The sequence below is a fragment of the Panulirus ornatus genome, chromosome 34 (assembly GCF_036320965.1).
Source record: "Panulirus ornatus isolate Po-2019 chromosome 34, ASM3632096v1, whole genome shotgun sequence".
Lineage (NCBI taxonomy): Eukaryota > Metazoa > Arthropoda > Malacostraca > Decapoda > Palinuridae > Panulirus > Panulirus ornatus.
Genome location: NC_092257.1, coordinates 9,025,165 through 9,313,522, shown reverse-complemented (window position 1 = coordinate 9,313,522; position 288,358 = coordinate 9,025,165). Strand labels below are relative to the sequence as shown.

The 288,358-nt window shown below is 41.2% G+C and overlaps 2 protein-coding genes across 2 annotated transcripts in view; one reads left to right on the top strand and one right to left on the bottom strand.

Annotated features, from left to right (window-relative positions):
* The window catches only part of LOC139759818 (uncharacterized), a 138,450-nt gene extending 2,089 nt beyond the window's left edge, over nt 1-136,361 (top strand). Inside the window, exons 2-9 of the mRNA XM_071682306.1 lie at nt 60,874-61,047; nt 65,620-65,696; nt 92,672-92,794; nt 114,061-114,214; nt 121,068-121,176; nt 127,706-127,862; nt 131,890-132,105; nt 135,403-136,361. Of these exons, the coding sequence (XP_071538407.1) occupies nt 60,874-61,047; nt 65,620-65,696; nt 92,672-92,794; nt 114,061-114,214; nt 121,068-121,176; nt 127,706-127,862; nt 131,890-132,105; nt 135,403-135,462 (1,070 nt within the window). The 3' untranslated portion in view covers nt 135,463-136,361. The remainder of the gene's footprint in view (nt 1-60,873; nt 61,048-65,619; nt 65,697-92,671; nt 92,795-114,060; nt 114,215-121,067; nt 121,177-127,705; nt 127,863-131,889; nt 132,106-135,402) is intronic.
* A 20,974-nt stretch (nt 136,362-157,335) lies between these two features.
* On the bottom strand, nt 157,336-270,030 carry LOC139759817 (uncharacterized). The gene is given in 5 exon segments (XM_071682305.1): nt 157,336-164,076; nt 191,753-191,844; nt 215,445-222,334; nt 222,337-226,276; nt 269,910-270,030. Coding segments are annotated over 4 exon segments (16,350 nt in total). The 5' UTR covers nt 226,258-226,276; nt 269,910-270,030; the 3' UTR covers nt 157,336-158,629.
* Nucleotides 270,031-288,358: the final 18,328 nt, after the last annotated feature.

The window sequence follows — 288,358 nt, the reverse complement described above, 5'->3', positions numbered from 1 at the left end:
AAAACTAATATAATGAACTTTTATGATAAAATTTGTGTGAAGGCCTCTTAATATGAAGGAACTACTGTACAAGACATATATCCAAACATATTTTATGAAATTATGACTATTCCTTGACATTAATTGTGTATTTAAGGATACTTTTGAAAAGACTATATGGTACCTTTGTATGTCTGTCACACTTTGAATACTTAGCAAATGAGGGCAAGACTTGAAAAAGGGAAATTTTGAGGGAAAAGACTCAATAGAAAATATTAGATAATGCATATGAAGCTGTAAAGCTTAACCTGTTGTGTTGGGTAAGATAGAATTATGCAAGTAACCTTTCAGATCTCTGAGTGACTGAGAACCTTGTGTCTAGTTATTTGAAATCAGAAAGTATGCGTTTTATAGAGTCGGCAGTCTTCAAATTGAAAACAACAACCAACAGATTCTTATGTCTCAGGTAACATGTTCAAATAATTTAATTCATATTTAGACGCAATTTCTACTAAGATTTAGGAATTTGATAACAACTGTTGCTTTTTATTTGCTGTCATTTGTTATTTTTGGTGGAGGATAATAAATTGAAATGGGACCCTTGGAAATGTAGTATGGGCTTTCAGACACAAGAGTTGGACATGCATCCTGGAAGGGCAACTAACAAGTTAAATGTGAAGCATAATCTTGAACAAAGTTTTCTTATTTGAAAGCAATTATGTCCTTTCAAGTAAATTATTAATAATTTCATTCATGAAAATCAGTTCTAATCACCAGACTAAGACAATCAGAGAAGACTAAAGGAATTTACTTGTGGCTCTTTGGATTTTTACATACCAATGTATTTTGTTATGTGTGAAAACGAATTTGTTAATTGTTTCATACTCCTATTAAGGAGTGTTTTAATTCTCTTTATTCTGAGAATTTTGTTTCTGCTACCTGTATAGTGTTGCAGACACTTAGGGATCTTTTGTCAGTCATCCATCTGTTTGTTGTAAGAGGTTGCACCCAGATGCAGGAAGATGAATTAGTAAACCTAACCTTTTTGACTCTGGTCAACCACATGGAACCATATATTTAATACATGTGTTTCCTATCATGTAAAAAATTGATTGGCATAAGACCCATATCTCTGGTTTTGATTTTGTTTGAGTTATACCCCTTATGTAAAGGTTCAATATGGAATTTAATGTAGCTCATAATTTAAAGAAAATTCCAACTTTGCCAATGGAGCTTGGTAAAGATGTTTTATGTTACCACCATAACAGTGGACATTTCGCTTTCCTCCTGTGCAAGATAAATGCCTCTCCTTGATATTTTCTTTACAATATTTCAGTCCAGGCAACACAAGTGTTTTATGGGATTTTTTTTTGAGAACCTCAACATAGTACTGTACTGGTAGTGTGCAGATGGCCTTTTTTTTCTTCAGTGAGAGATGAACATTGAACATTTTGTAAAGATGGGTAGATATGCATTAGGATCAAATTTTATTTTGCATTGCAGCAAATGACCCTATTACCTTATTAGATTGCTTAAATTCTATGGAATGTAATCATTTTGAATTTTAAGTTGTTGGTGTCCTTGTGCTTGCTTATGTGGCCCACATCAACATTAAAATTCAGTGTTTGTTTTGAAATGTTATTTGTTCAGAGCGAGTAAAGGTAGTGCAGATTTTCCCTTTTAGTAATGGTATAACAAGAAAATGATATTTTCATTTAGCAGCTTGTATATTTGCTCATATCTTTGGTGGTTTCCTGTTCATCAATTTTGTTTTATGATATAAGTAAGGAAGGCTATTTTTTATTTTTCGGCTAGGTTTAATTTTTTGGACCTAAACTAATTAGAATTCTGTCTGATAGTTTCTAATGCTATCCCTGGGGATAGGGGATTAAGAGTACTTCCCACGTATTCCCTGCGTGTCGTAGAAGGCGACTAAAAGGGGAGGGAGCGGGGGGCTGGAAATCCTCCCCTCTCGGTTTTTTTTTAATTTTCCAAAAGAAGGAACAGAGAATTGGGCCAGGTGAGGGTATTCCCTCAAAGGCCCAGTCCTCTGTTCTTAACGCTACCTCGCTAATGCGGGAAATGGCGAATAGTTTGAAAGAAAAGAAAGTTTCTAATGCTTAAGGAGGACCTGCTGGATATTACTTTGTACAGTTATGGTTTTGCAGATCATGATGTTAAGATAATCTGAAGAATAAAGAAGACCCAAAGAGATGGACAAGTTTTGCAGGAAGATAATATGCGGGAAAAAATGGAGTAGCTAATCTGGCTTTTGTTCTTGAAAGACAAATGCAGTCTTGCATGTGGGAAGAAATGATGGGGTATATGAAATTTAATGGAGATTATAGTGCTAGCAGAAACCGAAGAAAAAAAAGATTGTTACCCTGTGACCAGTAGTTCATATACCATATTAGGGAAAGTGAAGAGAACATACAAATATTTGAAAAAGGAAAAAATGTTAGAGCTTCAGAAGAATGTAATTCATCCTATAATTGAATATGCTGTACAGGCGGAGCTACACTTTGAAAGAAAAAGTATGAACCACATTGGGCAGATAGCGCTAAATGAAGAGTGCATCTGAGGACATAGAAGGACATTTAACCTTTTAAAGGGCTTTGAAGAATTTTTTTGCTCTCATTTCTTTCTCAGAGTATTTGTGGGCCAGCTCATGAAAATAAGTGGACTTGTATTTAAACTCTTCAAACCTAGGTTCAGAAATAAGAAAAGAATTTCACTGGGTCATAGTGATAATGATTTTGGGATGCACAGCAGGAATGGATACAATGTAAAGTTGCCTGCAACTAACATTATACTGGATACTTTGTAATGATTACTAGTAGTGATCACCCTCTCTTAAACATGAGGCATTCATATAAATATAACTTATTATAATATGTACAACCACACTATAAGATTTGAATGCTTCGAGTTGGGTAGCACAGTCATTGTATTTTATGAGAAATCACATAATTTTTGATATTGGTCATAATGAGTGTAACCACAAGAAAGTAGTTTTATTGCTTGACTTGAAATATATTTGTGGAAGTTTCATACCAAAAAATGAATGTAGATTTGATTTTTAAGAAAGAAAAATGAGGCTAGAGTTAAATCAGATTTGTTATTAGGATATGAATGAACATCTTTATGATTATTGTTCATTTATTTATAGGTACAACAGTGGCAGCTGACTTTTAGTGAAGGATAATGTCTTTTTGCCTAGTTGCAGAACGTTGGGCAGAAGTAGTCAGGAGGAACATTAGTAGAAGCCTCTGCAAACACTGCAGTTGAGTTGCCCTCTGTCAGTGGATTGTTAAGAGTGAGGCATGAAAGATAAGAAGTGGCACGAGTTCACCATTATGGAGGCTCTTTTGCTATGGCCACCCCTTTAAGGGAGTTCAGGGAGGGAACAAGCATCAGAGATATAGATAGATAGATAGATAGATAGATAAATTGTCTTCCTTTCCAAGCAAAATTTTCATTAGTGCAAATAAGCTTAGACACTTTCACAGCATATAACTTAGTGATGGGGTAACATTCTTCAGGATAAGAACTTATCTCAATTTCAGGTAATATTTATGTGACTGTGAGTCTGGCATGCAGATTTTATGTTGAAGAATGTTTTTCCAGTTGATTAAGTGCTGTGATAGTGTCCAAACATATACATACACAGTCTCAGGCTAAAGATCAAGTACAACAGTGCAGATGTAATGATGGTAAGTGATGAGGAGGTTCAAGGTTGCAAAGACTGAGTTGGGGGAAGTGATCCTGGCTTTGCTGGAGTTGTAGAGATAGAATTCACAAGTGAGAAGTTTGGCCTGATCTGGTTTGAATGGCATGTAGTTACAAGGAGAAACAGAGAAGATAAAGGAGTGGGTATTGGCCCATTGGACACCTAAATATCAGGAAATACTGATGGGTGGCTCATTCATATGGTACATAATGAGTGAAATTATGGTAGGAAAGAAGAATATAGTGGTGCTAATAGTTTGATGTATACCAAAAAACTAGTGACTCAGAAGGGAGAGAACACTCAGGATGAAGGAAACCATAAGACACTCCTCCTTGGAGATGGTAAAGTCTTGATAATTGGAGACCACATACAAGAAAGTAAACTAGGAATGTTTACACTCAAATGAAGTTCGAGCTTCATGGAGACACAATGTCATAGAATGTATGGAGGAGAATGTCATGCATCAGCATGTCGATGAGCATACAAGAATTAGGGAGCTGATACACCATCTCTGCTAGATCTTGTTCTTACACATACTGTAGTTACTTGGAAATGGACATAACAAATATGATATACCAGTTGGAGAAAAGTGCTTATGTAATGTTTGAGGTAAATTGTGATTAAGAGGACAAGAAGTGGATTAGAAGGTAGACAGAACTCAATAAGGAAACATTATGGCAACTGTGTGAAGCTGAATAAATTCTCTGAGAGCATAGATTGCTGTTGAAGGTTCTGTGAACTGTACAGTGAGGAAGTGAGAACATTGTATGTGAATAGAGGAGTAAGGGTGAAAAAGAGAGAGCCATGGTTCTTAAAAGAATACCAAAAAGTAGGAGAACTTAGAGATGTATTGTGGAGATATGGGTAATGCTGTAGCCAGCCATCATTTGAAGATAGACAAGAGCAAGAAATTAGTGCTGTCAGATAAGTAGGGATGAGTAGAGAAACTTTGTAAATATTATTATGGACAAGATAAAAGACTACTATCAAAAACTTCACAAAAATCATCAGGAGAAAGTTATACTTTAAAGAGCAGCTGTTCAAGCACAGGGATTCAGACAGAGGAGCTACTGAGGATGAAGAAACATTTAAGTAGTTGAATTGTCATTTTGAAAGTTTTTCACATTGATGAACACTGTTGCCCCAACACCAGTAAGTTAAGTTGGGGCAAAATCCTGAGAGATATTGAAGTTGATAGAAAAGACATAACCAGGGTGTTAAGCACATAAGGCTCTTAATCCTGTTGAAGTCACTCCATAAGTCCTGAAGGAATGTGCTTAGATATTTGCTGTGTACTCATAATGTTCAATTTGACAGTAGAGGAAGGCATAGCTCCAAAGGGGTGCATGAGGGCTAGTAATATACTTCTGGCTTCAAGAAAAGTGATCAAGGGGTGCATGAGGGCTAGTAATATACTTCTGGCTTCAAGAAAAGTGATCAAGACATTGCATTGCATTGAATTACAGACCAGTATCCCTAACAATTATTATCTGTAAAGCACTGAAACGATTATCTGAAAGCAAATGGATGACGACTTGCAAAGGAGAAACTACTTAACCAGGAGACAATGCAGATTTAGGGAAAGGAAACCATGTACTATGAATTTCTTAAACTTTAATGACAGATTGAGTTTCCATTTTACTCAAAGAGATGGATGGGTAAACTGTATATTTCTGGAGTTCCAGGTTAATCAAGAAGCTGGGTGGATTACCTTAGTGAAAGAGAGGAAAGGAGGCCAAGTATAGAAGCATTCTCAGAATGGTCAGGGGCCATAGTAGCATGTTGCAGGGCATGGTCTTAGGTCCATTGTTCTTGGTACATGTAAATGACTTGCCTGTTGGACAAGACTTACCTAAACCTGCCTTTCAGATGATGCTAAAGTCATGAGTCAAGTTTATAAAACATTGATGATTGCATTGGCTTATAGGGACACTAGACAGTCTCCAAAATTAGTGTGATAAATAATTGATGAAATTTAGGGAAGATGCACCACCGTGAAAGATCATGGCATGATTATTACCTGGTGGGCAATAAGCTCCAGGATTCTGTATATGAAAGAGGTGTAAAATTCAACATTGAACCTGTCAGCAGTTGTTTACATCAGAATTGTTAAGGAGGCAAACTTTCTACTGGCAAACCTTAGAATCACAGTTAAGTATAAGGATAATGGTTAACTCACAGCAATAGTATATTAAACCAAAACTGGATTGTACTTCATAAGTGTTTAGTGCATAAAAGATATAACTGACTAGAAAAGGGCAACCAAGATGGTACTTGAATTGAGAGAGCTGAGATACAGTGAGAGGATGAGGGTTACAGAGTTGCTCAACTTGTAGAAAAGATATGAGTGACCTTATCACAATTTTCAAGTTTCTAGATCAGTTAGATGATGATGACAATAAACAGTTCCTCTTGAGATGCAGGGACAGAGTAATCAGAGTTCACAGGAAGTTAGACAGAACTCATGTTGGAAAGTACATGAAGAAGTACTGTTTCAGTGTATTGTTGGTGGATGGGTGGAATTAAACTAAATGATGAGACTGTTAATCCCAGAAGTATACAGATGTGTAAAACCCTACTTAATGGTAAAGGAAGTTCAAGGGATGGGTCTCCATAAGTGTAGAACTGTACATATATGGTACAAGTAGGTATTTACACACACACACAAGCATGTACACATATATGGCAGTACTGTGAGGGGTAGGAAGACATGAAAGGGACAGATAACTGTGGCTCTACAAATGTGAACCAATAGCCTCAGATGATGTATGCCTGTCTAGACCTCCTTCAGCAGCATGCCTCTTTCCCAACAAAAACACACTTCTCCTCAGTCCTGCCTGGAGGGCAGCCTCAGACTGTTTCTGGTTACATTTGTTCACCATTGGGGGGTGATATCCTGATTATTCTATATCTGTCAGTGCAAGTCACTGGGAGGAACCCCAACCTTAGCCACTAAGGTGTATCTGTCCAATCCACAATGCCTACCTCCAAGATTAGAAAACACTACTTTGTCATATTTTGTGACAGTCTTCATTGGTATCACCACTATTACCCGTCACTCCCTTCCATAAAGGACTACTCAGTGCTCTGGAATTGCCATTCATGCACAAGCACTGAAAGCAAAGGCTTATCAAAAGCTCTGATGATCTAAAAAAGAAATTACTTTTTTCAACTGGTTTGCACAAACTAACCTTACTAAACAATTTATTTTTATCACCATTCATAAAAAAGATAAATCTGATAGACAAGAGAGAGTGCAATGGTGAGCAATCAAGATGCTTACTGAACAGAGAAACTAATCTGAGGGCCAACTTAATGACTTAAGCTCATTTAGCATAGAAAGAGAAGGTTAAAATTTGATTTGAGACAGGTTTTCAGGCCCATCAGAGGTTGTGATTAATCATTTGAAGAAGCAGTTTAAGGCTAGATTTATTTGATTTCGCTCATAGTAATGAATTCAGGCTTATGGGCAAATGTTTTACTGTATTTGAATGTGTCGAATCACTATTCAGTGGGATTAGTAATGTTATTTTATTTATTTATTTTGCTTTGTCGCTGGCTCCCGCGTTTACGAGGTAGCGCAAGGAAACAGATGAAAGAAATGGCCCAACCCACCCCCAGACACATGTATATACATACATGTCCCCACACGCAAATATACATACCCATGCATCTCAATGTACACATACACACTCAGACATATACATATATACACATGCGCACAATTCACACTGTCTGCCTTTATTCATTCCCATCACCACCTCGCCACACATGGAATAACATCCCCCTCCCCCCTCATGTGTGCAAGGTAGCACTAGGAAAAGACAACAAAGGCCCCATTCGTTCACACTCAGTCTCTAGCTGTCATGCAATGATACCCGAAACCACAGCTCCCTTTCCATTAGTAATGTATGGAATGATTTACCGGTTAGAGTGGTTGAAAGGAGTGCTATAAATCCAATTTAGATTTATCTTGATGGATATTTTTTCATCAGGTTCATGACTAACATTGTCTACACCTTGATTACATGTAAAGCTTATAAGCATTCATCATCTGTTTGCTTTTTTACTCCCTATCACATTAATCCCTGTTTTTGTACTTTTCTGCTTGCACAGATAGCCTTGAAAGGAGTCAGTGGTCACAGCAGTTATCAATCAGCTCTAAAGAACACAGCATGTATATAACCCATATCCACTTTCCTCCTTTTTATAACTACACAGCCCATAGACAAGACACAGCATGGACAAGATTCATGATACTTATACACCTCAAAATCCTGTGAACTGACACCACTTAGTTGCATGATACAGATCACACATAGTGAAATGTCATGTACTTACTACAGCTTAGCACCATATTTCCCCTACCCCTCCCTTGATAGTTGCACTCCCAGATACAGATCCTGACAAACACACCCAATATCTATGAGTGTGGCAATTTCAGTGCCTTTTATCCTGCATGGCTCAACACCCAAGATTCCTAAGATGACCTTCTCATTTACCAGCTGCATTCTTTCAACATGCCCTATACAGCCAGCCAACCAGATTTCCAGCCTACTCCCAGCAGTACATACAAGGACCACATGGTACATACAACACAAATTCTTCTCTGACCAATTACCCAATCTCAGAACACTTCACCTAACTCACCCCCCCCCCCCACACACACACACACACACACTCACTCACACACACACACACACACACACACACACACACACATAGCCCTTCCCTCCCATCAAAAAAGTAAAGCTTTAGCTTTCAGACAGTACATAGAATCCTAGTTCCAGAACTTCATTTTAGATGATTTTCCATCCATATGCCATACGCCATGAAATTTCAGCATTCATCACTAACCAAGCCTGCAAGACCCATATGTCATAAGGATATAGATAACTTTATAACCCAAAATACCTTGTACAAAGTTTCAGACCTTAAAGCAAAGAAAGTTCACAGAAATCCACTCAACATCAGTAGAAATTGAAGAATAAATCTAAACTGTAAACAGTGCCATCACCAACTTAGTCATTGAAAAGAAAACCAACTGATAATGATTCCTTGACTCCTTAACATCCCACTAAGTTATCCTATTCAACTCTCAAAACTCATGTTTTTGGAGTTCTGTAGAAAAGGTATTCAACCTTACGTTTTTAAAGATATCCACATAACAATGGAAAAAATTACTTCAGAAGTAATTTCCTCTACTTTCATTGTAACAACATGAAGAGATATGTAGATATTTCAGCACTAAGAAATGCAAGAGTAAGGCTATAGTGATTTGCCTCTACATATGTTTTATTGTTTACTTGCCCACACCAAAATATTGTTCACTGATTATTATTATCTTTTATCAAATAAAGTATTTTGTTTCTTGCTGGAATGCCATTCACTGATTGTTTTATCCTAACAGCAAACCTATAAAAGTTTGTGAAATTACTTTACAGCTGTACCAGTCAGATGCAGCTTTGTCAATGTCAGGTGGGCACAGGCAACACCACTACCAATTCTGCCATAGAACCATTTCCTGCCTTATCTTACTTAACTCTTGATGCTGAAAGAGTCAGTGTCCACAGAAATTCTCTCCAACACATCTAAAGACAGATCATCACTGTCACAACATTCAGGATAATTTCTCCATGGTCTTCTGAATCTAGCTAAAAGCCACTCAGTTTCCTAACTTGAAAACTCATGCATATACAAAGAAACTTAAACAGTGACAGACCACTTGGTCCTATTGAGACTGTTTGTGAATATGGAAGAAACATGATATTGTAGATCAGTGTAGTAAGAGCAGAAATACGTACATGATAAAGATTTTATTTTTATTTTATTTTGCTTTGTCGCTGTCTCCCGCGTTTGCGAGGTAGCACAAGGAAACAGACGAAAGAAATGGCCCAAACCCACCCCCATACACAATGTATATACATACACGTCCACACACGCAAATATACATACCTATACATCTCAATGTACACATATATATACACACACAGACACATACATATATACCCATGCACACAATTCACACTGTCTGCCTTTATTCATTCCCATCGCCACCTCGCCACACATGGAATACCATCCCCCTCTCCCCTCATGTGTGCGAGGTAGGACTAGGAAAAGACAACAAAGGCCCCATTCGTTCACACTCAGTCTCTAGCTGTCATGCAATAATGCCCGAAACCACAGCTCCCTTTCCACATCCAGGCCCCACACAACTTTCCATGGTTTAACCCAGACGCTTCACATGCCCTGATTCAATCCACTGACAGCATGTCAACCCCGGTATACCACATCGATCCAATTCACTCTATTCCTTGCCCTCCTTTCACCCTCCTGCATGTTCAGGCCCCGATCACACAAAATCTTTTTCACTCCAACTTTCCACCTCCAATTTGGTCTCCCACTTCTCCTCGTTCCCTCCACCTCCGACACATTTATCCTCTTGGTCAATCTTTCCTCACTCATTCTGTCCATGTGCCCAAACCTTTTCAAAACACCCTCTTCTGCTCTCTCAACCACACACTTTTTATTTCCACACATCTCTCTTACCCTTACATTACTTACTCGATCAAACCACCTCACACCACACATTGTCCTCAAACATCTCATTTCCAGCACATCCACCCTCCTGCGCACAACTCTATCCATAGCCCACGCCTCGCAACCATACAACATTGTTGGAACCACTATTCCTTCAAACATACCCATTTTTGCTTTCCGAGATAATGTTCTCGACTTCCACACATTCTTCAAGGCTCCCAGGATTTTTGCCCCCTCCCCCACCCTATGATTCACTTCCGCTTCCATGGTTCCATCCGCTGCCAGATCCACTCCCAGATATCTAAAACACTTTACTTTCTCCAGTTTTTCTCCATTCAAACTTACCTCCCAATTGACTTGACCCTCAACCCTACTGTACCTAATAACCTTGCTCTTATTCACATTTACTCTTAACTTTCTTCTTTCACACACTTTACCAAACTCAGTCACCAGCTTCTGCAGTTTCTCACATGAATCAGTCACCAGCGCTGTATCATCAGCGAACAACAACTGACTCACTTCCCAAGCTCTCTCATCCACAACAGACTTCATACTTGCCCCTCTTTCCAAAACTCTTGCATTCACCTCCCTAACAACCCCATCCATAAACAAATTAAACAACCATGGAGACATCACACACCCCTGCCACAAACCTACATTCACTGAAAACCAATCGCAATCGCTTTCCTCTCTTCCTACACGTACACATGCCTTACATCCTCGATAAAAACTTTTCACTCCTTCTAACAACTTGCCTCCCTCACCATATATTCTTAATACCTTCCACAGAGCATCTCTATCAACTCTATCATATGCCTTCTCCAGATCCATAAATGCTACATACAAATCCATTTGCTTTTCTAAGTATTTCTCACATACATTCTTCAAAGCAAACACCTTATCCACACATCCTCTACCACTTCTGAAACCACACTGCTCTTCCCCAATCTGATGCTCTGTACATGCCTTCACCCTCTCAATCAATACCCTCCCATATAATTTACCAGGAATACTCAACAAACTTATACCTCTGTAATTTGAGCACTCACTCTTATCCCCTTTGCCTTTGTACAGTGGCACTATGCACGCATTCCGCCAATCCTCAGGCACCTCACCATGAGTCATACATACATTAAATAACCTTACCAACCAGTCAACAATACAGTCACCCCCTTTTTTAATAAATTCCACTGCAATACCATCCAAACCTGCTGCCTTGCCGGCTTTCATCTTCCACAAAGCTTTTACTACCTCTTCTCTGTTTACCAAATCATTTTCCCTAACCCTCTCACTTTGCACACCACCTCGACCAAAACACCCTATATCTGCCACTCTATCATCAAACACATTCAACAAACCTTCAAAATACTCACTCCATCTCCTTCTCACATCACCACTACTTGTTATCACCTCCCCATTAGCGCCCTTCACTGAAGTTCCCATTTGCTCCCATGTCTTACGCACTTTATTTACCTCCTTCCAGAACATCTTTTTATTCTCCCTAAGATTTAATGATACTCTCTCACCCCAACTCTCATTTGCCCTTTTTTTCACCTCTTGCACCTTTCTCTTGACCTCCTGTCTCTTTCTTTTATACATCTCCCACTCAATTGCATTTTTTCCCAGCAAAAATCGTCCAAATGCCTCTCTCTTCTCTTTCACTAATAATCTTACTTCTTCATCCCACCACTCACTACCCTTTCTGATCAACCCACCTCCCACTCTTCTTATACCACAAGCATCTTTTGCGCAATCCATCACTGATTCCCTAAATACATCCCATTCCTCCCCCACTCCCCTTACTTCCATTGTTTTCCATTCTGTACTCAGTCCCTCCTTGTACTTCCTCACACAAGTCTCCCTCCCAAGCTCACTTACTCTCACCACCCTCTTCACCCCAACATTCACTCTTCTTTTCTGAAAACCCATACAAATCTTCACCTTAGCCTCCAGAAGATAATGATCAGACATCCCTCCCGTTGCACCTCTCAGCACATTAACATCCAAAAGTCTCTCTTTCGCACGCCTGTCAATTAACACGTAATCCCACAACTCTCTCTGGCCATCTCTCCTACTTACATACGTATATTTATGTATATATTGCTTTTTAAACCAGGTATTCCCAATCACCAGTCCTTTTTCAGCACATAAATCTACAAGCTCTTCACCATTTCCATTTACAACACTGAACACCCCATGTATACCAATTATTCCCTCAACTGCCACATTACTCACCTTTGCATTCAAATCACCCATCACTATAATCCGGTCTCGTGCATCAAAAACCACTAACACACTCATTCAGCTGCTCCCAAAACACTTGCCTCTCATGATCTTTCTTCTCATGCCCAGGTGCATATGCACCAATAATCACCCATCTCTCTCCATCAACTTTCAGTTTTACCCATATTAATCGAGAATTTACTTTCTTACATTCTATCACATACTACCACAACTCCCGTTTCAGGAGTACTGCTACTCCTTCCCTTGCTCTTGTCCTCTCGCTAACCCCTGACTTTACTCCCAAGACATTCCCAAACCACACTTCCCCTTTACCCTTGAGCTTCATTTCACTCAGAGCCAAAACATCCAGGTTCCTTTCCTCAAACATACTACCTATCTCTCCTTTTTTCACATCTTGGTTACATCCACATACATTTAGACACCCCAGTCTGAGCCTTCGAGGAGGATGAGCACTCCCCGCGTGACTCCTTCTTCTGTTTCCCAAATTTATGAAAGTTAAAAATACAAGGAGGGGAGGATTTCTGGCCCCCCGCTCCCGTCCCCTCTAGTCGCCTTTTATGACACGCGAGGAATGCGTGGGAAGTATTCTTTCACCTCTATCCCCAGGTATAATATATATATATATATATATATATATATATATATATATATATATATATATATATATATATTTTTTTTTTTTTGCTTTGTCGCTGTCTCCCGTGTTTGCGAGGTAGCGCAAGGAAACAGACGAAAGAAATGGCCCAACCCACCCCTATACACATGTATATACATATGTCCACACACGCAAATATACATACCTACACAGCTTTCCATGGTTTACCCCAGACGCTTCACATGCCCTGATTCAATCCACTGACAGCACGTCAACCCCGGTATACCACATCGATCCAATTCACTCTATTCCTTGCCCTCCTTTCATCCTGTTGCATGTTCAGGCCCCGATCACACAAAATCTTTTTCACTCCATCTTTCCACCTCCAATTTGGTCTCCCACTTCTCCTTGTTTCCTCCACCTCCGACACATATATCCTCTTGGTCAATCTTTCCTCACTCATTCTCTCCATGTGCCCAAACCATTTCAAAACACCCTCTTCTGCTCTCTCAACCACACTCTTTTTATTTCCACACATCTCTCTTACCCTTACGTTACTTACTCGATCAAACCACCTCACACCACACATTGTCCTCAAACATCTCATTTCCAGCACATCCATCCTCCTGCGCACAACTCTATCCATAGCCCACGCTTAGCAACCATACAGCATTGTTGGAACCACTATTCCTTCAAACATACCCATTTTTGCTTTCCGAGATAATGTTCTCGACTTCCACACATTCTTCAAGGCTCCCAGAATTTTCGCCCCCTCCCCCACCCTATGATTCACTTCCGCTTCCATGGTTCCATCCGCTGCCAGATCCACTCCCAGATATCTAAAACACTTTACTTCCTCCAGTTTTTCTCCATTCAAACTCACCTCCCAATTGACTTGACCCTCAACCCTACTGTACCTAATAACCTTGCTCTTATTCACATTTACTCTTAACTTTCTTCTTTCACACACTTTACCAAACTCAGTCACCAGCTTCAGTTTCTCACATGAATCAGCCACCAGCGCTGTATCATCAGTGAACAACAACTGACTCACTTCCCAAGCTCTCTCATCCCCAACAGACTTCATACTTGCCCCTCTTTCCAAAACTCTTGCATTCACCTCCCTAACAACCCCATCCATAAACAAATTAAACAACCATGGAGACATCACACACCCCTGCCGCAAACCTACATTCACTGAGAACCAATCACTTTCCTCTCTTCCTACACGTACACATGCCTTACATCCTCGATAAAAACTTTTCACTCCTTCTAACAACTTGCCTCCCACACCATATATTCTTAATACCTTCCACAGAGCATCTCTATCAACTCTATCATATGCCTTCTCCAGATCCATAAATGCTACATACAAATCCATTTGCTTTTCTAAGTATTTCTCACATACATTCTTCAAAGCAAACACCTGATCCACACATCCTCTAACATTTCTGAAACCACACTGCTCTTCCCCAATCTGGTGCTCTGTACATGCCTTCACCCTCTCAATCAATACCCTCCCATATGATTTACCAGGAATACTCAACAAACTTATACCTCTGTAATTTGAGCACTCACTCTTATCCCCTTTGCCTTTGTACAATGGCACTATGCACGCATTCCGCCAATCCTCAGGCACCTCACCATGAGTCATACATACATTAAATAACCTTACCAACCAGTCAATAATACAGTCACCCCTTTTTTAATAAATTCCACTGCAATACCATCCAAACCTGCTGCCTTGCCGGCTTTCATCTTCCACAAAGCTTTTACTACCTCTTCTCTGTTTACCAAATCATTTTCCCTAACCCTCTCACTTTGCACACCACCTCGACCAAAACACCCTATATCTGCCACTCTGTCATCAAACACATTCAACAAACCTTCAAAATACTCACTCCATCTCCTTCTCACATCACCACTACATGTTATCACCTCCCCATTTGCGCCCTTCACTGAAGTTCCCATTTGCTCCCTTGTCTTACGCACTTTATTTACCTCCTTCCCGAACATCTTTTTATTCTCCCTAAAATTTAATGATACTCTCTCACCCCAACCCTCATTTGCCCTCTTTTTCACCTCTTGCACCTTTCTCTTGACCTCTTGTCTCTTTCTTTTATACATCTCCCACTCAATTGCATTTTTTCCCTGCAAAAATCGTCCAAATGCCTTTCTCTTCTCTTTCACTAATAGTCTTACTTCTTCATCCCACCACTCACTACCCTTTCTAATCAACCCACCTCCCATTCTTCTCATGCCACAAGCATCTTTTGTGCAATCCATCACTGATTCCCTAAATACATCCCATTCCTCCCCCACTCCCCTTACTTCCATTGTTCTCACCTTTTTCCATTCTGTACTCAGTCTCTCCTGGTACTTCCTCACACAAGTCTCCTTCCCAAGCTCACTTACTCTCACCACCCTCTTCACCCCAACATTCACTCTTCTTTTCTGAAAACCCATACAAATCTTCACCTTAGCCTCCACAAGATAATGATCAGACATCCCTCCCGTTGCACCTCTCAGCACATTAACATCCAAAAGTCTCTCTCGCGCGCCTGTCAATTAACACGTAATCCAATAACGCTCTCTGGCCATCTCTCCTACTTACATACGTATACTTATGTATATCTCGCTTTTTAAACCAGGTATTCCCAATCACCAGTCCTTTTTCAGCACATAAATCTACAAGCTCTTCACCATTTCCATTTACAACACTGAACACCCCATGTATACCAATTATTCCCTCAACTGCCACATTACTCACCTTTGCATTCAAATCACCCATCACTATAACCCGGTCTCGTGCATCAAAACCACTAACGCACTCATTGAGCTGCTCCCAAAACACTTGCCTCTCATGATATTTTTTCTCATGCCCCGGTGCATATGCACCAATAATCACCCATCTCTCTCCATCAACTTTCAGTTTTACCCATATTAATCGAGAATTTACTTTCTTACATTCTATCACATACTCCCACAACTCCTGTTTCAGGAGTACTGCTACTCCTTGCCTTGCTCTTGTCCTCTCACTAACCCCTGACTTTACTCCCAAGACATTCCCAAACCACTCTTCCCCTTTACCCTTGAGCTTCGTTTCACTCAGAGCCAAAACATCCAGGTTCCTTTCCTCAAACATACTACCTATCTCTCCTTTTTTCACATCTTGGTTACATCCACACACATTTAGACACCCCAGTCTGAGCCTTCGAGGAGGATGAGCACTCCCCGCGTGACTCCTTCTTCTGTTTCCCATTTTAGAAAGTTAAAAAAAATACAAGGAGGGGAGGATTTCTGGCCCCCCCCCCTCCCGTCCCCTCTAGTCACCTTCTACGACACGCGAGGAATGCGTATATATATGCGTATGCGTATGTGTATATATATATATATATATATATATATATATATATATATATATATATATATACATATATATATATATATATATATATATATATATATATATTTTTTTTTTTTTTTTTTTTTTTGCTGCCTCCCGCGTTTGCGAGGTAGCGCAAGGAAACAGACGAAAGAAATGGCCCAACCCACCCCCATATACATGCCTTGAGTCAATCCACTGACAGCACGTCAACCCCGGTATACCACATCGCTCCAATTCACTCTATTCTTTGCCCTCCTTTCACCCTCCTGCATGTTCAGGCCCCGATCACACAAATCTTTTTCACTCCATCTTTCCACCTCCAATTTGGTCTCCCTCTTCTCGTTCCCTCCAGCTCCGACACATATATCCTCTTGGTCAATCTTTCCTCACTCATTCTCTCCATGTGTCCAAACCATTTCAAAACACCCTCTTCTGCTCTCTCAACCATGCTCTTTTTATTTCCACACATCTCTCTTACCCTTACGTTACTTACTCGATCAAACCACCTCACACCACACATTGTCCTCAAACATCTCATTTCCAGCACATCCATCCTCCTGCGCACAACTGTATCCATAGTCCACGCCTTGCAACCATACAACATTGTTGGAACCACTATTCCTTCAAACATACCCATTTTTGCTTTCCGAGATAATGTTCTCGACTTCCACACATTCTTCAAGGCTCCCAGAATTTTCGCCCCCTCCCCCACCCTATGATCCACTTCCGCTTCCATGGTTCCATCCGCTGCCAGATCCACTCCCAGATATCTAAAACACTTCACTTCCTCCAGTTTTTCTCCATTCAAACTCACCTCCCAATTGACTTGACCCTCAACCCTACTGTACCTAATAACCTTGCTCTTATTCACATTTACTCTTAACTTTCTTCTTTCACACACTTTACCAAACTCAGTCACCAGCTTCTTCAGTTTCTCACATGAATCAGCCACCAGCGCTGTATCATCAGTGAACAACAACTGACTCACTTCCCAAGCTCTCTCATCCCCAACAGACTTCATACTTGCCCCTCTTTCCAAAACTCTTGCATTCACCTCCCTAACAACCCCATCCATAAACAAATTAAACAACCATGGAGACATCACACACCCCTGCCGCAAACCTACATTCACTGAGAACCAATCACTTTCCTCTCTTCCTACACGTACACATGCCTTACATCCTCGATAAAAACTTTTCACTGCTTCTAACAACTTGCCTCCCACACCATATATTCTTAATACCTTCCACAGAGCATCTCTATCAACTCTATCATATGCCTTCTCCAGATCCATAAATGCTACATACAAATCCATTTGCTTTTCTAAGTATTTCTCACATACATTCTTCAAAGCAAACACCTGATCCACACATCCTCTAACATTTCTGAAACCACACTGCTCTTCCCCAATCTGGTGCTCTGTACATGCCTTCACCCTCTCAATCAATACCCTCCCATATGATTTACCAGGAATACTCAACAAACTTATACCTCTGTAATTTGAGCACTCACTCTTATCCCCTTTGCCTTTGTACAATGGCACTATGCACGCATTCCGCCAATCCTCAGGCACCTCACCATGAGTCATACATACATTAAATAACCTTACCAACCAGTCAATAATACAGTCACCCCTTTTTTAATAAATTCCACTGCAATACCATCCAAACCTGCTGCCTTGCCGGCTTTCATCTTCCACAAAGCTTTTACTACCTCTTCTCTGTTTACCAAATCATTTTCCCTAACCCTCTCACTTTGCACACCACCTCGACCAAAACACCCTATATCTGCCACTCTGTCATCAAACACATTCAACAAACCTTCAAAATACTCACTCCATCTCCTTCTCACATCACCACTACATGTTGTCACCTCCCCATTTGCGCCCTTCACTGAAGTTCCCATTTGCTCCCTTGTCTTACGCACTTTATTTACCTCCTTCCCGAACATCTTTTTATTCTCCCTAAAATTTAATGATACTCTCTCACCCCAACCCTCATTTGCCCTCTTTTTCACCTCTTGCACCTTTCTCTTGACCTCTTGTCTCTTTCTTTTATACATCTCCCACTCAATTGCATTTTTTCCCTGCAAAAATCGTCCAAATGCCTTTCTCTTCTCTTTCACTAATAGTCTTACTTCTTCATCCCACCACTCACTACCCTTTCTAATCAACCCACCTCCCATTCTTCTCATGCCACAAGCATCTTTTGTGCAATCCATCACTGATTCCCTAAATACATCCCATTCCTCCCCCACTCCCCTTACTTCCATTGTTCTCACCTTTTTCCATTCTGTACTCAGTCTCTCCTGGTACTTCCTCACACAAGTCTCCTTCCCAAGCTCACTTACTATCACCACCCTCTTCACCGCAACATTCACTCTTCTTTTCTGAAAACCCATACAAATCTTCACCTTAGCCTCCACAAGATAATGATCAGACATCCCTCCCGTTGCACCTCTCAGCACATTAACATCCAAAAGTCTCTCTCGCGCGCCTGTCAATTAACACGTAATCCAATAACGCTCTCTGGCCATCACTCCTACTTACATACGTATACTTATGTATATCTCGCTTTTTAAACCAGGTATTCCCAATCACCAGTCCTTTTTCAGCACATAAATCTACAAGCTCTTCACCATTTCCATTTACAACACTGAACACCCCATGTATACCAATTATTCCCTCAACTGCCACATTACTCATCTTTGCATTCAAATCACCCATCACTATAACCCGGTCTCGTGCATCAAAACCACTAACGCACTCATTGAGCTGCTCCCAAAACACTTGCCTGTCATGATATTTTTTCTCATGCCCCGGTGCATATGCACCAATAATCACCCATCTCTCTCCATCAACTTTCAGTTTTACCCATATTAATCGAGAATTTACTTTCTTACATTCTATCACATACTCCCACAACTCCTGTTTCAGGAGTACTGCTACTCCTTGCCTTGCTCTTGTCCTCTCACTAACCCCTGACTTTACTCCCAAGACATTCCCAAACCACTCTTCCCCTTTACCCTTGAGCTTCGTTTCACTCAGAGCCAAAACATCCAGGTTCCTTTCCTCAAACATACTACCTATCTCTCCTTTTTTCACATCTTGGTTACATCCACACACATTTAGACACCCCAGTCTGAGCCTTCGAGGAGGATGAGCACTCCCCGCGTGACTCCTTCTTCTGTTTCCCATTTTAGAAAGTTAAAAAAAATACAAGGAGGGGAGGATTTCTGGGCCCCCCCTCCCGTCCCCTCTAGTCACCTTCTACGACACGCGAGGAATGCGTATATATATGCGTATGCGTATGTATATATATATATATATATATATATATATATATATATATATATATATATATATATACATATAAATATATATATATATATATATATATATATATATATATATATATTTTTTTTTTTTTTTTTTTTTTGCTGCCTCCCGCGTTTGCGAGGTAGCGCAAGGAAACAGACGAAAGAAATGGCCCAACCCACCCCCATATACATGCCTTGAGTCAATCCACTGACAGCACGTCAACCCCGGTATACCACATCGCTCCAATTCACTCTATTCTTTGCCCTCCTTTCACCCTCCTGCATGTTCAGGCCCCGATCACACAAATCTTTTTCACTCCATCTTTCCACCTCCAATTTGGTCTCCCTCTTCTCGTTCCCTCCAGCTCCGACACATATATCCTCTTGGTCAATCTTTCCTCACTCATTCTCTCCATGTGTCCAAACCATTTCAAAACACCCTCTTCTGCTCTCTCAACCATGCTCTTTTTATTTCCACACATCTCTCTTACCCTTACGTTACTTACTCGATCAAACCACCTCACACCACATATTGTCCTCAAACATCTCATTTCCAGCACATCCATCCTCCTGCGCACAACTGTATCCATAGTCCACGCCTCGCAACCATACAACATTGTTGGAACCACTATTCCTTCAAACATACCCATTTTTGCTTTCCGAGATAATGTTCTCGACTTCCACACATTCTTCAAGGCTCCCAGAATTTTCGCCCCCTCCCACACCCTATGATCCACTACCGCTTCCATGGTTCCATCCGCTGCCAGATCCACTCCCAGATATCTAAAACACTTCACTTCCTCCAGTTTTTCTCCATTCAAACTCACCTCCCAATTGAATTGACCCTCAACCTTACTGTACCTAATAACCTTGCTCTTATTCACATTTACTCTTAACTTTCTTCTTTCACACACTTTACCAAACTCAGTCACCAGCTTCTGCAGTTTCTCACATGAATCAGCCACCAGCGCTGTATCATCAGCGAACAACAACTGACTCACTTCCCAAGCTCTCTCATCCCCAACAGACTTCATACTTGCCCCTCTTTCCAAAACTCTTGCATTCACCTTCCTAACAACCCCATCCATAAACAAATTAAACAACCATGGAGACATCACACACCCCTGCCGCAAACCTACATTCATATATATATATATATATATATATATATATATATATATATATATATATATATATATATATATATATATACACACCTGCACAGATACACACATACACACATATATATATATATATATATATATATATATATATATATATATATATATATATATATATATATATACATATGAAAAATGTAAGAAATAATTTAGAAAACTGAAACTTCTAATTTGAAATGAAATGAAAAATGAATGTCACATAATGGTTCAACCTCTGGCTATGGAAAAGGGAAATGTATAATTTATTTACACAAACGTCAATAGTAGTTTTCATCAATTTAACCACTGTATCATACATCCTGGTCCACTTCTCTTATCATGAAACAGGAATATTGGCTTATGATGTTTCTCAATTGTCGTCATTACACAAAGTACAACCATATCTTGGGTACATGAGGGTAGGTAGTTGGTCATCCGCCATAGTAAAGCCTTGACAGACCAAAAATTTATCTGGACCTCAACTTTTCCAGTACATGATAAAGATATATTTTATTTATTTATTTTGCTTTGTCGCTGTCTCCCGCATTTGCGAGGTAGCGCAAGGAAACAGATAAAGGAAATGACCCAACCCACTCCCATACACATGTATATACATACACGTCCACACACGCAAATATACATACCTATACATCTCAATGTACACATATATATACACACACAGACACATACATATATACCCATGCACACAATTCACACTGTCTGCCTTTATTCATCTCCATCGCCACCTCGCCACACATGGAATACCATCCCCCTCCCCCCTCATGTGTGCGAGGTAGTGCTAGGAAAAGACAACAAAGGCCCCATTCGTTCGCACTCAGTCTCTAGCTGTCATGCAATAATGCCCGAAACCACAGCTCCCTTTCCACATCCAGGCCCCACACAACTATCCATGGTTTACCCCAGACGCTTCACATGCGCTGATTCAATCCACTGACAGCACGTCAACCCCGGTATACCACATCGATCCAATTCACTCTATTCCTTGCCCTCCTTTCACCCTCCTGCATGTTCAGGCCCCGATCACTCAAAATCTTTTTCACTCCATCTTTCCACCTCCAATTTGGTCTCCCACTTCTCCTCGTTCCCTCCACCTCCGACACATATATCCTCTTGGTCAATCTTTCCTCACTCATTCTCTCCATGTGCCCAAACCATTTCAAAACACCCTCTTCTGCTCTCTCAACCACGCTCTTTTTATTTCCACACATCTCTCTTACCCTTACGTTACTTACTCGATCAAACCACCTCACACCACACATTGTCCTCAAACATCTCATTTCCAGCACATCCATCCTCCTGCGCACAACTCTATCCATAGCCCACGCCTCGCAACCATACAGCATTGTTGGAACCACTATTCCTTCAAACATATCCATTTTTGCTTTCCGAGATAATGTTCTCGACTTCCACACATTCTTCAGGGCTCCCAGGATTTTCGCCCCCTCCCCCACCCTATGATTCACTTCCACTTCCATGGTTCCATCCGCTGCCAGATCCACTCCCAGGTATCTAAAACACTTTACTTCCTCCAGTTTTTCTCCATTCAAACTTACCTCCCAATTGACTTGACCCTCAACCCTACTGTACCTAATAACCTTGCTCTTATTCACATTTACTCTTAACTTTCTTCTTTCATACAATTTACCAAACTTAGTCACCAGCTTCTGCAGTTTCTCACATGAATCAGCCACCAGCGCTGTATCATCAGCGAACAACAACTGACTCACTTCCCAAGCTCTCTCATCCACAACAGACTTCATTATAGACTTTTCAAGTTGCTGAGGTGGCACAAATAATTATTATCAGTTGTGGATTTGAAGCAAAATATATATTGTCTATTCTTAAACATATCTGTGGTACTACTTTCAACTGCTTTAATATGTAAATTATTCCATGTGGACTTCAGTGGTGTAGCAATTAGTGTTCCTGACCGTAATGCATTCACGGACCTCCCAGGGTCAAGCACATAGGTTCATATTCTGGTTGTGGCAGCTTGTAGACAGTCAACCTAGCTGTTCATCCACCCTTAGGGGTTGGCCAAAAAAATAGGTACTTGGCTCAGGCGAGTGGGCATGTGAAACAACCATGGAAAAGTTTGTTGGGCTTGGATGTGGATGGGCAGCCGTGGTTTGGGTGCATTATATGTGACAGGCAGAGACTGAGTTTAAAAGAATGTGGCCACTTTTCTCTGTTTTCCTGGTGTTACCTCGCTCAAGGAGGGGGTAGCAATGCTGTTTCCTGTGGGGTGGGGTAGTGCCAGGAATGGATGAAAGCAAGCGAGTATGACTATGTACATGTGTATATGTGTATAAATCTGTGTATGTGTATGTGTTGATATGTATATGTTTGTTTGTGTGCATATATGGGTGTTTATGAACATATACACGTGTATATGGGTGGATGGGACATTCTTCATCTGTTTCCTGGTGCTACCTCGCTGACACAGGAAACAGTGATTAAATATAATATATATATATATTTATTTATTTATTTTGCTTTGTCGCTGTCTCCTGCGTTAGCGAGGTAGCGCAAGGAAACAGTCGAAAGAATGGCCCAACCCACCCACATACACATGTATATACATACACGTCCACACATGCAAATATACATACCTATACATCTCAATGTATACATATATATACACACACAGACATATACATATATACACATGTACATAATTCATATTCTGCCTTTATTCATTCCCATTGCCACCTCGCCACACATGAAATAACAACCCCCTCCCCCCTCATGTGTGCGAGGTAGCGCTAGGAAAAGACAACAAAGGCCACATTCGATCACACTCAGTCTCTAGCTGTCATGTAATGATGCACCAAAACCACAGCTCCCTTTCCACATCCAGGCCCCACAGAACTTTCCATGGTTTACCCCAGACACCTCACGTGCCCTGGTTCAATCCATTGACAGCACGTTGACCCCAGTATACCACATCGTTCCAATTCACTCCATTCCTTGCACGCCTTTCACCCTCCTGCATGTTCTGGTCCCGATCACTCAAAATCTTTTTCACTCCATCTTTCCACCTCCAATTTGGTCTCCCACTCCTCCTTGTTCCCTCCACCTCTGACACATATATCCTCTTGGTCAATCTTTCCTCACTCATTCTCTCAATGTGCCCAGACCATTTCAAAACACCCTCTTCTGCTCTCTCAACCACACTCTTTTTATTACCACACATCTCTCTTACCCTATTATTACTTACTCGATCAAACCACCTCACATCACATATTGTCCTCAAACATCTCATTTCCAGCACATCCACCCTCCTCCGCACAACTCTATCGATAGCCCATGCTTCGCAACCATATGACATTGTTGGAACCACTATTCTTTCAAACATACACATTTTTGCTTTCCAAGATAACGTTCTCGACTTCCACACATTTTTCAATGCTCCCAGAACTTTTGCCCCCTCCCCCACCTTATGATTTACTTCTGCTTCCATGGCTCCATCCGCTGCCAGATCCACTCCCAGATATCTAAAACACTTCTTCCTCCAGTTTTTCTCCATTCAAATTCACCTCCCAGTTGACTTGTCCCTCAACCCTACTGTACCTAATAACCTTGCTCTTATTCACATTTACTCTCAGCTTTCTTCTTTCACACACTTTACCAAACTCAGTCACCAGTTTCTGCAGTTTCTCACCGAATCAGCCGCTGTGTCATCAGCGAACAACAGCTGACTCACTTCTCAAGCTCTCTCATCCACAACAGACTGCGTACTTGACTCTCTTTTCAAAACTCTTGCATTCACCTCCATAACAACCCCATCCATAAACAAAGTAAATAACCATGGAGACATCATGCACCCCTGCCACAAACCAACATTCACTGAGAACCAGTCAATTTCCTCTCTTGCTACACATACACATGCCTCACATCTTACTTCCCACACCATATATACTTGATACCTTCCACAGAGCATCCCTATCAACTCTATCATATGCCTTCTCCAGATCCATAAATGCTACATACAAATGCATTTGCTTTTCTAAGTATTTCTCACATACATTTTTTAAAACAAACACCTGGTCCACACATCCTCTCCCACTTCTGAAACCACACTGCTCTTCCCCAATCTGATGCTCTGTACATGCCTTCACCCTCTCAATCAATACCCTCCCATATAATTTCCCAGGAATACTCAACAAACTTATACCTCTTTAATTTGAACACTCACTCTTATCCCCGTTGCCTTTGTACAGTGGCACTATGCAAGCACTCTGCCAGTCCTCAGGCACCTCACCATCAGTCATACATACATTAAATAACCTTACCCACCAGTCAACAATACAGTCATCCCCTTTTTTAATAAATTCCACTGCAATATATATATTTAACTCCTTCCAAAACATCGTTTTATTCTCCCCAAAATTTAATGATACTCTCTCACCCCAACTCTCATTTGCCCTCTTTCTCGCCCTTGCACCTTTCTCTTGAACTCCTGCCTCTTTCTTTTATATATCTCCCAGTCATTTGCATTATTTCCCTGCAAACATTGTCCAAATGCCTCTCTCTTCTCTTTCACTAATAATCTTACTTCTTTATCCCACCACTCACTACTCTTTCTAGTCTGCCCACCTCCCATGCTTCTCATGCCACAAGCATCTTTTGCACAAGCCATCACTGCTTCCCTAAATATATCCCATTCCATCCCCAATCCCTTTGCGTCCTTTGTTCTCGCCTTCTTCCATTCTGTACTCAGTCTCTCCTGGTACTTCCTCACACAAGTCTCCTTCCCAAGCTCTCTCACTCTCACCACTCTTTTCACCCCAACATATTCTCTTCTTTTCTGAAAACCTCTACAAATCTTCACCTTTGCCTCCACAGGTTAATGATGAGACATCCCTCCAGTTGCACCTCTCAGCACATTAGCATCCAAAACTCTCTTTCACGCATCTATCAATTATCACGTAATCCAATAACGATCTCTGGCCATCTCTCCTACTTACATACGTATACTTATGTATATCTCTCTTTTTAAACCAGGTATTCCCAATCACCAGTCCTTTTTCAGCACATAAATCTACAAGCTCCTTACCATTACCATTTACAACACTGAACACCCCATGTACACCAATTATTCCCTCAACTGCCACATTACTTACCTTTGCATTCAAATCACCCATCACTATAACCCGGTCTCGTGCTTCAAAACTACTAACACACTCGCCCAGTTGCTCCTAAAACACTTGCCTCTCATGATCTTTCTTCTCATACCCAGGTGCATGTGCACCAATAATCACCCATCTCTCTCCATCCACTTTCAGTTTTACCCATATCAATCTACAGTTTACTTTCTTACACTCTATCACATACTCCCACCACTCCTGTTACAGGAGTAGTGCTACTCCTTCCCTTGCTCTTGTCCTCTCACTAACCCCTGACTTTACTCCCAAGACATTCCCAAACCACTCTTCCCCCTTACCTTTGAGCTTCGTTTCACTGAGAGCCAAAACATCCAGGTTCCTTTCCTCAAACATACTACATATCTCTCCTTTTTTCTCATCTTGGGGTGTCTAAATGTGTGTGGATGTTCCACACACATTTAGACACCCCAGTCTGAGCCTTCGAGGAGGATGATCACTCCCCGCATGACTCCTTCTTCTGTTTCCCCCTTTAGAAAGTTAAAATACAAGGAGAGGAGGGTTTCTAGTCCCACCCCCCCACTCCAGTCCCCTTTAGCTGCCTTCTACGACATGTGAGGAATGCATGGGAAGTATTCTTTCTCCCCAATCTGCAGGGATAAGGCACGGGAACAAATGGGAACATCAGTGAAGGGGGCTAATGGGGAGGAGATAACAAGTAGTGGTGATGTGAGGAGGAGATGGAGTGAGTATTTTGAAGGTTTGTTGAATGTGTTTGATGATAGAGTGGCAGATATAGGGTGTTTTGGTCAAGGTGGTGTGAAAAGTGAGAGGGTTAGGGAGAATGATTTGGTACACAGAGAAGAGGTAGTAAAAGCTTTGCGGAAGATGAAAGCTGGCAAGGCAGCGGGTTTGGATGGTATTGCAGTAGAATTCATTAAAAAAGGGTGACTGTATTGTTGACTGGTTGGTAAGGTTATTTAATGTATGTATGACTGATGGTGAGGTACCTGAGGGTTGGTGGAATGCTTGCATAGTGCCATTGTACAAAGGCAAAGGGGATAAGAGTGAGTGCTCAAATTACAGAGGTATAAGTTTGTTGAGTATTCCTGGGAAATTTAATGGGAGGGTATTGATTGATAGGGTGAAGGCATGTACATAGCATCAGATTGAGGAAGAGTAGAGTGGTTTCAGAAGTGGTAGAGGATGTGTGGATCAGGTGTTTGCTTTGAAAAATGTATGTGAGAAATACTTAGAAAAGCAAATGCATTTGTATGTAGCATTTATGGATCTGGAGAAGGCATATGGTAGAGTTGATAGAGATGCTCTCTGGAAGGTATTAAGAATATATGGTGTGGGAGGTAAATTGTTAGAAGGAGTGAAAAGTTTTTATCAAGGATGTAAGGCATGTGTATGTGTAGGAAGAGAGGAAAGTGATTGGTTCTCATTGAATGTTGGTTTGCGGCAGGGGTGCATGATGTCCCCATGGTTGTTTAATATGTTTATGGATGGGATGTCACAGAGGTGAATGCAAGAGTTTTGGAAAGAGGGGCAAATAAGCAGTCTGTTGTCGATGAGAGAGCTTGGGAAGTGAGTCAGTTGTTCACTGATGATTCAGCGCTGGTGGCTGATTCGGGAGAGAAACTGCAGAAACTGATGACTGAGTTTGGTAAAGTGCGTGAAAGATGAAAGCTGAGAGTAAAAGTGAATAAGAGCAAGGTTATTAGGTACAGTAGGGTTGAGGGACAAGTCAACTGGGAGGTAAGTTTGAATGGAGAAAAACTGGAGGAAGTGAAGTGTTTTAGATATCTGAGAGTGGATTTGGCAGCGGATGGAACCATGGAAGCGGAAGTGAATCATCGGGTGGGGGAGGGGGCGGAAGTGAATCATAGGGTGGGGGAGGGGGCGAAAGCTCTGGGAGTGTTGAAAAATGTATGGAAGTTGAGAACATTATCTTGGAAACATATGGGTATGTTTGAAGGAATAGTGGTGCCAACAATGTTATATGGTTGCGAGTCATGGGCTATAGATAGAGTTGTGCGGAGGAGGGTGGATGTGCTGGAATTTGAGATGTTTGAGGACAGTATGTGGTGTGAGGTTGTTTCATTGAGTAAGTAATGAAAGGGTAAGAGATATGTGTGGTAATAAAAAGATAATGGTTGAGAGAGCAGAAGAGTGTGTTTTGAAATGGTTTGGTCACTTGGAGAGAATGATTGAGGAAAGATAGCCCACGCCTCACAACCATATAACGTTCTTGACTTCCTCACATTCTTCAACGCTCCCAGAACTTTCGCCCACCTCCCCCACCCTATGATTCACTTCTGCTTCCATGGTTCCATCCGCTGCCAAATCCAGTTCCAGATATCTAAAATACTTCACTTCCTCCTGTTTTTCTCCATTCAAACTTACCTCCCAATTGACTTGTCCCTCGACCCTACTCTTCCTAATAACCTTGCTCTTATTCATATTTACTCTCAGCTTTCTTCTTTCACACACTTTACCAAACTCAGTCACCAGCTTCCACACTTTCTCACCCAAATCAGCCACCAGCACTGTATCATCAGCGAACAACAACTGACTCACTTCCCAAGCTCTCTCATCCACAACAGACTGCTTATTTGCCCCTCTTTCCAAAACTCTTGCATTCACCTCCCTTACAACCCCATCCATAAACAAATTAAACAACCATGGAGACATCATGCACCCCTGCCGCAAACCAGCATTCACTAAGAACCAATCATTTTCCTCTCTTCCTACATGTACATTTGCCTTACACCCTTGATAAAAACTTTTCACTGCTTCTAACAACTTACCTCCCACACCATATATTCTTAATACTTTCCACAGAGCATCTCTATCAACTCTATCATATGCCTTCTTCCGATTCATAAATGCTACATACAAATGCAATTGCTTTTCTAAGTATTTTTCACATGCATTCTTCAAAACAAACACCTGGTCCACATATCCTCTACCACTTCTGAAACCACACTGCTGTTCCCCAATCTGATGCTCTGTACATGCCTTCACCCTCAGTCAATACACTCCCACATAATTTCCCAGGAATACTCAACAAACTTATACCTCTGTAATTTGAGCACTTACTTTTATCCCCTTTTCCTTTGTACGATGCCACTATGCAAGCATTCTGCCAATCCTCAGGCATCTCACCATGTGTCATACATACATCAAATAATCTTACCAACCAGTCAACAATAGTCACCCCCTTTTATAATAAATTCCACTGCAATACCATCCAAACCCGCTGCCTTGCCAGCTTTCATCTTCCGCAAAGCTTTTACTGCCTCTTCTCTGTTTATCAAATCATTCTCCCTAGCCCTCTCACTTTGCACACCACCTCGACCAAAACACCATATATCTGCCACTCTACCATGAAACCCATTCAACAAACCTTCAAAATACTCACTCCATCTCCTTTTCACATCACCATTACTTGTTATCACCTCCCCATCAGCCCTCTTCACTGATGTTCTCATTTGTTCCCTAGTCTTATGCACTTTATTTACCTCCTTCCAAAACATCTTTTTATTCTCCCTAAAATATAAGGCTACTGTTTCACCTCAACTCTCATTTTCCCTCTTATATATATATATTTATTTATTTATTTATTTATTTATTACACTTTGTTGTTGTCTTCCGTGATAGTGAGGTAGCGCAAGGAAACAGACGAAAGAATGGGCCAACCCACCCATATAAGCATGTATATATATATACATGTCCACACACGCACATATACATACCTATACATCTCAACATATACATATATATACACACACAGACATATACATATATACACATGTACATAATTCATACTGTCTGCCCTTATTCATTCCTGTTGCCACCCCTCCACACAAGAAATAACAACCCCCTCCCCCCGCATATGTGTGAGGTAGCGCTTGAAAAAGAGAACAAAGGCCACATTCGTTCACATTCAGTCGCTAGCTGTCATGCATAATACATCGAAACCACAGCTCCCTTTCCACATCCAGGCCTCACAGAACTTTCCATAGTTTACCCCAGATGCTTCACATGCCCTGGTTCAATCCATTGACAGCACGTCCACCCCGGTATACCATATTGTTCCAATTTACTCTATTCCTTGCATGCCTTTCACCCTCCTGCATGTTCAGGTCCCGATCACTCAAAATCTTTTTCTTTCCATCTTTCCACGTCCAATTTGGTCTCCCACTTTTGCTCGTTCCCTCCACCTCTGACACATATATCCTCTTTATCAATTTTTCCTCACTCATTCTCTCCATGTGACCAAACCATTTTAAAACCCCTCTTCTGCTCTCTCAACCACACTCTTTTTATTACCACACATCTCTCTTACCCTTTCATTACTTACTCGACCAAACCACCTCACACCACATATTGTCCTCAAACATCTCATTTGCAGCACATCCATCCTCCTCCGCACAACTCTGTCCATAGCTCACGCCTCGCAACCATATAACATTGTTGGAACCACTATTCCTTCAAACATACCCATTTTTGAAGTTCTCGACTTCCACACATTCTTCAACGCTCCCAGAACTTTCCCCCCCTCCCCCACCATATGATTCACTTCTGCTTCCATGGTTCCATCCACTGCCAAATCCACTCCCAGATATCTAAAGCACTTAACTTCCTCCAGTTTTTCTCCATTCAAACTTACCTCCCAATTGACTTGTCCATTAACCCTACTGTACCTAATAACCTTGCTCTTATTCACGTTTACTCTCAGCTTTCTTCTTTCACACGTTTTACCAAACTCAGTCACCAGCTTCTGCAGTTTCTCACCCAAAGCAGCCACCAGTGCTGTATCATCAGCAAACAACAACTGACTCACTTCCCAAGTTCTCTCTTCCACAACAGACAGCATACTTGCCCCTCTTTCCAAAACTCATGCATTCACCTCCCTAACAGCCCCATATATAAACAAATTAAACAACCATGGAGACATCACGCACCCCTGCCGCAAACCAAAATTCAACAAGAACCAATCACTTTTCTCTCTTCCTACATGTATACATGCCTTACATCCTCGATAAAAAACTTTTCACTGCTTCTAACAACTTACCTCCCACACTATATATTCTTAATACCTTCCAAAGAGCATCTCTATCAGCTCTATCATATGCCTTCTCCAGATCCATAAATGCTACATACAAATGCATTTGCTTTTCTAAGTACTTCTCACATACATTCTTAAAAGCAAACACCTGATCCACACATCCTCTACCACTTCTGAAACCACACTGCTCTTCCCCAATCTGATGCTCTGTACATGCCTTCACCCTCTCAATCATTACCCTCCCATATAATTTTCCTAGGAATACTCAATAAACTTATACCTCTGTAATTTGAGCACTCACTTTTATCCCCTTTGCCTTTGTACAATGGCACTATGCAAGCATTCCGCCGATCCTCAGGCACCTCACCATGAGTCATACATATATTAATAATCTTACCAACTAGCCAACAATACAGTCACCCCCTTTTTTAATAAATTTCCACTGCAATACCATGCAAACCCGCTGCCTTGCTGGCTTTCATCTTCCTCAAAGCTTTTACTATCTCTTCTCTGTTTGCCAAATCATTCTCTCACTTTGCACACCACCTCGACCAAAACACCCTATATCTGCCACTCTATCATCAAACACATTCAACAAACCTTCAAATTACTCACTCCATCTCCTTCTCACATTGCCACTACTTGTTATCACCTCCCCATCAGCCCCCTTCACTGATGTTCCCATTTGTTCACTTTTCTTACGTACTTTATTTACCACCTTCCAAAACATCTTTTTATTATTCCTAGAATTTAATGATACTCTCTCCCCCCAACTCTCATTTGCCCTCTTTTTCACCTCTTGCACAATATATATATTGTTTTATTTATATATTTATTATACTTTGTCTCCATCTCCCCTGTTAGCGAGGTAGTGCAAGGAAACAGACGAAAGAATGGCCCAACCCACACACATACATATGTATATACATACACGTACACACACGCACATATACATACCTATACATTTCAACGTATATATATATATATATATATATATATATATATATATATATATATATATATATATATATATATATATATATATATATTCCTGGTAAATTATATGGGAGGGTATTGATTGAGAGGGTGAAGGCATGTACAGAGCATCAGATTGGGGAAGAGCAGTGTGGTTTCAGAAGTGGTAGAGGATGTGTGGATCAGGTGTTTGCTTTGAAGAATGTATGTGAGAAATACTTAGAAAAGCAAATGGATTTGTATGTAGCATTTATGGATCTGGAGAAGGCATATGATAGAGTTGATAGAGATGCTCTGTGTAAGGTATTAAGAATATATGGTGTGGGAGGCAAGTTGTTAGAAGCAGTGAAAAGTTTTTATCGAGGATGTAAGGCATGTGTACGTGTAGGAAGAGAGGAAAGTGATTGGTTCTCAGTGAATGTAGGTTTGCGGCAGGGGTGTGTGATGTCTCCATGGTTGTTTAATTTGTTTATGGATGGGGTTGTTAGGGAGGTGAATGCAAGAGTTTTGGAAAGAGGGCCAAGTAAGAAGTCTGTTGTGGATGAGAGAGCTTGGGAAGTGAGTCAGTTGTTGTTCACTGATGATACAGCGCTGGTGGCTGATTCATGTGAGAAACTGCAGAAGCTGGTGACTGAGTTTGGTAAAGTGTATGAAAGAAGAAAGTTAAGAGTAAATGTGAATAAGAGCAAGGTAATTAGGTACAGTAGGGTTGAGGGTCAAGTCAATTGGGAAGTAAGTTTGAATGGAGAAAAACTGGAGGAAGTAAAGTGTTTTAGATATCTGGGAGTGGATCTGGCAGCGGATGGAACCATGGAAGCGGAAGTGGATCATAGGGTGGGGGAGGGGGCGAAAATCCTGGGAGCCTTGAAGAATGTGTGGAAGTCGAGAGCATTATCTCGGAAAGCAAAAATGGGTATGTTTGAAGGAATAGTGGTTCCAACAGTGTTGTATGGTTGCGAGGCGTGGGCTATGGATAGAGTTGTGCGCAGTAGGATGGATGTGCTGGAAATGAGATGTTTGAGGACAATGTGTGGTGTGAGGTGGTTTGATTGAGTAAGTAATGTAAGGGTAAGAGAGATGTGTGGAAATAAAAAGAGCGTGGTTGAGAGAGCAGAAGAGGGTGTTTTGAAATGGTTTGGGCACATGGAGAGAATGAGTTGAGGAAAGATTGACCAAGAGGATATATGTGTCGGAGGTGGAGGGAATGAGGAGAAGTGGGAGACCATATTGGAGGTGTAAAGATGGAGTGAAAAAGATTTTGTGTGATCGGGGCCTGAACATGCAGGAGGGTGAAATGAGGGCAAGGAATAGAGTGAATTGGATCGATGTGGTATACCGGGGTTTATGTGCTGTCAGTGGATTGAATCGGGATGTGAAACGTCTGGGGTAAACCATGGAAAGCTGTGTAGGTATGTATATTTGCGTGTGTGGACGTATGTATATACATGGGTATGGGGGTGGGTTGGGCCATTTCTTTCGTCTGTTTCCTTGCGCTACCTCGCAAACGCGGGAGACAGCGACAAAGCAAAAAAAAAAAAATATATATATATATATATATATATATATATATATATATATATATATATATATATATATATATATATTATATATTTTTTTTTTATTATACTTTGTCGCTGTCTCCCGCGTTTGCGAGGTAGCGCAAGGAAACAGACGAAAGAAATGGCCCAACCCCCCCCCATACACATGTATATACATACGTCCACACACGCAAATATACATACCTACACAGCTTTCCATGGTTTACCCCAGACGCTTCACATGCCCTGATTCAATCCACTGACAGCACGTCAACCCCGGTATACCACATCGCTCCAATTCACTCTATTCCTTGCCCTCCTTTCACCCTCCTGCATGTTCAGGCCCCGATCACACAAAATCTTTTTCACTCCATCTTTCCACCTCCAATTTGGTCTCCCTCTTCTCCTCGTTCCCTCCACCTCCGACACATATATCCTCTTGGTCAATCTTTCCTCACTCATCCTCTCCATGTGCCCAAACCACTTCAAAACACCCTCTTCTGCTCTCTCAACCACGCTCTTTTTATTTCCACACATCTCTCTTACCCTTACGTTACTCACTCGATCAAACCACCTCACACCACACATTGTCCTCAAACATCTCATTTCCAGCACATCCATCCTCCTGCGCACAACTCTATCCATAGCCCACGCCTCGCAACCATACAACATTGTTGGAACCACTATTCCTTCAAACATATCCATTTTTGCTTTCCGAGATAATGTTCTCGACTTCCACACATTCTTCAAGGCCCCCAGGATTTTCGCCCCCTCCCCCATCCTATGATCCACTTCCGCTTCCATGGTTCCATCCGCTGCCAGATCCACTCCCAGATATCTAAAACACTTCACTTCCTCCAGTTTTTCTCCATTCAAACTCACCTCCCAATTGACTTGACCCTCAACCCTACTGTACCTAATAACCTTGCTCTTATTCACATTTACTCTTAACTTTCTTCTTCCACACACTTTTCCAAACTCAGTCACCAGCTTCTGCAGTTTCTCACATGAATCAGCCACCAGCGCTGTATCATCAGCGAACAACAACTGACTCACTTCCCAAGCTCTCTCATCCCCAACAGACTTCATACTTGCCCCTCTTTCCAAAACTCTTGCATTTACCTCCCTAACAACCCCATCCATAAACAAATTAAACAACCATGGAGACATCACACACCCCTGCCGCAAACCTACATTTACTGAGAACCAATCACTTTCCTCTCTTCCTACACGTACACATGCCTTACATCCTCGATAAAAACTTTTCACTGCTTCTGACAACTTTCCTCCCACACCATATATTCTTAATACCTTCCACAGAGCATCTCTATCAACTCTTATCATATGCCTTCTCCAGATCCATAAATGCTACATACAAATCCATTTGCTTTTCTAAGTATTTCTCACATACATTCTTCAAAGCAAACACCTGATCCACACATCCTCTACCACTTCTGAAACCACACTGTTCTTCCCCAATCTGATGCTCTGTACATGCCTTCACCCTCTCAATCAATACCCTCCCATATAATTTACCAGGAATACTCAACAAACTTATACCTCTGTAATTTGAGCACTCACTCTTATCCCCTTTGCCTTTGTACAATGGCACTATGCACGCATTCCGCCAATCCTCAGGCACCTCACCATGAGTCATACATACATTAAATAACCTTACCAACCAGTCAACAATACAGTCACCCCCTTTTTTAATAAATTCCACTGCAATACCATCCAAACCTGCTGCATTGCCGGCTTTCTTCTTCCGCAAAGCTTTTACTACCTCTTCTCTGTTTACCAAATCATTTTCCCTAACCCTCTCACTTTGCACACCACCTCGACCAAAACACCCTATATCTGCCACTCTATCATCAAACACATTCAACAAACCTTCAAAATACTCACTCCATCTCCTTCTCACATCACCACTACTTGTTATCACCTCCCCATTTGCGCCCTTCACTGAAGTTCCCATTTGCTCCCTTGTCTTACGCACTTTATTTACCTCCTTCCAGAACATCTTTTTATTCTCCCTAAAATTTAATGATACTCTCTCACCCCAACTCTCATTTGCCCTTTTTTTCACCTCTTGCACCTTTCTCTTGACCTCCTGTCTCTTTCTTTTATACATCTCCCACTCAATTGCATTTTTTCCCTGCAAAAATCGTCCAAATGCCTCTCTCTTCTCTTTCACTAATACTCTTACTTTTTCATCCCACCACTCACTACCCTTTCTAATCAACCCACCTCCCACTCTTCTCATGCCACAAGCATCTTTTGCGCAATCCATCACTGATTCCCTAAATACATCCCATTCCTCCCCCACTCCCCTTACTTCCATTGTTCTCACCTTTTTCCATTCTGTACTCAGTCTCTCCTGGTACTTCCTCACACAGGTCTCCTTCTCAAGCTCACTTACTCTCACCACCCTCTTCACCCCAACATTCACTCTTCTTTTCTGAAAACCCATACAAATCTTCACCTTAGCCTCCACAAGATAATGATCAGACATCCCTCCAGTTGCACCTCTCAGCACATTAACATCCAAAAGTCTCTCTTTCGCACGCCTGTCAATTAACACATAATCCAATAACGCTCTCTGGCCATCTCTCCTACCTACATAAGTATACTTATGTATATCTCGCTTTTTAAACCAGGTATTCCCAATCATCAGTCCTTTTTCAGCACATAAATCTACAAGCTCTTCACCATTTCCATTTACAACACTGAACACCCCATGTATACCAATTATTCCCTCAACTGCCACATTACTCACCTTTGCATTCAAATCACCCATCACTATGACCCGGTCTCGTGCATCAAAACCACTAACACACTCATTCAGCTGCTCCCAAAACACTTGCCTCTCTTGATCTTTCTTCTCATGCCCAGGTGCATATGCACCAATAATCACCCACCTCTCTCCATCAACTTTCAGTTTTACCCATATTAATCGAGAATTTACTTTCTTACATTCTATCACATACTCCCACAACTCCTGTTTCAGGAGTATTGCTACTCCTTCCCTTGCTCTTGTCCTCTCACTAACCCCTGACTTTACTCCCCAGACATTCCCAAACCACTCTTCCTCTTTACCCTTGAGCTTCGTTTCACTCAGAGCCAAAACATCCAGGTTCCTTTCCTCAAACATACTACCTATCTCTCCTTTTTTCACATCTTGGTTACATCCACACACATTTAGACACCCCACTCTGAGCCTTCGAGGAGGATGAGCACTCCCCGCGTGACTCCTTCTTCTGTTTCCCATTTTAGAAAGTTAATACAAGGAGGGGAGGATTTCTGGCCCCCCGCTCCCGTCCCCTCTAGTCGCTTTCTACGACACGCGAGGAATACGTGGGAAGTATTCTTTCACCCCTATCCCCAGGGATAATATACATATATATATACATATACACATACACACACATACACACACATACGCACATATACACACACACACACATACATATATATACATATGAGAAATGTAAGAAACAATTTAGAAAACTGAAACTTCTAGCTTGAAATGAATGAAAAAAAAGAATGTCACATAATGGTTCAACCTCTGGCTATGGAAAAAAGGAAATGTATAATTTATTTACACAAACGTCAATCAATAGCAGTTCTCATCAATTTAACCACTGTATCAATAAGCTTCAATGTCTAAGCTACATTTTTCTCCAATTTCACTATTTTCCTTCACATTTTCAATTGTGTCTGTACATGCCTTCACCCTCTCAATCAATACCCTCCCATATAATTTGCCAGGAATACTCAACAAACTTATACCTCTGTAATTTGAGCACTCACTCTTATCCCCTTTGCCTTTGTACAATGGCACTATGCACGCATTCCGCCAATCCTCAGGCACCTCACCATGAGTCATACATACATTAAATAACCTTACCAACCAGTCAGCAATACAGTCACCCCCTTTTTTAATAAATTCCACTGCAATACCATCCAAACCTGCTGCCTTGCTGGCTTTCATCTTCCGCAAAGCTTTTACTACCTCTTCTCTGTTTACCAACTCATTTTCCCTAACCCTCGCACTTTGCACACCACCTCGACCAAAACACCCTATATCTGCCACTCTATCATCAAACACATTCAACAAACCTTCAAAATACTCACTCCATCTCCTTCTCACATCACCACTACTTGTTATCACCTCCCCATTTGCGCCCTTCACTGAAGTTCCCATTTGCTCCCTTGTCTTACGCACTTTATTTACCTCCTTCCAGAACATCTTTTTATTCTCCCTAAAATTTAATGATACTCTCTCACCCCAACTCTCATTTGCCCTTTTTTTCACCTCTTGCACCTTTTCTCTTGACCTCCTGTCTCTTTCTTTTATACGTCTCCCACTCAATTTCATTTTTTCCCTACAAAAATCGTCCAAATGCCTCTCTCTTCTCTTTCACTAATAGTCTTACTTCTTCATCCCACCACTCACTACCCTTTCTAATCAACCCACCTCCCACTCTTCTCATGCCACAAGCATCTTTTGTGCAATCCATCACTGATTCCCTAAATACATCCCATTCCTCCCCCACTCCCCTTACTTCCATTGTTCTCACCTTTTTCCATTCTGTACTCAGTCTCTCCTGGTACTTCCTCACACAAGTCTCCTTCCCAAGCTCACTTACTCTCACCACCCTCTTCACCCCAACATTCACTCTTCTTTTCTGAAAACCCATACAAATCTTCACCTTAGCCTCCACAAGATAATGATCAGACATCCCTCCAGTTGCACCTCTCAGCACATTAACATCCAAAAGTCTCTCTTTCGCACGCCTGTCAATTAACACGTAATCCAATAATGCTCTCTGGCCATCTCTCCTACTTACATAAGTATACTTATGTGTACCTCGCTTTTTAAACCAGGTATTCCCAATCATCAGTCCTTTTTCAGCACATAAATCTACAAGCTCTTCACCATTTCCATTTGCAACAGTGTGGAAGAGCAGTGTGGTTTCAGAAGTGGTAGAGGATGTGTGGATCAGGTGTTTGCTTTGAAGAATGTATGTGAGAAATACTTAGAAAAGCAAATGGTTTTGTATGTAGCATTTATGGATCTGGAGAAGGCATATGATAGAGTTGATAGAGATGCTCTGTGGAAGGTATTAAGAATATATGGTGTGGGAGGCAAGTTGTTAGAAGCAGTGAAAAGTTTTTATCGAGGATGTAAGGCATGTGTACGTGTAGGAAGAGAGGAAAGTGATTGGTTCTCAGTGAATGTAGGTTTGCGGCAGGGGTGTGTGATGTCTCCATGGTTGTTTAATTTGTTTATGGATGGGGTTGTTAGGGAGGTGAATGCAAGAGTTTTGGAAAGAGGGGCAAGTATGAAGTCTGTTGGGGATGAGAGAGCTTGGGAAGTGAGTCAGTTGTTGTTCGCTGATGATACAGCGCTGGTGGCTGATTCATGTGAGAAACTGCAGAAGCTGGTGACTGAGTTTGGTAAAGTGTGTGAAAGAAGAAAGTTAAGAGTAAATGTGAATAAGAGCAAGGTTATTAGGTACAGTAGGGTTGAGGGTCAATTCAATTGGGAGGTGAGTTTGAATGGAGAAAAACTGGAGGAAGTGAAGTGTTTTAGATATCTGGGAGTGGATCTGGCAGCGGATGGAACCATGGAAGCGGAAGTGGATCATAGGGTGGGGGAGGGGGCGAAAATTCTGGGAGCCTTGAAGAATGTGTGGAAGTCGAGAACATTATCTCGGAAAGCAAAAATGGGTATGTTTGAAGGAATAGTGGTTCCAACAATGTTGTATGGTTGCGAGGCGTGGACTATGGATAGAGTTGTGCGCAGGAGGATGGATGTGCTGGAAAGGAGATGTTTGAGGACAATGTGTGGTGTGAGGTGGTTTGATCGAGTAAGTAACGTAAGGGTAAGAGAGATGTGTGGAAATAAAAAGAGCGTGGTTGAGAGAGCAGAAGAGGGTGTTTTGAAATGGTTTGGTCACATGGAGAGAATGAGTGAAGAAAGATTGACCAAGAGGATATATGTGTTGGAGGTGGAGGGAACGAGGAGAAGAGGGAGACCAAATTGGAGGTGGAAAGATGGAGTGAAAAAGATTTTGTGTGATCGGGGCCTGAACATGCAGGAGGGTGAAAGGAGGGCAAAGAATAGAGTGAATTGGATCGATGTGGTATACCGGGGTTGACGTGCTGTCAGTGGATTGAATCAAGGCATGTGTATGGGGGTGGGTTGGGCCATTTCTTTTGTCTGTTTCCTTGCGCTACCTCGCAAATGCGGGAGACAGCGACAAAGCAAAAAAAAATATATATATATATATATATATATATATATATATATATATATATATATATATATATATATATATATATATGTTCTGGAAGGAGGTAAATAAAGTGCGTAAGACAAGGGAGCAAATGGGAACTTCAGTGAAGGGCGCAAATGGGGAGGTGATAACAAGTAGTGGTGATGTGAGAAGGAGATGGAGTGAGTATTTTGAAGGTTTGTTGAATGTTTTTGATGATAGAGTGGCAGATATAGGGTGTTTTGGTCGAGGTGGTGTGCAAAGTGAGAGGGTTAGGGAAAATGATTTGGTAAACAGAGAAGAGGTAGTGAAAGCTTTGCGGAAGATGAAAGCCGGCAAGGCAGCAGGTTTGGATGGTATTGCAGTGGAATTTATTAAAAAAGGGGGTGACTGTATTGTTGACTGGTTGGTAAGGTTATTTAATGTATGTGTGACTCATGGTGAGGTGCCTGAGGATTGGCGGAATGCGTGCATAGTGCCATTGTATAAAGGGAAAGGGGATAAGAGTGAGTGCTCAAATTACAGAGGTATAAGTTTGTTGAGTATTCCTGGTAAATTATATGGGAGGGTATTGATTGAGAGGGTGAAGGCATGTACAGAGCATCAGATTGGGGAAGAGCAGTGTGGTTTCAGAAGTGGTAGAGGATGTGTGGATCAGGTGTTTGCTTTGAAGAATGCATGTGAGATATACTTAGAAAAGCAAATGGATTTGTATGTAGCATTTATGGATCTGGAGAAGGCATATGATAGAGTTGATAGAGATGCTCTGTGGAAGGTATTAAGAATATATGTGTGGGAGGAAAGTTGTTAGAAGCAGTGAAAAGTTTTTATCGAGGATGTAAGGCATGTGTACGTGTAGGAAGAGAGGAAAGTGATTGGTTCTCAGTGAATGTAGGTTTGCGGCAGGGGTGTGTGATGTCTCCATGGTTGTTTAATTTGTTTATGGATGTGGTTGTTAGGGAGATAAATGCAAGAGTTCTGGAAAGAGGGGCAAGTATGAAGTCTGTTGGGGATGAGAGAGCTTGGGAAGTGAGTCAGTTGTTGTTCACTGATGATACAGCGCTGGTGGCTGATTCATGTGAGCAACCGCAGAAGCTGGTGACTGAGTTTGGTAAAGTGTGTGGAAGAAGAAAGTTAAGAGTAAATGTGAATAAGAGCAAGGTTATTAGGTACAGTAGGGTTGAGGGTCAAGTCAATTGGGAGGTGAGTTTGAATGGAGAAAAACTGGAGGAAGTGAAGTGTTTTAGGTATCTGGGAGTGGATCTGGCAGCGGATGGAACCATGGAAGCGGAAGTGGATCATAGGGTGGGGGAGGGGGCGAAAATTCTGGGGGCCTTGAAGAATGTGTGGAAGTCGAGAACATTATCTCGGAAAGCAAAAATGGGTATGTTTGAAGGAATAGTGGTTCCAACAATGTTGTATGGTTGCGAGGCGTGGGCTATGGATAGAGTTGTGCGCAGGAGGATGGATGTGCTGGAAATGAGATGTTTGAGGACAATGTGTGGTGTGAGGTGGTTTGATCGAGTGAGTAACGTAAGGGTAAGAGAGATGTGTGGAAATAAAAAGAGCGTGGTTGAGAGAGCAGAAGAGGGTGTATTGAAGTGGTTTGGGCACATGGAGAGAATGAGTGAGGAAAGATTGACCAAGCGGATATATGTGTCGGAGGTGGAGGGAACGAGGAGAAGAGGGAGACCAAATTCGTGGTGGAAAGATGGAGTGAAAAAGATTTTGTGTGATCGGGGCCTGAACATGCAGGAGGGTGAAAGGAGGGCAAGGAATAGAGTGAATTGGAGCGATGTGGTATACCGGGGTTGACGTGCTGTCAGTGGATTGAATCAAGGCATGTGAAGCGTCTGGGGTAAACCATGGAAAGCTGTGTAGGTATGTATATTTGCGTGTGTGGACGTATGTATATACATGTGTATGGGGGGGGTTGGGCCATTTCTTTCGTCTGTTTCCTTGCGCTACCTCGCAAACGCGGGAGACAGCGACAAAGTATAATAAATATAAATATATATGTCTTCTCCAGATCCATAAATGCTACATACAAATCCATTTGCTTCTCTAAGTATTTCTCACATACATTCTTCAAAGCAAACACCTGATCCACACATCCTCTACCACTTCTGAAACCACACTGCTCTTCCCCAATCTGATGCTCTGTACATGCCTTCACCCTCTCAATCAATACCCTCCCATATAATTTACCAGGAACACTCAACAAACTTATACCTCTGTAATTTGAGCACTCACTCTTATCCCCTTTGCCTTAGTACAAAGGCACTATGCACGCATTCCGCCAATCTTCAGGCACCTCACCATGAGTCATACATACATTAAATAACCTTACCAACCAGTCAATAATACAGTCACCCCCTTTTTTAATAAATTCCACTGCAATACCATCCAAACCTGCTGCCTTGCCGGCTTTCATCTTCCGCAAAGCTTTTACTACCTCTTCTCTGTTTACCAAATCATTTTCCCTAACCCTCTCACTTTGCACACCACATCGACCAAAACACCCTATATCTGCCACTCTGTCATGATAGAGTTGATAGAGATGCTCTGTGGAAGGTATTAAGAATATATGGTGTGGGAGGCAAGTTGTTAGAAGCAGTGAAAAGTTTTTATCGAGGATGTAAGGCATGTGTACGTGTAGGAAGAGAGGAAAGTGAATGTAGGTTTACGGCAGGGGTGTGTGATGTCGCCACGGTTGTTTACTTTGTTTATGGATGGGGTTGTTAGGGAGGTGAATGTAAGAGTTTTGGAAAGAGGGGCAAGTATGAAGTCTGTTGGGGATAAGAGAGCTTGGGAAGTGAGTCAGTTATTGTTCGCTGATGATACAGCGCTGGTGGCTGATTCATGTGAGAAACTGCAGAAGCTGGTGACTGAGTTTGGTAAAGTGTGTGAAAGAAGAAAGTTAAGGGTAAATGTGAATAAGAGCAAGGTAATTAGGTACAGTAGGGTTGAGGGTCAAGTCAATTGGGAGGTAAGTTTGAATGGAGAAAAACTGTAGGAAGTAAAGTGTTTTAGATATCTGGGAGTGGATCTGGCAGCGGATGGAACCATGGAAGCGGAAATGGATCATAGGGTGGGGGAGGGGGCGAAAATCCTGGGAGCCTTGAAGAATGTGTGGAAGTCGAGAACATTATCTCGGAAAGCAAAAATGGGTATGTTTGAAGGAATAGTGGTTCCAACAGTGTTGTATGTTTGCGAGGCGTGGGCTATGGATAGAGTTGTGCGCAGGAGGATGGATGTGCTGGAAATGAGATGTTTGAGGACAATGTGTGGGGTGAGGTGGTTTGATCGAGTAAGTAATTTAAGGGTAAGAGAGATGTGTGGAAATAAAAAGAGCGTGGTTGAGAGAGCAGAAGAGGGTGTTTTGAAATTGTTTGGGCACATGGAAAGAATGAGTGAGGAAAGATTGACCAAGAGGATATATGTGTCGGAGGTGGAGGGAACGAGGAGAAGTGGGAGACCAAATTGGAGGTGGAAAGATGGAGTGAAAAAGATTTTGTGTGATCGAGGCCTGATCATGCAGGAGGGTGAAAGGAGGGCAAGGAATAGAGTGAATTGGATCGATGTGGTATACCGGGGTTGACGTGCTGTCAGTGGATTGAATCAGGGCATGTGAAGTGTCTGGGGTAAACCATGGAAAGCTGTGTAGGTATTGTATATTTGCGTGTGTGGATGTATGTATATACATGTGTATGGGGGGGGTTGGGCCATTTCTTTCGTCTGTTTCCTTGCGCTACCTCGCAAACGCGGGAGACAGCGACAAAGTATAATAAAAAAAAAAAATAATGTATAACTCATAATGACTGGCAAATGATCGTGATTATAAGAGTAGAAGACCTCATTGCAAATGTAAAGTGACTGATTTACAGATGAAAATGAAAGTTATAATGAAGATTGAAGGTGGGAAAAACTTTCTTCCATCTTCCATGAGCTTGGGCTAATTATCTCAACAGTGAACACAATTCTGAAGGACAGTGTCGTGCACCACAGATGGTGATACAAGCAAAGGCTCATTGTCCCTTTGAAGATGAAGGAAAGTACTGTAATTTTTTGCTAGCCATACATGGTTCAGTAGATTTAAGGCTTTGGTGGTTTCTATAATGTTAAAGTAAGTGGTAAGTCTCTGCGTCATCAGAGGAAGTAAAGTGTTTTAGATATCTGGGAGTGGATCTGGCAGCAGATGGAACTATGGAAGCAGAAGTGAATCATAGGGTGGGGGAGGGGGCAAAAATCCTGGGAGCCTTGAAGAATGTTTGGAAGTCGAGAACATTATCTCGGAAAGCAAAAATGAGTATGTTTGAAGGAATAGTGGTTCCAACAATGTTGCATGGTTGCGAGGCGTGGGCTATGGATAGAGTTGTGCGCAGGAGAGTGGATGTGCTGGAAATGAGATGTTTGAGGACAATGTGTGGTGTGAGGTGGTTTGATCGAGTAAGTAATGTAAGGGTAAGAGAGATGTGTGGAAATAAAAAGAGCGTGGTTGAGAGAGCAGAAGAGGGTGTTTTGAAATGGTTTGGGCACATGGAGAGAATGAGTGAGAAAAGATTGACCAAGAGGATATATGTGTCGGAGGTGGAGGGAACGAGGAGAAGTGGGAGACCAAATTGGAGGTGGAAAGATGGAGTGAAAAAGATTTTGAGTGATCGGGGCCTGAACATGCAGGAGGGTGAAAGGAGGGCAAGGAATAGAGTGAATTGGATCGATGTGGTATACCGGGGTTGACGTGCTGTCAGTGGATTGAATCAGGGCATGTGAAGCATCTGGGGTAAACCATGGAAAGTTGTGTGGGGCCTGGATGTGGAAAGGGAGCTGTGGTTTCAGGCATTATTGCATGACAGCTAGAGACTGAGTGTGAACGAATGGGGCCTTTGTTGTCTTTTCCTAGCGCTACCTCGCACACATGAGGGGGGAGGGGGATGGTATTCCATGTGTGGCGAGGTGGCGATGGGAATGAGTAAAGGCAGACAGTGTGAATTGTGTGTATGGGTATATATGTATGTGTCTGTGTGTGTATATATATGTGTACATTGAGATGTATAGGTATGTATATTTGTGTGTGGACGTGTATGTATATACATGTGTATGGGGGTGGGTTGGGCCATTTCTTTCGTCTGTTTCCTTGCGCTACCTCGCAAACGCGGGAGACAGTGACAAAGCAAAATAAATAAATAAATAAATGACTCACGGTGAGGTGCCTGAGGATTGGCGGAATGCGTGCATAGTGCCATTGTACAAAGGCAAAGGGGATAAGAGTGAGTGCTCAAATTACAGAGGTATAAGTTTGTTGAGTATTCCTGGTAAATTATATGGGAGGGTATTGATTGAGAGGGTGAAGGCATGTACAGAGCATCAGATTGGGGAAGAGCAGTGTGGTTTCAGAAGTGGTAGAGGATGTGTGGATCAGGTGTTTGCTTTGAAGAATGTATGTGAGAAATACTTAGAAAAGCAAATGGATTTGTATGTAGCATTTATGGATCTGGAGAAGGCATATGATAGAGTTGATAGAGATGCTCTGTGGAAGGTATTAAGAATATATGGTGTGGGAGGAAAGTTGTTAGAAGCAGTGAAAAGTTTTTATCGAGGATGTAAGGCATGTGTACGTGTAGGAAGAGAGGAAAGTGATTGGTTCTCAGTGAATGTAGGTTTGCGGCAGGGGTGTGTGATGTCTCCATGGTTGTTTAATTTGTTTATGGATGGGGTTGTTAGGGAGGTAAATGCAAGAGTTTTGGAAAGAGGGGCAAGTATGAAGTCTGTTGGGGATGAGAGAGCTTGGGAAGTGAGTCAGTTGTTGTTCGCTGATGATACAGCGCTGTTGGCTGATTCATGTGAGAAACTGCAGAAGCTGGTGACTGAGTTTGGTAAAGTGTGTGAAAGAAGAAAGTTAAGAGTAAATGTGAATAAGAGCAAGGTTATTAGGTACAGTAGGGTTGAGGGTCAAGTCAATTGGGAGGTGAGTTTGAATGGAGAAAAACTAGAGGAAGTGAAGTGTTTTAGGTATCTGGGAGTGGATCTGGCAGCGGATGGAACCATGGAAGCGGAAGTGGATCATAGGGTGGGGGAGGGGGCGAAAATTCTGGGAGCCTTGAAGAATGTGTGGAAGTCGAGAACATTATCTCGGAAAGTAAAAATGGGTATGTTTGAAGGAATAGTGGTTCCAACAATGTTGTATGGTTGCGAGGCGTGGGCTATGGACAGAGTTGTGCGCAGGAGGATGGATGTGCTGGAAATGAGATGTTTGAGGACGATGTGTGGTGTGAGGTGGTTTGATCGAGTAAGTAACGTAAGGGTAAGAGAGATGTGTGGAAATAAAAAGAGCGTGGTTGAGAGAGCAGAAGAGGGTGTTTTGAAATGGTTTGGTCACATGGAGAGAATGAGTGAGGAAATATTGACCAAGAGGATATATGTGTCGGAGGTGGAGGGAACGAGGAGAAGAGGGAGACCAAATTGGAGGTGGAAAGATGGAGTGAAAAAGATTTTGTGTGATCGGGGCCTGAATATGCAGGAGGGTGAAAGGAGGGCAAGGAATAGAGTGAATTGGAGCGATGTGGTATACCGGGGTTGATGTGCTGTCAGTGGATTGAATCAGGGCATGTGAAGCGTCTGGGGTAAACCATGGAAAGCTGTGTAGGTATGTATATTTGCGTGTGTGGACGTATGTATATACATGTGTATGGGGGTGGGTTGGGCCATTTCTTTCGTCTGTTTCCTTGCGCTACCTCGCAAACGCGGGAGATAGCGACAAAGTATAATAAAAAAAAAATAATGTATAACTCATAATGACTGGCAAATGATCGTGATTATAAGAGTAGAAGACCTCCTTGCAAATGTAAAGTGACTGATTTACAGATGAAAATGAAAGTTATAATGAAGATTGAAGGTGGGAAAAACTTTCTTCCATCTTCCATGAGCTTGGGCTAATTATCTCAACAGTGAACACAATTCTGAAGGACAGTGTCGTGCACCACAGATGGTGATACAAGCAAAGGCTCATTGTCCCTTTGAAGATGAAGGAAAGTACTGTAATTTTTTGCTAGCCATACATGGTTCAGTAGATTTAAGGCTTTGGTGGTTTCTATAATGTTAAAGTAAGTGGTAAGTCTCTGCGTCATCAGAGGAAGTAAAGTGTTTTAGATATCTGGGAGTGGATCTGGCAGCAGATGGAACTATGGAAGCAGAAGTGAATCATAGGGTGGGGGAGGGGGCAAAAATCCTGGGAGCCTTGAAGAATGTTTGGAAGTCGAGAACATTATCTCGGAAAGCAAAAATGAGTATGTTTGAAGGAATAGTGGTTCCAACAATGTTGCATGGTTGCGAGGCGTGGGCTATGGATAGAGTTGTGCGCAGGAGAGTGGATGTGCTGGAAATGAGATGTTTGAGGACAATGTGTGGTGTGAGGTGGTTTGATCGAGTAAGTAATGTAAGGGTAAGAGAGATGTGTGGAAATAAAAAGAGCGTGGTTGAGAGAGCAGAAGAGGGTGTTTTGAAATGGTTTGGGCACATGGAGAGAATGAGTGAGAAAAGATTGACCAAGAGGATATATGTGTCGGAGGTGGAGGGAACGAGGAGAAGTGGGAGACCAAATTGGAGGTGGAAAGATGGAGTGAAAAAGATTTTGTGTGATCGGGGCCTGAACATGCAGGAGGGTGAAAGGAGGGCAAGGAATAGAGTGAATTGGATCGATGTGGTATACCGGGGTTGACGTGCTGTCAGTGGATTGAATCAGGGCATGTGAAGCATCTGGGGTAAACCATGGAAAGTTGTGTGGGGCCTGGATGTGGAAAGGGAGCTGTGGTTTCAGGCATTATTGCATGACAGCTAGAGACTGAGTGTGAACGAATGGGGCCTTTGTTGTCTTTTCCTAGCGCTACCTCGCACACATGAGGGGGAAGGGGGATGGTATTCCATGTGTGGCGAGGTGGCGATGGGAATGAGTAAAGGCAGACAGTGTGAATTGTGTGTATGGGTATATATGTATGTGTCTGTGTGTGTATATATATGTGTACATTGAGATGTATAGGTATGTATATTTGTGTGTGGACGTGTATGTATATACATGTGTATGGGGGTGGGTTGGGCCATTTCTTTCGTCTGTTTCCTTGCGCTACCTCGCAAACGCGGGAGACAGCGACAAAGCAAAATAAATAAATAAATAAATGACTCACGGTGAGGTGCCTGAGGATTGGCGGAATGCGTGCATAGTGCCATTGTACAAAGGCAAAGGGGATAAGAGTGAGTGCTCAAATTACAGAGGTATAAGTTTGTTGAGTATTCCTGGTAAATTATATGGGAGGGTATTGATTGAGAGGGTGAAGGCATGTACAGAGCATCAGATTGGGGAAGAGCAGTGTGGTTTCAGAAGTGGTAGAGGATGTGTGGATCAGGTGTTTGCTTTGAAGAATGTATGTGAGAAATACTTAGAAAAGCAAATGGATTTGTATGTAGCATTTATGGATCTGGAGAAGGCATATGATAGAGTTGATAGAGATGCTCTGTGGAAGGTATTAAGAATATATGGTGTGGGAGGAAAGTTGTTAGAAGCAGTGAAAAGTTTTTATCGAGGATGTAAGGCATGTGTACGTGTAGGAAGAGAGGAAAGTGATTGGTTCTCAGTGAATGTAGGTTTGCGGCAGGGGTGTGTGATGTCTCCATGGTTGTTTAATTTGTTTATGGATGGGGTTGTTAGGGAGGTAAATGCAAGAGTTCTGGAAAGAGGGGCAAGTATGAAGTCTGTTGGGGATGAGAGAGCTTGGGAAGTGAGTCAGTTGTTGTTCGCTGATGATACAGCGCTGTTGGCTGATTCATGTGAGAAACTGCAGAAGCTGGTGACTGAGTTTGGTAAAGTGTGTGAAAGAAGAAAGTTAAGAGTAAATGTGAATAAGAGCAAGGTTATTAGGTACAGTAGGGTTGAGGGTCAAGTCAATTGGGAGGTGAGTTTGAATGGAGAAAAACTAGAGGAAGTGAAGTGTTTTAGGTATCTGGGAGTGGATCTGGCAGCGGATGGAACCATGGAAGCGGAAGTGGATCATAGGGTGGGGGAGGGGGCGAAAATTCTGGGAGCCTTGAAGAATGTGTGGAAGTCGAGAACATTATCTCGGAAAGTAAAAATGGGTATGTTTGAAGGAATAGTGGTTCCAACAATGTTGTATGGTTGCGAGGCGTGGGCTATGGATAGAGTTGTGCGCAGGAGGATGGATGTGCTGGAAATGAGATGTTTGAGGACGATGTGTGGTGTGAGGTGGTTTGATCGAGTAAGTAACGTAAGGGTAAGAGAGATGTGTGGAAATAAAAAGAGCGTGGTTGAGAGAGCAGAAGAGGGTGTTTTGAAATGGTTTGGTCACATGGAGAGAATGAGTGAGGAAATATTGACCAAGAGGATATATGTGTCGGAGGTGGAGGGAACGAGGAGAAGAGGGAGACCAAATTGGAGGTGGAAAGATGGAGTGAAAAAGATTTTGTGTGATCGGGGCCTGAATATGCAGGAGGGTGAAAGGAGGGCAAGGAATAGAGTGAATTGGAGCGATGTGGTATACCGGGGTTGATGTGCTGTCAGTGGATTGAATCAGGGCATGTGAAGCGTCTGGGGTAAACCATGGAAAGCTGTGTAGGTATGTATATTTGCGTGTGTGGACGTATGTATATACATGTGTATGGGGGTGGGTTGGGCCATTTCTTTCGTCTGTTTCCTTGCGCTACCTCGCAAACGCGGGAGACAGCGACAAAGTATAATAAAATAATATAAATATATATATATATATATATATATATATATATATATATATATATATATATATATATATATATATACATACACAGACATATACATATATACCTATGTAGATAATACATACTTGCTGTCTTTATTCATTCCCGTCGCCACCCTACCACACATGAAAAAATAACCCCCTCCCCCTCGCGTGTGCGCGAGGTAGCGCTAGGAAAAGACAAAAAAGGCTTCATTCATTCACACTCAGTCTCTAGCTGTCATGTATAATGCACCGAAACCACAGCTCCCTCTCCACATCCAGGCCCCACAAAACTTTCTATGGTTTACCCCAGATGCTTCACATGCCCTTGTTCAAAATCTTTTTCACTCCATCTTTTCACCTCCAATATATTTTCCCGCTACTCCTTGTTCCTTCCTCCTCTGATGCTTATATCCTCTTTGTCAATCTTTCCTCACTCTTTCTCAAACCATTTCAAAACACCCTCTTCTGCTCTCTCATCAACACTCTTTTCACTACCACACATCTCTCTTTCCCTTTCATTACTTATTCGATGAAACCACCTCACTCCACATATTGTCCTCAAACATATCATTTCCAACACATCCACCCTCCTCTGCACAATGCTATCTATAGCCCACACCTTGCAACCCTATAACATTGTTGGAACCACTATTCCTTCAAACATACCATTTTTGCTTTCCGAGATAATGTTCTCGCCTTCCACACATTTTTCAATGCTCCCAGAACTTTCCTCCCCTCTCCCACCCTGGGGCTCACTTCTGCTTCCATGGTTCCATCAGCTGCCAAATCCACTCCCAGATATTCCTCCAGTTTTTCTCCATTCAAACTTACCTCCCTGTTGACTTGTCCCTCAAACCTACTGTACATAATAACCTTGCTCTTATTCAAATTTACTCTCAGCTTTCTTCTTTCACTCACTTTACCAAACTCAGTCACAAGCTTATGCAGTTTCTCACCCAAATCAGCTACGAGCGCTGAATCATCAGCAAACAACAAATGACTCACTTCTCATCCACAACAGACTGCATACTTGCCCCTTTCTCCAAAACTCTTGCATTCACCTCCCTAGCAACCCCATCCATAAACAAATTAAACAACCATGGAGACATCATGCACCCCTTGCTGCAAAGCAACATTCACTTAGAACCAATCACTCTTCTCTCTTCCTGCTCGTACACATGCCTTACTTCCTCGATAAAAACTTTTCACTGCTTTTCATAACTCTCCTCCTACACCATATATTCTTAATACCTTCCATAGAGCATCTCTAACAACTCCAACACATGCCTTCTCTAGATCCATAAATGCTACATGCAAATCCATTTGCTTTTCTAAGTATTTTTCACATACATTGTTAAAGCAAACACCTGATCCACACATGCTCTGCCATTTCTGAAACCATACTGCTCTTCTTCAATCTGATGCTGTGTACATGCCTTCACCCTTTCAATCAATACCCTCCCTTATATTTTCCCAGGAATACTCAACAAACTTATACCTCTGTAATTTGAGCACTCACCTTTATCCCCTTGCCTTTGTACAATGGCACTATATATTCATTCTGCCAATCCTCAGGCACCTCACCATAAGTCATACATACAATAAATATGTTTTCATAATCGACTCCCAGATATCTAAAACACTTCACTTCCTCCAGTTTTTCTACATTCAAACTTACCTCTCATTTGACTTGTTCCTGAATCCTGCTGAACCTAATAACCTTGCTCTTATTCACATTTACTCTCAGCTTTCTTCTTGCACACACTTTATGAAACCCAGTCACCAACTTCTGCAGTTTCTTACCCAAGTCGTCCACCAGCGCTGTATCATTAGCGAACAACAACTGACTCACTTCCGAAGCCCTCTCATCCACAACAGACTGCATACTTGCCCCTCTTTCCAAAACTCTTGCATTCACCTCCGTAACAACCCCATCTATAAAGAAATTAAACAGCCATGGAGAAATCACACACCCCTGCCACAAACCGACATTCACTAACAACCAGTCACTTTCCTCTCTTCGTACTCGCATACATGCCTTACATCCTTGATAAAAACTATTCACTGCTTCTAGCAATTTACCTCCTACACCATATAATCTCAATACCTTCCTCAGAGCATCTCTATCAACTCTATCATATGCCTTCTCCAGATCCATAAATGCTACATACAAATCCATCTTTTTTTCTAAGTATTTTTCACATACATTCTTCAAAGCAAACACCTGATCCACACATCTTCTACCACTTCTGAAACCACACTGCTCTTTCCCAATCTGACGCTCTGTACATGCCTTCACCTTCCTAATCAATACCATCCCATATAATATCCCAGGAATACTCAACAAACTTATACCTCTGTAATTTGAACACTCACCTTTACCCCCTTTGCCTTTATACAGTGACACTATGCAAGCATTCTACCACTCCTCAGGCACTTCACCATGAGCCATACATACATTGAATATCCTCACCAACCAGTCAACAACACAGTCACCCCCTTTTTTAATAAATTCCACTGCAATACCATCCATACGTGTCGTCTTGTCGGCTTTAATCTTCCGTAAAGCTTTGACTACCTCTTCTTTGTTTACCAATTCATTCTCCATGACCCTCTCACTTTGCACACCACCACAACCAAAACACCCTATGTCTGCCACTCTGTCATGAAACACATTCAACAAACCTTCAATATATTCACTCCATCCCCTCACTTCGCCACTACTTGTAATTACCTCCACATTAGCCCCCTTCACTGATTTTCCCATTTGCTCCCTTGTCTTATGCACTTTATTTACCTCCTTCCAAAACATCTTTTTATCTTCCCTAGAATTTAACAATACTCTCTCACCCCAACTCTCATTTGCCCTCTTTTTCACCTGTTGTACCTTTCTCTTGACCTCCTTCCTCTTTCATTTATACATCCCCCATTTATTTGCACTATTTCCCCGCAGACATTGTCCAAATGCCTCTCTCTTCTCTTTCACTAGCAATCTTATTTCTTCATCCCACCACTCGCTACCCTTTCTAATCTACCTACCTCCCACCTTTCTCCTGCCACAAGCATCTTTTGCGCAAGCCATCACTGCTTCCCTAAATACATCCCATTTCTCCCACAGTCCCCCTATGTCATGTGCTCTCACCTTTTCCATTGTTCACTCAATCTCTCCTGGCACTTCCTCACACAAGTCTCCTTTCCAAGCTCACTTACTGTCACTACTATCTCTTCACCTCAACATTCTTCCTTCTTTTCTGAAAACCTCTACAAAATCTTCACCTTTGCCTCCACAAGATAATGATCAGACATCCTTCCAGTTGCAGCATATTAACATCCAGAAGTCTCTCTTTCATGCACCTATCAGTTAACATGTAATCCAATAACACTCTCTCGCCATCTCTCCTACTTATGTATGTATACTTATGTATATCTCTTTTTAAACCAGGTATTCCCAATCACCAGGCCTTTTTCAGCACACAAATCTACAAGCTTTTCACCATTTCCATTTACAACACTGAACACCCCATATACAGCAATCATTCCCTCAACTGCCACATTACTCACCTTTGCAGTGAAATCACCCATCACTATAACCCAGTCTTGTGTATCGAAGCTGCTAACACACTCACTCACCTGCTCCCAAAACACTTGCCTTTCATGATCATTCCTCTAATGACCAGGTGCATATGCATCAATAATCACCCATCTCTCTCCATCCACTTTCAGTTTTACACTCTGTCACATACTCCCAAAACTCCTTCTTGAGGAGTAGTGCTACTCCCTCCTTTGCTCTTGTCCTCTCGCCAACCTCTGACTTTAATCCCAAGACATTCCCAAACCAATCTTCATTTCACTCAGAGGCAAGACATCCAGGTTTTTTCCTCAAACTTACTGCCTATCTCTCCTTTTTTCTCATCTTGGCTACATCCACACACATTTAGACACCCCAATCTGAGCCTTCGAGGAGGATGAGCACTCATCGCATGACACCTTCTGTTTCCCCTTTTAGAAAATTAAGATACAATGAGGGGAGCGTTTCTAACCACCCCGTTCCCGTCACCTTTTATATAATTTTTGTTATCATTATTATACTTAGTTGCTGTCTTCTACGTTAGCGAGGTAGCACAAGGAAACAGATGGAAAAATGGCCCAACCCACCCAAAACGTCCTTATGCACACATATACATACCTGTACATTTCAATGCATTCCTCACGTATCGTAAAAGGCGACTAAAGGGTGCGGGAGTGGGGGGCTAGAAACCCTCCCCTCCTTGTATTTTAACTTTCTAAAAGGGGGAAACAGAAGGAGTCATGCTGGGAGTGCTCATCGTCCTCGAAGGCTCAGATTGGGGTGTCTAAATGTGTGTGGATGTAACCAAGATGAGAAAAATGGAGAGATAGGTAGTATGTTTGAGGAAAGGGACCTGGATGTTTTGGCTCTCAGTGAAACAAAGCTCAAGGGTAAAGGGGAAGAGTGGTTTGGGAATGTCTTGGGAGTAAAGTCAGGGGTTAGTGAGAGGACAAGAGCAAGGGAAGCAGTAGCACTACTCCTGAAACAGGAGTGGTGGGAGTATGTTTTAGAGTGTAAGAAAGTAAACTCTAGAGATCGATATGGTAAAACTGAAAGTAGATAGAGAGAGATGGGTGATTATTGGTGCATATGCACCTGGGCATGAGAAGAAAGATCATGAGAGGCAAGTGTTTTGGGAGCAGCTGAGTGCGTGTGTTAGTAGTTTTGATGCATGAGACCGGGTTAAAGTGATGGGTGATTCGAATGTAAATGTGAGTAATGTGGCAGTTGAGGGAATAATTGGTGTACATGGGGTGTTCAGTGTTGTAAATGGAAATGGTGAAGAGCTTGTAGATTTATGTGCTGAAAAAGGACTGGTGATTGGGAATACTTGGTTTGAAAATAGAGATATACATAAGTATACGTATGTAAATAGGAGAGATGTCCAGAGAGCATTATTGGATTACGTGTTAATTGATAGGCGCGCGAAAGAGAGACTTGTTGGATGTTAATGTGCTGGGAGGTGCAACTGGAGGGATGTCTGATCATTATCTTGTGGAGGTGAAGGTGAAGATTTGTAGATGTTTTCAGAAAAGAAGAGAGAATATAGGGTGAAGAGAGTGGTGAGAGTAAGTGAGCTTGGGAAGGAGACTTGTTTGAGGAAGTACTAGGAGAGACTGAGTACAGAATGGAAAAAGGTAAGAACAAAGGACGTAAGAGGAGTGGGGGAGGAATGGGATGTATTTATGGAAGCAGTGATGGCTTGCGCAAAAGATGCTTGTGGCATGAGAAGCGTGGGAGGTGGGCAGATTAGAACGGTTAGTGAGTGGTGGGATGAAGAAGTAAGATTATTAGTGAAAGTGAAGAGAGAGGCTTTTAGACGACTTTTGCAGGGAAATAATGGAAATGACTGGGAGAAGTATAAAAGAAAGAGGCAGGAGGTCAAGAGAAAGGTGCAAGAGGTGAAAAAGAGGGCAAATGAGAGTTGGGGTGAGAGAGTATGATTAAATTTTAGGGAGAATAAAAAGATGTTTTGGAAGGAGGTGAATAAAGTGCATAAGACAAGGGAACAATTGGAACATCAGTGAAGGGGTCAAGTGGGTAGGTGATAACAAGTAGTGGTGATGTGAGAAGGAGATGGAGTGAGTATTTGGAAGATTTGTTGAATGTGTTTGATGATAGAGTGGCAGATATAGGGTGTTTTGGTCGAGGTGGTGTGCAAAGTGAGAGGGTTAGGGAAAATGATTTGGTAAACAGAGAAGAGGTAGCAAAAGCTTTGTGGAAGATGAAAGCCGGCAAGGCAGCAGGTTTGACGGTATTGCAGTGGAATTTATTAAATAAGGGGTTGACTGTATTGTTGACTGTTTGGTAAGGTTATTTAATGTATGTATGACTCATGTAGAGGTGCCTGAGGATTGGGGGAATGATTGCATAGTGCCATTGTACAAAGGGAAAGGGGATAAAAGTGAATGCTCAAATTACAGAGGTATAAGTTTGATGAGTATTCCTGGGAAGTTATTTGGGAGGGTATCGATTGAGAGGGCGAAGACATGTACAGAGCATCAGATTGGGGAAGAGCAGTGTGGTTTCAGAAGTGGTAGAGGATGTGTAGATCAGGTGTTTGATTTGAAGAATGTATGTGAGAAATACTTAGAAAAACAAATGGATTTGTATGTAGCATTTATGGATCTGGAGAAGGCATATGATAGAGTTGATAGAGATGCTCTGTGGCAGTTATTAAGAATATATGGTGTGGGAGGCAAGTTGTTAGAAGCAGTGAAAAGTTTTTATCGAGGATGTAAGGCATGTGTACGTGTAGGAAGAGAGGAAAGTGATTGGTTCTCAGTGAATGTTGGTTTGCGGCAGGGGTGTGTGATGTCTCCATGGTTGTTTGATTTGTTTATGGATGGGGTTGTTAGGGAGGTGAATGCAAGAGTTTTGGAAAGAGGGGCAAGTATGCAGTCTGTTGTGGATGAGAGAGCTTGGGAAGTGAGTCAGTTGTTGTTCGCTGATGACAGTGCTGGTGGCTGATTCGGGTGAGAAACTGCAGAAGCTTGTGACTGAGTTTGGTAAAGTGTGTGAAAGAAGAAAACTGAGAGTAAGTGTGAATAAGAGCAAGGTTATTAGATACAGTAGGGTTGAGGGACAAGTTATTTGGGAGGTAAGTTTGAATGGAGAAAAACTGGAGGAAGTGAAGTGTTTTAGATATCTAGGAGTGGACTTGGCAGCATATGGAACCATGGAAGCGGAAGTGAATCATAGAGTAGGGAGGGGGCGAATGTTCTGGGAGCATTGAAAAATGTGTGGAAGTCGAGAATGTTATCTTGGAAAGTAAAAATGGGTATGTTTGAAGGAATAGTGGTTCCAATAATGTTATATGGTTGCGAGGCATGGGCTATGGATGGAGTTGTGCGGAGGAGGGTGGATGTGCTGGAAATGAGATGTTTGAGGACAATATGTGGTGTGATATAGTTTGATCAAGTAAGTAATGAAAGGGTAAGAGAGATGTGTGGTAATAAAAGGAGTGTGGCTGAGAGAGCAGAAGAGGGTGTTTTGAAATGGTTTGGTCACATGGAGAGAATGAGTGAGGAAAGATTGACAAAGAGGATATATGTGTCAGAGGTGGAGGAAACGAGGAGAAGTGGGAGACGAAATTGGAGGTGGAAAGATGGAGTGAAAAAGATTTTGAGTGATTGGGGCCTGAACATACAAGAGGGTGAAAGGCGTGCAAGGAATGGATTGAATTGGAACGATGTGGTACACCGGGGTGGACGTGCTGTCAATGGATTGAATCAGGGCATGTGAAGCATCTGGGGTAAACCATGGAAAGGTTTGTGGGGCCTGGATGTGGAAAGGGAGCTGTGGTTTCGATGTATTATACATGACAGCAAGAGACTGAGTATGAACGAATGTGGCCTTTGTTGTCTTTTCCTAGTGCAACCTCGCACAAGTGCTGGGGGAGGGGACTGTCATTTCATGTGTGGTGGGGTGGTGACGGGAATGAATGAGGGCAGACAGTATGAATTATGTACATGTGTATATATGTATATGTCTGAATGTGTATATTTGTATATGTATACATTGAGATGTATAGGTATGTATATGTGCGTGTGTGGACGTGTATGTATATCCCTGTGTATGTGGGTGGGTTGGGCCATTCTTTTGTCTGTTTCGTTGCGCTACCTCACTAACGCGGGAGACAGCGACAAAGTATAATAAAATGAATGAAAATACATACCTTTACCTGCACAGGCATATACATATATACACATTCCTGTTAGTCCATGGGGAAAATGAAACACGATAAGTTCCCAGGTGCACTTTCGTGTAATAATCACATCATCAGGGGAGACACAAGTGAGAAATATAACAGTCAGTTGATATAAAACAAAGAGATGTTGCAAGGACGCCATTAGGTAGACATTCTATGTCGCTTTGTCCCTTTGTTTTTTATCACCTGACTGTTATATTTCTCTCTTGTGTCTCCTCTGATGATGTGATTATTACATGAAAGTGCACTTGGGAACTTATCGTGTTTAATTTTCCCTCTGCACTCATAGGAATATACGTGATCATACGTAAAATTGTGATCCTGTTCAACATACATACACGTGTACATATTCATACTTGCTGCCTCCATCCATTCCCGTCGCCACCTCGCCACACATGAAACAGCACTGCTCTTCCCCGTGTGCGTGCGTGAGGTAGCGCTAGGAAAAGACAACAAAGCGCACATTCGTTCACACTCAGTCTCTAGCTGTCACTTGTAATGCACCAAAACCACAGCTCCCTTTCCACATCCGGGCCCCACATAACTTTCCATGGTTTACCCCAGATGCTTCACATGCTCTGGTTCAATCCATTGACAGTATGTCGACCCTGGTATACCACATCATTCCAATTCACTCTATTCCTTGCACGCCTCTCACCCTCCTATATGTTTAGGCTCTGATCGCTCAAAATCTTTTTTGTTCCATCCTTCCACCTCCAATTTGGTCTCCCACTTCTTCTCGTTCCCTCCACCTCTGATATCCTCTTTGTCAATCTTTCCTCAATCAAATTCTCCATGTGACCAAACCATTTCAGTACACCCTCTTCTGCTCTCTTAACCATACTCTTTTTATTACCCCACATCTCTTATCTTTTTATTACTTACTCGATCAAACCACCTCACACCACATATTGTCCTCAAATATTTCATTTCTAGCACATCCACTGTCTTCCACAGAACCCTAACTATAGCCCATGCCTCGCAGCCATATAACATTGTTGGAACCACTTTTCCTTCAAACGTACCCATTTTTGCTCCGAGATAACGCTCTCACCTTCCACACATTCTTCAATGCTCCCAGAGCCTTCGCCCCCTCCCCCACCCTGTGACTCACTTTCACTTCCATGTTTCCATCCCCTTCCAAGTCCACTCCCAGATATCTAAAAACACTTCACTTCCTCCCGTTTTTCTCCATTCAGACTTACCTCCCAATTGCTTTGTCCCTCAATCCTACTGAACCTGTAACCTTGCTCTTATTCACATTTACACTCAGCTTTCTTGTTTCACACACTTTACCAAACTCAGTCACCAACTTCTGCAGTTTCTCACCCGAATCAGCCACCAGTGCTGTATCATCAGCGAACAACAACTGACTCACTTCCCAAGCCCTCTCATCCACAACAGAGTGCATACTTGCCCCTCTATCAAAAACTCTTGCATTCACCTCCCTAACAACCCCATCCTTAAACAAATTAGATAACCATGGAGGCATCATATGCCCCTGCCACAAACTGACATTCACTGAGAACCAATCACTTTCCTATCTTCCTATTTGTACACATGCCTTACATCCTTGGTAAAAACTTTTCACTGCTTTTAGCAACCTACCTCCCACACCATGTACTCTTTATACCTTCCACAAAGCATCTCTATGAACTCTGTCATATGCCCTCTCCAGATCCATAAATGCTACCTACAAATCCATCTGTTTTTCTAAGTATTTCTTACATACATTATCCAAAGGAAACACTTGATCCACACATTCTCTACCACTTCTGATACCACACTGCTCTTCCCTAATCTGATGCTCTGTACATGCCTTTACCCTCTCAGTCAGTACCCTCCCATATAATTTCCCAGGAATACTCAACAAACTTTTCCCTTTGTATTTTGAACACTTACCTTTATCCCCTTTGCCTTTGTACAGTGGCACTATGCATGCATTCCGTCAATCGTCAGGCACTTCACCATGATCATACATACATTGAATATCCTTACCAACCAGCCAAGAACACAGTCACCCCCTCCTTTAATAAATTCCACTGCAGTACCTTCCAAACCTGCCACCTTGCCAGCTTTCATCTTCCACAAAGCTTTCACTAACTCTTCTCTGTCTGCCAAGCCATTTTCCCTGACCCTCTCACTTCGCACACCATCTCGACCAAAACACCCTTTATCTGCCACTCTGTCATCAGACACATTCATCAAACCTTCAAAATACTCACTTCATCTTCTCACTTCACCACAACTTGTTATTACCTCCGCATCACACCCCCCTTTACTGATGTTCCCATTTGTTTTCATTTCTTACGCAATTTATTTGCTTCCTTCCAAAACATCTTTTTATTCTCCTTAAAGTTTAATGGTACTCTCTCACCCCAGATCTCATTTGCCCTCTTTTTCACCTCTTGCACCTTTCTCTTGACCTCCTGCATCTTTCTTTTATACATCTCCCAGTCATTTCCAGTACTTCCTTGCAAAAATTGTCCAAACACCTCTGTCTTCTCTTTCACTACTACTTCCTGTGTCAGCGAGGTAGTACATCCCTCTCAACCTCAGTGGTTATGGCCTTATGCTTCTTATCACTGTTGATTCCAGGAGAACTTAAATGATACTTTGGTATCATGGTGCAAGGGGTAAAATTCATGTAATATACAGTATACTGTGGCACGTTGTGGCTATGGACTGTATCCATGCCATGGGTCCAAGCACTTCTTTCATGACTCTAGTAGTGCCACATCACCACGCTGGCAGCCAAATGATGATTGTGTTATTCAAAACTTAAGTCTATATAGATTAAAAAGAGGTGTAAATGGACCATGCGTGTTATTCTGAATATGGTAAAAATCAAATATTTATAACCTAGCTTTTGCCTATTACCCAATTTATTGACCAGCTAATGAAAAGGGATGAAAAGTAAGGTTGACTATGAACCACCTACCATGACCAGGGTTCAAACCTAAGTGTACTAGACCCCAGTAGGCTCAAAGATGCATCACGATCAGGAACAGTATACTGCTACACCATAGAGTTCCATAAATTAGATTAGTTTTGGCTTCACCTCTAGACGGCATTTAGTAACATTCCACATAGGACTCAAGATACTGATAAATTCATGGCATTTACCAGACTGCTGAATGATGGAATAGTTTGTGAATTCATCTCAGAAAGTCTTCTTAATGGGAATGAATTAGATTATGAGCTACGTGGGCATAGATATAAGTACAGTAAAATTAAAGATTGTCTTTAACCATATGAGACTGATGATTAGTTGAACAATTAAATTTTCGCATTTTTACTTGGAGTCCTGAGGTCATGGTGGAGATTATACAGAAATCTTTGAGTTGATGATTACATAAACCTATATTTTTTCTTTCCAGGATGTGGATTTATTGGGCGACATATTGTATGTGAACTAGTAGCCAAAAACATAACTTCAGGTGTTTGTGTTGTGGACAAAGTACCTCCTCAGATTGCCTGGCTTAATGAACAGCAGGCCAAAATCTTCAATGAAGATGTTGTAACATTCAGGAGTGCTAATCTTATCAATTCAGGTTAGTTTGTAAGGTTTGTTCATTGTACCAGCTAAGATGATTATTTTGCTGAGTACTGTTAACCAAACTCTTATTTCATATCAAATTTACACTTTAAGCAATTCTATATGGACACAGCTATCATAGGTTGGCTAACTCGAGTCAGGACTGAGGATGTAGCTTTTGTAGTATTAAACTGGATGCTTTAGTTTTAAACATAGAGCTTGTAAAAGCAAACCAGTGGTGTGCTGTGGTAACCATAAGTTGCCCAAGGGTATGATACCTTTACCCATATAAAAGAAATTACCCAAGTCATAATTTGCTGGCTATGGTGACATCTTGTGCTCTGTTGCTAAGGTTTTATGATATACTGACAGCTTGTGATGTAAAATTGTATTAAACATGCAACAGATTTAAAGATGATATACAGTAAGCCCTTGATTTAACGGACCAAGTGGGGGGGGGTTCCGTTAATGCCGAAAGTCCATTACATTGAGAATGTAACCTATGGGCCAATTTTTAACACAAAATACAATATACAGTATTGAAATATACAGTTAACACACTTTTTAACTCCTCTATGACTTCATGCCATTTTGAATTGTATGGATTGCGAAATTATTTGATAAGGTCACAATTTTCTGTATACAACCTTACTGCACGGTAGCTTGAAGCAGACCAAGACCAAAACAAAGTTAGTATACACCACACTCCCGAAAACAAGTGTGATATGAAATAAGCACGGTACAGCATTTGACATTTTTTGATTTTTTAATCTTCAAATTATTATTAATTATTGTATTATTAGTTGCCTGGTCCATTAAATCTGAAATCCATTATATTGGGTCTGTTAAATTGAGGATTCACTGTATAAAGTGTTGGAGAAATATAAACATGCCGATAGTGGACAATAGTAAAATTGGCCTTGAAAAAGCATGCAGGATGTCTGCAGTTTTACTGCATAAATTTGTCTTCCCCTCCCTGGGACCAGCTACATAGTAGGTTGATTTTAGTTCGATTTTGCATTGTTTCATAGTTGTTTGTGTTTTACAATCCTTTTAGAGTATTCTTGTAAAATTTGCCACCATGAGCCTTCAGACATGCTGGTTTATATTTTATCAAGCACAATGTACTGCCACCTCCCTATTTCCATCCTTGGTGAGTTTGTGACTATTTTTACATTGTATAGGAAGTAATTTTATGTTTTTAATAATTTTTCTGTTGTTTCATAGTTTTTTTACATAGTATAGAAAGTAATTTTATTCATTTTTCGTTTCATAGTTGTAAAGGTATTTCATATTTTCTAAATGTTATTTAAAAAATTTGGACTTTCATACATTTGTTTCCCCCATTTATACTGAAGGAGGGGTGGATTACCCATGGCTGCACAGATTTGTAGGCAGCTGAGGGAGTGTGGTTGCAGTTTTGATGCTGGGTATTAGTGATGGGTGATTTAATTGTGAAGGTGAGTGGTGTTACAATTGAGGGCATAACTGTGGGCATCGGGTATTCAGTTATGTAGATGGAAATGATGAACAGCTTGTAAGTTTTGTGCTGAAAAAGAAATGGTTATTGGGAATACCTGCTTTAAAAAGAGAGATAGAAACAAGTATACATATGCAAGTAGAAAAGATGGTTGCAGACATTATTAGATTACATATGAATTGACAGGTGTGCAAAAGAGACTTTTGGATGTGGGATGGCTGATCATTACCTTGTGGAGGCTAAGGTGAAGATTTGTGAAAATTTGTAGAAAAGAGGAAATATCATGGGTGAGTAGAGAGTGCTGAGAGTAAGTGAGCATGGAAAAGGGACTTGTTTCATGAAATACCAGGAGAGATTGAGTGTAGAATAGCAAAAGGTGAGAGTTAATGAAGCTAGGGGAGTGTTTGAGGAATGCATGTAGCATGTGTAAGGTCAGGGATGGGCTGGTTAAAAAGGGTGATTGTTCTTGAAAGAGAAAAAACATATTTGTGGAGTAATGCAGAGAAGGAGTGCAGGTGATTGGGAGATGTACAAGAGAAAGCAGCAGGGAGTCAAGAGGAAGGTGCATGGGTTGAAAAAGTGGACAACTGAGAGTTGGGGTGAACTTCAGGTGAAATAAAATGTTTTGGAAGGAGATTGATAATGTGCAAAGAACAAAGAGAACAAATGGGAATATTATTGAGGGGGGCAAATGGGAAAGTGGTAACAGATAGTCATGGAGTGAAGAGGAGATTTAGTCAGTATTGTGCTTGATGACAGGGCACATGGAGGGTGTTTGGGTCAGGGTGAAAAAATCATGGAGGGTGCTTTGGTGAAGAGAGAAGAGGTGGTGAAAGCCTTGTGTAAGATGAAATGTGGCTGGAGTGGATGGTATTACTGTTGGATTTCTTAAGAAAGGGAGTAACTTTGTTGTTGATTGGTTAGTTAGAAAGGCATATGATAGGGTTGATAGAGATGCCTTGTGGAAGGTCTTAAGCATATATGGTCCAGAAAAAAAAGCTTCTAGAACTAGTGAAAAGTTTTTATCATGGGTGTAAGGCATGTGTACAAGTAGGAAGAGAGGAGAGTGAGTGGTTCCAATTGAAGGTTAGTCTATGGCAAGATTGTGTGAAGTCACCCTGGCTGTTTATATGTCTTTGGATGGCATGGTGAGGGAGGTTAATGCAAGTCTTGGAGAGGGACATGGGAAATGAGTCAGTTGTTGTATGCTAACAACAGCACTGTTGGCAGATTTGAATGAGAAACTGCAGAAGTTGGTGTTTGAGTTTGGAAGTGTGTTTGAAAGTAGGAACTAGAGAGTAAATGTGAATAAATGTAAGCTTGTGAGGCTCAGTAGGGCAGAGGGACAGGTTAGTTAGGATATGAGTTTTAATAGAAGAAATTTGGAGGAAGTTTAATTTTTAGGTACCTGGATGTGGATATGGCAGCAAAGGGAACCACGGAAGCAGAAGTGATTCATAGGGCAGATGAGGGGGGTGAAGGTTCTGGGAGCATTGAAATTTGTGTGGAAATGGCACTATATTTACTAGGCTGAAATTGACATATTTGAGGGTATAGTAGTCCTAGCAATGTTGTATGGGTGTGATGCTAGGGCTTCAGGTTAGGATGTGCAGAGGGTGATGGATGCATTAGAAATTATGAGGTGGTTTAATCAAGTAAGTAATGGAAGGGAAAGAGAGAGAGTTGTGTTAATGAATAAGAGTGTGGTTGAGAGAGCTGCAGTGGGTGTGCTGAAATGTTTAGATTTGTGGACAAAATAAGTGATGAAAGATTGACAAAGGGGATATATGTATCTGAAGTGGAGGGGACACTTGGAAGGGGGAGTCTAGACTGGAAGTATAAGGACAGAGTGAAAAAGATTCTGAGTGATTGGGGCTTGAATGTATAGGAGGTTCAAAGGCATGCATAGGATAGAGTGAATTGGAATGATGTACAGGTGTCAGAGTGCTGTTAGTGAACTGAACCAGGGCATGTAAAGAGGCTGGGAAAGACTATGGAAAGGTTTGTGGGGCCTAGTTGTGTATAAGGTGCTGTGATTTCAGTACATTTCACATGACAGGTAGAGAATGGATGTGACCCATCGGGCTGTAAGCAATTTTCCATTATTACTCCCTGCCCTACCTTTCCCTCTCTTTTGAGAAATGTATCTCATTACTGATGGTAGGCATTTTTGGGGTGATATCAATGTCAGGGGAATTAGAAGGTGCTCAACTTGTGTGTCCTGTGTGGCTTATCCCATAGTCAGATTATGGTATCGTCACGGTGACTGTTGGTTGGAGGGAAGAGCTTCAGAGCAACTGCTGTGCAGTTAGTTTGTGAAAGGTGAGAAGCATAAACCTCACTAGAATGAGGGGGTTGGAGTTCATATTCCCTGGAGTTCAATAGATACATCTCAGCTTATGGGACACCAACCAGAGAGAGAGAGAGAGAGAGTTTTTTCATTCCTTTGAAAGTCTCTTTTCACGCAGTCTTCAAGGGGAAACCTTTCTGATAATAGAGGCATCAGTGAAAATGAAAAATTTTTGTTTCTTTAATGCCAAATATTCAGTATTTTTTTCAGTTGCTGAAGTGAATTATGAATTATGAATTGAAAAACTGTTGCATCTTTGTTCATCATAGAAGAGAAGTAGCTTTAGTACAGGGAAGAACATATCTGGAATGATTTAGGAGGAATCTTACAGCAAAGGGTACTGAGCATATTTTACATTAAGATGGCCAAGCAGAACTTATGGCGGATGACAGGCTGTGAATAGTTTAGCTGTAAGTACAAGTAGTAGACCATGAAAGAGATGTTGTTGTATTGATAAATGAGGATTGGAGATACTGTCTATCAGATGAGAGTGGAAGGGGCATTCTTGTTAATTGCGTGCAGTCATGGCATTTTATGTAAAAGTTAGGATGTGAATGGAGGTGTTCTCTTCCATTGCATATCAGCTTAATTTGTATAGTGAATGATAAAGAAGCACTGTAGTAGTGAGAAAATCTTTATATCAACACAGATGAAAACTTTTATACGTTTGATCCATTTAATGGAAATGGCTGTAGGGTAATAGATGATAGAATATACTGTATTTTCAGATTTATTTTTATTATTTTTCTCCCACACAGCCTCATGTTCAGCTGCATTTGGAGAGGAACAGTGGGATTGGGTCATTAATGCAGCAGGAGAGACAAAAACTGGACAGGTAATGTTTTGTTTGATAAAGATATTTTATGTGTATTAAGTATCTAAGGGAGTATGTATTTTTAAATGTGCATAGATATTGTCACTGGTTTACAATTTCATTTTAGCTCTGCAAACATCCTTTCATTATTGTTTTATGTTTTGTGTTTATCGTAAATGCTATGCTTTGTATTTCATGTTAATCATATTTTGTATTGTTAATGCTGTGCTTTGTATTTCATATTAATTATATTTTATATGATAATGGGTCTTTGGTAATACTCAAGGCAAAGGATGATGCTGAACTGTGTTGTAAAAGGTTAAGAAACTATTCTCTCTGGTTGAGAGGCATACTTTTCACTTGAATGATCCTCCAGTCTGCACACCCCAGTTATGTAGTTAATTGAAGTTTCTTTTGTAACTGGAACAAAACCAGTTACTTGCTTATAGTGGGTGGCAGCCCTCAAAAGTTCAGACACACTGTATAAATAGTGCTCTTTGCATTTTTGAATAGTGTAATGGATACTGTGAATCTTTCCCATCTTAACTAGTTACCTATTCCAGGCATATATTTAGTCAAGCTGAACAAATCCTCTTGACATGAATTTATGCATGGAGCTTTGCACGTCTATTTCATGGGTATGTGCTAAGCCTCTGTGATGGCTGAGGTAGCATTGCATGATAATGTCTTCCCTGATTCTGTTGTCTTTCAGCAGTGGCAGTGACAGAAAAAATCTAGAAGGGAAATTGAATGGCTCTTAACAAGAGTTAGAGGACAAGGCTGATGATTCTGAATTCCTTGATGATGATGATCTGTCCTTAGATTTTGTGGAGAATGATTTTATGGACAGCGGCTCTTCCTGCATTGAAAGTTGACTCACATGGGGCTGAAGGTGTTTCTAACAAAAGTGGAAGCAATCTTACTAAAGCCTCTCTGACCTTAACAGTACTATATTTGACTGGCAATGGCTGTTAATATTGCAAAGTTCTATGATTTCACTTTTTTGAAAAATTTATTGTTGAATGGCATTGATTATAGTAAGAAAAGATATTTTATGTAAAGCAATTCAGAAATCAGTATTTTGATGTGGGCATAATAAACAGGAAAGCATAGGCAGGACTACTCACTTGACACTCTTGCCTTTTTCCTGCACTTTATATAGCATGTACTGTTGTGAAAATAGTGGAGAAAATTGACATATGAATATCTTTGAGATTGTGAAATTAATTATATTTGTCAAGCAGTTAGAAAATTTAACTTTTGAGGGTTGGAAATGAAACCTAGGAAAATACAACAAAGGCCACATTCGTTCACACTCAGTCTCTAGCTGTCATTTATAATGCACCGAAACCACAGCTCCCTTTCCACATCCAGGCCCCACAAACTTTCCATGGTTTACCCCAGATGCTTCACATGCCCTGGTTAAATCCATTGACAGCACGTCGACCCTGATATACCACATTGTTCCAATTCACTCTATTCCTTGCACGCCTTTCACCCTCCTGCATGTTCAGGCCCCAATTGCTCAAAATCTTTTTCACTCCATCTTTCCACCTCCAATTTGGTCTCCCACTTCTCCTCGTTCCCTCCACCTCTAACACATATATCTTCTTTGTCACTCTTTCCTCACTCATTCTCTCCATGTGACCAAACCATTTCAATACACCCTCATCTACTCTCTCAACCACATTCTTTTTATTACCACACATCCGTTCAAACTTATCTCCCAGTTGACAATTGCATGTTTACCAAATGGCGTCCTAGCTTCGTCTCTTTGATGTATATCAACAGACTTATATTTCTCTCTTGTGTCTCCCCTGATGAAGTGATTATTACACGAAAGTGCACTTGGGAACTTATTGTGTTTCATTTTCCCGTGGACTCATAGGAATATTACAGAGGTATAAGCTTTACGGAAGATGAAAGCCGGCAAGGCAGCAGGTTTGGATGGTATTGCAGTGGAATTTATTAAAAAAGGGGGTGACTGTATTGTTGACTGGTTGGTAAGGTTATTTAATGTATGTATGACTCACGGTGAGGTGCCTGAGGATTGGCGGAATGCGTGCATAGTGCCATTGTACAAAGGCAAAGGGGATAAGAGTGAATGCTCAAATTACAGAGGTATAAGTTTGTTGAGTATTCCTGGTAAATTATATGGGAGGGTATTGATTGAGAGGGTGAAGGCATGTACAGAGCATCAGATTGGGGAAGAGCAGTGTGGTTTCAGAAGTGGTAGAGGATGTGTGGATCAGGTGTTTGCTTTGAAGAATGTATGTGAAAAATACTTAGAAAAGCAAATGGATTTGTATGTAGCATTTATGGATCTGGAGAAGGCATATGATAGAGTTGATAGAGATGCTCTGTGGAAGGTATTAAGAATATATGGTGTGGGAGGCAAGTTGTTAGAAGCAGTGAAAAGTTTTTATCGAGGATGTAAGGCATGTGTACATGTAGGAAGAGAGGAAAGTGATTGGTTCTCAGTGAATGTAGGTTTGCGGCAGGGGTGTGTGATGTCTCCATGGTTGTTTAATTTGTTTATGGATGGGGTTGTTAGGGAGGTAAATGCAAGAGTTTTGGAAAGAGGGGCAAGTATGAAGTCTGTTGGTGATGAGAGAGCTTGGGAAGTGAGTCAGTTGTTGTTCGCTGATGATACAGCGCTGGTGGCTGATTCCTGTGAGAAACTGCAGAAGCTGGTGACTGAGTTTGGTAAAGTGTGTGAAAGAAGAAAGTTAAGAGTAAATGTGAATAAGAGCAAGGTTATTAGGTACAGTAGGGTTGAGGATCAAGTCAATTGGGAAGTAAGTTTGAATGGAGAAAAAGTGGAGGAAGTAAAGTGTTTTAGATATCTGGGAGTGGATCTGGCAGCGGATGGAACCATGGAAGCGGAAGTGGATCATAGGGTGGGGGAGGGGGTGAAAATCCTGGGAGCCTTGAAGAATGTGTGGAAGTCGAGAACATTATCTCGGAAAGCAAAAATGGGTATGTTTGAAGGAATAGTGGTTCCATCAATGTTGTATGGTTGCGAGGCGTGGGCTATGGATAGAGTTGTGCGCAGGAGGATGGATGTGCTGGAAATGAGATGTTTGAGGACAATGTGTGATGTGAGGTGGTTTGATCGAGTAAGTAATGTAAGGGTAAGAGAGATGTGTGGAAATAAAAAGAGCGTGGTTGAGAGAGCAGAAGAGGGTGTTTCGAAATGGTTTGGGCACATGGAGAGAATGAGTAAGGAAAGATTGACCAAGAGGATATATGTGTTGGAGGTGGAGGGAACGAGGAGAAGTGGGAGACCAAATTGGAGGTGGAAAGATGGAGTGAAAAAGATTTTGTGTGATCGGGGCCTGAACATGCAGGAGGGTGAAAGGAGGGCAAGGAATAGAGTGAATTGGATCGATTTGGTGTACTGGGGTTGACGTGGTGTCAGTGGATTGAATCAGGGCATGTGAAGCGTCTGGGGTAAACCATGGAAAGCTGTGTAGGTACGTATATTTGCGTGTGTGGACGTATGTATATACATACATACGTTGGGCCATTTCTTTCGTCTGTTTCCTTGCGCTACCTCGCAAACGCGCGAGACAGCGACAAAGCAAAAAAATATATATATATATATATATATATATATATATATATATATATATATATATATATATATATATATATATATATATATATGTGTGTGTGTCCCTGGGGATATGGGAAAAAGATTACTTCCCACGCATTCCTCACGTGTCGTAGAAGGCGACTAAAGGGGATGGGAGTGGGGGGGCTGGAAACCCTCCCCTCCTTGTATTTTAACTTTCTAAAAGGGGAAACAGAAGAAGGAGTCACGTGGAGAGTGTGCATCCTCCTCGAAGGCTCAGATTGGGCAGTCTAAATGTGTGTGGATATAACCAAGATGAGAAAAAGGGAGAGATAGGTAGTATGTTTGAGGAAAGGAACCTGGATGTTTTGGCTCTGAGTGAAAGGAAGCTCAAGGGTAAAGGGGAAGAGTGGTTTGGAAATGTCTTGGCAGTAAAGTCAGGGGTTAGTGAGAGGACTAGAGCAAGGGAAGGAGTAGCACTACTCCTGAAACATGAGTGGTGGGAGTATGTGATAGAGTGTAAGAAAGTGAACTCTAGATTGATATGTGTAAAACTGGAAGTGGATGGAGAGAGATGGGTGATTATTGGTGCATATGCACCTGGGTATGAGAAGAAAGATCATGAGAGGCAAGTGTTTTGGGAGCAGCTGAGTGCGTGTGTTAGTAGTTTTGATGCACGAGACCGGGTTATAGTGATGGGCGATTTGAATGCAAAGGTGAGTAATATGGCAGTTGAGGGAATAATTGGTGTACATGGGGTGTTCAGTGTTGTAAATAGAAATGGTGAAGAGCTTTTAGATTTCTGTACTGAAAAAGGACTGGTGATTGGGAATACCTGGTTTAAAAAGAGAGATATACATAAGTATATATATATGTAAGTAGGAGAGATGGCCGGAGAGTGTTATTGGATTACATGTTAATTGATAGGCGTGTGAAAGAGAGACTTATGGATGTTAATGTGCTGAGAGGTGCAACTGGAGGGATGTCTGATCATTATCTTGCGGAGGTGAAGGTGAAGATTTGTAGAGGTATTCAGAAAAGAAGAGAGAATGTTTGGGTGAAAAGAGTGGTGAGAGTAAGTGAGCTTGGGAGGGAGACATGTGTGAGGAAGTACCAGGAGAGACTGAGTGCAGCATGGAAAAAGGTGAGAACAAAGGACATAAGGGGAGTGGGGAGGAATGGGATGTATTTAGGGAAGCAGTGATGGCTTTTGCAAAAGATGCTTGTGGTATGAAAAGCTTGGGAGGTGGGCAGATTAGAAAGGGTAGTGAGTTGGGGAAGGAAGAAGTAAGAGTATTAGTGAAAGAGAAGAGAGAGGCATTTGGACAATTTTTGCAGGGAAATAATGCAAATGACTGGAAGATGTATAAAAGAAAGAGGCAGGAGGTCAAGAGAAAGGTGCAAGAGATGAAAAAGAGGGCAAATGAGAGTTGGGGTGAGAGAGTATTATTAAATTTTAGGGAGAATAAAAAGATGTTTTGGAAGGAGGTGAAGAAAGTGCGTAAGACAAGAGAACAAATGGGAACCAGTGAAGGGGGCTAATGGGGAGGTGATAACAAGTAGTGGTGATGTGAGAAGGAGATGGAGTGAGTATTTTGAAGGTTTGCTGAATGTGTTTGATGATAGAGTGGCAGATATAGGGTGTTTTGGTCGAGGTGGTGTGCAGAGCGAGAGGGTTTGGGAGAATGATTTGGTAAATAGAGAAGAGGTAGTAAAAGCTTTGCGGAAGATGAAGGCCGGCAAGGCAGCGGGTTTGGATTTATTAAAAAAGGGGGTGACTGTATTGTTGACTGGTTGGTCAGGTTATTTAATGTATGTATGTCTCATGGTGAGGTGCCTGAGGATTGGCGGAATGCTTGCATAGTGCCATTGTACAAAGGCAAAGGGGATAAAAGTGAGTGCTAAAATTACAGAGGTATAAGTTTCTTGAGTATTCCTGGGAAATCATATGGGAGGGTATTGATTGAGAGGGTGAAGGCATGTACAGAGCATCAGATTGGGGAAGAGCAGTGTGGTTTCAGAAGTGATAGAGGCTGTGTAGATCAGGTGTTTGCTTTGAAGAATGTATGTGAGAAATACTTAGAAAAGCAAATGGATTTGTATGTAGCATTTATGGATCAGGAGAAGGCATCCCATTCCTCCCCCAGTCCCCTTACATCCTTTGTTCTCAACTTTTTCCATTCTGTACTCAGTCTCTCCTGGTACTTCCTCACACAAGTCTCCTTCCAAAGCTCACTTACTCTCATCACTCTTTTCACCCTAACATTCTCTCTTCTTTTCTGAAAACCTCTACAAATCTTCACCTTCGCCTCCACAAGATAATGCTCAGACATCCCTCCACTTGCACCTCTCAGCACATTAACATCCAAAAGTCTCTCTTTCGCACGCCTATCAATTAACACATAATCCAATAACGGTCTCTGGCCATCTCTCCTACTCACATACGTATACTTATGTATATCTCTCTTTTTAAACCAGGTATTTTTAAACCAGGGAAACAGAAGAAGGAGTCACACGGGGAGTGATCATCCTCCTCGAAGGCTCAGAGTGGGGTGCCTAAATGTGTGTGGATGTAACCAAGATGTGAAAAAAGGAGAGATAGGTAGTATGTTTGAGGAAAGGAACCTGGATGTTTTGGCTCTGAGTGAAACGAAGCTCAAGGGTAAAGGGGAAGAGTGGTTTGGAAATGTCTGGGGAGTGAAGTCAGGGGTTAGTGAGAGGACAAGAGCAAGGGAAGGAGTAGCAATACTCCTGAAACAGGAGTTGTGGGAGTATGTGATAGAATGTAAGAAAGTAAATTCTCGATTAATATGGGTAAAATTGAAAGTTGATGGAGAGAGGTGGGTGATTATTGGTGCATATGCACCTGGGCATGAGAAGAAAGATCAGGAGAGGCAAGTGTTTTGGGAGCAGCTGAATGAGTGTGTTAGCGGTTTTGATGCACGAGACCGGGTTATAGTGATGGGTGATTTGAATGCAAAGGTGAGTAATGTGGCAGTTGAGGGAATAATTGGTATGCATGGGGTGTTCAGTGTTGTAAATGGAAATGGTGAAGAGTTTGTAGATTTATGTGCTGAAAAAGGACTGATGATTGGGAATACCTGGTTTAAAAAGCGAGATATACATAAGTATACTTATGTAAGTAGGAGAGATGGCCAGAGAGCGTTATTGGATTACGTGTTAATTGACAGGCGTGCGAAAGAGAGACTTTTGGATGTTAATGTGCTGAGAGGTGCAACTGGAGGGATGTCTGATCATTATCTTGTGGAGGCTAAGGTGAAGATTAGTATGGGTTTTCAGAAAAGAGGAGTGAATGTTGGGGTGAAGAAGGTGGTGAGAGTAAGTGAGCTTGGGAAGGAGACCTGTGTGGGGAAGTACCAGGAGAGACTGTGTACAGAATGGAAAAAGGTGAGAACAATGGAAGTAAGGGGAGTGGGGGAGGAATGGGATGTATTTAGGGAATCAGTGATGGATTGCGCAAAAGATGCTTGTGGCATGAGAAGAGTGGGAGGTGGGTTGTTTAGAAAGGGTAGTGAGTGGTGGGATGAAGAAGTAAGAGTATTAGTGAAAGAGAAGAGAGAGGCATTTGGACGATTTTTGCAGGGAAAAAATGCAATTGAGTGGGAGAAGTATAAAAAAAAGAGACAGGAGGTCAAGAGAAAGGTGCAAGAGGTGAAAAAAAGGGCAAATGAGAGTTGGGGTGAGAGACTATCAGTAAATTTTAGGGAGAATAAAAAGATGTTCTGGAAGGAGGTAAATAGGGTGCGTAAGACAAGGGAGCAAATGGGAACTTCAGTGAAGGGCGTAAATGGGGAGGTGATAACAAGTAGTGGTGATGTGAGAAGGAGATGGAATGAGTATTTTGAAGGTTTGTTGAATGTGTCTGATGACAGAGTGGCAGATATAGGGTGTTTTGGTCGAGGTGGTGTGCAAAGTGAGAGGGTTAGGGAAAATGATTTGGTAAACAGAGAAGAGGTAGTAAAAGCTTTGCGGAAGATGAAAGCCGGCAAGGCAGCAGGTTTGGATGGTATTGCAGTGGAATTTATTAAAAAAGGGGGTGACTGTATTGTTGACTGGTTGGTAAGGTTATTTAATGTATGTATGACTCATGGTGAGGTGCCTGAGGATTGGCGGAATGCGTGCATAGTGCCATTGTACAAAGGCAAAGGGGATAAGAGTGAGTGCTCAAATTACAGAGGTATAAGTTTGTTGAGTATTCCTGGTAAATTATATGGGAGGGTATTGATTGAGAGGGTGAAGGCATGTACAGAGCATCAGATTGGGGAAGAGCAGTGCGGTTTCAGAAGTGGTAGAGGATGTGTGGATCAGGTGTTTGCTTTGAAGAATGTATGTGAGAAATACTTAGAAAAGCAAATGGATTTGTATGTAGCATTTATGGATCTGGAGAAGGCATATAATAGAGTTGATAGAGATGCTCTGTGGAAGGTATTAAGAATATATGGTGTGGGAGGCAAGTTGTTAGAAGCAGTGAAAAGTTTTTATCGAGGATGTAAGGCATGTGTACGTGTAGGAAGAGAGGAAAGTGATTGGTTCTCAGTGAATGTAGGTTTGCGGCAGGGGTGTGTGATGTCTCCATGGTTGTTTAATTTGTTTATGGATGGGGTTGTTAGGGAGGTAAATGCAAGAGTCCTGGAAAGAGGGGCAAGTATGAAGTCTGTTGGGGATGAGAGAGCTTGGGAAGTGAGTCAGTTGTTGTTCGCTGATGATACAGCGCTGGTGGCTGATTCATGTGAGAAACTGCAGAAGCTGGTGACTGAGTTTGGTAAAGTGTGTGGAAGAAGAAAGTTAAGAGTAAATGTGAATAAGAGCAAGGTTATTAGGTACAGTACGGTTGAGGGTCAAGTCAATTGGGAGGTGAGTTTGAATGGAGAAAAACTGGAGGAAGTGAAGTGTTTTAGATATCTGGGAGTGGATCTGTCAGCGGATGGAACCATGGAAGCAGAAGTGGATCATAGGGTGGGGGAGGGGGCGAAAATTTTGGGAGCCTTGAAAAATGTGTGGAAGTCGAGAACATTTTCTCGGAAAGCAAAAATGGGTATGTTTGAAGGAATAGTGGTTCCAACAATGTTGTATGGTTGCGAGGCGTGGGCTATGGATAGAGTTGTGCGCAGGAGGATGGATGTGCTGGAAATGAGATGTTTGAGGACAATGTGTGGTGTGAGGTGGTTTGATCGAGTAAGTAACGTAAGGGTAAGAGAGATGTGTGGAAATAAAAAGAGCGTGGTTGAGAGAGCAGAAGAGGGTGTTTTGAAATGGTTTGGGCACATGGAGAGAATGAGTGAGGAAAGATTGACCAAGAGGATATATGTGTCGGAGGTGGGGGGAACGAGGAGAAGAGGGAGACCAAATTGGAGGTGGAAAGATGGAGTGAAAAAGATTTTGTGTGATCGGGGCCTGAACATGCAGGAGGGTGTAAGGAGGGCAAGGAATAGAGTGAATTGGAGCGATGTGGTATACAGGGGTTGACGTGCTGTCAGTGGAGTAAATCAAGGCATGTGAAGCGTCTGGGGTAAACCATGGAAAGCTGTGTAGGATGTATATTTGCGTGTGTGGACGTGTGTATGTACATGTGTATGGGGGGGGGGTTGGGCCATTTCTTTCGTCTGTTTCCTTGCGCTACCTCGCAAACGCGGGAGACAGCGACAAAGTATAAAAAAAAAAAAAAAAAAAAAAAAAAAAAAATTTCCAATCACCAGTCCTTTTTCAGCACATAAATCTACAAGCTCTTCACCATTTCCATTTACAACACTGAACACACCATGTACACCAATTATTCCCTCAACTACCACATTACTCATCTTTGCATTCAAATCACCCATCACTATAACCCGGTCTCGTGCATCAAAACTACTGACACACTCATTCAGCTGCTCCCAAAACACTTGCCTCTCATGATCTTTCTTCTCATGCCCTGGTGCATATGCACCAATAATCACCCCTCTCTCTGCATCAACTTTCAGTTTTACCCATATCAATCAAGAGTTTACTTTATTATACTCTATCACATATTCCCACCCCTCCTGTTTCTTTATTCATACATTTATACATTTCAATTAATACATATATATACATACACAGACATATACTTATATACACATGTACATAATTCATACTTGCTGCCTTTTTATTCATTCCCATCGCCACCCTGCCACAGGTGAAATGACAACGTGAAATATATAAATATATATGTGTATATATTTTTTTTTCCCATACTATTCGCCATTTCCCGCCTCAGCGAGGTAGTGTTAAGAACAGAGGATTGGGCCTCTGAGAAAACATCCTCACCCAGCCCCTTTCTCTGTTCCTTCCTTTGGAAGATTAAAAAAAAAAATGAGAGGGGAAGATTTCCAGCCCCCCGCTCTCTTCCCTTTTAGTCGCCTTCTACGACACGCAGGGAATACGTGGGAAGTATTCTTTCTCCCCCATCCCCAGGGATAATATGTATATATATATATATATATATATATATATATATATATATATATATATATAATTTTTTTTTTTTTTTGCTTTGTCGCTGTCTCTCGCGTTTGCGAGGTAGCGCAAGGAAACAGACGAAAGAAATGGCCCAACCCACCCCATACACATGTATATACATACATGTCCACACACAAAAATATGCATACCTACACAGCTTTCCATGGTTTACCCCAGACGCTTCACATGCCCTGATTCAATCCACTGACAGCACGTCAACCCCGGTATACCACATCGCTCCAATTCACTCTATTCCTTGCCCTCCTTTCACCCTCCTGCATGTTCAGGCCCCGATCACACAAAATCTTTTTCACTCCATCTTTCCACCTCCAATTTGGTGTCCCACTTCTCCTCGTTCCCTCCGCCTCCGACACATATATCCTCTTGGTCAATCTTTCCTCACTCATTCTCTCCATGTGCCCAAACCATTTCAAAACACCCTCTTCTGCTCTCTCAACCATGCTCTTTTTATTTCCACACATCTCTCTTACCCTTATGTTACTTACTCAATCAAACTACCTCACACCACACATTGTTCTCGAACATCTCATTTCCAGCACATCCACCCTCCTGCGCACAACTCTATCCATAGCCCACGCCTCGAAACCATACAGCATTGTTGGAACCACTATTCCTTCAAACATACCCATTTTTGCTTTCCGAGATAATGTTCTCGACTTCCACACATTCTTCAAGGCTCCCAGGATTTTTGCCCCCTCCCCCACCCTATGATCCACTTCCGCTTCCATGGTTCCATCCGCTGTCAGATCCACTCCCAGATATCTAAAATACTTTACTTCCTCCAGTTTTTCTCCATTCAAACTTACCTCCCAATTGACTTGACCCTCAACCGTACTGTACCTAATAACCTTGCCCTTATTCACATTTACTCTTAACTTTCTTCTTTCACACACTTTACCAAACTCAGTCACCAGCTTCTGCAGTTTCTCACATGAATCAGCCACCAGCGCTGTATCATCAGCGAACAACAACTGACTCACTTCCCAAGCTCTCTCAACCACAACAGACTTCATACTTGCCCCTCTTTCCAAAACTCTTGCATTCACCTCCCTAACAACCCCATCCATAAACAAATTAAACGACCATGGAGACATCACACACCCCTGCCGCAAACCTACATTCACTGACAACCAATCACTTTCCTCTCTTCCTACACGTACACATGCCTTACAACCTCGATAAAAACTTTTCATTGCTTCTAACAACTTGCCTCCCACACCATATATTCTTGATACCCTCCACAGAGCATCTCTATCAACTCTATCATATGCCTTCTCCAGATCCATAAATGCTACATACAAATCCATTTGCTTTTCTAAGTATTTCTCGCATACATTCTTCAAAGCAAACACCTGATCCACACATCCTCTACCACTTCTGAAACGACACTGCTCTTCCCCAATCTGATGCTCTGTGCATGCCTTCACCCTTTCAATCAATACCCTCTCATATAATTTACCAGGAATACTCAACAAACTTATACCTTATACAAACTTATATATATATATATATATATATATATATATATTTTTTTTTTTTTTCATACTATTCGCTATTTCCCGCGATAGCGAGGTAGCGTTAAGAACAGAGGACTGGGCCTTTGAGGGAATATCCTCACCTGGCCCTCTTCTCTGTTCCTTCTTTTGGAAAATTAAAAAAAGAAATAAAAAAACGAGATGGGAGGATTTCCAGCCCCCCGCTCCCAATATATATATATATATATATATATATATATATATATATATATATATATATATATATATATATACCTCCAATTTGGTCTCCCACTGCTCCTCGTTCCCTCCACCTCCGACACATATATCCTCTTGGTCAATCTTTCCTCACTCATTCTCTCCATGTGCTTAAACCATTTCAAAACACCCTCTTCTCCTCTCTCAACCACACTCTTTTTATTTCCACACATCTCTTTTACCCTTACGTTACTTACTCGATCAAACCACCTCACACCACACATTGTCCTCAATCATCTCATTTCCAGCACATCCATCCTACTGCGCACAACTCTATCCATAGCCCACGCCTCGCACCATACAACATTGTTGGAACCACTATTTCTTAAAACATACCCATTTTTGCTTTCCGAGATAATGTTCTCGACTTCCACACATTCTTCAAGGCTCCCAGGATTTTCGCCCCCTCCCCCACCCTATGATCCACTTCCGCTTCCATGGTTCCATCCGCTGCCGGATCCACTCCCAGATATCTAAAACACTTTACTTCCTCCAGTTTTTCTCCATTCAAACTTACCTCCCAATTGACTTGACCCTCAACCCTACTGTACCTAAAAACCTTGCTCTTATTCACATTTACTCTTAACTTTCTTCTTTCACACACTTTACCAAACTCAGTCACCAGCTTCTGCAGTTTCTCACATGAATCAGCCACCAACGCTGTATCATCAGCGAACAACTGACTCACTTCCCAAGCTCTCTCATCCACAACAGACTTCATACTTGCCCCTCTTTCCAAAACTCTTGCATTCACCTCCCTAACAACCCCATCCATAAACAAATTAAACAACCATGGAGACATCACACACCCCTGCCGCACACCTACATTCACTGAGAACCAATCACTTTCCTCTCTTCCTACACATACACATGCCTTACATCCTCGATAAAAACTTTTCACTGCTTCTAACAACTTGCCTCCCACACCATATATTCTTAATACCTTCCACAGAGCATCGCTATCAACTCTATCATAATCAACTCTATCATATGCCTTCTCCAGATCCATAAATGCTACATGCAAATCCATTTGCTTTTCTAAGTATTTCTCACATACATTCTTCAAAGCAAACACCTGATCCACACATCCTCTACCACTTCTGAAACCACACTGCTCTTCCCCAATCTGATGTTCTGTACATGCCTTCACCCTCTCAATCAATACCCTCCCATATAATTTACCCGGAATACTCAACAAACTTATACCTCTATAATTTGAGCACTCACTCTTATCCCCTTTGCCTTTGTGCACTGGCACTATGCATGCATTCCGCCAATCCTCAGGCACCTCACCATGAGTCATACATACATTCAATAACCTTACCAACCAGTCAACAATACAGTCACTCCCTTTTTTAATAAATTCCACTGTAATACCATTCAAACCTGCTGCCTTGCCGGCTTTCATCTTCCGCAAAGCTTTTACTACCTCTTCTCTGTTTACTAAATCATTTTCCCTATATACATATTGGGGTGTCTAAATGTGTGTGGATGTAACCAAGATGTAAAAAAAGGAGAGATAGGTAGTATGTTTGAGGAAAGGAACCTGGATGTTTTGGCTCTGAGTGAAAGGAAGCTCAAGGGTAAAGGGGAAGAGTGGTTTGGGAATGTCTTGGGAGTAAAGTCAGGGGTTAGTGAGAGGACAAGAGCAAGGCAAGGAGTAGCAGTACTCCTGAAACAGGAGTTGTGGGAGTATGTGATAGAATGTAAGAAAGTAAATTCTTGATTAATATGGGTAAAACTGAAAGTTGATGGAGAGAGATGGGTGATTATAGGTGCATATGCACCTGGGCATGAGAAGAAAGATCATGAGAGGCAAGTGTTTTGGGAGCAGCTGAATGAGTGTGTTAGTGGTTTTGATGCACGCGACCGGGTTATAGTGATGGGTGATTTGAATGCGAAGGTGAGTAATGAGGCAGGTGATGGAATAATTGGTATACATTGGGTGTTCAGTGTTGTAAATGGAAATGGTGAAGAGCATGTAGATTTATGTGCTGAAAAAGGACTGGTGATTGGGAATACCTGGTTTAAAAAGCGAGATATACATAAGTATACGTATGTAAGTAGGAGAGATGGCCAGAGAGCGTTATTGGATTACGTGTTAATTGACAGGCGCGCGAAAGAGAGACTTGTGGATGTTAATGTGTTGAGAGGTGCAACTGGAGGGATGTCTGATCATTATCTTGTGGAGGCTAAGGTGAAGGTTTGTATGGGATTTCAGAAAAGAAGAGTGAATGTTGGGGTGAAGAGGGTGGTGAGAGTAAGTGAGCTTGGGAAGGAGACATGTGTGAGGAAGTACCAGGAGAGACTGAGTACACAATGGAAGTAAGGGGATTGGGGGAGGAATGGGATGTATTTAGGGAATCAGTGATGGATTGCGCAAAAGATGCTTGTGGCATGAGAAGCGTGGGAGGTGGGTTGATTAGAAAGGGTAGTGAGTCGTGGGATGAAAAAGTAAGATTATTAGTGAAAGAGAAGAGAGAGGCATTCGGACGATTTGGACAATTTTTGCATGGAAAAAATGCAATTGAGTGGGAGATATATAAAAGAGACAGGAGGTCAAGAGAAAGGTGCAAGAGGTGAAAAAGAGGGCAAATGAGAGTTGGGGTGAGAGAGTATCATTAAATCTTAGGGAGAATAAAACGATGTTCTGGAAGGAGGTAAATAAAGTGCGTAAGACAAGGGAACAAATGGGAACTTCAGTGAAGGGCGCTAATGGGGAGGTGATAACAAGTAGTGGTGATGTGAGAAGGAGATGGAGTGAGTATTTTGAAGGTTTGTTGAATGTGTTTGATGATAGAGTGGCAGATATAGGGTGTTTTGGTCGAGGTGGTGTGCAAAGTGAGAGGGTTAGGGAAAATGATTTGGTAAACAGAGAAGAGGTAGTAAAAGCTTTGCGGAAGATGAAAGCCGGCAAGGCAGCAGGTTTGGATGGTATTGTAGTGGAATCTATTAAAAAAGGGGGTGACTGTATTGTTGACTGGTTGGTAAGGTTATTTAATGTATGTATGACTCATGGTGAGGTGCCTGAGGATTGGCGGAATGCGTGCATAGTGCCATTGTACAAAGGCAAAGGGGATAAGAGTGAGTGCTCAAATTACAGAGGTATAAGTTTGTTGAGTATTCCTGGTAAATTATATGGGAGGATATTGATTGAGAGGGTGAAGGCATGTACAGAGCATCAGATTGGGGAAGAGCAGTGTGGTTTCAGAAGTAGTAGAGGATGTGTGGATCAGGTGTTTGCTTTGAAGAATGTATGTGAGAAATACTTAGAAAAGCAAATGGATTTGTATGTAGCATTTATGGATCTGGAGAAGGCATATGATAGAGTTGATAGAGATGCTCTGTGGAAGGTATTGAGAATATATGGTGTGGGAGGCAAGTTGTTAGAAGCAGTGAAAAGTTTTTATCGAGGATGTAAGGCATGTGTACGTGTAGGAAGAGAGGAAAATGATTGGTTCTCAGTGAATGTAGGTTTGTGGCAGGGGTGTGTGATGTCTCCATGGTTGTTTAATTTGTTTATGGATGGGGTTGTTAGGGAGGTGAATGCAAGAGTTTTGGAAAGAGGGGCAAGTATGTAGTCTGTTGGGGATGAGAGAGCTTGGGAAGTGAGTCAATTGTTGTTCGCTGATGATACAGCGCTGGTGGCTGATTCATGTGAGAAACTGCAGAAGCTGGTGACTGAGTTTGGTAAAGTGTGTGAAAGAAGAAAGTTAAGAGTAAATGTGAATAAGAGCAAGGTTATTAGGTACAGTAGGGTTGAGAGTCAAGTCAATTGGGAGGTAAGTTTGAATGGAGAAAAACTAGAGGAAGTAGAGTGTTTTAGATATCTGGGAGTGGATCTGGCAGTGGATGGAACCATGGAAGCGGAAGTGGATCATAGGTTGGGGGAGGGGGCGAAAATCCTGGGAGCCTTGAAGAATGTTTGGAAGTCGAGAACATTATCTCGGAAAGCAAAAATGGGTATGTTTGAAGGAATAGTGGTTCCAACAATGTTGTATGGTTGCGAGGCTTGGGCTATGGATAGAGTTGTTCGCAGGAGGGTGGATGTGCTGGAAATGAGATGTTTGAGGACAGTGTGTGGTGTGAGGTGGTTTGATCGAGTAAGTATTGTAAGGGTAAGAGAGATGTATGGAAATAAAAAGAGCGTGGTTGAGAGAGCAGAAGAGGGTGTTTTGAAATGGTTTGGGCACATGGAGAGAATGAGTGAGGAAAGATTGACCAAGAGGATATATGTGTCGGAGGTGGAGGGAACGAGGAGAAGTGGGAGACCAAATTGGAGGTGGAAAGATGGAGTGAAAAAGAGTTTGAGTGATCGGGGCCTGAACATGCAGGAGGGTGAAAGGCGGGCAAGGAATAGAGTGATTTGGCTCGATGTGGTATACCGGGGTGACATGCTGTCAGTGGATTGAATCAGGGCATGTGAAGCGTCTGGGGTAATCCATGGAAAGTTGTGTGGGGCCTGGATGTGGAAAGGGAGCTGTGGTTTCGGGCATTATTGCATGACAGCTAGAGACTGAGTGTGAACGAATGGGGCCTTTGTTGTCTTTTCCTAGCGCTACCTCGCACACATGAGGGGGGAGGGGGATGGTATTCCATGTATGGCGAGGTGGCGATGGGAATGAAAAAAGTCAGACAGTGTGAATTGTGTGCATGGGTATATATGTATGTGTCTGTGTGTGTATATATATATATGTGTACGTTGAGATTTATAGGTATGTATATTTGCGTGTGTGGATGTGTATGTATATACATGTGTATGGGGGTGGGTTGGGCCATTTCTTTCGTCTGTTTCCTTGTGCTACCTTGCAAACGCGGGAGACAGCGACAAAGCAAAATAAAAATAAAATAAAATATACATATTTCTTTCTTTTCTTTTTCTTTCAAATCACTCGCCACTTACCGCACCAGCAAGGTAGAGTTAAGAACAGAGGACTGGGCCTCTGAGGGAATGTCCTCACCTGGCCCCCTTCTCTGTTCTGTCTGTTGTGTATGAGAGAGCTTGGGAAGTGAGTCAGTTGTTGTTCGCTGATGATAAAGCACTCATGGCTGATTCATGTGAGAAACTGCCGAAACTGGTGACTGAGTTTGGTAAAGTTTGTGAAAGAAGAAAACTGAGAGTAAATGTGAATAAGAGCAAGGTTATTAGGTACAGTAGGGTTGAGGGACAAGTCAATTAGGAAGTAAGTTTGAATGGAGAAAAACTGGAGGAAGTGAAGTGTTTTAGATATCTGGGAGTGGATTTGGCTGCGGATGGAACCATGGAAGCGGAAGTGAATCATAGGGTAGGGGAGGGGGCGAAAATTCTGGGAGCGTTGAAGATTGTGTGGAAGTCGAGAACATTATCTCGGAAAGCAAAAATGGGTATGTTTGAAGGAATAGTGGTTCCAACAATGTTATATGAGTGCGAGGCATGGACTATAGATAGAGTTGTGTGGAGGAGGGTGGATGTGCTGGAAATGAGATGTTTTAGGACAATATGCGGTATGAGGTGGTTTGATTTAGTAAGTAATAATAGGGTAAGAGAGATGTGTGGTAATAAAAAGAATGTGGTTGAGAGAGCAGAAGAGGGTGTTTTGAAATGGTTTGGTCACATGGAGAGAATGAGTGAGGAAAGATTGACCAAGAGGATATATGTGTCAGGTAGAGGGAATGAGGAGAAGTGGGAGACCAAATTGATGGTGGAAAGATGGAGTGAAAAAGATTTTGAGTGATCGGGGCCTGAACATGCAGGAGGGTGAAAGGCGTGCAAGGAATAGAATGAATGGGAACGATGTGGTATACCGGGGTCGACGTGCTGTCATTGGATTGAACCAGGGCATGTGAAGCATCTGGGGTAAACCATGGAAAGTTCTGTGGGGCCTGGATGTGGAAAGGGAGCTGTGGTTGTGGTGCATCATTACATGACAGCTAGAGACTGAGTGTGAACGAATGTGGCCTTTGTTGTCTTTTCCTTGCGCTACCTCGCACACATAAGGGAGGTGGGGGTTGTTATTTCATGTGTGGGGAGGTGGCGATGGGAATGAATAAAGGCAGACGGTATGAATTATGTACATGTGTATATATGTATGTCTGTGTGTGTATATATATGTATACGTTGAGATGTATAGGTATGTATATTTGCGTGTGTGGACGTGTATGTATATACATGTGTATGTGGGTGGGTTGGGCCATTCTTTTGTCTGTTTCCTTGCGCTACCTCGCTGATGCGGGAGACGGCAACAAAGCAAAATAGATATAAATAAATATTATCCCTGGGTATAGGGGAGAAAGAATACTTCCCACGTATTCCCTGCGTGTCGTAGAAGGCGACTAAAAGGGGAGGGAGCGGGGGGCTGGAAATCCTCCCCTCTCGTTTTTTTTTAATTTTCCAAAAGAAGGAACACAGAAGGAGGCCAGGTGAGGATATTTCCTCAGAGGCCCAGTCCTCTGTTCTTAACGCTACCTTGCTAACGCGGGAAATGGCGAATAGTTTGAAAAAAAAAAAAGAATATATATATATATATATATATATATATATATATATAGGGGATAGGGGAGAAAGAATACTTCCCACATATTCCCTGCATGTCGTAGAAGGCGACTAAAAGGGGAGGGAGCGGGGGGCTGGAAATCCTCCCCTCTCGTTTTTTTTTAATTTTCCAAAAGAAGGAACAGAGAATTGGGCCAGGTGAGGGTATTCCCTCAAGGGCCCACTCCTCTGTTCTTAACGCTACCTCGCTAATGCGGGAAATGGCGAATAGTTTGAAAGAAAAAGAAAAAATATATATATATATATATATATATATATATATATATATATATATATATATATATATATATATATATATATATATATATATCAACTCTATCATATGCCTTCTCCAGATCCATAAATGCTACATACAAATCCATTTGCTTTTCTAAGTATTTCTCACATACATTCTTCAAAGCAAACACCTGATCCACACATCCTCTACCACTTCTGAAACCACACTGCTCTTCCCCAATCTGATGCTCTGTACATGCCTTCACCCTCTCAATCAATATCCTCCCATATAATTTACCAGGAATACTCAACAAACTTATACCTCTGTAATTTGAGCACTCTGTGGAAGGTATTAAGAATATATGGTGTGGGAGGCAAGTTGTTAGAAGCAGTGAAAAGTTTTTATCGAGGATGTAAGGCATGTGTATGTGTAGGAAGAGAGGAAAGTGATTGGTTCTCAGTGAATGTAGGTTTGCGGCAGGGGTGTGTGATGTCTCCATGGTTGTTTAATTTGTTTATGGATGGGGTTGTTAGGGAGGTGAATGCAAGAGTTTTGGAAAGAGGGGCAAGTATGAAGTCTGTTGGGGATGAGAGAGCTTGGGAAGTGAGTCAGTTGTTGTTCGCTGATGATACAGCGCTGGTGGCTGATTCATGTGAGAAACTGCAGAAGCTGGTGACTGAGTTTGGTAAAGTGTGTGAAAGAAGAAAGTTAAGAGCAAATGTGAATAAGAGCAAGGTTATTAGGTGCAGTAGGGTTGAGGGTCAATTCAATTGGGAGGTGAGTTTGAATGGAGAAAAACTGGAGGAAATGAAGTGTTATAGATATCTGGGAGTGGATCTGGCAGCGGATGGAACCATGGAAGCGGAAGTGGATCATAGGGTGGGGGAGGGGTCGAAAATCCTGGGAGCCTTGAAGAATGTGTGGAAGTCGAGAACATTATCTCGGAAAGCAAAAATGGGTATGTTTGAAAGAATAGTGGTTCCAACAATGTTGTATGGTTGCGAGGCGTGGGCTATGGATAGAGTTGTGCGCAGGAGGATGGATGTGCTGGAAATGAGATGTTTGAGGACATGAGATGTTTGTGAGGTGGTTTGATCGAGTAAGTAACGTAAGGGTAAGAGAGATGTGTGGAAATAAAAAGAGCGTGGTTGAGAGAGCAGAAGAGGGTGTTTTGAAATGGTTCGGGCACATGGAGAGAATGAGTGAGGAAAGATTGACTAAGAGTATATATGTGTCGGAGGTGGAGGGAATGAGGAGAAGAGGGAGACCAAATTGGAGGTGGAAAGATGGAGTGAAAAAGATTTTGTGCGATCGGGGCCTGAACATGCAGGAGGGTGAAAGGAGGGCAAGGAATAGAGTGAATTGGAGCGATGTGGTATACCGGGGTTGACGTGCTGTCAGTGGATTGAATCAAGATATGTGAAGCGTCTGGGGTAAACCATGGAAAGCTGTGTAGGTATGTATATTTGTGTGTGTGGACGTATGTATATACATGTGTATGGGGGTGGGTTGGGCCATTTCTTTCGTCTGTTTCCTTGCGCTACCTCGCAAATGCGGGAGACAGCGACAAAGCAAAAAAAAAAAAAAAAATATATATATATATATATATATATTATATATATATTATATATATATAATGTATATAGCACTACTCCTGAAATCATGAGTGTGGAGTATGTGATGAGTGTAAGAAAGTGCACTCTAGATTGATTGTGATAAATTGGAAAGTGGATGGAGAGAGATGGTGATTATTGGTGCATATGCACTGGGGATGAGAGATTAAGATCATGAGAGGCAAGTGTTTTGGGAGCAGCTGAGTGATGTTGTGTTAGTAGTTTTGATGCACGAGACCGGGTTATAGTGATGGGCGATTTGAATGCAAAGGTGAGTTAATATGGCAGTTGAGGGAATTAATTGGTGTACATGGGGTGTTCAGGTTGTTAAATGAAATGGTGAAGAGCTTTTAGATTTCTGTACTGAAAAAGGGATGGTGATAGGGAATACATGGTTTTAAAAAGAGAAGATATACATAAGTATATATATATGTAGTAGAGAGATGGCCGGAGAGTGTTATTGGATTACATGTTAATTGATAGGCGTCGGTGAAAGAGAGATTATGGATGTAATGTGCTGAGAGGTGCAACTGGAGGGATGTTGATCATTATTCTTGCGGAGGTGAAGGTGAAGATTTGTAGAGGTATTCAGAAAAGAAGAGAGAATGTTTGTGTGAAAAAGATAGTGCGAGAGAGTAGTGAGCTTGGGAGGGAGTCATGTGTGAGGAAGTACAGGAGAGACTGAGTGCAGCATGGAAAAAGGTGAGAAACAAAGGGAATGGGGATGGGAGGAATGGGCATGTATTTAGGACAGCAGAGATTGGCTTTTGCCAAAAGATGCTTGTGGTATGAAAAGCTTGGAGGAGGGCAGAAATAGAAAGGGTAGTGAGTGGGGAAGGAAGAAAGTAAGGATATAGTGAAAGAGAAGAGAGAGGCATTTTGGACAAGTTTTGCAGGGAAGAACTGCAAATGACTGGAAGATGTATAAAAGAAAGAGGCAGGTGAGGTCAAGAGAAGGTGCAAGAGATGAAAAAGAGGGCAAATGAGAGTTGGGGTGAGAGAGTATTATTAAATTTTAGGGAGAATAAAAAGATGTTTTGGAAGGGAGGTGACGAAGAGTGCGTAAGAACAAGAGAACAAATGGGCGGGGGTACCAGTGAGGGGGCTAATGGGGGAAGGTTGATAAAACAGAGTAGTGGTTGATGTCGAGAACGGAGATGGAGTGAGTATTTTGAAGGTTTGATGAATGTGTTTGATGATAGAGTGGCAGATATAGGGTGTTGTTTTGGTCGAGGTGGTGTGCAGAAGCGAGGAGAGGGTTTTTGGGAGAATGAATTGGTAATAGAGAAGAGGTAGTAAAAGCTTTGCGGAAGATGAGGGCCAGCAAGGCAGGGGTTTGGATTTATTAAAAAAGGGTGGTGACATGTATTGTTGGACTGGTTGGTCAGGTTATTTAATGTATGTATGTCTCATGGTGAGGTGCCTGTGGATTGGCGGAATTGCTTGAATAGTGCCATTGTTACAAAGGCAAAGGGGTTAAAAGTGTGTGCTTAAAAATTTACAGTGGTATAGTATAAGTTTCTTGAGTTTTCCTGGGAAAAATCATATGGGAGGGTATTGATTGAGAGGGGTGAGGCATGTAACAGAGCACAGATTGGGGAAGAGCAGTGTGTTTCGGAATTAAGTGATAGAGGCTGTGTAGATCAGGTGTTTGATTTTGTAGAATGTATGTGAGAATTACTTAGAAAAGCAAATGGATTTGTATGTAGATTTTTGGATCAGGAGAAGGCATCCCATTCCTCCCCCAGTCCCCTTAATCCTTTGTTCTCAACTTTTTCCTTCTGGTACTCAGAATATCCTAGGTATTCATCACAACAAGTCTCCTTCAAAGCTCACTTACTTCTCATCACTCTTTTCAACCCTAACCTTTCTCTCTTTTTTCTGAAATACTCTCTACCAATTTCTTTCACCTTCGCCTCCACTAAAGAAATGACTCAGACTCCCTCCACTTGCACATCTCAGCACAATAACATCCAAAAGTCTCTCTTTCGCACGCCTATCAATTAACACCACTAATCAATAACGGTTTCTCTGGCATTCTCCTACTCCATACGTATACTTATGTATATCTCTCTTTTTAAACACAGGTATTTTTAAGCCGGAAAACAGGAAAAAAGGGAAAAATAAGGGGGCGGAATAAAAAAAGGATTCACACGGGGACGTGATCATCCTCCTCGGAAGGCATCGAGTGGGGTGCCTAAAAATGTTTGTGGATGTAACCAAGATGTGAAAAAAGGAGAGATAGGTAGTATGTTATGAGGAATGGAACCTGGATGTTTTGGTCTGAGTGAAACGAAGCTCAAGGGTAAAGGGGAAGAGTGGTTTTGGGAAATGTCTGCGGAGTGAAGATTCAGGGGTTAGCTGATGAGGACACGAGCAAGGGAAGGAGTAGCAATACTCCTGAAACAGGAGTTGTGGAGTATGTGATAGAATGTAGAATAGTATTTCTCTCGATCTAATACTGGGTAAAATTGAAGGTGATGGAGAGAGGTGGGTGATTATTGGTGCATATGCACTGGGCATGAGAGAAAGAACAGGAGAGGGCAAGTGTTTTGGGAGAGCAGGCTGAATGAGTGTCGTTAGCGGTTTTGATGCACGAGGAACGGGTTATTGTAGCTGGGTGATATGAATGCAAAGGTGAGGTAATGTGGCCCACGGGGGACAGTTGAGGGAATAATTGGTATGCTATGGGGTGTTCAGTGTTGTTAAATCGGAAGTGGTGAAAGTGTTTGTGGTTTATGTGCTGAAAAAGGACTGATGATTGGGAATACCTGGTTTAAAAAGCGAGATATACATAAAGTATACTTATGTAAGTAGGAAGAGATGGCCAGGAGAGGGTTATTGGATTACCGTGTTAAATTGCACAGGCGTGCGAAAGAGAGACTTTTGGAAGTTAATGTGTGAGAGGTGCTATCTGGAGGGTGTCTGATCTTTATCTTGTGAGGCTAAGGTGAAGATTAGTATGGTTTTCAGAAAAGAGGGAGTGAATGTTGGGGTGAAGAAGGTGGTGAGAGGTAAAGTGAGATTGGGGAAGGAGACCTGTGTGGGGAAGTACCAGGAGAGACTGTGTTACAGAATGGAAAAAGGTCGAGAACAATGGAAGTAAGGGGAGTGGCGGGAGGAATGGGATGTATTTAGGAATCAGTGATGGATTGGAAAAGATGCTGTGTGCATGAGACAGAGTGGTGAGGTTGGGTTGTTTGAAAGGGGTAGTGAGTGGTGGGGATGAAAGAAGTTAGAAGTATTAGTGAAAGAGAAGAGCAGAGGCATTTGGACGATTTTTGCAGGGAAAAAAATGCAAATGAGTGGGAGAATATAAAAAAAAGAGGACAGGAGGTCATGAGAAAGGTGCAAGAGGTGAAAAAAAGGGCAAATGAGAGTTGGGGTGAGAGATATCAGTCAATTTTAGGAGAATAAAAAGATGTTCTGGAAGGAGGTAAAATAGGTGCGTATAGACAATGGAGCAAAATGGGAACTCAAGTTTTGGGAAGGGCGTTAATGGGGAGGTGATAACAAGTAGTGTGATGTTGAGAGGAGATGGAATGAGTATTTTGAGGTTTGATTGAATGTGTTCTGACGACAGAGTGCAGATTTATAGGGTGTTTGGTTTCGAGGTGGTGTGCCAAGTGAGAGGGTTAGGGAAATGATTTGGTAAAACAGAGAAGGGTAGTTAAAAGCTTTGCGGAAGAGCGAAAGCGCAATTAGGCAGCAGGTTTGGATGGTATTGCAGTGGAATTTATTAAGAATATATGGTGTGGGAGGCAAGTTGTTAGAAGCAGTGAAAAGTTTTTATCGAGGATGTAAGGCATGTGTATGTGTAGGAAGAGAGGAAAGTGATTGGTTCTCAGTGAATGTAGGTTTGCGGCAGGGGTGTGTGATGTCTCCATGGTTGTTTAATTTGTTTATGGATGGGGTTGTTAGGGAGGTGAATGCAAGAGTTTTGGAAAGAGGGGCAAGTATGAAGTCTGTTGGGGATGAGAGAGCTTGGGAAGTGAGTCAGTTGTTGTTCGCTGATGATACAGCGCTGGTGGCTGATTCATGTGAGAAACTGCAGAAGCTGGTGACTGAGTTTGGTAAAGTGTGTGAAAGAAGAAAGTTAAGAGCAAATGTGAATAAGAGCAAGGTTATTAGGTGCAGTAGGGTTGAGGGTCAATTCAATTGGGAGGTGAGTTTGAATGGAGAAAAACTGGAGGAAATGAAGTGTTATAGATATCTGGGAGTGGATCTGGCAGCGGATGGAACCATGGAAGCGGAAGTGGATCATAGGGTGGGGGAGGGGTCGAAAATCCTGGGAGCCTTGAAGAATGTGTGGAAGTCGAGAACATTATCTCGGAAAGCAAAAATGGGTATGTTTGAAAGAATAGTGGTTCCAACAATGTTGTATGGTTGCGAGGCGTGGGCTATGGATAGAGTTGTGCGCAGGAGGATGGATGTGCTGGAAATGAGATGTTTGAGGACATGAGATGTTTGTGAGGTGGTTTGATCGAGTAAGTAACGTAAGGGTAAGAGAGATGTGTGGAAATAAAAAGAGCGTGGTTGAGAGAGCAGAAGAGGGTGTTTTGAAATGGTTCGGGCACATGGAGAGAATGAGTGAGGAAAGATTGACTAAGAGTATATATGTGTCGGAGGTGGAGGGAATGAGGAGAAGAGGGAGACCAAATTGGAGGTGGAAAGATGGAGTGAAAAAGATTTTGTGCGATCGGGGCCTGAACATGCAGGAGGGTGAAAGGAGGGCAAGGAATAGAGTGATTTGGAGCGATGTGGTATACCGGGGTTGACGTGCTGTCAGTGGATTGAATCAAGATATGTGAAGCGTCTGGGGTAAACCATGGAAAGCTGTGTAGGTATGTATATTTGTGTGTGTGGACGTATGTATATACATGTGTATGGGGGTGGGTTGGGCCATTTCTTTCGTCTGTTTCCTTGCGCTACCTCGCAAATGCGGGAGACAGCGACAAAGCAAAAAAAAAAAAACAAAAAATATATATATATATATATATATATATATATATATATATATATATAATGTATATAATTTTTTTCTTTTTTGGGGGCTGAGCAAAAGGGGATAAGTGACAGCATTATAGGAAAATAGTGTTAAATGGAATAGTATTAACAGAGTCCTGTTTGTGCCCCTCATCCCTGAAATAGTTAAGCTACATAACTCTCTTCCATTTTCAATCTCTCCTGTCTATATGACCTTTCTCTCTTTAAGAGTCAGGTCTTTAAACACCAGAAGAACCCTGGCTGATGTATACCTTATTTTAGTTTTTCTTTTACCCCAAACCATATCACAAAAAGTGCAAGAGCCCACTGCAGATGTGCCACTTTTTTCATGAGTTTTTTGTCTCGGAGAATCATCACTGTATAGATTTGATCCAGCATCAGAACTTTAGGTTTTGGAAGCTTCACACTTAGATTTCCTCAAACAGATGTGTTGAAGAAAGTATGGTGAATGCTTGACAGATGATCTTGTACATATTGTTTGCTGTTTCTCTCAGAGATAGCACCAAACAGTTTACACATTTTTTCAGGCTTTTTTGAGAGATACTGAAGAATCTGTTGATAAGTTTGAAGTTTTAGTCTTAGTCTGTTGTTGCTTTATGTGTGCTTCTGTAGAGCCTTTGGATGTGGTATTTGACAATAATGTTTCTAGCCATGAGGGAAGGAGATTATTTAGATCCTTCTTTTTAAGGAAACTTATAGTATCTTATAGTGGAAGATGATGGTAGCTGACAAATTTGTAATACCTCACCCATATGCCATATGCCATTGAATCCCTGTGGATGAGGAGTTGTGGGTCTCTTATGTTGGTTGAAGAAGGTGAATTCTCATGGATGCCATATTTTGGAACACTTTGTATTATGTTAATTTTTAAGCTCATTAGGCAGAGAAGCGCATCAGGGTCTGTCAATTGTAAAGAAATGGTTTTTCATTCCGCAACCTTTTTTCTTTCATAGCTGTGTAATTCACTATGGAGAAGTCCATCTTACTTATGTTTCTTTGATTATGCATATGATTTAGAGTTCTTTCTAGATACTTAATAGACCAAGAAACATCTTATCAAGAAAAATCTTAATTCTTAGGTTACTGTATAGTATTGTATTTCAAATGGGTAACTATCTCCTTGTAAAATAATTTTGAAACTGATTTTCTCAATAAACTATATTTTCCTCTGTATACTTGCTTTTCTTTCCTGCCTCAATAAGGTAATGCTAGGAACAAATGATTGAGTATTCAAGGAAAACTCCCTACTGGGCTCCCTGTTCCTACTTTTTACGAAGTTGATATTGGTTGGATGGATTTCTAGCCCCTTTCTCCCTCTTGTAAAATATATTTTCATTATAATGAAGTATGATAGGAGATTGATGTAGTGTGTATTTAGGGAATCATAAACTGGAATATTAAGTTTATAATATTCTTTAAACAAGTCAAAGTAGTAAGAAGAGTTGGGCAAAAAGTAAGGGAAAGCTTTCACACTATACAGTGTTAGATATATTTTGTGTGAGAGAGTATGATTATGCTTTTGTAGCCCGCTTTCTAAGTTAGTTGAAAGTAAATGGTGCTATGATATTTACTTAATGAGCAACAAATACTTTACTCTTTGTGTGGTTTAAGATTATTAAGGCTCTGATATAGATTTAGATTTTGGGAAATATATGGCAGTAAACTTTAGAATACAACACTTAGTGAGTACGCTTAGCTGGTTATATTATATTTTGTATAGTTCTTTTGCATTTAGAAATAATTTTCGTTCAGAAAATATGTAATCTGAAAATTTTTACAGGTAGAGGCAGTTTACCATGAAGGAATAGTTCGCTTGTCAACCAATTGTGCTAATGAGGCTGCAAAAAGGAGAGTAAAGGTTTACTTGGAAATTTCTGCTGGAAACATGGGTTCTGATGAAACGGTAAGATTTTGTCTCATACACCATAGTACATGGCAGTGTTAAATAGGCTTATGTCATTTGGTTTTTAAAGCCTGTAAGTTTTAGTGCGGGTCCAAGAAAACTTTAATCATACTTTATTCATTTGAGCTAAGTCAACCCATTTCAGATATTATGGAGCTGTCTCAGTATATTGTTAAGTAATGGTGATATATTAGGAATGTTTAAGATGGGGTAAGTATTGGAATGTTATATTGAATTTCAAATTTTTTTTTTTTTATTTTGCTTTGTCGCTCTCTCCCATGTTTGCGAGGTAGCGCAAGGAAACAGATGAAAGAAATGGCCCAACCCACCCCCATACACATGTATATACATACACGTCCACACACGCAAATATACATACCTATACATCTCAATGTACACATATATATACACACACAGACACATACATATATACCCATGCACACAATTCACACTGTCTGCCTTTATTCATTCCCATCGCCACCTCGCCACACATGGAATACCATCCCCCTCCCCCCTCATGTGTGCGAGGTAGCGCTAGGAAAAGACAACAAAGGCCCCATTCGTTCACACTCAGTCTCTAGCTGTCATGCAATAATGCCCGAAACCACAGCTCCCTTTCCACATCCAGGCCCCACACAACTTTCCATGGTTTACCCCAGACGCTTCACATGCCATGATTCAATCCACTGACAGCACGTCAACCCCGGTATACCACATTGATCCAATTCACTCTATTCCTTGCCCGCCTTTCACCCTCCTGCATGTTCAGGCCCCGATCACAAAATCTTTTTCACTCCATCTTTCCACCTCCAATTTGGTCTCCCACTTCTCCTCGTTCCCTACACCTCCGACACATATATCCTCTTGGTCAATCTTTCCTCACTCATTCTCTCCATGTGCCCAGACCATTTCAGAACACCCTCTTCTGCTCTCTCAACCATGCTCTTTTTATATCCACACATCTCTCTTACCCTTACATTACTTACTCAATCAAACCACCTCACACCACACATTGACCTCAAACATCTCATTTCTAGCACATCCACCCTGCTGCGCACAACTCTATCCATAGCCCACGCCTTGCAACCATACAACATTGTTGGAACCACTATTCCTTCAAACATACCCATTTTTGCTTTCTTTTTTATAGTTATGAATTTTAACTGAAAATATATCATGATTGTTTTGAGACATTAGTAGATACATGCTGTACATACTGCCCTGCCAAGTATTTTTGGTTTTTGCATCTTATGATTGTACCACAGGCCATCAGTCAATTAATGCTCAACCTATATTGCTGAGAATGTTGCTCATTGGTTGAATATTGTAAAAATGAAATAAACTTTTCTTAAGAAATAATGCTTTGTGTAAAGAAATAGGTAAGGATATTCAGTGTATGTATGGATCATGTACAGAGCATCAGATTGGGGAAGAGCAGTGTGGTTTCAGAAGTGGTAGAGGATATGTGGATCAGGTGTTTGCTTTGAAGAATGTATGTGGGAAATACTTAGAAAAGCAAATGGATTTGTATGTAGCATTTATGGATCTGGAGAAGGCATATGATAGAGTTGATAGAGATGCTCTGTGGAAGGTACTAAGAATATATGGTGTGGGAGGCAAGTTGTTAGAAGTAGTGAAAAGTTTTTATCAAGGATGTAAAGGTATGTGTACGTGTAGGAAGAGAGGAAAGTGATTGGTTCTCAGTGAATGTAGGTTTGCGGCAGGGGTGTGTGATGTCTCCATGGTTGTTTAATTTGTTTATGGATGGGGTTGTTAGGGAGGTGAATGCAAGAGTTTTGGAAAGAGGGGCAAGTATGTAGTCTGTTGGGGATGAGAGAGCTTGGGAAGTGAGTCAATTGTTGTTCACTGATGATACAGCGCTGGTCGCTGATTCATGTGAGAAACTGCAGAAGCTGGTGACTGAGTTTGGTAAAGTGTGTGAAAGAAGAAAGTTAAGAGTAAATGTGAATAAGAGCAAGGTTATTAGGTACAGTAGGGTTGAGGGTCAAGTCAATTGGGAGGTAAGTTTGAATGGAGAAAAACTGGAGGAAGTAAAGTGTTTTAGATATCTGGGAGTGGATCTGGCAGCGGATGGAACCATGGAAGCGGAAGTGAATCATAGGGTGGGGGAGGGGGCGAAAATCCTGGGAGCCTTGAAGAATGTGTGGAAGTCGAGAACATTATCTCGGAAAGCAAAAATGGGTATGTTTGAAGGAATAGTGGTTCCAACAATGTTGTATGGTTGCGAGGCTTGGGCTATGGATAGAGTTGTGCGCAGGAGGGTGGATGTGCTGGAAATGAGATGTTTGAGGACAATATGTGGTGTGAGGTGGTTTGATCAAGTAAGTAATTTAAGGGTAAGAGAGATGTGTGGAAATAAGAAGAGCGTGGTTGAGAGAGCAGAAGAGGGTGTTTTGAAATGGTTTAGGCACATGGAGAGAATGAGTGAGGAAAGATTGACCAAGAGGATATATGTGTAGGAGGTGGAGGGAACGAGAAGTGGAGACCAAATTGGAGGTGGAAAGATGTAGTGAAAAAGATTTTGAGTGATCAGGGCCTGAACATGCAGGAGGGTGAAAGGCAGGCAAGGAATAGAGTGAATTGGAATCGATGTGGTATACCGGGGTTGACGTGCTGTCAGTGGATTGAATCAGGGCATGTAAAGCGTCTGGGGTAAACCATGGAAAGTTGTGTGGGGCCTGGATGTGGAAAGGGAGCTGTGGATTCGGGCATTATTGCATGACAGCTAGAGACTGAGTGTGAATGAATGGGGCCTTTGTTGTCTTTTCCTAGCACTACCTCGCACACATTAGGGGGGAGGGGGATGTTATTCCATGTGTGGCGAGGTGGCGATGGGAATGAATAAAGGCAGACAGTGTAAATTGTATGCATGTGTATATATGTATATGTCTGTGTGTGTATATATATGTGTACATTGAGGTGTATGGGTATGTATATTTGCATGTGGGGACATGTATGTGTATACATGTGTATGGGGGTGGGTTGGGCCATTCCTTTTGTCTGTTTCCTTGCGCTACCTCGCAAACGCGAGAGACAGCGACAAAGCAGAATAGATGAATAAATAGTATGGATCATGGTGAAGTGCCTGAGGATTGGCGGAATGCATGCATAATGCCATTGTACAAAGGCAAAGGGGATAAAGGTAAGTGTTCAACTTACAGAGGAATAAGTTTGTTGAGTATTCCTGGGAAATTATATGGGAGGGTATTGATTGAGAGGGTAAAGGCATGTACAGAGCATCAGATTGGGGAGGAGCAGTATAGTTTCAGAAGTGGTAGAGGATGTGTGGATCAGGTGTTTGCTTTGAAGCATGTATGTAAGAAATACTTGGAAAAAACAGATAGATTTGTATGTAGCATTTATGGATCTAGAGAGGGCATATGATAGGGTTGATAGAGATGCTTTGTGGAAGGTTTTAAAAGTATATGGTTGCTAGAAGCAGTGAAAAGTGTTTACCAAGGATTTAAGGCCTGTGTATGAGTAGGAAGAGAGGGAAGTGATTGGTTCCCAGTGAATGTTGGATTGCGGCAGGGGTGTCTGATGTCCCCATGGTTGTTTAATTTGTTTATGGCTGGGGTGGTTAGGTTGGTAAATGTAAGAGTTTTGGAGAGAGGGGTGAGTATGCAGTCTATTGTGGATGAGAAGGTCTGGGAAGTGAGTCAGTTGTTCTGGTGGCTGATTTAGGTGAGAGACTGCAGAGGTTGGTCATTGAGTTTGGAAAAGTGTGTGAGAGGAGAAATTTGAGAGTAAATGTGAATAAGAACAAGGTTATTAGGTTTAGTAGGGTTGAGGGACAAGTTAATTGGGATGAATGTTTGAATGGAGAAAAATTGGAGGAAGTGAAAGTGATGTAGATATCTGGGAGTGGATTTAGCAGTGGATGGAACCATGGAAGCGGAAGTGAGTCACAGGGTGGGGGAGGGGGCGAAAGTTCTGGGAACGGTGAAGAATGTGTGGAAGGAGAGGACGTTATCTGAGAGAGCAAAAATGGGTATGTTTGAAGGAATAGTAGTTCCAACAATGTTATATGGTTGCAAGGCATGGGCTGTAGGTAGGGTTGTACAGATGAGGGTGGATGTTTTGGAAATTAAATGCTTGAGGACAGTATGTGGTGTGAGGTTGTTTGATCAAGTAAGTAATGAAAGCGTAAGAGAGATGTATGGAAATAAAAAGAGCTTGGTTGAGAGAGCAGAGGAGGGTGTGTTGAAATGGTTTGTACATATGGAGAGAATGAGTGAGGAAAGATTGACAAAGATGATGTATGTGTCAGAGGTGGGGAGATCAAAGAGAAGCAGAAGATGAAATTGGAGGTGGAAGAATGGAGTGAAAAAGATTTTGAGCAGTCGGGGCCTGAACATACAGGAGGGTGAAAGGCATGCAAGGAATAGAGTGAATTGGAATGATGTGGTATACCAGGGTCGACGTGCTGTCAGCTAGGGCATATGAAGTGTCTGGGGTAAACCGTAGAAAGGTCTTTGGGGCCTGGATGTGAATAGGGAGCTGTGGTTTCGGTGCATTACACATGACAGCTAGAGACTAGGAGAGAACGAATGTGACTTTTTTTGTCAGTTTTCCTGGTACTGTCTTGCTGAAGCGGGGAGTAGTGTTGCTATTTTGTGTGGACCAGGGTAGCAACATGAATGGATGAAGGCAAGCAAGTATGAATATGTACTTGTGTATATATGTATATGTCTGTGTGTGTGTATATGTATTTGTATGTATATGGGCATTTATGGGCAAGTATGAAGTCTGTTGTGGATGAGAGAGCTTGGGAAGTGAGTCAGTTGTTGTTCGCTGATGATACAGCACTGGTGGCTGATTCATGTGAGAAACTGCAGAAGCTGGTGACTGAGTTTGGTAAAGTGTGTGAAAGAAGAAAGTTAAGAGTAAATGTGAATAAGAGCAAGGTTATTAGGTACAGTAGGGTTGAGGGTCAAGTCAATTGGGAGGTAAGTTTGAATGGAGAAAAACTGGAGGAAGTAAAGTGTTTTAGATATCTGGGAGTGGATCTGGCAGCGGATGGAACCATGGAAGCGAAAGTGGATCATAGGGTGGGGGAGGGGGCGAAAATCCTGGGAGCCTTGAAGAATGTGTGGAAGTCGAGAACATTATCTCGGAAAGCAAAAATGGGTATGTTTGAAGGAATAGTGGTTCCAAAAATGTTGTATGGTTGCGAGGCGTGGGCTATGGATAGAGTTGTGCGCAGGAGGATGGATGTGCTGGAAATGAGATGTTTGAGGACAATGTGTGGTGTGAGGTGGTTTGATCGAGTGAGTAACGTAAGGGTAAGAGAGATGTGTGGAAATAAAAAGAGCGTGGTTGAGAGAGCAGAAGAGGGTGTTTTGAAGTGGTTTGGGCACATGGAGAGAATGAGTGAGGAAAGATTGACCAAGAGGATATATGTGTCGGAGGTGGAGGGAACGAGGAGAAGAGGGAGACCAAATTGGAGGTGGAAAGATGGAGTGAAAAAGATTTTGTGTGATCGGGGCCTGAACATGCAGGAGGGTGAAAGGAGGGCAAGGAATAGAGTGAATTGGAGCGATGTGGTATACCGGGGTTGACGTGCTGTCAGTGGATTGAATCAAGGCATGTGAAGCGTCTGGGGTAAACCATGGAAAGCTGTGTAGGTATGTATATTTGCGTGTGTGGACGTATGTATATACATGTGTATGGGGGGGGGGTTGGGCCATTTCTTTCGTCTGTTTCGTTGCGCTACCTCACAAACGCGGGAGACAGCGACAAAGTATAATAAAAAAAAAAATATATATATATATATATATATATATATATATATATATATATATATATATATATAATATCCCTGGGGATAGGGGAGAAAGTATACCTCCCGCGTATTCCCTGCATGTCGTAGAAGGCGACTAAAAGGGGAGGGAGCGGGAGGCTGGAATTCCTCCCCTCTCGTTTTTAATTTTCCAAAAGAAGGAACAGAGAAGGGGGCCAAGTGAGGATTTCCCTCAAAGGCTCAGTCCTCTGTTCATGCTACCTCGCTAATGCGGGATAAGGCGAATATGGATGAAAATATATATATATATATATATATATATATATATATATATATATATATATATATATATATATATATATTTTTTTTTTTTTGGAGAGAGGTGCAAGTATGCAGTCTGTTGTGGATGAGAGGGCTTGGGAAGTAAGTCAGTTGTTGTTTGCTGATGACACAGCGCTAGTGGCTGATTCGGGTGAGAAACTGCAGAAGCTGGTAACTGAATTTGTTAAAATGTGTGAAAGAAGAAAGCTGAGAGTAAATGTGAATAAGAGCAAGGTTATTAGGTACAGTAGGCTTGAGGGACAAATCAGCTGGGAGGTAAGTTTGAATGGAGAAAAACTGAAGGAAGTGAAGTGTTTTAGATACCTGGGAGTGGATTTGGCAGCGGATGGAGCCATGGAAGCGGAAGTGAGTCACAGGGTGGGGGAGGGGGTGAAAGTTCTGGGAGTGCTGAAAACTGTTTGAAAGGCAAGAATGCTATCTTGGAAAGCAAAAATGGGTATGTTTGAAGGAATAGTGGTTTCAACAATGTTATATGGTTGCAAGGCATGGGCTATAGATAGGGTTGTGTGGAGGAGGGTGGATGTGTTGGAAATGAGATGTTTGAGAACAATATGTGGTGTGAGGTGGTTTGATCGAGTAAGTAATGAAAGGGTAAGAGAGATGTGTGGTAATAAAAAGTGGGAGAGCAGAAGAGGGTGTATTGAAATGGTTGGTCACATGGAAAGAATGAGTGAGGAAAAATTGACAAAGAGGATATACGTATCAGAGGTGGAGGGAACGAGGAGTGGGAGGCCAAATTGGAGGTGGAAGGATGGAGTGAAAAAGATTTTGAGTGATCGGGGCTCATCCACTCATATATATATATTTATGATTTATTTTGCTTTGTCGCTGTCTCCCGTGTTTGCGAGGTAGCGCAAGGAAACAGACAAAAGAAATGGCCCAACCCACCCCCATACTCATGTATATACATACACGTCCACACACTCAAATATACATACCTATACATCTCAGTGTACACATATATATACACACACAGACATATATATATATATATATATATATATATATATATATATATATATATATATATATATACACATGTACATAATTCATACTGTCTGCCTTTATTTATTCTCATCGCCACCTCGCCACACATGTAATAACATCCCCCTCCCCCCTCATGTGTGCGAGGTAGTGCTAGGAAAAGACAACAAAGGCCCCATTCGTTCACACTCAGTCTCTAGCTGTCATGTAATAATGCCCGAAACCACAGCTCCCTTTCCACATCCAGGCCCCACAGAACTTTCCATGGTTTACCCCAGACGCTTTACATGCCCTGATTCAATCCATTGACAGCACGTCAACCCCGGTATACCACATTGATCCAATTCACTCTATTCCTTGCCCGCCTTTCACCCTCCTGCATGTTCAGGCCCTGATCACTCAAAATCTTTTTCACTCCATCTTTCCACCTCCAATTTGGTCTCCCACTTCTCCTCATTCCCTCCACCTCAGACACATATATCCTCTTGGTCAATCTTTCCTCACTCATTCTCTCCATGTGCCCAAACCATTTCAAAGCACCCTCTTCTGCTCTCTCAACCATGGTCTTTTTATTTCCACACATCTCTCTTACCCTTACATTACTTACTCGATCAAACCACCTCACACCACATATTGTCCTCAAACATCTCATTTCCAGCACATCCACCCTCCTGCGCACAACTCTATCGAAAGCCCACGCCTCGTAACCATACAACATTGTTGGAACCACTATTCCTTCAAACATACCCATTTTTGCTTTTGGAGATAATGTTCTCGACTTCCAAACATTCTTCAACGCTCCCAGGATTTTTGCCCCCTCCCCCACCCTATGATTCACTTCCGCTTCCATGGTTCCGTCCGGTGCCAGATCCACTCCCAGATATCTAACACACTTTACTTCCTCCAGTTTTTCTCCATTCAAACTTACCTCCCAATTGACTTGACCCTCAACCCTACTGTACCTAATAACCTTGCTCTTATTCACATTTACTCTTATCTTTCTTCTTTCACACACTTTGCCAAACTCAGTCACCAGCTTCTGCAGTTTCTCACATGAATCAGCCACCAGCGCTGTATCATCAGTGAACAACAATTGACTCACTTCCCAAGCTCTCTCATCCCAACAGACTACATACTTGCCCCTCTTTCCAAAACTCTTGCATTCATGTCCCTAATAACCCCATCTATAAACAAATTAAACAACCATGGAGACATCACACACCCCTGCCGCAAACTTACATTCACTGAGAACCAATCACTTTCCTCCTCACAAGCCACTCATATACACATATATATACATAAATGCCCATATACCCAAGTATACATATACATAACATATGCATACATATTCATACACAGACATATACATATATACAAATGTACATATTCATAGTTGCTTGCATTCATCCATCCCTGTCACTACCCCACCACACAGGAAACAGCTGTGCTACCCCTGCTTCAGTGAGGTAATGTCAGGAAAACTGACAAAAAAGAAAGCTCACATTCGTTCACATTCAGTCTCTAGCTGTCATGTGTAATGCACTAAAACAGTCTGTGATTCACTTCTGTAGTTTCATCTGCTGCTATGTCCACTCCCAGATATCTAAAACACTTCACTTCCTCCAGTTTTTCTCCATTGGAACTTATATCCCAGTTAACTTGTCCCTCATCCCTACTGAGCCTAAAAAACCTTGCTCTTATTCACATTTACTCTACCTTTCTCCTTTCTTACACTTTTCCAAACTCAGTCACCAGCTTCTACAGTTTCTCACACAAATCAGTCACTAGAGCTGTATCATTGGCAAACAACAACTGACTCACTTCCCAGGCCCTTTCATCCCCAACAGACTGCAAACTCACCCCTCTCTCCAAATCTCATGCATTTACCTCCCTAACCACCCCATTCATAAACATATTAAACAACCCTGGGGACATCACACACCCCTACCGCAAACACACATTTACTGGGAACCAATCCCTCTCCTCTCTTCTTACTTGTACACATGCCTTACATCCTTGGTAAAGCTATTCACTGCTTCTAGCAATTTACCTCCCACACCAAATACTCTTAAAACCTTCCACAAAGCATCTCTATCAACCCCATCATATGTCTTCTCCAGATCCATAAATTCTACATACATATCCATTTGTTTTTCTAAGTATTTCTCACATAATTTTTCAAAGCAAACACCTGATCCACACATCCGCTACCACTTCTGAAACCACACTGCTCTTCCCAATCTGATACTCTGTACATGCCTTCACCCTCTCAATCAATACCCTTCCAAGTAATTTCTCAGGAATACTCAACAAACGTATGCCTCTGTAGTGTGGCCTTCTGTTTTCCTGGTGCTTCCTTGCTGAAGCAGGGGCTAGCGACTCTGTCTCCTGTGGGGTGGGGTAGCATCTGGAATAAATGACAGCAAGCAAGTATGAATGAGTATATGTGTATTTATGTATACATCTGTGTAAGTGTATGTATATGTATGTATACATATGTGTTGATATGTATATGCATGTTTATGTGCATGTATGGGCATTTGTGTATATTTATTTATTTATTATACTTTGTCGCTGTCTCCTGCGTTAGCAAGGTAGTGCAAGGAAACAGATGAAAGAATGGCCCAACCCCCCCCATACACATGTATATACATACGTCCACACACCCAAATATACATACCTATACAGCTTTCCATGGTTTACCCCAGATGCTTCACATGCCTTGATTCAATCCACTGACAGCACGTCAACCCCGGTATACCACATCGCTCCAATTCACTCTATTCCTTGCCCTCCTTTCACCCTCCTGCATGTTCAGGCCCCGATCACACAAAATCTTTTTCACTCCATCTTTCCACCTCCAATTTGGTCTCCCTCTTCTCCTTGCTCCCTCCACCTCCGACACATATATCCTCTTGGTCAATCTTTCCTCACTTATCCTCTCCATGTGCCCAAACCACTTCAAAACACCCTCTTCTGCTCTCTCAACCATGCTCTTTTTATTTCCACACATCTCTCTTACCCTTACGTTACTCACTCGATCAAACCACCTCACACCACACATTGTCCTCAAACATCTCATTTCCAGCACATCCATCCTCCTGCGCACAACTCTATCCATAGCCCACGCCTCGCAACCATACAACATTATTGGAACCACTATTCCTTCAAACATACCCATTTTTGCTTTCCAAGATAATGTACTCGACTTCCACACATTCTTCAAGGCCCCCAGAATTTTCGCCCCCTCCCCCACCCTATGATCCACTTCCGCTTTCATGGTTCCATCCGCTGCCAGATCCACTCCCAGATATCTAAAACTTTTCACTTCCTCCAGTTTTTCTCTATTCAAACTCACCTCCCAATTCACTTGACCCTCAACCCTACTGTACCTAATAACCTTGCTCTTATTCACATTTACTCTTAACTTTCTTCTTCCACACACTTTACCAAACTCAGTCACCAGCTTCTGCAGTTTCTCACATGAATCAGCCACCAGCGCTGTATCATCAGCGAACAACAACTGACTCACTTCCCAAGCTCTCTCATCCCCAACAGACTTCATACTTGCCCCTCTTTCCAAAACTCTTGCATTTACCTCCCTAACAACCCCATCCATAAACAAATTAAACAACCATGGAGACATCACACACCCCTGCCGCAAACCTACATTCACTGAGAACCAATCACTTTCCTCTCTTCCTACACGTACACATGCCTTACATCCTCGATAAAAACTTTTCACTGCTTCTAACAACTTGCCTCCCACACCATGTATTCTTAATACCTTCCACAGAGCATCTCTATCAACTCTATCATATGCCTTCTCCAGATCCATAAATGCTACATACAAATCCATTTGCTTTTCTAAGTATTTCTCACATACATTCTTCAAAGCAAACACCTGATCCACACATCCTCTACCACTTCTGAAACCACACTGCTCTTCCCCAATCTGATGCTCTGTACATGCCTTCACCCTCTCAATCAATACCCTCCCATATAATTTACCAGGAATACTCAACAAACTTATACCTCTGTAATTTGAGCACTCACTCTTATTCCCTTTGCCTTTGTACAATGGCACTATGCACGCATTCCGCCAATCCTCAGGCACCTCACCATGAGTCATACATACATTAAATAACCTTACCAACCAGTCAACAATACAGTCACCCCCTTTTTTAATAAATTCCACTGCAATACCATCCAAACCTGCTGCCTTGCCGGCTTTCATCTTCCGCAAAGCTTTCACTACCTCTTCTCTGTTTACCAAATCATTTTCCCTAACCCTCTCACTTTGCACACCACCTCGACCAAAACACCCTATATCTGCCACTCTATCATCAAACACATTCAACAAACCTTCAAAATACTCACTCCATCTCCTTCTCACATCACCACTACTTGTTATCACCTCCCCATTTGCGCCCTTTACTGAAGTTCCCATTTGCTCCCTTGTCTTACGCACTTTATTTACCTCCTTCCAGAACATCTTTTTATTCTCCCTAAAATTTAATGATACTCTCTCACCCCAACTCTCATTTGCCCTTTTTTTCACCTCTTGCACCTTTCTCTTGACCTCCTGTCTCTTTCTTTTATATATATATATATATATATATATATATATATATATATATATATATATATATATATATATATATATATTGTTTTTTGCTTTGTCACTGTCTCCCGCGTTTGCGAGGTAGCGCAAGGAAACAGATGAAAGAAATGGCCCAACCCACCCCCATACACATGCCTTGATTCAATCCACTGACAGCTCGTCAACCCCGGTATACCACATCGCTCCAATTCACTCTATTCTTTGCCCTCCTTTCACCCTCCTGCATGTTCAGGCCCCGATCACACCAAATCTTTTTCACTCCATCTTTCCACCTCCAATTTGGTTTCCCACTTCTCCTCGTTCCCTTCACCTCTGACACATATATTCTCTTTGTCGATCTTTCCTCACTCATTCTCTCCATGTGACCAAACAATTTCAAAACACCCTCTTCTGCTCTCTCAACCATGCCCTTTTTATTACCACACATCTCTTACCCTTTTTTTACTTACTCGATCAAAACACCTCACACCACATATTGTCCCCAAACATCTTATTTCCAGCACATCCACCCTCCTCTGCACAACTCTATCTATAGCCCATGCCTTGCAACCATATAACATTGTTGGAACCACTATTCCTTCAAACATAGCCATTTTTGCTTTCCAAGATAACATTCTCGACTTCCACACATTTTTCAACGCTCCCAGAATTTTCGCCCCCTCCCCCACCCTATGATTCACTTTTGTTTCCATGGTTCCATCCGCTGCTGAATCCACTCTCAGATATCTAAAACACTTCACTTCCTCCAGTTTTTCTCCATTCAATCTTACCTCCAATCTTACTTCCCAATTGACTTGTCCCTCAACCCTACTGTACCTAATAACCTTGCTCTTATTCACATTTACTCTCAGCTTTCATCTTTCACACACTTTACCAAACTCAGTCACCAGCTTCTGCAGTTTCTCACTCGAATCAGCCACCAGTGCTGTATCATCAACAAACAACAGCCGACTCACTTACCATGCTCTCTCATCCACAACCGACTGCATACTTGCCCCTCTTTCCAAAACTCTTGCATTCATCTCCCTAACAACCCCATCCATAAACAAATCAAACAACCATGGAGACATCACGCACCCGTGCCGCAAACCAACATTCACTGAGAACCAATCACTTTCCTCTCTTCCTACTCGTACACATGCCTTACATCCTCGATAACAACTTCTCACTGCTTCTAATAACTTGCCTCCCGCACCATGTATTCTTAATACCTTCCACAGAGCATCTCTATCAACACTATCACATGCCTTCTCCAAATACATAAATGCTACATACAAATCCATTTGCTTTTCTAAGTATTTCTCACATACATTCTTCAAAGTAAACACCTGATCCACACATCCTCTACCACTTCTGAAACCACACTGCTCTCCCCAATCTGATGCTCTGTACATGCCTTCACCCTCTCAATCATTACCCTCCCATATAATTTCCAAGTAATACTCAACAAACTTATACCTCTGTAATTTGAGCACTAACCTTTATCCCCTTTGCCTTTGTACAGTGGCACTATGCAAGCATTCTGCCAATCCTCAGGCAACTCAACATGAGTCATACATACATTAAATAACCTGACCAACCAGTCAACAACACAGTCACCCCCTTTTTTTTACTAAATTCCACTGCAATACCATCCCAACCCGCTGCCTTGTTGGCTTTCATTGTATGCAAAGCTTTTACTACCTCTTCTCTGTTTACCAAATCATTCTCCCTAACCCTCTCACTTTGCACACCAATTTGAGCAAAACACCCTATATCTGCCACTCTATCATCAAACACATTCAACAAACCTTCAAAATACTCACTCCATCTTCCCACATCACCACTACTTGTTAATACCTCCCCATTAGCCCCCTTCACTGATGTTCTCATTTACTCCCTTGTCTTATGCACTTTATTTACCTCTTTCCAAAACATCTCTTTATTCTCCTGAAATTTAGTGATACTCTCTCACCCCAACTCTCATATATATTTATTTTGCTTTGTCGCTGTCTCCCGCATTAGCGAGGTAGCACAAGGAAACAGACGAAAGAATGGCCCAACCCACCCACATACACATGTATATACATAGACGTCTACACACGCAAATATACATACCTATACATCTCAGCGTACACATGTGTATACACACACAGACATATACATATATACACGTGTACATAATTCATACTGTCTGCCTTTATTCATTCCCATCGCCACCCCTGCCACACATGTGATAACAACCTCTTCCCCCCTCATGTGTGCAAGGTAGTGCTAGGAAAAGACAACATAGGCCCCATTCGTTCACACTCAGTCTCTCGCTGTCATATAATAATGCACCGAAACCACAGCTCGCTTTCCACATCCAGGCCCCACAGAACTTTCCATGGTTTACCCCAGACGCTTCTCATGCCCTGGTTCAATCCATTGACAGCACGTCGACCCTGGTATACCACATCGTTCCAATTCACTCTATTCCTTGCATGCCTTTCACCCTCCTGCATGTTCAGGCCCTGATCACTCAAACTCTTTTTCACTCCATCTTTCCACCTCCAATTTGGTCTCCCACTTCTCCTCGTTCCCTCCACCTCTGACACATATATCCTCTTGGTCAATCTTTCCTCACTCATTCTCTCCATGTGACCAAACCATTTCAAAACACCCTCTTCTGCTCGCTTAACCACACTCTTTTTATTACCACACATCTCTCTTACCTTATTATTACTTACTCGATCAAACCACCTCACACCACATATTGTCCTAAAACATCTCATTTCTAGCACATCCACCCTCCTGCGCACAACTCTATCCATAGCCCACGCCTTGCAACCATACAACATTTTTGGAACCACTATTCCTTCAAACATACCCATTTTTGCTTTCTGAGATAATGTTCTCATCTTCCACACATTCTTCAACGTTCCCAGAATTTTCGCCCCCTCACCCACCCTATGATTCACTTCCGCTTCCATGGTTCCATCTGCTGCCAAATCCACTCCCAGATATCTAAAACTCTTCACCTCCTCCAGTTTTTCTCCTTTCAAACTTACCTCCCAATTGACTTGGCCCTCAACCCTACTGTACCTAATAACCTTGCTCTTATTCACATTTACTCTCAACTTTCTTCTCTCACACACTTTACGAAACTCAGTCACCAGCTTCTGCAGTTTCTCACATGAATCAGCCACCAGCGCTGTATCATCAGCGAACAGCAACGACTCACTTCCCACGCTCCCTGATCCACAACAGACTACATACTTGCCCTTTTTCCAAAACTCTTGCATTCACCTCCCTAACAACTCCATCCATAAACAAATGAAACAACCATGGAGACATCACACACCCCTGCCATGAACCTACATTCACTGAGAACCAATCACTTTCCTCTCCTCCTACACGTACACATGCCTTACATCCTTGATAAAAACTTTTCACTGCTTCTAACAACTTGCCTCCCACGCCATATTTTCCTAATACCTTCCACAGAGCATCTCTATCAACTCTTATCATATGCCTTCTCCAGATCCATAAATGCTACGTACAAATCCATTTGCTTTTCTAAGTATTTCTCACGTACATTCTTCAAAGCAAACACCTGATCCACACATCCTCTACCACTTCTGAAACCACACTGCTCTTCCCCAATCTGATGCTCTGTACATGCCTTCACCCTCTCAATCAATACCCTCCCATATAATTTACCAGGAATACTCAACAAACTTATACCTCTGTAATTTGAGTACTCACCTTTGTCCCCTTTGCCTTTGTACAATGGCACTATGCAGGCATTCTGCCAATCTTCAGGCACTCACCCTGAGTCATACATACGTTAAATAACCTTACCAACCAGTCAACAATACAGTCACCCCCTTTTTTAAGAAATTCCAAAGTAATACCATCCAAACCCGCTGCCTTGCCGGCTTTCATCTTCCGCAAGGCTTTCACTACCTCTTCTCTGTGTACCAAATCATTCTCCCTAACCCTCTCACTTTGCACATCACCTCGACCAAAACACCCTATGTCTGCCACTCTATCATCAAATACATTCAACAAACCTTCAAAATACTCAATCCATCTCCTTCTCACGTCACCACTACTTGTTATCACCTCCCTATTAGCCCCCTTCATTGAAGTTCCCATTTGTTCCCTTGTCTTATGCACTTTAGTTACCTCCTTCCAAAACATCTTTTTATTCTCCCTAGAATTTAATGATACTCTCTCACCCCAACTCTCATTTGCCCTCTTTTTCACCTCTAGCACCTTTCTCTTAACCTCCTGCCTCTTTCTGTTATACATCTCCCACTCATTTGCATTATTTCCCTGTAAAAATTGTGCAAATGCCTCTCTCTTCTCTTTCACTAATAATCTTACTTCTTCATCCCACCACACAGTACCCTTTCAAATCTGCCCACCTCCCATGCTTTTCATGCCACAAGCATCTTTTGCGCAAGCCATCACTGCTTCCCTAAATACATCCCATTCCTCCCCCACTCCCCTTACCTCCTTTGTTCTCACCTTTTTCCATTCTGTACTCAGTCCCTCCTGGTACTTCCCCACACAAGTCTCCTTTCCAAGCTCACTTACTCTCACCACTCTCTTCACCCCAACATTCTCCCTTCTTTTCTGAAAACCTCTACAAATCTTCACCTTTACCTCCACAAGATAATGATCAGACATCCCTCGAGTTGCACCTCTCAGCACATTAACATCCAAAAGTTTCTCTTTCGCACGCCTATCAATTAACACGTAATCCAATAACGTTCTCTGGCCATTTCTCCTACTTACATACGTATACTTATTTACATCTCTCTTCTTAAACCAGGCATTCCCAATCACCAGTCCTTTTTCAGCACATAAATCTACAAGCTCATCACTATTTCCATTTACAACACTGAACACCCCATGTATACCAATTATTCCCTCAACTGCCACATTACTCACCTTTGCATTCAAATCACCCATCACCTGGTCTCGTGCATCAAAACTACTAACACATTCATTCATCTGCTCCCAAAACACTTGCCTCTCATGATCTTTCTTCTTATGCCCAGGTGCATATGCACCAATAACCACCCATCTCTCTCCATGAACTTTCAGTTTTACCCATATCAGTCTAGAGTTTACTTTCTTACACTCTATCACATACTCCCACCACTCCTGTTTCAGGCGTAGTGCTACTCCTTCCCTTGCTCTTGTCCTCTTACTAACCCCTGACTTTACTCCCAAGACATTCCCAAACCACTCTTCCCTTTTACCCTTGAGCTTCGTTTCACTGAGAGCCAAAACATCCACGTTCCTTTCCTCAAACATACTACCTATCTCTCCTTTTTTCTCATCTGGTTACATCCACACACATTTAGACACCCCAATCTGAGCCTTCGAGGAGGATGAGCACTCCCCGCGTGACTCCTTCTGTTTCCCCCTTTAGAAAGTTAAAATACAAGGAGGGGATGAGGAGAAAGAAAGAAAGAATACTTCCCATGTATTCTCTGTGTGTCATAGAAGGCGACTAAAAGGGAAGGGAGTGGGGGGCTGGAAATAATCTCCTCTCGCTTTTAATTTTCCAAAAGAAGGAACAGAGAAGGGAGCCATGCGAGGATATTCTCAAAGGCTCAATCCTCTGTTCTTAACACTACCTCGCTAACGCGGGAAATGGCGAATAGTATGAAAAAAAAAATATATGGGTGTGTGTGTGTATGTGTGTATATGAGTGGATGAGCCCTTCTTCTTCCTGGCACTACCACTTTGATATGGTAAACAGTGATCAAGTATGATGAATATTTTTTTTTGTATTATACTTTGTCGCGTTAGCGAGGTAGCGCAAGGAAACAGAGAAAAGAATGGACCAACCCATCCACACACACACACACATGTATGTACATACATGTCCACACACGCACATATACATACCTGTGCATTTCAACATATACATATATATACATACACAGACATATACATATATACACATGTACATAATTCGTACTTGCTGCCTATATTCATTCCAGTCGCCACCCCGCCACATATGAAATGACACCCCCTCCCCCCACACGCATGCAAGGAAAAGACATCAAAGGCCTCATTCGTTCACATTCAGTCTCTGGCTGTCATGTATAATGCAATGAAACCACGGCTCCCTTTCCACATCCAGGCCCCACAAAACTTTCCATGGTTTAACCCAGATGCTTCACTTGCCCTGGTTCAATCCATTGGCAGCATGTCGACCCCGGTATACCACATCGTTCCAATTCACTCTATTCATACCACATTGTTCCAATTCACTCTATTCCTTGCACGCCTTTCACCTTCCTGTATGTTCAGGCACCGATCACTCAAAATCTTTTTCACTCTATCCTTCCACCTCCAATTTGGTATCCGACTTCTTGTTTCCTCCACCTCTGACACATATATCCTCTTTGTCAATCTTTCCTTTCTCATTCTCTCTGTGTGACCAAACCATTCAAAACAACCTCTTTTGCTCTCTCAACCACACTCTTTTTATTGCCACACATCTCTCTTACCCTTTCATTACTTACTTGATCAAACCACCTCACACCACATATTGTCTTAAAACATCTCATTTCCAACACATCCACCTCCTCTGCACAACCCGCATAGCCCACGCCTCGCAACCATTGTTGAAACCACTATACCTTCAAACCTACCCATTTTTGCTTTCTGAGATAATGTTCTCGCCTTCCACACATTCTTCAACACTCCTAGAACCTTTGCCCCCTCCCCCACCCTGTGATTCACTTCTGCTTCCATGGTTCCATCTGCTGCCAAATCCACTCCCAGTTATCTGCTTCCATGGTTCCATCTGCTGCCAAATCCACTCCCAGTTATCTAAAACACTTCACTTCCTCCAGTTTTTCACCATTCAGACTTACTTCGCAATTGACTTGTGCCTCAACCCTACTGAACCTTATAACCTTGCTCTTGTTCACATATACTCTCAGCTTTCTTCTTTTACACACTTTACACGAAACTCAGTCACCAACTTCTGCAGTTTCTCACCCGAATCAGCCACCGGCACTGCATCATCAGCGAACCGCAACTGACTTTCCAATCCCTCTCATCCACAACAGATTGCATACTTGCCCCTCTCTCCAAAACTCTTGCATTCACCTCCCTAACCACCCCATCCATAAACAACTTAACCATGGAGACGTCACTCACCCGTGCCACAAACCGACATTCATTGGGAACCGATCACTTTCCTGTTTTCCTATTCATACACATGCCTTACATCCTCGATAACAACTTCTCACTGCTTCTAACAACTTGCCTCCCACACCATATAATCTTAATACCTTCCACAGAGCATCTCTGTCAACTCAATCATATGCCTTCTCCAGATCCATAAATGCTACATACAAATCCATTTGTTTTTCTAAGTATTTCTCACATACATTCTTCAAAGCAAACACCTGATCCACACATCCTCTACCACTTCTTAAACCACACTGCTCTTCCTCAGTCTGATGCCTTGTTCATGCCTTCATCCTCTCAATCACTACCCTCCCATATAATAACCGAGTAATACTCAACAAACTTATTCCTCTGTAATTTGAACACACCTTTATCCCCTTTGCCTTTGTACACTGGCACTATGCATGCATTCTGCCTATCCTCAGGCACCTCACCATGAGCCATACATACATTGAATATCCTCACTAACCAATCAACAACACAGTCACCCCCTTTTTTAATGAATTCCACTACAATACCATCCCAACCTGCCACCTTGCTAGTTTTCATTTGCAAAGCTTTCATTACCTCTTCTCTGTTTACCAAACCATTCTCCCTAACTCTATCACTTCGCACACCACCTCAACCAAAACACCCTATATCTGCCACTCTATCATCTAACACATTCAACAAACCTTCAAAATTCTCATTCCATCTCCTTCTCACATCACCACTACTTGTTATTACCTCCCCATTAGCCCCCATTCTCCGCTGTTCCCGTTTGTTCTCTTGTCTTACATACTTTATTTACCCCCTTCCAAAACATCTTTTTATTCTCCCTAAAATTTAATGATTCTCTCTAACCCCAACTTTTATTTGCCCTCTTTTTCTCCTCTTGCACTTTTCTCTTGACCTCCTGCCTCTTTCTTTTACACATTTCCAAGTCATTTGCACTATCTCCTAGCAAAGATCGTCCAAATGCCTCTCTCTTCTCTTTGACTAATAATCTTACTTCATCCCACCACTCACTACCCTTTCTTATCTGCCCACCTTCAACGCTACTCATGCCACAAGCATCTTTTGTGCAAGCCACCACTGCTTCCCGAAATGCATACCATTCCTCCCACACTTTCCTTATGTCCTTTGCTCTCACCTTTCTCCATGCTGCACTCAGTCTCTCCTAGTACTTCCTCATATAAGTCTCCTTCCTAAGCTTACTTACTCTCACCACTCTCTTCACCCCAACATTCTTCTTTTCTGAAAACCTCTACAAATCTTCACCTTTGCCTCCACAAGATAATGATCAGACATCCCTCCAGTTGCACCTCTCAGCACTTTAAAATCAAAAGGTCGCTCTTTAATGCGCCTGTGAACTAACATGTAATCCAATAATGCTTTCTGGCCATCTATCCTACTTACATACGTACACTTATGTATATCTCCCTTTTTAAACCAGGTATTCCCAATCACCAGTCCTTTTTCAGCACACAAATCTATAAACTCTTCACCATTTCCATTTACAAAACTGAACACTCCATGTACGCCAGTTATTCCCTCAACTGCCACATTACTCACCTTTGCATTCAAATCACCCATCACTATAACCTGGTCTCATGCATCAAAATTGCTAACGCACTCACTCAACTGCTCCCAAAATACTTGCCTCTCGTGATCTTTCTTCTCGTGCCCAGGTGCATAGGCACCAATAATCACCCATCTATCTCCATCCACTTTCAGTTTTACCCATATCAATCTAGAGTTTTCTTTCTTACACTCTATTACATACTCCCACAACTCCTGCTTCAGTAGTGCTACCCCTTCCTTTGCTCTTGTCCTTTCACCAACCCCTGACTGTACTCCCAAAACATTCCCAAACCACTCTTCCCCTTTACCTTTGAGCTTTGTTTCACTCAGAGCCAAAACATCCAGGTTCCTTTCCTCAAACATACTACCTGTCTCTCCTCTTTTCTCATCTTGGTTACAGCCACACATTTAGACACCCCTTTCTGAGCCTTCGAGGAGGATGAGCACTCCCTGTGTGACTCCTTCTTCTGCTTTCCCTTTTAGAAAGTTAAAATACAAGGAGGGGAGGGTTTCTAGTCCCCTGCTCCCATCCCCTTTAGTCACCTTCTACGACACGTGGGTAATGCGTGGGAAGTATTCTTTCTCTCCTATCCCCAGGGATGAATAAATTAATAGATATATACTTATGATGGTTCGACTTACGATTTTTTGACTTTATAAAGGTGTGATAGCAATATGCATTCATTATACAATGGCTTAGGTATAACCTAGTCCATATACTTTGTTTATGTAAAGTGAATGTGATAAGGACATCCCATAGTTTACTTTACTTTTCCTGCATTATCATGTTTGTCTTTCTAGGTGCCACACAAAGAGAGTGATGACTGCAATCCTTGGACTGTGACAGCTAGGTGCAAATATCTAGTTGAAAAGGAGATTAAGAGTACTCCAGACCTGAATTGGATTATTGTGCGACCTGCAATAGTTTATGGATTGTCAGACAAGACTGGCCTTAGTAAGTTTATATTCCTTTTTCATTGTTCTTTGTTTTCTTTAAGATCAGTAAGTGCATGCATCTGTGATATATATTTCTGATGTGTTTTTCCTAGATAGTAAAGTCATGTCTTATGTTTTTCAAGAAGGATGATGGCTTTGTTTATGTAATACTCCATATGCATCATTATCCATTATCAGCTAGTCATGGCACCTAAATGGCATAAAACCAACAAAGCTGTTAAGCTTGAAACTTTAGCTACAAGTAAACCTGTCAGCCATTGTATGCACAGTAAATGAGAAAAAAGTCTTAAAAGTTTATTCTTGTATAATTCACCCCATAATATCCCTCTAAGTTATCCCTTCTAACTCTTTAAGAATACATTTTTCGGTTTGTCTTAAAAAATTAACAATATAATGAGAAGAAAACTCTTAACAATATAATGAGAAGAAAACTCTTATAACAGTAAAAAATAATGTAATGTAATGTAATGTAATGTAATGTAATGTAATAATGTATGGTAATTTTTTTGATGTTTCAGCATAGTATGCTAGAAACTGAGAGTGTAATGCTCAAGTGTCAAGTTGCCTCAGCATGATTTATCATTTATTTTGCTTACACCTGAATGTTGCTTATGGATTATATATGTTTTTTATTAAACTTTGTCGCTGTCTCCCGCGTTAGCGAGATAGTGCAAGGAAGCAGACAAAGAATGGCCCAACCCACCCACATACACATGTATATACATACACACTCACATACGCACATATACATACCTATACATTTCAACATATACATACATATACATACACAAACTTATACATATAAACACATGTATACATTCATACTTGCTGCCCTCATCCATTCCTGTCACCGCCCCACTACACATGTATATACACGCTCACATACACACATATACATACCTATACATTTCAACATATACATACACAAACTTATGTACACATGTATACATTCATACTTGCTGCCTTCATCCATTCCTGTCACCACCCCACCACACTTACATATACATACACAAACTTATACATATATACACATGTATACATTCATACTTGCTGCCCTCATCCATTCCTGTCACCACCCCACCACACATGTATATACATACACGCTCACATACGCACATATACATACCTATACATTTCAATATCTTTCTTTCTTTCATACTATTCGCCATTTCCCGCGATAGCGAGGTAGCGTTAAGAACAGAGGACTGGGCCTTTGAGGGAATATCCTCACCTGGCCCCCTTCTCTGTTCCCTCTTTTGAAAAATAAAAAAAAAATATATATACATACATATACATACCCAAACTTATACATATATACTCATGTATACATTCATATTTGCTGCCCTCATCCATTTCTGTCACCACCCCACCAAACATGACCCCCCCCCCACCCGGGCACGTGAGGTAGCACTAGGAAAAGACATCAAAGGCCATATTCGTTCACACTCAGTTTCTAGCTGTCATGTGTAATGCTCCGAAACCACAGCTTCCTTTCCACATCGTTTTTTTTTTTTCATACTATATGCCATATCCCACGTTAGCGAGGTAGCGTTAAGAACAGAGGACTTTCCACATCTAGGCCACACAAAATTTTCCATGGTTTACCCAAGACACTTCACATGCCATGGTTCAATCCATTGACAGCACGTCAACCCTGTTATATCACATTGTACCAATTCACTCTATTCCTAGCATGCCTTTTACCTTCCTGCATGTTCAGGCCCCAATCGCTCCAAATCTTTTTCACTCCATCCTTACACCTCCAATTTGGTCTCCCACTTCTCCTCGTTCCCTCCATCTCTGACACATATATCCTCTTTGTTAATCTTTCCTCACTCATTCTCTCCATGTGACCAAACCATTTCAATACACCCACTTCTACTCTCTCAACCATACTCTTTTTATTACCACACATCTCTCACCCTTTCATTACTTACTCGATCAAACCACCTCACACCACATATTGTCCTCAAACATCTCATTTCCAACACATCCCTCCCTTTCTGCATGACCCTATCTATAGCCCCTGCCTTGCAACCACATAACATTGTGGAACCACTTTTCCTTTAAACATAACCATTTTTGCTCTCCAAGATATCGTTCTTGCCTTCCACACATTCTTCAACACTTCCAGAACCTTTGCCCCCTCCCCCACCCTGTGACTCACTTCCACTTCCATGTTTCCATCTGCTGCTAAATCCACTCCAAGATATCTAAAACACTTCACTTCCTTCCGTTTTTCTCCATTCAAACTAACCTCCCGATTGACTTGTCTCTCAACCCTACTGAACCTAATAACCTTGCTCTTATTCACAGTCCCTCAACCCTACTAAACCTAATAACTGTGCTCTTATTCACATTTACTCTCACCTTTCTTCTTTCACACACTTTATCAAACTCACTCACCAGCTTCTGAATTTTCTCACCCGAATCAGCCACCAGCGCTGTATCATCAGCGAACAACAACTGACTCACCAGCCCTCTCATCCACAACAGAATGCATACTTGCCCCTCTCTCCAAAACTCTTGCATTCACCTCCCTAACAACCCCATTCATAAACAAATTAAACAGCCATGGAGACATCACGTACCCCTGCTGCAAACTGACATTCACTGGGAACCAATCACTTTCCTCTCTTCCTACACGTACATATGCTTTACATCCTCGATAAAAACTTTTTGCTGCCTCTAGCAACTTACCTCCCACACTGTATACTCTTAATACCTTCCACAGAGCATCTCTATCAACTCTGTCATATGCCTTCTCCAGATCCATAAATGCTACATACAAATCCATCTGTTTTTCTACGTGTTTCTCACATTCATTTTTTCAAAGTAAACACCTGATCCAGACATCCTGTATCACTTCTGAAAACACACTGCTCTTCCGTAATCTGATGCTCTGTACATGCCTTCACCCTCTCAATCAATGCCCTCCTGTATAATTTCCAATGAATACTCAACAAACTTATACCTCAGTAATTTGAACACTCACCTTTATCCCCTTTGCCTTTGTACATTGGCACGATGCACATATTCCACCAATCCTCAGGCACTTCACCATGAGTCTTACATACATTGAATATCCTCAACAACCTTGTCAGCAACACAGTAACCCCATTTTTTAATGAATTCCACTGCAATACCATCCAAACCAGCCACCTTGCCAGGTTCCATCTTCCGCAAAGCTTTCACTACCTCTTCTTTGTTTACCAAACCATTCTCGAAGACCCTCTCGCATTGCACACCCTAGCGACCACTCTGTCATAAAACACATTCAACAAACCTTCAAAATACTCATTTCATCTCACATCACCTCGACTTGTTATTATCTCCCCATTAGCCCCCTTCACCAATGTTCCCATTTGTTCTCTTGTCTGATGCACTTTATTTACCTCCTTCCAAAACATCTTTTTATTCTCCCAAGAATTTAATGATACTCTCACACCAACTCTCATTTGCCCTCTTTTTCACCTCTCGCACTTTTCTCTTGACCTATTGCCTCTTTCTTTTATACATATTCCACTCATTTGCACTATTTCCCTTCAAAAATATTCCAAAGGCTTCTCCTTTCTCTTTCACTAACAATCTTACTTCTTCATTCCATTGCTCACTACCCTTTCTAATCTGCCCACCTCCCACCTTTCTCATGCCACAGGTATCTTTTGCGCAAGCCATCACTGCTTCCCTAAGTACATCCTTTTCCTCCCTCTTTCCTCTTATGCCATTTGCTCTCACCTTTTTCCATTCTGCACTCAATCTCTTCTGGTACTTCCTCACAGAAGTCTCTTTCCCAAGCTCAGTTACTCTCACCACTCTCTTCACCCCAACATTTTCCTCTTTTCTGAAAACCTCTACAAATCTTCACCTTTGCCTCCACAAGATAATGATCAGACATCCTTCCAGTTGCCCCTCTCAGGACATTTTACATCCTCGAAAAGTCTCTCTTTCACATGCCTATCATTTAACAAGTAATCCAGTAATGCTCTCTGGCCATCTCTCTACATACATACATATACTTATGTATATCTCTCTTTTTAAACCAGGTATTCCTAATCACCAGTCCTTTTTCAGCACACAAATCTATAAGCTCTTCACCATTTCCATTTACGATGCTGAACATCCCATGTACATCAGGTATTCCCTCAACTGCCACATTACTGACCTTTGCATTTAAATCACCCATCTCTATAACCTGGTCTTGTGCATGAAAGCTGCTAACACTCATGATCTTTCTTCTCATGACCAGTTGCACAGACACCAATAATCACCCATCTCTCTCCATCCACTTTCAGTTTTATCCATATCAATCAAGAGTTTCCTTTCTTACACTCAATCACATACTCCCAGAACTCCTGTTTCCGGAGTAGTGCTACTCCTTCCTTTGCTCTTGTCCTCTCACCAACCCCTGACATTACTCCTAAGACATTCCCAACCACTCTTCCCCTTTGCCCTTAGCTTTGTTTCACTCAGAGCTAAAAGATCCAGGTTCCTTTCCTCAAAAATACTACCTGTCTCTCCTTTTTTCTCATCATGGTTACATCCACATACATTTAGACACCCCAATCTGAGCCTTTGAGAAGGATGAGCACTCCCCGTACAACTCCTTCTTCTGTTTCCCCTTTTAGAAAATTAAAATACAAGGAGAGGAGGGTTTCCATCCACCCCGCTCCTGTCCCCTTTAGTATTCTTTCTCCCATATCTTATGAAATATATCTTTTCATGCTTTGATCAACATCATTCATTGATATGTTTTTCTTAACTGCAAAACTATAAGAACATGTACAATTGCCTGTCACATCAATCAAGGTCAGGCAGGTGCTGTCAACATTACTTCCACTCTAGGTTGGAAACCTTTTCCTGCCTTATTTTGGACAACTTTTGATGCTGATTCATTTTCCATAAAATCATCTTCCACGTGATCTGATGACCAGCATCATCAAATAAGTCTGGGTCTCCTTGCAGCTGGTCTCCTAAAAGCCACTAAGTTTCCTTAAAAAAGAATTCACTCAGTTGCACTCTCATTGGTATGGCTGGAGAGTGACTGACTGTGGGAAGAAAGTATTGCACAATGCCATCCTGACTAGGCTTGTTGCATGGCCTTGAAATAGAGGCATGAATATCAGTCCAGAGGCATCCTCCAGATCATGTAAATATCCATCTGGAGGCATTAAGGGTTTAAAGAATACAAATAAAAGCAAGAAAAACAGAAAATAGATTCTTCATTAATGGTTGTTTTGCTATGGTGGAGTGTCATAGTGAACATCTTGGAGCTTCCCAGCTGTCATCACAGTGCAGAAAATCTTTGGGCATCCCAGTTGGCACCACAGTGCAGAGAAGGATGGAAACGAGAGGAGTGAGGAGTGAATGGAGTATTGGAAAAAACATGCAGTTTTAAAACAGTAGGCGGAAACTTTGTCTCAGGGAATGTTTCTTGAATGACCTTGTATCAAACTTGTGATGTATGTTTCAGTTTAATTATCCTCACAGTACAACAAATTAACTTACATAATGGGAATAAATAAGTTTATTTTAGAATTACTATGAAGCTTATTCTTCTCTAACACTTTCTTTTTGCTAGACTTCCCTAGTGGCAGCTGTGCAGTGAACCAACACTTCGGTGGTGGTCAAGCTCTACTCTTGTGACCCAGATAGCTGTCCTTTCTTTCTGCCTCACTCACACGTGGACTACTGGCATCCTGTCCACAAACATACAATCTTTCCTTGTCACACATAACACTTAACAACACTTAACTTGCATAGCTCATGTATCATATCTTTAGATTTTCATGCAGTGAGCACTATCCACTAGCCCTGCATTTTGGCAAAATGTTAAGAACATTTAGACATAGGCATTGGTTAGAAAGATTAGGTGGAAGTAATTGGTAGGAACATTAGGAAGGAGCATTAGGTAGAAGCAGTCATTAGGTTGGAGCCTCTGCAAACACTGCACTAGAATTGCCCTTTGCTAGTGACCTGTTAAGAGTTAGGCACTAAAGCCTAAGAAGGGGCACTGGAGTTCACCAGTTATGGAGACTATAGATGTTATCCTCTTGAGGGAGTTCCAGGAGAAAACACACATCAGAGATATAGATAAATAGAGAGACTTCCCTTGCATATCATTTGTATTGTGGGAAGTAGATGATACTGGGTCATTTGTTATGTAAATCATCAAATTGTATGTTGTACTTTCAAGGGTTACCCATCCTCAGCCTAGTTATCAAATAGCTTGCATAAGGCTTATATACATTCTGAAATCTTTTTTTTCTTTTAAACTATTCGCCATTTCCCGCATTAGCGAGGTATTGTTAGGAACAGAGGACTGGGCCTTTTTTGGAATATCCTCACCTGGCCCCCTCTGTTCCTTCTTTTGGAAAATTAAAATACAGGCAGAATTTGATGTTGCTATGACCTGAAAATTTCCCTTGAAGCATATGAAAAGCACTGGTGGAAATCTTGCCTGGAATGGAATACCATGCTTGAGAAACACATTTTGTTATAAAGTTGATCAGTTACAATTGGAAATGAATTTTATCCATTTACTACTGAACTTTAGATAAGAAACACTATGTGGCTCAGTGAATGACCTTCAGAAGAGGTGAGTACAAAATGCAGCATTTGTAAAGAGTGATTTGGTTTTGCAACCGCAACTGAGTCCAAGTTGCTGCTCTGTCGTTTTTAACATACCTTGAACAGTTTTATTTATGTTAAGTACATATGTGTGTATCTCATACACTTTGGCACTGTTCATTGCAGGGTGGTATAGAATTCACTCATAACCTTTAAGGAACCATTCACCTTTCCATTTTCATATGCCAGAAACAAAGCTCACCAATGCTATTCTGTTGCAGCTCCACGTTTGGTGATTGGGGCAGTGTACCGTGAACTTAAGGAGACAATGAAGATACTTTGGGATGAAAACCTTCACATCAATACTGTTCATGTAACTGATGTTGCAAGGTAAAAGATTTAATAATTCTTTAGATTCATAAGATACACACTGCACATAATTATAAGCACATGCAGACCTCACTCTCTAAGGTCAGAATCTTTCATTGCTCAATTCACCTTAGAGGTACTGTACATTTGTCTTTCACTTTTCCAGTATAGGGCATCTTTATGATCTTATATTCACTCGTATCCTTCTTGCTTTCATCTACGTCCATTTTCATATTTTTTCCACTCCTCTCAAAAATGAGATGAATTTGAAAATATTATCTTCATTTTTTTTTATTGATTTTACAGCATGAGGTTCTATGACAAATTGACAGTTGTAAATCCAGCAACCTGAAAAGCAGAATGTTCCAGAAACATGTTATTCTGGTGAACATTTCAGAAGCTTGGACTAATTCCTTGTTTTAACTATTTTTGTTTTTCTTATGCGCTTAGTTTATGATCAAATATGAGTTTACCCTCTTGGGGTTCCTATTTGCGCTGTGAATATGAAACATAGTATGCAGTAGGCCTTATTATTACTAGCATTCCTTATATCTTGAATTTTTCTGGTTTTATATACATTTAGCATGCAAGCATGTTAGAATTTTACCTTTTTGGAGTTTTCATATACATTATGCATGTGAAGGATTTTTTAGGACCAGACTTATTGTATGTCACTAGCTTATCAGCACGTGCCTGATAGAATATCCCAGAAGCCATAAGATTCTAGAATTCAGTTAGGTTCAGGTCTCTGGCATTCTAGATTTGGGGTTTTCTACTTGTAACAGTCTTGCTTACTAAACTTATTTTCTTTAGATAGCTTATTTTCCTTTCTCTTTTGTCACACTCCAAAATACTATGCACTTTCAGTTGAACTTATTATTTTATTCCTTGGGAGTAAGAATTCTATCCACATATCTCAAGCATGTTGTAAGAGGCCAATAAACAAGTGAACATGGAGTGCTAGGAAACACTCCTCTCTTATAACATCAGTTTCCAAACATAGGAACAGAAGAAAGAACCAGAGTTTTTCCTTTAAGTATCAAGCTGGGTTGTCTGAATGCAGAGCCAAACATAAGAATTTGTCCTTCAAGGCTCATGATGGGTTGTCTGAATGTGCATGGATGTAACTAGGATGAGAAGGTTAAGATAGGTGCTATGTGTGATTGAAGGAACTTGGGCATTCTAGCTCTAAGTAACGCTTAGTTCAAGTGGAAAAGGGTAGAATGGTTTGAGAATGGGCAAGGGCTAGAGGCATAGGTGTGGTATGAGGGGAAGATTGGAGTGAGGGATGCTGCATTTAATGGAGGTGCTGTGGGACTGTGTAAGAGAGTGTAAAGAAGAGAATTCAAGATTAATGTAGGTTAGAATGAAAGACAATGGGAGGTGAGTCATTGTAAGGACTTACAAACCTTGTAGTGCAAATAGTGAACAAGGAGTGAAAAATGTGGGTCATTGTAAGGACTTACAAACCTTGTAGTGCAAATAGTGAACAAGGAGTGGTTTTCAGGGATTAATTTTTGTGCTGGGGAATTGTAGTGCATAAGTAGGTGATGTGGCAGTTGACGGTATTATTGGGGGGCATGGGGTCTCCCTTGCAAATGAAAATGGGAATAGCTTGTCACAGTCTGTGCTTGAAGGGGAATGGTCCTTAAGAACAGTTTTTTTTTTGCTTTGTCGCTGTCTCCCGCGTTTGCGAGGTAGCACAAGGAAACAGACGAAAGAAATGGCCCAACCCACCCCCATACACATGTATATACATATGTCCACACACGCAAATACACATACCTACACAGCTTTCCATGGTTTACCCCAGACGCTTCACATGCCTTGATTCCATCCACTGACGGCACGTCAACCCCGGTATACCACATCGCTCCAATTCACTCTATTCCTTGCCCTCCTTTCACCCTCCTGCATGTTCAGGCCCCGATCACACAAAATCTTTTTCACTCCATCTTTCCACCTCCAATTTGGTCTCCCTCTTCTCCTCGTTCCCTCCACCTCCGACACATATATCCTCTTGGTCAATCTTTCCTCACTCATTCTCTCCATGTGCCCAAACCATTTCAAAACACCCTCTTCTGCTCTCTCAACCACGCTCTTTTTATTTCCACACATCTCTCTTACCCTTACGTTACTTACTCGATCAAACCACCTCACACCACACATTGTCCTCAAACATCTCATTTCCAGCACATCCATCCTCCTGCGCACAACTCTATCCATAGCCCATGCCTCGCAACCATACAACATTGTTGGAACCACTATTCCTTCAAACATACCCATTTTTGCTTTCCGAGATAATGTTCTCGACTTCCACACATTCTTCAAGGCTCCCAGAATTTTCGCCCCCTCCCCCACCCTATGATCCACTTCCGCTTCCATGGTTCCATCCGCTGTCAGATCCACTCCCAGATATCTAAAACACTTCACTTCCTCCAGTTTTTCTCCATTCAAACTCACCTCCCAATTGACTTGACCCTCAACCCTACTGTACCTAATAACCTTGCTCTTATTCACATTTACTCTTAACTTTCTTCTTTCACACACTTTACCAAACTCAGTCACCAGCTTCTGCAGTTTCTCACATGAATCAGCCACCAGCGCTGTATCATCAGCGAACAACAACTGACTCACTTCCCAAGCTCTCTCATCCCCAACAGACTTCATACTTGCCCCTCTTACCAAAACTCTTGCATTCACCTCCCTAACAACCCCATCCATAAACAAATTAAACAACCATGGAGACATCACACACCCCTGCCGCAAACCTACATTCACTGAGAACCAATCACTTTCCTCTCTTCCTACACGTACACATGCCTTACATCGTCGATAAAAACTTTTCACTGCTTCTAACAACTTGCCTCCCACACCATATATTCTTAATACCTTCCACAGAGCATCTCTATCAACTCTATCATATGCCTTCTCCAGATCCATAAATGCTACATACAAATCCATTTGCTTTTCTAAGTATTTCTCACATACATTCTTCAAAGCAAACACCTGATCCACACATCCTCTACCACTTCTGAAACCACACTGCTCTTCCCCAATCTGATGCTCTGTACATGCCTTCACCCTCTCAATCAATACCCTCCCATATAATTTACCAGGAATACTCAACAAACTTATACCTCTGTAATTTGAGCACTCACTCTTATCCCCTTTGCCTTTGTACAATGGCACTATGCACGCATTCCGCCAATCCTCAGGCACCTCACCATGAGTCATACATACATTGAATAACCTTACCAACCAGTCAACAATACAGTCACCCCCTTTTTTAATGAATTCCACTGCAATACCATCCAAACCTGCTGCCTTGCCGGCTTTCATCTTCTGCAAAGCTTTTACTACCTCTTCTCTGCTTACCAAATCATTTTCCCTAACCCTCTCACTTTGCACACCACCTCGACCAAAACACCATATATCTGCCACTCTATCATCAAACACATTCAACAAACCTTCAAAATACTCACTCCATCTCCTTCTCACATCACCACTACTTGTTATCACCTCCCCATTTGCGCCCTTCACTGAAGTTCCCATTTGCTCCCTTGTCTTACTCACTTTATTTACCTCCTTCCAGAACATCTTTTTATTCTCCCTAAAATTTAATGATACTCTCTCACCCCAACTCTCATTTGCCCTTTTTTCACCTCTTGCATCTTTCTCTTGACCTCCTGTCTCTTTCTTTTATACATCTCCCACTCAATTGCATTTTTTCCCTGCAAAAATCGTCCAAATGCCTCTCTCTTCTCTTTCACTAATACTCTTACTTCTTCATCCCACCACTCACTACCCTTTCTAATCAACCCACCTCCCACTCTTCTCATGCCACAAGCATCTTTTGTGCAATCCATCACTGATTCCCTAAATACATCCCATTCCTCCCCCACTCCCCTTACTTCCATTGTTCTCACCTTTTTCCATTCTGTACTCAGTCTCTCCTGGTACTTCCTGAGTATTTCCTTAAGAACAGTAATTGTAAGAAAAAGTACACACATAGAATTATGTGGCTGAATGTTCATGGGGCCCACAGGCATTAGTGGATTATCTGTTAACGAACAGGAGTGCAAAGGAGTAGTTGTTTGATGTGAAGATGCATAGAGGGGTGGCATGTAGGAAGTCTGATCATTTCTTAGTGGAAAGGAGTGCAATAATTTGTAATGGTTTAAGAAAGAAGGAAATAACTTTTGTATGAGGTGGTTAAAGTAGACAGATTGAAGGAATGAAGCCTTTGATTCAGAAATACCAAGAGAGACCGAGTGAAGTGTGGCATAGGAAGTGGTAGAAAAGAAAAGGTGTTTAGGAAAACATGCTTATGTGTGTGGTTGAAGTGTGTGGCATGCAAGAAGTGGAATGTTGACATACAAGAAAGGGAAGTGAGTGGTGGGATGAGGAAACTGAATTGCTAGTGAAAGAGAGATAGGTTATGGTTTGTATTTCAGCAAGAGTTCTAGTTGGGAATTTATTGGAGTGGTATGACTGAGAGAGGACATGGAAAAATGTTAAACAGTAGTAACAGTGCTGTATTGGATAGGTTTCTCAAGGTGAGATAACAGAGGGCAATAGGATACTGGAGGTTTAAGATTATAACAGGAAAGGAGTCAGTTGTGGCAGATTAAGAAATAAGAGGCATGCTTGGCATGGAGTCCTGTGATGCTGGTGATGGTAGGAGTCAGATGAGGCAGGACCATGTAGGAGAAGTGTAAGGCTGCCAAGTCAGTGCAGGAGGAGGTGGGTGTAGCCCGTATCATGGCACCTGAAGTGTGTGGCAACTGCCGAATTGAAATAGGGAAGCAGGATGCTCCTGGAGTGTGTGGTGACTGCTGAATAGTACTTGGGTTGCAGGAGGCTCCTGGAGAGGAGCTAGGGATGAAGTAGTGCCTTGGGCATTGCTGTAGGTCTTTTGTTGTTATGGCTGCTGCTTGTGACAAGTAGAGGCAATGTCCCACGTGAGTCCTGCCGAAGGTGAATGTAGGAGATGGGGCAGGGGCACCACAATAAAACCTGCCAGGAAGATGGAGTGTCAGTTGTTCCAGTTGGGACATCTACTGATGGAGACATCCTAAGGGCAGCTTGAGTCTGGAGTCACATCACCAAAACATGAGGAACTTGGGTGGTACATTTGTTTTCTAATGGCAAGCCAACTGCCTGACTAGTTTGTTGTGGTGATACTCGGGTATTTAAAAGGAATTGAGGTCAGGCCAGTGAGGGGTAGTTAATCCTAAAGGGAATTAGAGATGTAAGAGCTGCTACTTCCTATAGCAGGAATGTGGTTAAATTTAATTATGTCAAGACAGTTTCTCCTTGTATTTTTTCCCTCTGTTAGATTTCAAAATCACAATTTGATGCTTTGAGAAAAACATGGTAGGCATAGTTATATCCTTTGCATTAAGCTCAAGTAATCAGCATCACAGAGGCTGCTTCCCAGAAGCCTGGGATACTTTATAGGTGCCATAATACCTTGTGTGCAGTGTGCAGCTGTGGAAATGATCTACTTTAGAGGAGCATTATGTATGACTTGATGAAATGAGGAAAGAAGTAAGGGGGTGTATGAGAGTTGGTTTGATAGAGAATGTGGAATGGTAGGGTGGGTGAAATGTAATAGTTTGAGATGGTTTGGGCTTTTGGAAACAGTACAAGCTGGGAAGTGTACAAGAGAGAGTACAATAGTATGATTAAGGGAGTTGATGTTAGAGGAAGACCACCTTTGACTTGGGAAAATATATGGAAGAGTACTGGAGGGAGAGAAATGGTGGAAGAATGCAGGAGCACTATATATGAGGGAGGCATGTAAGGACAGTGGTAAGTGGAGACTTTTACTGTGGCTGCCTTCTCGATAGAAGTTCCTGGAGGGAATGGGCATCAGATATATAGTTAGGTAGATTGATAGTAGCTATTCAGTATATGCAGGGTTTTTATCTGCCTTAGTTTGGAGTACTGCTTTCTTATCTGGAATGGTTCTTCATCCACCTACCTGTTAGCAAGAGTGGAATCAGAAGCCTTCCATCTCACTGATTTTCCTGGCTTCACCCTTCTGCAACCATCCCTTTCTGTCGTCTGTGATGCAGCTGTCCTCTTGTACTTCTACTGGTAATATTTCTCTTGCTGCTCTCATGAGCTATACTTACCCTTTAGGAATTTACGCTCATGAGACCCCCATCTCTTGAACATCTTTCTCTGTCATACATCTTAAAATTTCTTACACTGTCTATATATCTCTGCCACCAGGTTTTGTAACACTGCACGTTTGGTTACTATTCCCCATAGTTTACCTGGGGACTTCCCACATGAGCATTGACTGTTGTGGTACTGTAAAATTCTCATCCCCAGTGCATCTTTCCGTGTATTCCTGTAACCTTTCTACCTTTAAGAGTCTGCTCTACAAACACTTATGGAGCACTGATTGATTTCTTTGTTCTTTTCTCTTACTATTTCTCTTCACCTGAGATGGCCTTGAAATTGTGAAATAATTTGCCTGTGCCATTTTTGTCACTATAAAAGGAAAAAAATATATATTTATTTTTACTTTTCTTAGGGCAATTGTATGGTTGTGTCAGCAAGGGAGAACTGGGCACATTTGTAACCTTGTGGATGATGGCAATACCAAGCAGGGAGACATCAACAACATTATATCAGATATCTTCAACATCAACCATAAGTATTGGGGAAACATTGTATCATCAATTGCTAAGGTAAGACATCTGTAAAACAAGTTGTATGACAAAGACCATTTATTAAGATGGGATAAAAGTGTCATGTTTTCAGGATATTTTCATGACTTCCATGTGGTAGTGTACAAGATGAGGTAGGCACTATTACATCAACTATGAACATCAGAAGAACAAGAAGTGCAACTTCATAACATTCTTCCATGATTTGGGGGGGAAATCAAGATGAACTTTGTAAAATTAAATTAAATAGAAATAATTTGATGCAGATAAACAATACATTTTTGAAATGATAACGCAAGTTCTTCATGTACAAGTTTAAAACTAAAATGAACATCAACTCATGTGTTTGCCTTACATGTCCTAATTCCTAGCACAATTCATTTATTTACATCAGTTACATAAAATAATGTACTTTTCATATATTATTCATCCCAGTTTTTTCTTTCTTTGAATGGCGAAAAACTGGAGGAAGTGAAGTGTCTTGGATATTTGGGAGTTTATTTAGCAGTGGATGGAACCATGGAAGTGGAAGTGAGTTACAGGGTGGGGGAGGGGATGAAGGTTCTGGGAGTGTTGAAAAATGTGTGGAAGGTGAGAACGTTATCTCAGAGAGCAAAAATGGGTATGTTTGAAGGGATAGTGGTTCCAACAATGTTATATGGTTGTGAGGCGTGGGCTTTAGATAGGGTTGTGCGGCAGAGGGTTGATGTGTTGGAAATGAAATGTTTGAGGATAATATGTGGTGGGAGGTGGTTTGATCGAGTAAGTAATGAAAGGGTAAGAGGGATGTGTGGTAATAAAAAGAGTGTAGTTAAGAGAGCAGAAGAGGGTGTGTTGAAATGGTTTGGACACATGAAGAGAATAAGTGAGGAAAGATAAGACAAAGAGGATATATGTGTCAGAGGTGGAGGGAAGAGGGAGAAGGAGACCAAATTGGAGGTGGAACGATGGAGTGAAAAAGATTTTGAGCAATTGAGGCCTGAACATACAGGAGGGTGAAAGGCGTGCAAGAAATAGAGTGAATTGGAACGATGTTGTATACCGGGGTCGACGTGCTGTCAGTGGATTGAACCAGGGCATGTGAAGCATCTGGGGTAAACCTTGGAAAGTTTGTGGGGCTTTGATGTGGAAAGGGAGCTGTGGTTTCAGAGCATTACACATGACAGCTGGAGTCTGAGTGTGAACAAATGTGGCCTTTGTTGTCTTTTCTGGCGCTACATCACGCACGCACATGGGGCCCCCTCCATTTCACGTTTGGCAAAGGGGTGACGGGAATGGATAAAGGCAACAAGTATGAGTATGTACATGTATATGTCTGTGTATGTATATGTATGTATACATTGAAATGTATAGGTATGTATTTGTGCGTGTGTGGACGTTTGTGTATATACATGTGTATGTGGGTAGGTTGGGCCATTCTTTTCTCTTATTCACATTCACTCTCAGCTTTCTTCTTTCGTACGCTTTACCTAACTCAGTCACCAGCTTCTGCAATTTCTCACCTGAATCAGCCACCAGCGCTGTATCATCAGCAAACAACAACTGACCCACTTCCCAAGCCCTCTCATCAACAACAGACTGCATACTTGCCCTTCTCTCCAAAACTCTTGCATTCACCTCCCAAACAACCCCTTCCATAAACAAATTAAATAACCATGGAGACATCACACACCCCTGCCGCAAACCGACATTCACTGAGAAACCAATCACTTTCCTCTCTTCCTACTCATACACATGCCTTACATCCTCTATAAAAACTTTTCACTGCTTCTAGCAACTTACCTCTCACACATATCTTCTTAATACCTTCCACAGAGCATCTATTTTGGAAGGAGGTATATAAAGTGTGCAAGACAAGAGAACAAATGGGAACATCGGTGAAGGGGGCTAATGGGGAGGTAATAGCAAGTAGTGGTGAAGTGAGAAGGAGGTGGAGTGAGTATTTTGAAGGTTTGTTGAATGTGTTTGATGAAAGAGTGGCAGATATAGGGAGTTTTGGTCAAGGTGGTGTGTGAAGTGAGAGGGCCAGGGAGAATGGTTTGGAAAACAGTGAAGAGGTAGTGAAAGCTTTGTGGAAGATGAAAGCTAGTAAGGTGGTGAGTTTGGATGGTATTGCAGAAGAATTTTTTAAAAAAAGGGGTTGACTGTGTTGTTGCTTGGTTGGTAAGGTTATTCACTATATGCATGGCTCATGGTGAAGTGCCTGAGGATTGGCGGAATGCGTGTATAGTGCCATTGTACAAAGGCAAAGGGGATAAAGGTGAGTGCTCAAATTACAGAGGTATAAGTTTGTTGAGTATTCATTGGAAATTATATGGGAGGGTATTGATTGAGAGGGTGAAGGCATGTACAGAGCATCAGATTGGGGAAGAGCGGTGTGGTTTCAGAGGTGGTAGAGGATGTGTGGATCAGGTGTTTGCTTTGAAGAATGTATGTGGGAAATACTTAGAAAAACAAATGGATCTGGAGAAGGCATATGACAGAGTTGATAGAGACGCTCTGTGGAAGGTATATGGTGTGGGAGGTAAGTTGCTAGAAGCAGTGAAAAGTTTTTATCAAGGATGTAAGGCATGTGTACGAGTAGGAAGAGAGGAAAGTGATTGGTTCCTAGTGAATGTTGGGTGAGAAACTGCAGAAGCTGGTGACTGAGTTTGGTAAAGTGTGTGAAAGAAGAAAGCTGAGAGTAAATGTGAATAAGAGCAAGGTTATTAGGTTCAGTAGGGTTGAGGGACAAGTCAACTGGGAGGTAAGTTTGAATGGAGAAAAACTGGAGGAAGTGAATTGTTATCGATATCTGGGAGTGGATTTAGTAGCGGATGGAACTATGGAAGTGGAAGTGAGTCACAGGGTGGGGGAGGGGGCAAAGTTTCTGGGAGCATGGAAGGTGAGAACTTTATCTCAGAGAGCAAAAATGGGTATATTTGAAGGAATAGTGGTTCTAACAAAATTATATGGTTGCGAGGCATGGGCTATGGATAGGGTTGTGTGGAGGAGGGTGGTTGTATTGGAAATGAGATGTTTGAAGACAGTATGTGGTGTGAGGTAGTTTGATTGAGTAAGTAATGAAAGGGTAAGAGAGATGCATGTTAATGAAAAGAGTGTGGTTGAGAGAGCAGAAGAGGGTGTATTGAAATGGGTGGGTGACAAGGAGAGAATGAGTGAGGAAAGATTGACAAAGAGGATATATGTGTCAGAGGTGGAGGGAACGAGAAGAAGTGGGAGACCGAATTGGAGGTGGAAGGATGGAGTGAAAAAGATTTTGAGTGATCGGGGCCTAAACATACAGGAGGGTGAAAGGCGTGCAAGGAATAGAGTTAATTGGAATGATGTGGTATACCAAGGTTGATGTGCTGTTATACATAACATTTGACAATGCTTAACTCACATAACTAATTCTTTGTAACTTTTGATTTTTCCTGTGGTGGGCACTGAGCTAGCTCTGGTTTTTGGCAAAGTGTTAGGAGCAATAGACAGAAGTAATAGGGAGGAACATATAGGCAGGAGCATTAGGTAGAAGTAGTTGGTAGTAACATTAGGCAGGAGCATTAGATAGAAGTAGTGAATAGGAACATTAGATGGAAGCCTCTGCAAGCACTGTGCTAGAGTTCCCCTCTGATAGTGGCCTGCTAAGGGTGAGTCACTAAAGTCTGAGAAACAGCTCTGGAGTTCATTGCCGCGACCCCTTGAGGGCGTTCCAGTTTGGAACAAGCATTAGAGATATAGGTAGGAGGAATAGATGGGAGAAGTTGCTTGGAACATTAGACAAGAGGATTAGGTAGAAGTAGTATGTAGGAATATTCGTTAGAAGCTTAAGTTTGAAATAATAGGTTGGAACATTAGGTAGACACATTAGTTAGGAGCCTTTGAAAACTTTGCACTAGAGTTCCACTTGCCAGTGACCTGTTAAGGGTATGCCACTAAAGGCTAAAAAAGCAGCACTGGAGTTCACCGTTTATGGAGACTTTTGTTGTGGGAGTTCCTATTGAGAACAGGTGTCAGAGATATACATATAGATAGAACATAAATGTGACATGTTTTATTTTTTCAGAATGATACTGCTGGACTTATTAATGAAATTAATGAAAAGCATCTGGTGCCTTGGGCAAAAGTGTGTTCAGCTGGTGGTCTAGATAACACTCCATTAACCCCGTATATTGACCAAGATTCTGTGCATCAGAACCACTTACACCTTGATGGATCTAAACTTCGAGCTGAAGGTTTCACATACTCTGTACCAAAACCAACTCAGGAGAATTTGATGGAGGTCAGCATGGTATTTTGTTTGTATTAAATCAGTTAAACAGTGTTTTTGATAGTTGAGTAATGATATAAAAATGGTGTCATAATTACTTGGCTTTTGTAAGGACCTTATTAATATCCATATTGGTTTATGACCAACACCATAGCATTTGATCCTCTCATAATAAATAGAGGTGCAGAAACTGCAGTATACTATGAGTAGACATTGGGGAATCAATTTTTATACTTGCCACCAGAACTGTCTTTGTCCTTTGTGGTTTGTCTTACAAGCATGGATATTTTTCAGAGGAAAATTAAGGTTAGGACCTTCTAACCTTCTGTCTAACCTTTCCTTACTCATTACTATCCTTTCAGATTAGACAGCAGGCACTTGCTTGCTTTGTTAGTCAAAAATTGCTGCATTATCATTGATCCATTGGCTCAGCCACAGAAAGCTCACTTTCCTCTAGTATTGCATGCTATCAGGATGTGATGCTGTCACATCAGATTTGTCCCCATGCCTTTGCAAGTCAAGTGGAATTAGAAACATTTAACTTCCTTTGTTTAATTCAGCCCCCTTCCTCCATATCCTGGGAAATTTACTCGAATCTCTGCAGTTTTTTAAATAATTGATTCTTTGTTTTTTTTCAAGCATATTTTGTGATGTTGGAAAATTATTTAGTTGACCTTGAAGTGGTGACTGAAATAGGCCAAGCTTACACTGAAAAATGAAAAATGATTTGTTGGCTGTGAAACAAACTGGTTTCTCCGGTGGAGTTTAGTATTTATGTCAAATGAGTGACTTGTATAAAAAAAAATGCAAGATCACAGTGCGACTGTCAGACATGTATAATTTCAAGCCTTTAAACTGTTTTCCCTTTTTCATTGACAAAAATTATTTTCTTTACTAGATGTAAATGAATTCCTGGTTTAATGATAACACTTGACTTCTGTAAAGAAAACAACATCCCCATAGTCAGCTTCGGTCTCTTCAAAGAACAATTTAATTGGCAACTTAAGTATTCAGGGCTTGTGATTTGATGAAATTTACTGATGAAACTACAACTTCCATTACTTGTTCAAAGTTTAAGGCTTTGCCTTACAATATCTTCTAGTTAATAATGTAATAATGAAACTGATTAATTCATTTATGCTTTCCCCAAGGTGTATGATCAACAGTGGAATGCTTTCCCCAAGGTGTATGATCAACAGTAGAAGCATTCCATTATGTGTACCAACAATTGCTGGGGCTCCATCTGTTACTGTGATGACTAATTTTTTCATATTTGATTCAGTGGCACTACAGTGTATCAAAAGTCCTCTTAGTAAATTGTTCCCTTTTGTTTGCCACTTCGTTGAACTGAGGCCAGGCTAGGGAAAAGAAGAGATTCCCTTGATGCTTGTTTAAGGTGTCCTAATACATCACTTGACCACTCTGCATTGAGCTGTTATACAATTAATGCTGTTTTCAAATATATGCATTGCATCTGGACACTTTTTGACAAACTCATCTTTTTTGGAAAGTCCCAAAGTTATTCCTCGCAAATGTGCAGCATCATAATTCACTTCAATCACAGTGTGAACTTCTTAATGCCTTTGGTTGCACATGTTTTACAGAACATCATGGAAGAGTATAAGAGATTTTACTTTTTGCATCCTCATTATGCTAGAGAAATTATCTTTTTTGCTTTGCTTTATAATGACTGTGCTGATTACACTCATTAGGTACACCAGCACAATTTGGATAAATTAAAAGATTATTTTCTTTGAGCTGTCTTCAGTAAGGAAGTACAGAAGTCATAGATTCTTCAAACTTTTTGTTTTCATTTCAAGTTTTCTCTTCCATGATGTATTTTTACCTACTGACATAGTAGCCACTGTCAGGGGCAACAAAATGATTATTATTACATAGTAAATATTAATGGTCTTCGCATTCACTACCAGAAATGATGGAACTTGTCTCAGTAAGAAACAGTGCAAGGAACTGCCATCTTCTATTAGTCACATTTAATCATTTAATTAGCATAGTCTCAAATATTTCCATTTCTTTTTCATAATTTAAGAAAAATGGAATTAGATATGTTAAGAATATCTCTCAGCTTAAAAGCACAACATTAATATTGAGTCAAAATCCTACATAACTTCCAAACTGGCAACAGTACTTCTACCACAGCAGCCTGCTTCTCCAATGAATGTGTTCCTTTTTTATCTAACTGCGGATTCATTTGGAGTAGATATGTCTGGCTGTCACTATCAGTGCATTTCAGCATGTAAGGACCTTATTCATATTGAGCTTTCAGATTTGATCATGAATCTCTACCATTCAAAACAACCATCCTTAATGCAGTAAAGTACCAAATATTAATGACAGAAATATATTGTGCAGTAAAAATACATGAAGGTTCTAATTGTCACAAGTCATTGGTAGTTGTACCTTTTGTTCAGTACTACATATGACACCAGTGGTTGCATATTTGTTACTCAAAGGCTGCTTATGGCCTTTGGCTGCCAATTTTGCATTTCTGGCATGGATGGACATTGTGGATTTACCCTTTCTTGCTTTGTGGATTGTTCTTTCTAGAGACAGATGTGTGTCATGATTTACCTCTGAAGTTAGTAATTTCCTTCTATAGGTTTAATCTTTTCTTCAAATAGTTTTTCTTTAAGCCCTCATTTATTAAGACTGCAGAGGAGAATATGCATTTTGAAAAAAATTGAAATTTTTTTTCCGCTCCAAGGCTATATCATGCTGGCAATTTTGCTTGGTCTCATGCCCTGCCTTACCTTCCTCCTTCCTTTTCTAAGAAAACCTTTCCCTGCATCAGCTGTGATTGTTTAGTTTGACACTCACAATCTGTTGATTCTGAGTTGTGACTGGTCAGGAGCAATTGCACAGGGTTGTTGTTGTTGTTGTTGTCTCTCGGTCTTTCTCTCTTTGATTGGCTGGGGGAAGGCAGAAAAACAAGTGAGCTACTGCTAGGTAGTTAGGAAAAAAGCAGTATGGTTCTCCACCAGAAAGTCAGGGTTAGGGGATCCTAATCCTGATATTTCTGGAGAATGTACTGGAGAGTACATCATGCTCACTGGACACCTCCTCAGAGGAAAGAAAATTTTTTTTTTCAAAACTTATACCCCCAGACAATTCAAACCTTGACTTGACCATCTGTATACTGTTTACTTGCGTGGCTCTGATGCACAGTATACAGTGCATCTATATATCTCGCTTTGGAAAATATTGACCTGTAAAATGTGTTTGATGGTGTGCAAAAAACGTTAGTATGAGAATGGAGTTTCACCTGACAAACCTTACTTTTTATTACAGGTGCTGATGGACTTTGTGACAATGAAAATCTTCCCTGCCAGTGCTTTTCCTTCCCAGTAACTATGTATCCTCAGTTTGTTGGTGAGTCATGTTTGACAAACTTAGCGATAACAACAGAATTCTGAGATGTAGGTTGCATTGTATATACAATAGTAACATCATTAATGGAAGGGAAATGACCAGGTACTGTACAGGCAGTAGAATAATATTTTAAGGAAAACAACCATAAAAATTTTTGTATACCAGTAAAAGTCTATTGCATTCTTGGAAAGACAAGACATTGCTTGGTGCATATGTTGGATATTACTGGTGATTAAATCTAAGGAGAAAATATGCTGAAGTTAGATGTTTTCAGCTTGTTCTCCCATTGCTGGCAGCCAACAGAATTGTTAGACTATCAGTTTAAGGCTGATTACAAATCTTTGGACAGAAGGAAGAATAATAAAAACACTTTTTTGTATCAGATTCAGAAAAAAGTACTTTACAAGAGCAGTAAGAATAATGGAAGAAATTTTATTGCTAGTAGTATTCCCTACCAATCTGTATTAGAATAACAATGAAAAATTGTACTTAACCCCATGTATATATGTATTTCTTTTTTCAGTTAGACCTGTTACTGAAATTTAAATGAAACCCTGCTTTGTTAAAAATGCTCTAGATAGCTATAAATATATATTTTTTGTACTCGAAAGATGATAGAAAAAAGTTACATGATCCATTTTGTTTTTATGGTTGTTCTTTATGTTGTGGAGAAGTAAGTTTTAGTGTGATTTGTAACACTAAGGTACAAGACTTAATTCCTTGGATAGATGGCATGCATTTATTCCACTGTTAAAGGTATTTGATAAGAGTTGTGCAGCAAGGGTGAAGCAAACTATGTAGCTTCATTGTTTTTTCAGAATTTAAAAAGTTTGTAAATTTTTGATAACCACAGTGATAATGTGGTAGACAAAGAAAAATATGCAATATGAAGCTATCATCTGTTTTATGATCACATTTAGCAGACAACAAAAGAAGAGGTAGCTGTTTTCAGCTATTAAATGAGTGTGCCATGTTTTTTTTATAAAATTCATGAGGTTATACTGTATTTTCAATACTGAGACAATAATCTACCACTTACTGGAAAATTGCACCATCATGTTTGGCAGGTGCATTATTATTATCTGAAGAGCAAACCATATTTTGTAGCAAAGCCTACTAATATTAGGCTGGATTCAGTTGTAATAATGGCATTCACCCTCATGTTCATTTTTATTGTGCTGCCTTTCAATGCCTTGTTGTAGAAGTACTTCATAATTATGAAAGCAAAAGTCAGAAGTGGCTTACATTGCTTTAGTGATATAAACCGTTATTAAAAGAGATGAGATTAATCAAGGTATAAGCATTATTTTGTTATACATATCTGAAGATTGTTTCACTTGCTCAACGCTCAGATGATAGTGACGGTGATACAGGTCAATTCCACTGGTGATGCTTCTACCTGGAGAGCTGCCTGTTGGTGATGCTTCCCTCTTGAGAGCTTCCTACTGATGACGCTTCCCTCTGGAGAGCTTCCTGGTGCTGCTTACCTATGAGTTTTTCATATATATATATATATATATATATATATATATATATATATATATATATATATATATATATATATATATTCTTTTTATTTCATGCTATTCGCCTTTTCCCGCGTTAGCGAGGTAGCGTTAAGAACAGAGAACTGGGCCTTTGAGTGAATATCCTCACCTGGCCCCTTCTCTGGTCCTTCTTTTGGAAAATTAAAAAAAAACGAGAGGAGAGGATTTCCAGCCACCCGCTCCCTCCCCCTTTAGTTGCCTTCTACGACTCGCAGGAAATACATGGGAAGTATTCTTTCTCCCCTATCCCCAGACGCTTCACATGCCCTGATTCAATCTACTGACAGCACGTCAACCCCGGTATACACATCGATCCAATTCACTCTATTCCTTGCCCTCCTTTCACCCTCCTGCATGTTCAGGCCCCGATCACACAAAATCTTTTTCACTCCATCTTTCCACCTCCAATTTGGTCTCCCACTTCTCCTCGTTCACTCCACCTCCGACACATATATCCTCTTGGTCAATCTTTCCTCACTCATTCTCTCCATGTGCCCAAACCATTTCAAAACACCCTCTTCTGCTCTCTCAACCACGCTCTTTTTATTTCCACACATCTCTCTTACCCTTACATTACTTACTCGATCAAACCACCTCACACCACACATTGTCCTCAAACATCTCATTTCCAGCACATCCACCCTCCTGCGCACAACTCTATCCATAGCCCACGCCTCGCAACCATACAACATTGTTGGAACCAGTATTCCTTCAAACATACCCATTTTTGCTTTCCGAGATAATGTTCTCGACTTCCACACTTTCTTCAAGGCTCCCAGGATTTTCGCCCCCTCCCCCACCCTATGATTCACTTCCGCTTCCATGGTTCCATCCGCTGCCAGATCCACTCCCAGATATCTAAAACACTTTACTTCCTCCAGTTTTTCTCCATTCAAACTTACCTCCCAATTGACTTGACCCTCAACCCTACTGTACCTAATAACCTTGCTCTTATTCACATTTACTCTTAACTTTCTTCTTTCACACACTTTACCAAACTCAGTCACCAGCTTCTGCAGTTTCTTACATGAATCAGCCACCAGCGCTGTATCATCAGCGAACAACAACTGACTCACTTCCCAAGCTCTCTCATCCACAACAGACTTCATACTTGCCCCTCTTTCCAAAACTCTTGTATTCACCCCCCCCAACAACCCCATCCACAAACAAACCAAACAACTACAGAGACATCACACACCCCCGCCACAAACCCACAGTCACCGAGAACCAATCACCCTCTACATGCACACATGCCCCACATCCTCGATAGAAACCCCTTACCACCCCCAACAACACGCCTCCCACACCATATACTCTTAATACCTTCCACAGATCACGCCCATCAACCCCATCTGGGGATAGGGGAGAGAGAATACTTCCCTTGTATTCCCTGCATGTCGTAGAAGGCGACTAAAAGGGGAGGGAGTGGGGGGCTGGAAATCCTCCCCTCTCGTTTTTTCAAATTTTCCAAAAGAGGGAACAGAGAAGGGGGCCAGGTGAGGATATTCCCTCAAAGGCCCAGGCCTCTGTTCTTAACGCTACCTCGCTAACGCAGGAAATGGTAAATACAATGAAAAGAAGAAAGAAAAAAAAAATATATATATATATATATATATATATATATATATATTTTTTTTTTTCATACTATTTGCCATTTCCCGCATTAGCGAGGTAGCGCCAAGTATAGAGGACTGGGCCTTTGAGGGAATATCCTCAGTTTGCCCCCTTCTTAGTTCCTTCTTTTGGAAAATTAAAAACGAGAGGGGAGGATATATTCTTTTTTATACATATTTGCCATTTCCCACATTAGTGAGGTACTGTTAACAGAGGACTAAGCCTTAAGAGGGAAGATCATCACTTGGCCCCCTTCTTTTTTCTTTCTTTTGGAAAAATAAAAGGTGGAGGGGAAGATTTCCAGCCCCCAACTCCCATCTCTTTAGTCACTTAACGTGGGGGTAATCTGGAAATCCTTCCCTTCTGTTTTTTACTTTTCCAAAGTGGAACAAAGGGGGCCAAGTGAAGATATTCTGTGAAAGGCTCAGTCTTCTGTTCTTAATGCTTCCTTGCAAATGTGGGAGATGGCGATATGTATGAAAAAAAATATATACATTCATACTATTTGTCACTTCCCGCGTGAGCGAGATAGCGTTTTATGTACTGATAATGCATCAGTCTGTCTGAACATCTTCCTGCTTGTTACTATTGGCAACACCTTGCTAGATCGCTTCTTACTAGGACTGCTTTCCTTTGTATAGCTTTCTGTTGCTGATATTTTTCACGAGAGCTTCCTACATATGTTGCATCTCTCTGGAGAGCATGCTAATATTGATATCTTCCTTTGAAGAGCTTCCTTATGGCAAGCTATAGTCACTGGTAATGCTTCCTTATACAACAATACTCTCCCTTGGAGAGGTTTCTGCTGTCAGTGCTTCTCTGAAAAGGTTCTTGAAGTTATTACTTCACTATTTAGAGCTTCCTGCTGTTGGCATTTTCTTCTTGAGAGCCTTCTTCAGGCAGCCTGTCAGTAATTCGAAAATTGACCAGCACAGTTCTACTGTATGATTGATTTAGGTATGTACTATCTCTGCTGACATCCAAATTGCTACTTTCAGTCAAATGAGCTGGACTTTGAAATTTATAGTTTTGTAAAAACTGAGGTACAGATGGTTAATTTTAATTTTCCACTATCAAAGGAGGTAGCTCTGATCATTATGTTTAAAAGATCACAACAGTGTGTCTGAAAGTGTACAGATTGGTTATATAAAATTATCTGCCGTAGCAACATTCAGTATCATTAGCATAAACCGACAGATCATTCAGAATATCTAGTTTATGCAAACAAACCTCATATCTACTATTGAAACTGACAAATCTTACCATTTTACTTTGTTTTTCTGTTAAGTCCTTTTTCTTCAGTAAGCTAGGATGGAAAAAATGCCTTTAATGAATGTAAATCTGATAGTTGCAGTTTGGATGCATGTGGTAATATACTGGGTTGCATGATGCAATAATATCTCAAGTGTTTTGCATGCTACTGAAACTAGAAGAATAAATCAGATCTCAAGTAGACTAGGGTATGACACTCCCATATTTGCTTATGACCTTTAGAATGAAAATCAAGTCACCTGGTTGACGAAGGGTCATATGCCAGTTTGGAAATTATTTTTTTGTATATTTATTGGATCTGATATTGTCACTTGGAACCCTCCCCTTCCATAGAAAATTATGATTTGAAATTTTTTCATCCAATTCGTTTCTTATAATATGCACACTTAAAAGTAGATGGATAGTGCTTTAATATACATCTAAGGTCTGTTAATTCACTGTAGTTGAGATTTACCATTTACACATGATAGCAAAGTATTATTTGGTGCAAAGTTTATATGTTGTAATGGTCCTTGATGCACCACTTACACTTTTGGAGTAACATAGTAGTTGTTTAGTAAACCAGTTTACTCGGTTACTTGGAAATATTTGATGTATTTGACCAAAGAGTTTTAGATCCTGGTTGGATTTCTTATTGATGTTAATATTGTGGATCTCAGTCATTGGTTGACTGCTTGTGTTGACATTGTTGTTGTAATGTGGCACTTTTAATTGTTGGGGTTGTAGTAGGAATGAAATATGCCTTATTTGTTATACAAGAGATTCTGTAATATATGATGAATTATATTATCTTGATTGATTATTTACAATCCTCATCTCTTAATTGCTAGAGTTACTAAGAAATCAATACATTGCTTTTGACAGAAAATAAAGATTGTTATTTTGCAGTAATAAGGCTGTTGATTCCAAAGCAACTTACTACCTTTTTGTAAGCAGATTAACATACTTATCAGTCTAAATTTGACGTACTCTGTCTTGCTGTACTGCTAGGACTAATGAAGATTTAAAATGGGATAGATTGTGTTATCTGCTTGACATATTGTGCAAAAGAATTTTGGTGTTCATTGTTCACGAAAATGAAAGAGGCTTCAGTTGTTGCTGATGGTTTCAGTACTCATGCCCATGAGGATGTGCTTTTCTGAATTTCACTGCTTTGGAATTTTTATATTCTCTTCATTGATAATGGGCTGACATTGATATGATGTACTGTGCTTCTAAAAAGTTTTGTAATGTACTACTTTCAATGATCTGACAGATTTCTTATGCTGCTAGAACAAAGGAGCCATCATTAACCACAAGAAAACTTAAAAGTGTGTGATAAAACATAATAGATTAAAGAGTTTTGTGAAATCCTTTTCTTGTTTTCAAAAAGAATTTCATATACATACATTAATAAGGAACTAATATGCTCATTTAAAAATGAGATTTAAGTGGGATAAGGACTTTGTATTTCTTCTCATGTATTATTTAATCCAGCAAATTATAATCATAGTATTTTTGTACTGAGAGAAAATTTTATTGGCCAGATGTAATGCTGTAAATATTTTCATCTGTTAATGGGATTTTGCTGTCATAATTGCATCTTATATTAAATTTTAAAGAACTTTATGGTATCTGGTGGCATTTTGCTGTCACCCCTGTGTCCAACATCAAATTTTCAGCAATTTTATAGTGTAAAGAATTTGGCAGAGCTATGGCTAGATTCTTGCCAGATAATAAGTAACATTCCATAACTGAGCTGTGCCAGTAGTGATATTACCAAAAGCTAATGTGTGATAAGATGTGCCATAGAAAACAATGATGACATTCCTTTATCGTGATAATTTTCTGTGCCTTTGTGCTCTCTAAATGTTGTCCATGTTTATGCTCTGTGTACACTTTCAGAGAGATCAGTTTGTGAAGATGCCTTTACTGAATAGATCTGAGTGAAATACTGGTGAAGGATTTTAATGTACTTAAATCTGTAACTTATTTATTCTTTCTCATTATATGTAAATTTCTTGCATTATGCTGAATGTAGATACTTAGTATATGTGTGCTTGTTGTATTAGTGAGTGAAGATGTTCCTTGAGGTGTAGTCATCAGAGTAATATAATGAGCTTAAGCTAATATCAAGAATATGAATCTCATAAAGAAAACTTTATAAAAATTATATGATCCTGATGTTTGAAGGTTTGAGATTATCCATTCATGTCAATATACCTCATCACCAATGAGATAGTATATGGTATTAGAATTACTTATTAGGTCTAGTAATGAAATTATTAGAATAGATACTTGAGCTAGTGATGCATGCTTAGCTTATTTTTATTCAGATGATATGTCAGGTAAAATAACTTTTAACAATGACTGTCCCTCATTCCCAGAAAGCAATATTTGTAACTTCAGACAGGATCATAAAAACATGCAACTGACCAGTTGTTTTATATGCATTTTCACATACTGTAAAAGCAATTACACTTTCTAGGTGCAAGTATGCTTCTAATTTTTAATAAGAGTTGACAAGCTACCAATTAATAATCCAGAGCTAAATATCCCTGTCTGTCTTGTTATTCAGCAGTTGTCCTGTCTTTACCTGTGATCATATTATCAGTTGTAGACAAAATAACCTTCAGCATATATTATCTGTTCTTAGCTCTGCCTTGCTGAAGTAGGAATCAGCAATCAAGCATGAAAACTGCCAACTTTTTGTGCCACTGCCCTACTCCCAGTCAAACCTCAGTATAAAGGTAGAATAAAAACAAAATCCATTTCTAAAACCTGTAAACTCCGATAATACATGGTCCAGCAAATTCAAGATTACTGCCAGTATGGAGTGAGAGTTTTCAGTGAATTATATCGATGAAGGTTTATTTTATGTTTTATAAAGTATATTTGTACAAATATTGCAAACAAATAAAATTTTGAACCTGTATCAGGGTAACAAGACACTGTTAAGGTTACAGTATGTTTAAACCACAGTCTGTGGCCCAAGATTCTAAAATCTATAAAAAAAAATATCCATATATTGCTTGGTCCCAAGTATTACAGATTTTTGAGATTCTATCTAAGTTTTAAGTGTTAGTCAACTATTATTGTTTTATCTCATGGGCAGTTCTAATAAATTGAAGTAATTATTTTGCATATGCCACAAAGATTCAGTCGCTCATGAGCCTGTGGCCTTGTAATGGATTCACAAACAATAAAACACTTTAATCTCAAGCATAGTTTAGTAGGTAAGTAAAACTAGATTAAACTCTTACTGGTATTAGCCAGTTTAGTAAATACTAGAATAATAAATGCTGAACTTGAAAATGGGAATAGTTTTGTGAAATTAGGTTTTGATTGACATTATAATGTTTACTATTGCTTGCATAAGAACTCTGTATAATGGCATAGAGGTGAAATATTAATGAGCTGACACTTGCAAATGTATTAGTTTTCTGTATTTAGCTCTAAATATGGATTGCGTAGTATTTGTTTTTAGCTTTGTGGTCAAGTCCTCTTCTGGTTTATATGTAATTCATAAGACCATCAAGTGAACTTCTTCAGATACTGTACTGTAATAAATAGCAGTTAATTGCTTATGTCTTTGGTATCTTTGAAAATTTTCTTTACTATGTGAAGTATGCAATATTTTGGTTCTTGTATTAAAACATTTTTTCAGCTCCTTTGTATATTTTTTAAGTTTCTAGTCTTAAGTTATAGCACTACAGTTTTAATAAACTGTAGATATAAATTACAATTTTTCATCATCCTATGTCTATCTCTCTATGTGCATAGAAGAGAGTGGAAAGGGAAATCACTGTCTGTGGGGCAAAGAAGGGTATGTTGGACATTGTAGCAGATATGAAAGTATGGAGGGGGATGGATGTGCTGGAAATTGAGAACAATATGTGGTATGAGTAGGGCTGATTGAATAAGAATTGATAAGGTAAGAGAGAGAGATGTTGGAATAAGAAGAATATGTATGAAAGAGCTAAAGATGGAGTGCAGAAATGGTTTGGACAGTCTAAGAGAATGTAGAAGTTAGAAGTGGAGGGAACAAGGTGTAGGGAGAAACTGAGTGATCAGGGCATTAACATGTAAGAGGGTTTGAGGAGTGCATGGGATAAAGTGAACTGGAGCAATATGATATACTGGAGGCAATAAGCTGTCAGTGGGCTGAACCAAAGCATAAAAATCAGTCAGGAAAAACTATGGAAAAGGAGTTATGGTTTCATTGCAATATACAGTGCATTATACATGACAGAGTGGATGTGAGCAAATGGAAACTTGTTAATATAATTCCAATCCTAAAACCCTCCAAATCACCCAATTGCCCCTCTCACCATTTTATATCACCTGTCTCTCCAGTTTCCAAACTCTATAAGAAACTGATCTGGAACAGAATCAGTATGGCTATAGACTTAACCATTACTTGGTTATGGCTGTCCATCATCGTTGACAACGACAATGTTCCAGGTAAAAATGAAATGAACACCAGCACTGCAGCATTGGTGCCACATCATGTGGAGGTTGATATGGGAGCCACAGACTTTGCCACAACTGACAATGTGCTCTGGTTCCCATAGCACATTGGAGTCTTCTTGTATGCATTTCAGTTCTTCTGGTTATTTTATCTTGGAAATGTTGAATGCCTCTGGTACAGGTGGACTGCCAGACAGGATGCAGATCACATTTATTCAGCAGGTCTGTAGGGTGATCCTGGAATCTCTTCCAATGGTTGACAGCAGGCTGTTCACCCACATGAAGTTGGCCATGCAAGATCTGATTGGGCAGAAGGTGTTCAGGCATTCTGATGACATGCCTGAGCCAGTGGAGGTGCTAATGTACGAGGACTGCCTTGTTGCTGATGGTTTGGGTGTGGTGGAATGTTTCATCATAGGTAACCCAGTCCTCCCATGATAGTCCAAGGATTCATTGGAAGCACATGAGGTGGAAGGCCTCCAGGATTTTTATGTGATGTCCAGGTCTCAAAACCATAAAGCAGTGTTATACAGTCAACTTAGTGCTAGTTTCGAGGTTCTTCATCTGGAAATTCCTTGAGTGAAGACACTTGTAGGCAGCAAAGGGAAGGTTAACGTGGGCACTAGGTTCTTTATCTGGAAATTCCTTGAGTGAAGACACTGTAGGCAGCAAAAGGAAGGTTAACATGGGCACTACACTACACACAGACATCACACAACATATAAAAGGCTTCAACCAACCACACCATGTCTCATACGAAAACCATAGCAAGAGACATCAACAAAGCAAATATTTGACACTATTGCCTGACATATCCACACAAAAGCCAATATTTGGCACCATGCTCCACAATGATGATAAAAAGTGACTGGCCAGCTTCAAAGCAAGCCGCTTAGCTGGAGTCACCTTTGAAATCCTTGTGTACAATGGAGTTTTTTCTCCAAACCTCTTCAATCTCTTCCTACATGACTCCTGATGACTTCCAGCAATCCACAGTATGAAGGTCCTCTCATACACAGACAACCTCAATACAACAAACATACAGCACCACATTACACAAAACAATGTATGCATTACAGAAGTCTGTAGATCACCCCACAGACCTGCACCTTCCAGTCACCTTAAACATGCAGTCACTCCCATTCAAAACTCAACACATACACAACATTGCAACACTTTATGACCTGTGGTCCCACCTGGTGAATGTGACTGGTTTCCTGAATTCTGCAAGAGCCCCAAAGAAAATGGAAGTGACTCCAGGAGCAAATTTAAGCTACTCTTGTGAATAAAACAAAATTACCCTTGCTCTAAACTTCTTGTATTTTGTGAAAGTTGCTCATGCTGTTGTTTGTAATAAGCTTCAAATTACTGAAATTTAGGAGACCAAATTGGAGGTGGAAGGATGGAGTGAAAAAGATTTTGAGCGATCAGGGCCTGAACATACAGGAGGGTGAAAGGTGTGTAAGGAATAGAGTGAATTGGAACAATGTGATATACCGGGGTCGACGTGCTGTCAATGGATTGAACCAGGGGCATGTGAAGCCTATGGAGCAAACCATGGAAAGTTTTGTGAGGCCTGGATGTGGAAAGGGGGCTGTGGTTTCGTGAATGTGAATGAATGTGGCCTTTGTTGTCTTTTCCTAGCACTACCTCGCTCGCGCACAGGGGGAGGGGTGGTGATGGGAATGGTTGAAGGCAGTAAGTATGGATATGTACATGTATATACATGTGTATGTCTGTGTTATGTATATGTATGTATACTTTGAAATGTATAGGTATGTATATGTGCATGTGTGGGTCGGTTGGGCCATTCTTTCGTCTGTTGCCTTGTGCTACCTCACTAACATGGGAGACAGCGACTAAGTATAATAAATATAAATAAATAAATATAAATGAATGTATATGTAAAAACGTCTGGGGTAAACCATGGAAAGGTTTGTGGGGCCTGGATGTGGATAGGGAGCTGTGGTTTCAGTGCATTACACATGACAGCTAGAGGTTGAACCCCATAATTATAAAAGGGACTCCTGGGGTGGGAAGAAAGTATATATTTCCCTTGCTCATTTGACATTTCTTGCATTAGTAAGGTAGTACCATGAACAAAAAACGATGAGGTGCTCATAAGCTCAGAAAACCAGATTTCCCCTATCCATTATAAAGGCCAACAAACCTCTGTATGGTTTCCTATCCCTTGGTCCAGCTTATTAAGAGTATGTCACCCCCCACCCCCATGTATCACATTTCTCCAATTCTCTCTGTCCCATTAATGCCTTACACCCTCCTGCATGTTCAGTCCATGATAATTCAAAGCATCCTCCAGTCTTTCTTCTTATTTTTGATCTGACAAATATTTCCAAAAAAAAGAAAGACATGCTTTATGCAGTGCTTTTAAAAAAAATAATTAATAACTGTCTTCCAAACATTTGTGGGATATATTAAATGTGGTATATTGCAGACAGACACAAAATCAATTTTGAGAAACATGTGATGAAAGAAGTGGATATATAAGGCACTGTGATACATGCACACGCAAGAAAGAGACAGGCAAAGTTTACAGTTTAGGCAAGGAAGGAGAGAATAACAATGAAGATGAAAAGGATGAAATTGATAAAGAACAAGAAAAAGATGGTTATAACAGGGTGAAGCCAATGAATATAAAAAAATAGAGAAAATGTTAATGAGTTAAGTGTAAGAAAATAAAATTGGAGATGAAAGATTAAAGTGTGTGAAACAGAAATGCATGAACAAAAACAAAGGATTAAAAGAAAAAATTGTGAATAAAATGACGAGACACCAACAAATAGGATGAGACAATAATACATGCAGACAAAACTCAAGTGGCAGACGCATACACTTTGATGAATGTGAGAATAAGCACCTCAAAATATGTAAGAAAGCACTCTTACCTGGAACTTTTGATGCCAAAGGATGTTATTAAAAAGAGATTATGGTCACCTGTAAAGTTGCTACAAATAAGACAAATCTTATATGAAAATGGGGAGATGAATGCATCCAAAGAGTATTGCCCAAGCAGATATTTGCTCTTACCATAAGAATGACCAAGACAATAAAAGAATGGGATAAATGTACTTAAAAATCTAATAACAGTGGAATAAGAGGATAATATAAGATTCAAAACAGAGAACAATGGATGAGCAAGGAAAGGAAATGGCAATCAACAGTGAGATGGAAATAGACATTCAGAGACAGAGACCATATAATGAAATGCAATGAAGGAAACACTGGAATAAAAGTCTAGAAAACAGATGGAGGATAAAGAACAATGACTGATAAGCCAAAAGATGTAAACAAAAGTGGAAAAAAAATATGAATACTGAAATTACTTACCAGAAGTGAACAAAACATGAAAAGGGAATGATGGCATTAACCAAAATTGGTATGAATACACTATGAAAAGTATAAGACAAATCAAAATAGATGATGGAATGAAAACTAGAAAAATTACTGGCCAGATTATGCCAACAACAGGAACCCACTCAATAAAATAAGTCCAAGCAGGAATGGAAATAGAACCGGTGAACACACACTACACAATTGAGACAAAGAAAACCACTTTGAAAAATATAAATGAACTAGCAACATAGGGAATGTTAAACAAATTCAGAGAAGACAATAGGCAAAAACTAGCAGAAGACAAATAAAAGAACACAAATTCCCTCAACAAGAACATTTACTTTCTATTTATAATCACCACAGGACCTTTTTCTAAGAAGAGTCCTGGTGTTACCTAGGACATCTTTCCAGAGGCTCCTACAGCCCAAAGTTGCACTACTTCCAGGAGCAGGGAATATGGACTCCTTTAAAGTGATGTTTTTTGACAAGACTGCACTCCTAATGATACAGCCTTGCCAAAGATGACATTTCACTCATAGTGTAACCTTAAGCAGGCAAAGTCCTGTAATTCAAAGTTTAATAAGTGAAAATTAAAGTGAACTACACCAGTGGGTACAATAAAGATAACAAAAAAGTACAAGAAGAAGCAAATCTGGAATATTTTGAAACCTTCAGAACAGAAAGAACCTAATTCAAAGTGGGAGGTGTATCAATGTATGTCCATTATAAGTTCGAAAAAAAGCAGATAATGAAGATGTCACATTAAATGTGTATTTATTACAGTAAGCATCCAAGCCATAAACACAATAGACCTAGTATCATACAGACCACCAAAAGAAAAGCTAAATGATTTCCAAAATGTATTAATGAAAGTCAAAGATATATTGAACGGATTGGAAAAACTTGATCTGATATATAGGTTGGTGACTCAAACTTCCCTTTTATTGAATGACAGGAAAGAGGAGCAGATTATGGAAGAAAACACAAATGCAAAGAAAAGAATAATGGATAAACAGACAAAAGAGAAAATACCCAAAGAATGAGTAAATTTAAGTGAATCATTCAACCTTGCAGAATGTATCAAGAGTAATCATTCAACCTTGCAGAATGTATCAAGAGGAAACAATATAATTGATATTCTTTATAAAGATGACAATGCAGTTTCCAGAAAATGCAGATGTGACTGATATACTTTTATCAGATCACAACATCATGGAAATTACTAAAAGATGTGGAAATGAATGTACGTGAATGTGATAAAGCAACAGAAGACAACAGCATATTGAGTGGCATTAATTTTCATCATGGCAATCAGACTGGAGAGAGATCATTGAAAGTATCTATACACTACATGGAATGACATCTTCAAAGGAAATAACCTACTAACAAAGACAGAATATACTATAAGAAGATAGAAAAAATAATCAGTGAACTAGTGCAAAGAAAAAATGAGTTCAAAACAGAAGAATCCAAGTGACAAAACAGCGGAGAAATAGGAGAGCATGAAAAAGAAAAGGTAACCAATGAAAGAGATCAAAATTACTTAGCTCAATGAGAAAATAAAGAATGCAAATGTAGAAATAATGAAATACATTGAAAAGACACAAGCATAAATAGTGTAGAAAAGATACATAAAACAAGGAAAGGAACTCAAAGTTACTGTTCACATACATGAACAAAAAAGAATACTTCTCCCCTCCATTCCTTACACATATGTCCTCTTAGACTGTCTTAAACTTGCTCTGCTTACTACTACATCTTCCTTTCCCAATTTCATTTTTTAATTTATCTACTCTCCTCATGCCACCTGTTAGCCTTAGGCATTTACTACCAAATCATTCTTTCCCAATTTCATTTTTTACTTCATCAACTCTCCTAATGCCATCTGTTATCCTTATGCATTTCACTTCCAGTGCATTCACCCTTTTCCATACTTTTACATTTTGGGTCCATGAATCTCATGCATACAGCAATGTCAGGATTACATTTCCATCCTTGCCCTCACTGACAGTAATTTCTCTTTTCACACCTCAGTGCACCTTGCACCCTTACTCATCTCATTGTTCACTTTAGCTCCCAAAATTACATCTGCTGCATTTTCCACTTCCAAGTAACTAAAACATCTTACCTCCCCCAAGTTCTCTCCATTCAAACTTACACTTAAACTGAATTCTCTCCCCTGCTAAATTTATCCTATTTTTATACACGTTTAACTCTCAGTTCTCTCCTTTCATTCACTCTCCCAAACTCAGACTTTTGCAATATTTTGCTGAAGTTTACCACCAGAATCATGTCTTCTGCATACAGTAACAAACAAAACCTGACATCTTCCAGGCTCCCCAACCCCAACAGACTGAAGACCCATTCCTTTTTTCAAATCCCTCACATTTTCCTCTCACTACTCCATTCATAAAGAGATTAAAGAGCCATGGTGACACCTCATATTTTTTATGCAAACCCACCTTTGCCTGGAACCAGTTACCTTTTTCCTACTTGCTCACATGCCTTAACACCTTTACAAAAACTACTCACTACTTTTAGTTTTTTACCATCATTTATTCATAATACCTTCCACGTTATTGGATTACGTGTTAATTGACAGGCGCGCGAAAGAGAGACTTTTGGATGTTAATGTGCTGAGAGGTGCAACTGGAGGGATGTCTGATCATTATCTTGTGGAGGCTAAGGTGAAGATTTGTATGGGTTTTCAGAAAAGAAGAGTGAATGTTGGGGTGAAGAGGGTGGTGAGAGTAAGTGAGCTTGGGAAGGAGACTTGTGTGAGGAAGTACCAGGAGAGACTGAGTACAGAATGGAAAAAGGTGAGAACAATGGAAGTAAGGGGAGTGGGGGAGGAATGGGATGTATTTAGGGAATCAGTGATGGATTGCGCAAAAGATGCTTGTGGTATGAGAAGAGTGGGAGGTGGGTTGATTAGAAAGGGTAGTGAGTGGTGGGATGAAGAAGTAAGAGTATTAGTGAAAGAGAAGAGAGAGGCATTTGGACGATTTTTGCAGGGAAAAAATGCAATTGAGTGGGAGACGTATAAAAGAAAGAGACAGGAGGTCAAGAGAAAGGTGCAAGAGGTGAAAAAAAGGGCAAATGAGAGTTGGGGTGAGAGAGTATCATTAAATTTTAGGGAGAATAAAAAGATGTTCTGGAAGGAGGTAAATAAAGTGCGTAAGACAAGGGAGCAAATGGGAACTTCAGTGAAGGGCGCAAATGGGGAGGTGATAACAAGTAGTGGTGATGTGAGAAGGAGATGGAGTGAGTATTTTGAAGGTTTGTTGAATGTGTTTGATGATAGAGTGGCAGATATAGGGTGTTTTGGTCGAGGTGGTGTGCAAAGTGCGAGGGTTAGGGAAAATGATTTGGTAAACAGAGAAGAGGTAGTAAAAGCTTTGCGGAAGATGAAAGCCGGCAAGGCAGTAGGTTTGGATGGTATTGCCGTGGAATTTATTAAAAAAGGGGGTGACTGTATTGTTGACTGGTTGGTAAGGTTATTTAATGTATGTATGACTCATGGTGAGGTGCCTGAGGATTGGCGGAATGCGTGCATAGTGCCATTGTACAAAGGCAAAGGGGATAAGAGTGAGTGCTCAAATTACAGAGGTATAAGTTTGTTGAGTATTCCTGGCAAATTATATGGGAGGGTATTGACTGAGAAGGTGAAGGCATGTACAGAGCATCAGATTGGGGAAGAGCAGTGTGGTTTCAGAAGTGGTAGAGGATGTGTGGATCAGGTGTTTGCTTTGAAGAATGTATGTGAGAAATACTTAGAAAAGCAAATGGATTTGTATGTAGCATTTATGGATCTGGAGAAGGCATATGATAGAGTTGAAAGAGATGCTCTGTGGAAGGTATTAAGAATATATGGTGTGGGAGGCAAGTTGTTAGAAGCAGTGAAAATTTTTTATCGAGGATGTAAGGCATGTGTACGTGTAGGAAGAGAGGAAAGTGATTGGTTCTCAGTGAATGTAGGTTTGCGGCAGGGGTGTGTGATGTCTTCATGGTTGTTTAATTTGTTTATGGATGGGGTTGTTAGGGAGGTGAATGCAAGAGTTTTGGAAAGAGGGGCAAGTATGAAGTCTGTTGGGGATGAGAGAACTTGGGAAGTGAGTCAGTTGTTGTTCGCTGATGATACAGCGCTGGTGGCTGATTCATGTGAGAAACTGCAGAAGCTGGTGACAGAGTTTGGTAAAGTGTGTGAAAGAAGAAAGTTAAGAGTAAATGTGAATAAGAGCAAGGTTATTAGGTACAGTAGGGTTGAGGGTCAAGTCAATTGGGAGGTGAGTTTGAATGGAGAAAAACTGGAGGAAGTGAAGTGTTTTAGATATCTGGGAGTGGATCTGGCAGCGGATGGAAACATGGAAGCGGAAGTAGATCATAGGGTGGGGGAGGGGGCGAAAATTCTGGGAGTCTTGAAGAATGTGTGGAAGTCGAGAACATTATCTCGGAAAGCAAAAATGGGTATGTTTGAAGGAATAGTGGTTCCAACAATGTTGTATGGTTGCGAGGCGTGGACTATGGATAGAGTTGTGCGCAGGAGGATGGATGTGCTGGAAATGAGATGTTTGAGGACAATGTGTGGTGTGAGGTGGTTTGATCGAGTAAGTAACGTAAGGGTAAGAGAGATGTGTGGAAATAAAAAGAGCGTGGTTGAGAGAGCAGAAGAGGGTGTTTTGAAATGGTTTGGTCACATGGAGAGAATGAGTGAGGAAAGATTGACCAAGAGGATATATGTGTCGGAGGTGGAGGGAACGAGGAGAAGAGGGAGACCAAATTGGAGGTGGAAAGATGGAGTGAAAAAGATTTTGTGTGATCGGGGCCTGAACATGCAGGAGGGTGAAAGGAGGGCAAGGAATAGAGTGAATTGGAGCGATGTGGTATACCGGGGTTGACGTGCTGTCAGTGGATTGAATCAAGGCATGTGAAGCGTCTGGGGTAAACCATGGAAAGCTGTGTAGGTATGTATATTTGCGTGTGTGGACATATGTATATACATGTGTATGGGGGTGGGTTCGGCCATTTCTTTCGTCTGTTTCCTTGCGCTACCTCGCAAACGCGGGAGACAGCGGCAAAAAAAAAAAAAAAAAAAAAAAAAAAAAAAAAAAAAAAAAACCTTCCATAAAGCACCTTTGTTACATTATCATGTCTGCCCCTAATCCATAAGTGCCACATATGTATCCTTTCCTTTCTTTACTTCTCACACAAATTCTTCAAAGCAAAAACTTGGTCTAAACATCTACCACTCCTGAAGCCACATTGTTCCTCCTCCATCTGGCACTGGACATGCCATCATCCTTAAACCCTGTAATTCGAAAATCCACTTTTGTTTTCATTCCCTTCATACAGTGACACAATTCAGACATTCTGCCATTGTCAATTCTCACCTTGAGCCACAGATACACTGAAAATCCAGGATAACATATTAAAAACATTGTTATCCCTTTCCTTGAGAAATTCAACACTCTCATCCACTCCTTCACCACATCCTGTCTTTATGCAAAACTATTTACTATGAATTTCTCAATCCCTGTCCTAAACATCCCACATCTGTTATCTAAAATCTGACATTCAACATTGCTTTAAAGTATGAACACCCTCTCCTCTTCTATGTCTGTTACCACTTCCCTATGCGCTCTCCTCATTGCTCCTCCCATTTACTTTCTTGTTCTCCTCACACTTTTTACGTCCTTCAACATCATTTTCCTGTTCTCTCTTCAATTTGCTAATACTTTCATTTGCCCTCTTTTTCAGCTTTTGCACATTCATCTTGACCTCCTTGACCAAACATTTGGACTCCTTCCCAGCAGTTAATGCCCATATAGCTCTCTCTATTCACTATCTATCTAACTTCCTTGTCCCACCACATACTATCCTTTCCTACATACCACCTTCAACATACCATGCTTCTCCCACAAATGTTTAGCACCTTCCATTCCTTGCCCACTTCCTTATTTCATGGACTTTCACCTTCTAACATTCTTCACCAATTCCCTCCTTATACAAGTCTCTTTCCTAAGCTCAAACACTTTCAGTACCCTCTTCCCAACAATATCATTTCCTCTTTGCTTAATCCATGATAAACTTCCTCCTCTGCCTCCACCAACAAGTGTTCATACATCCCACCAACTGCTCTCTAAGCACATTTGCAATTACAAGTCTCGCATTTGAATACCTATCAATTAGTACATAATCCAACAATGCCTCTTGAACCCAACTCCACTTGCTCATGTATATTTACATATATTTCTTTTATAAACCAGTTTCTTCCAAATTTTTTTTCAGTACAACTCCACAAGCTGTTCACCAATTTCATATCTTACCCTTAACTGCCGCATCACCCACTCTTGCATTTAAATCACCTATCACTATTATGTGATCCTTGCATCAAAACTTAGCTCCTTCCAAAACACTTGCTTCTCTTTCTCACTCCTCTTGCTACCAAGTATATATGCACTAACAATTATCCACCTCTTATAATCCATTTTCATTTTAACTCATTTAGGTCTAGAACTCACTTCCTTATACATTACCAAAATTCCTCACTCCTGTTCTCACGCTAACCCTAGACTTTACCGCTAAGGCACTTCCAAAATCATTATCTCGACTTCCCCTTGGGCTTAGTTTCATTCAGAGCCATAATATCAAAGTTCCTTTCTCCACACATCCTACCTGGCTCTCCCTTCATCTCATCCTAGTTACATCTATGCACATTCGGACACCCAAGCCTACACCTGTGAAGAGGTTGAGCACTCCCTGAGTATATGAAATGGCTATGATTTAGAGTGTTCATTTACTCATTCTGTCTTAGAGAAAGAGTAAGTATTCATCATCTCATTCTTTCCAAAATTTTACCTTTACGCATCACACAGATAAACCCTCTGAACTTCTGTAAAGTTTTCAACTCCTTTGACTTTTTGTTATTAGTGTCAAGATTGAGTCATTACTTACGTAATTGCACCAGTGGATATAACAAAACTGGGAGAACAGAACTGTCATGACAGACTATATTATACTTACCTGGGCAGCAAAAATAATGGAAAAGTCAAAAGCATTAACAAATAACCTGTTAACTCATTACAGTTAATAATACATGGTGCCAACCTCTGCCACTAACAAAAGTCTGCTAACTGTTTCACTGTTAACATCCCTAAGCCAGTGAAATATAGAATTTGCAGTACTGTAAAGCCATAATTGCTAAGACTATTAAAAATAAACCTATAATCCACCCCTTTCCTGATTACAAATGCCAGAGAAAAGTGGTAATTACTCTCAAATAGTAATTACTGTAGACAGAACTAAATTGTTATGTGCCATTGGCAATGCAGACCACTTTGCCATTTCTTAAAAAATGCAAGAAAACCCAAGACTTGATTATTCACAAAAATAGCCAATTGTATTAAGCGTTTCATTTTCTTAATAAAAAACATCAGAATTAGCAAATATGGCCCAATAAAATTTACTCTGAACCAATACTGACAACAAACATAAATTCTAAATCCTTTCACAAAACAATCTGTAGTTGATGACCGGTCAACCACCGGCAACAACACAGTGACTCTGCACTGAAAACTCAAAAGACTCCTAACTCACACAGTGACCTTACATGGACTTCCAAAGCTTATGCAAGTTGACAAAAAAAAATTTTGGCAGATGGAGGACGAGGATAATATCCTACAGTAAGGAAAACAGCTAATTCACAGAGACTACAGGCAGCATAAAATTCACTTCTTATTCAATAGTCGATAAATCCAGTCACGATAACTGCATTCCACAGCCTACATGTCACTCCATAGACATCAACTGTTCATCCTCATACTTTCAAACCCCATAAGCCAAGTTATGAACTACACCTGAGATTCTGTGGCTCCTGTTCTTTAAGTTTCCTTATATCCAGTATCTAAATCTTCCTACATATGGACTCTAATGGTGTTTAAACAAAAGATCTTCCTTTAAAATAATCAACAGTGTAAACAATCCACCTGTATGTGCAACATTCAAACACTATCATGATTCCATTAACATCAGGAGTCTCCATCATTTGATCTGACACAATCTGTAAAGCATTTCTAATGGTTAGATGACACTCAAACAATGACCTCAGCAAGTAGTTCATTTACTTTCGACAAGCTGTGATTAGCTGGTCAGTGAAGGTCATTGTTGGTAGTACTGGGAACTTGGAGTACAGCTGTACTTTTTGTGTTAGGATCCAGTTATATTTACTGGACAAAATACCCTAACATGCCTTGTTCAAGCTGTGTTGCATATAATAAAAAGTTTCTCCACATATGAAAAGTAACATGTTCTAAACTGCATATCAAGCATAATAATGAGTGTAGCAGATAAATAAATACATTCTTAACCTACTGCCAATATCCTTCTGTTGCTCACTTCACATACACTTAACATTCTCATTACTGAATTTTCTATTTCTGAAGTTTTAATGAAATAAGAGTAATGTTGAAGATTATGTGAACTGGAATCACTATAAAAATTTACATAAAAGACATTTTTTTTCATACACGACTGCCATTTTCCACATCAGCACATCTGTTCATATCCATTTTCTAGCTGTCATGCACCAAAACCACAAAAACCACCAAAAGGCTCCATAGCCTTTACATGAAGTATCCTGACCGTTTCACATGCCCTGGTTCAGTCCACTAACAGCACATTGACCCCTGTACACCACACCATTCCAATTCACTCTATCCCATGCATGCCTTTCACCTTCCTGAACATTCAGGCCCCAATCACTGAAAATTTCTTTCATTCCATCCTTCCATCTCCAATTTGGTCACCCCCTTCTTGTTCCCTACACTTCTGACACATATATCCTCTTTGTTAACCTCTTGCCACTCATTCTGTCCCTATGTCCAAACCATTTCAGCACACCCTCTTAAGGTCTCTAAACTGCAATCTTTTTATTACCACACTTCTTTTCTACCCTTTTATTGATTACTTGATGAAACCACCTTACACCACATACTGAGTTCAAATATTCCCATTTCCACATTAACCCTCCTCTGCACACCCTCATCTATAACCCATGCCTTACATCAATATCACATTATCATGACCACTATACCCTGAAATATACCCATTTTTGTCCCAACAGATAACAGTCTCTACTTGCAAACATTCTTCAGTGCTCCCACAACTTTTGCCCCTCCCCAGCCTCTGACTCACTTCTGCTTCAATGGTTCCATTCACTTCCATGTCCACTCCCAGGTATCTAAAACACTTCACTTCCTCCAATTTTTCTCCATCTAAACTCATATCCCTACTAATCTGTTCCTCAACCCTGCTTGCTTTTATTCACACTTACTCTCAACTTCATCCTGTCACTCACTCTTCCAAACTCAGTCACTAACAACAACTGACTCACTTCCCAGGCCTTCTCATCCCCCACAGACTGCATAATCACCCCCATCTCTCCAAAGACTTTCTCACTTACCCATTCATATGCAAATTAAACAGCCATGGTAACATCACACACCCCTGCTGCAGATCAACCTTCACTTGTAACAAAAAATATAAAACAAGTAGATAGGAAAACAAATACTCACCGTTAAGTAAATACACAGCTGTTTCAGAAATAAAACAAACTTAATTCATGCATCTCCATTTATTCTTATATTAATGTTTAGTACAAAAATGCATTTTATAAATAATATGAAAAGACAAACTTACACACAGCACGTCTTATAACTAAGTGACGGAAAAGAGTAACCAACAACACGTGTCGGGTATAAACGCTAAATACAGGAAAGATGAAGAAACAAAATATATATACATATATAATGATTATCTGTAAATATGTGCTGCTCTGTCCATATGAAGCAGAAAAATGAGTGAGGTGTCTCCACATTGCAGTATCCATGCACAAAAAATATAAGACCTTCCTTAAAGCACAGCAGTTTCAGCTATGCCAAAACTGTACTTGGGGGAGTCTCCTCAAACACACTGTACAGGTTACATTTGACTTGTTTTGAGATCAAGAGACATTTAGATACAATATCTAAAATAATTCCTAAAATAACAATTGGCTACATCTAAATAGGTTTTGATAGAAATATGTCCATATTACTGGATCCAAAATGACAACAGTGCACAAATCCTTAGTCTGCCCATCATTGTGGATGCCACATTTCACTAGAGAACTCTAATGCAATACTGCATACAGGACATTACCTCCAAGCAGAGAGCAACCACAAATGACAAAAATTCCTATGTCGAGAATTCCTAGGGGTGTATTGGGAACTGTATGTTAAACATTTGTATAATTCTGTTTAGAAACTTAGTATTAATCCCTTTTAATTCACTTTAATGTAAAACAGCTCCTTATAAATATTTTTCACGAAAAAAAATCTCCATGTCTTTGAGGATACATAAAAATAGTGCATGAGCAAGTATCAGCGACTAAATCCAGTTCCTCACTTTTCAGAACCCTGTTTCACTGGCAATATATATTTCAAAAGCAGGTTAAATCTTAATTATTCATTCTAGACTAACAATAACAAATATACATACTAATATATTATACAATTTTTGGTCAGTCTACAATAAATATTTTGATTTTTTCTTTTTTACTTGTAAGTCATAACTGGAAACTTCTAGCTCAAAGATACTGCCCAGAATTCTATATGAATCACTGTAAAATGTTACATTTACAATAACTAGTAATTTACATATCTAATCCTCTCCATCCTAGTGTAATGTACTGGTCCTTTTAAAAATAAACCTATATTGTGGTATTCACAAAAATGCCCTTTTAAGTGTTCCGTTTGATCACTAAATTCCCATTACCAGCCTGTCACAATTATTGCATGCAAATAAATGAAATCATTATGTATGAAAGTCACAACCTTGAAACTGACTATAATTTACCTCACTTTCACAAACAATCAATTAAGAGTTCCTGCTTCAAAAGTTTCTCTCATAGATTTGAGCATAAGATTTTTCCTAATGGCACTATCAACTTCAGATATTTCTTTTAATATTTCCTCAAGAGCTGAGACTGCTTTAAGGGCTTCTTGACGGGTGCCACTAATGCTCACAGTCTCTGCAGTTTGATGATGCTTGGCTATGGTTTCTAAGATGGATGAAACCCATGCACAATGGGGGGATGCCAAGATCTCTTGAAGCTTTGTTGCACTACTGCAAGAGCCATTTGCTGAGACAAAACTTGCACTGAAAGACATCTGCTGTTTTGCATCAAGACTGAGTATGGTAGAACCTTGGTATACAATTGCAGAGGATATTAATGACCTGACTGCATCAATACCAAGGTTGTAATAAGTGACCAATGCACACACCTCGAGTACTGCCTGTTGTTGGCAGTAAAGAGTGAACTGCTTTAATAACTGATGTTTATGGGACAAGTCCTTATCTGTAACTTCAACTCCACACACTGAACACTTCTGATTATCATCTACATTCACAGGACAAAACAGATCCAAAATATCACCATTAACTAGTTTACCATTGACCTGAGAGGCTTTTTTGGTTTTAGGACTACCTATTGCAGCTAAAGGTACTACTACTCTTTGCATATGATCTACTTTATTAGTATTTTCTTGAAGTTTTCCGTCACTTCCATCCACTTTACTACTGTGATTTGTAAATGATGGCACAGATGCATCCCTTAGTGGAGAGGCACAGGCCATATGATCATCAGCTACATTTTCTTTACTGTGTCGCCTATCCTTTACAAGAGCCCTGCAAGGTGGTCCTGCAATGGCTGTTAAGTCACTACTGGCAACAACTTCTGAAAGCTGAGTATCATGAGAAGCCACACTTTTGCTTGCTCTCTTAAGAGTCTTGTTCTCTTGGCGATTGGGTGTGCGCTTATACTTAACCATACGACATGAGGTTGTATGTTTTCGCTGGGTACCTTTGAGTGCAAAAGTTAAATGGCAATGTGGACACTCAAAAAGATGGTCTTCTGCTTCCATAAGACTCATCTCAAAGGCAATGGTAACACAATCCTGCTGATGATCTTCTAGTGAGGCAACAGACCCAAACTTTAAACCGCAATCAATACACTTAAGTTCATTCACATCCTGTTTGGTACTGTTACTAGTTTTTTTTCTTTTTACATTATCAGGATTCTTTTTGGACGTAAAACTCAGATGAGGATGAGGTTGGTTAACTTCTTCTTTCAAGGAACTTACCAGCTCTTGCACATCTTTAGATGGCACTCCAGAAGTGGAAGCTGCTCGTTTCCTTTTTGCTGGCCTTTTCTGAGATGTACTAGCTCCTGGTACTTTTATCAGATTTTTTACCTCACTTACAGCATTTGTTTCTGGTTGAAGATCTACAGCAATCTCTGGTTTACTTTTTAATAAAAGCTCCTGAGAGGATTTAGTTCTTCTTTTTCTTTGCTGTGGAGGTTTTGTGGACTTAGTTTTCAAAAGTGGCATCTGATGTTCTGGAATGAGTGGTGAAATATCAGTATCTTTCCTTCCAGACTCATCAATAACTGCTTTTAACTCAGGTGGAGACTGACTTTCTATAACCTGCTGCATAGATGCCCTCGTGGGAATGTCTTTTATCTTTTCTATAGAAGATCTACGTCGCTTGGCTTTAGCAGGCAGTGTCTGGGTTAGAGATGGTACTCCTTCACCATTACTATCACTTTCGAGATGATATGATGTCCTTTCCATATCTGGTTCAAAAGTATTCATTGGTTCTAAAACTGGCATAGTATGTGGTATAAAAGAATTGTTTCTTTTTTTAGATGATTTCAATACCTTCATTTTACCCTCAGCACTATCCAAATTTTCTTGAAGTGCAGGCTTTAATTTGGGTTTGGCTTTTACTCTTTCCTGAGGAACTTGAATTTTTACTGAGGGTTGATGGTGAAATGGGTAGTTTTCTTGGTCCCTTTCAATTTTTGAAAATTTGGAGAGATTTGGCATACTGATATCCTCTGTACCCATTCTATCGCAAGAGAAAACAGACAGTTCCTTAGGTTTTTGAAGTGGCTTGGGCACATCAGATGACTCAGATTCACTAGCAGTGCTACTAGCATTTACGTCAATCAATGACTTTACTTGATCTAATCTTTTCTTTGTTTTCTTAAAGGCTGTTTTCCTTCTATCAGACTTCTTGAAAGGCACTGGGGCAAAGCCTTCAAAACTTGAAGATTCTGAATCAAAAGCAACGTTATCTTTTATGAAGAGGTCACGATTTTTCACAGGTATAGTTTTCTTGAGTTTCTCATTAACTTTTCTTTGCTTTGGTGGTTCACATTCTTTTACAGTGCTTTTGTTACTTTTCAGCGTGTTGAAAATTAGCTTTTCCTTTTTCATTCTAATGTTTAGGTAAGCTAAAGTAGAAAGTGGTAAGTTATCCTCATCTTCTTCTGCCAAATTATGAGAAGAAAGAATGTCAGTGTGACTCATGTGCTGCTCTAATAACTTGTTCTTCTTTAATACCTTCTTTTTTCTCTTGGCAGTAGAAGGTAACCCAATTAAACTATATTCAGGAAGGCTCCCAAAGTGTTCAACTTGTGCATCATGGAAAACGTTATTTGATTTTGCTTTACATTTCATAAGCTTCTTTTCCTTCTCCACTTTCCTCACAATTTCCTTAGTTTCATGTTGAGCACAATCACCAGAAGATACTGAATTCATCACCCTTACGTTCTTTTTCTTGCTTACCATCACAGTCATTTCTTGTGCACTCTTTTGTGGTATGTCATCAAAATCCCTCTGAAGTTTCACATTCTTTTTCTTCTGCATCTTTCTTACAATGGGGTGAGCTTCATTAGACTGGAAATCATCATATGAACTACTCTGTAATCTAACACATTTGTTTTTCATCAGAACTTTATCTAACGATTCTTCAGCTTCTTTTTCAAGCTTCTCTATTACAGTATTCTGAAATTTCACATTTTTCTTTTGAGGTTTTCCTACATTACTTTCACTGGCTTCCTGAATATTGGCAATGGCCATTTGTGGTGGGATTTCTTTAACATTTTTGGTCTTCTGGAGTTTTCCAACATCTTTTACTACTTCCTGAGAAGTATCATCAGAACTTAACCTTTCAAGCAAAATAACATTCTTCTTTTTCTTTGGCACTTTGATTGACATTTCATCATCTTTTACATCAACAGTATCACAAAAAGTATTCAACAGTTTTGTATTTTTTTTCTTTGGCAATTTCACTTCAATTTCCATTTTGTCTTCTTTCAACTCAGGCTTAACACTACTGTTATTCATTACTTTAGTCTTCTTTTTCGTTTTTGGTATTTTCAATTCATTTACCCCATTCTCATCATGTTTTATCTCAGGATTATCACTGTAAGTGTTTACTAAATTTTTGTTCTTTTTTCTCTTTGGCAGTTGCACTTCATTTTCTATTTTGTCTACAGAAGTAGAGCCAGGGATATCTTCAAATGGGCTCTCGTTTTTCTTACTATCAGTAACAGGAGTTTCCACCATTTGTAATTCCTCAGACCCATTCTCCTCATGGGGTGGAGTATCATTCAAAGGTTTACTTGTGTCTTTCTTTGTTGATCTAGTTAAAATTTTTCTTTTCTTTCTGGAAGACCATGGTATTCTTTCAATAATATCCATTTCTTTTCCAGACATATCATCCTCTGGATCAGAGGAACTTTCATAGGGTACATATGTGTAATCATCCTGATTTTCATAGTTAGCTACCTTTCTTTTTCTTTTTGATGTTACTGGCAATTCTTCAGAAAATTCCTCCTCTTCTTTTTCTTGGTAATCTACCTTTTTATGCTTTTCATCATCTTCAACATCTGATTCGTCATCTTTTCTTGCTGAAGTGAAACATGTACGAAATGAGTATCGAGTGTTTAAGGGCTTTCTCCTGTTCCTTAATCCCATCCGGCCCCCACAACGCCTCCCACTTCGGAAATTCCGAATAACCTCTGGTTCAGAATCTGAATCCTCACTGTCTTCACTTGAGGATGAATAATATATCCGCTTCCTTACCTTTGGTAACCGACTAACCACTGTTTCTTTAATTTCATTTTCTTTTCCATTTGATACTTCCTGAATTTTTGTCTTTGTACCTTTTAAAAAACTGGCCATTTGAAGTTCAGATGAGTCTACTTCAGTCGTTGAACACTGATCAAAACTTGGACTTTTCTTTAAGTCTGACTCTTTTTGCTCTAATTCATCTACTTTCGTTTCCAGCTCTATATTATCAAATTCTTTTGTTTTCTTAGATTTTATTTTCTTTTCTCCCCCTAACATTTTGGGAGGTACTGCAGGTAATGGCAGTTCATGTCTGGGTTCAGATTCTATGAAATTCTTTTTAATGTTTTCATTTTTCAAAGGCTTTTTATCTTTATTTCTAGATTTATCTAAAAGTTCAATACTCTTACTCAAGACTTGTTTCAATTTTGCACCAACAATCATTTTTCCAATATTCTGTTTTGAAGGAACGACAGTGTCTTTAATCACATTTTCTTTCCTTTCTTCTGGCCCAGCGACTTTCTTTATCCCATCATGTTTAAGAGTAGTTTCCGTAAATTTTGCAACTAGGGTACTTTTAACAGATTTACTGCTTGCTTTCTTGTCTGACAGTTGTTTGACTTTCAGTCCACTGCTTTTGTCAGATTTTGTATCATCGCCACCAATTTCAATTTTTTTCTTGGTTTTCTTAACTTTATCAACGATTCCATTTATTCTCTTCTCTGTTTCCAACTTCTTTCCAACCTGTGAGCTTTCTTGGTACACTTCTTCCTGCTTTGACTTATTTCTAATATTCTTTGAATCACCCCAATTATCAAGAGCTTCTGAGGTAGGCACAATAAAAGGCTTGCTCACTTCATTCACCATCACATTTCCCTCCACATGTGCTGCAGAAATTTTTGTAATCTTTTTCTTGGATTTCTCTTTACTTTTTGGATCTTCCAGCTTTGTGATACTGCTTTTTGACAATTTAAATTCTTTTATAAAATCTAGACTTCCTTTCTTTGTACTACTCTTTTTAGTAATTTGTGCTTCACTTTTTTTAGTTTCTTGAACTTCACTTTTGTCTTCCTTTTCACTCTTACTGACTGTTTTCTTATCCTCCTTCTTCTCTTGATCTTTCTTTACATTTTCTTTAACCCTATCACTACGTCTAGTTTTCCTTAGCCTTTTGGTCTCTAATGCCTTCTTCCTTAACTTCATCCGGTGCATTTGGCCAGGAAGGCCAAATGTACCACTACCTTTACTTTTAGATCCTGTAATTATGGCCTTCAACCGGTTCTTCAGCTCTAAATTATCAATAGAACCCACTGCTAACTCCAGTCGCCGCTTCACCCCAGAAGAATGGACGGCAGATGTAGTTGACCGATCATTCTGGGGTGTGCTGAGGCCAGATGATCCTGAAAGTACAAAAAGTTTGTGATAGCTCTGTTTGAGCTGCTATATATCCCACTCTTTCTGGAGAATTGCATTACATTCAACAATGCTCAACATCTAGACCTGTAGTCAACAGTAACCATGCAATTCAGTTACAATGAATGCCATTGCTGACACAATCAAAAACATGAACATTCTACCCCATCTTTTAATACAGAACTACCTAGCATGCAAGCAAGGATAAAAAAAAAATTACAGGGTGAGGTGGAGGGGGAGGAGTGCCTTACTGCATAGTGTAACTTGTTAATTTTGTAGTACTGATGTTTTCCATTGCTACCCAGTGATGGTAGTTCGTTATATGGATGTCACAGGGAGAGTTCTACATCCATGAGGCCCTCTCTCTCGAACTTTCTTTACACTTAAGAAGCTATATATATATTTGTACACTGCTAGAATTCATTATTTCAATGTTTAGTTGATCCCAATGAACCATTACCCTTACACTAAAGCAGCTCAACAAGCTCCCACATAACGACAGGTCTGGCGATGTTTCATATCAACAAGTCTTGAGAATTCAGATACAAGATTGGAATATTAATATAAGACCTTGTAGTTGTGAAAGATGACATATCTATCTTCATAGCTGCAAAAGATAACATAAAAGATATTGTAGTTGCAAAAGATGGTGGCATGTAAGACCTTGTAGCTGTGTGATTTGAAAAAAGAATACCGAGAATGCATAAAATATTCTTTTCCTTTAATAAATAAATTTTCTTTGAAGATATTTCAAGGTACTTTTTACTCATGAATTTTGTGATTCTATTTTTTCATACTTGATAAATGTTTCCCATATCAGCTAGGTAGCACCATAAACAGATGAAGAAACACTACATTTGCTCAAACCCATTGTCTAGCCGTAATATGCAATGCACCAAAACCAAAGCCATAAATCGATAAACAGGATCCAACAGACCTTCCCCTGGTCAAGGCAAATTATCTCATCTGCAATCAGCTTGTAGACAAATTAGCCAATGCTCATACTCAGCAAAAAAATGTTGTGTTTTAAACCATTATTTCTTTCCTCCAAATCAAGTGTAGTTATTTCAGTGTGTCTACCAAAAATACTAAAAGTATTAATTAGAGGAATAAAATCTGAAGGGCTATCTTTTCAGATGTGAACTTAGGATGTTAAGTTAGAGGTGCTTAGATGGTTCAATGCTGACAAGGAAAACATAATCATAGCCAAACTAACGCTTCTTTAAGCCCTAGCCATATTTTCTTATAAGTTTTTGATAAATATCATCTGAAATAACTGTGGTAAATAGTTCTTAGGTTTAATTCTTAAATGTATAAGAGTATTCCTCACTTTAGCACTTCATGCATTCCTCTTTTATGGGCAGTGACTCTACCTCATTGAAGGAGGAACTTATGGTGGGTTTGCTGTTCAAGTTAATTGTTGGGAGGAGGACGGTGGAGTTTACCTTTATATGTCTCATCACCATCATCTTTGGCATATATCTTGAAATGTTCAAACTAGCCAGACCTTGCTTCAAAATTTTCACTGATATATGTTCACCCTCTTCATTTAGTCTTGAAAAAGAGTTCTCTTGAATTATTTCTGTACTTAAAGGAATGCATCTTTGGTTCTGATCTTTCAAAATCATCTATAAGTTTTCTATTTGCCTCATAACCAAACTATATTGTCTTTAACCGCTTAACTCTTCACTTAGATTTCCTTTTCAACCCTATGATCATAATCTCAAGTTATTCTAATCATTTAACAAATTTATTCTACCTTACAATTTCAAAAATATTCATATAACCACAGAAAAAAAATCCATTAGAAGTAAATTTTGGCCTCTACCTTTATTGATAATGAACTGAAGATTTAAAGATGTTTCAGCCCATCATGCTAAGAGTGCCAAATGTGCAAGTTTTGTTTCTCTACACCAAAAAACTGATAACTTATAATCACTGTAATTCACTTATACCCTCAACTGCCACATTACTCACCTTTGCATTCAAATCACCCATCATACATGTGTATATATGTATGTGTCTGTGTATGTATATGTATGTATATGTTGAAATGTATAGGTACGTATACGTGTGTGTATGGGCATTTATATATAAACATGGGTATGTGGGTGGGTTGGGCCATTCTTTTGTAGCACTACTCCTGAAGCAGTTGTGGGAGTATGTGATAGAGTGTAAGAAAGTAAGCTCTACATTGATATGGGTAAAACTGAAAGCGGATGGAGAGAGATGGGTGATTATTGGTGCCTATGCATCTGGTCATGAGAAGAAGGATATGAGAGGCAAGAGTTTTGGGAGCAGCTGAGTGAGTGTGTTAGCAGCTTTGATGCACGAGACCAGGTTATAGTGATGGGTGATTTGAATGCAAAGGTGAGTAATGTGGCAGTTGAAGGTATAATTGGTGTACATGGGTTGTTCAGTGTTGTAAAAGAAAATGGTGAAGGGCTTGTAGATTTGTGAGCTGAAAAAAGACTGGTGATTGGGAATACCTGGTTTAAAAAGAGATATATATAAGTATATGTATATAAGTAGGAGAGATGGCCAGAGAGCATTATTGGATTAAGTGTTAAATTAATAGGTGTGTGAAGGAGAGACTTTTGGATGTTAATGTGCTCAGAGGGGCAACTGGAGGGATGTCTGATCATTATCTTGTGGAGGCGAATGTGAAGATGCGTAGAAGTTTTCAGAAAAGAAGGGAGTATGTTGGGGTGAAGAGAGTGGTGAGTAAGTGACATTGGAAAGGAGACTTGTGTGAGGAAGTACCAGGAGAGATTGAGTGCAGAATGGAAAAAGGTGAGAGCAAATGATGTAAGGGGAGTGGGGGAGGAATGAGATGTATCTAAGGAAGCAGTGATGGCTTGCACAAGAGATGACTATGGCATGAGAAAGATGGGAGGTGGGCATTTTAGAAGGAGTGGTGAGTGGTGGGATGAAGAAATATGATTGTTAGTGAAAGAGATGAGAGACGCATTTGAACAATTTTTCCAGGGAAATAGTGCAAATGACTAAGAGATGTATAAAAGAAAGAGGCAAGAGGTCAAGAGAAAGGTGCAAGAGGTGAAAAAGGAGACAAAATGAGAGTTGGGGTGAGAGAGTATCATCAAATTTTAGGGAGAACAAAAAGATGTTTTGGAAGGATGTAAATCGGTGAAGGGGGAAACGGGGAGGTAATAACAAGTAGTGGAGAAGTGAGAGGGAGATGGAGTGAGTATTTTGAAGGTTTGATGAATGTGTTTGATGATAGAATGGCAGATATAGGGTGGTTTGGCCGAGGTGGTGGGCGAAGTGAGAGTGTCAGGGAGAATGATTTTGTAAACAGAGAAGAGGTAGTGAAAGCTTTGCGGAAGATAAAGGCTGGCAAAGTGGCGGGTTAGGATGGTATTGTAGTGGAATTTATTAAAAAAGTGGGTGACTGTGTTGTTGACTGGTTGGTGAGGATATTCAATATATGTATGGTTCATGATGGAATGCATGTATAGTGCTATTGTTCAAAGGCAAAGGGGATAAAGGTGAGTGTATAAAGTACAGAGTTGTTGAGCATTCCTGGGAAATTATATAGGAGGGTATTGATGTACAGAGCATCAGATTGGGAAAGAGCAGTGTCGTTTCAAAAGTGGTAGACAATGAGTGAATCAGGTGTTTGCTTTGAAGAATGTATGTGAGAAATACTTAAAGAAGAAGATGGATTAGTATGTAGCACTTTTGGATCTGGAGAAGGCATATGATAGAATTGACAGAGATGCTCTGTGGAAGGTATTAAGAGTATATGGTGTGGGAGGTAAGTTGCTAGAAGCAGTGAAAAGCTTTTATCAAGGATGTAAGGCATGTGTAAGAGTAGGAAGAGAGGAAAGTCATTGGTTCCCAATGAATGTCAGTTTGTGGCAGGGGTGCATGATGTCTCCATGGTTGTTTGTTTATGGATGGGGCGGTTAGAGAGGTGAATGCAAGAGTTTTGGAGAGAGGCGCATGTATGCAGTCTCTTGTGGATGAGAGGGCTTGGGAAGTGAGTCAGTTGTTGTTGGCTGATGATACAGTGCTGGTGGCTGATTCTGGAGAGAAACTGAAAAAGTTGGTGAGTTTGTTGGTTTAGTGTGTGAAAGAAGAAAGCCGAGAGTAAATGTGAATAAGAGCAAGGTAATTAGGTTCAGTACGGTTGAGGGACAAGTCAATTGGGAGGTAAGTTTGAATGGAGAAAAACTGGAGGAAGAGAAGTGTTTTAGATATCTGGCAGTGGATTTGGCAGAAGCAGAAGTGAGTCACAGGTTGGGAGAGGGGGTGAAGGCGTCGAAGAATGTATGGAAGGCAAGAACATTATCTTGGAGAGCATAAATGGGTATGTTTGAAGGAATATTGGTTCCAACAATGTATTATGGTTGCGAGGCGTGGGCTATAGATAGAGTAGTGCGGAGGAGGGTGGATGTACTGGAAATGAGATGTTTGAGGACAATATGTGGTGTGAGGTGGTTTGATCAAGTAAGTAATGAAAGGGTAAGAGAGATGTGTGGTAATAGAAAGAGTGTGGTTGAGAGAGCAGAAGAAGGTGTTTTGAAATGGTTTGGTCATGTGGATAGAATGAGAGGAAAGATTGACAAAGAGGACATATGTGTCAGAGGTGGAGGAAACGAGGAAAAGTGGGAGATCAAACTGGAGGTGGAAAGATGGAGTGAAAAAGATTTTGAGTGATCAGGGCCTGAACATGCAGGAAGGTGAAAGGTTTCCAAGGAATAGAGTGAATTGGAAAGATGTGGTAAACTGAGGTCGACAAGCTGTCAATGGATTGAACCAGGGCTTGTGAAGTGTCTGGGGTAAACCATGGAAAGTTCTGTGGGGCCTGGATGTGGAAAGGGAGCTGTGGTTTCGCTGCATTATACATGACAGCTAGAGCTGTTATTTCATGTGTGGCGGGGTGGCAACGGGAATGAATAAGGGCAAACAGTATGAATTATGTACATGTGTATATATGAATATGTCTGTGTGTGTATGTATGTATACGTTGAGATGTATAGGTAAGTATATGTGCATGTGGAAGTGTATGTATATACATCTGTATGTGCGTGGGTTCGGCCATCCTTTCATCTGTTTCCTTGCGCTACCTTGATAATGCGGGAGACAGCGACACAGTAAAATAAAATAAAATTTAATGAATAAATAAATATATAAATATTTATATATATATGTATTTATATATATATATATATATTTATATATATATATATATTTATATATATATATGGGGAGGTGATAACAAGTAGTGGTGATGTGCGAAGGAGATGGAGTGAGTATTTCGAAGGTTTGTTGAATGTGCTTGATGATAGAGTGGCAGATATAGGGTGTTTTGGTCGAGGTGGTGTGCAAAGTGAGAGGGTTAGGGAAAATGATTTGGTAAACAGAGAAGAGGTAGTGAAAGCTTTGCGGAAGATGAAAGCCGGCAAGGCAGCAGGTTTGGATGGTATTGCAGTGGAATTTATTAAAAAAGGGGGTGACTGTATTGTTGACTGGTTGGTAAGGTTATTTAATGTATGTATGACTCATGGTGAGGTGCCTGAGGATTGGCGGAATGCGTGCATAGTGCCATTGTACAAAGGCAAAGGGGATAAGAGTGAGTGCTCAAATTACAGAGGTATAAGTTTGTTGAGTATTCCTGGTAAATTATATGGGAGGGTATTAATTGAGAGGGTGAAGGCATGTACAGAGCATCAGATTGGGGAAGAGCAGTGTGGTTTCAGAAGTGGTAGAGGATGTGTGGATCAGGTGTTTGCTTTGAAGAATGTATGTGAGAAATACTTAGAAAAGCAAATGGATTTGTATGTAGCATTTATGGATCTGGAGAAGACATATGATAGAGTTGATAGAGATGCTCTGTGGAAGGTATTAAGAATATATGATGTGGGAGGCAAGTTGTTAGAAGCAGTGAAAAGTTTTTATCGAGGATGTAAGGCATGTGTACGTATGTTGTATGGTTGCGAGGCATGGGCTATGGATAGATTTGTGCTCAGGAGGATGGATGTGCTGGAAATGAGATGTTTGAGTACAATGTGTGGTGTGAGGTGGTTTGATCGAGTGAGTAACGTAAGGGTAAGAGAGATGTGTGGAAATAAAAAGAGCGTGGTTGAGAGAGCAGAAGAGGGTGTTTTGAAGTGGTTTGGGCACATGGAGAGGATGAGTGAGGAAAGATTGACCAAGAGGATATATGTGTCGGAGGTGGAGGGAACAAGGAGAAGAGGGAGACCAAATTGGAGGTGGAAAGATGGAGTGAAAAAGATTTTGTGTGATCGGGGCCTGAACATGCAGGAGGGTGAAAGGAGGGCAAGGAATAGAGTGAATTGGAGCAATGTGGTATACCGGGGCTGACGTGCTGTCAGTGGATTGAATCAAGGCATGTTCAGGCCCCGATCACTCAAAATTTTTTTCACTCCATCTTTCCACCTCCAATTTGGTCTCCCACTTCTCGTTCCCTCCACCTCCGACACATATATCGTCTTGGTCAATCCTTCCTCACTCATTCTCTCCATGTGCCAAAACAATTTCAAAACACCCTCTTCTGCTCTCTCAACCACGCTCTTTTTATTTCCACACATCTCTCTTACCCTTACATTATTCACTCGATCAAACCACCACACACCACATATTGTCCTCAAACATCTCATTTCCAGCACATCCACCCTCCTGCGCACAACTCTATCCATAGCCCACGCCTTGCAACCAGACAACACTGTTGGAACCACTATTCCTTCAAACATAGCCATATACATATATATAACATATATTTATATTTATATTATATTATACTTTGTCGCTGTCTCCCGCGTTTGCGAGGTAGCGCAAGGAAACAGACGAAAGAAATGGCCCAACCCACCCCCATACACATGTATATACATACGTCCACACACGCAAAGATACACACCTACACAGCTTTCCATGGTTTACCCCAGCCGCTTCACATGCCCTGATTCAATCCACTGACAGCACGTCAACCCCGGTATACCACATCGCTCCAATTCACTCTATTCCTTGCCCTCCTTTCACCCTCCTGCATGTTCAGGCCCCGATCACACAAAATCTTTTTCACTCCATCTTTCCACCTCCAATTTGGTCTCCCTCTTCTCCTCGTTCCCTCCACCTCCGACACATATATCCTCTTGGTCAATCTTTCCTCACTCATTCTCTCCATGTGCCCAAACAACTTCAAAACACCCTCTTCTGCTCTCTCAACCACGCTCTTTTTATTTCCACACATCTCTCTTACCCTTACGTTACTCACTCGATCAAACCACCTCACACCACACATTGTACTCAAACATCTCATTTCCAGCACATCCATCCTCCTGAGCACAAATCTATCCATAGCCCATGCCTCGCAACCATACAACATTGTGGGAACCACTATTCCTTCAAACATAGCCATTTTTGCTTTCCGAGATAATGTTCTCGACTTCCACACATTTTTCAAGGCTCCCAGGATTTTCGCCCCCTCCCCCACCCTATAATCCACTTCCGCTTCCATGGTTCCATCCGCTGCCAGATCCACTCCCAGATATCTAAAACACTTTACTTCCTCCAGTTTTTCTCCATTCAAACTTACCTCCCAATTGACTTGACCCTCAACCCTACTGTACCTAATAACCTTGCTCTTATTCACATTTACTCTTAACTTTCTTCTTTCACACACTTTACCAAACTCAGTCACCAGCTTCTGCAGTTTCTCACAAGAATCAGCCACCAGCGCTGTATCATCAGCAAACAACAACTGACTCACTTCCCAAGCTCTCTCATCCCCAACAGACTTCATAGTTGCCCCTCTTTCCAAAACTCTTGCATTCACCTCCCTAACAATCCCATCCATAAACAAATTAAACAACCATGGAGACATCATACACCCCTGCCGCAAACCTACATTCACTGAGAACCAATCACTTTCCTCTCTTCCTACACGTACACATGCCTTACATCCTCGATAAAAACTTTTCACTGCTTCTAACAACTTGCCTCCCACACCATATATTCTTAATACCTTCCACAGAGCATCTCTATCAACTCTATCATATGCCTTCTCCAGATCCATAAATGCTACATACAAATCCATTTGCTTTTCTATATATATATATATATATATATATATATATATATATATAAATATATATATATATATATATATATATATGTATATATGTGGTGTGGGAGGCAAGTTGTTAGAAGTAGTGAAAAGTTTTTATCGAGGGTGAATAGAGTGAATTGGAGCGATGTGGTATACCGGGGTTGATGTGCTGTCAGTGGATTGAATCAGGGCATGTGAAGCGTCTGGGGTAAACCATGGAAAGCTGTGTAGGTATGTATATTTGCGTGTGTGGACGTATGTATATACATGTGTATGGGGGTGGGTTGGGCCATTTCTTTCGTCTGTTTCCTTGCGCTACCTCGCAAACGCGGGAGACAGCGGAAAAAAAAAAAAAAAAAATGTGGTGTGGGAGGCAAGTTGTTAGAAGCAGTGAAAAGTTTTTATCGAGGGTGTAAGGCATGTGCGTGTGTGTGTGTATGTGTGTGTCTGTGTATATATATATATGTATATTATCCCTGGGGATAGGGATGAAATTTTTTTAACTTTCTAAAATGGGAAACAGAAGAAGGAGTCACGCGGGGAGTGCTCATCCTCCTCGAAGGCTCAGATTGGGGTGCCTAAATGTGTGTGGATGTAACCAAGATGTGAAAAAAGGAGAGATAGGTAGTATGTTTGAGGAAAGGAACCTGGATGTTTTGGCTCTGAGTGAAACGAAGCTCAAGGGTGAAGGGGAAGAGTGGTTTGGGAATGTCTTGGGAGTAAAGTCAGGGTTTAGTGAGAGGACAAGAGCAAGGGAAGGAGAAGCAGTAATCCTGAAACAGGAGTTGTGGGAGTATGTGATAGAATGTAAGAAAGTAAATTCTCGATTAATATGGGTAAAACTGAAAGTTGATGGAGAGAGATGGGTGATTATTGGTGCATATGCACCTGGGCATGAGAAGAAAGATCATGAGAGGCAAGTGTTTTGGGAGCAGCTGAATGAGTGTGTTATTGGTTTTGATGCACGAGACCGGGTTATAGTGATGGGTGATTTGAATGCAAAGGTGAGTAATGTGGCAGTTGAGGGAATAATTGGTATACATGGGGTGTTCAGTGTTGTAAATGGAAATGGTGAAGAGCTTGTAGATTTATGTGCTGAAATAGGACTGATGATTGGGAATACCTGGTTTAAAAAGCGAGATATACAAAAGTATACTTATGTAAGCAGGAGAGATGGCCAGAGAGCGTTATTGGATTACGTGTTAATTGACAGGCGCACGAAAGAGAGACTTTTGGATGTTAATGTGCTGAGAGGTGCAACTGGAGGGATGTCTGATCATTATCTTGTGGAGGCTAAGGTGAAGATTTGTATGGGTTTTCAGAAAAAAAGAGTGAATGTTGGGGTGAAGAGGGTGGTGAGAGTAAGTGAGCTTCGGAAGGAGACTTGTGTGAGGAAGTACCAGGAGAGACTGAGTACAGAATGGAAAAAGGTGAGAACAATGGAAGTAAGGGGAGTGGGGGAGGAATGGGATGTATTTAGGGAATCAGTGATGGATTGCGCAAAGGATGCTTGTGGCATGAGAAGAGTGGGAGGTGGGTTGATTAGAAAGGGTAGTGAGTGGTGGGTTGAAGAAGTAAGAGTATTAGTGAAAGAGAAGAGAGAGGCATTTGGACGATTTTTGCAGGGAAAAAATGCAATTGAGTGGGAGATGTATAAAAGAAAGAGACAGGAGGTCAAGAGAAAGGTGCAAGAGGTGAAAAAAAGGCCAAATGAGAGTTGGGGTGAGAGAGTATCATTAAATTTTAGGGAGAATAAAAAGATGTTCTGGAAGGAGGTAAATAAAGTGCGTAAGACAAGGGAGCAAATGGGAACTTCAGTGAAGGGCGCAAATGGGGAGGTGATAACAAGTAGTGGTGATGTGAGAAGGAGATGGAGTGAGTATTTTGAAGGTTTGTTGAATGTGTTTGATGATAGAGTGGCAGATATAGGGTGTTTTGGTTGAGGTGGTGTGCAAAGTGAGAGGGTTAGGGAAAATGATTTGGTAAACAGAGAAGAGGTAGTAAAAGCTTTGCGGAAGATGAAAGCTGGCAAGGCAGCAGGTTTGGATGGTATTGCAGTGGAATTTATTAAAAAAGGGGGTGACTGTATTGTTGACTGGTTGGTAAGGTTATTTAATGTATGTATGACTCACGGTGAGGTGCCTGAGGATTGGCGGAATGCATTCATAGTGCCATTGTACAAAGGCAAAGGGGATAAGAGTGAGTGCTCAAATTACAGAGGTATAAGTTTGTTGAGTATTCCTGGTAAATTATATGGGAGGGTATTGATTGAGAGGGTGAAGGCATGTACAGAGCATCAGATTGGGGAAGAGCAGTGTGGTTTCAAAAGTGGTAGAGGATGTGTGGATCAGGTGTTTGCTTTGAAGAATGTATGTGAGAAATACTTAGAAAAGCAAATGGATTTGTATGTAGCATTTATGGATCTGGAGAAGGCATATGATAGAGTTGATAGAGATGCTCTGTGGAAGGTATTAAGAATATATGGTGTGGGAGGCAAGTTGTTAGAAGCAGTAAAAGTTTTTATCGAGGATGTAAGGCATGTGTACGTGTAGGAAGAGAGGAAAGTGATTGGTTCTCAGTGAATGAAGGTTTGCGGCAGGGGTGTGTGATGTCTCCATGGTTGTTTAATTTGTTTATGGATGGGGTTGTTAGGGAGGTGAATGCAAGAGTTTCGGAAAGACGGGCAAGCATGAAGTCTATTGGGGATGATAGAGCTTGGGAAGTGAGTCAGTTGTTGTTCGCTGATGATACAGCGCTGGTGGCTGATTCATGTGAGAAACTGCAGAAGCTGGTGACTGAGTTTGGTAAAGTGTGTGAAAGAAGAAAGTTAAGAGTAAATGTGAATAAGAGCAAGGTTATTAGGTACAGTAGGGTTGAGGGTCAAGTCAATTGGGAGGTGAGTTTGAATGGAGAAAAACTGGAGGAAGTGAAGTGTTTTAGATATCTGGGAGTGGATCTGGCAGCAGATGGAACCATGGAAGCGGAAGTGGATCATAGGGTGGGGGAGGGGGCGAAAATTCTGGGAGCCTTGAAGAATGTGTGGAAGTCGAGAACATTATCTCGGAAAGCAAAAATGGGTATGTTTGAAGGAATAGTGGTTCCAACAATGTTGTATGGTTGCGAGGCGTGGGCTATGGATAGAGTTGTGCGCAGGAGGATGGATGTGCTGGAAATGAGATGTTTGAGGACAATGTGTGGTGTGAGGTGGTTTGATCGAGTAAGTAACGTAAGGGTAAGAGAGATATGTGGAAATAAAAAGAGCGTGGTTGAGAGAGCAGAAGAGGGTGTTTTGAAATGGTTTTGGCACATGGAGAGAATGAGTGAGGAAAGATTGACCAAGAGGATATATGTGTCGGAGGTGGAGGGAACGAGGAGAAGAAGGAGACCAAATTGGAGGTGGAAAGATGGAGTGAAAAAGATTTTGTGTGATCGGGGCCTGAACATGCAGGAGGGTGAAAGGAGGGCAAGGAATAGAGTGAATTGGAGCGATGTGGTATACCAGGGTTGATGTGCTGTCAGTGGATTGAATCAGGGCATGTGAAGCGTCTGGGGTAAACCATGGAAAGCTGTGTAGGTATGTATATTTGCGTGTGTGGACGTATGTATATACATGGGTATGGGGGTGGGTTGGGCCATTTCTTTCGTCTGTTTCCTTGCTCTACCTCGCAAATGCGGGAGACAGCAACAAAGCAAAAAAAGGAAAAATATATATATATATATATATATATATATATATATATATATATATATATATATATATATATATATATATATATATTTTTTATATTTATTATACTTTCTCGCTGTCTCACGCATTCGTGAGGTAGCGTAAGGAAAGAGACGAAAGAAATGGCCCAACCCCCCCATACACATGTATATACATACGTCCACAAACGCAAATATACATACTTACACAGCTTTCCATGGTTTACCCCAGACGCTTCACATGCCTTGATTCAATCCACTGACAGCACGTTAACCCTGGTATACCACATCGCTCCAATTCACTCTATTCCTTGCCCTCCTTTCACCTTCCTGCATGTTCAGGCCCCGATCACACAAAATCTTTTTCACTCCATCTTTCCACCTCCAATTTGGTCTCCCTCTTCTCCTCGTTCCCTCCACCTCCGACATATATATCCTCTTGGTCAATCTTTCCTCACTCATTCTCTCCATGTGCCCAAACCACTTCAAAACACCCTCTTCTGCTCTCTCAACCAAATCTTTTTATTTCCACACATCTCTCTTACCCTTACGTTACTCACTCGATCAAACCACCTCACACCACACATTGTCCTCAAACATCTCATTTCCAGCACATCCATCCTCCTGCGCACAACTCTATCCATAGCCCACGCCTCGCAACCATACAACATTGTTGGAACCACTATTCCTTTAAACATACCCATTTTTGCTTTCCGAGATAATGTTCTCGACTTCCACACATTCTTCAAGGCCCCCAGAATTTTCGCCCCCTCCCCCCACCCTATGATCCACTTCCGCTTCCATGGTTCCATCCGCTGCCAGATCCACTCCCAGATATCTAAAACACTTCACTTCCTCCAGTTTTTCTCCATTCAAACTCACCTCCCAATTTACTTGACCTTCAACCCTACTGTACCTTGCTCTTATTCACATTTACTCTTAACTTTCTTCTTCCACACACTTTACCAAACTCAGTCACCAGATTCTGCAGTTTCTCACATGAATCAGCCACCAACGCTGTATCATCAGCGAACAACAACTGACTCACTTCCCAAGCTCTCTCATCCCCAACAGACTTCATACTTGCCCCTCTTTCCAAAACTCTTGCATTTACCTCCCTAACAACCCCATCCATAAACACATTAAACAACCATGGAGACATATATATATATATATAAATATATCAACTCTATCATATGCCTTCTCCAGATCCATAAATGCTTCATACAAATCCATTTGCTTTTCTAAGTATTTCTCACATACATTCTTCAAAGCAAACACCTGATCCACACATCCTCTACCACTTCTGAAACCACACTGCTCTTCCCCAATCTGATGCTCTGTACATGCCTTCACCCTCTCAATCAATATCCTCCCATATAATTTACCAGGAATACTCAACAAACTTATACCTCTGTAATTTGAGCACTCACTCTTATCCCCTTTGCCTTTGTACAATGGCACTATGCACGCATTCTGCCAATCCTCAGGCACCTCACCATGAGTCATACATACATTAAATAACCTTACCAACCAGTCAATAATACAGTCACCCCTTTTTTTAATAAATTCCACTGCAATACCATCCAAACCTGCTGCCTTGCTGGCTTTCATCTTCCGCAAAGCTTTTACTACCTCTTCTCTGTTTACCAAATCATTTTCCCTAACCCTCTCACTTTGCACACCACCTCGACCAAAACACCCTATATCTGCCACTCTATCATCAAACACATTCAAAAAACCTTCAAAATACTCACTCCATCTCCCTCTCACATCACCACTACTTGTTATCACCTCCCCATTTGCGCCCTTCACTGAAGTTCCCATTTGCTCCCTTGTCTTACGCACTTTATTTACCTCCTTCCAGAACATCTTTTTATTCTCCCTAAAATTTAATGATACTCTCTCACCCCAACTCTCATTTGGCCTTTTTTTCACCTCTTGCACCTTTCTCTTGACCTCCTGTCTCTTTCTTTTATACATCTCCCACTCAATTGCATTTTTTCCCTGCAAAAATCGTCCAAATGCCTCTCTCTTCTCTTTCACTAATACTCTTACTTCTGTAAGAATATATGGTGTGGGAGGCAAGTTGTTAGAAGCAGTGAAAAGTTTTTATCAAGGATGTAAGGCATGTGTACGTGTAGGAAGAGAGGAAAGTGATTGGTTCTCAGTGAATGTAGGTTTGCGGCAGGGGTGTGTGATGTCTCCATGGTTGTTTAATTTGTTTATGGATGGGGTGGTTAGGGAGGTGAATGCAAGAGTTTTGGAAAGAGGGGCAAGTATGAAGTCTGTTGGGGATGAGAGAGCTTGGGAAGTGAGTCAGTTGTTGTTCGCTGATGATACAGCGCTGGTGGCTGATTCATGTGAGAAACTGCAGAAGCTGGTGACTGAGTTTGGTAAAGTTTGTGAAAGAAGAAAGTTAAGAGTAAATGTGAATAAGAGCAAGGTTATTAGGTACAGTAGGGTTGAGGGTCAAGTCAATTGGGAGGCGAGTTTGAATGGAGAAAAACTGGAGGAAGTGAAGTGTTTTAGATATCTGGGAGTGGATCTGGCAGCGGATGGAACCATGGAAGCGGAAGTGGATCATAGGGTGGGGGAGGGGGCGAAAATTCTGGGAGCCTTGAAGAATGTGTGGAAGTCGAGAACATTATCTCGGAAAACAAAAATGGGTATGTTTGAAGGAATAGTGGTTCCAACAATGTTGTATGGTTGCGAGGCATGGGCTATGGATAGAGTTGTGCGCAGGAGGATAGATGTGCTGGAAATGAGATGTTTGAGTAAATGTGTGGTGTGAGGTGGTTTGATCGAGTAAGTTACGCAAGGGTAAGAGAGATGTGTGGAAATAAAAAGAGCGTGGTTGAGAGAGCAGAAGAGGGTGTTTTGAAATGGTTTTGGCACATGGAGAGAATGAGTGAGGAAAGATTGACCAAGAGAATATATGTGTCGGAGGTGGAGGGAACAAGGAGAAGAGGGAGACCAAATTGGAGGTGGAAAGATGGAGTGAAAAAGATTTTGTGTTATCGGGGCCTGAACATGCAGGAGGGTGAAAGGAGGGCAAGGAATAGAGTGAATTGGAGTGATGTGGTATACCGAGGTTGACGTGCTGTCAGTGGATTGAATCAAGGCATGTGAAGCGTCTGGGGTAAACCATGGAAAGCTGTGTAGGTACGTGTATTTGCGTGTGTGGACGTGTGTATATACATGTGTGTGGGGGTGGGTTGGGCCATTTCTTTCGTCTGTTTCCTTGCGCTACCTCGCAAACGCGGGAGACAGCGAGAAAAAAATACAAAAAAAAAAAACATATATATATATATATATATATATATATATATATATATATATATATATGGTTGTTTAATTTGTTTATGAATGGGGTTGTTAGGGAGGGGAATGCAAGAGTTTTGGAAAGAGGGGCAAGTATGAAGTCTGTTGGGGATGAGAGAGCTTGGGAAGTGAGTCAGTTGTTGTTCGCTGATGATACAGCGCTGGGGGCTGATTCATGTGAGAAACTGCAGAAGCTGGTGACTGAGTTTGGTAAAGTGTGTGAAAGAAGAAAGTTAAGAGTAAATGTGAATAAGAGCAAGGTAATTAGGTACAGTAGGGTTGAGGGTCAAGTCAATTGGGAGGTAAGTTTGAATGGCGAAAAACTGGAGGAAGTAAAGTGTTTTAAATATCTGGGAGTGGATCTGGCAGCGGATGGAACCATGGAAGCGGAAGTGGATCATACGGTGGGGGAGGGGGCGAAAATCCTGGGAGCCTTGAAGAATGTGTGGAAGTCGAGAACATTATCTCGGAAAGCAAAAATGGGTATGTTTGAAGGAATAGTGGTTCCAACAATGTTGTATGGTTGCGAGGCGTGGGCTATGGATAGAGTTGTGCGCAGGAGGATGGATGTGCTGGAAATGAGATGTTTGAGGACAATTTGTGGTGTGAGGTGGTTTGATCGAGTAAGTAACGTAAGGGTAAGAGAGATGTGTGGAAATAAAAAGAGCGTGGTTGAGAGAGCAGAAGAGGGTGTTTTGAAATGGTTTTGGCACATGGAGAGAATGAGTGAGGAAAGAATGACCAAGAGGATATATGTGTCGGAGGTGGAGGGAACGAGGAGAAGAGGGAGACCAAACTGGAGGTGGAAAGATGGAGTGAAAAAGATTTTGTGTTATCGGGGCCTGAACATGCAGGAGGGTGAAAGGAGGGCAAGGAATAGAGTGAATTGGAGTGATGTGGTATACCGAGGTTGACGTGCTGTCAGTGGATTGAATCAAGGCGTGTGAAGCGTCTGGGGTAAACCATGGAAAGCTGTGTAGGTACGTGTATTTGCGTGTGTGGACGTGTGTATATACATGTGTGTGGGGGTGGGTTGGGCCATTTCTTTCGTCTGTTTCCTTGCGCTACCTCGCAAACGCGGGAGACAGCGAGAAAAAAATACAAAAAAAAAAACATATATATATATATATATATATATATATATATATATATATATATATATATATATATGGTTGTTTAATTTGTTTATGAATGGGGTTGTTAGGGAGGGGAATGCAAGAGTTTTGGAAAGAGGGGCAAGTATGAAGTCTGTTGGGGATGAGAGAGCTTGGGAAGTGAGTCAGTTGTTGTTCGCTGATGATACAGCGCTGGGGGCTGATTCATGTGAGAAACTGCAGAAGCTGGTGACTGAGTTTGGTAAAGTGTGTGAAAGAAGAAAGTTAAGAGTAAATGTGAATAAGAGCAAGGTAATTAGGTACAGTAGGGTTGAGGGTCAAGTCAATTGGGAGGTAAGTTTGAATGGCGAAAAACTGGAGGAAGTAAAGTGTTTTAAATATCTGGGAGTGGATCTGGCAGCGGATGGAACCATGGAAGCGGAAGTGGATCATACGGTGGGGGAGGGGGGCGAAAATCCTGGGAGCCTTGAAGAATGTGTGGAAGTCGAGAACATTATCTCGGAAAGCAAAAATGGGTATGTTTGAAGGAATAGTGGTTCCAACAATGTTGTATGGTTGCGAGGCGTGGGCTATGGATAGAGTTGTGCGCAGGAGGATGGATGTGCTGGAAATGAGATGTTTGAGGACAATTTGTGGTGTGAGGTGGTTTGATCGAGTAAGTAACGTAAGGGTAAGAGAGATGTGTGGAAATAAAAAGAGCGTGGTTGAGAGAGCAGAAGAGGGTGTTTTGAAATGGTTTTGGCACATGGAGAGAATGAGTGAGGAAAGAATGACCAAGAGGATATATGTGTCGGAGGTGGAGGGAACGAGGAGAAGAGGGAGACCAAACTGGAGGTGGAAAGATGGAGTGAAAAAGATTTTGTGTTATCGGGGCCTGAACATGCAGGAGGGTGAAAGGAGGGCAAGGAATAGAGTGAATTGGAGTGATGTGGTATACCGAGGTTGACGTGCTGTCAGTGGATTGAATCAAGGCATGTGAAGCGTCTGGGGTAAACCATGGAAAGCTGTGTAGGTACGTGTATTTGCGTGTGTGGACGTGTGTATATACATGTGTGTGGGGGTGGGTTGGGCCATTTCTTTCGTCTGTTTCCTTGCGCTACCTCGCAAACGCGGGAGACAGCGAGAAAAAAATACAAAAAAAAAAACATATATATATATATATATATATATATATATATATATATATATATATATATATATATATATGGTTGTTTAATTTGTTTATGAATGGGGTTGTTAGGGAGGGGAATGCAAGAGTTTTGGAAAGAGGGGCAAGTATGAAGTCTGTTGGGGATGAGAGAGCTTGGGAAGTGAGTCAGTTGTTGTTCGCTGATGATACAGCGCTGGGGGCTGATTCATGTGAGAAACTGCAGAAGCTGGTGACTGAGTTTGGTAAAGTGTGTGAAAGAAGAAAGTTAAGAGTAAATGTGAATAAGAGCAAGGTAATTAGGTACAGTAGGGTTGAGGGTCAAGTCAATTGGGAGGTAAGTTTGAATGGCGAAAAACTGGAGGAAGTAAAGTGTTTTAAATATCTGGGAGTGGATCTGGCAGCGGATGGAACCATGGAAGCGGAAGTGGATCATACGGTGGGGGAGGGGGCGAAAATCCTGGGAGCCTTGAAGAATGTGTGGAAGTCGAGAACATTATCTCGGAAAGCAAAAATGGGTATGTTTGAAGGAATAGTGGTTCCAACAATGTTGTATGGTTGCGAGGCGTGGGCTATGGATAGAGTTGTGCGCAGGAGGATGGATGTGCTGGAAATGAGATGTTTGAGGACAATTTGTGGTGTGAGGTGGTTTGATCGAGTAAGTAACGTAAGGGTAAGAGAGATGTGTGGAAATAAAAAGAGCGTGGTTGAGAGAGCAGAAGAGGGTGTTTTGAAATGGTTTTGGCACATGGAGAGAATGAGTGAGGAAAGAATGACCAAGAGGATATATGTGTCGGAGGTGGAGGGAACGAGGAGAAGAGGGAGACCAAACTGGAGGTGGAAAGATGGAGTGAAAAAGATTTTGTGTGATCGGGGCCTGAACATGCAGGAGGGTGAAAGGAGGGCAAGGAATAGAGTGAATTGGAGCGATGTGGTATACCGGGGTTGACGTGCTGTCAGTGGACTGAATCGGGGCATGTGATGCGTCTGGGGTAAACCATGGAAAGCTGTGTAGGTATGTATATTTGCGTGTGTGGACGTATGTATATACATGTGTATGGGGGTGGGTTGGGCCACTTCTTTCGTCTGTTTCCTTGCGCTACCTCGCAAACATGGGAGACAGCGACAAAGCAAAAAAAAATAAAATATATATATATATATATATATATGGTTTCAGAAGTGGTAGAGGATGTGTGGATCAGGTGTTTGCTTTGAAGAATGTATGTGAGAAATACTTAGAAATGCAAATGGATTTGTATGTAGCATTTATGGATCTGGAGAAGGCATATGATAGAGTTGATAGAGATGCTCTGTGGAAGGTATTAAGAATATATGGTGTGGGAGGCAAGTTGTTAGAAGCAGTGAAAAGTTTTTATCGAGGATGTAAGGCATGTGTACGTGTAGGAAGAGAGGAAAGTGATTGGTTCTCAGTGAATGTAGGTTTGCGGCAGGGGTGTGTGATGTCTCCATGGCTGTTTAATTTGTTTATGGATGGGGTTGTTAGGGAGGTAAATGCAAGAGTTTTGGAAACAGGGGCAAGTATGAAGTCTGTTGGGGAAGAGAGAGCTTGGGAAGTGAGTCAGTTGTTGTTCGCTGATGATACAGCGCTGGTGGCTGATTCATGTGAGAAACTGCAGAAGCTGGTGACTGAGTTTGGTAAAGTGTGTGGAAGAAGAAAGTTAAGAGTAAATGTGAATAAGAGCAAGGATATTAGGTACAGTAGGGTTGAGGGTCAAGTCAATTGGGAGGTGAGTTTGAATGGAGAAAAACTGGAGGAAGTGAAGTGTTTTAGATATCTGGGAGTGGATCTGGCAGCGGATGGAACCATGGAAGCGGAAGTGGATCATAGGGTGGGGGAGGGGGCGAAAATTCTGGGGGCCTTGAAGAATGTGTGGAAGTCGAGAACATTATCTCGGAAAGCAAAAACGGGTATGTTTGAAGGAATAGTGGTTCCAACAATGTTGTATGGTTGCGAGGCGTGGGCTATGGATAGACTTGTGCGCAGGAGGATGGATGTGCTGGAAATGAGATGTTTGAGGACAATGTGTGGTGTGAGGTGGTTTGATCGAGTGAGTAACATAAGGGTAAGAGAGATGTGTGGAAATAAAAAGAGCGTGGTTGAGAGAGCAGAAGAGGGTGTTTTGAAGTGGTTTGGGCACATGGAGAGAATGAGTGAGGAAAGATTGACCAAGAGGATATATGTGTCGGAGGTGGAGGGAACGAGGAGAAGAGGGAGACTAAATTGGAGGTGGAAAGATGGAGTGAAAAAGATTTTGTGTGATCTTGGCCTCAACATACAGGAGGGTGACAGGAGGGCAAGGAATAGAGTGAATTGGAGCGATGTGGTATACCGGGGTTGACGTGCTGTCAGTGGATGGAATCAAGGCATGTGAAGCGTCTGGGGTAAACCATGGAAAGCTGTGTAGGTATGTATATTTGCGTGTGTGGACGTGTGTATATACATGTGTATGGGGGGGGTTGGGCCATTTCTTTCGTCTGTTTCCTTGCGCTACCTTGCAAACGCAGGAGACAGCGACAAAGTATAATAATAATAATAATAATAATAAATATATATATATATTTTTTTTTTTTTTTTTTTTTTTTTTTTTTATACTTTGTCGCTGTCTCCCGCGTTTGCGAGGTAGCGCAAGGAAACAGACGAAAGAAATGGCCCAACCCCCCCCCCATACACATGTACATACACACGTCCACACACGCAAATATACATACCTACACAGCTTTCCATGGTTTACCCCAGACGCTTCACATGCCTTGCTTCAATCCACTGACAGCACGTCAACCCCTGTATACCACATGACTCCAATTCACTCTATTTCTTGCCCTTCTTTCACCCTCCTGCATGTTCAGGCCCCGATCACACAAAATCTTTTTCACTCCATCTTTCCACCTCCAATTTGGTCTCCCTCTTCTCCTCGTTCCCTCCACCTCCGACACATATATCCTCTTGGTCAATCTCTCCTCACTCATTCTCTCCATGTGCCCAAACCATTTCAAAACACCCTCTTCTGCTCTCTCAACCACGCTCTTTTTATTTCCACACATCTCTCTTACCCTTACGTTACTTACTCGATCAAACCACCTCACACCACACATTGTCCTCAAACATCTCATTTCCAGCACATCCATCCTCCTGCGCACATCTCTATCCATAGCCCACGCCTCGCAACCATACAACATTGTTGGAACCACTATTCCCTCAAACATACCCATTTTTGCTTTCCGAGATAATGTTCTCGACTTCCACACATTTTTCAAGGCTCCCAAAATTTTCGCCCCCTCCCCCACCCTATGATCCACTTCCGCTTCCATGGTTCCATCCGCTGACAGATCCACTCCCAGATATCTAAAACACTTCACTTCCTCCAGTTTTTCTCCATTCAAACTCACCTCCCAATTGACTTGACCCTCACCCCTACTGTACCTAATAACCTTGCTCTTATTCACATTTACTCTCAACTTTCTTCTTCCACACACTTTACCAAACTCAGTCACCAGCTTCTGCAGTTTCTCACATGAATCAGCCACCAGCGCTGTATCATCAGCGAACAACAACTGACTCACTTCCCAAGCTCTCTCATCCCCAACAGACTTCATACTTGCCCCTCTTTCCAGGACTCTTGCATTTACCTCCCTTACAACCCCATCCATAAACAAATTAAACAACCATGGAGACATCACACACCCCTGCCGCAAACCTACATTCACTGAGAACCAATCACTTTCCTCTCTTCCTACACGTACACATGCCTTACATCCTCGATAAAAACTTTTCACTGCTTCTAACAACTTGCCTCCCACACCATATATTCTTAATACCTTCCACAGAGTATCTCTATCAACTCTATCATATGCCTTCTCCAGATCCATAAATGCTACATACAAATCCATTTGCTTTTCTAAGTATTTCTCACATACATTCTTCAAAGCAAACACCTGATCCACACATCCTCTACCACTTCTGAAACCGCACTGCTCTTCCCCAATCTGATGCTCTGTACATGCCTTCACCCTCTCAATCAATACCCTCCCATATAATTTACCAGGAATACTCAACAAACTTATACCTCTGTAATTTGAGCACTCACTCTTATCCCCTTTGCCTTTGTACAATGGCACTATGCACGCATTCCGCCAATCCTCAGGCACCTCACCATGAGTCATACATACATTAAATAACCTTACCAACCAGTCAACAATACAGTCACCCCCTTTCTTAATAAATTCCACTGCAATACCATCCAAACCTGCTGCCTTGCCGGCTTTCATCTTCCGCAAAGCTTTTACTACCTCTTCTCTGTTTACCAAATCATTTTCCCTAACCCTCTCACTTTGCACACCACCTCGACCAAAACACCCTATATCTGCCACTCTGTCATCAGACACATTCAACAAACCTTCAAAATACTCATTCCATCTCCTTCTCACATCACCGCTACTTGTTATCACCTCCCCATTTACGCCCTTCACTGAAGTTCCCATTTGCTCCCTTGTCTTACGCACCCTATTTACCTCCTTCCAGAACATCTTTTTATTCTCCCTAAAATTTACTGATAGTCTCTCACCCCAACTCTCATTTGCCCTTTTTTTCACCTCTTGCACCTTTCTCTTGACCTCCTGTCTCTTTCTTTTATACTTCTCCCACTCAATTGCATTTTTTCCCTGCAAAAATCGTCCAAATGCCTCTCTCTTCTCTTTCACTAATACTCTTACTTCTTCATCCCACCACTCACTACCCTTTCTAAACAGCCCACCTCCCACTCTTCTCATGCCACAAGCATCTTTTGCGCAATCCATCACTGATTCCCTAAATACATCCCATTCCTCCCCCACTCCCCTTACTTCCATTGTTCTCACCTTTTTCCATTCTGTACACAGTCTCTCCTGGTACTTCCCCACACAGGTCTCCTTCCCAAGCTCACTTACTCTCACCACCTTCTTCACCCCAACATTCACTCCTCTTTTCTGAAAACCCATACTAATCTTCACCTTAGCCTCCACAAGATAATGATCAGACATCCCTCCAGTTGCACCTCTCAGCACATTAACATCCAAAAGTCTCTCTTTCGCACGCCTGTCAATTAACACGTAATCCAATAACGCTCTCTGGCCATCTCTCCTACTTACATAAGTATACTTATGTATATCTCGCTTTTTAAACCAGGTATTCCCAATCATCAGTCCTTTTTCAGCACATAAATCTACAAGCTCTTCACCATTTCCATTTACAACACTGAACACCCCATGCATACCAATTATTCCCTCAACTGCCACATTACTCACCTTTGCATTCAAATCACCCATCACTATAACCCGGTCTCGTGCATCAAAACCGCTAACACACTCATTTAGCTGCTCCCAAAACACTTGCCTCTCATGATCTTTCTTCTCATGCCCAGGTGCATATGCACCAATAATCACCCACCTCTCTCCATCAACTTTCAATTTTACCCATATTAATCGAGAATTTACTTTCTTACATTCTATCACATACTCCCACAACTCCTGTTTCAGGAGTATTGCTACTCCTTCCCTTGCTCTTGTCCTCTCACTAACCCCTGACTTCACTCCCCAGACATTTCCAAACCACTCTTCCCCTTTACCCTTGAGCTTCGTTTCACTCAGAGCCAAAACATCCAGGTTCCTTTCCTCAAACATACTACCTATCTCTCCTTTTTTCACATCTTGGTTACATCCACACACATTTAGGCACCCCACTCTGAGCCTTCGAGGAGGATGATCACTCCCTGCGTGACTCCTTCTTCTGTTTCCCATTTTAGAAAGTTAATACAAGGAGGGGAGGATTTCCGGCCCCCCGCTCCCGTCCCCTCTAGTCGCTTTCTACGACACGCGAGGAATACGTGGGAAGTATTCTTTCACCCCTATCCCCAGGGATAATATACATATATATATACATACACACACACACACACACACACACACACATATGCACATACACACACACACACACACATACATATATATACATATGAAAAATGTAAGAAACAATTTAGAAAACAAACTTTTAGCTTGAAATGAATGAAAAAAAATGAATGTCACATAATGGTTCAACCTCTGGCTATGGAAAAGGAAATGTACAATTTATTCACACAAACGTCAATAGCAGTTCTCATCAATTTCACCACTGTGTCAATAAGCTTCAATGTCTAAGCTACATTTTTCTCCAACTTCACTATTTTCTTGTCAAAATATATATATATATATATATATATATATATATATATATGGAACCATGGAAGCGGAAGTGAATCATAAGGTGGGGGATAGGACGAAAATTCTGGGAGCCTTGAAGAATGTGTGGAAGTCGAGAAGATTATCGCGGAAAGCAAAAATGGGTATGTTTGAAGGAATAGTGGTTCCAACAATGTTGTATTGTTGCGAGGCATGGGCTATGGATAGAGTTGTGTGCAGGAGGGTGGATGTGTTGGAAATGAGATGTTTGTGGACAATATGTGGAGTGAGGTGGTTTGATCGAGTAAGTTATATTAGGGTAAGAGAGATGTGTGGTAATAAAAAGAGTGTGGTTGAGAGAGCAGAAGAGGATGTTTTGAAATGGTTTGGTTACATGGAGAGAATGAGTGAGGAAAGATTGACAAAGAGGATATATGTGTCAGAGGTGGAGGGAATGAGGAGAAGTGGGAGACCAAATTGGAGGTGGAAAGATGGAGTGAAAAAGATTTTGTGTTCAGGGCCTGAACATGCAGGAGGGTGAAAGGCGTGCAAGGAATAGAGTGAATTGGAACGATGTGGTATACCGGGGTAAACGTGCTGTCAATGGATTGAACCATGGCATGTGAAGCATCTGGGGTAAACCATGGAAAGTTCTGTGGGGCCTGGATGTGGAAAGGGAGCTGTGGTTTCGGTGCATGATTACATGACAGCTTCAGACTGAGTGTGAATGAATGTGGCCTTTGTTGTCTTTTCCTAGCGCTACCTTGCACACATAAGGGGGGAGGGGGTTGTTATTTCATGTGTGGCGAGGTGGCAATGGGAATGAATAAAGGCAGATAGTATGAATTATGTACATGTGTATATATGTATATGTCTGTGTGTGTATATATATGTATACAGTGAGATGTATAGGTATGTATATTTGTGTGTGTGTCGACATGTATGTATATACATGTGTGTGTGGGTGGGTTGGGCCATTCTTTCGTCTGTTTCCTTGCGCTACCTCGCTAACGCGGGAGACAGCGACAAAGCAAAATAAAAAAAATAAATATAATAATAATAACACAATGAAATAATATCCAGAGAGGAAGAAAGTCTAAAAGTGGGTGACATGCGCTCAAGGCAGGTAGAACTATGGGTGGCTGGTATGGGAGGGAACTGGATGAAGGAATACAAACAAAATTAATGTTATACATATAAGCTTCAACACTGGTTGAAAACAGATCAGCATTTAACAGTTCTGAAGGTCGTGGTGGGTGGGTTATATAGGAGGATGGATGGCACAAGAGTGTCCCCGGCAAGTAGGTGTTGCTGCCACATTGGAAAGGTTAGTTATCTAAGCACATCATGATGCTGCAATACAGGAACAATAAAACATTATATAAGTAGTAAAGCTGCTGCTTAGTAATTTAGGATACTATGAACCACTGTAATGTTTTATTTAGCAATTACAGCTAACCAACTGATAATAATCGTGGCATATGTGGCTTCTTTCCCCAGTCCCTTCTGCCCACCCCCCCCTCACTCCACACCCACTCAGCTGAAGCTCAGTCACAGCAAATTTGTAAGCTGTCTATAATTTTTTTTCTTTCCAGAATAACATAAACATTCTAAGTGTATCTGGAAGCATCTTAAATGAGTGGGGGACTCTGTAACTGTGAGGTTATAAAAGTTTTGGCAATGTGGCTTCACAGGCAGCAGCATCTGTTAGCACATCCACCTAAATTCGCCAAAGGAAGTAAGTTATTTTACACTTATTAGTGGACAGCCAAATGCATTCATATCTATAAACTGAATGAAACAAAATATGGAATTATGAAGTGCTTTTTATTAAGAGAAGCTCAGCAAAGAAAAAGACCTGGGGACACAAGAGTAGAGGTAGTCCAAAACACTTTGCAGAATATGACATCACTACTTGGGTAAGCTTTATGAGCTGCAGACCTAGAAAACTCCTGAAAGAAACAGTGATCACTCTTCGTGTGTGTGCGTGTGTAGTGTGTGTGTGTGTGTGTGTGTGTGTGTGTGTGTGTGTGTGTGTGTGTGTGTGAGAGAGAGATGAGTGACCCTGTTTGTCTGTCTCTCTGTCTACAACTGATGTCTTGACCAAAATGGACTTGTTATGAACAGCTCAAACAAATGTTTGATATGTGTTGAAGGAAATGACAAGGATACAATTCTTAATGATCTTAAAAACTGAAATTACGAAAAGTGTAGCAATAAAAATATAAAAGTGTTAAATTTGATGAAAACTGATTCAGCCAGTTTGATGCAATAACACAGGATAAGCCTAACACCAGGGCCAGTGACTTTCCACTTCCTCCTCTTTCTTACCACTAATGTGAAAATAATCTTTCAAACCTTGGGGGATTAAAAAACTATATAGCAAGGTAGTGCCTGGAACATCTGCTCATGTCATATATGACGCACCAAAATTAGAACCCTTCTGTCCACAGCCAAGCCCCAAAGACCTTTCCAAGGTTTTCTGACCACTTTATATGTCCTGGTTCAGCACAATGATAACATGTCTCCCTTGTATACCACATCATCCAAATTTACTCTATCTCTTGCATGGCTCACACCCTCCTGCATGTTCAGAATCTAATAACTGAAAGCATCTTTCATTCCATCCTGACATCTCCTCCTTGGTTTCCCCCTTCTCTCCGTATCTTCCATTTCCAGTATTTATACCCTCTTACTCAGCCTCCCCTCACTCATCCTTTTCCTATGTCCAAACCATTTCAAAACACCCTCTTCAGCTCTCTTCTTACTATCACACCTCTCTCTTACCCTATCATTTCTCTCATACATACTCTTCTTACTACTTTACCTATCTCTTACCCTATCATTTCTCATTCAGTCAACCCTACTCACACCACATACTGTCTTTAAATATTTCATTTCCAACACATCCACCAGCTTTCATACATTTTGAATTTTAAAACTACGTACTCCTGAAAATCAAAAAGTCTCTTTCATCATACTCCATTGTGGCTATCGTCCACTCCTCTTACAGCACAAGAGTAAGCTTTAACCAACTTGGCCCATACTGCCATTACACCTAACACAACATAATACACTAAATAGCTAGTTTTCCTGACTTCATTCAGTACCAATAGCTCCTCAACATTTCCCATATAACTGATCTCTGGAAGAAACTGGTCAACGTTCCCAAACACCTGAAGGAAGTGATTGTTTTTTACAAAGAAAAACTGAACTTAAACATTATTTCTCTGTTTAGTGGGGAAAGTCATCCCTGTCAAGCATATCTACCCATCTCTTTGGCTGTAGTTGGTAAACACTTCAGTGTTGAGGCCTGCTTCATATATTGAACTTAAGGGCTACTTTGATAATGATATGGCAAGAACAGGTGTAGGGGAGTTGTTAAGTCAGCTTGATTGAGGACTTTACAAAAGTGATGTGCAGGTAGCATCTACCCATGTTTCCCTTTATTAGCCACATAATCTTGTAAGATAATGCTTTTAAAACAGAACAGATCTTCTCAAACCTTAAAGTATGTCTTTTTTTGCTCACCAAAGCACCTAAGTTCTAATATGTCCTGTTCCTCACTCCCCTGCAGCCTTTATCTTGTTGACCTTTGGTTTGTGAGCTGGTCACCTCTAGGGTATGAAGTGCTTCAGCTACCAAACACCATTTTCTTTGGATTTTATGAAAAGATTAAGGTCCATACAACCTTGGGGCTGCTTCAGCTACTACTGCATGGTAAAGCAGTCTCTTCCTTATGAAAGATATTTTCAATCAAACCCCCAAAACTTTTTTTACTTACCTTGTAGATACATCATGGAGTCTGGGGTTATTCACCCCAATGTCTAGGCTTGTTCTTTTAATATCTTTACTCATTCTAAAATAACTATGCAAATTTCATATTCCAATATACTGACTCCATTTTCATACTTCACTCCATTTTCATGTCTACCCACTCTTCCAACCACATTTCACACAAACTAAAATGGAAACTGTGTTACCTGCATACAATAGGAACAAATACAGTCAAGCCTGAAATATAAAATCCTAAATGGATATAAGACAATAATGAAGTGAAAACTTACTGTCACCAGTCTTGACCTTTAATGGAGTACTGGGTTGGGAATTGTTGCCATAACGATTGTTGGGAACTCCCTGACCCTTGCGCCTTTTAAACCTGTAATTTGGAGATTATGAACGTGGATACTTAAGGTTTATTCACTGCATATTTCAAAAATATATCTCTAATAAATACTGAATCTATAGAATATTATGGGAAGGAAGTATAACAGGGACACTTGATATACAAATTTACAGTCAAAGTGAAATCATACATAAAGTTCCTTGAAAAAGATCTGAATTTTATCACATCCAGTCAATCAATGCCTTGCACACCATGGCCAAAAACAGATGCAGCAAATAATGTAAATATGTATAATATGGTAAATTATATGGGAGGGTATTGATTGAGAGGGTGAAGGCATGTACAGAGCACCAGATTGGGGAAGAGCAGTGTGGTTTCAGAAGTGGTAGAGGATGTGTGGATCAGGTGTTTGCTTTGAAGAATGTATGTGAGAAATACTTAGAAAAGCAAATGGATTTGTATGTAGCATTTATGGATCTGGAGAAGGCATATGATAGAGTTGATAGAGATGCTCTGTGGAAGGTATGAAGAATATATGGTGTGGGAGGCAAGTTGTTAGAAGCAGTGAAAAGTTTTTATCGAGGATGTAAGGCATGTGTACGTGTAGGAAAAGAGGAAAGTGATTGGTTCTCAGTGAATGTAGGTTTGAGGCAGGGGTGTGTGATGTCTCCATGGCTGTTTAATTTGTTTATGGATGGGGTTGTTAGGGAGGTGAATGCAAGAGTTTTGGAAAGAGGGGCAAGTATGAAGTCTGCTGGGGATGAGAGAGCTTGGGAAGTGAGTCAGTTGTTCGCTGATGATACAGCGCTGGTGGCTGATTCATGTGAGAAACTGCAGAAGCTGGTGACTGAGTTTGGTAAAGTGTGTGAAAGAAGAAAGTTAAGAGTAAATGTGAATAAGAGCAAGGTTATTAGGTACAGTAGGGTTGAGGGTCAAGTCAATTGGGAGGTAAGTTTGAATGGAGAAAAACTGGAGGAAGTAAAGTGTTTTAGATATCTGGGAGTGGATCTGGCAGCGGATGGAATCATGGAAGCGGAAGTGAACCATAGGGTGACGAAGGGGGCGAAAATCCTGGGAGCCTTGAAGAATGTGTGGAAGTCGAGAACATTATCTCGGAAAGCAAAAATGGGTATGTTTGAAGGAATAGTGGTTCCAACAATGTTGTATGGTTGCGAGGCGTGGGCTATAGATAGAGTTGTGCGCAGGAGGATGGATGTGCTGGAAATGAGATGTTTGAGGACAATGTGTGGTGTGAGGTGGTTTGATCGAGTAAGTAACGTAAGGGTAAGAGAGATGTGTGGAAATTAAAAGAGCGTGGTTGAGAGAGCAGAAGAGGGTGTTTTGAAATGGTTTGGGCACATGGAGAGAATGAGTGAGGAAAGATTGACCAAGAGGATATATGTGTCGGAGGTGGAGGGAACGAGGAGAAGTGGGAGACCAAATTGGAGGTGGAAAGATGGAGTGAAAAAGATTTTGTGTGATCGGGGCCTGAACATGCAGGAGGGTGAAAGGAGGGCAAGGAATAGAGTGAATTGGATCGATGTGGTATACCGGGGTTGATGTGCTCTCAGTGGATTGAATCAGGGCATGTGAAGCGTCTGGGGTAAACCATGGAAAGCTGTGTAGGTATGTATATTTGCGTGTGTGGACGTATGTATATACATGTGTATGGGGGTGGGTTGGGCCATTTCTTTCGTCTGTTTCCTTGTGCTACCTCGCAAATGCGGGAGACAGCGACAAAAAAAAAAAAAGAAAAAAAAAAGTATATATACTGGAAGGGATCACAATCTTGTGCGTGATCAAGTATATTCCTATGAGTCCACAGGAAACATGAAACTCGATAACTTCCCAAGTGCACTTTTGCATAATAATAACATCATCAAGGGAGACACAAGAGAGAAATATAACAGTCAACTGATATAAAACGAAAAGACAATCACATGTTTACCAAACAGCGTCCTAGCCACGTCTCTTTGTTGTATATCAACTGACTTATATTTCTCTCTTGCGTCACCCCGATAATGTGATTATTACACGAAAGTGCCCTTGGGAACTTCACGAGTTTCATTTTCCCCGTGAACTCATAGGAATGTGTGGTGTATATATATATTTATATCTATTTATTTATTATACTTTGTCGCTGCCTCCCATGTTAGCGAGGTAGCGCAAGGAAACAGAAGAAAGAATGGCCCACCCACCCACATACACATGTATATACATACACATCTACACACGCACATATACATACCTATACATCTCAATGTATACATATATATACACAGACATATACATATATACACTATACACACACAGACATATACATATATACACATGTACATAATTCATACTATCTGCCATTATTCATTTCCGTCGCCACCCCGCCACACATAAAATAAAAACCCCCTATCCCTGCATGAGCACGAGGCAGCGCTAGGAAAGACAACAAAGGCCACATTCGTTCACACTTTTTCTCTAGATGTCATGTATAATGCACCGAAACCACAGCTCCCTTTCCACATCCAGGCCCCACAGAACTTTCCATGGTTTACCCAGACGCTTCACAAGCCCTGATTCAATCCAGTGACAGCATGTCGACCCCGGTATACCACATCGTTCCAATTCACTCTATTCCTTACACGCCTTTCACCCTCCTGCATGTTCAGGCCCCGATCACTCAAAATCTTTTTCACTCCATCTTTCCACCCCCAATTTGGTCTCCCACTTCTCGTTCAATCCACCTCTCACACATATATCCTCTTTGTCAATCTTTCCTCACTCATTCTCTCCATATGACCAAACCATTTCAAAACATCTTTTCTGCTCTCTCAACCACACTCTTTTTATTACCACACATCTCTCTTACCCTTTCAATACTTATTCGTTCAAACCACTTCACACCACATATTGTCCTCAAACATCTCATTTCCAGCACATCTATTCTTCTCCACAAAACTCTATCTATAGCCCACGCCTTGCAACCATATATCATTGTTGGAACCACTATTCCTTTAAACATAAGCATTTTTGCTTTACAAGATAACGTTCTCAACTTCCGCAAGTTCTTCAACGCACCCAGAACTTTCGCCCCTTCCCCCACTCTATGATTCACTTCCGCTTCCATGGTTCCATCCACTGCCAAATCCACTCCCACATATCTAAACACTTCACTTCCTCCAGTTTTTCTCCATTCAAACTTACCTCCCAATTGACTTGTCCCTCAACCCTACTGTACCTAATAACCTTGCTCTTATTCACGTTTACTCTCAGTTTTCTTCTTTCACACAGTTTGCCAAACTCAGTCACCAGCTTCTGCAGTTTCTCACATGAATCAGCCACCAGCGCTGTATCATCAGCGAACTACAACTGACTCACTTCCCAAGCTCTCTCATCCACAACAGATTTTATACTTGCCCCTCTTTCCAAAACTCTTGCATTCACCTCCCTAACAAACCCATTCATAAACAAATTAAACGATCATGGAGACATAAGGCACCCCCTGCCGCAAACTAACATTCACTGAGAACCAATCACTTTTCTCTCTTCCTACACACACACATGCCTTACATCCTCAATAAAAACTTTTCACTGCTTCTAACAACTTACTTCCTACACCATATATTCTTAAAATCTTCCACAGAGCATCTCTATCAACTCTATCATATGCCTTCTCCAGATCCATAAATGCTACATACAAATCCATTTGCTCTTCTAAGTATTTCTCACATACATTCTTCAAAGCAAACACTTGATCCACACATCCTCTACCACTTCTGAAACCACACTGCTCTTCCCCTATCTGATGCTCTGTACATGCCTTCACCCTCTCAATCAATACCCTCCCATATAATTTACCAGGAATACTCAACAAACTTATACCTCTGTAATTTGAGCACTCACTTTTATCCCCTTTCCCTTTGTACAATGGCACTATGCAAGCATTCCGTCAATCCTCAGGCACCTCACCATGAGTCATACATACATTAAATAACCTCACCAACCAGTCAACAATACACTCACCCCCTTTTTTAATAAATTTCACTGCAATACCATCCAAACCCGCTGCCTTGCCGGTTTTCATCTTCCGCAAAGCTTTTACTACCTCTTCTCTGTTTACCAAATCATTCACCCTAACCCTCTCACTTTGCACACCACCTCGACCAAAACACCCTATATCTGCCACTCTATCATCAAACACATTCAACAAACCTTCAAAATACTCACTCCATCTCCTTCTCACATCATCACTACTTGTTATCACCTCCCCATTTACCCCCTTCACTGAAGTCCCCATTTGTTCCCTTGTCTTACGCACTTTATTTACCTCCTTCCAAAACATCTTTTTATTCTCCCTAAAATTTAATGATACTCTCTCACCCCAACTCTCATTTGCCCTCTTTTTCACCTCTTGCACCTTTCTCTTGACCTCATCCCTCTTTCTTTTAAACATCTCCCAGTCATTTGCATTATTTCCCTACAAAAATTGTCTAAATGCCTCTCTCTTCTCTTTCACTAATAATCTTACTTATTCATCCCACCACTCACTACCCTTTCTAATCTGCCCACCTCCCATACTTCTCATGCCATAAGCATCCCTTGCACAAGCCGTCACTGCTTCCATAAATACATCCCATTCCTCCCCTACTCCCCATACGTCCTTTGTTCTCACCTTTTTCCATTCTGCAATCAGTCTCTCCTTCTACTTCCTCAAACACGTCTCCTTCCCAAGCTCACTTACTCTCACCACTCTCTTCACCCCAAAATTCTCTCTTTTCTGTACACCTCTACAAATCTTCACCTTCGCCTCCACAAGATAATGATCAGGCATCCCTCCAGTTGCACCTCTCAGCACATTAACATCCAAAAGTCTCTCTTTCACAGGCCTATCACTTAACACGTAATCCAATAACGCTCTCTAGCCATCTCTCCTACTTACATAAGTGTACTTATGTACATCTCTTTTAAACCAGTTATTCCCCATCACCAGTCCTTTTTCAGCACATAAATCTACAAGCTCTTCACCATTTCCATTTACAACACTGAACACCCTATGTACATCAATTATTCCCTCAACTTCCACATTACTCACCTTTGCATTCAAATCACCCTTCACTATAGCCCGGTCTCATGCATCAAAACTACTAACACACTTACTCAGCTGCTCCCAAAATGCTTGCCTCTCATGATCTTTCTTCTCATGCCCAGGTGCATATGCACCAATAATCTCCCATCTCTCTCCATCCACTTTCAGTTTTACCAATATCAATCTATAATTTACTTTCTTACACTCTATCACATACTCCCACCACTTCTGTTTCAGGAGTAGTCCTACTCCTTCCCTTGTTCCTGTCCTCTCAATAACCCCTGGCTTTACTCCCAAGACATTCCCAAACCACTCTTTCCCTTTACACTTGAGCTTTGTTTCACTTAGAGCCAAAACATCTAGGTTCCTTAACTCAAAGGATACTACCTATCTCTCCTTTTTTCTCATCTTGGTTACATCTACACACATTTAGACACCCCAATCTGAGCCTTTGAGGAGGATGAGCACTCCCCTCATGACTCCTTCTTGTTTCCCCTTTTAGAAAGTTAAAATGAAAGGAGGGGAGGGTTTCCAACCCTCCCGCTCCCGTCCCCTTTAGTCGCCTTCTACAACACGTGAGGAATGCGTGGGAAGTATTCGTTATCCCCTATATATATATATATATATATATATATATATATATATATATATATATATATATATATATTTTTCTTTTTTTTCAAACTATTCGCCATTTCCCGCGTTAGCGAGGTAGCGTTAAGAACAGAGAACTGGGCCTTTGAGGGAATATCATCACCTGGCCCCCTTCTCTGTTCCTTCTTTTGGAAAATTAAAAAAAAAAATAATGAGAGGGGAGGATTTCCAGCCCCCCGCTCCCTCCCCTTTTAGTCGCCTTCTACGACACGCAGGGAATACGTGGGAAGTATTCTTTCTCCCCTATCCCCAGGGATAATATATATATATATATATATATATATATATATATATATATATATTTTTTTTTTTGCTGTCTCCCGCGTTTGCGAGGTAGCGCAAGGAAACAGAAGAAAGAAATGTCCCAACCCACCCCCATACACATGCCTTGATTCAATCCACTGACAGCACGTCAACCCCGGTATACCACATCGCTCCAATTCACTCTATTCTTTGCCCTCCTTTCACCCTCCTGCATGTTCAGGCCCCGATCACACAAAATCTTTTTCACTCCATCTTTCCACCTCCAATTTGGTCTCCCTCTTCTCCTCGTTCCCTCCACCTCCGACACATATATCCTCTTGGTCAATCTTTCCTCACTCATTCTCTCCATGTGACCAAACCATTTCAAAACACCCTCTTCTGCTCTCTCAACCACGCTCTTTTTATTTCCACACATCTCTCTCACCCTTATATCTCATTTCCAGCACATCCACCCTCCTGCGCACAACTCTATCCATAGCCCACGTCTCGCAACCATACAACATTGTTGGAACCACTATTCCTTCAAACATACCTATTTTTGCTTTCCGAGATAATGTTCTCGACTTCCACACATTCTTCAAGGCTCCCAGGATTTTCATCCCCTCCCCCACCCTATGATTCACTTCCGCTTCCATGGTTCCATCCACTGCCAGATCCACTCCCACATATCTAAATCACTTTACTTCCTTCAGTTTTTCTCCATTTAAACTTACCTCCCAATTGACTTGACCCTCAACCCTACTGTACCTAATAACCTTGCTCTTATTCACATTTACTCTTAACTTTCTTCTTTCACACACTTTACCAAACTCAGTCACCAGCTTCTGCAGTTTCTCACATGAATCAGCCACCAGCGCTGTATCATCAGCGAACAAAAACTGACTCACTTCCCAAGCTCTCTCATCCACAACAGACTTTATACTTGCCCCTCTTTCGAAAACTCTTGCATTCACCTCCCTAACAACCCCATCCATAAACAAATTAAACAACCATGTAGACATCACACACCCCTGCCGCAAACCTACATTCACTGAGAACCAATCACTTTCCTCTCTTCCTACACATACACATGCCTTACATCCTCGATAAAAACTTTTCACTGCTTCTAACAACTTGCCACCCACACCATATATTCTTAATACCTTCCACAGAGCATCTCTTTCAACTCTATCATATGCCTTCTCCAGATCCATAAATGATACATACAAATTCATTTGCTCTTCTAAGTATTTCTCACATACATTCTTCAAAGCAAACACCTGATCCACACATCCTCTACCACTTCTGAAACCACACTGCTCTTCCCCAGTCTGATGCTCTGTACATGCCTTCACCATCTCAATCAATACCCTCCCATATAATTTACCAGGAATACTCTGTAATTTGAGCACTCACTCTCATCCACTTTGCCTTTGTACAATGGCGCTATGCACGCATTCCGCCAATCCTGAGGCACCTCACCATGAGTCATACATACATTAAATAACCTTACCACCAGTCAACAATACAATATATATATATATATATATATATATATATATATATATATATATATATATATATATATATATATATATATACAGCTTTCTTTTTTTCTTTCATACTATTCGCCATTTCCCGCGTCAGCGAGGTAGTGTTAAGAACAGAGGACTGGGCCTCTGAGGAAACATCCTCATCCAGCCCCCTTCTCTGTTCCTTCCTTTGGAAAAAAAAAAAAAAAAAAAAAGAGAGGGGAGGATTTCCAGCCCCCCGCTCCCTTCCCTTTTAGTTGCCTTCTACGACACGCAGGGAATACGTGGGAAGAATTCTTTCTCCCCTATCCCCAGTGAGTGCTCAAATTACAGAGGTATAAGTTTGTTGAGTATTCCTGGTAAATTATATGGGAGGGTATTGATTGAGAGGGTGAAGGCATGTACAGAGCATCAGATTGGGGAAGAGCATTGTGGTTTCAGAAGTGGTAGAGGATGTGTGGATCAGGTGTTTGCTTTGAAGAATGTATGTGAGAAATACTTAGAAAAGCAAATGGATTTGTATGTAGCATTTATGGATCTGGAGAAGGCATATGATAGAGTTGATAGAGATGCTCTGTGGAAGGTATTAAGAATATATGGTGTGAGAGGCAAGTTGTTAGAAGCAGTGAAAAGTTTTTATCGAGGATGTAAGGCATGTGTACGTGTAGGAAGAGAGGAAAGTGATTGGTTCTCAGTGAATGTAGGTTTGCGGCAGGGGTGTGTGATGTCTCCATGGTTGTTTAATTTGTTTATGGATGGGGTTGTTAGGGAGGTGAATGCAAGAGTTTTGGAAAGAGGGGCAAGTATGAAGTCTGTTGGGGATGAGAGAGCTTGGGAAGTGAGTCAGTTGTTGTTCGCTGATGATACACCGCTGGTGGCTGATTCATGTGAGAAACTGCAGAAGCTGGTGACTGAGTTTGGTAAAGTGTGTGAAAGAAGAAAGTTAAGAGTAAATGTGAATAAGAGCAAGGTTATTAGGTACAGTAGGGTTGAGGGTCAAGTCAATTGGGAGGTAAGTTTGAATGGAGAAAAACTGGAGGAAGTAAAGTGTTTTAGATATCTGGGAGTGGATCTGGCAGCGGATGGAACCATGGAAGCGGAAGTGGATCATAGGGTGGGGGAGGGGGCGAAAATTCTGGGAGCCTTGAAGAATGTGTGGAAGTCGAGAACATTATCTTGGAAAGCAAAAATAGGTATGTTTGAAGGAATAGGGGTTCCAACAATGTTGTATGGTTGCGAGGTGTGGGCTATGGATAGAGTTGTGCGCAGGAGGATGGATGTGCTGGAAATGAGATGTTTGAGGACAATGTGTGGTGTGAGGTGGTTTGATCGAGTAAGTAACGTAAGGGTAAGAGAGATGTGTGGAAATAAAAAGAGCGTGGTTGAGAGAGCAGAAGAGGGTGTTTTGAAATGGTTTGGGCACATGGAGAGAATGAGTGAGGAAAGATTGACCAAGAGGATATATGTGTTGGAGGTGGAGGGAACGAGGAGAAGTGGGAGACCAAATTGGAGGTGGAAAGATGGAGTGAAAAAGATTTTGTGTGATCGGGGCCTGAACATGCAGGAGGATGAAAGGAGGGCAAGGAATAGAGTGAATTGGATTGATGTGGTATACCGGGGTTGACGTGCTGTCAGTGTATTGAATCAGGGCATGTGAAGCATCTGGGGTAAACCATGGAAAGCTGTGTAGGTATGTATATTTGCGTGTGTGGACGTATGTATATACATGTGTATGGGGGCGGGTTGGGCCATTTCTTTCATATGCTTCCTTGTGCTACCTCGCAAACGCGGGAGACAGCGACAAAGGAAAAAATATATATATATATATATATATATATATATATATATATATATATATATATATATATATATATATATATATTTTATTCATTTATTTACTCATTTTGCTTTGTCACTGTCTCCCGCATTAGTGAGGCAGCGCAAGGAAACAGACAAAAGAATGGCCTAACCCACCCACATACACATGTATATACATACACGTCCACACACACAAATATACATACCTATAAATCTCAACGTATACATATATATACACACACAGACTTATACATACACACATATACATAATTCATACTGTCCGCCTTTTTTTCATTCCCATCGCCACCCCTACCACACTTGAAATAACAATCCCCTCCCCCCTCATGTGCGCGAGGTATCGCTAGGAAAAGACAACAGAGGCCACTTTCGTTCACACTCAGTATCTAGCTGTCATATAATAATGCACCGAAACCATAGATCCTTTTCCACATCCAGGCCCCATGGAACTTTCCATGGTTTACCCCAGACACTTCACATGCCCTGGTTCAATCCATTGACAGAACGTCGACCCCGGTATACCACATCGTTCCAATTCACTCTATTCCTTGCACACCTTTCACCCTCCTGTATGCTCAGGCCCCAATCACTCAAAATCTTTTTCACTCCATCTTTCCACCTCCAATTTGGTCTCACACTTCTCCTCGTTCCCTCCACCTCTGACACATATATCCTCTTAGTCAATCTTTCCTCACTCATTCTCTCCATGTGACCAAACCATTTCAAAACACCCTCTTCTGCTCTCTAAACCACACTCTTTTTATTACCTCACATCTCTCCTACCCTATTACTACTTACTCGATCAAACCACCTCACACCACATACTGTCCTCAAACATCTCATTTCCAGCACATCCACCCTCCTTCGCACAACTCTATCCATAGCCCATGCCTCACAACCATATAACATTGTTGGAACCACTATTCCTTCAAACATACCCATTTTTGCTTTCCGGGATAATGTTCTCGACTTCCACACATTCTTCAACGCTTCCAGAACTTTTGCCCCCTCCCCCACCCTATGATTCACTTCCGCTTCCATGGTTCCATCTGCTGCCAAATCCACTCCCAGATATCTAAAACACTTCACTTCCTCCAGTTTTTCTCCATTCAAACTTACCTCCCAATTGACTTGTCCCTCAACCTTACTGTACCTAATAACCTTACTCTTATTCACATTTACTCTCAGTTTTCTTCTTTCACACACTTTACTAAACTCAGTCATCAGCTTCTGCAGTTTCTCACACAAATCAGCCACCATCGCTGTATCATCAGCGAACAACAACTGACTCACTTCCCAAGCTCTCTCATCCACAACAGATTGCATACTTGCCCCTCTTTCCAAAACTCTTGCATTCACCTCCCTAACAACCCCATCCATAAACAAATTAAACAACCATGGAGATATCACACACCCCTGCCGCAAACCTACATTCACTGAGAACCAATCACTTTCCTCTCTTCCTACACATACACATGCCTTACATGTTTTATTGAGGATATATTTAAATATATATATATATATATATATATATATATATATATATATATATATATATATATATATATATATAATATGTATATTATCCCTGGGGATAGGGGTGAAAGAATACTTCCCACGTATTCCTCGCGTGTCGTAGAAAGCGACTAGAGGGGACGGGAGCGGGGGGCCGGAAATCCTCCCCTCCTTGTATTAACTTTCTAAAATGGGAAACAGAAGAAGGAGTCACGCGGGGAGTGCTCATCCTCCTCGAAGGCTCAGAGTGGGGTGCCTAAATGTGTGTGGATGTAACCAAGATGTGAAAAAAGGAGAGATAGGTAGTATGTTTGAGGAAAGGAACCTGGATGTTTTGGCTCTGAGTGAAACGAAGCTCAAGGGTAAAGGGGAAGAGTGGTTTGGAAATGTCTGGGGAGTGAAGTCAGGGGTTAGTGAGAGGACAAGAGCAAGGGAAGGAGTAGCAATACTCCTGAAACAGGAGTTGTGGGAGTATGTGATAGAATGTAAGAAAGTAAATTCTCGATTAATATGGGTAAAATTGAAAGTTGATGGAGAGAGGTGGGTGATTATTGGTGCATATGCACCTGGGCATGAGAAGAAAGATCATGAGAGGCAAGTGTTTTGGGAGAATCTAAATGAGTGTGTTAGCGGTTTTGATGCACGAGACCGGGTTATAGTGATGGGTGATTTGAATGCAAAGGTGAGTAATGTGGCAGTTGAGGGAATAATTGGTATGCATGGGGTGTTCAGTGTTGTAAATGGAAATGGTGAAGAGCTTGTAGATTTATGTGCTGAAAAAGGACTGATGATTGGGAATACCTGGTTTAAAAAGCGAGATATACATAAGTATACTTATGTAAGTAGGAGAGATGGCCAGAGAGCGTTATTGGATTACGTGTTAATTGACAGGCGTGCGAAAGAGAGACTTTTGGATGTCAATGTGCTGAGAGGTGCAACTGGAGGGATGTCTGATCATTATCTTGTGGAGGCTAAGGTGAAGATTAGTATGGGTTTTCAGAAAAGAAGAGTGAATGTTGGGGTGAAGAAGGTGGTGAGAGTAAGTGAGCTTGGGAAGGAGACCTGTGTGAAGAAGTATCAGGAGAGACTGTGTACAGAATGGAAAAAGGTGAGAACAATGGAAGTAAGGGGAGTGGGGGAGGAATGGGATGTATTTAGGGAATCAGTGATGGATTGCGCAAAAGATGCTTGTGGCATGAGAAGAGTGGGAGGTGGGCTGTTTAGAAAGGGTAGTGAGTGGTGGGATGAAGAAGTAAGAGTATTAGTGAAGGAGAAGAGAGAGGCATTTGGACGATTTTTGCAGGGAGAAAATGCAATTGAGCGGGAGAAGTATAAAAGAAAGAGACAGGAGGTCAAGAGAAAGGTGCAAGAGGTGAAAAAAAGGGCAAATGAGAGTTGGGGTGAGAGACTATCAGTAAATTTTAGGGAGAATGAAAAGATGTTCTGGAAGGAGGTAAATAGGGTGCGTAAGACAAGGGAGCAAATGGGAACTTCAGTGAAGGGCGTAAATGGGGAGGTGATAACAAGTAGTGGTGATGTGAGAAGGAGATGGAATGAGTATTTTGAAGGTTTGTTGAATGTGTCTGATGACAGAGTGGCAGATATAGGGTGTTTTGGTCGAGGTGGTGTGCAAAGTGAGAGGGTTAGGGAAAATGATTTGGTAAACAGAGAAGAGGTAGTAAAAGCTTTGCGGAAGATGAAAGCCGGCAAGGCAGCAGGTTTGGATGGTATTGCAGTGGAATTTATTAAAAAAGGGGGTGACTGTATTGTTGACTGGTTGGTAAGGTTATTTAATGTATGTATGACTCATGGCGAGGTGCCTGAGGATTGGCGGAATGCGTGCATAGTGCCATTGTACAAAGGCAAAGGGGATAAGAGTGAGTGCTCAAATTACAGAGGTATAAGTTTGTTGAGTATTCCTGGTAAATTATATGGGAGGGTATTGATTGAGAGGGTGAAGGCATGTACAGAGCATCAGATTGGGGAAGAGCAGTGTGGTTTCAGAAGTGGTAGAGGATGTGTGGATCAGGTGTTTGCTTTGAAGAATGTATGTGAGAAATACTTAGAAAAGCAAATGGATTTGTATGTAGCATTTATGGATCTGGAGAAGGCATATGATAGAGTTGATAGAGATGCTCTGTGGAAGGTATTAAGAATATATGGTGTGGGAGGCAAGTTGTTAGAAGCAGTGAAAAGTTTTTATCGAGGATGTAAGGCATGTGTACGTGTAGGAAGAGAGGAAAGTGATTGGTTCTCAGTGAATGTAGGTTTGCGGCAGGGGTGTGTGATGTCTCCATGGTTGTTTAATTTGTTTATGGATGGGGTTGTTAGGGAGGTGAATGCAAGAGTTTTGGAAAGAGGGGCAAGTATGAAGTCTGTTGGGGATGAGAGAGCTTGGGAAGTGAGTCAGTTGTTGTTCGCTGATGATACACCGCTGGTGGCTGATTCATGTGAGAAACTGCAGAAGCTGGTGACTGAGTTTCGTAAAGTGTGTGAAAGAAGAAAGTTAAGAGTAAATGTGAATAAGAGCAAGGTTATTAGGTACAGTAGGGTTGAGGGTCAAGTCAATTGGGAGGTAAGTTTGAATGGAGAAAAACTGGAGGAAGTAAAGTGTTTTAGATATCTGGGAGTGGATCTGGCAGCGGATGGAACCATGGAAGCGGAAGTGGATCATAGGGTGGGGGAGGGGGCGAAAATTCTGGGAGCCTTGAAGAATGTGTGGAAGTCGAGAACATTATCTCGGAAAGCAAAAATGGGTATGTTTGAAGGAATAGGGGTTCCAACAATGTTGTATGGTTGCGAGGTGTGGGCTATGGATAGAGTTGTGCGCAGGAGGATGGATGTGCTGGAAATGAGATGTTTGAGGACAATGTGTGGTGTGAGGTGGTTTGATCGAGTAAGTAACGTAAGGGTAAGAGAGATGTGTGGAAATAAAAAGAGCGTGGTTGAGAGAGCAGAAGAGGGTGTTTTGAAATGGTTTGGGCACATGGAGAGAATGAGTGAGGAAAGATTGACCAAGAGGATATATGTGTCGGAGGTGGAGGGAACGAGGAGAAGTGGGAGACCAAATTGGAGGTGGAAAGATGGAGTGAAAAAGATTTTGTGTGATCGGGGCCTGAACATGCAGGAGGATGAAAGGAGGGCAAGGAATAGAGTGAATTGGATTGATGTGGTATACCGGGGTTGACGTGCTGTCAGTGTATTGAATCAGGGCATGTGAAGCATCTGGGGTAAACCATGGAAAGCTGTGTAGGTATGTATATTTGCATGTGTGGACGTATGTATATACATGTGTATGGGGGCGGGTTGGGCCATTTCTTTCATATGCTTCCTTGTGCTACCTCGCAAACGCGGGAGACAGCGACAAAGGAAAAAATATATATATATATATATATATATATATATATATATATATATATATTTTATTCATTTATTTACTCATTTTGCTTTGTCACTGTCTCCCGCATTAGTGAGGCAGCGCAAGGAAACAGACAAAAGAATGGCCTAATCCACCCACATACACATGTATATACATACACGTCCACACACACAAATATACATACCTATAAATCTCAACGTATACATATATATACACACACAGACTTATACATACACACATATACATAATTCATACTGTCCGCCTTTTTTTCATTCCCATCGCCACCCCACCACACTTGAAATAACAATCCCCTCCCCCCTCATGTGCGCGAGGTATCGCTAGGAAAAGACAACAGAGGCCACTTTCGTTCACACTCAGTATCTAGCTGTCATATAATAATGCACCGAAACCATAGATCCTTTTCCACATCCAGGCCCCATGGAACTTTCCATGGTTTACCCCAGACACTTCACATGCCCTGGTTCAATCCATTGACAGAACGTCGACCCCGGTATACCACATCGTTCCAATTCACTCTATTCCTTGCACACCTTTCACCCTCCTGTATGCTCAGGCCCCAATCACTCAAAATCTTTTTCACTCCATCTTTCCACCTCCAATTTGGTCTCACACTTCTCCTCGTTCCCTCCACCTCTGACACATATATCCTCTTAGTCAATCTTTCCTCACTCATTCTCTCCATGTGACCAAACCATTTCAAAACACCCTCTTCTGCTCTCTAAACCACACTCTTTTTATTACCTCACATCTCTCCTACCCTATTACTACTTACTCGATCAAACCACCTCACACCACATACTGTCCTCAAACATCTCATTTCCAGCACATCCACCCTCCTTCGCACAACTCTATCCATAGCCCATGCCTCACAACCATATAACATTGTTGGAACCACTATTCCTTCAAACATACCCATTTTTGCTTTCCGGGATAATGTTCTCGACTTCCACACATTCTTCAACGCTTCCAGAACTTTTGCCCCCTCCCCCACCCTATGATTCACTTCCACTTCCATGGTTCCATCTGCTGCCAAATCCACTCCCAGATATCTAAAACACTTCACTTCCTCCAGTTTTTCTCCATTCAAACTTACCTCCCAATTGACTTGTCCCTCAACCTTACTGTACCTAATAACCTTACTCTTATTCACATTTACTCTCAGTTTTCTTCTTTCACACACTTTACTAAACTCAGTCATCAGCTTCTGCAGTTTCTCACACAAATCAGCCACCATCGCTGTATCATCAGCGAACAACAACTGACTCACTTCCCAAGCTCTCTCATCCACAACAGATTGCATACTTGCCCCTCTTTCCAAAACTCTTGCATTCACCTCCCTAACAACCCCATCCATAAACAAATTAAACAACCATGGAGATATCACACACCCCTGCCGCAAACCTACATTCACTGAGAACCAATCACTTTCCTCTCTTCCTACACATACACATGCCTTACATGTTTTATTGAGGATATATTTAAATATATATATATATATATATATATATATATATATATATATATATATATATATATATATATATATATAATATGTATATTATCCCTGGGGATAGGGGTGAAAGAATACTTCCCACGTATTCCTCGCGTGTCGTAGAAAGCGACTAGAGGGGACGGGAGCGGGGGGCCGGAAATCCTCCCCTCCTTGTATTAACTTTCTAAAATGGGAAACAGAAGAAGGAGTCACGCGGGGAGTGCTCATCCTCCTCGAAGGCTCAGAGTGGGGTGCCTAAATGTGTGTGGATGTAACCAAGATTTGAAAAAAGGAGAGATAGGTAGTATGTTTGAGGAAAGGAACCTGGATGTTTTGGCTCTGAGTGAAACGAAGCTCAAGGGTAAAGGGGAAGAGTGGATTGGAAATGTCTGGGGAGTGAAGTCAGGGGTTAGTGAGAGGACAAGAGCAAGGGAAGGAGTAGCAATACTCCTGAAACAGGAGTTGTGGGAGTATGTGATAGAATGTAAGAAAGTAAATTCTCGATTAATATGGGTAAAATTGAAAGTTGATGGAGAGAGGTGGGTGATTATTGGTGCATATGCACCTGGGCATGAGAAGAAAGATCATGAGAGGCAAGTGTTTTGGGAGCAGCTAAATGAGTGTGTTAGCGGTTTTGATGCACGAGACCGGGTTATAGTGATGGGTGATTTGAATGCAAAGGTGAGTAATGTGGCAGTTGAGGGAATAATTGGTATGCATGGGGTGTTCAGTGTTGTAAATGGAAATGGTGAAGAGCTTGTAGATTTATGTGCTGAAAGAGGACTGATGATTGGGAATACCTGGTTTAAAAAGCGAGATATACATAAGTATACTTATGTAAGTAGGAGAGATGGCCAGAGAGCGTTATTGGATTACGTGTTAATTGACAGGCGTGCGAAAGAGAGACTTTTGGATGTCAATGTGCTGAGAGGTGCAACTGGAGGGATGTCTGATCATTATCTTGTGGAGGCTAAGGTGAAGATTAGTATGGGTTTTCAGAAAAGAAGAGTGAATGTTGGGGTGAAGAAGGTGGTGAGAGTAAGTGAGCTTGGGAAGGAGACCTGTGTGAAGAAGTATCAGGAGAGACTGTGTACAGAATGGGAAAAGGTGAGAACAATGGAAGTAAGGGGAGTGGGGGAGGAATGGGATGTATTTAGGGAATCAGTGATGGATTGCGCAAAAGATGCTTGTGGCATGAGAAGAGTGGGAGGTGGGCTGTTTAGAAAGGGTAGTGAGTGGTGGGATGAAGAAGTAAGAGTATTAGTGAAGGAGAAGAGAGAGGCATTTGGACGATTTTTGCAGGGAGAAAATGCAATTGAGTGGGAGAAGTATAAAAGAAAGAGACAGGAGGTCAAGAGAAAGGTGCAAGAGGTGAAAAAAAGGGCAAATGAGAGTTGGGGTGAGAGACTATCAGTAAATTTTAGGGAGAATAAAAAGATGTTCTGGAAGGAGGTAAATAGGGTGCGTAAGACAAGGGAGCAAATGGGAACTTCAGTGAAGGGCGTAAATGGGGAGGTGATAACAAGTAGTGGTGATGTGAGAAGGATTTGGAATGAGTATTTTGAAGGTTTGTTGAATGTGTCTGATGACAGAGTGGCAGATATAGGGTGTTTGGGTCGAGGTGGTGTGCAAAGTGAGAGGGTTAGGGAAAATGATTTGGTAAACAGAGAAGAGGTAGTAAAAGCTTTGCGGAAGATGAAAGCCGGCAAGGCAGCAGGTTTGGATGGTATTGCAGTGGAATTTATTAAAAAAGGGGGTGACTGTATTGTTGACTGGTTGGTAAGGTTATTTAATGTATGTATGACTCATGGCGAGGTGCCTGAGGATTGGCGGAATGCGTGCATAGTGCCATTGTACAAAGGCAAAGGGGATAAGAGTGAGTGCTCAAATTACAGAGGTATAAGTTTGTTGAGTATTCCTGGTAAATTATATGGGAGGGTATTGATTGAGAGGGTGAAGGCATGTACAGAGCATCAGATTGGGGAAGAGCAGTGTGGTTTCAGAGGTGGTAGAGGATGTGTGGATCAGGTGTTTGCTTTGAAGAATGTATGTGAGAAATACTTAGAAAAGCAAATGGATTTGTATGTAGCATTTATGGATCTGGAGAAGGCATATGATAGAGTTGATAGAGATGCTCTGTGGAAGGTATTAAGAATATATGGTGTGGGAGGCAAGTTGTTAGAAGCAGTGAAAAGTTTTTATCGAGGATGTAAGGCATGTGTACGTGTAGGAAGAGAGGAAAGTGATTGGTTCTCAGTGAATGTAGGTTTGCGGCAGGGGTGTGTGATGTCTCCATGGTTGTTTAATTTGTTTATGGATGGGGTTGTTAGGGAGGTAAATGCAAGAGTCTTGGAAAGAGGGGCAAGTATGAAGTCTGTTGGGGATGAGAGAGCTTGGGAAGTGAGTCAGTTGTTGTTCGCTGATGATACAGCGCTGGTGGCGGATTCATGTGAGAAACTGCAGAAGCTGGTGACGGAGTTTGGTAAAGTGTGTGGAAGAAGAAAGTTAAGAGTAAATGTGAATAAGAGCAAGGTTATTAGGTACAGTAGGGTTGAGGGTCAAGTCAATTGGGAGGTGAGTTTGAATGGAGAAAAACTGGAGGAAGTGAAGTGTTTTAGATATCTGGGAGTGGATCTGTCAGCGGATGGAACCATGGAAGCGGAAGTGGATCATAGGGTGGGGGAGGGGGCGAAAATTCTGGGAGCCTTGAAGAATGTGTGGAAGTCGAGAACATTATCCCGGAAAGCAAAAATGGGTATGTTTGAAGGAATAGTAGTTCCAACAATGTTGTATGGTTGCGAGGCGTGGGCTATAGATAGAGTTGTGCGCAGGAGGATGGATGTGCTGGAAATGAGATGTTTGAGGACAATGTGTGGTGTGAGGTGGTTTGATCGAGTAAGTAACGTAAGGGTAAGAGAGATGTGTGGAAATAAAAAGAGCGTGGTTGAGAGAGCAGAAGAGGGTGTTTTGAAATGGTTTGGGCACATGGAGAGAATGAGTGAGGAAAGATTGACCAAGAGGATATATGTGTCGGAGGTGGAGGGAACGAGGAGAAGAGGGAGACCAAATTGGAGGTGGAAAGATGGAGTGAAAAGGATTTTGTGTGATCGGGGCCTGAACATGCAGGAGGGTGAAAGGAGGGCAAGGAATAGAGTGAATTGGAGCGATGTGGTATACAGGGGTTGACGTGCTGTCAGTGGATTGAATCAAGGCATGTGAAGCGTCCGGGGTAAACCAAGGAAAGCTGTGTAGGTATGTATATTTGCGTGTGTGGACGTGTGTATGTACATGTGTATGGGGGGGCTGGGCCATTTCTTTCGTCTGTTTCCTTGCGCTACCTCGCAAACGCGGGAGACAGCGACAAAGTATAAAAAAAAAAAAAAAAATATATATATATATATATATATATATGAGCTGAGGGAATAATTGGTGTACATGGGGTGTTCAGTGTTGTAAAGGAAATGGTGAAGAGCTCGTAGATTTGTGTGCTGAAAAAGGACTGGTGATTGGGAATACCTGGTTTAAAAAGAGAGATATACACAAGTATACGTATGTAAGTAGGAGAGATGGCCAGAGAGCATCATTGGATTACATGTTAATTGATATGAGTGCGAAAGAGAGACTTTTGGATGTTAATGTGCTGAGAGGTGGAACTGGAGGGATGTCTGATCATTATCTTGTGGAGGCAAAAGTAAAGATTTGTAGAGGTTTTCACAAAACAAGAGAGAATGTTCGGGTGAAGAGAGTGGTGAGAGCAAGTGAGCTTGGGAAGGAGACTTGTGTGAGGAAGTACCAAGAGAGACTGAGTACAGAATGGAAGGAGGTGAGAACAAAGGACGAAAGGGGAGTGTGGTGGGGTGGCGACGGTAATAGATGAAGGCAGCAAGTATGAATATTTACTTTATTATACTTTCTCACTCTCTCCTGCGTTAGCGAGGTGGCACAAGGAAACAGACGAAAGAATGGCCCAACCCCCCCACATACACATTTATATACATACACGTCCACACACAAACACATATACATACCTATACATTCCAATGTATACATATATATATACAAACACAAACACATACACATATACACATTTACATAATTCATACTTGCTGCCTTTATTCATTCCAGTTGGCACTCCACCACACATGAAATGAAGCCCCCTCCCCTGCATGCATGCGAGGTAGCGCTAGGAAAAGACAACAAAGGCCACATTCATTCACACTCAGTCTATAGCTGTCATGTGCAATGCATCGAAACCACAGCTCCTTTTCTACATCCAGGCCCCACAAAACTTTCCATGGTTTACCCCAGATGCTTCACATGCCCTGGTTCAATCCATCGACAGCACGTCGACCCCAGTATACCACATCGTTCCATTCACTCTATTCCTTGTACGCCTTTCACCTTCCTGTATGTTCAGGCCCCGATCGCTCAAAATCTTTTACACTCCATCTTTTCACCTCCAATTTGGTCTCCCACTTCTCCTTCTTCCCTCCACCTCTGACACATACATCATCTTTGTCAATCTTTCCTCACTCATTCTCTCCATGTGACCATACCATTTCAATACACCCTCTTCTGTTCTCTCAACCACATTCTTTTTCTTACTACACATCTCTCTTACCCTTTCATTACTTACTTGATCAAACCACCTCACACCACATACTTTCCTCAAACATCTCATTTCCAACACAAATACCCTCATCCACATAATCCTATTTATTGCCCATGCCTCGCAACCATATAACATTGCTGGAATCACTATTCCTTCAAACATACCCATTTTCGCTCATTGAGACAACGTTCCTGCCTTACATACATTCTTCAACGCTCCTAGAACCTTTGCCCCCTCCCTCATCCTGGGACACTTCTGCTTCCATGGTTCTATCCGCTGCCAAATCCACTCCCAGACATCTGAAACATTTCATTTCCTCCAGTTTTTCTCCATTCAAACTTACCTTCCAGTTGACTTGTTCCTCAACCCTACTGAACCTAATAACCTTGCTCTAACTCACATTTACTCTTGGCTTTCTTCTTTCACAAACTTTACCAAACTCAGTCACTAACTTCTGCAGTTTCTCACCAAATCAGCCACCAGTGCTGTATCATCAGCGAACAACAACTGACCCACTTCCCAAGCTCTCTCATCCACACACACTGCATACTTGACCCTCTCTCTCTAAAACTCTTGCATTTACCTCCCTAACAACCCCATCCATAAACAAATTAAACAACCATGGAGACATCACACACCCGTCACAGAATGACATTCACTGCGAACCAATGACTTTCCTCTCTTCCTACTCGTACATGCCTTTCATCCTTGATAAAAACTTTTCACTGCTTCTAGCAACTTACCTTAATACCTTCCACAGAGCATCTCTATCAACTCTATCATATGCCTTCTCCAGATCCATAAATGCTACATACAAATCCATCTGTTTTTCTAAGTATTTCTCACACACATTCTTCAAAGCAAACACCTGATCCACACATCCTCTACCACTTCTGAAACCACACTGCTCATCCCCAATCTGATGCTCTGTACATGCCATCATCCTCTCGATCAATACCCTCCCAAATAATTTCCCAGCAATACTCAACAAACTCTGTAATTCAAACACTCACCTTTATCCCCTTTGCCTTTTGTTCAATGGCACTATACATGCATTCCGCCAATCCTGAGGCACTTCACCATGAGCCATATATACATTGAATATCCTCACCAACTAGTCAACGACACAGTCACCCACTTTTTTAATAAACTCCAAAGCAATACCATCCAAACTTGCTGCCTTGCCAGCTTTCATCTTCCACAAAACTTTCACGTCCTCTTCTCTGTTTACCAAATCATTCTCCCTGACTCTATCACTTCGCACACCACCTCGACCAAAAAATCCTATATCTGGCACTCTATCATCAAACACATTCCACAAACCTTCAAAATACTCACGTCATCTCCCTCTCACTTCACTGCTACTTGTTATTATCTCCCCATTTGCCCCCTTCACCGATGCTCCCATTTGTTCTCTTGTCTTACACACTTTATTCATCTCCTAAAATCTAATGATGCTCTCTCTCTCTCACTCACTCAACTCTCTTTTGCCCTCTTTTTTGCCTCTTGCACCTTTCTCTTATACATCTCCCTGTCATTTGCACTATTTCCCTGCAAAAATTGTCCAAATGCCTCTCTCTTCTCTTTCACTAACAATCTTACTTGTTCATCCCACCACTCACTACCCTTTCTAATATAAATATATTGTAAGAGGTCACAGTGGTGCACATGATCTAGTATATCCAAAAGAAAAAATAAAACAGGATATTTGAAACACTATAAGTTCCCAAGTGAACTTTTGTGCAAAGATCACATCATCAGGGGAGATACAAGAATGAGATAGTAGACATAGAACATTTAGTTGATATATGAGGAAGAGACATGGCTAAGACGCCATAGGCAAACAAGCTTGTTTACCATTGGTGTCTTACTAATGTCTCTTCCGTGTATGTCAACTGACTGTTCTACATCTTCTATCTCATTACACGTAAGTTCACTTGGGAACTTATAATATTTCATTTTCCTCGTAGACATGTAGCTGGGATACATGTCTGTATAGACAAAACTTGGAGGAGTTCAAGTCTTTCAGATACCTGGGAGAGGGCATGGCAGTAAATGGAACCATGGGAGCTATGGTGGTCATATAATTTGAGAAGGTAAAGGTCCAGGAAGCATTAACGAATTTGTGGAAAGAATGGTCACTATCAAGGGAAGCAAAGATGGGTACGTTTAAAGGTTTGGCAATGTCTTATGGATGAAAGGCATGGGCTATAGATGAGAATGTGAAGACGAGAGGGTGAAGGTGGTGAATATCAAATGTTTGAGGACAATACATGGTGTAAGGAGAGAGCTGTGGTATTAAGGAGAGTATGGCTGAAAGAGTTGAAAAAGGTGTGTTGAAATGGATTGGATGTATGGAGAGAATGAATGAGGAGATGGTGACAAAGGAGACACATGTTGTATCTTTCTAATCCAGCGCTCTGTGGTCCAGCAACTCCTAAGGTCCAGCACGTTTTGAATCTGCCACCAGGGAAATGCTGTTAGCAGCTTAAAGGAGCCAAAACCAGTATTACATGAGATCAGATCATCAACTGTGTATGACTTAGGGGTCATCTTCTGTCTTCTGGCATTTCTGTGGTCTGGCAACGGGCTGGTCTCAATGCTGCCAGGTTAAAGGGTACAACCTATATATGTGTCAGAAGTGGAGCAGACAAGGAGAAAGTGGAGACCAAACTGGAGATGAAAGGATGAAGGGAATAAGGCTTTGAGTGTTCAGGAACACACAGGAATGTGAAAGTTGAGCATAAGATACAGTGAACTGGAGAGATGTGGAATACAGATGTAGGTCTATCTTTAGAACCATCCAATTTACTGCATGAAGCTAACTGTTTTGTTTGATTCTATTCAACTAACCTCATGAAATGTGAACACAAAATGATTAATCATTTGTGTAGTAAGCAATCTTTTTGGTAATTTTCCTTCCTGTACCATACAGTTTATGCTATCTGAAGTCAAATGATCAAATGAGGTCACAAATATTCATCTTTGTGGTTCTCAGTTTGATAAAAAGATTGTATACATGGAAAGTTACAGGTCTGATGGAAGGGAAACTAACATGGTGATAAACTGGATATATCATTATGCTATGAAGAATGTAAGAATCTGTAAAAAGATATCTAAGGATAGGTATGTCTGTATGTGGGTTTATTTTGCAAAATCAACACGTTCTGAAATCAATTCAGTACCATACAAAACTGGAAATCCCAATATTCCTCAAAAATGAATTCAAAACTTTTACAAAATATCAACTAATAATAATCCATTCTTACCTGTAGCCTTTTTTATTTTTCTTCTTCATGGATGAAAACAGACTCAGGCCACCACATTCCACCAAATGGGCATGGAAAAGATTCACATCTTCAAACTGTGCACGACAACTTGTACATGTCTTCTGATCCTTTCTTTCTAACTCAGAATCACCTGCATCTGAGTTCCCCCTGCTTGGCCCAGTTTGCATTTCCATTGTGGGAGTGCTGGGTAGTAATGATCTGTGTGGTCGGCTTGTTGGAGGCTGATACTGTCTGCAAAAGCTATGTGGTATCACACCTTGTCCCTGAATCATGGTATGTGCACACCACACAGATGGATGCATTTCCCACTTATGATCCATTATATCAGCTAAATTCAAATAGCCTGCACCACAAGAGCAACATATGTATGTGTGCTCTTTCGACCATTCTCCCTCAATTACAACATTTGTTCCTATTTGTTCTGCTTTTTCATTTTTCTCCTGACTGCTCTTTCCTGGCTGCATACCTGACCTAGTACGGGTCAGGTGGGGTAACTCCAAATGTTCCATTTCCCCCTTGGTTTCTTCTTCTGATTTTCCTTTCAACACTTTCAACTGATTTTGCTTGCCTGGTGAATCCTGAGCTTCTTTCTTTGGAACTCCTCTTGATCTTGAAGAAGAAATGCCAAGAACATCAAAAAGATCATCTTCCCTTTTAGCTCGAGGACTACTGCCATGCCCTCTCCGTCCTTTTCTGATGACTTTCTTTTGAAGTTCAATTTGTACGGACAAACTTAAATTTTTTAAGATTTCATCATTATCATCACCAAGGGATAATTTGATCGTTTTCTTGCCTTTCATATATTTAGTTATGTCCTTTCCTGGATCAATCTTTGCCTCATCAGGTACTAATGCTTCTTCCATAACATTTTTCAGGGGAAGTTTCAGATAACTGCGGTCAAGATTTGTGTCAAACACTTTAGAACAAGTGCTTAGACGGAAATCTTTACCATCCAGAAAATTCAGGCAATTATCGTATATATTCCAAGATAAGCCAAAATTTCCTCCAGAAGAACGGGTCACAATGCATGTATTGTGCGAAGTACAGTCTTCTTTCATAAAGGAAGCTTCCTCCTCATCCTTGTGAAAATTTGTATGAGAAATTAAGCTATCCTGTGGCACTTCCACTTTACATATCTTGCAGACATTCTGCACATAATGCATAGCCTGCAGGTGATAACAGAACCCTTTCTCACAAGCAAAATAAAAATTACATTTATAACAGTGAAAACTGCTGTTGTGGATCAATGTTTTCCATTTATGGAACGGATACGAATACTCCTTCTTATTACACTCACATGAAATATCTCCCATCTTTACTTGATACACATCTTCATGAGTATTCAAGTGAAATCTCACAGCATTAATATCTCGTGAGGCAAAACTGCAAGATCGACACACATAAGCATTATTTTCAAAACAAGGATCCACAGGTTCAGGTATTTCCGTTACATCTTTAACTCTTCTGAGCATATGGTACTGGTATTCTTCACATGTTTTTGCCGGTACAAATGTGTTGCATATATGATGTTCAATAAGGTGTTTCTGTAAAGGTACATTCAGCCGCTCAAAACAAATAGGACACTGTGCACGTAAAATTTCAAGTTCCACATTTTCATCCTCCCCCTCAATATTCCTATAATCCAAAATTTTACTTTCTATTTCTCTTGCTTGACCATCAACATTACTAACAAACAGTACATGATTCACTGCACCTGCTTGGGCTCCTGCACTACTGTCTGTTGTAATAGGTGAGGCTCCAGCCATAGTTGGCATAATCCCAGTTGTGGTATCGTCCACCTCCATGTTACTCAGTGAGTCCTCAAGTGTCTGGTGCACCTCTTCCTTAATCAGTGCTAATTGCAACATTGAATCATCATCATCATCACTAACATCAAAAGTTTCATTTAATGATGTAGTATCCTGATCTGTATTATCATTTGCATGTGATTCAGATACCTGTAATCTCTCTGGGATTTTCTCGTTATCTGTATCATTGCATTTGGTGATGCCATCTTTCATTACAGACAAGTCTCTAAAGTTATTTTCAGTTAAACAGACAGGATTACCTGTTCTTTCTACTGCTGAACAACAATTAGGCTCACTCTGTACAGCCTTTTGATTCAAATCATACCCCTGCATGTAAAGTGGATGAACCAGCTTTTGGGTTCTTTCTTCATTTCCTGTCTGCTTCTCAGATACTGCAAACTGTCCTTTATCATGTTCAAAACATATGGCAGTTCCAGTACTTCCTTTTACATCACAATCATGTGTACTAACTGAGGAAGTGGCACTTCCTGTTGTCATTTTGCAATCTGTTGCAAAGTCAGATGGTGGATGGTTGACCACAGTAGTCGCTTCAGTGCATGGCTTAGTAAATTTAGCTGTGGCTTCACTGTTGGCTTCAATTACTTGATGGATGACCTCTGTTGTGGCTTCAACAGGAGAGTGGTTGACTTTGAGTGTGGGTTCAATTGACTGGTGACAAACTTCATGAGTACCTTCATTGGATGAAGGTTTGACTTTAACAGAAGCTTCATCTAGATGGGTGAATTTAGGAGACTCTTCAACTGGTGGGTTACTCATCTCAGGTGTGTTTTCAGCTGCAGGGTGACTGGATCCTTCGGTAGCTTCAACTGGTAGATGGCTGCCTGCAATAGCAGCTATATCAGGTGAATGGCTAACTTTAGAAACTGGTGGTTGACTGACTTCACTAACAACTGGAAGTAATGTACTACTGACTTTATTAGTGACCTCACCAGAAAGATGGCTGTCTTCTGTGACAGGAGGGTAGCTATCTTTAGTAATGGGACCTGATGGATGGCTGACTTTAGTATTCCCATCATATGTCAAGTGGATACCCTCAGTATGAGCTTGAACTGGTGGGTAACTGGTTTCACTTGTGACTTCAACAGAATGATGGATGACATTAATATTGGCTTTACTAGGCATGTAGCTGACATCATTCTTAACTTCTGGTGGGTGAATGGTTCTGTTTGTGGATTCAACCACAAAATTAATGACTTCAGTACCATCCTGAGCCAACTGACAGCTGAATTCAGCATCGGGTTCAGTAGACGGATGACTACTTTCAACAGTGGTTTCAAGTGGTGAGTGGGTGACTTCCGTCTGGGTTTCAATTGGAGGATCGCTTACTTCAGAAGTAGGTTCAACCAATGGATTGTCATCTGCAGCATCCTCAAGTGAGGAGTGGTCAATCTCAGAAGTTACTTCAGTTGGTGAATGGATAGTCCCAGAAGAAGAATCAGCCAATGGATAGCTAACCTCAGGAGTGTATCCAGGTAACAGATGGCTAACATCAGTAGAGTACTCAGCTGAGGGATGACTAATTTCAGTGGTAGCTTCAAATACTGGATGCTGAACTTCACTGGTAGATTCCAGGGTTGAAAAGTTGACTTCAGCAGCACATTCATCTAATGAATTGCTAACATCATGAGTACACTCAGCTACTGAATGGCTAACTTCCAGTGTAGATTCCACCTGCATATGGTTGGACTTAGCAGACTCAACCTGCACATTAACTGCATTAACTATTGGAGCTGACTGATTTGGTGAATGGCTTATTTCATTAGAACCCTCTACTGTTAAATAACTGCCTTGACTGATTTCATGTGGTTGAAGAGCTTTTCCTGTAATCCACAATAATGTTTCAGTAGTATCTTTTGTGCTTTGGATTGGAGTTTCCCAATCATTGGTAGTGACTTGAAACTGTGGATAACTAACTTTCCCTGTGACATCATCAACTAGATGCCTGATTTCAGGTCTGACATCAGGCAAAGTATAACCTGTTTGCATAGAAGTACCAGCTGTGACATCAAAATGGGGATGACTTCCTTCAGAAACAACACCTGAAGGTGAATGCAGGAGTTCATGAGCACGATTAGTCAAAGGAAAGCTGCTTTCTGGAATGATACCAGGTAGATGTTCAACTTCACATGTAATATTAGCTAATGGATTTATGACTTCATTTATGGGAGTCTGTCCCTGACTGACTTCTGCAGCAATAGTAGGTGGGTGGCTAACTTCTGAGGTGTCTGCTGATAGCTGGCTAACTTCTGCAGCAGTAGGTGGTTGATGGCTGACTTCAGTAATGGGTAATAGGTGACTGACTTCAGTAGCCTCAGTTGATGGATGGCTGACTTCAGCAGGTGCAGATGTCATGTGACTGATCTCAGTGGCTTTAGCTGGAGGGTGACTGACTATAGCAGCTGGAGCAGACAGATGCCAGATTTCAGTGGTAACACCTAACATTTGGCTGCCTTCAAGGGTAGCAGCTGGTAAAAGGGCAACATCAGAGGTAGTGCTTGGCAGGTAACTAACTTCAGTAGTAACAGCTGGTAGGTGGCAAACTTCAGTGGCTTCAGCTGGTGAAAAGTTGACTTGAGTAGATGGAAGGCAACTGACTTCAGCAGACACAGTGGGTGGCTGGACAATTTCAGTGATATCTACTGGTGAATGGGTAACATCTGTGACCTCTTCTGTAGCATGATTAACCGAAAACTGATTACTGAATTCAATCTGTTGGCTAGAAACTTCAGCAGTGCCTCTTAGATGGTCAAATTCAGGCACTGCAACAGACTGGTGATTGGTTTCAGGAGCAGCTTCTGTCCTGTAGCTACTTTCAAGAGTACCAGTTGAGTCACACCTGACCTCTGCATCAGCAGCATCTGCTTGATGAGAGACTTCAGTTACCTCAGCTACCTCAGCTGGTGGCTGACCAACTTCAGAAACAGCAGCAGTATGTGGACTGGAGAGTTCAGTTACAGCGGTCTGGTCACTACTCTCCTCAGAAGAACGTCTTTGGTGAAAGACTTCAGTAACAGCAGACTGTGACGGTTTTACTTCAGAAACAGAGGCCACAGAACAAGTGACTTCAGCACAAACAGTTACTGGGAAGCTCACTTCACTAGTAGCAGCTGCAGGATGGCTGTTTTCAACAGGATTTATCAGGTGGCTTTCCTCAGTAGGTACAGCTTGTAGATTTGTGACTCCGGGAGTGTAAGAGGGTAAATCACTTATTTCAACATCAGTAGCTGGTGAGCGATGGACTTCATCTGCATCAGCTTGTGGGGGGGTAATATGAAACACTTCACCTGGTGGGTAACTGACTTTAGCAGCAGTAAGCAGTGAGTGGCTTACTTCATTTGTTAGTGGGGGGCTGATACAAAAGACTTCAGCTGGTGGATAACTGACTTCAACAGGGGCAGTAACCAGTGAGTAGCTGACTTCTGTAGTAACAGCCTGTAGGTGATTAATGTCAGCAGCTGTAACCTGTGGGTGGCTGACAACAGCAACAGTAGTTGGCGAATAGTTGACTTCAGCAGCAACAGCTTGTAGGTGACTGACCTCAGTTGCAGTAACTTGTGGGTGGCTGACAACAGCAACAGTAGTTGGTGAATAACTGACTTCAGTGGCAACAGCCTGTAATTGACTGACTTCGGATGCAGTAATTTCTGGGTGGCTGACAACTGCAACAGCAGTTGGCGAGTAGCTGACTTCAGTAACTTTAGCTGGTACCTGGTTGTCTTCAGTTATGTACGTCATTGGGTTAATGACATCTGCAGAAGTCAGTGGATGTACAACTTCAGTGACCTCAACTGGTGTATGCATGTGGGTATCAAAGGCAACTGTGGACTGCTTACCCGTAATAGCAATAGAAGTACGGTGGCAAACTTCAGCAGAAGAATCTGTTGAATGGCTACTTTCTGTTATCACAGCGGGCTGGTGGTTGACTTCAGCATTTGCAGTCATTATGTGACAAACTTCTGCTGTAGCATCTGGTTGATGGCTAACCTCTGTCACCTCAAATGGTTGGTGGATGACATCAGTATTGTCAGTGGTTGCTTGACGACAAATTTCTGGAGAAACATTTGGTTGGTGGTTAATTTCTGAAATCTCAGGTGGATAATGGCAGAGATTTTTATCAGTAGTTGTTAAGTGACAAACTTCTGTAGAAATACTTGGCTGGTGGCTAACTTCAGTAGCATCCTGAATTGGCAAAAGCATGTCATTTGTAGTACCAGTATAAAGGGCATAGTTCTCTGGAGCAATAACAACAGATACTTGGTGGCTAGTCTCCTGAATAACCTCAGCTGGCTGGTAGTTATCTTCAGCAGCCTCAAGTGGTGGACGGATATCCTTAGGTGCCACCTTAACAATGCTAGCATGGGATAATTCAGCTTCATCTACAGTGTGGGATTTCTTGTCTTTTAAAGTGTCCTGAATCATTACATTAGAGACTAAAGGGTTAACATTATGTGAAGGATGAGTGCTGTCACTAGCTGCTCCATCTAAAGGGGAACAAGTTTTCTTTGGACGACTTAATTCTGAGGCATCTTCCAATGAGGCAGGAGCATCAGGACAGGTGGACTCTTCATAAGGAGCGGGACTGTTCGAGGTAGTAAAAATCTGAGAATGAGGCCCACTAGTACTCCATTCTACTTCAGAGGGACTCTGAAAACTAGCTTGGTCTATGGAATCATGTTTGGTCAAGAGCGCTACAGTGGGAAAAGGATTAGCAGCAACAACTGAATTCTCTGTAGTACTTGATTCAGGTAAGGAACTTTTCTCATCAAAGATAGGCACTTCAGAAGATACTGAATCTGTCACAGACTCAGTACTATAGTTGGGCAATGTTGCACAAGTTTCACTGGTTGAGGTACCACATTTCAAGTTTAGCTCTGTTGAGGAGCAACTCTGGTCAGTGGGATCTCCTGATGATTTACTATTTTCAGTTAAATCTGACAATGAACCATCATCTATGGTAGTGTTAACTTGTAACAGACTTTCATCACTACTATCTAGTTCCTCTGATGACTTGATTTTGTCATTCAAAACATCTGATGAACAGATTTAACCTTGTCAAGCATTAGCACAGAATGAGTTTTGTCATTAAACTCATTAGAAATATCTCTGAAAGCTACCAGTGATCCTCCTCTTTGATCATGCTCATCTGTGCTGCCAATTGCAAAACTAGACTCTCTCTTTGGAGATTCAGATGCTGAAAGCTCTTTAGTACCTATCTCTAGAAATGATAAATTTGCATCAATTTCAGGTGAATGGTTTGTCTTTTTCTTCAGTGATGCCTCTAATGCAGGGTTATTCTTTGCCTGATCTTGAGAAACATTATCTTTAACCGCATACTCCATGGAAACAGAGCTGTGAACTGTGGTATGTTCTAAGGAAGACTTTTCTGGAAAACCAACAGGTACAATGCCAGTCTCTTTTGCTGAGCGAACATCTTCAGAAGTTTTATCCAGTGACAACTCTGAAGAAACAATCATCTCTTTAGCATCCACTTTTTCACAAGACTGATATGAAACCCTTTCAGCTACAGATCCTAATAATATATGATCTTTTACCACAGTCAAATCAGAAGTGTCAGTGGTAAGGTGTGGTTCATCTGATTGTGTATGCAAATGGGTATCTAAATCATCACTAAAATTTGCAACTGATTCATTCAGTTTTAAACAGTGCTTCATTAAAGTTTCTTCATGTATGTGGACAACATTACTGCTTCCTGGTACACATATGTCTTTTAATGAATTCATATCAGGCATTAATGATAAATGGTTGCTTTCATTACGAGACAATGGTTCCTTGCAGCTAACATTTAAGGTGTGCTGTGGTAATGAATTATCCTCTCCAACTGCTGAATTATCAGAAGGATGGATTTCAAGATGACTGGTGTTTCTTTTACAAGGGCCATCATCTGTTACATGTTCAACTGATTGTTCACTTCTGGATGGATTATCCAGTGTGATTGCACTGGGTATTTTGAGAAGCAGACCTGCTGCATTCTCCTCACTCTCAATCTGTGATGTATTGCAGTTTTGGGTTTGACTAGAAATGGTTTGAGATCCTGAGATATGGTTTTGGCATAAATTATTACCTGTATTCAACATACTACTACATACAACTGTGCCTAAATCTTCTATAGGTACTTGTGTGTGTGAGCTAAAGGTTACATGTGTATCTGGTGATAAAGCTGAGTTAGATGAAGATTGGCTAATGGTGGTAACAGCACATAAACCAGGAACCAAGCTTAAAGGACTACTAAATTCTTTGTGACTATCAAACGTAGCCAATTTATCTATGTGTCGGTCTGGTTCTAATGGATGAGCCACTTGGGGTTGATTTTCAGACCCCTGTGTATTACTAACTGATCCATCTGGTTTAATGCCAGATGGTAATTCACAAATACTTTTTGCTGGTAAAAGGCTTTCAAAAGATAGATCCTTCACAGGTTGTGGTGAAAATGATAATGGTGGAATATTTAGGCCTAAATCTGTCTGTTTCTGAATATAAGCACATCCTACTTTAGGCTGAGCTATATCACTGCTAACATGTTTACTGGGTTCACTCTTCTCTGAAATGCCAACTTGAAAAGCAGTTATTTCTTTACCAATATCACTAAGAAAAACTTCTTTGTAATTTTCTGAATGTACATCACTCTGAAGTCTGCTACAATTTCCTAATTCTAATGGATGTAGACTGCTGTCCTTCAAGCACTCTCTTTGTAATTTATCACAAATGCTGTCTATTTTCTCACTTAATTTCTCTTTTGGTAATAGAGAATGGAAACCATCCATTGAATTAGAATTACTTGCCAAAGGGGAAGTAGGGAGGCTTTCATCTGACACATCAGACAATATTGCAGCCACTGCATCAGAAATTCTTACCATAAGCGTTCCACGTGAGGCATCTGAAGGAGTGTCTGAGAACATGGGAGTATCTGAGTTGCTCTGAAAACCTGAGACTGAAGAAAGGCCAGAAGATAAGGAGGGAGCACACAGCAGTGAGTTCTCATCATCTGAGATTGGTTCCAAATATTGCACACTTTCACAATCTGTGTTAACCAAAGAGGCAGGAACAATGGCTTCATCTTCTTCTTTGGATACACATATTTCCTGAACACTATCACTAGATATTACTGTGCCACTGTCACTACATAAATTATCACTTCCACAATCATCACTCCTACTTTCAATAGGTCTCACAAATTCCTTCACTGCATCACTGCTATTGGTTGTTCTTGGGTCTCTTTCAGCAGGCCCACTACTTTTTTCAGAACCAACCCCTTTCTCAAATAATACTTCAATATCACTCTCACAGTCTCTTGATTCTACGCTTGCATTCTCAAGGAGTTCTACACTATTACATCGAACATTTTCAGGCTCCACAGTTAGATCTATGACACTATCATCACTTGTCACTTTAGCTGCTGTTTGTACTGGAATTTCCATGCACATTTCCTTAAATTGTTTCAATTTTGAGACTACCTCACACTGGACATTTTGTACGTCCAAACCACACGGATGGTCACTTTTACTTTGCAAATCCTCTGATATGCACTGCCCCTGACTACTGTGTTGATTGAGCACATTTTCAGTTTGACCATCTCTAGATGTTCCTGCACTAGTACCTAAGCTGCCTACGCTCCCTTCCGTCCTGACTACATTATGATCCTTGTCAATAAATCTAGTTTCTTCATGCTTTTTCTGCAAATCACCACTCAGTGAAGATACAGTATCTGCACCAACAGCCTCTGAATTTGAACACTTTGTGATATGTGATTCAGAGATGTTACTTGCACTATCTGTTACATTTTTCTTTAATCTATTAACATTTGGAAGTATTACTGGCACATTCTCATTCAAAATAGTTCGACTTTTATCAATTTCCTTCAGCAGGTTAGTTACAGTGCTTTCAGAAGTTCTCTCAGGCAAACCTAAGGAGGAGCCTTCATCACAGCAAATGTCACCTGAATCACTTTTACTGTTTACGTCCTTAATGGAAGAATCCTTACTCAGATGAGCATCGTAAATTGTGGCAGTGTTATTATTATCACATATATTGGGGAGACTTTGTCCACTCTGATATGAAGATTTCACAACAGAATTATTTTCAGTTGATAAACAGGAAAAATCTTTATGCAAACAGTCCGGAGATTTCTCAGGTATCACTCTATGATTCACAATACTTTGTGTAGAAAAATTCTGCAATACATTAACACCACTCCAGTTAGCCTCAGTGCGGTTATGAAGCTCTGCTACCATTTCCTCTAGGGACTTTCTTTTCCTGCCTCTTGGACGTTTAGAACTTTTAGGTGTGGCAAAGGCTTCACATGATGAAAAAGTTCCTGAACCAAACCTACTATGAGCTGCCTTAGGACTGAACACTGAGCTCCCCACAAAGGGAAAGCATGATGCATCACCAGAGGTCATGCTCTCTGTTGAAGCACCAGGTTTCCCTTCTTGGGAAGACGTAACAACAGTCAACTGTTCAAAACCTTTACCACAGACATTTGGCAGTGAGCAGGTAGGGCTGGCAAGATGAGAAGAGGCGCTAGCAACAGCTGCGTTTGAAGAATGCAAACACAACAAAGAACTACTACAATCTCTTGTAACTGCACCATGGGAAGTTGTGCATGATGCTGGTCCTTCATCTTCACCATCCTCACTTTGTGGAGGGGAAAGTATGTGGCGCGGAACACTGAGACCTTTGTTAGAAGTGTATTGGGATCCATACACCCCATTTGGTAACCCAGCATATGAGAGAAGGCCATTGAGGTGGTTGTTGGTTGGCCTTATGACATGATTGTGTTCATAAAGGTCTGGAGTGAGGCAGGAATGGCTCTCCCTAGAAGTAGTGGATGCCTTGGGGAACTGATTGCAGCTGTCAGGAGGCCTACAAGCAGGAACAGCACCAACTGCATCTCCAGAAGGCATGTTGCTCCCATCAGAAGGGAAGCACAGCCCACCTGGCTTCATCCTGTTCTTCACTGCATGCCTGGAATAACATTATTATAAAATTAAATGAAAAATTCATACCTAGATATATGTTGATGAGAAGCATACAACAAAGCAGTGTTTCTCAAGCTGTGGGGTACCATGAACTTTAAAGGGAGTGCAATTCAGGGAAATTTAAAACCTTTGGACAATGTACTTGAGTGTCTTTTCCCTCCAGGAAGGCAGATTTTATAAATCAATGAAAAAATAAACTGTGACATTCAACCTTTAACACTGATAAAGGATTACTTGAAAGATATAAAATGTATGAAAAAAGTGGAACTTCCTCAACTGGCCTTTGTGAGTCAGGACTGTGAATCTAAACAGAAGTGAATGAGAAGCATTCGATCATAACATCATTTATCATTTAATCAAACTACTATTGCTTGTAAAACTTTTAAAAAAGTTCAAACCATATTAATTCTTTCACTGTGCAAAGCTACTGTTTTGTGCATCCTCCTGTGAAAAAAATCCCTCACGAATATCTGTCATATATCATCTAAAAACTACCTAAAAGGTAGTATATTTTCCACTATATTGGTGAGTGAGTGTGTGTGTGTGTGTGTGTGTGTGTGTGTGTGTGTGTGTGTGTGTGTGTGTGTGTGTGTGTGTGGGAGGAAGGAGGGGTGCTGGACTAATGGGAGCAAGCCCTAAATGGCAGAATATATCCTCAGTAGCTATGCAAGTGTATAATGATTATGGCTTTCTCTGTGTGATTTCATTTTACAGACACCAAAACACATTACAGTTTAATAACAATCAGACCTCTTCTCCAATCCATGGTTCAACCATTCCTGTTCCAAAGCCATTCTGGCATGGAGTCAGGTATATCGGGCTTGGAAAAACTCTCCTTCCTCCAACTCCCATTCAGCATTTATCACTAACCATAATCATCGCACAAAAGTTATCCGTGACCGTAATCATTGCAAGTATATGTGAGGCAAAGCACTCCTTTCTTCAAAGGAAGTGTTTATATGAGCTTACATGAGAAAGACAGACAACAGGAAGCCTGATTGGCCCATGAATGGGTTGTCAAAAAAAGAAAAAAATAAGATATTTCTTATTTTATCTATTTTGCTTTGTCGCTGTCTCCCGCGTTTGCGAGGTAGCGCAAGGAAACAGACGAAAGAAATGGCCTAACCCACCCCCATACACAATGTATATACATATACGTCCACACACGCAAATATACATACCTATACATCTCAATGTACACATATATATACACACACAGACACATACATATATACCCATGCACACAATTCACACAGTCTGCCTTTATTCATTCCCATCGCCACCTCGCCACACATGGAATACCATCCCCCTCCCCCCTCACGTGTGCGAGGTAGCACTAGGAAAAGACAACAAAGGCCCCATTCGTTCACACTTAGTCTCTAGCTGTCATGCAATAATGCCCGAAACCACAGCTCCCTTTCCACATCCAGGCCCCACACAACTTTCCATACGACAAGGAAAAAATCTAATTCTGCTCAGTAGTTTTTTAAGCCATCACAGACTCCCCGCTGCTGCAAATAAGCCATCTTGTGTCCTTATTACCACTGTTGTTTATATGTTTATTTCTGGCATTTTCCTCAGAATTTGTAAAATATTTGTCTAAATGACTTTTGAAGATATTTATAGTTTTAGTATTCATTATATCTGATAGTAAGTTATTCCAGAGCTCAAACACACACCTATAGGAAAAGAAGCTTTTCCAACATCAGGTTCTATTCCATTTGTCCTAGTAACTGCATTTTCTTGTACTTCAAAAAGATACTAGTGATTTACTTTATCGAACATGTTCAGAATTTTGAACACTTGGATTAAGTCACCATGGTCTACATTTTTAGGGGAGAAGAAATCCATGTCAGATTTAAGGGACGGGATCAATTTTGTCACGTGTTTTTGTACTTGCTCTAATTTTTCCTTATCTTTTTTACATTTTGGGGACCAAAACTGGACTGCATATTCACGGTGTGGTCTTACTAGAGAATTATAACATGTGAGTGTGAGTGCAATAACCTCTCCTTGCCATCCACTGATAAGTCTTCCTGGTCTTTAGTTGTGAGCATTGCTAATGACTTCTGTTGCTCTACCTTTCTTTCACATTTACGTTCTGAGTATTTCACCTGTCTATCCTGTAGATGACTCTAATATTACTTCACCCTCTGACTAATCCTATGCCCCATCCTATATTCTCTTCTCAAACTGTCCAAAAAGTGTTTCCCTCTGGACAAGCAAGGCTTATGGTCATGAAGGTATCTATCCCTGTGAACTGAAAGATCATGCTTCTAAACTTGCAAATGTGCTTCTCGAGTGATCCATTTCTGTCTACAAACCAGAACTTTTCTTTCTTCTCAGCAGTATGTGTTGGTACATCTCATCCCTAAAAAGGGTGACCAATCTAACCCTCTAACCATCATACTGTTGATTTGACATCTCCTATTTCCATAGTCTTTGAATCCCTCCACAATTCTCACACCCTCAGACATCTCAGATATCTTAAATCTCAGAAACTTTTTTCTATGATCACCACTATACTACAAAATATATATCTACTTATCCCTGGGGATAGGGTAGAAAGAATACTTCCCACGCATTCCCCACGTGTCGTAGAAGGCGACTAAAGGGGATGGGAACGGGGAGCTAGAAACCCTCCCCTCCTTGTATTTTAACTTTCTAAAAGGGGAAACAGAAGAAGGAGTCACGCGGAGAGTGCTCATCCTCCTCCAAGGCTTAGACTGGGGTGTCTGAATGTGTGTGGATGTAACCAAGATGAGAATATAGGAGAGATAGGTAGTATGTTTGAGGAAAGAAACCCGGATGTTTTGACTCTGAGTGAAACAAAGCTCAAAGGTAAAGAGGAAGAGTGGTTTGGGAATGTTTTAGGGAGTAAAGTCAGGGGTTGGTGAGAGGACAAGAGCAAAGGAAGGAGCAGTACTACTCCAAAAACAGGAGTTGTGGGAGTATGTGATAGAGTGTAAGAAAGTAAATTCTAGATTGATATGGGTAAAATTGAAAGTGGATGGAGAGGGATGGGTGATTATTGGTGCCTATGCACCGGGTCAAGAGAAGAAAGATCATGAGAGGCAAGTCTATTGGGAGCAGCTGAGGGAGTGCATTAGCAGTTTTGATGTACGAGACCAGGTAATAGCGATGGGTAATTTGAATGCAAAGATGAATAATGTGGCAGTTTAGGAAATAATTGGTCATGGAGTGTTCAGTGATTTCAATGGAAATGGTGAAGAGCTTGTAGATTTGTAAGCTGAAAAAGGACTGGTGATTGGAAATACTTGGTTTAAAAAGAGAGATATACATAAGTATACGTATGTAAGTAGGAGAGATGGCCAGAGAGCATTACTGGATTATGTGTTAATTGACAGGCATGTGAAAGAGAGACTTTTGGATGTTAATGTGCTGAGAGGTGCAACTGGACAGATGTCTGATCATTATCTTGTGGAGGTGAAGGTCAAGATCTGTAGAGGTTTTCGAAAAGAAGAGAGAATGTTGGGGTGAAGAGAGTGGTGAAAGTAAGTGAGCTTGGGAAGGAGACTTGTTTGAGGAAGTACCAGGAGAGACTGAGTGCAGAATGGAAAAAGGTGAGAACAAAGGGCGTAAGGCAGTGGGGGAGGAATGGGATGTATTTAGGGAAGCCATAATGGCTTGCGCAAAAGATGTTTATGGCATGAAGAGTGTGGGAGGTGGACACATTAGAAAGGATAGTGAGTGGTGGGATGAAGAAGTAAGATTATTAGTGAAAGAGAAGAGAGAGGCATTTGGACAATATTTGCAGGGAAATAGTGGAAATGACTGGGAGATGTATGAAAAAAATAAAAGGGAGGCAGGAGGTCAAGAGAAAGGTACAAGAGGTGAAAAAGAGGGCAAATGAGAATTGGGGTGAGAGAGTATCATTAAATTTTATGGAGAATAAAAAGAGCGTGGTTGAGAGAGCAGAAGAGGGTGTTTTGAAATGGTTTGGGCAAATGGAGAGAATGAGTGAGGAAAGATTGACCAAGAGGATATATGTGTCAGAGGTGGAGGGAACGAGAAGTGGGAGATGTCGTATACCGGGGTAGACGTGCTGTCAGTGGATTGAATCAGGGCATGTGAAGCGTCTGGGATAAACCATGGAAAGTTGTGTGGGGCCTGGATGTGGAAATGGAGCTGTGGTTTCGAGCATTATTGCATGACAGCTAGAGACTGAGTGTGAACGAATGGGGCCTTTGTTGTTTTTTCCTAGAGCTACCTCGCACACATGAGGGAGGAGGGGGATGGTATTCCATGTGTGGCGAGGTGGCGATGGGAATGAATAAAGGCAGACAGTGTGAATTGTGTGCATGGGTATATATGTATGTGTCTGTGTGTGTATATATATGTGTACATTGAGATGTATAGGTATGTATATTTGCGTGTGTGGATGTGTATGTATATACATGTGTATGGGGGTGGGTTGGGCCATTTCTTTCGTCTGTTTCCTTGCGCTACCTTGCAAACGTGGGAGACAGCGACAAAGCAAAAAAAAAAAAAATATATATGTATATATATATATATATATATATATATATATATATATATATATATATATATATATATATATATATATATATATGCTCTGTGGAAGGTATTAAGAATATATGGTGTGGGAGGCAAGTTGTTAGAAGCAGTGAAAAGTTTTTATCGAGGATGTAAGGCATGTGTACGTGTAGGAAGAGAGGAAAGTGATTGGTTCTCAGTGAATGTAGGTTTGCAGAAGGGGTGTGTGATGTCTCTATGGTTGTTTAATTTGTTTATGGATGGGGTTGTTAGGGAGGTGAATGAAGAGTTTTGGAAAGAGGGGCAAGTATGAAGTCTGTTGGGGATGAGAGAGCTTGGGAAGTGAGTCAGTTGTTGTTCGCTGATGATACAGCGTCTGGATGGTATTCCATGTGTGGCGAGGTGGCGATGGGAATGAATAAAGGCAGACAGTGTGAATTGTGTGCATGGGTATATATGTATGTGTCTGTGTGTGTATATATATGTGTACATTGAGATGTATAGGTATGTATATTTGCGTGTGTGGATGTGTATGTATATACATGTGTATGGGGGTGGGTTGGGCCATTTCTTTCGTCTGTTTCCTTGCGCTACCTCGCAAACGCGGGAGACAGCGACAAAGCAAAAAAAAAAATATATATATATAAAATATATATATATATATATATATATATATATATATATATATATATATATATATATATATATTTTTATTATTAAAGCAATATATATATATATATATATATATATATATATATATATATATATATATATATATATATATATATATATATATATTTTTTTTTTTTTTATACTTTGTCGCTGTCTCCCGCGTTTGCGAGGTAGCGCAAGGAAACAGACGAAAGAAATGGCCCAACCCCCCCCATACACATGTATATACATACGTCCACACACGCAAATATACATACCTACACAGCTTTCCATGGTTTACCCCAGACGCTTCACATGCCTTGATTCAATCCACTGACAGCACGTCAACCCCGGTATACCATATCGCTCCAATTCACTCTATTCCTTGCCCTCGTTTCACCCTCCTGCATGTTCAGGCCCCGATCACACAAAATCTTTTTCACTCCATCTTTCCACCTCCAATTTGGTCTCCCTCTTCTCCTCGTTCCCTCCACCTCCGACACATATATCCTCTTGGTCAATCTTTCCTCACTCATTCTCTCCATGTGCCCAAACCACTTCAAAACACCCTCTTCTGCTCTCTCAACCACGCTCTTTTTATTTCCACACATCTCTCTTACCCTTACGTTACTCACTCAATCAAACCACCTCACACCACACATTGTCCTCAAACATCTCATTTCCAGCACATCCATCCTCCTGCGCACAACTCTATCCATAGCCCACGCCTCGCAACCATACAACATTGTTGGAACCACTGTTCCTTCAAACATACCCATTTTTGCTTTCCGAGATAATGTTCTCGACTTCCACACATTCTTCAAGGCCCCCAGAATTTTCGCCCCCTCCCCCACCCTATGATCCACTTCCGCTTCCATGGTTCCATCCGCTGCCAGATCCACTCCCAGATATCTAAAACACTTCACTTCCTCCAGTTTTTCTCCATTCAAACTCACCTCCCAATTGACTTGACCCTCAACCCTACTGTACCTAATAACCTTGCTCTTATTCACGTTTACTCTTAACTTTCTTCTTCCACACACTTTACCAAACTCAGTCACCAGCTTCTGCAGTTTCTCACATGAATCAGCCACCAGCGCTGTATCATCAGCGAACAACAACTGACTCACTTCCCAAGCTCTCTCATCCCCAACAGACTTCATACTTGCCCCTCTTTCCAAAACTCTTGCATTTACCTCCTTAACAACCCCATCCATAAACAAATTAAACAACCATGGAGACATCACACACCCCTGCCGCAAACCTACATTCACTGAGAACCAATCACTTTCCTCTCTTCCTACATGTACACATGCCTTACATCCTCGATAAAAACTTTTCACTGCTTCTAACAACTTTCCTCCCACACCATATATTCTTAATACCTTCCACAGAGCATCTCTATCAACTCTATCATATGCCTTCTCCAGATCCATAAATGCTACATACAAATCCATTTGCTTTTCTAAGTATTTCTCACATACATTCTTCAAAGCAAACACCTGATCCACACATCCTCTACCACTTCTGAAACCACACTGCTCTTCCCCAATCTGATGCTCTGTACATGCCTTCACCCTCTCAATCAATACCCTCCCATATAATTTACCAGGAATACTCAACAAACTTATACCTCTGTAATTTGAGCACTCACTCTTATCCCCTTTGCCTTTGTACAATGGCACTATGCACGCATTCCGCCAATCCTCAGGCACCTCACCATGAGTCATACATACATTAAATAACCTTACCAACCAGTCAACAATACAGTCACCCCCTTTTTTAATAAATTCCACTGCAATACCATCCAAACCTGCTGCCTTGCCGGCTTTCATCTTCCGCAAAGCTTTCACTACCTCTTCTCTGTTTACCAAATCATTTTCCCTAACCCTCTCACTTTGCACACCACCTCGACCAAAACACCCTATATCTGCCACTCTATCATCAAACACATTCAACAAACCTTCAAAATACTCACTCCATCTCCTTCTCACATCACCACTACTTGTTATCACCTCCCCATTTGCGCCCTTCACTGAAGTTCCCATTTGCTCCCTTGTCTTACGCACTTTATTTACCTCCTTCCAGAACATCTTTATATATATATATATATATATATATATATATATATATATATATATTTTTATTATACTTTGTCGCTGTCTCCCACGTTTGCGAGGTAGCGCAAGGAAACAGACGAAAGAAATGGCCCAACCCCCCCCCATACACAAGTATATACATACGTCCACACACGCAAATATACACACCTACACAGCTTTCCATGGTTTACCCCAGACGCTTCACATGCCTTGATTCAATCCACTGACAGCACGTCAACCCCGGTATACCACATCGCTCCAATTTACTCTATTCCTTGCCCTCCTTTCACCCTCCTGCATGTTCAGGCCCCGATCACACAAAATCTTTTTCACTCCATCTTTCCACCTCCAATTTGGTCTCCCTCTTCTCCTCGTTCCCTCCACCTCCAACACATATATCCTCTTGGTCAATCTTTCCTCACTCATTCTCTCCATGTGCCCAAACCACTTCAAAACACCCTCTTCTGCTCTCTCAACCACGCTCTTTTTATTTCCACACATCTCTCTTACCCTTACGTTACTCACTCGATCAAACCACCTCACACCACACATTGTCCTCAAACATCTCATTTCCAGCACATCCATCCTCCTGCGCACAACTCTATCCATAGCCCACGCCTCGCAACCATACAACATTGTTGGAACCACTATTCCTTCAAACATACCCATTTTTGCTTTCCGAGATAATGTTCTCGACTTCCACACATTCTTCAAGGCCCCCAGAATTTTCGCCCCCTCCCCCACCCTATGATCCACTTCCGCTTCCATGGTTCCATCCGCTGCCAGATCCACTCCCAGATATCTAAAACACTTCACTTCCTCCAGTTTTTCTCCATTCAAACTCACCTCCCAATTGACTTGACCCTCAACCCTACTGTACCTAATAACCTTGCTCTTATTCACGTTTACTCTTAACTTTCTTCTTCCACACACTTTACCAAACTCAGTCACCAGCTTCTGCAGTTTCTCACATGAATCAGCCACCAGCGCTGTATCATCAGCGAACAACAACTGACTCACTTCCCAAGCTCTCTCATCCCCAACAGACTTCATACTTGCCCCTCTTTCCAAAACTCTTGCATTTACCTCCTTAACAACCCCATCCATAAACAAATTAAACAACCATGGAGACATCACACACCCCTGCCGCAAACCTACATTCACTGAGAACCAATCACTTTCCTCTCTTCCTACATGTACACATGCCTTACATCCTCGATAAAAACTTTTCACTGCTTCTAACAACTTTCCTCCCACACCATATATTCTTAATACCTTCCACAGAGCATCTCTATCAACTCTATCATATGCCTTCTCCAGATCCATAAATGCTACATACAAATCCATTTGCTTTTCTAAGTATTTCTCACATACATTCTTCAAAGCAAACACCTGATCCACACATCCTCTACCACTTCTGAAACCACACTGCTCTTCCCCAATCTGATGCTCTGTACATGCCTTCACCCTCTCAATCAATACCCTCCCATATAATTTACCAGGAATACTCAACAAACTTATACCTCTGTAATTTGAGCACTCACTCTTATCCCCTTTGCCTTTGTACAATGGCACTATGCACGCATTCCGCCAATCCTCAGGCACCTCACCATGAGTCATACATACATTAAATAACCTTACCAACCAGTCAACAATACAGTCACCCCCTTTTTTAATAAATTCCACTGCAATACCATCCAAACCTGCTGCCTTGCCGGCTTTCATCTTCCGCAAAGCTTTCACTACCTCTTCTCTGTTTACCAAATCATTTTCCCTAACCCTCTCACTTTGCACACCACCTCGACCAAAACACCCTATATCTGCCACTCTATCATCAAACACATTCAACAAACCTTCAAAATACTCACTCCATCTCCTTCTCACATCACCACTACTTGTTATCACCTCCCCATTTGCGCCCTTCACTGAAGTTCCCATTTGCTCCCTTGTCTTACGCACTTTATTTACCTCCTTCCAGAACATCTTTATATATATATATATATATATATATATATATATATATATATATATATATATATTTTTATTATACTTTGTCGCTGTCTCCCACGTTTGCGAGGTAGCGCAAGGAAACAGACGAAAGAAATGGCCCAACCCCCCCCCATACACAAGTATATACATACGTCCACACACGCAAATATACACACCTACACAGCTTTCCATGGTTTACCCCAGACGCTTCACATGCCTTGATTCAATCCACTGACAGCACGTCAACCCCGGTATACCACATCGCTCCAATTTACTCTATTCCTTGCCCTCCTTTCACCCTCCTGCATGTTCAGGCCCCGATCACACAAAATCTTTTTCACTCCATCTTTCCACCTCCAATTTGGTCTCCCTCTTCTCCTCGTTCCCTCCACCTCCAACACATATATCCTCTTGGTCAATCTTTCCTCACTCATTCTCTCCATGTGCCCAAACCACTTCAAAACACCCTCTTCTGCTCTCTCAACCACGCTCTTTTTATTTCCACACATCTCTCTTACCCTTACGTTACTCACTCGATCAAACCACCTCACACCACACATTGTCCTCAAACATCTCATTTCCAGCACATCCATCCTCCTGCGCACAACTCTATCCATAGCCCACGCCTCGCAACCATACAACATTGTTGGAACCACTATTCCTTCAAACATACCCATTTTTGCTTTCCGAGATAATGTTCTCGACTTCCACACATTTTTCAAGGCCCCCAGAATTTTCGCCCCCTCCCCCACCCTATGATCCACTTCCGCTTCCATGTTTCCATCCACTGCCAGATCCACTCCCAGATATCTAAAACACTTCAATTCCTCCAGTTTTTCTCCATTCAAACTCACCTCCCAATTGACTTGACCCTCAACCCTACTGACCTAATAACCTTGCTCTTATTCACATTTACTCTTAACTTTCTTCTTTCACACACTTTACCAAACTCAGTCACCAGCTTCTGCAGTTTCTCACATGAACCAGCCACCAGCACTGTATCATCAGCGAACAACATATATATATATATATATATATATATATATATATATATATATATATATATATATATATATATATGATACAGCGCTGGTGGCTGATTCATGTGAGAAACTGCAGAAGCTGGTGACTGAGTTTGGTAAAGTGTGTGGAAGAAGAAAGTTAAGAGTAAATGTGAATAAGAGCAAGGTTATTAGGTACAGTAGGGGTGAGGGTCAAGTGAATTGGGAGGTGAGTTTGAATGGAGAAAAAGTGGAGGAAGTGAAGTGTTTTAGATATCTGGGAGTGGATCTGTCAGCGGATGGAACCATGGAAGCGGAAGTGGATCATAGGGTGGGGGAGGGGGCGAAAATTTTGGGAGCCTTGAAAAATGTGTGGAAGTCGAGAACATTATCTCGGAAAGCAAAAATGGGTATGTTTGAAGGAATAGTGGTTCCAACAATGTTGTATGGTTGCGAGGCGTGGGCTATGGATAGAGATGTGCGCAGGAGGATGGATGTGCTGGAAATGAGATGTTTGAGGACAATGTGTGGTGTGAGGTGGTTTGATCGAGTGAGTAACGTAAGGGTAAGAGAGATGTGTGGAAATAAAAAGAGCGTGGTTGAGAGAGCAGAAGAGGGTGTTTTGAAATGGTTTGGGCACATGGAGAGAATGAGTGAGGAAAGATTGACCAAGAGGATATATGTGTCGGAGGTGGAGGGAACGAGGAGAAGAGGGAGACCAAATTGGAGGTGGAAAGATGGAGTGAAAAAGATTTTGTGTGATCGGGGCCTGAACATGCAGGAGGGTGAAAGGAGGGCAAGGAATAGAGTGAATTGGAGCGATGTGGTATACAGGGGTTGACGTGCTGTCAGTGGATTGAATCAAGGCATGTGAAGCGTCTGGGGTAAACCATGGAAAGCTGTGTAGGTATGTATATTTGCGTGTGTGGACGTATGTACATGTGTATGGGGGGGGGGTTGGGCCATTTCTTTCGTCTGTTTCCTTGCGCTACCTCGCAAACGCGGGAGACAGCGACAAAGGATAAAAAAAAAAAAAAAAAAAAAATATATATGATGATGAAGCGCTGGTGGCTGATTCATGTGAGAAACTGCAGAAGCTGGTGACTGAGTTTGGTAAAGTGTGTGAAAGAAGAAAGTTAAGAGTAAATGTGAATAAGAGCAAGGTTATTAGGTCAGTAGGGTTGAGGGTCAAGTCAATTGGGAGGTAAGTTTGAATGGAGAAAAACTAAAGGAAGTAAAGTGTTTTAGATATCTGGTAGTGGATCTGGCAGCGGATGGAACCATGGAAGCGGAAGTGAATCATAGGGTGGGGGAGGGGGCGAAAATCCTGGGAGCCTTGAAGAATGTGTGGAAGTCGAGAACATTATCTCGGAAAGCAAAATTGGGTATGTTTGAAGGAATAGTGGTTCCAACAATGTTGTATGGTTGTGAGGCGTGGGCTATGAATAGAGTTGTGCGCAGGAGGGTGGATGTGCTGGAAATGAGATGTTTGAGGACAATGTGTGGTGTGAGGTGGTTTGATCGAGTAAGTAATGTATGGGTAAGAGAGATGTGTGGAAATAAAAAGAGCGTGGTTGAGAGAGCAGAAGAGGGTGTTTTGAAATGGTTTGGGCACATGGAAAGAATGAGTGAGGAAAGATTGACCAAGAGGATATATGTGTCGGAGGTGGAGGGAACGAGGAGAAGTGGGAGACCAAATTGGAGGTGGAAAGATGGAGTGAAAAAGATTTTGAGTGATCGGGGCCTGAACATGCAGGAGGGTGAAATGAGGGCAAGGAATAGAGTGAATTGGATCAATGTGGTATACCATGGTTGACGTGCTGTCAGTGGATTGAATGAGGGCATGTGAAGCGTCTGGGGTAAACCATGGAAAGTTCTGTGGGGCCTGGATGTGGAAAGGGAGCTGTGGTTTCGGGCATTATTGCATGGCAGCTAGAGACTGAGTGTGAACGAATGGGGCCTTTGTTGTCTTTTCTTAGTGCTACCTCACACACATGAGGGGGGAGGGGGAAGGTATTCCATGTGTGGCGAGGTGGCGATAGGAGTGAATGGGGGCAGACAGTGTGAATTGTGTGCATGGGTATATATGTATGTGTCTGTGTATGTATATATATGTGTACATTGAGATGTATGTGGACGTGTGTGTGTATACATAGTGTATGGGGGTGGGTTGGGCCATTTCTTTTGTTTGTTTCCTTGCCTTACCTCGCAAACGCGGGAGACAGCGACAAAGCAAAATAAATACAGATAAATAAATATTTAATTTTATTCATTTATTGTACTTAATCGCCGTCTCCCACAATAGCGAGGTAGCACGAGAAAACAGACAAAGATTGGCCCAACCCACCCACATACACAGTGTGGTTTCAGAATATATATATATCCTCCCCTCCTTGTATTTTTTTTTTAACTTTCTAAAATGGGAAACAGAAGAAGGAGTCACGCGGGGAGTGCTCATCCTCCTCGAAGGCTCAGATTGGGGTGCCTAAATGTGTGTGGATGTAACCAAGATGTGAAAAAAGGAGAGATAGGTAGTATGTTTGAGGAAAGGAACCTGGATGTTTTGGCTCTGAGTGAAACGAAGCTCAAGGGTAAAGGGGAAGAGTGGTTTGGGAATGTCTTGGGAATAAAGTCAGGGGTTAGTGAGAGGACAAGAGCAAGGGAAGGAGTAGCAGTACTCCTGAAACAGGAGTTGTGGGAGTATGTGATAGAATGTAAGAAAGTAAATTCTCGATTAATATGGGTAAAACTGAAAGTTGATGGAGAGAGATGGGTGATTATTGGTGCATATGCACCTGGGCATGAGAAGAAAGATCATGAGAGGCAAGTGTTTTGGGAGCAGCTGAATGAGTGTGTTAGTGGTTTTGATGCATGAGACCAGGTTATAGTGATGGGTGATTTGAATGCAAAGGTGAGTAATGTGGCAGTTGAGGGAATAATTGGTATACATGGGGTGTTCAGTGTTGTAAATGGCAATGGTGAAAAGCTTGTAGATTTATGTGCTGAAAAAGGACTGATGATTGGGAATACCTTGTTTAAAAAGCGAGATATACATAAGTATACTTATGTAAGTAGGAGAGATGGCCAGAGAGCGTTATTGGATTACGTGTTAATTGACAGGTGCGTGAAAGAGAGACTTTTGGACGTTAATATGCTGAGAGGTGCAACTGGAGAGATGTCTGATCATTATCTTGTGGAGGCTAAGGTGAAGATTTGTATGGGTTTTCAGAAAAGAAGAGTGAATGTTTGGGTGAAGAGGGTGGTGAGAGTAAGTGAGCTTGGGAAGGAGACTTGTGTGAGGAAGTACCAGGAGAGGCTGAGTACAGAATGGAAAAAGGTGAGAACAATGGAAGTAAGGGGAGTGGGGGAGGAATGGGATGCATTTAGGGAATCAGTGATGGATTGCGCAAAAGATACTTGTGGCATGAGAAGAGTGGGAGGTGGGTTGATTAGAAAGGGTAGTGAGTGGTGGGATGAAGAAGTAAGAGTATTAGTGAAAGACGATTTGGACGATTTTTGCAGGGAAAAAGTGCAATTGAGTGGGAGATGTATAAAAGAAAGAGACAGGAGGTCAAGAGAAAGGTGCAAGAGGTGAAAAAAAGGCCAAATGAGAGTTGGGGTGAGAAAGTATCATTAAATTTTAGGGAGAATAAAAAGATGTTCTGGAAGGAGGTAAATAAAGTGCGTAAGACAAGGGAGCAAATGGGAACTTCAGTGAAGGGCGCAAATGGGGAGGTGATAACAAGTAGTGGTCATGTGAGAAGGAGATGGAGTTAGTATTTTGAAGGTTTGTTGAATGTGTTTGATGATAGAGTGGCAGATATAGGGTGTTTTGATCGAGGTGGTGTGCAAAGTGAGAGGGTTAGGGAAAATGATTTGGTAAACAGAGAAGAGGTAGTAAAAGCTTTGCGGAAGATGAAAGCCGGCAAGGCAGCAGGTTTGGATGGTATTGCAGTGGAATTTATTAAAAAAAGGGGGTGACTGTATTGCTGACTGGTTGGTAAGGTTATTTAATGTATGTATCCCTGGGGATAGGGGAGAAAGAATACTTCCCACGTATTCCCTGCGTGTCGTAGAAGGCGACTAAAAGGGGAGGGAGCGGGTGGCTGGAAATCCTCCCCTTTCTTATTTTTTTTTAATTTTCCAAAAGAAGGAACAAAGAAGGGGGTCAGGTGAGGATATTCCCTCTAAGGCCCAGTTCTCTGTTCTTAACGCACCTCGCTATCGCGGGAAATGGCAAATAGTATGAAAAAAAAAAAAAATATGACTCATGGTGAGGTGCCTGAGGATTGGCGGAATGCGTGCATAGTGCCATTGTACAAAGGCAAAGGGGATAAGAGTGAGTGCTCAAATTACAGAGGTATAAGTTTGTTGAGTATTCCTGGTAAATTATATGGGAGGGTATTGATTGAGAGGGTGAAGGCATGTACAGAGCATCAGACTGGGGAAGAGCAGTGTGGTTTCAGAAGTGGTAGAGGATGTGTGGATCAGGTGTTTGCTTTGAAGAATGTATGTGAGAAATACTTAGAAAAGCAAATGGATTTGTATGTAGCATTTATGGATCTGGAGAAGGCATATGATAGAGATGATAGAGATGCTCTGTGGAAGGTATTAAGAATATATGGTGTGGGAGGCAAGTTGTTAGAAGCAGTGAAAAGTTTTTATCGAAGATGTAAGGCATGTGTACGTGTAGGAAGAGAGGAAAGTGATTGGTTCTCAGTGAATGTAGGTTTGCGGCAGGGGTGTGTGATGTCTCCATGTTTGTTTAATTTGTTTATGGATGGGGTTGTTAGGGAGGTGAATGCAAGAGTTTTGGAAAGAGGGGCAAGTATGAAGTCTGTTGGGGATGAGAGAGCTTGGGAAGTGAGTCAGTTGTTGTTCGCTGATGATACAGCGCTGGTGGCTGATTCATGTGAGAAACTGCAGAAGCTGGTGACTGAGTTTGGGAAAGTGTGTGGAAGAAGAAAGTTAAGAGTAAATGTGAATAAGAGCAAGGTTATTAGGTACAGTAGGGTTGAGGGTCAAGTCAATTGGGAAGTGAGTTTGAATGGAGAAAAACTGGAGGAGGTGAAGTGTTTTAGATATCTGGGAGTGGATCTGGCAGCGGATGGAACCATGGAAGCGGAAGTGGATCATAGGGTAGGGGAGGGGGAGCCTTGAAGAATGTGTGGAAGTCGAGAACATTATCTCGGAAAGCAAAAATGGGTATGTTTGAAGGAATAGTGGTTCCAACAATGTTGTATGGTTGCGAGGCGTGGGCTATGGATAGAGTTGTGCGCAGGAGGATGGATGTGCTGGAAATGAGATGTTTGAGGACAATGTGTGGTGTGAGGTGGTTTGATCGAGTAAGTAACGTAAGGGTAAGAGAGATGTGTGGAAATAAAAAGAGCGGGGTTGAGAGAGCAGAAGAGGGTGTTTTGAAATGGTTCGGGCACATGGAGAGAATGAGTGAGGAAAGATTGACCAAGAGGATATATGTGTCGGAGGTGGAGGGAACAAGGAGAAGAGGGAGACCATATTGGAGGTGGAAGGATGGAGTGAAAAAGATTTTGTGTGATCGGGGCCTGAACATGCAGGAGGGTGAAAGGAGGGCAAGGAATAGAGTGAATTGGAGCGATGTGGTATACCGGGGTTGACGTGCTGTCAGTGGATTGAATCAAGGCATGAGAAGCGTCTGGGGTAAACCATGGAAAGCTGTGTAGGTATGTATATTTGCGTGTGGACGTATGTATATACATGTGTATGGGGGTGGGTTGGGCCATTTATTTCGTTTGTTTCCTTGCACAACCTCGCAAACGCGGGAGACAGCGACAAAGCAAAAAAAAAAAAAAATATATATATATATATATATATATATATATATATATATATATATATGAGAGTTGGGGTGAGAGACTATCAGTAAATTTTAGGGAGAATAAAAAGATGTTCTGGAAGGAGGTAAATAGGGTGCGTAAGACAAGGGAGCAAATGGGAACTTCAGTGAAGGGCGTAAATGGGGAGGTGATAACAAGTAGTGGTGATGTGAGAAGGAGATGGAATGAGTATTTTGAAGGTTTGTTGAATGTGTCTGATGACAGAGTGGCAGATATAGGGTGTTTTGGTCGAGGTGGTGTGCAAAGTGAGAGGGTTAGGGAAAATGATTTGGTAAACAGAGAAGAGGTAGTAAAAGCTTTGCGGAAGATGGAAGCCAGCAAGGCAGCAGGTTTGGATGGTATTGCAGTGGAATTTATTAAAAAAGGGGGTGACTGTATTGTTGACTGGTTGGTAAGGTTATTTAATGTATGTATGACTCATGGTGAGGTGCCTGAGGATTGGCGGAATGCGTGCATAGTGCCATTGTACAAAGGCAAAGGGGATAAGAGTGAGTGCTCAAATTACAGAGGTATAAGTTTGTTGAGTATTCCTGGTATATTATATGGGAGGGTATTGACTGAGAGGGTGAAGGCATGTACAGAGCATCAGATTGGGGAAGAGCAGTGTGGTTTCAGAAGTGGTAGAGGATGTGTGGATCAGGTGTTTGCTTTGAAGAATGTATGTGAGAAATACTTAGAAAAGCAAATGGATTTGTATGTAGCATTTATGGATCTGGAGAAGGCATATGATAGAGTTGATAGAGATGCTCTGTGGAAGGTATTAAGAATATATGGTGTGGGAGGAAAGTTGTTAGAAGCAGTGAAAAGTTTTTATCGAGGATGTAAGGCATGTGTACGTGTAGGAAGAGAGGAAAGTGATTGGTTCTCAGTGAATGTAGGTTTGCGGCAGGGGTGTGTGATGTCTTCATGGTTGTTTAATTTGTTTATGGATGGGGTTGTTAGGGAGGTGAATGCAAGAGTTTTGGAAAGAGGGGCAAGTATGAAGTCTGTTGGGGATGAGAGAACTTGGGAAGTGAGTCAGTTGTTGTTCGCTGATGATACAGCGCTGGTGGCTGATTCATGTGAGAAACTGCAGAAGCTGGTGACAGAGTTAGGTAAAGTGTGTGAAAGAAGAAAGTTAAGAGTAAATGTGAATAAGAGCAAGGTTATTAGGTACAGTAGGGTTGAGGGTCAAGTCAATTGGGAGGTGAGTTTGAATGGAGAAAAACTGGAGGAAGTGAAGTGTTTTAGATATCTGGGAGTGGATCTGGCAGCGGATGGAACCATGGAAGCGGAAGTGGATCATAGGGTGGGGGAGGGGGCGAAAATTCTGGGGGCCTTGAAGAATGTGTGGAAGTCGAGAACATTATCTCGGAAAGCAAAAATGGGTATGTTTGAAGGAATAGTGGTTCCAACAATGTTGTATGGTTGCGAGGCGTGGGCTGTGGATAGAGTTGTGCGCAGGAGGATGGATGTGCTGGAAATGAGATGTTTGAGGACAATGTGTGGTGTGAGGTGGTTTGATCGAGTGAGTAACGTAAGGGTAAGAGAAATGTGTGGAAATAAAAAGAGCGTGGTTGAGAGAGCAGAGGAGGGTGTTTTGAAGTGGTTTGGGCACATGGAGAGAATGAGTGAGGAAAGATTGACCAAGAGGATATATGTGTCGGAGGTGGAGGGAACGAGGAGAAGAGGGAGACCAAATTGGAGGTGGAAAGATGGAGTGAAAAAGATTTTGTGTGATCGGGGCCTGAACATGCAGGAGGGTGAAAGGAGGGCAAGGAATAGAGTGAATTGGAGCGATGTGGTATACCGGGGTTAACGTGCTGTCAGTGGATTGAATCAGGGCATGTGAAGCGTCTGGGGAAAACCATGGAAGGCTGTGTAGGTATGTATATTTGCCTGTTTGGACGTATGTATATACATGTGTATGGGGGGGGGGCCATTTCTTTCGTCTGTTTCCTTGCGCTACCTCGCAAACGCGGGAGACAGCGACAAAGTATAAAAAAAAAAAAAAAAAAATATATATATATATATATATATATATTCTTTCTTTTCTTTCAAACTATTCGCCATTTCCCACGTTAGCGAGGTAGCGTTAAGAACAGAGGACTGGGCCTTGGAGTGAATATCCTCACCTGGCCCCCTTCTCTGTTCCTTGTTTTGGAAAATTAAAAAAAAAAAACGAGAGGGGAAGATTTCCAGCCCCCCGCTCCCTCCCGTTTTAGTCGCCTTCTATGGCACGCAGGGAATACGTGGGAAGTATTCTTTCTCCCCTATCCCCAGGGATATATATATATATATATTATTTTTTTTATTTATTATACTTTGTCGCTGTCTCCCGCGTTTGCGAGGTAGCGCAAGGAAACAGACGAAAGAAATGGCCCAACCCATACACATGTATATACATGCGTCCACACACGCAAATATACATACCTACACAGCTTTCCATGGTTTACCCCAGACGCTTCACATGCCCTCATTCAATTCACTGACAGCACGTCAACCCCGGTATACCACATCGCTCCAATTCACTCTATTCCTTGCCCTCCTTTCACCCTCCTGCATGTTCAGGCCCCGATCACACAAAATCTTTTTCACTCCATCTTTCCACCTCCAATTTGGTCTCCCATTTCTCCTCGTTCCCTCCACCTCCGACACATATATCCTCTTGGTCAATCTCTCCTCATTCATTCTCTCCATGTGCCCAAACCATTTCAAAACACCCTCTTCTACTCTCTCAACCACGCTCTTTTTATTTCCACATATCTCTCTTACCCTTACGTTACTTACTCGATCAAACCACCTCACACCACACATTGTCCTCAAACATCTCATTTCCAGCACATCCATCCTCCTGCGCACAACTCTATCCATAGCCCACGCCTCGCAACCATACAACATTGTTGGAACTACTATTCCTTCAAACATACCCATTTTTGCTTTCCGAGATAATGTTCTTGACTTCTACACATTCTTCAAGGCTCCCAGGATTTTTGCCCCCTCCCCCACCCTATGATCCACTTCCGCTTCCATGGTTCCATCCGCTGCCAGATCCACTCCCAGATATCTATAACACTTTACAGTAGGGTTGAGGGTCAAGTCAATTGGGAGGTAAGTCTGAATGGAGCAAAACTGGAGGAAGTAAAGTGTTTTATATATATATATATATATACATATATATATATATATATATATATATATATATATATATATATATATATATATATATATTATCCCTGGGGATAGGGGAGAAAGAATACTTCCCACGTATTCCCTGCGTGTCGTAGAAGGCGACTAAAACGGAAGGGAGCGGGTGGCTGGAGATCCTCCCCTCTCATTTCTTTTTTTTTTTAATTTTCCAAAAGAAGGAACAGAGAAGGGGGCCAAGTGAGGATAATCCCTCAAAGGCCCAGTCCTCTGTTCTTAACGCTACCTCGCTAATGCGGGAAATGGCGAATAGTATGAAAGAAAAAAGGCATATGATAGAGTTGATAGAGATGCTCTGTGGAAGGTATTAAGAATATATGGTGTGGGAGGCAAGTTGTTAGAAGCAGTGAAAAGTTTTTATCAAGGATGTAAGGCATGTGTACGTGTAGGAAGAGAGGAAAGTGATTGGTTCTCAGTGAATGTAGGTTTGCGGCAGGGGTGTGTGATGTCTCCATGGTTGTTTAATTTGTTTATGGATGGGGTTGTTAGGGAGGTAAATGCAAGAGTCCTGGAAAGAGGGGCAAGTATGAAGTCTGTTGGGGATGAGAGAGCTTGGGAAGTGAGTCAGTTGTTGTTCGCTGATGATACAGCGCTGGTGGCTGATTCATGTGAGAAACTGCAGAAGCTGGTGACTGAGTTTGGTAAAGTGTGTGGAAGAAGAAAGTTAAGAGTAAATGTGAATAAGAGCAAGGTTATTAGGTACAGTAGGGGTGAGGGTCAAGTCGATTAGGAGGTGAGTTTGAATGGAGAAAAACTGGAGGAAGTGAAGTGTTTTAGATATCTGGGAGTGGATCTGTCAGCGGATGGAACCATGGAAGCGGAAGTGGATCATAGGGTGGGGGAGGGGGCGAAAATTTTGGGAGCCTTGAAAAATGTGTGGAAGTCGAGAACATTATCTCGGAAAGCAAAAACGGGTATGTTTGAAGGAATAGTGGTTCCAACAATGTTGTATGGTTGCGAGGCGTGGGCTATGGATAGAGATGTGCGCAGGAGGATGGATGTGCTGGAAATGAGATGTTTGAGGAAAATGTGTGGTGTGAGGTGGTTTGATCGAGTAAGTAACGTAAGGGTAAGAGAGATGTGTGGAAATAAAAAGAGCGTGGTTGAGAGAGCAGAAGAGGGTGTTTTGAAATGGTTTGGGCACATGGAGAGAATGAGTGAGGAAAGATTGACCAAGAGGATATATGTGTCGGAGGTGGAGGGAACGAGGAGAAGAGGGAGACCAAATTGGAGGTGGAAAGATGGAGTGAAAAAGATTTTGTGTGATCGGGGCCTGAACATGCAGGAGGGTGAAAGGAGGGCAAGGAATAGAGTGAATTGGAGCGATGTGGTATACAGGGGTTGACGTGCTGTCAGTGGATTGAATCAAGGCATGTGAAGCGTCTGGGGTAAACCATGGAAAGCTGTGTAGGTATGTATATTTGCGTGTGTGGACGTGTGTATGTACATGTGTATGGGGGGGGGGTTGGGCCATTTCTTTCGTCTGTTTCCTTGCGCTACCTCGCAAACGCGGGAGACAGCGACAAAGTATAATAAAAAAAATAAATAATATATATATATATATTTTTTCATACTATTCGCCATTTCCCGCGATAGCGAGGTAGCGTTAAGAACAGAGGACTGGGCCTTTGAGGGAATATCTTCTCCTGGCCCCCTTCTCTGTTCCTTCTTTTGGAAAATTAAAATAAAAGAAGAAAAAAAAAAAAACGAGAGGGGGAGGATTTCTAGCCCCCCCGCTCCCTTCCCTTTTAGTCGCCTTGTACGACACGCAGGGAATACGTGGGAAGTATTCTTTCTCCCCTATCCCCAGGGATAATATATATATATATATATATATATATATATATATATATATATATATATATATATATATATTTTTTTTTTCATACTATTCGCCATTTCCCGCGTTAGCAAGGTAGCGTTAAGACCAGAGGACTGAGCCTTTCAGGGAATATCCTCACTTGGCCCCCTCCTCTGTTCCTTCATTAGGAAAACTAAAAAAGAGAGGGGAGGATTTCCAGCCCCCCGCTCCCTTCCCTTTTAGTCGCCTTCTACGACACGCAGGGAATACGTGGGAAGTATTCTTAATCCCCTATCCCCAGGGATATATATATATATATATATATATATATATATATATATATATTTTTTTTTTTTTCATACTATTCGCCATTTCCCACGATAGCGAGGAAGCGTTAAGAACAGAGGACTGGGCCTTTGAGGGAATACCCTCACCTGGCCCCCTTCTCTGTTCCTTCTTTTGGAAAATTAAAAAAAAAAAAAAAAAAAAAAAAAAAAAAAAAAAAAAAAGGGGAGGATTTCTAGCCCCCCGCTCCCTTCCGTTTTAGTCGCCTTCTACGACACGCAGGGAATACGTGGGAAGTATTCTTTCTCCCCTATCCCCAGGGATATATAAATATATTTTTTTTTTTTTTCATACTATTCGCTATTTCCCGCATTAACGAGGTAGCGTTAAGAACAGAGGACTGGGCCTTTGAGGGAACATCCTCACTTGGCCCCCTTCTCTCTTCCCTCTTTTGGAAAATGAAAAACGAGAGGGGAGGATTTCCAGCCCCCCGCTCCCTTCCCTTTTAGTCGCCTTCTACGACATGCAGGGAATACGTGGGAAGAATTCTTTCTCCCCTATCCCCAGGGATATATATATATATATCCCTGGGGATAGGGGATTAAGAATACTTCCCACGTATTCCCTGCGTGTCGTAGAAGGCGACTAAAAGGGGAGGGAGCGGGGGGCTGGAAATCCTCCCCTCTCGTTTTTTTTTTTAATTTTCCAAAAGAAGGAACAGAGGGGGCCAGGTGAGGATATTCCAAAAAAGGCCCAGTCCTCTGTTCTTAACGCTACCTCGCTAACGCGGGAAATGGCGAATAGTTTGAAAAAAAAAAAGAAAAAAAAAAAAAAATATATATATATATATATATATATATATATTATTTCCACATGTCTCTCTTACCCTCCTTTCCAATGACCACACCACTCTGCCCCCTGCAGCATTCTATACAGTTGTTGTTCGCTGATGATACAGCGCTGGTGGCTGATTCATGTGAGAAACTGCAGAAGCTGGTGACTGAGTTTGGTAAAGTGTGTGAAAGAAGAAAGTTAAGAGTAAATGTGAATAAGAGCAAGGTTATTAGGTACAGTAGGGTTGAGGGTCAAGTCAACTGGGGGGTAAGTTTGAATGGAGAAAAACTGGAGGAAGTAAAGTGTTTTAGATATCTGGGAGTGGATCTGGCAGCGGATGGAACCATGGAAGCGAAAGTGGAACATAGGGTGGGGGAGGGGGCAAAAATCCTGGGAGCCTGGGGTAAACCATGGAAAGCTGTGTAGGTATGTATATTTGCGTGTGTGGACGTATGTATATACATGTGTATGGGGGTGGGTTGGGCCATTTCTTTCGTCTGTTTCCTTGCGCTACCTCGCAAACGCGGGAGACAGCGGCAAAAAAAAATATATATATATATATATATATATATATATATATATATATATATATATATATATATATATATATATATATATTTTTTTTTCTTTTGCTTTGTCGCTGTCTCCCGCGTTTGCGAGGCAGCGCAAGGAAACAGACGAAAGAAATGGCCCAACCCACCCCCATACACATGCCTTGATTCAATCCACTGACAGCACGTCAACCCCGGTATACCACATCGCTCCAATTCACTCTATTCTTTGCCCTCCTTTCACCCTCCTGCATGTTCAGGCCCCGATCACACAAAATCTTTTTCACTCCATCTTTCCACCTCCAATTTGGTCTCCCTCTTCTCCTCGTTCCCTCCACCTCCGACACATATATCCTCGTGGTCAATCTTTCCTCACTCATTCTCTCCATGTGACCAAACCATTTCAAAACACCCCCTTCTGCTCTCTCAACCACGCTCTTTTTATTTCCACACATCTCTCTTACCCTTACGTTACTTACTCGATCAAACCACCTCACACCACACATTGTCCTCAAACATCTCATTTCCAGCACATCCATCCTCCTGCGCACAACTCTATCCATAGTCCACGCCTCGCAACCATACAACATTGTTGGAACCACTATTCCTTCAAACATACCCATTTTTGCTTTCCGAGATAATGTTCTCGACTTCCACACATTCTTCAAGGCTCCCAGAATTTTCGCCCCCTCCCCCACCCTATGATCCACTTCCGCTTCCATGGTTCCATCCGCTGCCAGATCCACTCCCACATATCTAAAACACTTCACTTCCTCCAGTTTTTCTCCATTCAAACTCACCTCCCAATTGAATTGACCCTCAACCCTACTGTACCTAATAACCTTGCTCTTATTCACATTTACTCTTAACTTTCTTCTTTCACACTCTTTACCAAACTCAGTCACCAGCTTCTGTAGTTTCTCACATGAATCAGCCACCAGCGCTGTATCATCAGCGAACAACAACTGACTCACTTCCCAAGCTCTCTCATCCCCAACAGACTTCATACTTGCCCCTCTTTCCAAAACTCTTGCATTCACCTCCCTAACAACCCCATCCATAAACAAATTAAACAACCATGGAGACATCACACACCCCTGCCGCAAACCTACATTCACTGAGAACCAGGAGGGTGAAAGGCGTGCAAGGAATAGAGTGAATTGGAACGATGTGGTATACCGGGGTCGACGTACTGTCAATGGATTGAACCAGGGCATGTGAAGCGTCTAGGGTAAACCATGGAAAGTTGTGTGGGGCCTGGATGTGGAAAGGGAGCTGTGGTTTCGGTGCATTATTACATGACAGCTAGAGACTGAGTGTGAACGAATGGGGCCTTTGGTGTCTTTTCCTTGCACTACCTCACACACATGAGGGGGGAGGGGGTTGTTATTCCATGTGTGGCGGGGTGGCGATGGGAACAAATAAAGGCAGACAGTATGAATTATGTACATGTGTATATATGTATATGTCTGTGTGTGCATATATATGTGTACATTGAGATGTATAGGTATGTATATTTGCGTGTGTGGACGTGTATGTATATACATGTGTATGTGGGCGGGTTGGGCCATTCTTTTGTCTGTTTCCTTGCGCTACGTCGCTAACGCGGGAGACAGCGACAAAGCAAAATAAATAAATAAATAAAAAAATGTTTTGGAAGGAGGTAAATAAAGTGTGTAAGACAAGAGAACAGATGGGAACACCAGTGAAGGGTGCTAATGGGGAGGTAATAACAAGTAGTGGTGATGTGAGAAAAAGATGGGGTGAGGAATTTGAAGGTCTGTTGAATGTGTTAGATGATAGAGTGACAGATATAGGGTGCTTTAGTCGAGGTAGTGTGGGAAGTGAGAGGGTCAGGAAGAATGGTTTGGTAAACAGAGAAGAGGTAGCGAAAGCTTTGCAGAAGATGAAAGCTGGTAAGGCGGCGGGTTTGGATGGTATTGCAGTGGAATTTATTAAAAAAGGGGGTGATTGAGTTGTTGACTGGTTGGTGAGGATATTCAATGTATGTATGGCTCATGGTGAAGTGCCTGAAGATTGATGGAATGCATGCATAGTGCCATTGTACAAAGGCAAAGGGGATAAAGGAGATTTCAAATTACAGAGGTATAAGCTTGTTGAGTACTCCTGGGTAATTATATGGAAGGGTATTGATTGAGAAGGTGAAGGCCTGTAGAGAGCATCAGATTGGGGAAGAGCAGTGTGGTTTCAGAAGTGGTAGAGGATGTGTGGATCAGGTGATTGCTTTGAAGAATGTATGTGAGAAATACTTAAAAAAACAAATGGATTTGTATATAGCATTTATGGATCTGGAGAAGGCATATGATAGAGTTGATAGAGATGCTCTGTGGAAGATATTAAGAGTATATGGTGTGGGAGGCAAGTTGCTAGAAGCAGTGAAAAGTTTTTATTGAGGATATAAGGCACGTGTACGAGTAAGAAGAAAGGAAAGTGATTGGTTCCCAGTAAATGTCAGTTTACAGCAGGGGTGGGTGATGTCTCCATTGATGTTTAATTTGCTTATGGATGGGACTGTTAGGGAAGTGAATGCAAGAGTTTCAGAGAGAGGGGCAAGTATACAGTCTGTTGTAAATGAAAGGGCTTGGGAAGTGAGTCAGTTGTTGTTTGCTGATGATACAGCACTGGTGGCGGATTCAGGTGAGAAACTGTAGAAGCTGGTGACTGAATTTGGTAAAGTGTATGAAAGAAGAACGCGGAGTAAATGTGAATAAGAGCAAGCTTATTAGGTACAGTAGGGTTGAGGGACAAGTTGATTGGGAGGTAAGTTTGAATGGAGAAAAACTGGAGGAAGTGAAGTGTTTTCGAAGTGGAATTGGCAGCGGATGGAACCACAAAAGTGGAAGTGAGTCACAAGGTGGGGGAGGGGGCGAAGATTCCGGGAGCATTGAAGAATGTGTGAAAGGCAAGAACAGTATCTCAGAAAGCAAAAATGGGTGTGTTTGAAGGAATAGCTGTCAATGTGTGGCAAGGTGGCGACAGGAATGAATAAAGGCAGCAAGTATGAATTATGTACATGTGTATATATGTATATGTCTGTGTATGTATATATATATATATATATATGTATACGTTGAAATGTATAGGTATGTTTATGTGTGTGTGGACGTGTATGTATATGCATGTGTATGTGGGTGGGTTGGGCATATCTTTCGTCTGTTTCCTTGCGCTTCCTCGTTAACGCGGGAGACACTGACAAAGTATAATAAATATGAATAAATACACATTGAAATGTATAGGTATGTATATGCATATGGGTGGACATGTATGTATATACATGTGTATGTGGGTGGGTTGGGCCATTCTTTCATCTGTTTCCTTGCACTATCTCACTAATGCGGGAGATAGTGACAAAGTAAAATAAAAGATAAATAATTAAATAATATCTATTTATACTTGCCTTTCTCTCCAAAACTCTTGCATTCACCTCCCTAACCACCCCATCCATAAACATCACGCACCCCTGCTGCAAACTGACATTCACTGGGAACCAATCACTTTCCTCTATTCCTACTCGTACAAATGCCTTACATCCTTGGTAAAAACTTTTCATTCCTTCCAGCAAATTACCTCCAACACCATATACTCTTAATACATTCCAAAAAGTATCTCTATCAACCCTATCATATGCCTTCTCCAGATCCATAAATGCTACATCCAAATCCATCTTTTTTCTAAGCGTTTCTTGCATACTTTTTTTCAAATCAACCACCTGATCCATACATCCTCCACCACTTCTGAAACCACACTGCTCTTCCCCAATCTGATGCCCTGTACATACTTTTACCCTCTCACTCAATATCCTCCCATATAATTTCCCAAGAATACTCAACAAACATATGTCTCTGTAATTTGAACACTCACCTTTTTCCCGAGGAATATGTGGGAAGTATTCTTTCACCCCTATCCCCAGGGATAATATACATATATATATACATATACACATACACACACACACACACACACACACACACACACACACGCACAAACACACACACACACACACACATACATATATATACATATGAAAAATGTAAGAAACAATTTAGAAAACTGAAACTTCTAGCTTGAAATGAATGAAAAAATGAATGTCACATAATGGTTCAACCTCTGGCTATGGAAAAAGGAAATGTATAATTTATTTACACAAACGTCAATAGCAGTTCTCATCAATTTAACCACTGTGTCAATAAGCTTCAATGTCTAAGCTACATTTTTCTCCAATTTCACTATTTTCTTGTCAAAACACCATGTATGAAAACTATCACTCCAGTAACACAACTATAAACATTTACTTCCCCTTTACAAAAAGTTCTGGGGAAGTCTGTCTCGATACACTGCGGGAAACTCTACCACCTGGCGAGGTTTGTGTTGCAATGGTTCCCGATTCACAAACGTAGTAGCATCACTGGTGGGCCAAGGTAGTTCCGTTATTATGGGGGAGGGTATTGATTGAGAGGGTGAAGGCATGTACAGATCATCAGATTGGGGAAGAGCAGTGTGGTTTCAGAAGTGGTAGAGGATGTGTGGATCAGGTGTTTGCTTTGAAGAATGTATGTGAGAAATACTTAGAAAAGCAAATGGATTTGTATGTAGCATTTATGGATCTGGAGAAGCCATATGATAGAGTTGATAGAGATGCTCTGTGGAAGGTATTAAGAATATATGGTGTGGGAGGAAAGTTGTTAGAAGCAGTGAAAAGTTTTTATCGAGGATGTAAGGCATGTGTACGTGTAGGAAGAGAGGAAAGTGATTGGTTCTCAGTGAATGTAGGTTTGCGGCAGGGGTGTGTGATGTCTCCATGGTTGTTTAATTTGTTTATGGATGGGGTTGTTAGGGAGGTGAATGCAAGAGTTTTGGAAAGAGGGGCAAGTATGAAGTCTGTTGGGGATGAGAGAGCTTGGGAAGTGAGTCAGTTGTTGTTCGCTGATGATACAGCGCTGGTGGCTGATTCATGTGAGAAACTGCAGAAGCTAGTGACTGAGTTTGGTAAAGTGTGTGGAAGAAGAAAGTTAAATGTGAATAAGAGCAAGGTTATTAGGTACAGTAGGGTTGAGGGTCAAGTCAATTGGGAGGTGAGTTTGAATGGAGAAAAACTGGAGGAAGTGAAGTGTTTTAGATATCTGGGAGTGGATCTGGCAGCGGATGGAACCATGGAAGCGGAAGTGGATCATAGGGTGGGGGAGGGGGCGAAAATTCTGGGGGCCTTGAAGAATGTGTGGAAGTCGAGAACATTATCTCGGAAAGCAAAAATGGGTATGTTTGAAGGAATAGTGGTTCCAACAATGTTGTATGGTTGCAAGGCGTGGGCTATGGATAGAGTTGTGCGCAGGAGGATGGATGTGCTGGAAATGAGATGTTTGAGGACAATGTGTGGTGTGAGGTAGTTTGATCGAGTGAGTAACGTAAGGGTAAGAGAGATGTGTGGAAATAAAAAGAGCGTGGTTGAGAGAGCAGAAGAGGGTGTTTTGAAGTGGTTTGGGCACATGGAGAGAATGAGTGAGGAAAGATTGACCAAGAGGATATATGTGTCGGAGGTGGAGGGAACGAGGAGAAGAGGGAGACCAAATTGGAGGTGGAAAGATGGAGTGAAAAAGATTTTGTTATTCGGGGCCTGAACATGCAGGAGGGTGAAAGGAGGGCAAGGAATAGAGTGAATTAGAGCGATGTGGTATACCGGGGTTGACGTGCTGTCAGTGGATTGAATCAAGGCATGTGAAGCGTCTGGGGTAAACCATGGAAAGCTGTGTAGGTATGTATATTTGCGTGTGTGGACGTATGTATATACATGTGTATGGGGGGGGGGGGGGGGGTTGGGCCATTTCTTTCGTCTGTTTCCTTGCGCTACCTCGCAAACGCGGGAGACAGCGACAAAGTATAATAAAAAAAAAAATAACCTTTATTCCCTTTGCCTTTGTACAATGGCCCTAAGCATGCATTTTGCCAATCCTCAGGCACTTCATCATGAGCCATATATATACTGAATGTCCTTACCAATCAATCAACAACACAGTCATCTCCCTTTTTTAATAAATTCCACTGCAATACCATCCAAACCTGCTGCCTTGCCGGCTTTCATCTTCCGTAAAGCTTTCACTACCTCTTCTCTGCTTACCAAATCATTCTCCCTGACCCTCTCACTTTGCACACCACCTCGACCAAAACACCCTATATCTGCCACTCAATCATCAAATACATTCAACAAAACCTTCAAAATACTCCATCTCCTTCTCACTTCACCATTACTTGTTATTACCTTCCCATTAGCCCCCTACACCGATGTGCCCATTTGTTCTCTTGTCTAATGCACTATATTTACCTCCTTCCAAAACATCTTTTCATTCTCCCTAAAATCTAGAGATACTCTCTCACCCCAACTCTCATTTGCCCTTTTTTCACCTCTTGCACCTTTCTCTTGACCTCCTGCCTCTTTCTTTTATACATCTCCCAGACATTTGCACTAATTCCCTGCAAAAATCGTCCAAAGCCTCTCTCTTTTCTCACTAACAATCTTACTTTTTCATCTTACCACTCACTACCCTTTCTGGTCTGACCACCTCCAACCTTTCTCATGCCAAAGGCATCTTTTGCATAAGCCATCACTGCTTCCCTAAATACATCCCATTCTTCCCCCACTCCCCTTACGTCATTTGCTCTCACCTTTTGCCATTCTGCACCCAATCTCTCTGGCAACTTCCTCACATAAGTCTCCTTTCCAAGCTCACAAACTCCCACTACGCTCTTCACCCCCAACCATTCTCATCTTGGTTTTCTGAAACCTCTAAATATAGGAAACTTGTGAATAAAAAGAGATTGAAAAAATAGAATAAATTGGGACAATATAACACATTTAACATAAAAAAGTATAGATGTAAACATAAATAAAATTTAAATAGAATATGCTGGTATAAATATAGTGCAATATATAAGTAGTAATACATAGTATTATTGAATATTAAATAAGTTTATTAAAGTATTAAAATTTAAATGTAAAGTTTGAAAATAAAATAGAAAAAATCGAAAGTTAAATTTATAAAACGGATGAACAATTGGTAAACAATTATTAATCTATTGAAAATTACTATAATATGCGGACATTAAAAATACAATATATTAAAGCTATTGAATAATAGATGAATAATTACTTAGAAACTTAGCTGGAAAAAAAAAATTGAATATAGTGTTATTTATTTGAAGGAATAGGTGATTAGGAAAAATTATGAAAAAAATTTATTCCTATAATCAAATTTTAATGTTACTAAAAATATCATTATAGAGTTTAATTTATTTAAAAATGTATAAAATATAAAAAAAAAATCAATGGTAATGGTGAGATTGTAAGAAGATAATAAAAATGAATTTGAAAATAAAGTGTATAATGAAATTAAAAGTAATATAAAATTTAAATTTGAAATTATATTAATTATTGAAAAAAATGAAGGGTTAGTTAATTAAATAAAAAATAACTTGTATACTAAATTTTTAGATTATGGATGTAATAAAAAAAATTTGAGAAACAAAAATAGAGATTTAGAGGTGGAGAGAAAGAAACGATATGAAAGGTTGGTTACACCTTTGATGAAAGTTGAATACTTGGAGGGGAGGTGTATTATGGAAACAAAAAAATAATGAAAAAATTTTAGTTGCATTATCAACTTGTGGGGAAGAAAAGGAAGTATTATTTATTAAAAGATCAAAAGGGTTGATGTTGTGGGAGGGTAAGAAATGTATACGGGGTTGGAGGTAAGTTGCTAGAAGTAGGGAAAATTATACACAAAGATGAAGGCTGTGTAAAGAAGGAAGAGAGGGATAATAATTGGTTCACCGTGAATGTCGGTTTTGTGGCAGGGTGCATGATGTCTTCATGGTTGTGTAATTTGTTTATGGATGGGTGGTAAGGGAATGAATGCCAAGAGTTTGGGAGAGAGAGGCAAGTATGCAGTCTGTTTTGGATGAAGGGGCTTGGGAAGTGAGTTAGTTGTTGTTCAGTGATGAAACAGCACAGGGGGCTGATTTGGGTGAGAAACTGTAGAAGTTGGTGACTGAGTTTGGTAAAGTGTATGAAAGAAGAAAGCTGAGAGTAAATGTGAATAAGTGCAAGGCTATTAGGTTCAGTAGGGTTGTGGGCAAAGTTATTTGGGAGATAAGTTTGAATGGAGAAAAACTGGAGGAAGTGAAGTGTTTTAGATATCTGGGAGTGGATTTATTAGCGGATGGAACCATGGAAGTGGAAATGAGTCAGAGGGTGGGGGAGGGAGTGACAGTTCTGGGAGTGTTGAAGAATGTGTAGAAGGCGACAAAGTTATCTCGGAGAGCAAAAATGGGTATGTTTGAAGGAATAGTGGTTCCAACAATGTTATATGGTTGCGAGGAATGGGCTTTAGATAGGGTTGTGAGGAGGAGGCAGGATATGTTGGAAATGAAATGTCTGGGGACAATATGTGGTGTGAGGTGGTTTCATCGAGTAAGTAATGAAAGGGCAAGAGAGATGTGTGGTAATAAAAAGAGTGTGGTTGAGAGAGCAGAAGAGGGTGTTTTGAAATGATTTGGTCACATGGAGAGAATGAGTGAGGAAAGACTGACAAAGAGGATGTGTCCACCTCCAATCTGGTCTCCCGCTTCTAGTTCCCTCCACCTCTGACTCATACATCCTTCTTGTCAATCTTGCCCAACTAATTCTCTCCATACGTCCAAACTATTTCAACACACCCTCTTTTGTGCTGTCAACCACACTCTTTCTATTTGCACATATCTCGCTTATCCTTTCATCACTCAATTGCTGTTTCCTGCATCATTGAGGTAGCGCTAGGAAACAGACAAAAAATGGCCCATCCACTCATACACATATGCATATATACATAAACACCATATGTGCACATATACATACATATATATATATATATATATACAAGGCCCAGTCCTCTGTTCTTAACGCTACCTCGCTAATGCGGGAAATGGCGAATAGTTTGGAAAAAAAAAAATATATATATATATATATCATTGTCATTTTTTTTTTTTTTTTTGCTTTGTCGCTGTCTCCTGCGTTTGCGAGGTAGCGCAAGGAAACAGACGAAAGAAATGGCCCAACCCACCCCATACACATGTATATACATACGTCCACACACGCAAATATATATACCTACACAGCTTTCCATGGTTTACCCCAGATACTTCACATGCCATGATTCAATCCACTGACAGCACGTCAACCCCGGTATACCACATCGATCCAATTCACTCTATTCCTTGCCCTCCTTTCACCCTCCTGCATGTTCAGGCCCCGATCACACAAAATCTTTTTCACTCCATCTTTCCACCTCCAATTTGGTCTCCCACTTCTCCTCGTTCCCTCCACCTCCGACACATATATCCTCTTGGTCAATCTTTCCTCACTCATTCTCTCCATGTGCCCAAACCATTTCAAAACACCCTCTTCTGCTCTCTCAAACACGCTCTTTTTATTTCCACACATCTCTCTTACCCTTACGTTACTTACTCAATCAAACCACCTCACACCACACATTGTCCTCAAACATCTCATTTCCAGGACATCCATCCTTCTGTGCACAACTCTATCCATAGCCCACGCCTCACAACCATACACCATTGTTGGAACCACTATTCCTTCAAACATACCCATTTTTGCTTTCCGAGATAATGTTCTCAACTTCCACACATTCTTCAAGGCTCCCAGGATTTTTGCCCCCTCCCCCACCCTATGATCCACTTCCGCTTCCATGGTTCCATCCACTGCCAGATCCACTCCCAGATATCTAAAACACTTTACTTCTTCCAGTTTTTCTCCATTCAAACTTACCTCCCAATTGACTTGACCCTCAACCCTACTGTACCTATTAACCTTGCTCTAATTCACATTTACTCTTAACTTTCTTCTTTCACACACTTTACCAAACTCAGTCACCAGCTTCTACAGTTTCTCACATGAATCAGCCACCAGCGCTGTATCATCAGCGAACAACAACTGACTCACTTCCCAAGCTCTCTCATCCCCAACAGACTTCATACTTGCCCCTCTTTCCAAAACTCCTGCATTTACCTCCCTAACAACCCCATCCATAAACAAATTAAACAGCCATGGAGACATCACACACCCCTGCCGCAAACCTACATTATTATTGTCATTATTATTATTATTATAATTATACTTTGTCGCTGTCTCTCGCGTAAGCGAGGTAGTGCAAGGAAACAGACGAAAGAATGGCACAACCCACCGACATACACTTGTTAACAACATTCCACAACCACAAAAAACATCCCATACAACCAACGTATACATATTCATACACACGACATAATTATTGAGAGGTTGAAAGCATTGTACAGAGCATCAGATTGGGGAAGAGCAGTGTGGTTTCAGAAGTGGTAGGGATGTGTGGTCAGGTTTTGCTTTTTAGGAATGATGTGAGAATACTTAGAAAGCAATGGTTGAAAGAGATTTTTTGGTCGGGGGAAAGGGAAATGATAGAGTTGATAGAGATACCTTTTGGAAGGTATTAAGAATATATGGTGTGGGAGAAAGTTGTTAGAAAGCAGTGAAAAGTTTTATCGAGGGTGTAAGGGTGTACGGTAGGAAAGAGGAAGTGATTTTTTTATGAATGTAGGGTTTTCGGCAGGGGTGTGTGATGTCTCCCTGGTTTTTAATTTGTTTATGATGGGTTTGTTAGGGAGTGAATGCAAGAGTTTTTTGGAAAAAGGACAAGTATGCAATCTTTGTGGATGAGAGAGCTTGGAAGTGAGTCTTGTTGGTCATGATGATACAGCACTGTGGTGATCATGTGAGAAACCCGCAGAAACTGTTTACTAGTTTTGGGAAAGTGGTGAAAGAAGAAAGTTGAGGGTAAATGTGAATAAGTGCAAGGTTATTAGGTTCAGTGGGGTTTTTGGGGGCAAGTATTTGGGAGGTAAGTTGAATGGAAAAAAATGGAGGAAGTGAAAAGTTTTGAATCTGGGATGGATCTGGCAGGATGGAACCATGGAAGCGGAAGTGTCAAAGGGGGGGGAGGGGGCAAAAATTCTGGGAGCCTTGAAGAATGTGTGGAAATTTAGAACATTATTCGGAAAGCAAAAATGGGTAAAGTTTGAAGGAAAAAGTGTTCCAACAAGTTGTTGGTGGGAGGTGGCTGATAGTTTTTTTGGGGGAGGGTGGTGTGCTGGAAATGAGATGTTGAGGAAAATGTGTGTGAGGTGGTTTGATCGAGTAAGTAAATAATAGGGGAAAGGGGGATGTGTGGTAAAAAAAAAAGGTGGGTTGAGAGAGCAGAAAAGGGGGGTTTTTAAAAGGTTTTTTTCACTGGGGAAAAGGGGGAGTGAGGAAGATTTACAAAGGGAAATATGTGTCAGAGGGAGGGAATGAGGAAATAGGAGACCAAAAAGGAGGTGGAAAAATGGGGTGAAAAAAATTTTTATGGGATCGGGGTGAACATGGAGGGGGAAAAGGGGTGCAAGGAATAGATGAATTGAACAATGTGGTATACTGGGGGCGACGTGTGTAATGGGTTTTTAAAGGGATGTGAACATCTTTTTTTTTTTGGGTAAAACCCCCCCAAAATGGGAAAAAAAAAATTCTGTAGGGCCTGGATGTGGAAAGGGAGTGTGGTTTGTGCATATTACATGACAGCTAGAGATGGTGAACAATGGGCTTTGTTGTCTTTTTAGCAAACCTGCAAAACTAAGGGGGGAGGTTGTTTTTCGTGTGGGAGTGACATGGGATTGAATAAAGGAGAAGTATAAATCTGTAAAAAATGTTATATTTTATGTTGTGTGTGTATATATATTTTACTTTTGGTGTTGGGTTGTATATTTGGTGTGTGGCGTGTTGTCATACGGGGTCTGGGGTGGGTGGGATTTTTCATCTTTTTCCCTTGGGGAAACCTTTAAAGCGGGAGACAGGACAAAGCAAAATAAAAAAGAAAATAATAAAAAAATTTAAAAAGTCCCCTTATTCACCCCCCCGTTGAATCTGCCCCCAATGAAAAACAACCTTTTTGCATGTCCCCCGAGGTGGCTAGGAAAAGACAAAAAGGCCCATTCGTTAAAAATTCTTTTCTAAAAAAACCCTGTATGTATAGTGCCCAAAACCCACAGTCTTTTTAATGGGAAATAGAATTTCCCATGGTTTCCCCAAATGCTTCACATCCCGGTTAATATGACAAACATTGATTTTGGTATCCCACATGATTCCAATTCACTTTTTCCCTTTGCATCCCTTTCACCCCCGATTTAAGGCCCATCCCAAATTTTTTTAAACCCTTCTTTTTTTTCCCCTTAAATTTGGGTTTCCCCCCATTTCCCCCACCCCTCCCCCTCTAAACATATACCTCTGGCCAATTTTCCCTCATAATTCCTCCCCGTCCAAAACCTTCAAAAACCCCCTCTTCTGCTCTCTCAACCACACATCTCTCTTCCCCTTTTTATTTACCCGAAAAAACCCCCTCACCCCAATATGCCCTAAAAAATCTCTTTCCCAGCACATCCACCCTTCCCCCGCACAACTAATCTATAGCCCAACCCTCGCACCATAATCACTTTTGGGAAACCAAAATTCTGAAAACATCCCCCATTTTTCTTCCCAAGATAACTTTCGACTTTAAAAAATTCTTCAAAGGCCCCCAGAACTTTCGCCCCCCCCCCCCCTATGATTCACTTCCGCTTCCCTGGTTCCCTCCGTGAAAAATCCACTCCCAAAATTAAATACTTCACTTCCCCCATTTTTTCCATTTAAAAATTATCTCCCAATTCCCAGTCCCCCAACCCATGTACCAATAATTGCTCTAAATTTACAAATTTCTCTTAACTTTTTCTTTCACACCTTTAAAAAAATCAGTACCCCTTCGCATTTTCACCCAAAAAAGCCCCCACATGTTTTATCAGGAAAAAAATGATCATTCCCCGCTCTCTCATCCACAACAGAAGCATCTGGTCTTTCCAAAATCTTGCATTCCCCCCTTCCCCCCCATAAAAAAATTAAAAAGGAGACATCTTCCCAGACGCAAACCAACATTCCTGAGAACCCCTACTTTTCCCCTTCCCCCCAAAAAACATGCCCACACCCTTTAAAAAGTTAAAACCCCCGCAACAACCCCCTGCCCCCCACCCCCCAAAATCTTAATACCTTCCACAGAGCATCTCTATCAATCTATCATATGCTTTCCCGATATAATGTACATACAAATCCATTGCTTTCTAAGTTTCCACAAATTTTTCAAAGCCCACACCTGTCCACACATCCCCTATCACTTTTTTTTAAACCCACTGTTCCCCCCTCTGATGGTGAATGTTTACCCTCTTTAAACAAAATTTTATGTAATTTCCCCGGAAAACTCAAAAACTTATAATACCCCGTAATTTGAAGGCCTCCTTTTATCCCCCTTTGGGGTTGTACAAAGGGGTAAGCAGCATCCCCCAATTAGGACCCCACCGATAATTAAAATACATTAAAAAACCCTTTTTTTTAAAAAATTCCAAGCAATACCCTGAAATGCTGCTTGTGGCTTTCACTTCTGCAAAACCCCTTTCTCACTCACTCTTTTTACCAAATATACTCCTAACCCTCACAACACTGCACCACCACACGACCAAAACACCCTATATCTGCCACTCCTAATCATCAAACACAGTTAACAAACCATCAAAATACTCACTCCACCTCCATCACATAACACCACTAACTTGTTATCACCTCCTCATTAGCCCCCTTCACTGATGTTCCCATTTGCTTTTCCACTCTTTGCTGGTTCCTACTTCTCTTCTCTCTCTTACTCAGCTTTAAGCTCCAGCTGCTAGAGCTCTGGCTGCGTGCACCCTGCTACACATCCTCTTATTTCTTCTGCTTTGTAAAACTCTACTCTATGGCCTTTAACTTTGTTCATAATAATTTTTTGCTCCTCTATTGCTTGCTCTCTGCTGCCTGTCTATAGCTAGGGCTCTCATTGCTGCTGCTTCGCTACTTTGCTCTCTCTTTTGCTCTCTCTTTCATTTGCTTATTGCTATCTTATGCTCTTCCTCTGCTATATCTAGCTCTACTTCTTCTGCCATTCTCTCTTCTAGGCTCTATCTCGCTGCTATTGTTTTATCTTCTACTTATTTGCTTACTGCTCACTTTAAACCTACTGCTAGCCTTACCAATATGCTTAACTGTCTCAACTACTCTTTTCTTCTCCTCTTGCTCATAAAAGCTACTTCTTTCTACTCTTTTAATGCTACTTATGCTCTCTATAAACTTTAGCTCTTTCGAGGCTGAGGCTATTTGCTTCCTTTTCTATTATTCTTTCTGGGCTTTCTTAGCTATTTTGCTCTTTGTGCTACTTTCTAATTTTCTACTCTCTTTGCTTTTATACTTTATCTATCTTGACTCTTCTGTGCTTGCTTGCTTGCCTTTATGTGCTCTCTTTTGCTTTGCTGCTTCTTGTTCCTTTGCTGCTGTTCTGCTCTTGTTCAACTGTTGTGCTTGAATCTTCTAGTCTTTAATCTCATTTGCATCGTGTGCTCTACTCTGCTTTTTTAATTCTTTTGCTTTCTTTGCATTTTCTTTTCCTTCTAATTATCTTTTCTCTAATGCTATGCAATGCTATTATGCTTCAGCTCTATATTTGCTTGCCTTTTCTACTTTGCCTTCTTGCTATCTCTCTTTTGCTCTCCTGCTGCTAAAGCTCTTGCTAATGCTGCTAAGCTTCTATAGCTATGACACTCATACCTTGCTACTTTTTCTGCAATTGCACTATCTTTTTGCTTCTACTACTTCTCTTTCTGCTTTTTATTGCATTGCTTTACTATGCTACTATGTTGCTTTGCTATGCTCAGCATTCCTTAATGCTTTCTACTCTGCTTTTCTCTTAAAGCTCTTTCTCTGCTCTCTCTTTTCGCTAAGCTTTCTTTCTTCTAATGCTCTTTGCTCTTACTCTGCACTTTATTGCTTTGCCTCTAAACCTCTAATATGCTGCTTTTTAGCTTTTGCTACTTGCTTCTCTGCTGCCTTATTTTTGCCTTTTGCTAGTTGCTTTTTATACTTTTAGCCTTTGCTCTTGCTTCTATTCTGCCTTTGCACTTTCCCAGATAATGTCTTATGCACTTTATTATTACCCTCCTTTCAAAACATCTTTTATTCTTCCCATAACCTTAGTGATACACCTCTACCCCACTCCCAATGCCCCTCCTTTTTTCACCTCTTCACCTTTTCTCTTGACCTCCCTGCCTCTTTCTTTTATACATCTCCCACTCATTTGCATTATTTCCCTGCAAAAACTGTCCAAATGCCTCTCTCTTCTCTTTCACTAATAATCATATTTCTTCATCCCACCACTCACTACCCTTTCTAATATGCCCACCTCCCACGCTTCTCATGCCACAAGCATCTTTTGTGCAAGCCATCACCGCTTCCCTAAATACATCCCATTCTTCCCCCACTCCCCTTACGTCCTTTGTTCTCACCTTTTTCCATTCTGTACTCAGTCTCTCCTGGTACTTCCTGACACAAGTCTCCTTCCCAAGCTCACTTACTCTCACCACTTTCTTCACCCTAACATTCTCTCTTCTTTTCTGAAAACCTCTACAAATCTTCACCTTCGCCTCCACAAGGATCAGACATCGCTTCAGTTGTACCTCTCAGCACGTTAACAAACAAAAGTCTCTCTCGTGTGCCTATCAATTAACACGTAATCCAATAATGCTCTCTGGCCATCTCTCCTACTTACACATGTATACTTATGTATATCTCTCTTTTTAAACTAGGTATTTTTCAGCACATAAATCTACTAGCTCTTCACCATTTCCATTTACAACACTGAACACCCCATGTAAACCAATTATTCCCTTAACTGCCACATTACTCACCTTTGCATTCAAATCACCCATCACTATAACCCGGGCTCATGCATGAAAACTACTAACACACTCACTCAGCTGCTCCCAAAACACTTGCCTCTCATGATCTTTCTTCTCATGCCCAGGTGCATAACCGTATAATGTGGACAAGATGGTGAATTGTTTACAAATTTCATCAACAATAAAGTTATCCAATTTGTATAGACCATCACTAATATTATGATTATAATTCTTTGTGTATTTAATAATTGAAGATTCAATGATATTTCTCGTGGTAATAGAGTTAATAAGTGAGATGACATTACTCCAATCAATACAATAATCATAGTTTTTAACAGGATTAAACAAGGAATTTGATTCTTGTCCCGTTCTTATACTATAATTTATGTTGCTTAAGTCTTAACAGAAAGATCCTTACCGGTCTGCCCAACATAAAACCTATCACAATTTCTACATGGCACTTTATAGATGCACCCGGAGAATTTTCCGGTGAGTTCCTGATTAAGATATTCCTTATAGTACTATTGTTGCTGATGGCAACATTTACATTAAAGGAATTTACCAACATAGGAAGTAAAGTTAAACTATTATTAAAAGGGAGAATTAAAAGATCCTTGGTGTCAATGGGAGGTTTGGGCTCAACTCTACAAAATGATTTCTTTTCTAACTTAAGGGATTTATCAATAAAAGATCTAGGGTACTTCAACTTAGATCCAATAGAATATATCTTCTCAAACTCATCATCAATATACTCTGGACTGCAAATACGTAATGCCCTAAGGAACATAGATTGAAATGATGATAATTTAACTCTGTCATGCTGAGATGAGTAATAATGGATATATGAGCATACATTTGTAGGTTTCTGTATATGCTAAACTTAAACTTGTTTCCTTGCCTATGGATCATGCAAATACATACCTTCCTTCCTTCAAACTACTCGCCATTTCCCGCATTAGCGAGGTAGCGTTAAGAACAGAGGACTGGGCCTTGAGGGAATACCCTCACCTGGCCCAATTCTCTGTTCCTTCTTTTGGAAAAAAAAAAATACATACATATACATATAAATATATACACATGTACATATTCATACTTGATTGCCTTATCCATTCCTGCCGCTACCCTGCCTCACAGGAAACAGCACTGATACCCCCCTGCTTCAGCGAGGTAGCACCAAGAAAACAGACAAAGAGGCCCCATTCAATCACACTTAGATCTCTAGTTGTCATGTGTAATGGACAAAACCACAGTTCCTTATCCACATCCAGGCCCTATAGACCTTTCCATGGTTTACCCCAGACGTTTCACATGCCCTGGTTCAGTCCACTGACAGCACATCGACCCTGGGGATTGGGGAGAAAGAATACTTCCCACATATTCCCGAGAGTCATAGAAGGCGGCTAAAGGGGAAAGGAGCGGCTGTTGGAAACCCTCCCCTTCTTGTATTTTTCAATTTCTAAAAGAGGAAAAAGAAGGAGTCAAGAAGGGAGTGCTCATCCTCCTCCAAGGATCAGATGTGGGTGTCTGAATGGGTGGATGTAACCAAGATGAGAAAAAGGAAAGCTAGGTATTATGTTTGAGAAAGAAAAACTAGATCTCTTGGCTCTGAATAAAACAAAGCTCAGGGTAATGGAAGAATGGTTGGAAAAGTCTTGGAGTCAAAGGTCCGGGTTTTGTGAGAAGGACAATAGATAAAGAGAAGGCACAACTCCTAAAGCAGGAGTGTGAGACTGGGTAAAAATTGAAGTGGAATTGAGATGAGATGATGATTGAGGTTTGATTATGAACCTGTCATTGTTTTGTTTGGTGTTGTTGTGGGATTGGGGGTTTGGTTGATGAGGTGGTTTAGGATATAGATGGGGGGATATTAATGGGTGGAGTGGTTGGAGATGGGGAAGGGTTGGATTTGAGTGGATTGGGGATGGGGTGTTTTGGGGGGGGGTATTGGGGGTGGAGGGAGGGGGTATGGTTAATGTGTGGAGAAGATGGGCGGGGGGGTGGGAGATATGGGGTGGGGGGTTTGGGTGGGTGGGTGGTGGTGGTAGTGGGTGGGTTTTGGATTGGTGGGGGGGGTGGTGTTGGGGAAGTTGGGGATGGGAGAATGGTGGTGGTTGGGAAGGGGTTGGTCGTTGGGGGGGGATATAAGTGGTGTTTGATAGGGGGGATGTGGAGGGGGTGTTTAGATTTTGGGGGTGGGGTTGGTAGGGTTTTGGGGGGGGTATGTGGTAGGTTTTTGTGGTTTGGGATGTTGTGATTGGGGTGTGGGGATGTGTGGGTGTGGGGTATTGTGTAGGGGGTGGGTGGTGGGTTGTTTGTTTTTGGGGGGGGTTGGGTTGGGGTGGGGGTGTGGGGGGTTGGGGGGGTAGGTGATTGAATTTTGTTAATGGGTTGGATTGGTTGTTGTTGGGTTGTGGTTTTATGGTGAGATGTGGGTGATTTTGTGGGAGTGTAGTGGTTGTATGTGGGTGGTGGGGGGGGTTTGTTTGGGGGGGTTGATTGTGGGGGGGTGTGGGGGGGGGGGGTGATTGTTGTTGTTTTGGGTTTTGTGGGGTTGGGGGGTTATGTGGGGGGGGGTGTGATGTTGTGGTAGTTTGGGGAGGAATGGGTGTGTTTGGTGGGGTGTTGGGGGGGGTGGTATTTTTGGTGTGGGGGGATTGGGGTTGGTTATTGGTTTGGGTGTGGTAATTTTTGGGGTGGGGTTAGTGGGGTGGTTTTGGGGTGGGGTGGGGGGGGGAGGGGTGTGGATGTTTGGATTGTAGGGGATTGGGTTGTTTTGGGGGGTTTGGGGTAGTGGGGGTTGTAATGTGGGGGGATTGATTGGATGGATAGTTAATGGATGGGTTTAGGGGGGGGTTTAATTGTTTGGGAGGGGGGGGAAGGGTGGGGTGTGGGTGATGGGGGGGGGGTGGATGGGGTATGTTATGTAGTGTGTAGGTATGGGTTATTTGGGGGGGGAAGGGGGGGGGGGGGGGGAGGGGGGAAGGGGGAGTAATGAGAGGGTTGATGGGGGGGGGGGTGGGAAGGGGAAGGGGGGGGGGTGGGGGGTGAGAATAGTTGGTGGTTGGGTATTGATTGGGGGGGTTGTGGGTAAGGGGTGTGTGGGTATGGAGTGGGTGTGGGGGTGGGTGTGGGTGTTGGGGGGGTTTTGGGAAGGGTGGGGAATGGATAGGATTTTAGGGGAAGGGATGGGAAGATAGGTGGGATTTTTATATTGGTGTTTGATGGAGTTGGTGGTGTAGGTTTGTTGAATAGAGGGAGGGGTTAAAATATTGTTGGGTTTGAGTTGGAGTAAGGTTGTGTAGGGTGGGAAGGGGTTGTGGGTTTGGGAGGAGAGGAGGGTTATGGGAGAGGGGGGTGTATAGTGGGTTGAAAAGGGGGGGGTGGTAGGAGAGAATTATGGGGGGTGGGGGAGTGAGGGGGGGGGAGTTAAAGTATTTGGGGTGAATTTGATTTGAGTAGGTGTTTAGGGAAGGGAAATAGGAATTTAGGGTAAGAAGGGGAAAGTTGGAATATTGGGGGGTGGATAGGGAAGAGGAGTGGGGGTGTAGGGGGGGGGGGGGGGGGGGTGAAAGTGTGAGGGAGGGGGGGTGGGTAAAATAATATAGTGGGTAGTATATGAAGATATTGAGGATGATGATATGTGGGTGGGGGGGAATGAGGATTAGAGTGGGTGGGATGGGGGTGTGAGGAGGAGGGATAGGGTATGATTTGGAGGGGGTAGAGAGTAAGGAGATGGAGAAATTTTTTATGGTAAGGGATATGTGGATTTTGTATTGGGAAGGGATAGGAAGAATTTTGATATTTGTAGGAAGGGGATTGTTTGATGTGGGGGTGGTTGGGAGGAAAGGGTGTATAGGAATGTTAGGGGGTGAAGTATTGTGGTTTTTTTTTTTTTTGGAGGGATTTAAGTATTATGGGAGGGAGTGTAATGTTTGTGGATGGAGGGATTTTAAGGAGTATGATGGGGATAGGCTTGGTAGTGTTTTATCCTCAATACTATATGCTTTCTGAATTCTAGTTACTTATTTATCATGACACCAAAATCTTTTACATTTGCTCCACTCATCTACAGTTTCTCTGCTGGGCCTTTATATGGCACCACCAATGTATCATTACTTGTTCCATAACTTATTTGCCCAAATTTATCTTTATATTCCATTAGGTTCATTTCCCCCTATTTGCTAACTCTGTCAAAGTTTTTTTGCATCACCTTTTGATCAGCTTCTGATCTAATCAATGTGCTTACTTTGGTGTCATCAGCAAAGCTCCTAACTATGCTCTCCTTTACCTTGGCACCAATGTCTTAATATTACAATAAAGAGTGCTATTGCAACCCAGACAGGGCATCTTCCACTTGCTACCAATCTGAACAGAATATCTTAATGTTTTTAGATATACTTTCTAGCAAAATTATTTGGCTTACTTTACCAAATGCTGTTGAAAAAACAAAAAATCCATTCTTTTTCTTTGCATTAAACTTTCATATATCTCACTGTCATGAGCTAATTATTGGGTTTGCATACATTTTCATGGTTGATATCCATGTTGGCCATCATCTATTTAAAAGCTCTTGATTTGATGGTTTACCATACATCCTCCCATCACTCTTTCAAATACTTTCATTACATATGAAGGCAAGCTAATCGGTTTGTAGTGGATCCTCCTTTCGGTACTGGTATTACATAGGCCAATTTCTTTCTTGGAGTGAGGCATCAACAGAAACAGGCAAGGAATGACCTCATTTCCTCTACAGCTTATTCATCTGTTCCTGATGCAAACATGTATGAAAAGAAAAAATGTGCTGAAGCACTTTCTTACTTTCAGTGTTCACAAAAACCAACCATCATTTATCTAACATGCAATAATTCAAAGCCCTTTCACTGACTTTACTAAACTAATATGTGCTATACTATAATCAATATTTAGAGAGAAGAAACTTCAGTAAAACAAAACAAACAGAGAACACTTACTGCTTGCACCATTTCAGTCAAACATCTAAACTACTGAAAGTGACCGAAGACACTCCCACTCTACTTGATGGAACATGGATGAAGCACAAAAATCATAATGCAGGATACACACAGTCTGAAAAAAAAAATCATATTGAGGCAAAAAACACTGAAAACTGTGGGATTATAAACTCACCAAGATAATGATAAACAGCTCAAAATGGGAATGGTAGATAAAAATACATTGTACATTAGAGAACCAAGATCTTTTGTAGTTCATTGGATGCTCAAATCAAACACCAATATTAGTCATATTCTCAGAACTGAAGTCAGCTTTGTACAGTAGTTAATATATTTTGAGACCGACAACCATTTTTGAATAAAATCAAATTCTGGATATCTGACAACATACAACAGCTGACAGCAATAATCAAGAGAAATTTTATTAGTTGAAACTACTTGCTTTTGCAGAGTGAGACAATTCTAATATAAGCTTATCATCATATCTACAGTTAAGGATTGCAATGCGGTTCTCACCTGACAACACCCAGGACTTCCTAACATTCAACAGACTTCTTAGGAAAAGCAACCGTGCTTACCCCTCCGCAAACACCAAGAAGTTACAATTCAAATTCCAACAAGACTGCCTTAGGAAAAAATAATTCCATACACCCTAATCCTAGATGCCCCCCATAAGAACAAAACCTAATAAGACTAGGCAGTTTGTGATTTTGAATGCAGTTGACTATAAATGTAAACTTTAGGATCTCTTAAATGATACCAATACATGTGAAAGATTAACATCCAATCCCCTTCTTAATAAAGTAAAGACCTTCAACTCTAGACTCAACTAATTGTTAATAAGCACCAGGGCATTCTGAAGTCAGTAAGGATGGTTAATCCCTCTCTTCCTTATACATATGGCCCCCCGAAAACTTACAAAGATGAATGTCCCCTCAGACCAATTATCTCTGTTAATTCCCCTATCTATAAATCATCTAAACGGTTAGCAAAATACCTTAGCAATGTTTGAGGAAAAATATCTTCATCATATGTTATCAATAGCTTTGACTTTGTAAACAAAGTTAGAAACATTAATTTGCCTAATCATAAATGCATTGGCTTTGATGTGAATTACCTTTTCAATAAAGTAACCATCACAGGTCTATGGAGGAAATTGCCTAGTCTCAGTCTTACCTTGCCCCTTCCCATAAAAACTTTCACCGACTTAGAAAAACTTATACACAGAAATTTGGTCTTACCACAGGAAATCCACTTAGTCCTATTCTCAGTAACTTATTCATGGAATATTTTGAGAGAGAAATTTTAACTTCAATCAACAATCATTTGAAAGTCTGGTTTAGATATGTGGTCCCTGTGGCTATCCTCCCTAGATTATGTTTTATTTAATGAATTGAATAACATCCACCCCATCATCAAATTCAAGATTGAATGGGAAAAAAGGCAAACTGCACTCTCTTGATTTGTTTATTACCAAAGAATCTGATCATATGTCCTTTAAGATATACAGAAAGCCTACCATTATATTCATTATTACTCAGTACATGATTCATCTATAAAAATGTCTGTAGTTATGCCTATGATTAAATTCTAAAAGCACTACTGACATGTGATCCCATAGGCCTGGTAGACAAATGTAGTCATTAGGCAGTTACATTATCCAAAATGGTTTATGAACAAAGCTTACTGAAAAGCTAGGAACAAAAATGAAGCAAATGAAGATGTCTAAATGTTCAGTGTTGCCCTATTCTCCCAACTTAGCTAATCTAAGAAATGCTCTAGAAAAAAGTGCCTGTAATGTTGCTTTCCAGTAAAATAACAATATCAGTAAGATCTTAATAAACAGTAGGCCAAATCATGCAACAATTAGGAGTGTTTATGTCATCAAATGTAAGGCATGTAAAGATGTATACACTGGCCAAACACAAAAAAAATGTAATAAGAGAGATGTTATTGGTACTGTCATGCTGTGCCCAGGGATGGCAACAAAAATGCAATCGCTAAACAGAGTCATGAAAGTAATCACCCGATAGACCATGAAAATCCCGTTATTCTATACCCTTCTGCTGATTAAGCCACATGCAACATCACTGAATCTGTCTTAACTGCTAATAATAACTTTAATTTGTCCCCAGGCAACTTTAATGCCCATCCTATCATTAATCAAATCATTATGAGAGAATTGACAAAACATGAGCATAAAAAAAGATGTCCAAGACACACCCTGCTAGTCAGATCAATCCCCAGAACATGACCACCATTAGTCACTCTCCCTTTCAATGGATATTGTCAGTCAAATCAGTGCATTGTCTGTGGTGGTAGATGATGGACTGTGGTGCTCCAATGTGACACTGGAATTTACATAGCTTTCTTAGGTACTGGCACCTGATGAGGTGGATTGTCTCCATAAAACATGTCCTGCCACATGTATAGAAAAATTACAAGTTAAATAAAATCATATGAACTAATGAAGTGCGATTTCACTTTCATAAGTGGTAATAAAAAGAGTATGGTTGAGAGAGCAGAGGAGTGAGTATTGAAATGGTTTGGACACGGAAAGAATGAGTGAGGAAAGATTGACAAAGAGGATACATATGTCAGAGGTGGAAGGAACAAAGAGAAGCGGGAGACCAAAAGGATTTTTGAGTGATCGCAGTCTGAACATACAAGAGGGTGAGTGGAATAGAGTGACTTGGAACAATGTGGTATACCAGGGTCAACGTGCTGTCAATGGACTGAACCATGGCATGTGAAGTGTCCAGAGTACACCATGGAAAGGTCTGTGGGACGTGGATGTGGAAAAGGAGCTGTGATTTTGGTGCATTAAACATGACAGCTTGAGACTGAGTGCAAGTGAATGTGGCCTTTTTTTGTCTTTTCCTGGCACTACCTCGCTGTAAGGAGGGGTATTTCCTGTTTGGTGGAGTAGTGATAAGAATGAATGAAGGCAGCAGATATGAATATATACATGTGTACATATGTATGTGTCTGTGTATGTATATGTATGTATAAGTTGATATGTATACGAGTAGTTGGGCCATCCTTTGTCTATTTCCTTGCGCTACCTTCCTGATGCAGGAAACACCGGTTAAGTTTAACAAATAAATAAATGAATAATTATTATAATTTTGCTTTGTCGCTGTCTCCCGCGTTTGCGAGGTAGCGCAAGGAAACAGACGAAAGAAATGGCCCAACCCACCCCCATACACATGTATATACATACGTCCACACACGCAAATATACATACCTACACAGCTTTCCATGGTTTACCCCAGACGCTTCACATGCCTTGATTCAATCCACTGACAGCACGTCAACCCCGGTATACCACATCGCTCCAATTCACTCTATTCCTTGCCCTCCTTTCACCCTCCTGCATGTTCAGGCCCCGATCACACAAAATCTTTTTCACTCCATCCTTCCACCTCCAATTTGGTCTCCCTCTTCTCCTCGTTCCCTCCACCTCCGACACATATATTCTCTTGGTCAATCTTTCTTCACTCATTCTCTCCATGTGCCCAAACCATTTCAAAACACCCTCTTCTGCTCTCTCAACCACGCTCTTTTTATTTCCACACGTCTCTCTTACCCTTACATTACTTACTCAATCAAACCACCTCACACCACACATTGTCCTCAAGCATCTCATTTCCAGCACATCCATCCTCCTGCGCACAACTCTATCCACAGCCCACGCCTCGCAACCATACAACATTGTTGGAACCACTATTCCTTCAAACATACCATTTTTGCTTTCCGAGATAATGTTCTCGACTTCCACACATTCTTCAAGGCTCCCAGAATTTTCGCCCCCTCCCCCACCCTATGATCCACTTCTGCTTCCATGATTCCATCCGCTGCCAGATCCACTCCCAGATATCTAAAACACTTCACTTCCTCCAGTTTTTCTCCATTCAAACTCACCTCCCAATTGACTTGACCCTCAACCCTACTGTACCTAATAACCTTGCTCTTATTCACATTTACTCTTAACTTTCTTCTTTCACACACTTTACCAAACTCAGTCACCAGCTTCTGCAGTTTCTCACATGAATCAGCCACCAGCGGTGTATCATCAGCGAACAACAACTGACTCACTTCCCAAGCTCTCTCATCCCCAACAGACTTCATACTTGCCCCTCTTTCCAAAACTCTTGCATTCACCTCCCTAACAACCCCATCCATAAACAAATTAAACAACCATGGAGACATCACACACCCCTGCAGCAAACCTACATTCACTGAGAACCAATCACTTTCCTCTCTTCCTACACGTACACATGCCTTACATCCTCGATAAAAACTTTTCACTGCTTCTAACAACTTGCCTCCCACACCATATATTCTTAATACCTTCCACAGAGCATCTCTATCAACTCTATCATATGCCTTCTCCAGATCCATAAATGCTACATACAAATCCATTTGCTTTTCTAAGTATTTCTCACATACATTCTTCAAAGCAAACACCTGATCCACACATCCTCTACCACTTCTGAAACCACACTGCTCTTCCCCAATCTGATATATATATATATCACTGAACATTTAGTCCTTAACTTCCTGTATTCACCATACACAAACATACATACATCATCACACTTCTTGACCTGTGGTCCTGCCCAGTGGATGTGACTGGCTTCCTGAGTGCTGCATGAATCCCATAGAAGGGACTCCTTGATCAGGAAGGTAAGGGGCCAATGGAGAATTTTTCTTCTTAGGCTTGGTCATCTGTTCTTGACGCTACCTTGTCTTGGATAAAATAGCAAAAACTCACAGCTCCTTGTCCACCCCCAGGCCCAAAATACTTTTTCATGGTTTACCCTGGAGGTTTAACATGCCCTGGTTAAGTCCACTGACAGCATTTCAACCCCAGTATACCACATTATTCCAATGCACTCTATCTGATGCAAACTTTTCACCCTCCTGCATATTCAGGACCCAATTGCTAAAATCTATGTCACTCCATCCATCAGTCTGCAATTTAGTCTCCCCATTCTTGTTCCCTCCTTTTTGACACATATATCCTCTTTTTTGACCTTTCTTCACTCATTCTCTTCATGGGAGGGTTGGTGCTAGCATGGATTGTTGTTTTGCCTCGTTAATTCTTCATATATACAGAATGAATCTTACCATACCTTCCTGCCCCAGAAGTCCTGCAGCACTCGGAAAGCTTGCCACATCCACCAGTCAGGACCATAGGTCATAAAGTGTTATATTGATATTCATTTCATACATGACTACCCTAGGACCAATTTCCAAGGCTTCTTTTTAAAGTCTCCTGCATCTCACAAGGCTGTGCTACTTCCAGTTGCAGGGAAATGTAGACTCGTTTGGAGTGATAAGTTCTTTAACAAAACTCTACTCTTAATGGTACAACTTTGTCAAGGGTGACCTTCCACTCGTTGAGTAACCTTAATTACATGGGGTCTGTTAGCACCAATATATATATATATATATATATATATATATATATATATATATATATATATATATATATATATATATATATATTCAGAAGTGGTAGAGGATGTGTGGATCAGGTGTTTGCTTTGAAGAATGTATGTGAGAAATACTTAGAAAAGCAAATGGATTTGTATGTAGCATTTATGGATCTGGAGAAGGCATATGATAGAGTTGATAGAGATGCTCTGTGGAAGGTATTAAGAATATATGGTGTGGGAGGAAAGTTGTTAGAAGCAGTGAAAAGTTTTTATCGAGGATGTAAGGCATGTGTATGTGTAGGAAGAGAGGAAAGGGATTGGTTCTCAGTGAATGTAGGTTTGCGGCAGGGGTGTGTGATGTCTCCATGGTTGTTTAATTTGTTTATGGATGGGGTTGTTAGGGAGGTAAATGCAAGAGTTTTGGAAAGAGGGGCAAGTATGAAGTCTGTTGGGGATGAGAGAGCTTGGGAAGTGAGTCAGTTGTTGTTCGCTGATGATACACCGCTGGTGGCTGATTCATGTGAGAAACTGCAGAAGCTGGTGACTGAGTTTGGTAAAGTGTGTGGAAGAAGAAAGTTAAGAGTAAATGTGAATAAGAGCAAGGTTATTAGGTACAGTAGGGTTGAGGGTCAAGTCAATTGGGAGGTGAGTTTGAATGGAGAAAAACTGGAGGAAGTGAAGTGTTTTAGATATCTGGGAGTGGATCTGGCAGCGGATGGAACCATGGAAGCGGAAGTGGATCATAGGGTGGGGGAGGGGGCGAAAATTCTGGGGGCCTTGAAGAATGTGTGGAAGTCGAGAACATTATCTCGGAAAGCAAAAATGGGTATGTTTGAAGGAATAGTGGTTCCAACAATGTTGTATGGTTGCGAGGCGTGGGCTATGGATAGAGTTGTGCGCAGGAGGATGGATGTGCTGGAAATGAGATGTTTGAGGACAATGTGTGGTGTGAGGTGGTTTGATCGAGTGAGTAACGTAAGGGTAAGAGAGATGTGTGGAAATAAAAAGAGCGTGGTTGAGAGAGCAGAAGAGGGTGTTTTGAAGTGGTTTGGGCACATGGAGAGAATGAGTGAGGAAAGATTGACCAAGAGGATATATGTGTCGGAGGTGGAGGGAACGTGGAGAAGAGGGAGACCAAATTGGAGGTGGAAAGATGGAGAGAAAAAGATTTTGTGTGATCGGGGCCTGATCATGCAGGAGGGTGAAAGGAGGGCAAGGAATAGAGTGAATTGGAGCGATGTGGTATACCAGGGTTGACGTGCTGTCAGTGGATTGAATCAAGGCATGTGAAGCGTCTGGGGAAAACCATGGAAAGCTGTGTAGGTATGTATATTTGCGTGTGTGGACGTATGTATATACATGTGTATGGGGGGGGGGGTTGGGCCATTTCTTTCGTCTGTTTCCTTGCGCTACCTCGCAAACGCGGGAGACAGCGACAAAGTATAAAAAAAAAAAAAAAAAAAATATATATATATATATATATATATATATATATATATAGGGATAGGGGAGAAAGAATACTTCCCACGTATTCCCTGCGTGTTGTAGAAGGCGACCAAAAAGGGAGGGAGCGGGGGGCTGGAAATCCTCCCCTCTCATTTTTTTTTTTTTTCTTAATTTTCCAAAAGAAGGAACAGAGAAGGGGGCCAGGTGAGGATATTCCCTCAGAGGCTAAGTCCTCTGTTCTTAACGCTACCTTGCTAATGCGGGAAATGGCAAATAGTTTGAAAGAAATATATATATATAATACATATATTATCCCTGGGATAGGGGAGAAAGAATACTTCCCACGTATTCCCTGCGTGTCATAGAAGGCGACTAAAAGGGAAAGGAGTGGGCGATGTCTGATCATTATCTTGTGGAGGCTAAGGTGAAGATTTGTATGGGTTTCCAGAAAAGAAGAGTGAATGTTGGGGTGAAGAGGGTGGTGAGAGTAAGTGAGCTTGGGAAGGAGACCTGTGTGAGGAAGTACCAGGAGAGACTGAGTACAGAATGGAAAAAGGTGAGAACAATGGAAGTAAGGGGAGTGGGGGAGGAATGGGATGTATTTAGGGAATCAGTGATGGATTGCGCAAAAGATGCTTGTGGCATGAGAAGAGTGGGAGGTGGGTTGATTAGAAAGGGTAGTGAGTGGTGGGATGAAGAAGTAAGAGTATTAGTGAAAGAGAAGAAAGAGGTATTTGGACGATTTTTGCAGGGAAAAAATGAAACTGAGTGGGAGACGTATAAAAGAAAGAGACAGGAGGTCAAGAGAAAGGTGCAAGAGGTGAAAAAAAGGGCAAATGAGAGTTGGGGTGAGAGAGTATCATTAAATTTTAGGGAGAATAAAAAGATGTTCTGGAAGGAGGTAAATAAAGTGCGTAAGACAAGGGAGCAAATGGGAACTTCAGTGAAGGGCACAAATGGGGAGGTGATAACAAGTAGTGGTGATGTGAGAAGGAGATGGAGTGAGTATTTTGAAGGTTTGTTGAATGTGTTTGATGATAGAGTGGCAGATATAGGGTGTTTTGGTTGAGGTGGTGTGCAAAGTGTGAGGGTTAGGGAAAATGATTTGGTAAACAGAGAAGAGGTAGTAAAAGCTTTGCGGAAGATGAAAGCCGGCAAGGCAGCAGGTTTGGATGGTATTGCAGTGGAATTTATTAAAAAAAAGGGGGTGACTGTATTGTTGACTGGTTGGTAAGGTTATTTAATGTATGTATGACTCATGGTGAGGTGCCTGAGGATTGGCGGAATGCGTGCATAGTGCCATTGTACAAAGGCAAAGGGGATAAGAGAGAGTGCTCAAATTACAGAGGTATAAGTTTGTTGAGTATTCCTGGCAAATTGTATGGGAGGGTATTGATTGAGAGGGTGAAGGCATGTACAGAGCATCAGATTGGGGAAGAGCAGTGTGGTTTCAGAAGTGGTAGAGGATGTGTGGATCAGGTGTTTGCTTTGAAGAATATATGTGAGAAATACTTAGAAAAGCAAATGGATTTGTATGTAGCATTTATGGATCTGGAGAAGGCATATGATAGAGTTGATAGAGATGCTCTGTGGAAGGTATTAAGAATATATGGTGTGGGAGGAAAGTTGTTACAAGCAGTGAAAAGTTTTTATCGAGGATGTAAGGCATGTGTACGTGTAGGAAGAGAGGAAAGTGATTGGTTCTCAGTGAATGTAGGTTTGCGGCAGGGGTGTGTGATGTCTCCATGGTTGTTTAATTTGTTTATGGATGGGGTTGTTAGGGAGGTGAATGCAAGAGTTTTGGAAAGAGGGGCAAGGATGAAGTCTGTTGGGGATGAGAGAGCTTGGGAAGTGAGTCAGTTGTTGTTCGCTGATGATACAGCGCTGGTGGCTGATTCATGTGAGAAACTGCAGAAGCTGGTGACTGACTTTGGTAAAGTGTGTGAAAGAAGAAAGTTAAGAATAAATGTGAATAAGAGCAAGGTAATTAGGTACAGTAGGGTTGAGGGTCAAGTCAATTGGGAGGTGAGTTTGAATGGAGAAAAACTGGAGGAAGTGAAGTGTTTTAGATATCTGGGAGTGGATCTGGCAGCGGATGGAAACATGGAAGCGGAAGTGGATCATAGGGTGGGGTAGGGGGCGAAAATTCTGGGAGCCTTGAAGAATGTGTGGAAGTCGAGAACATTATCTCGGAAAGCAAAAATGGGTATGTTTGAAGGAATAGTGGTTCCAACAATGTTGTATGGTTGCGAGGCGTGGACTATGGATAGAGTTGTGCGCAGGAGGATGGATGTGCTGGAAATGAGATGTTTGAGGACAATGTGTGGTGTGAGGTGGTTTGATCGAGTGAGTAACGTAAGGGTAAGAGAGATGTGTGGAAATAAAAAGAGCGTGGTTGAGAGAGCAGAAGAGGGTGTTTTGAAATGGTTTGGTCACATGGAGAGAATGAGTGAGGAAAGATTGACCAAGAGGATATATGTGTCGGAGGTGGAGGGAACGAGGAGAAGAGGAAGACCAAATTGGAGGTGGAAAGATGGAGTGAAGGGGATTTTGTGTGATCGGGGCCTGAACATGCAGGAGGGTGAAAGGAGGGCAAGGAATAGAGTGAATTGGAGCGATGTGGTATACCGGGGTTGACGTGCTGTCAGTGGATTGAATCAAGGCATGTGAAGCGTCTGGGGTAAACCATGGAAAGCTGTGTAGGTATGTATATTTGCGTGTGTGGACGTATGTGTGTGCATGTGTGTGGGGGTGGGTTGGGCCATTTCTTTCGTCTGTTTCCTTGCGCTACCTCGCAAACGCGGGAGACAAAAAAAAAAAAAAAAAAAAAAAAAATATATATATATATATATATATATATATATATATATATATATATATATATATATATTGTATTGTTGACTGGTTGGTAAGGTTATTTAATGTATGTATGACTCATGGTGAGGTGCCTGAGGATTGGCGGAATGCGTGCATAGTGCCATTGTACAAAGGCAAAGGGGATAAGAGTGAGTGCTCAAATTACAGAGGTATAAGTTTGTTGGGTATTCCTGGTAAATTATATGGGAGGGTATTGATTGAGAGGGTGAAGGCATGTACAGAGCATCAGATTGGGGAAGAGCAGTGTGGTTTCAGAAGTGGTAGAGGATGTGTGGATCAGGTGTTTGCTTTGAAGAATGTATGTGAGAAATACTTAGAAAAGCAAATGGATTTGTATGTAGCATTTATGGATCTGGAGAAGGCATATGATAGAGTTGATAGAGATGCTCTGTGGAAGGTATTAAGAATATATGGTGTGGGAGGAAAGTTGTTAGAAGCAGTGAAAAGTTTTTATCGAGGATGTAAGGCATGTGTACGTGTAGGAAGAGAGGAAAGTGATTGGATCTCAGTGAATGTAGGTTTGCGGTAGGGGTGTGTGATGTCTCCATGGTTGTTTAATTTGTTTATGGATGGGGTTGTTAGGGAGGTGAATGCAAGAGTTTTGGAAAGAGGGGCAAGGATGAAGTCTGTTGGGGATGAGAGAGCTTGGGAAGTGAGTCAGTTGTTGTTCGCTGATGATACAGCGCTGGTGGCTGATTCATGTGAGAAACTGCAGAAGCTGGTGACTGAGTTTGGTAAAGTGTGTGGAAGAAGAAAGTTAAGAGTAAAAGTGAATAAGAGCAAGGTTATTAGGTACAGTAGGGTTGAGGGTCAAGTCAATTGGGAGGTGAGTTTGAATGGAGAAAAACTGGAGGAAGTGAAGTGTTTTAGATATCTGGGAGTGGATCTGGCAGCGGATGGAACCATGGAAGCGGAAGTGGATCATAGGGTGGGGGAGGGGGCGAAAATCCTGGGGGCCTTGAAGAATGTGTGGAAGTCGAGAACATTATCTCGGAAAGCAAAAATGGGTATGTTTGAAGGAATAGTGGTTCCAACAATGTTGTATGGTTGCGAGGCGTGGGCTATGGATAGAGTTGTGCGCAGGAGGATGGATGTGCTGGAAATGAGATGTTTGAGGACAATGTGTGGTGTGAGGTGGTTTGATCGAGTGAGTAACGTAAGGGTAAGAGAGATGTGTGGTAATAAAAAGAGCGTGGTTGAGAGAGCAGAAGAGGGTGTTTTGAAGTGGTTTGGGCACATGGAGAGGATGAGTGAGGAGAGATTGACCAAGAAGATATATGTGTCGGAGGTGGAGGGAACAAGGAGAAGAGGGAGACCAAATTGGAGGTGGAAGGATGGAGTGAAAAGGATTTTGTGTGATCGGGGCCTGAACATGCAGGAGGGTGAAAGGAGGCCAAGGAATAGAGTGAATTGGGGCGATGTGGTATACCGGGGTTGACGTGCTGTCAGTGGATTGAATCGGGGCATGTGAAGCGTCTGGGGTAAACCATGGAAAGCTGTGTAGGTATGTATATTTGCGTGTGTGGACGTATGTATATACATGTGTATGGGGGGGGGGTTGGGCCATTTCTTTCGTCTGTTTCCTTGCGCTACCTTGCAAACGCGGGAGACAGCGACAAAGTATAATAAAAAATACTATATATATATATATATATATATATATATATATATATATATATATATATATATATATATATATCCCTGGGGATAGGGGAGAAAGAATACTTCCCACGTATTCCCTGCGTGTCGTAGAAGGCGACTAAAAGGGAAGGGAGCGGGGGGCTGGAAATCCTCCCCTCTCGTTTTTTTTTTTTTTTTTTTTACTTTTCCAAAAGAAGGAACAGAGAAGGGGGCCAGGATAAGATATTCCCTCAAAGGCCCAGTCCTCTGTTCTTAACGCTACCTCGCTATCGCGGGAAATGGCGAATAGTATGAAAAAAAAAAAAAATAAAAAATAAAAAAAAAATATATATATATATATATATATATATATATATATATATATATATATATATATATATATATATATATATACATATATACAGATATAGTGCATATGAATGCACACTTTTTTTCTTTTCAATTTTCCAAAGGAAAGAACAGAGAAGGGGGCCGGGTGAGGATGTTTCCTCAGAGGCCCAGTCCTCTGTTCTTAACGCTATCTCGCTGAGGCAGGAAATGGTGAATAGTATGAAAGAAGAAAGAAAAGAATGCACACTTCCATGAAACATACAAACACTCTTGCCTGCTACACACGGTTCCCAGGTTCGAGCTGGCTGTTGGAGGTTTGTATGTTTAACATATAATTTTCCAAAAGAAGGAGCAGAAAAGGGGGCCAAGTGAGGATAATCCCTCTAAGGCTCAGTCCTCTGTTCTTAACGCTACCTTACTAATGCACGAAATAGCGAATATGTATGAGAGAGAATATATGTATAACCACAGGAAAATAAAACATAAGCTCCCAAATGCACTTTCATGTAATGACCACATCATGAGGAGAGATACAAGAAAGAGATAGAAGACATAGAATAGTCAGTTAATATACAAGGCTCTAAGAGACACAGCTAAGCCATTGGTAAACAAGCATTACTGGATGGTGGTGTTCAGGTTGGACAAGAAAGGGATCCATTTACAAATGTGCCTATGGCATAGCTATCCACTATGTATAGACCTTTACTTATATGTGCCTATGGCACAGCTATCCACTATGTACAGACCTTCACTTGTGTTAAATTTCTTTGTGTATTCAATAACAGAAGATTCAATGGCATTTCTCGAAGTAAAGAAGTTACAATTAATAACTGAACTGGCATTACTACAGTTAATACAGTCATCATAATTCTTAACATGATTAAACAAAGTTTTCGAATCTTGTCCTGTCCTTATACTACATTTATGTTGCTTAATTCTAACATAAAGATCCTTACCAGTCTGCCTAACATAAAAGATATTACATATTTTACAAGGCATTTTATAAACACAGCCCACAAAATTTTCTGGCGAGTTTTTGATTTAAAGATCTTGTTTATAGTATTGGTATTGCTTAACATTAGAGAATCTAAGCTACCTGGGAAGGTTACATTTACATTAAAGGATTTAGCAACCTGGGAAGTAAATCTATCACTAAAAGAAAGAAATAAAAGATTCTTGGTATCAAAGGGACGTTTGGATTTAACTATAAAAAGATAAATTCTTTGCAACTTAGGTGATCTATCAATACAAGATCAAGGAACTTTCACTAGGATCCAATAGAATATATCTTCTCAAACTTAGCATCAATAAATTCCGGACTGAATATACATAATGCCCAAAGAAACATTGACTGGAATGATGATAATTTAACTCATGTTGAGCTGAGCAATAATGAATATACGAACAAACATTGGTGGGTTTTCTGTATATGCTAATCTTAAACATGTTTCTATCCCTAGGGATCATGCAATCTAAAAATGCTAACATACAACTATTTCCCACTTCCATAGTAAAGGTTATAGAAGGTATTAAACAGTTAAGTAAAGGGAGAAATGTTTGTAAACTTTCATTTGTTGGCTAAACACAAAGAACATCACCTACATAACTAAACCAAATAGTCTTAGAGGGTAAATTATCCCTTAGTAATTTTGTTTCAAAGAATTCCATGTAAAGTTTACTTAATGCTGTATAGATGCATTCTGCCAATCCTAAGGCACTTCACCATGATCTATGCATCCACTGAATGTCCTTGCCAATCAACCTACAACACAGTCACCTTTCTTAACAAATTCAACAGCAATACCATCCACTCCAGCCACCTTGCTGCATTTCATCTTACACAAGGCTTTCACTACCTCTTCTCCCTTCACCAAACCACTCTCCATGACTCTCTCATTTTGCATACCACCCCGACCAAAACACCGTACATCTGCCACCCTTTCCCCCCTTCACCAATGTTCCCATTTGTTATCTTCTTTCATACATTACTTACCTCCTCCCAAAACATCTTTCTATTCTCCCTAAAATTCAATGATACTCACTCACCCCAACTCTCATCTGCCTGCTCACGACATCCTGCAGTTTCCTCTTACACATCTCCTGATCATTAGCACTCCTTCCCTTTAAGTACTGCCCATATGCCTCTCTTTTCTCTTTCACTAGCAATTTTACTTCTTCATCCACTGCTCGCTACACTTTCTAATATGCCTAACCCCCACCTTTAGCATGCCACATGCAATCATTGCTTCCTTATAGAACTCCCATTCCTAACCCACTCCCCCTGCTTCATTCACTTTCACCTCTTGCCATTCTACACTCAATATCTCCTGGTATTTCTTCACACAAATATCCTTTCTAAGTGCATTTACTCTCATCATTATTCATCTTTCTCCAAAACCTCTACAAGTCTTAACTTTTGCCTCTACAAGACAGTGATCGTACATCCCACCAGTTGTCCCCCTTGGAACACTTGCATCCAAAAGTCTCACTTTTGCAAACCTATCAATTCCTATGTAATCTGATAATGCCTGCTGACCATCTATCCTACTTACATATGTATAGTTGCGTATATCCCACTTCTCAAACTAGTTATTTCTAATCACCAGCCTTGTTCCAGCTCACAACTCCACAAACTCTTCACCATTTCCATTCATAACACTGAATACCCCATGTGTCCCATTTACAACACAAATGACACATTACTTACCTTTTCAATTAAATCACCCATCTCTAATACCCAGTCTCTTCATCAAAACTGTTGACACACAAACTCAGCGGCTCCCAAAACACTTGCCTTTCATAATCTTTCTTCTCATGGCCTGGTGCATAAACACTAATAATAGCACATTTCTCACCATTCACTTTCACTTTTACCCCCAGCAATCTAGAATTCAATTCCCCACATTCTATCACACACTCCCACTTCAGGAGTACTGCTACTACTTCCTTAGCTCTTGTCCTCTCACCAATCCCAGACATTACTCCTGGACACTTCCAAACATCACTCCACTTCACTCTATCCCATGCAGGCATTTTACCTTCCTGTATGTTCAGGACCTGAGCACTCAAAATCTTTTTTACTCATTCTTTCATTTCCAATTTGATCTCCCTCTAGCCCTTGTCCCTTCCACTTCTGACACAATCTCTTTATCAATCTCCTCTCAGTTATTTTCTCTCTATGTCCATACCATTTCAGCACTTCTTCAGCTCTCCAACCATAATATTCTCATTACTACATCTCTCTCTTACCAATCATTACTTACTTAATCAACCCTCCTCTCAACACATATTATCTTGAAACACTTAATTTCCAACAAGTGTACCCTCCTCCTTACATTTCCATCAATAGCTCATGCCTCCAATCCACACATTGTCATCAGGACCATGATACCCTCAAACACACCCTTCTATGCCCTTCCAGATAGTGACCTTTCCATACATTCCTCAATAATCCCAGAACCTTCAACCATCCTCTAACTCTGCTTTCATGGATGCATTCACTGACATCAAAAATAGTAAATGGGCTATACTGCTATACTGGAAGAACACTGGACTTCAATGCCACAATTTTATCAATTGTAGAATGATAACATTACTTATGGAATGACTGAATTCCTTATGGAGATTAAATGACTGGGATTACTTCCTGTTTATCTATAATAATAAATAAGTTGATAGTAGAGGTAACCATGTAAAAAAAAGAATCCCTGGAAAAGGTGAGATTGGTTAACATAAAGTTGGCAAAACACTTGCAAAAATTAACAAAACCTGTGAAAATCTTGTGTATCATTCCTCACCAACAAAAATTTAACTTATTTTAATTCTTTCTTTTTTAACATGATTTCTTGGTCCCATACTTAAATTAAATATCTGGACAGTTTATTCATATAACACTGAAAAAATGGTGTATAAAAGTAACTTAGAGAAGTTAGGTGATGTTTCCATAAATATAAACAGGACCAAAAGCACTGCACATCTTTCATTTACCATTGAAAATATGGCAAATAAAACTTGGCAAATAAAGCTGAAGGAAGTTAGGTGAAGTTTTCATAAGAATAAACAAAAGACCCAATGTATCACATCTTTTTCATATACCACTGAAAATATGGTGAACAAAAATTTCTTTGGGAAGTTATGTGAGGTATTCATTGGCTCTGATAATTTCTAGCTTACATCTATTTTCCCAATAATTAACCCCCTCATTCTGCCTGATAATCATATCCCCAGTTTTTACCTACTTAATAATTATCACAAGATTAAGAAGCATTAAATTCTACTTTAGGGACACTTCAAAAATAACATGAATTTAAAAGAAATATATAGTATAATAGGCTTCTTGCATTTAACGTAAAACACTTTGATCAACACTGCTTGATTTGGACCATCTTTTTTTTCCACCCCATGATAAAACATATAAGTGATAAAGGAGAGGAGTATGAAGGTAAAGGAAAATGTGGGGTTAATAAATGTAAAAGTAAATAAAACAATTGTAGAAATCAGCTGAATTTATGAAAACCTCACTTACATTCAACTAGCAGCCAAGATTTATCAACTTTAAATTGTACAGTGAAAATAAACACACACATGATTTTAGAATTGTGCCCACTACCAAAAAATCATAAACAGAGACATGTCATACAGGTGCCTGATCTCTATCTCCCTATTCATATCTCTGACGCCTGTTCTAATTGATACTCCCTCAAGAGGGTGGCCACGGCAACAAAGTCCCCATAACTAGTGAACTTTAGTGCTACTTCCTTGCCTTTAGTGCCTCACCCTTAACAGGCTACCAGCACAGGGCAACTCTAACACACTGCTTGCAGAGGCTCCTACCTAATGTTCCTATTGACTAATTCTACCAAATGCTCCTAAGTTTTACTACTACCTAATGTTCCTGCCTAAAAGTTCCTACCTAATACTTCTACCTACTGCTCCTACCATTTTGCCAAAAGATATGGCTTGCATATAATGCTCACGACAGGAAAATCTAGTTATAATGAATAAGCTGAGTTAAGTATTGTGAAGTATGTACGACAAGGAGATATTGTATGTTTGTGGACAGAATGCCAGTAGTTCATGTGTGGGTGAGGCAGAAAGGAAAGACAGCTACCTGAGTCACAGAGAGTGCAACCTGACAACCACTGAAGTGCTGGCTCACTATGCAGCCATCACTAACCCTCCGGATACCCAAGCTGCCTACCAACTACTACCTACCATACTGGTGCCTAATCCCCTAGCAATCAGTTATTCCATGTGGTATACAAAGGAACATCATGCAAATGCTAGTATTTTTCTCATATAAATCTGGAATGCTGGTGAGACGTGAGGTTTCATAGGCTCTGTTAATTTCTACAAAAGTTACACTCACCTCACACATTACCCCACAACTTCTTTATAGTTCAAACCTATTCCTACTACCAAGAACTATCACAGAATAAGAATTAATGCTCAAAATCAAAAATTGCTAATTTAATTCACTTAAGTGGTATGCTTCACCCAAACCCATGCTACTGTATTCTGTTGTGCCTGAAAGTACATTTTACTCTAAAATTTCTTTCAGTCATCAAATTCCCTTCTACTCTTGATTCTATTCCACATTAAATACTGCCCTTTACTGTAAGACTGCATTTGAATCCAAAGATAATGTTATATGGTCAAAAGTATTGCAGGACTGCCTGCTTACAGTAACACTATGATTGAAAAGTCACATTGGTAAGGCTGTATTACTGACATTTGACAAAAGGGAGTACGATCTCATCAGGAAACTTCTTGCTCCAAAAGCGTCCATCATGTTCTTGCTTCTAGTCGAAGCACAGCCTCAAAGTTGCAAGAGGTTGGAGTTCTACAGTTGGTAATTTACCAGTTTATATTACTTTAAGCTTTGCATACAGAGTGATGATTGGCAGTGCTAGCAGTGTTTAGAGCATACATTAAAAGTTGTGATGCATGATTTGAAGCATCATATTCTATCAAAGACTACTAAATCAGCAGAAAGTAAAAGTTGAGTGTCCCTTATCCGAAATGCCTGGGAACAGAGGTGTTTTGGATTTTGGAATATTTGCATGTAGTTGATGAGATATCTTGGGAATGGTACCCAAGTCTAAACACAAAATCAATTTATGTTTCACATACACCTTAAACATATAGCCTGATGGTAATCTATACAATATTCCGAATAATTTTGTCAATGAAATAAAGTCTGTGTGACACTGAACCATCAAAAAGCTAAGGTGTCATGACCTCAGCCACTCATGTGGACAATATGTGGTTGTTTTGCATCACCTTCATTCCTGACTCTGAATCTATACGCTATTAATAAGCAATCACTTTATACACGTATTCACACATAAGTACTGAACAGTAAAAAATATGAAATATCAATACAATGAAAAAATTATGTGTTCAGAGTAACTAAGCAGCACAGCAGCATCAGTAGAATAACTGTATCAGCTGTTAAATAATAACAACAACAAAAACTGCAGGTTTTCAGTTTCCACCTACGATGCTGTGTTTTGATTAAAGGGTTACAGGATACTGTACTTTATTTCTTAGGTTTTATTTGAGATATAAAACAAAAAAGCATTTAATATACAATCATTATAGGTAGCTGTGAATGTAATAAAAACTGAGAAAAATTTCAACGCAATAATGTTGCTCGTCGTGTTACACTTAAACATGACATTTTAGATGGAGATGAAATTTAGATTTCAC